At 46.0% G+C, this 276597-nt stretch overlaps 36 protein-coding genes, 1 non-coding gene and 1 pseudogene across 49 annotated transcripts; 16 read left to right on the top strand and 22 right to left on the bottom strand.

Moving 5' to 3' along the window:
* Positions 1–10251: 10251 nt before the first annotated feature.
* Positions 10252–13104, bottom strand: LOC133920856 (replication protein A 32 kDa subunit A-like). The gene is made up of 10 exons (XM_062365435.1): positions 12837–13104; positions 12607–12723; positions 12399–12496; positions 11787–11828; positions 11579–11656; positions 11428–11506; positions 11259–11357; positions 11095–11177; positions 10756–10824; positions 10252–10660 (listed from the first exon to the last, which is right to left on the bottom strand). The coding sequence occupies exons 1-10, from the start codon at positions 12921–12923 to the stop codon at positions 10576–10578; spliced, it is 837 nt and encodes a 278-aa protein (XP_062221419.1). The 5' UTR covers positions 12924–13104; the 3' UTR covers positions 10252–10575.
* Positions 13105–14050: 946 nt separating this feature from the next.
* On the bottom strand, positions 14051–20590 carry LOC133920848 (synaptotagmin-2-like). Its single transcript, XM_062365421.1, has 8 exons — positions 19717–20590; positions 17578–17819; positions 16768–16786; positions 15878–16107; positions 15293–15402; positions 15104–15202; positions 14434–14872; positions 14051–14351 (listed from the first exon to the last, which is right to left on the bottom strand). Exons 1-8 carry the CDS (start codon positions 20460–20462, stop codon positions 14263–14265), a joined length of 1974 nt encoding a protein of 657 aa, XP_062221405.1. The 5' UTR covers positions 20463–20590; the 3' UTR covers positions 14051–14262.
* An 89-nt stretch (positions 20591–20679) lies between these two features.
* On the top strand, positions 20680–24348 carry LOC133920847 (uncharacterized). Its single transcript, XM_062365418.1, has 3 exons — positions 20680–22173; positions 22298–22737; positions 22814–24348. Exons 1-3 carry the CDS (start codon positions 20764–20766, stop codon positions 24258–24260), a joined length of 3297 nt encoding a protein of 1098 aa, XP_062221402.1. The 5' UTR covers positions 20680–20763; the 3' UTR covers positions 24261–24348.
* A 241-nt stretch (positions 24349–24589) lies between these two features.
* LOC133920855 (uncharacterized) lies at positions 24590–28198 on the bottom strand. The gene is made up of 11 exons (XM_062365434.1): positions 28001–28198; positions 27891–27934; positions 27673–27753; positions 27296–27403; positions 27024–27115; positions 26736–26810; positions 26566–26635; positions 25943–26044; positions 25266–25380; positions 25117–25179; positions 24590–24949 (listed from the first exon to the last, which is right to left on the bottom strand). The coding sequence occupies exons 1-11, from the start codon at positions 28146–28148 to the stop codon at positions 24867–24869; spliced, it is 981 nt and encodes a 326-aa protein (XP_062221418.1). The 5' UTR covers positions 28149–28198; the 3' UTR covers positions 24590–24866.
* Positions 28199–31749: 3551 nt separating this feature from the next.
* On the bottom strand, positions 31750–33395 carry LOC133920853 (small ribosomal subunit protein mS86 (rPPR1)-like). Its single transcript, XM_062365431.1, has one exon. It carries the CDS (start codon positions 33279–33281, stop codon positions 32037–32039), a length of 1245 nt encoding a protein of 414 aa, XP_062221415.1. The 5' UTR covers positions 33282–33395; the 3' UTR covers positions 31750–32036.
* A 206-nt stretch (positions 33396–33601) lies between these two features.
* Positions 33602–35708, bottom strand: LOC133920858 (uncharacterized). 5 transcript variants are annotated; one of them, XM_062365439.1, is made up of 6 exons: positions 35467–35708; positions 34667–34997; positions 34402–34542; positions 34218–34274; positions 33937–34075; positions 33602–33777 (listed from the first exon to the last, which is right to left on the bottom strand). In XM_062365439.1, the coding sequence occupies exons 2-6, from the start codon at positions 34934–34936 to the stop codon at positions 33707–33709; spliced, it is 678 nt and encodes a 225-aa protein (XP_062221423.1). In that variant the 5' UTR covers positions 34937–34997; positions 35467–35708; the 3' UTR covers positions 33602–33706. The 5 variants fall into 5 exon arrangements, with proteins under 5 accessions (XP_062221423.1, XP_062221422.1, XP_062221424.1 ...); XM_062365438.1 differs by having other exon boundaries at positions 34667–34988; XM_062365440.1 differs by having other exon boundaries at positions 34667–34975.
* Positions 35709–43230: 7522 nt separating this feature from the next.
* Positions 43231–45805, bottom strand: LOC133920845 (protein BRICK1-like). The gene is made up of 2 exons (XM_062365416.1): positions 45673–45805; positions 43231–43352 (listed from the first exon to the last, which is right to left on the bottom strand). The coding sequence occupies exons 1-2, from the start codon at positions 45800–45802 to the stop codon at positions 43231–43233; spliced, it is 252 nt and encodes an 83-aa protein (XP_062221400.1). The 5' UTR covers positions 45803–45805.
* A 2910-nt stretch (positions 45806–48715) lies between these two features.
* Positions 48716–54607, bottom strand: LOC133920844 (probable cytosolic oligopeptidase A). Its single transcript, XM_062365415.1, has 17 exons — positions 54243–54607; positions 53983–54150; positions 53770–53893; positions 53538–53614; positions 52844–52987; positions 52535–52765; positions 52359–52449; positions 51359–51480; positions 51001–51108; positions 50685–50930; positions 50352–50497; positions 50152–50269; positions 49755–49914; positions 49642–49673; positions 49466–49531; positions 49140–49211; positions 48716–48935 (listed from the first exon to the last, which is right to left on the bottom strand). The coding sequence occupies exons 1-17, from the start codon at positions 54576–54578 to the stop codon at positions 48855–48857; spliced, it is 2322 nt and encodes a 773-aa protein (XP_062221399.1). The 5' UTR covers positions 54579–54607; the 3' UTR covers positions 48716–48854.
* Positions 54608–59754: 5147 nt separating this feature from the next.
* Positions 59755–60886, bottom strand: LOC133920307 (two-component response regulator ORR3). Its single transcript, XM_062364920.1, has 4 exons — positions 60701–60886; positions 60517–60563; positions 60335–60415; positions 59755–60224 (listed from the first exon to the last, which is right to left on the bottom strand). The coding sequence occupies exons 1-4, from the start codon at positions 60798–60800 to the stop codon at positions 60063–60065; spliced, it is 390 nt and encodes a 129-aa protein (XP_062220904.1). The 5' UTR covers positions 60801–60886; the 3' UTR covers positions 59755–60062.
* Positions 60887–68919: 8033 nt separating this feature from the next.
* Positions 68920–75417, bottom strand: LOC133920843 (uncharacterized). Its single transcript, XM_062365414.1, has 6 exons — positions 75143–75417; positions 74742–74883; positions 74382–74485; positions 70518–74202; positions 70006–70118; positions 68920–69875 (listed from the first exon to the last, which is right to left on the bottom strand). The coding sequence occupies exons 1-6, from the start codon at positions 75365–75367 to the stop codon at positions 69501–69503; spliced, it is 4644 nt and encodes a 1547-aa protein (XP_062221398.1). The 5' UTR covers positions 75368–75417; the 3' UTR covers positions 68920–69500.
* Positions 75418–76397: 980 nt separating this feature from the next.
* LOC133920306 (uncharacterized protein At2g24330-like) lies at positions 76398–77824 on the bottom strand. The gene is made up of 4 exons (XM_062364919.1): positions 77510–77824; positions 77252–77402; positions 76983–77086; positions 76398–76714 (listed from the first exon to the last, which is right to left on the bottom strand). The coding sequence occupies exons 1-4, from the start codon at positions 77723–77725 to the stop codon at positions 76607–76609; spliced, it is 579 nt and encodes a 192-aa protein (XP_062220903.1). The 5' UTR covers positions 77726–77824; the 3' UTR covers positions 76398–76606.
* Positions 77825–78257: 433 nt separating this feature from the next.
* On the bottom strand, positions 78258–81535 carry LOC133920842 (eukaryotic initiation factor 4A-III homolog B). The gene is made up of 8 exons (XM_062365413.1): positions 81148–81535; positions 80441–80681; positions 80282–80362; positions 79693–79800; positions 79496–79615; positions 79181–79348; positions 78967–79053; positions 78258–78665 (listed from the first exon to the last, which is right to left on the bottom strand). Exons 1-8 carry the CDS (start codon positions 81459–81461, stop codon positions 78552–78554), a joined length of 1233 nt encoding a protein of 410 aa, XP_062221397.1. The 5' UTR covers positions 81462–81535; the 3' UTR covers positions 78258–78551.
* A 3572-nt stretch (positions 81536–85107) lies between these two features.
* LOC133920841 (inactive leucine-rich repeat receptor-like serine/threonine-protein kinase At1g60630) lies at positions 85108–89848 on the bottom strand. The gene is made up of 3 exons (XM_062365412.1): positions 88278–89848; positions 87779–88154; positions 85108–86063 (listed from the first exon to the last, which is right to left on the bottom strand). The coding sequence occupies exons 1-3, from the start codon at positions 89259–89261 to the stop codon at positions 85357–85359; spliced, it is 2067 nt and encodes a 688-aa protein (XP_062221396.1). The 5' UTR covers positions 89262–89848; the 3' UTR covers positions 85108–85356.
* A 2463-nt stretch (positions 89849–92311) lies between these two features.
* LOC133920754 (probable indole-3-pyruvate monooxygenase YUCCA5) lies at positions 92312–97675 on the top strand (annotated as a pseudogene).
* Positions 97676–98714: 1039 nt separating this feature from the next.
* On the top strand, positions 98715–112959 carry LOC133920839 (uncharacterized). 5 transcript variants are annotated; one of them, XM_062365409.1, is made up of 17 exons: positions 98715–98986; positions 100588–100706; positions 100873–100918; positions 101145–101217; positions 101303–101360; positions 101727–101822; positions 101964–102081; positions 103407–103673; positions 104195–104296; positions 104440–104797; positions 104884–104997; positions 105174–105805; positions 106091–106284; positions 106867–107089; positions 107351–107470; positions 108167–108934; positions 109409–112959. In XM_062365409.1, exons 1-17 carry the CDS (start codon positions 98891–98893, stop codon positions 112484–112486), a joined length of 6462 nt encoding a protein of 2153 aa, XP_062221393.1. In that variant the 5' UTR covers positions 98715–98890; the 3' UTR covers positions 112487–112959. The 5 variants fall into 5 exon arrangements, with proteins under 5 accessions (XP_062221393.1, XP_062221392.1, XP_062221391.1 ...); XM_062365408.1 differs by having other exon boundaries at positions 108164–108934; XM_062365407.1 differs by having other exon boundaries at positions 104878–104997.
* An 862-nt stretch (positions 112960–113821) lies between these two features.
* On the top strand, positions 113822–118702 carry LOC133920837 (zinc finger CCCH domain-containing protein 19-like). Of its 2 annotated transcripts, none has more exons than XM_062365403.1 (3): positions 113822–114247; positions 116197–116307; positions 116513–118702. In XM_062365403.1, exons 1-3 carry the CDS (start codon positions 114101–114103, stop codon positions 118268–118270), a joined length of 2016 nt encoding a protein of 671 aa, XP_062221387.1. In that variant the 5' UTR covers positions 113822–114100; the 3' UTR covers positions 118271–118702. The 2 variants fall into 2 exon arrangements, with proteins under 2 accessions (XP_062221387.1, XP_062221388.1); XM_062365404.1 differs by lacking the exon at positions 113822–114247 and adding an exon at positions 114268–114510.
* A 100-nt stretch (positions 118703–118802) lies between these two features.
* On the bottom strand, positions 118803–120692 carry LOC133920838 (large ribosomal RNA subunit accumulation protein YCED homolog 1, chloroplastic). Its single transcript, XM_062365405.1, has 2 exons — positions 120166–120692; positions 118803–119407 (listed from the first exon to the last, which is right to left on the bottom strand). Exons 1-2 carry the CDS (start codon positions 120651–120653, stop codon positions 118987–118989), a joined length of 909 nt encoding a protein of 302 aa, XP_062221389.1. The 5' UTR covers positions 120654–120692; the 3' UTR covers positions 118803–118986.
* A 3629-nt stretch (positions 120693–124321) lies between these two features.
* On the bottom strand, positions 124322–130673 carry LOC133920836 (probable phospholipase A2 homolog 1). 2 transcript variants are annotated; one of them, XM_062365402.1, is made up of 8 exons: positions 130506–130673; positions 130272–130391; positions 128869–129514; positions 127690–127959; positions 127496–127603; positions 127334–127408; positions 126988–127096; positions 124322–126214 (listed from the first exon to the last, which is right to left on the bottom strand). In XM_062365402.1, the coding sequence occupies exons 1-3, from the start codon at positions 130612–130614 to the stop codon at positions 129336–129338; spliced, it is 408 nt and encodes a 135-aa protein (XP_062221386.1). In that variant the 5' UTR covers positions 130615–130673; the 3' UTR covers positions 124322–126214; positions 126988–127096; positions 127334–127408; positions 127496–127603; positions 127690–127959; positions 128869–129335. The 2 variants fall into 2 exon arrangements, with proteins under 2 accessions (XP_062221386.1, XP_062221385.1); XM_062365401.1 differs by having other exon boundaries at positions 127496–127959.
* Positions 130674–136501: 5828 nt separating this feature from the next.
* Positions 136502–138791, top strand: LOC133920835 (homoserine kinase-like). The gene is made up of 2 exons (XM_062365400.1): positions 136502–137700; positions 138462–138791. Exon 1 carries the CDS (start codon positions 136572–136574, stop codon positions 137694–137696), a length of 1125 nt encoding a protein of 374 aa, XP_062221384.1. The 5' UTR covers positions 136502–136571; the 3' UTR covers positions 137697–137700; positions 138462–138791.
* Positions 138792–139874: 1083 nt separating this feature from the next.
* Positions 139875–141915, top strand: LOC133920753 (calcium-dependent protein kinase 6-like). The gene is made up of 2 exons (XM_062365347.1): positions 139875–141597; positions 141787–141915. The coding sequence occupies exons 1-2, from the start codon at positions 140062–140064 to the stop codon at positions 141913–141915; spliced, it is 1665 nt and encodes a 554-aa protein (XP_062221331.1). The 5' UTR covers positions 139875–140061.
* A 4473-nt stretch (positions 141916–146388) lies between these two features.
* Positions 146389–149010, top strand: LOC133920831 (monosaccharide-sensing protein 2-like). 2 transcript variants are annotated; one of them, XM_062365395.1, is made up of 3 exons: positions 146389–146471; positions 146563–146656; positions 146753–149010. In XM_062365395.1, exons 2-3 carry the CDS (start codon positions 146578–146580, stop codon positions 148807–148809), a joined length of 2136 nt encoding a protein of 711 aa, XP_062221379.1. In that variant the 5' UTR covers positions 146389–146471; positions 146563–146577; the 3' UTR covers positions 148810–149010. The 2 variants fall into 2 exon arrangements, with proteins under 2 accessions (XP_062221379.1, XP_062221378.1); XM_062365394.1 differs by lacking the exon at positions 146389–146471 and having other exon boundaries at positions 146491–146656.
* A 270-nt stretch (positions 149011–149280) lies between these two features.
* LOC133920833 (probable E3 ubiquitin-protein ligase ATL44) lies at positions 149281–150844 on the bottom strand. The gene has a single exon (XM_062365396.1). The coding sequence runs from the start codon at positions 150289–150291 to the stop codon at positions 149611–149613; it is 681 nt and encodes a 226-aa protein (XP_062221380.1). The 5' UTR covers positions 150292–150844; the 3' UTR covers positions 149281–149610.
* A 151-nt stretch (positions 150845–150995) lies between these two features.
* On the bottom strand, positions 150996–152746 carry LOC133920834 (outer envelope pore protein 21, chloroplastic-like). Of its 2 annotated transcripts, XM_062365397.1 has the most exons (5): positions 152555–152745; positions 152356–152442; positions 152107–152259; positions 151806–151904; positions 150996–151213 (listed from the first exon to the last, which is right to left on the bottom strand). In XM_062365397.1, the coding sequence occupies exons 1-5, from the start codon at positions 152642–152644 to the stop codon at positions 151130–151132; spliced, it is 513 nt and encodes a 170-aa protein (XP_062221381.1). In that variant the 5' UTR covers positions 152645–152745; the 3' UTR covers positions 150996–151129. The 2 variants fall into 2 exon arrangements, with proteins under 2 accessions (XP_062221381.1, XP_062221383.1); XM_062365399.1 differs by lacking the exon at positions 152107–152259 and having other exon boundaries at positions 152555–152746.
* Positions 152747–154083: 1337 nt separating this feature from the next.
* Positions 154084–158017, top strand: LOC133920752 (callose synthase 2-like; the record flags this gene model as incomplete). The annotated part of the gene is made up of 9 exons (XM_062365346.1): positions 154084–154241; positions 154320–154841; positions 154941–155034; positions 155284–155423; positions 155531–155643; positions 155727–155956; positions 156036–156833; positions 156946–156996; positions 157295–158017. Coding segments are annotated over 7 exons (1269 nt in total), but the record flags the coding sequence as incomplete, so codon positions are not given.
* Positions 156192–157750, top strand: LOC133920750 (callose synthase 3-like). Its single transcript, XM_062365345.1, has 4 exons — positions 156192–156833; positions 156946–156996; positions 157295–157480; positions 157652–157750. The coding sequence occupies exons 1-4, from the start codon at positions 156192–156194 to the stop codon at positions 157748–157750; spliced, it is 978 nt and encodes a 325-aa protein (XP_062221329.1).
* A 1548-nt stretch (positions 158018–159565) lies between the features above and the next one.
* LOC133920829 (uncharacterized) lies at positions 159566–161752 on the top strand. The gene has a single exon (XM_062365392.1). It carries the CDS (start codon positions 160007–160009, stop codon positions 161225–161227), a length of 1221 nt encoding a protein of 406 aa, XP_062221376.1. The 5' UTR covers positions 159566–160006; the 3' UTR covers positions 161228–161752.
* Positions 161753–162061: 309 nt separating this feature from the next.
* On the top strand, positions 162062–165144 carry LOC133920830 (metal tolerance protein C2-like). The gene is made up of 10 exons (XM_062365393.1): positions 162062–162609; positions 162801–162909; positions 163007–163046; positions 163496–163572; positions 163876–163964; positions 164084–164153; positions 164261–164299; positions 164398–164548; positions 164726–164815; positions 164905–165144. Exons 1-10 carry the CDS (start codon positions 162288–162290, stop codon positions 165004–165006), a joined length of 1089 nt encoding a protein of 362 aa, XP_062221377.1. The 5' UTR covers positions 162062–162287; the 3' UTR covers positions 165007–165144.
* Positions 165145–173495: 8351 nt separating this feature from the next.
* TRNAT-CGU (transfer RNA threonine (anticodon CGU)) lies at positions 173496–173567 on the bottom strand. Its single transcript has one exon. It is a non-coding gene; the product is annotated as a tRNA-Thr (tRNA).
* Positions 173568–178236: 4669 nt separating this feature from the next.
* On the top strand, positions 178237–179359 carry LOC133920749 (pentatricopeptide repeat-containing protein At2g17210-like). The gene is made up of 3 exons (XM_062365343.1): positions 178237–178448; positions 178507–178693; positions 178790–179359. Exons 1-3 carry the CDS (start codon positions 178237–178239, stop codon positions 179357–179359), a joined length of 969 nt encoding a protein of 322 aa, XP_062221327.1.
* A 7093-nt stretch (positions 179360–186452) lies between these two features.
* LOC133920828 (SEC1 family transport protein SLY1-like) lies at positions 186453–189057 on the top strand. The gene is made up of 3 exons (XM_062365391.1): positions 186453–186573; positions 186650–186869; positions 186941–189057. Exons 2-3 carry the CDS (start codon positions 186836–186838, stop codon positions 188773–188775), a joined length of 1869 nt encoding a protein of 622 aa, XP_062221375.1. The 5' UTR covers positions 186453–186573; positions 186650–186835; the 3' UTR covers positions 188776–189057.
* Positions 189058–192788: 3731 nt separating this feature from the next.
* Positions 192789–193796, top strand: LOC133920748 (glutathione S-transferase T3-like). The gene is made up of 2 exons (XM_062365342.1): positions 192789–193196; positions 193269–193796. Exons 1-2 carry the CDS (start codon positions 192789–192791, stop codon positions 193794–193796), a joined length of 936 nt encoding a protein of 311 aa, XP_062221326.1.
* A 314-nt stretch (positions 193797–194110) lies between these two features.
* Positions 194111–195461, bottom strand: LOC133920747 (uncharacterized). Its single transcript, XM_062365341.1, has 3 exons — positions 195217–195461; positions 195076–195144; positions 194111–194612 (listed from the first exon to the last, which is right to left on the bottom strand). The coding sequence occupies exons 1-3, from the start codon at positions 195459–195461 to the stop codon at positions 194111–194113; spliced, it is 816 nt and encodes a 271-aa protein (XP_062221325.1).
* A 1341-nt stretch (positions 195462–196802) lies between these two features.
* On the bottom strand, positions 196803–198400 carry LOC133920827 (protein ELC-like). The gene has a single exon (XM_062365390.1). It carries the CDS (start codon positions 198213–198215, stop codon positions 197031–197033), a length of 1185 nt encoding a protein of 394 aa, XP_062221374.1. The 5' UTR covers positions 198216–198400; the 3' UTR covers positions 196803–197030.
* Positions 198401–198600: 200 nt separating this feature from the next.
* LOC133920746 (uncharacterized) lies at positions 198601–205549 on the bottom strand. Its single transcript, XM_062365340.1, has 5 exons — positions 205250–205549; positions 199802–199961; positions 199686–199738; positions 199339–199431; positions 198601–199239 (listed from the first exon to the last, which is right to left on the bottom strand). The coding sequence occupies exons 1-5, from the start codon at positions 205448–205450 to the stop codon at positions 199078–199080; spliced, it is 669 nt and encodes a 222-aa protein (XP_062221324.1). The 5' UTR covers positions 205451–205549; the 3' UTR covers positions 198601–199077.
* An 8556-nt stretch (positions 205550–214105) lies between these two features.
* Positions 214106–216559, top strand: LOC133920745 (cation/H(+) antiporter 15-like). Its single transcript, XM_062365339.1, has one exon. The coding sequence runs from the start codon at positions 214106–214108 to the stop codon at positions 216557–216559; it is 2454 nt and encodes an 817-aa protein (XP_062221323.1).
* A 1489-nt stretch (positions 216560–218048) lies between these two features.
* LOC133920826 (bZIP transcription factor 27-like) lies at positions 218049–219043 on the bottom strand. Its single transcript, XM_062365389.1, has 3 exons — positions 218558–219043; positions 218375–218452; positions 218049–218220 (listed from the first exon to the last, which is right to left on the bottom strand). The coding sequence occupies exons 1-3, from the start codon at positions 219026–219028 to the stop codon at positions 218128–218130; spliced, it is 642 nt and encodes a 213-aa protein (XP_062221373.1). The 5' UTR covers positions 219029–219043; the 3' UTR covers positions 218049–218127.
* Positions 219044–241213: 22170 nt separating this feature from the next.
* On the top strand, positions 241214–253283 carry LOC133920825 (rac-like GTP-binding protein 5). The gene is made up of 7 exons (XM_062365388.1): positions 241214–241716; positions 242300–242387; positions 242502–242611; positions 242725–242788; positions 252633–252697; positions 252783–252848; positions 252956–253283. The coding sequence occupies exons 1-7, from the start codon at positions 241618–241620 to the stop codon at positions 253055–253057; spliced, it is 594 nt and encodes a 197-aa protein (XP_062221372.1). The 5' UTR covers positions 241214–241617; the 3' UTR covers positions 253058–253283.
* Positions 253284–253443: 160 nt separating this feature from the next.
* Positions 253444–254926, bottom strand: LOC133920824 (uncharacterized). Its single transcript, XM_062365386.1, has 2 exons — positions 254704–254926; positions 253444–254215 (listed from the first exon to the last, which is right to left on the bottom strand). Exons 1-2 carry the CDS (start codon positions 254819–254821, stop codon positions 253572–253574), a joined length of 762 nt encoding a protein of 253 aa, XP_062221370.1. The 5' UTR covers positions 254822–254926; the 3' UTR covers positions 253444–253571.
* Between the last annotated feature and the right edge of the window lie 21671 nt (positions 254927–276597).

Raw genomic sequence — 276597 nt, 5'->3', positions numbered from 1 at the left:
TTCGCGAGCTTGCGCGTGTACGGGCGTGCGCTGGCGTAGACGCTGCGATGAATGAGACAATCATCGGTCGGAGCACTCGAGTAGGACGTGAGCTCGATGCCTTGATGCAGATCGGTTCGGAGACGAGAAAGACTGGCGGCAGAAGAGACAGAGAGGTGAGATCGATGCTAAAGGGATTAATTAGCTAAACGATCAATTACTAAACTGTCCTTTACACCAAATGCTGTTCCTAAAATGCCCTTATCAAGATCAACTGTTAAAACATTTTGGAGGGGAAGTAACTTGAGGTTCCCCAAGCACCGTAACAAATCTCTTATTGAATTTGTGGAATCCTGGAGTAAACGGGAAGTTGTACCTGCCGGATCACAAGCATTCGCCATGAGTACTGTTACACTTCTCACGTGTATTCTAGAATCGATCATATCGCGACGACTGAGGCCCGTGCATGGCCAGGGAAATAGGCATCATGCAATTGAAACACACAGCATTCCACTCATTGATTGCCGTGGAGCCCATAAAGATTACCAATCAAACAATTCTGATTTTATAGCACTAGTATATTTAGAGATTACCATCATCCTAGCTAATAGAGTCTATCTGCATGCTTGTCTACGCACCATATGATCCTGTGATGCACCCAAATTCATTGGTCCATCCTTGAATCAAGGCACGCAGAAAACTAAGTCTATCTTGATCGAGTAGTGGCTGCTTTTCTTGCAGGCCTAAAGGAATACAAAAAGTTAATGTCACTGTTGCACTACATGTGGTTTCCTACATTCTTCCCTTGATTTTTTTTAAAGGACGACTCCATGCTTGTACTTTCTAAAAAACATTTTCCTGCATTCTTATATATGAATATATTTGTGAAAAATATATGTCGGGTGGCAATTGGAATCGCCTTTTCACATTTGTGTATGTTTCTGCCACTGTTGTTACTTAATGATTTTGATTTATTTGTTACTGTAATAAATTAATCACCAAAAGGTAGCCAAAACATTATTCAGTAATATATTTAGTATAGTACATGTATTTGGAGTGTTAGACTCGCTTGAGTTCAAAAGGAATCGAGTATATATGAGCCTACTCTCTGGCTCATTGATCTCTAACTCGGCTCAAAGTAAGCTCACCCGGGTTTAATTTTAAAATGATCAGAGCTGAGCTTAGTTTGCAGCGTAATGCATGCATAGCTAGAGATCGGAACTGACAACACCTGGTACAAACCAGCCTAACACACGAGTGCCTTGGAGTGTTTTAGTTGCATGCACACACTGTGGTAAGTGCACCTCTAAGTGTGCAGTGTGTACCTCTAAGTGTGCAGTGTGATAAGAAACACATATAGGGTTAGATGCATGCATGCACACACTATAGTAAGTGCATCTCTAAGTGTGTGATAAGAAACACATAGGGTGTGAGTGTGATATGAATATGTAGTAAAGAAGTATCTTACATTGAAGCTCAATATTTTATTTTAAATTAAAAATAAAAATCTAAATCACTTTATTTACCATACAAATTTCAGATTCAGTATAGATCTCGAAGCTAAAGCTGTACTAAACATGCTCTTAGTTGCATACCCACACTGTGGTAGGTGGATCTCTAAGTGTGTGATAAGAAACATATATGGTATGAATGTGATGTGAATATATAATGATGTGGATGTGTATACGTCTTTGTTGTAAAGAAGTGACTCACGACCTGCTGCTTTGTGTCGATATTTTATTCATATGGATAACTAGGAAATGATACCGGTTTTGCCCCTTTTTCTTCTAAATTAATTAATTTGTTCTTTGTAACAACTGATCGACAGTGTATGGAGGCAAAAGGTGTACGTGTCGCTTTGATGTTACAGTCAGGGACTACAACCATGAATGATGCATGCATGATGTATGGGCCTGTTACCTAAATTCCAACGAATAATCCGGCGGACTGTTATTATTCTACGTAATACGTACACTGCGGTGCTGGCACGATTGATGTGCATGTACGTATAAATATTTGCTTCAATTAGTTTGTTAGAAGCTAGCTAGACGCTGCACTTTACAGAACAGGCGGTATGATAGTGGCAGCGCAGTAGAAGAATGGATGAATTATGTACAGATGCATCAATATATATTGTAGCGCAGTGTGCAGCGACAAGCAATGCAAGCATCTCAGGAAACCGAACAGCTCACGACACAAGATGCAGTGCAGGTGGTGGTGCAGTGCCAACGCTCGACAGGCGCTGCAAAGAAAATTCCATCCCATCTTTTATATATACACACACACGAGGCTATTCTGCGTCTATGTACAGTTACTATTCACACTGTGTATATCTCTCAGTTATAACCCGAAACACTGTGAGTTACAACTTATTAATTAGATCAGTTACAACTTTACGTCCAAAAATGTATAATTGCCGAGAAGCTAACATTGTTAGTTACAACTTGTTATTCGCACTGCGTATATTTCCCAGTTATAACTCAAAACACTATGAGTTACAACTTGTTAGGTAGATCCGTTACAACTTCACGTCCAGAAATGCATAATTGCAACACGAGAAGCTAACACTGTGAGTTACAACTTGTTATTCGCATTGTGCACATCCCCCAGTTACAACTCGAAACACTGTGAGTTACAACTTGTTAGGTAGACCAGTTATAACTTCACCTCCAGAAATGCATAATTGCAATACGAGAAGCTAACACTGTGAGTTACAATTTGTTATTCGCACTGCGCACATCTCCCAGTTACAACCCAAAACACTGTGAGTTACAACTTGTGGGATGTACGCAGATATGAACTACAGTGAATATACCTACAGAATATACATACAGTGTATATATATATATACGACGAGGCTATTCTGCGCCTATGTGCAGTTGTTCTTCGCACTGCGCACATCCTCCAGTTACAACTCGAAACACTGTGAGTTACAACTTGTTAGGTAGACCAGTTACACCTTCACGTCTAGAAATGCATAATTACAACACGAGAAGCTAACACTGTGAGTTACAACTTGTTACTCGCACTGCACACATCTCCCAGTTACAACCCGAAACACTGGGAGTTACAACCTGAAACACTATGAATTACAACTTGTGGGGTGTGCGCAGCATGAACTACAGTGAGCATACCTGCAGAATATATATATATATATATATATATATATATATATATATATATATATATATATATATGCAGAATAGAGAGAACTACGCAGAATAGGTGCTGCATAGGCGCAGAAATACCTACATTGCGGCCGACCAAGACAGCTTCTTCTCAGATGCATCCTAGCTGAGCCTTTCGCAAGTTAACAAACTAAGAGAGCTAATCCACTGATATTACTTACACATCGAACCCACATATCAGAGTATGCATGCAGAGATTCTTTTTGTTGATTCGAATCATTAAAATGCAATATCTCTAAAACCGTATATCCGATTTTCGACCCATTTGAAACATATTGTTGAAAAAAAATACTCTTAATAAAATAAGATTCATGAAGGCTATATTTTGATGAAGTTTTAGGATCGTTATATAGTTACAATATGATAGGCATACAGTTGTGCTTTGTGCTATACTATAGTTACAATTTGAATTGTAGTTGTGATTCAGAGATAGTTAAGTTATAATATACTAAACATTATAGTTATAAAAACATAGTTACAACATATTAGACACTCTAGTTACAACAATACATTATCAAGTGAGTACTAGTTATAACACAGTAGACACTCTAGTTACAATATGTTAAACACTTTAGTTTTAACATGGTAGTTGAGTGTGGATATAGTTACAATATGTTAGACACTCTAGTTATAATATGTTGAACAATATAGTTATAACATTGCTGATTGCAACATGGTCGTAATTAGTTATAATCAGTCAGCTTGGATAGTTAAGTTATAATCTCGCTATATATATAGTTGTAATTACTCATTGTCTATAGTTGTAACAGATAATTATAATCACTTTATGCTTATAGTTATAACCACTCTTTGTACATAATTACAACTGGTTATAATTGCTGCTCACGCAGTGGGAACGTGCTTGTCATCCAGTGGCCCTGCATGGTAGGTAGGTGGGAGCAAGCTAAGTCAGTGGGGCAGACGCGCGCATCAGAGCTTGGTTGGTTGCTCGGTCGGGCACGCGCGCGGCCTATGGGTATGATGCAAGTACGCTGCACATAGGCGCAGTATAAAGATATCCTATATATATATAGGAGCTGCTGCCTTAGCTTTAATAATTTGCTTGTATCCCTTCCTTGAATTTTCCTTAATTAATTTGTTTGTAATTCCCATGCCATGTTCATCTTTAAATTTCACTTCTTCTTTGCTTTCCAGATCGCCAATTAAGCTGCTAGGCGGCCATGCATATCAAACTATCTTATCTTCGACAATGATATTCTAAGGTAGTTTGCGTACGGTACACTATAATGATCATATCGATCACCACTTTTAACTTAGATCTGCCAACCAGTGGCTACTCCAGCGATAATATGTATGGCACCCGCGTATAATGTTAGGCACCACTCAAGTTCTATGCATGCATTTACAACACATTCTCGGACCGGGGTTTATTATACATATATCTACATATATATGTACATAAATATACATATATAGTGGAATTAAATTTGATCTGGTGGCTCTTGGTTGCTATATAATTTTTTTTTCTCGAACTCGTAAGAGAGCTACGCGTCATTGTATTAAGAAGAAAGGACCTAGTTTATAAGGAAAACCGGGTCTAAAAATCTTAACAAGCAGATCAATACAACCTACGGAACCCAGCTCACACTCAAGACAAAGAAAAAAGAAAGAAAACCCCGACCCCCCCCCCCCCCAGATAACCAGACGACGAAGGTACATAAATTAGCTATAACCTGACAACCACACAATAACCAGCATTCACACCTAACAACGCTACACTGCAAGTAACTATACCCTACTAGCACCTCGACCAGAACAACCTGGCAACTCAACAGGCGGAGCCAAGCTCTCACGCCCGATTACCCGACTCGGTCGATAGCTCCCACGCCAAACAACAAGCTCAAAGACGGGTCCTGGGACATCGAAACATAGGCACGGCCGTGAAACGCCGAAAGGTGAAGGGAAACCCCGCCGACTAGAAGAGGGTCAGAACAACAATGGAGGAGGATGGTGTGCCCTGCAGAAGTGCCGCAAGTTGTAGCAAATAACAGAGGGATTCTCCGGCATGACACCTTTAGGAAGGTAGCGGTGAAAGAACCGTCATCGCTCGTTCGAGAAGCTGAACAGGGTTTTCACCTGGAGAAATCCCAGAGGGAAACTTGATCACAACGCCTCTAGGGAGGTTATGACGCCCACGGGCGCCACCGTTATCGACAAGGCAGGAGCCAATAAGGGCTTTCGCCCTTAGTTCCCCGTACAACGGCACAACCTCTGAAGCCAGAGGCACAACAAAAGAGCAGCAACACTAGAGCACAAAGCATCCACCAAAAAGAGACGACTGGGGGCGAAGCCCCGGCCCACAGAGCAGCAACGCACAACATGGTCACTAGGGTAGCACCAACATCGTCTACAACAGTAGCCAGCCACCGCCAGGAGCACGGGGGTCAGCACCCACCAGCGAGAGATGGTCGTATGGTGCACAAGGGCAACATACGGCCTGCAGCTGGCCAAAAGCAACACGAGCGGCGGCGCCCTGGAGCCTCCCCGCCCACAGAGCTCGCCAGCCCCTACCGAGGCAATCGGGTTAGCCAAATAAGCTGTCGTTGGGCTGAACTCGCACCGCACAAGCTGATCCTCATCCGAAAACCACGAGATCTCATCGCCACGCTAGATCAACGGCGAAAAGCGGATGGTGATGGAGAAGCTGTCACTAGATCGGGAGTTGTCCTCGATGACGAGCTCGGCCGCGATAGGCACAAGCTGGAGGACGATGAAGACACGGTGGGCAGGCGTCGGTGCCCCACGGAAAACGACGAGCTGCTTTGCGGCGACAACGACGACGACATCGCGGGTGGATCTCGTGCACCCCGGTGAGGCGACGACGCGGCGGTGAGCTGGGGCCCTGCTCAGCAGCGCTGGAGGAGGTGACGAGTGGCTGAGAAGAGGGGACCGGTGGCCAGAGATGGCAAGCCACCATCATGTGCGTCGCCTGACGGAGAAGCAAGCACAACAGCACTCCACGACACCGTCGGAGCCCAAAGAGTAGATCCATCATCGCATTTAGCAGATCCGGCCCTAGGACACTCGGATCCGACTAGCTGGAGACGAGAATGGCCGAATTGCCGCCGTAGAGGAACACTCTGGGGGGTGAGGGGAGGAGAGGAAAGGAGAGATCGGCGGGGGAGAGAGGGACTACAACCGCGACGCCCGACTTCGGGTCGTCACTGGCCGTCGCCGTCGACGTCCGTTCACCGGTGGCGGCGGCTGAATCTAGCTTGTTGTGAGGGCTTTTAGGTGGAGGGTGGAGTCGCGCGCGAGTCGCTAGAGCGTGGGCTCTAAAAGGAGTTGATTGCTATATAATTATATAATTATTAAGGCATGAAAATGACTTGGATTGATAACCAATTGCAACCACCGCAAGAATACATCCAGCCAGTACAGTGAAATCACTGTGCCCTCCATCTGAGTTATTAATTTCCAGATTAATTTCATGTTGATTGGACGAGCTACCAAATCAGGTTACGTCGTTTCTGACCAAATCCTCTACAGATGTCTGTCTGTCTCCGAATCTCTTTGCATGCATGCGGTATAAATATATGCTGCCTTGTCTGTCTGCAGAGATAATTTACATTGTTCAGATAGTTTATTTCTGCATCAAAAAAGTCCATTCCGATGGAAAAATTCTTGTATGCATCATCGGATGGTATGTACAATTAATAAGTATGTGCGAGTAATACATGCATGTGCAGAGCACGGTGGATGGATCATCAGCTCAGCTGTAGGTAGATTAGATAGGTCCGGTCCAGCAGAAATGAACAGAGCATGCATGCCATGGTACAAAGCTAGAGCTTAAACTTAAAGGCGAGCTAAGCTAGCTACTGTCGTGCATGCAAACAACAAGCAAGGACATGATTACCAACTGGACCGGAGTAGCTGCCAAATATATCCTCTCTGTCACCTTGAACAGACGTACAGGCTCCGATCCATTAGCTTGCTTGCAGATGCAGCAAAATTACAGCATTCTATTCCTCCTTTCTTGATTAACACCCTTCCGTACGAGTTATATACGTACAGGACAGCCATGCATGCAGTACCCACTAGCTTCTCATTTTGGTACCGTCATTGCATTATATAGGCCAGTGAGCACAAGCCTCGTTGTATATATACAGCTTCCTGTAGCTACAACACAACAAAACAGAACAGAGCAGAGCAGAACAATATGAATTCGTCTCTCGAAAACGATACTAATACAGATTTGAATGATTCATTCATGAATCTTCTTGCCTGAAAGAAGCAACAAGGGAAAGGGAGCTGCTGCTGATGGACTTGTAATGGAGTAGCTCGTACTGCTGCCTACTAGGCTAGGCTAGCTAGCGTTGGTGACTGCAATGCATGTCTCCATGCATTAAGCTAGCTAGGCTAGGCTAGGCTGACAGTCATCTGGACTGAACATGCATGGGAGATAGCAAGTGGAAATACAAGTGCTTTACAACTTGACTGAATCCTAATATTCATCCCATAATTCCCTTGCTGTTAGATTCCACAGACAGACAGACAGGCAGATGTTGATCGATACAGCTGCTTGGGAGCTCATCCGCACAAGAACGCGTCCGATGGTTGATTGGTTTGGTTGGTCCATCCATCCATCCATCCATCCATCGATTGGCACATCACAGTCGATGTGATCGCCCTGATGCCTTGCCGCTGCTCCTCAAGATCTACATGCAGACAGCGAAAGTTTAAAAGCAAAATGATGATAAGAAACCAACGAGACAACAACCTAGTAAACTAGTACTAGTACTCCTCCAGGCAATGTTAACCTAAAGAATTCAGATCGTCATCCACGAGCAGCAGCTCTGCCGGCCGGCCTTCATGGTTCAGACAGCCTGCAGCCGGGTCCTGGAGGCTACCCGTCCGTTCTGCATCTGAGCTACTGTTGCTGCTGTATGAGCATTGAACCGGACAAGCGCTATATATCAACTGAGCAGAAGGTCGGGTGAAGAAGCCAGACAATAATTAATGTTTCTTAGGTGAAAGGAAAGGAAGGCTGCTGCGACCACCATCTTCAGACATTCATATGTTAGAGGTCTCATGCATTTATGCAATACTGAACATCTAGTAAATCTCATCCGAGCAGCAAGCAATTCCAAGATAACTTGAGGTATCAAACACAAACAGCTAGGCACCGCTCGACGATAGCACTATAGTTGGCTCTTTGCCAAGTGCAGCAACATAATTCATGCGGACCTGAAGCTGCTGGTGGTATATGCATGCATACTCTGCTCTGCATCTCACTCTGGTCCCGTTCGGTTTGGCGTCAAGTTCAGAGACGGCCTGGCCTGGCCTGCTTGCTCTGCATCGGTTGGCCAAGCAAGGTTGTTACGGAAACAACTGAATTGATGACGCACTGCATCATGTCATGCAAAATGCCTTGCTTGTAACGTCGGCTGCAGTGCAGCAACATAATTCATGCGGACCTGTACTGCATGCCCGTACGGTGGTTGGAATTGGAATTGGACCCAGCACCAGCACAGCAAAGCACACACAGGCCGTCGCTCTTCAACCCTGCATACCACTGAATCTCATCCACACTAAACATCAGGTAAAGATTCTTAAGAATTACTGCATCTATGTAACTGTGGCATGCAAACACTCTGGCAAAACTCGATGCTGTAGAGAACTCATGGTGTCATTGCCGCAATGAACAGCACCATAACTTCTATCATGTTCATTCTTACCGAGCACTCAGTCAAGTGCAAGATGAATTCCGCTGGACCTTAACCCAAAATGGGCTGTTCTCGGTGAAATCCCATTATCTTGCCTTAGTACATTGTGAGTTTCCCAATGTTAACAAACACCTTTGAAAATTGAGGGCCTGTTTGGCAGAGCTTCTCCTGATTCAAATTCTCTAAAAAAATTGATTCTCTGAGGAAGTGATTCTGTGGCTGAAAGTGATTCTTAATGATTCTCTAGGATAAACTCTATGAATCAGGAGAATCAGCGTGGTCAGCTCCTCAGGAGAAGCTACTTTTTTCAGCTCCTCAGCTTCTAGTTCATTTCAGTGAATCAGGAGAAGTGATTCACTCAGGGAGCTAAAGCCAAATTCTGCCGTTTGGCAGAGCTCCTCCAGATTCAGCTCAGAAGCTGAATCTGGAGCTCTGCCAAACGGGCCCTGAAGGTCCCACTCAAAGTCAAGATCTTCCTTTGGTATTTACGCCAAGGCGTAGTGCTGACAAAGGATAATCTGGCTAAGCGTAATTGGCAAGGCAGTACGAAGTGTTGCTTCTGTCACAAAGAGGAGACAATCAAACATCTGTTTTTTGAATGTCGGCTTGCCCGTGCTGTGTGGTCTATCATACAAGTGGCTTCAGGACTTTTCCGACCTTGTAGTGTATCTCATATGTTCGGTACTTGGCTATGGGGTATTAGAAAGGACTTGAAATCACAAGTCCTCTTGGGGGCGGCCGCTATTTGCTGATCATTATGGTTATGCAGGAATGATATGGTGTTTGATAAGAGAAATATTAACTCTCATTTGCAGGTTATCTACAAATGTACTCACTGGCTCCATACCTGGGGCATCTTACAGAAACCAGCTTCTCGGGATTTGGTTGCACAGGCGTGTCAACAGTTGGAGCAAGTGGTCAGGGAGTTTTTTACCCAGGAGTTTGGGTGGCGGTCTAATCGGAGAATTGGCGCACTTTAGCAACTCCTGTTCCCTTTTATGATAATTTTTCATGATGTTTTCTTTTTCTCTTCTTTTGGCTGTGTGCATCTTAGTTATGCAGAGGCCGGGAGTGTTCTCAGTTCGATTGTATCATCTTGATGTATTTAACTGAGTACAATAAAAGCTTCCATTATCGAAAAATTCTTACCGAGCACCGCCTAATCTCATCAACAAAATGGCACAAACCTACTGATTCTACGAAAGCAATTATTCACCGTTCTCTAAGCCTGCAACTACGGACAACGAAGATTTTGTGTCCCAATATAGCACAAGAAATAATAGAGAGGGTCCGCAATGCTAATCGCACCACTACCGCATCCAGGTAAATATACATACACGTAGGCATTGCATTCAGCTCCCAACATTAATCAAGATGATGAATGACACCCTCAATACCATTTTATCACAACTTAACCAAAGAGTTACTCATCATCATTGTCATAACTTCATCAAATGATGCAAAACAACTAGTTGAGACAGGACAGCAAGATATTTCCATGCCCCATAAATATAGGATCATCTTCGTTTAACACCATCAACAGTTTTGCTCAAGAGCATCTTTCTTAAGTTGGTACAAGGAGGTGGCATCAGGTCTCTCAGACGAATATGGTTGACTTTGGTCACAAGCAGCTAGGAAGCGATTGCCCCTCTAGGCTAATCAGTCGTTACACAAACAGCTAGGATGCTAGTAAATAAATATGGTTGATTTTGATCACAACTTCAGTCGGTCAAAGCTGACTTGTAATGGAAATCATCTATTGTTGAGTAAATATGCCCAACATCTTCATTGTAACGAATAGCTTCCCTGCACAACAAAGAAAGCTGCACATTAGCCACTGAGCATACAGTGCGTGGGTGGGGGCACGGGCGTGTGTAAGAGAGAGAGAGAGAGAGAGAGACCAGATCTTGTTCTCTGGCAGTTTGAACCGCTTGACAATTTCATCAAAATGCACCCCATGCTCACTCTCACTGTCAATGGGACAATGACAAACAATGATGAGCAATTTGCAGTGCACCGATTGCAAAAAATGAAATTTCTATTTGTCAAGGGGAAAGTAATTGTTCTTTCATATGCAAACCTAGAACGGGTAATGGAGCATCGTATTTTCATAAGAAACAAATAATGATGAGCACAAAAAAGATCAGGCATAAAAACTTTTTGTTATATAATTTATTGGAGAGGCCGAATAATGTATATTTCCTAGAAGGCAAAGGAAGGACAGTAGATGTGCAACTTACACGTTTGCTGGTTCGCGGAAAATATCCAGCACCTGTTGATTCAAATCAGTCTTGGATCCATTTGTTCCACTGGTCACTGGTGCCTATAGGAATCAGTAAAGGCATGATCATATCTGAAACAGTTTAATTATGTGGTCAATGCAGTAACGGCAACTACAACTTACTGGATTGGATTTCCAAGATGTTGTGCTTGATTTTGATTCACTGAATCCATTTGAGATTGAGGCTCCCATAGAAGAATTTGTTTGTGAAGTACTCCCAACCTACGATGTAGAAAAAAAGCCTTGTAACATGGGAGTATTTCTAGGACATTAGTATGGAACAGGGCAATACCTTTGATTTAGTGTTCTCTATATGCATCCGAACACACTGAATGAAATGCAGCGTAACCTCATTGAAATCAGTTATAGGCCTGAAATAAATTATATACGTTATCTATATGCTGCATTGCAAGAGCCTTTCAGCTTAAAGGAATACACTGTACCTGATTGAGAAAGCAGTAGCACGCTTCCTCTCTTGAAGTCCCTTGAGGCTACCAATGACCGAGACATACATACCATTCCTTGGCAAGCAAAATGTAAAAGAAAAAAAGTGATGATCCCTCTGAAAGGAAAACATGACAACTTTCTTCCAGAAAGGGGAAGACAGTGAAATGCTTTAGGAATAAAGTAAAAGTTATAGCTTATACTTACTGAATAGCAGCAGTTTCATTAGAGTCTGAAGCATCATTCACCCTGTGAAACAGAAACAGAAATAAAATAACTATGTGCGTGGAAACCTATTACTGATCGCAGATACATCATCAAGATTAGCCATGAAGACCTTGGTTGAAGGGGTATGATTGCAGTGTAATGGGCCTAACACTAAAGAGCTGATGCCTTTTTTCAGAAGGAAAAAAGAACACCACAAATAGCTCTGAAATTTCACTGCAAATCCAGACCCTTTTCCTTTCGAAAAAAATCACTTAACATGTACACACCTACACTGCCTCGTGTTAAATCAGTGATATACACTAGAATATTATGTGTTCCCCTACTGTAGAACTGATGCTAAAAAGCGGTGTTTAACCATCAAGCAGCAAAGGTTAAGACTTCTAAATTGTAGTTTGCAGATTCCCATTCTTCGATGCCTTCAATTCTGATAAGAGTTAGTAGTATCCTATTAAAACTAAAGTAGGAAATTTAAGTAGTATCTGGCATCCAGCAATGACACTTAAAGCAGAAAAGAGTAAAGTAGTATCCTTTGAACAAAAACATAAAATAAAATTGGAAACTAAAGTAAGTGATTCGTGGAAATGGTCTCACCATCTGATGAAATCGAGGCGGCCGGTGCCATCATCGAGCGTGAGCGACACATCCGTCGTCCGCTCCGCCTTGCCGTTCACCATGCCCACAAGCCTAATCTGCAAACCGCCGCCACCCCCATGCTCAAGTTAAGTGGGAACACATCAACAACACACGACGAAGAGGAAACGCTGAGAAATCAAGAAAGAGGCATAATTAGCCCCCATACATTAGCCGTCTCGACGCCGTCGACGACGAAGGGAGCGCCCTTCTCGCCGGTGCCAGATTGCTGCGCGTCGGCGATCTGCTTCAGGGTGAGGGGCATAGTACTCGACGCGCCCCGCATCTGCAAATCCAAAAGGGAAAAGGTAACCTTTTTCAACAAACCGACATGGATCCCACTCAACAAATACAACTTGAAGAACCAGGAGGGGGATGAGGGCGAGAGGAGGAGATGACCTTGGAAGGGGTTGCGGAGTCAGCGGCGGCATTCTGGGAGGAGGTGAGCTGCGACTGTGAGAAGGTGTCGGGTTGGCTTGGGAACATCTTGGTTGACTCTGTTCTCGCGGCGGCGGATGGATTGATGGGATCGGAGAAGAACACCTAGCGAGACGGAGGAGGCAACGACAAGGGAGGGGAGTTGTAAAGGCAGGAAATTGGCGGTGGCGGGAGATGGAGAAAAAGCGCGGGAGACGCGCCCCCTCTTCCCGCCATTTCTTTTCTCCGCAAGGCGCGTTTCATCTGCGAGCGGGGCCCTTTCACATTCGTTGACACGCATGGGTTCAGCCCTGATCAATCGATTATACAAAGGTTTTTCTTCTCCGATCTATAAACAAGAAAAAGCTTTTCTTGTTTATACATCTAGAAACAAGAAAAGCTTTCTCTTCTTCTTGAGGTCTATAAACAAGAAAAGTTGCAGCTTGATGATACGTTCACTGTTCAGGCGCTACATTCGGCCGAACATTGAAGCGAGTAGATGAAGCAGATTTGGCGTCAAATAATATCTAAGCAAATGATGCAGGATTCAGCATCAGAGCCTCAACTAGACCAACATTTATAACCTCGCAGCGCAAAACACATCATTGATTTGAAGCAAAACCCACCACTTGAGTTATCAGAATCAGCTGAGATACTGCAACAACCGGTAGCTACATAACGTCCAATTCCTGAATGAGCCGAATTCCATGTTCAACAATGAGATAACAAGAAGGGAAAATGTACTCACAGGCAGTGATGAATAGTTTCAGAATACTAATTCAATCAACAAACAAAGTTCAGAACAGTTCAGAGTTAGATACATAGAGCAGCCGATGGATGGATGAAATCAGGCCTGTGATGGATGTGAACATCTATCTGAGCATAGCTGGTGTCACCTTGCCTGTGATGGCGCTCGAACCGGGGCTCCAGGTACACCATAGTCTGAACCACCAAGGTTGGAGGACCTTTGCAGGGTCACTATCTCTTAACAGGACTGTATGTATTCCTTGATGGGAATGAGTTTGATCTCAGCTAAAACAAGGAACCCAAGCGTGCCACATGCCATAGAAACACACCCTACAAGCTAGCTCGTAGTCGCAGGTGCAACACCAGTAACGAGATGAAACCATGCTACATAGTACATATACATGCATGTCAGGACCAACTGGGAAGTACGTAAGATGAAAAAACAAGAATCGAACAAGAGCAGAGAAGAAACTATCATAGCCGCAAAAAACCCAATCCATTCCTCTGCAATTTGAACTTACACTTGCCGGGGCCCACGACAAAAAAACAAGATGAGCATTTACAGCTACTGTGGATCAGATGAGATGCTACGGGAAGCCATTATAAACAAAACAAAACCAAGAAAAAAGAACAGCTTCTTCAGCTACAATAATGGCTGGCTTTAAGGGTTGAAATAGCCTGAACCACCAAGGTTGGAGGAGACAAGCACCATTACACTTGTTATAGCGGCAAGCCAGACCAGAGTGGTATCTGAAGACAAAAAAGCAAATCAAGCCGTGATATATGTGCACCCAACAAACAAGCCATGCAACACAGTAAGAAAATTGTTCACCTGTCGAGCTATTGGATACAGTCTCCCTATTAGCTGCAGTACTGACAACATTGCCAGCAGTTTCCGATCCAGCGGCCTGCTGATCAGCACCCTGTTCAGGACCACTTGAGCTTCCGGCTTCAGATGACACGATACCTTGGAACTCCTCACTGACTAGCAATGCAGCAAGGAGATCCATGAAAGTTTCTCTTTCTTTACCGACAAAATCGCTTCCATTGTTTATGTCACCTTGGACATAATCTAGCACATCCTCATCTGAAACATAACCCGCAGCAAACTCGGTTTTCACCCCTTCATCTTCTTCATCCTCAACATATGCCTTGTATGTGAGACGAAGTAGCACTTCCCCGGCTGGTCGTTTTCCGAACAAGCCCCATCCTCCATATAAGGTTACAATTTTGTCTGTAGGTACTGTATCTTTAAGTGACCCAAGTTCAACCTGACAAAATATTAACCAGGAGACTCATCTCAATGTAACACAAGATGCCCAAAAAGAGACGGAAATATTAACAGGGACATAGACAATATAAATTAATAAATGAGCAGCAATGTACAATGGTGGATGCTCAGTAAACAACAAAAAATTATGCTTTAATGCATATATCAGTTTGCCGGGGATTTGGGGAAACTTTATGTCGAAATAGCAAATGGTCAACCACTGAAACTATACCTCTCCAGTGCCGATAGTGGTGTCAGTTAGACCAATTGAATCCTTCACTTGAATAGACAACTTTTGTTTGCGAGGGTTTGCAACTAGCAGATGAAAATCCTGTTTGACATGAAGTATCTATAAGCACAGTGGCGTACATAAAATAAGATTTCAGCAAATACCCATGAGTTCAAAGTGCTGAAACTTTACTTGATTCCAAATTGGTTCTCCTGGTAGTCCAATCACAGTTGTTTGACTGTTCTTCTTGCTCTTTATGACTTGATCACCAAGAATCATGACAACATATGGATCTGTCTTGCCTGCAAGTGAAATAGATTGTGAAGTTCCCCATGAAACTGGTGTTTATAAGAAAAGAAGGAACTAACTTTTTTGGTTCCATTTTCCCCAGCTTACAAAAGCACCATTCAGCTATGTGATTCCTTCAGTCAAGATTAATATCTTTCAACATATTCCTCAGCACAAATGGCTTAGTTAGAAAAATCATGGACTAATACTTTGGAGTTTGGACAGGATCGAAACTAATCTAACCTAAACCAAAAAAGGGGGACCCATTTTAGGCCCACCCCAACATTTTGTCTGCCCTATTGCACTTTACTTTCAAACTTTATTTACCGAGGATAAAATTTCATTTTTAGCATTTTCTTGCTTAGTACAGCAAGGCACAAGATTGGGTTGACACTGATGAGCTGGATGCCAGCTCTTAACTATTAAGCAGATGCTAAATCTCTCCACTAATAGGCAGATTTCATTTGGAAAGCAAAGAAGTTCTCTTACCAAATAAGACAAAGCTAAGCTTTCTAGCATCAACTAGTGTCACTGATAGTTCTCCAACGAAGTCCTTATTCCCATCTTGGATTATGTCACTTGCAATATTTTGAATTATGTCACTTGCAACACTTCCTGAAACAGGTCCCATAGCTCTTCCCTTCTGAAAATCAAGGACGATCTTTTTGGGACGCACAAAGAGACGTGGCAAATCTTCTGTCAGAAGTTTTGTGAGAAACCTGGTGATGGCAATTTATTAGGTCACTATCTCGCGGTGAACAAGACCTTTTATCAAATACAAGCGTAAAAATTTGTTCAATTAAAGAGCTGAGCAAAAGAGCAATGCATTTGGGAATGATTGCAGACTTTCCCTGAGACATGATACAAACAAAATATTAAAAAACTATCCACATTATATATACATCAACTAAATATGTTAAAAGTTCAGTTAGGCATGCGATTTTATGTCTTCTAGATAATTTAATCATAAGTTCTAAGAGATTATAAAAGAATCTGTGAGTCATATTCACTGAAGAAACTAGGTGATACCAGATTAATCAACCAAGCATGATCAAGAACAAACATTGTTAGCCGAAAAACCATTGTCAAAATGTTTATAAACTAGAAGGCTAGCACATAGAGTTAACCTTTTATTAGCAACCTAAAACCAGACTAAACTGAGAAAAGGTGGGGGCGGGTGTCACAACAATAATCTTATCATTACAAAAAACGACCTAAATAGCAACTGTAAGGAGAAAAAAATTCATGGGCCTCAGCGTCCGATGCCATGGAATCAGCTGCAAAGTCAGTCTGACTAGGTGTAATATGCTGATTGTAGAGGAAAAAGTGGATTAATAAGAATCATAATTTTGCATAATATTTGAGGCGAACATGCTTACATTGAGAGAACAGGAATCGCTGGTGGAGACAAGCACCATGTCCATGCAAAAGAAGAGAGCATATTGTTAGCCAAGCATCAAATTTGTAACACATAATGTCATAGACATATCATGAAAAAAAGAACACAAAAGGCTCACAACAAGAAAAGAAGAAGAATGAACAACAGCTTGAACATACGAAACCGAATATTGCCAACAAGCTGATTGTGATGGAGAGTAGCTTTCAAATTTAGACAGTTGAATTTATTTATAAAGGGTTCTGACTTCTGCCAAGGGTCAGCCAGTCATTCAGCAGTAGCAATGAAACATATCGATATTATTCTAACCTACATATAAGGCACACCTCCCTTGTTAGTATTCCATGTTATCAGTCAAAAACCATCTGATTGTGACATGTAAATATCATCAATGGAACCTGTGTGATAATTCCATGACAAATTGGTCACAACAATACGGTGTTTTACAAAGATTGATTAAACTTCAATCACCCAATGATATTCCCAGGAATAACTCCAGACCTATGCGCAGAAGAGAGGTACTGACACTACTGCATAACACAATGCAGAAATTAGGATATAACTAGAAATCACTTTTGTGTCTAACATTGGCAACATCATGAATCTTGCGTAACAAAATCAATAATCCTAATTCCATAAGTACAAGATTTTGCTGCGTGTGTTGCTTCCATCAAGTCATTTGAGTTAGAAGGTGCCAACCATGCTCATCTTTCAATAACACGAGCAAATAGCATCAAAATCATGAAACTAAGTTGCAAAGGGAAATAGTAAGCTTGGATAAGCAAGTACATACCCATAAGATTGAATAGCCGGAACAGTGACAGCTCAAACTTAATCTTTGGAAGGGATACAAAAGCCCAAGATACAGCTCCCACCCAAGGCTCTGTCGGTATAAGCCTTAGTTTAACCCACAGCTCCCCGTCGATATCAAAATCTCGAACCCAAACTGGCACAACGACTGGTACTTCACTAAACTTTAGGGATAGTGCCAATGCCATGCGTGCTCCACCAGCATAACGAATGCCAATTTGGTACCTGAATAACAAAATTAATTGATCACTGACCATTTTTCTGTCAACAGCTAATCCAGGGGAAAATACAGGGAGAAAGGATTGATAGAGAGTGTTAATATCTTCCACACTAACAAATACACAGCCACAGTGTAGTGCTATGAATTAAGCTGAGAGGTAGTAAGCTGTAAGCTTCCATGTTTTTGAAGCTGTCCAAATGCAGACGGTTTTGGTTGTGAACTATAAGGCCCCATTTGGATAGGTGGTGGTTTTAGAGCTTCTGGCTAGCTGAGGAAACGGTTGTGCCTGTTGAATTTTGGTTGTTGGTTTTTACAATGAACTTTTAGCTTCTCAGCACACCAAAAGCCCGAAAAGCAAATCTCAGTCTGCTTCTCAGCTTCTAATTCATTTCAGCCACAGTCGTTTCCTCAGGTTCTAGCTTTTTTCAGGGAAAAGCCAGAAAAAAACCTATCCAAACGGGGCCTAAGAGCATCTCCAAGAGTCTCTCTAAAACTCACTCTCTATATCTCCCTAAATCGCTTTCCTCTCCAACAGACTCTCAATATTTCCTATATTTCTTTCTACCTATCACCGACAGTGGACCGCACCATCATCTCTACATTTTGCACCATATCCTGCCTAGTCACTGAGAGAGAATGTGGGACTAGAACCCACCGCTGGGCTCGCCGACGCTCACGAGAAACCCGATGGAGCTTGAGCTCATTTCCCCACAGCAGCCGTCATTTTCCTCCCCGAGCAAGAAGTCTCCCCTCCATGTCCGCTTCGGCTTCCGGTAAGCATCCTCCTTCACCTCACTCTGGCTCCCTCTCTCGCTCTCTGTTCCCCTTCCTCTGGCCGCCTGCCACGGCCATGCATCGGCCACCTTCCCGGTCGAGTCCCAACTCCCCATTTCCTCCCTCCTCTGCATCCTTTTCTACCCACCTGCACAAACACACTCAACTGCAGCACAAGCACATCACAGCGGCACCCCAGAATTTCCCCTTCGCCCCAGCCATCGTCGTTCACCACCCAGCCGAGCTTTCTCTTCCATCCTCTCCATCCCGAGCCGCCTCTCCTCCCTTTCACCCCCACATGCAAGGAATATGGATCCCACACAAGCTGCAGCAGCAGACCACCGCTCGGCCGTGCTCGGTAGCTGGCCAGCCCTGTCGCGACCCCGGTTCCCTGTCCGGATCCGGCCTCCCGCCGCCTTCGCCTCCTTCTACGCCGTTGGGCTAAGCCCCAACTCAATCCTGGGCCTCCACTGGTGAGCCACGCTGGAGCTTGAGCTCGGCGGTAGCTTGGGCAAAGGGGAAATCCGGCGGAGCTTGGGCTTGTGTCGTGCGGGGTAGCCTCACCGTGGAGCTTGGATTTTGCCGGCGGACGATGGTCGGTTCGGAGGAGGCGAGCTTCGGTGAGGGGGAAGAAAGGAGAGGGAGGAGGCGGCGGGGGAGAAGCTGGAGGAGGGTTGCTGTTGGGCAGGCAGCCGGGTGCGGGAGGGCGGAGGTAGGCAGACGAACGGGTGGGGCCCAGGGGCGCTCGAGCTTTCCGGGAGAGGGGACACTCCAATAAAATAGATAGTGGGAGGGGTGATTTGGGGGCTTTGGTAAATATTGAGAGTAGTATTGGAAAGCTGTTGGAGATGTGTTTCAGGGTTAAAGTCCCTATATTTAGCTATCAGGAGTCATTTAGGGGATCTCTTGGACATGCTCTAAGAATGCTAGCTTTGTAGCATTCACTTATGTTGTAGAAAACTGTGCATTATTCTGAAAGAACCTAACTATGGGGTTCATCCATATTAACCCGGCAATTCCCCATTCTCCAACTGATTCTTGCTGCAATTCTACTTGTAGCATCCTACCCAGTTTGATACCCAAAAGGGAAAAAGGAGGGGGTGGATGTCGAAGGAAGCAAGAACTGACTGCAGGTCGTTGGCGCGCCTTGAGGTGCATCGCTCGACGTTCCTGACGGAGAGGGGCTCCTCGCCGAGGTAGAACTGCCTGATCTCGACGCGGTTGACGTAATCGGGCTTCTGGAGGTTGTCGATGACGGGCTGGAGCAGCCCGACGATCCAATTCTCGATGCCTGTGCGGTAGACCTTCCACAGCTTTCCGAGCACCATGTTGACCCACTCGACGGACTCCTTGCGCTGGAGGTCCTTCTCCTCGAGGAAGAGGGAGAAGCTGGAGGTGGGCACCTGGGGCCAGGAGCCATTGACCTTGAGCTCCCGCTCGGCGCGTCGGCGCTTGCGCAGCGTCCAGAGCTTGTCGAAGGCGGCGCCGACGAAGAAGAAGAGGGCGAAGAGACCGAGGACGGAGCGGCTGAGTGGCGGCGCGGGTAGCGGGTGGATGACACCGAGCTGGGTGCGGAGCTTGGATACGAGCGGGTCCTCTCCTCCGCGGATGAAAGGCGCCGCGGCGGTGGACGGGCGGGGGACCTGGACCTGGACGGGGTCCGTGGAGGAGGATGAGGAGGGAGCGGGGGTCTCGGCCGGGAGGTTCCTGGTGGAAACGGATGTTGGGCGCTTGGGCGGAAAGGCGGCGGCTTTGGGGGCGGGAAAACATCGGCGGCGAGGTAGAAGCGACGGGAGGAAGTATGATGTGGAGAGGGGGCTAGCGGCAGAGAGCGGGGGAGGCGGCGAGGGGATGCCAGAGGAGGGGGTAAGCATCGGGTGGGTGCACCGACATCCGGCGAGGAAGCCTGCGGTGGTCGCCTCGCCGGAAAAGAAGATAGCACCAGCACCGGACAAGACGGACGGAAGGGGGGAGAGAGAGAGAGAGAAGAAGGAAGACTAGTGGTGCGAACGGGGCGAGGTGGAGCCACCAGTTCGGGCCGTCGTCTGTTGAGCCCAGGATGCTCAGGCCCATCTGGCCAACCCAGCGCCAGCGCCAGCGCCAGCAACCGCGGCACCACCAACTTCCCCATTCCATTCCATTCCTCCCCTCCCTCCGCATCTGGCATCGCCGGCGATGGACCGGCAGCCCCCACCCGCCCTGTCGCCGCAGGAGTGGGAGCAGCTCCTCGACGACTTCTCCTCCTCCATCCCATCCCGCCGCGACCGATGGGTCCACCTGCCGCTCCTGGACCTGGCCGTCTCCTCGCTGCCCCGCCGCGACCTCCCCTCCCACCTGAAGCCCCTCCTCCTGTCCCTCATCGACGACCACCTCCTCCCGCCCTCCCCGCACAGCCTCCCCCTCCTCCTCGCCTCCCTCCTCTCCTTTCCCGCCGACCACCCGCTCCGCGACCACCTCCTCCTCACCGTCGTCTCCGCCTTCGCCTCCGCCCTCTCCACGCCCGTCTCCAAGGACGTCGAGGCTCCGCCCCTCGCGGGACTCGTCGACGCGCTGCTCGCCTCCGTAAACCGCCCCAATCACGCGCCCGACCGCGCCGCGCGCGCCCTCGCCTGCGACGCCCTGCGCGCGCTCGACACCGCGCTCCCGGGCCTCCTCGCCGACGCCCTCGGCCATCTCTACGCGCTCGCCTCAGCGGAGCGCTCCCCAGCCGCCCAGTCATACCTCCTACTGCTCGCCTCCGCCGCGCGCCACGCAGTCCACCTCGGGAGGCTGGCCTCCAGCGTCTCCATCCTCGCGGTGTCCGGCCCCCCCACCCCGTTCGCCGTGCCTGCCCACCTCCTCTCACCTCCCGCCGCTGCCTCTGCCGTCCAGGCGGCGCCCTCGGAGGTGAACGTGAGGGACGTAAGGAAGGTGCTCGCTCTGCTCATGGACAGGCCGCAGGTGCTGACGCCCGCAGCGGCCATGGAGATGACCGCCATCCTTGCCGAGGTTGCGGCGGCTGTGCTCGAGTGGGCACCAGCGATTGCAGCGCACATCAAGGTGCAGTTTGGCGGCATGGTGCATTCCTCCGACCCCATGCTGCTGCACTCACTGCTCACGCTGTTCATCCAGTTCCCGGATGCGTTTGGGGTTGAGGATGAGCGCACAATGGCACGCCGCCTAGCTTTGGCTGCTCGTGAGGCCCACCGCCCGCTCACAGCACGATTGCTGGCGTTGCATTGGCTGCTCGGGTTTGGCAGGTTCAGAGATCTGGTGCCTGGACTCGCCCGATGGTTTTACCCTGCCGTATTTGACCCCCTTGCTCTCAAGGCCAAGAAGCTCGATTGTCTATCTTATGTTGCTGCTGGAGTTGCTGGGGAAAAGGTTGCAGGAGACAGAGCTAGTGAGCAAGCAACTGGTCTCGTTGATGATGGCTTGGTCTGTGTCTCGGCCTTCAGGTGGCTTCCGGTATGGAGTACCGAAACAGGTGTGGCATTCCGAGCACTGCACCGGAACTTGGTCTGTGCTGCTCCTCACAGCACCGACGGCACGTGCTGCTCCGGGGCTGGTGAGCTCCTGAATTCTACTATCTTCCACCATTTACAGGTAGAAATTTATCGAGAAACTTAACAATAGGCACATCCATCAACCTGCAAGAACACATAGTTAGCTCCATTATAGTGTAAACAAACAAATTTAGTGACTCCTTTTTGGATCACTATGTATGCAGGTTATGTTGGTCGATATGGCATCAGAGCATCGAGGATTAGTCCCTGTGATTGCCGATTTCATCAACCGGCTTCTAGCATGCAACTCACATCGTTGGGCGGGGGAGCAGTTGCTCCGTACACTTGACGAGCGCCTGCTTCCAAGGCTTGAGCCAGGCTACCAGCTCGCGTCATACTACCCTCTTTTTGAGAAGATTGCACAGAATGAGACGGTGCCGCAGCTCCACCTAATAGATTTGCTCACCAAGCAGATGGTTTCTCTAACCAAGAAGCATGGCCCAGACACAGAACTGAAGTCTTGGTCTCAGGGCAGCAAGGTTGTGAGCATTTGTCGTGTCATGCTGAAGCATCATTACAGCTCTCATGTCTTCCTTCCCCTTTCGCACCTTCTTGTGCTCACCATCGAGTCCTTCCCTGATCTGGAGGTCCGGGACCATGCAAGGTAACATTTGAGAATTGCTTGATTTGTGCTATCTTTTGCTCAGTCGCCTTCATACTGTTTTAAATGGTTCATCCAGGATTTGCTTGCGGGTGTTGTCTTGTGTTCCTGGGGGGAAACTGAGGCATCTCATCGGAGTTGGAGAGCAACCTTCAGGTGTCACACCTTCTCATCCGGGTTCCTTGTTCGATGTCCCATCACCGCGCCCTGCTCAAGATCCTAAGAGCATGCCTGATCTAGCGTCTTACATTCATCTAGAAAGGGTTGTGCCGTTACTCGTGAAGCAGTCATGGGCCCTCACATTGCCTAATTTCAGCATCCATAGCAGAGCATCTGGTCACATTTTAAGTATACAGGATGTGAGCTCTGCTCCCCCGGAGCAAGAAAAGTCGGCAGGACCTACAATCGAGAGAATCGGATACACACAAGAAGCGCTACGCGTGATGGATTCTAAAGGTGCCGAAACATTGCAAATTCTCAGGAGGTACTTCGCGTGCGTTCCTGACTACCTGCACTCATCTGGTCTCAAAATCAGAATACAGTGCACATTTAGATTTGATTCAGAGCCGTTTAACCATGCTTGGTTATCAGAATCACCAGTTTCAGGTTCTGATGGGGCTGATGAGTTGCCTGCTCTTTATGCAGTGACAATTACTTTTTCATCAAGCGCACAGTTCGGAAAAATTCCCCCATGCAATGTACCTTTCATTCAAGGGGAACCTCCAGGTTCTGGTTTGGACATTGTCCCCTTAGATACTCAGCACCGGGAAGAATCAAGTTACTGTGCTTCAGTAGTGATAGAATTGGAACCTCGAGAACCATCACCTGGTCTTATTGATGTCTCAATTGCAGCAAATACAGATAACTGTCAAGTCTTAACTGGGTTCCTTCAACCCATTACAGTTGGGATTGAGGACATGTTTCTGAAGGCCAGTGTGCCGCCTGATACTCCAAATGAGGGTGTGGCTAATTACAACCAGGATCTGTTTCATGCTTTATGGGAGGCCTGCAACAGTTCTTCTAACACAGGTCGAGAGACGTTCCCTTTGAGTGGGGGGAAAGGATCAGCTGCAATTAATGGAACTCGGTCTGTTAAACTCATGGAGGTAACTCCAAAGGTTTTGATTGGAGCTATTGAAAGATACCTGGCTCCCTTTGTTGTCAGTGTTGCTGGAGATTCACTTGTAACCATTCTGAAAGGAAATGGAGTCATTAAGAACATTGTGTGGGACGAAAGTTTCTCAGATGCTTCTGTCGGTGCTGATGCCTTGGTTCCATACTCACCGGACAACAATCTCCAGCTTCAGCTCATAGATGACGACGGAATTGGGGTTGGTGCAGAGAGGTACGGCCATCAAAGCAAGAGGGATATGGGACTCGTTCGTGTCATGATATTCTTACCACCTAGGTATCACCTTCTCTTCCTGATGGAAATAGGCTGTGCCTCCACATTGGTCAGGATAAGGACCGATCATTGGCCGTGCCTTGCATATGTGGACGAATACTTGGAAGCATTGATTTGTTAGGATTTCTCTGGCCGATGGTTTCAGTTTTGTACCTTATGTAACACTAAAGAGTAAACAGCGGGAGTTTTGGGGCCATTTTGTTTTTCTATATTAAGATTGGGGCGGCATTCTTTTTGTGGAATCTGAGTTGGGAAATGTTACTCGGGAGAGGGCAGAGGGCAGTTTTGTTCACCGGTATCATCAAGAATTCATGATTATATGCTAAAATTCTAATGCATGTCACTTCAATTTGTTTTCTTTGTTATCTGCTGTATTGATGAGCTTATGTGAAATTTATTGTGTCAGAATTTGTAAAGTACCATCGTATATATATGACAAACTATACGTGCTTGCAGAAACTTCTTGAGAAAAGCTGTGAAAAACATTTTGCAGACAGTTACATATGCTTGATTTGTAGGCTCGATGCTGTCGGACAAAAGGCACAATTTACAGCCATATTACATACATATTGTATTCTCTGAAAAGAAAAGCATTTTCAAGCCTTGTACATCCAGGAGAGCTGGATGCTATTTTGGGTAGAACTCTAAAAACAGTAGCAGCAGCAGATCCTCCTGCCTCCCGGAATCCTCATTTCTGAACACTGAAGGTCGAGATCATAGGATGCTCCTAGCTCGTGTAGTTAGCTAGGAGGGACTCGAAAGCTGAATTCTTGGCTTGTACATCTTTGTACCTGATTCGATAGCCGTGTCCTGTAAACAACTCAAAACCAGTACACAAGTTAACGAAAAACAATAAACAAACAAATAGCATAACGGCATAACATAGATAAAAAATAATAAAAAGTAGAGCTGCGTTATCAGTCCAATTGAATTTTGCTAATTTATATTTTATCTCCAGTATTTGAAGAACCGCATACCAGGTAAAAGCCACTCGAAGTCTACCTCTAATAGCTTCCTAATGCTATCCAGTTGCAGGCTCACTGCAAGTTTTTGCAACAGACAGAATAATCAGAGTTTCAGTGATCTTAAGCAAGATACGAAGACTAGCAAGAAGAGAAGCTTCTACCTGATTGCTTGCTGTATATCAGAAAGAGATTCAGATCATCAGATTCTTCTGATTTTGCAACATGGTCTCCAGTGAATAGCACCTTCAGCGGTTTGTAATACAAGCAGACCGAGCCCTAGAAAAACGTTTTATTAATGATTGAATTAGGTGTCTTGAAGATGATCGGCATGATGCCAATTATTTGTTGCTAAAAAATAATTTTTCCTGCCATTATTATCAAGACGACTTGCTACTGCAAATCACTATACAAAGATTTGTCTGAGAATACTTCTGACATTTTCTAACAAAATCAGTTTCGTCTATCTGAAATTTAAGAAATTTTGTGAATAGTCCCAACTTATTTGGGAACATGCCGATGGTCTGGTGGTAATGAGGTTGAACCTGGATTCGAGTCCTAGGACCGACTAGGATGCCCAATCGCCCATATCTTTACTGAGTGAAAGCCAGAGCTCCTAACCATTCTTTTCTTTAAAAAGAAGAAGAAGAAAAAAAAGAAAAGGATAGGCCAACCTTTTCTAGTATGCAACAATAGTGCACTTGTCTTTAATTTCGGTAACATATTAATGTTCTACATTTAAGAATGTTTCATCCAACCCAGAAGACCCTTGTGTATTTGAAGGCCGCAAGCAGTTACTTCATAACTTCTATAACTACATCCATTAAGTTGGATTTCTTACTTCCGTGTGGCCTGGCGTATGGATAAGTACAAAATCTGTTCCAATGTTCCATGGTCCATTTCCATTAAGTTTCCACTCAACATCTGCAGTAACCTCCTCTACCTGCATCAGAATGTTTATTGCAGTAAAGAGTATCAGGACATGTTCCAAAGAGCAACATTCACTGGAAAACAGGAATAAACTGGGACCTACATTCTATCAATGCGATGAATGCTCAACTAGCTATGCTCTCGAGTCCACAACATTAATGTTCAAAAATGCTATCTATTCCGACACTCTAAGATTCTTTCTTCTGGAAGTTTTCTCCAGTTGAAGCATTATGGATCATTAAAATTAGTAATCAATTCTTCCTGAATAAGACATATTGATATCAAATGCTTTAATAGTGCCCAAACTTCAACTATTATTGTGCGTAAAAGCAGAAGCATAATCCCTAGGCAGGGCGGTTTCTTGCATTTGTCACTCTTCGGGATGAGGCCTGGCTAATCAATATCTGGAGTAGAGTTTAAAAAGGATATGGATGCTCATGGCATAATCAATGAATATTTATCAGGAATTTCATTGTCATTCTATGACAGGTAGAAGGATATAGAGAGATGCAATCCTTTGCATGCAATTCTTACATCTCCGGAATGAATGATTCTTTCACATTTTAGCCGCTCAGCCCACTTCCTGTGATCTGCCACATCATCACTGTATGGTAACTAGTGAGATTCTCTGTTGTTTCCAATATGCGAAGGTGGTAAATACAAAAAGAAACAAAGAATTGTGTGTAGTTGAGGTCCAAACATACATGTGGGTCAAAAACATGTAGCGCGCTCCACCAAGCTTTTCAATATTGTTCGCCAGCTTTGGAGTATACCTTGGGCTAAAAATATACAAAAAGTTAGATAGAGCATCTCTGGTAAAGAAGAGTTGATTGTCGTTTGAGCAACTACGAAACATATTGCAGAATTATGTCATGGAAATGCATCGCTGCGTAACCACCAAGGTTCCAAATTAATAAGTCAAACGATAAACCAAAGGGAAATAGCAGCCGTAGATACATCTGCCAATTTGCGATGAGCACGTTCAAATTTACCTGTCAATCAGTATGTTTCCTTCTGGATGAGTTACCAGATAAGATGTTGCCCCGTACGAGTCCTCAGAATGGTAACCACAAAGATAAACACCCTGAAAATGCTTGGCAATGTGAATACAAAGTATGCCGGACCGACCGTTTGTAATACATATTGGCAAATAGATAGTCTAACTGTTAAGACTGCATCTCAGATTATTAGTATACATCAAAATCCAAATTTTCATATCTATATATGCAATGAGAAAGGTCATAGAGAATATATGGACGCATACTGGAAGCTGATTCTGGTCGATGGGGAGAGGAAACATGTTTTGCACTTGAAGAATGTCCTCCGGAGGTTTCTCAGTGTGGATTGAGGCAGTTGGACAAGAGAGCAGTGCCTGCAGATGATATATGCAATCACACATACATATATATGCGTAGAGCTTTGAGTATATATGTTATCAGCAAGCCTCTAAAGTTGGTGCTGGTGTTGCAGTTACAGGCTACAGCTTCGATTTATGAACTCTAGCTACTGCATATATGGTGCTAATTTAAGCCATGATGTTTTAAGCAATTAGGGTCGGTGAGCAAGGTGCCAGAGGGACACGAGGTGGCGCTAGGTAGTAGCAGGCACAGGCAGTAGGGATGAGCAAAGCAGAGCAAGCACCTGCAGGGCCTTGGTCCTCTCCTCCTCCGAGCTGGGCTGCGCTGCTACGGCGGCCTGCCCATCCACCCTCTTGAACACCTCCTGCATGCATGCGGCCGACCGCGGAAAGATGGTTACCAAATTAAGCGAGCATGAGGCGAATGAAGCTGAAGGATTGATTCTGCGCGCGCGTTAAGCGAAGCAAGAGAGCAAGGATTGGGGGTGAGTTATATACGTACGGGCGCTATCCATCGGCAGGTCTGGCAGTCGATGCACCGGTGGTCTGCGCAGTCGAGCAAGGTCAGGCGAGCTGTTGGACCAAATTAATTAAGCGCGAAACAGTGCTCACCGACGAAGAACTCGCCGGACACGTTCTGCGGGCGGCGCCGTCGGTTTAGCGCCGGGGTGGAGGCTGTGGCGCGGAACGACGCCACGCGTCGTCGGGGGCGCGGCGGTGCGGTTGCGTAGGACGCGCCGGCGCGAAGGCTCAGCGCCATGGAGAGCGGTGCTCAACTGAACTAACCTGCAACAGTACAGGCCTTGTGCCCCTGCTGCTCTATTTTTCCGCTCACATACGGGCATCGGCTCCACGTGTCAGCGGTCGTGGATCCCGTCCTTCAAAACCGATTTAGATGTTATTTGAATGGTATTATAAAGTTAGATGAAAAATGTCTTGTTTTATAGATTATGATGAAATCTGAAGACTAATGGTGATTTAGAGTTTTTCTATGTGTCCATTTTAGAAAGGGGGAATCCTAAAACTCAATGGAGATTAAGTGATTCGTCGCCCACCCCTGCTGACAGAATCAAGACTAGCGTCTACAATCATGGATTGCCTCATGGTCACAAGAATACCGATAAAGACCATCGGCGTGTAGCCTTGTCTTTGTATGGTTTGGCCAGAATTAAGTCAGTTGTTGACTTGGCTAGCAAATTTGGACCAACCGCCTCAGTTCGTTCAGCCCACATCAGCTTTCTTTACTCTTGGATGACCTTCTTCAATCAACTCGACCAGCTGATAGCTGATATACTTACTACGTATGAAACTGCGTTTAATTTGTTACATTTCGATTGGACGGCTACAACAAACAGAGAAATGGGAAATGGATGTCTGCACAAGCCTGTCAGTTGCTACAAAAACGCTAAGCTAGGTTTCGTTTCATACAGCAGCAGTGCACTGCACACTACTGTCTGCATCATTGGCTCATGGAACTGGATATGGATGGCTATGCATCATCTCATACGTCACGCCAGCCTTTTTCCTGGAGTACATTAGTTCTGCAGAAATGTCAGTGGCTGCAGCCTCATCTCTGCTCCTGCATGCATCTGCAGGTCCGACACTTTGTTCAGTGACCGACACTGCAGCCGTATACTTTCTCCGCTATCAAAGATACCTGCGGTTCATAATCACAGGTGCTGCTACTAACAAGTAACAACACTAACCAAAACAATCCCCCGTACCAAAAGGAGTTAAAGAGTCGATCAAAATTCGCTTACCAGCCATTCAATCAGTGATGTGATCACTGCCTCCTTCCCAACAAATTTATCAGGCGCCATTTTGTTTCCCTGCAGGCGTCCAATTGTCAGAAAAATTTTCTCGCCACTACCAACTTTTTCTTTTCAGCGGTGCAAGTGTCAGAAGCAATAGGACCCTCTCACCCACTACAAATGGATACTGTACCACAAATAATAATCTTTCACGATTTCAGGATAATTTATTGTTTCATCCCTGTCAGGACAATTTATTGTGTACCCTGACACTTCCAATTAGCTTCAGCTCGGAAACGTCTTTCCTGAGCTTTCGAAGAGCAGCATTGTGAAAGAGCCTCCTATCATCTTCCATCTTCACCAAAGTAGCTACTGCTCTTAGAGCTATATATATACTCCATCCAATACTGCCAACTGTAAGTGAGCAAACGAAATACATCCAATAAGGTCAGATTCAAGGCAGAAAATATATCCAAGCTCGAGGAGCGAAGGTCGACATGGGAGGCGTCAGAGATGGAGGGCTACCTAGGAGTTGGGAGGGGGCTCGCCTCGCTGGATGTGGGGGAAATGGGCCATGCTAGCGATGGGCTCAACTACTATATGATTTGCCCTAATCTTTTTATGGGATAAGAACACTATGATTGCCTTATATGTTCAGTGAAAAATGTGTCGCTCGTTTTTTCTTTCGAACCCGCGTGATGAAGCATGCATATCCTAAAGTCATAACACATCCACTCAACTACTGAAATAATAAATTTTGGCAGGTGATACGCATGCGCCATAATGTGAATGCATTGCAAGATCCAGTTAAAGCTACCTAGGAAATATACAGTTGTGATAAGCATGCATATCCAAAAATCTTGACACATTGGGTAAAACCACTAGTGTCACTGATTTTTAGTGGATCATTTTTATGAGCAATTCATAGTTGTACATGTATCCATGTGGGGCGTGCATATCCAAAAATCGTGGCACATACAATAATTAAAACCATTAACATCACTACTTTTTATTATGTAATGTATTGTAACCACTGTGTAAATACATGTGGTGGTGTAGTGGAGGCAGCTAAGCAATGCCTGCTGGTTAGAAGGCGCGCCGGGACGCACGCCAGCACCGGATGGCCACGCCTCAACCAGACCCGTCCACGGGTTGAAGGTCGGCAGCCAGGGCGGTGAAGGACGTGGAGGAGGAGCTAGCAGAGGTGGACGTCCCGGAGGGAAATTTTTCTTCCCCACCATTACCCATTCAGGGTCATTGGGGGCGTTGGCCGGCCGGCGCGACATTGATGTGAGCACCGAGCGAAAATTTTCTGAAGACAGTATCAAAGAATGTCTGCCATTGGGTGTAGATGGATTCCAATAGATCGAGTGTGATGGGAACATGCGAGCAATCGGAAGATGGTGGATTGAACTCGCTCTGACACCATGAAGAGGATTGGAATGCAACTATGTGATGTATTGATTCACTGATGTGCTATTTATAGCGATTACAACAGGTGATAGAGCTAACAGTCAACAACTGAAGGAGCTAAACTGCCGCCCCCAACTATCGCTAACAGAGAGGGGTGAGTTGATCAAGTCCGCTGGAGACTAGCCGAGTATCCAGGAGAGTTGACGCAGATCCTGTGCACGGTCGCTAACACATAATAGCACATCGGAAACTTTGGAAACTGACGGTGATGCAAATAATTAATATTACATAGCATCGCTTGGACAGTTGAATCAAACTCGATCGAATGATGGTAAACGGAAAGAAAATCACACAGTAACAACAAGAATATTCCACCAGAAGTACACCGAGGGGAGTTGAGCCAGATAGGATAGATGACCAGAGTTACTAAATCTCCGTAGCCACCTTGCGAATCTAGCAACCTCAGTCAGCAATGCCCAACTCAGATAATATCACTAGATCATCATGCTCGACTCTTCTCAAAGTGCAATATAAGGGAGAAATGAAAGGAACCTTGAAACCGCACCAACTTCAGCCGATAAGAATAGATTTTGTGACCTTTTTGTTCCATTGTGAAATCTTGATTGCATTTTATTTACCAAAGAACGTATAGAAGATATTTCAGCAAACAATGGGGCGATGCTTTTTGTCCTTCAATATTCTCATAATGAGATGTGAAGTTCCTGAGCAATATTTAGTTAAACAATGAAACTGATATGCAAACAAGGAACAATATGGAACCACATTTCTCCCAACACAATAAACCAGCAGATTCATGTTGTAAAATGCAACCACATTGACGAAATTGAGTTGTAACTATGTGATTTTCTTTCCGTTACTGTGTGGGTTGTAGTACTTTTATTATTATTATTATTATCTTATCATCTTTTTAATTAGATCTTGTGAGCTTCATCTCTAGCCTAACTAACTTGCTTAGAGCTAAAAGGCTTCGTTGTTGTTGTATTGACGAAATTGAGCTACACAGATAACATGCTAATGGGAGAGCCTGATCATAAATATTAGTGATTTCCTTTCGCCAAAATACTAAGTAATAGTGCTAGTCACCTTCAACGTGATGCCATCTGACCAAAGATATAGATAGCCTGCAGACTGAATCATGAAATCAAATATCTCAGGACCTTATATGAGAAATATGACTACATCAAACCAGCTCGGCCATTTGTATAGCATTCAAGATTGTTCACAACAACCAGAACGAAAGACACCAGATGTTATAGGTAATAAGAGGTTATAAAACAAGAAGATAAAACCAATTGAAACGAAGAGCCGGTATGAGAAGCACTGTATGTCATAATTAAGCAAACATGAGTAAAGAGTAAACCATTGGCAATCACCCGCCCCATTAATTCAAAATGCAAATCCCATCTAAAACAAACCGTTTCAAGCGAATAACAGATCTCAACCGGGAATTACGACCTATTCAACTATGCCATGCATGGTTCCTCTTTCTTGTCAACAAGCACCAATGGAAACTCAGCCTCAACTTTGACCCACTCCTCTTTGGCATCACCCTTGACGGCCTTCCTCATTGCCATGATAATCTCCTTCGCTTGTTTGGCCTTCCTACTCTTGACCAAACCCTGAACCAACCCTTTGACAGATTGGAACGGTGGTGCCCACTTGTTTTGCAAGCACTCCTTGCATACCTCCAGCGCAGGACCAAACACGCTCTTGTTGACCAGCGCCTCAAGCAGCATGTTGTAAGTCTCGAAGTTGGGCGGCACCCCTGTGCCCTTCTGCCTGCGCACCTCTGGCATCTTTTTGAATAGCGCCATGGCAGCACCCACCTCCCCCTCGTTGCAGAGCCCCTTGACGACCGTGTTAAAGCTCACCCGGTTGAGCAGCACACCCTTCGCCCCCATGGCGTCCAGCAACTCTTCAGCCTCAAAGCTCCTCCCTTTCGCGCACAGCGCAGCCAACCGGAGGTTGTAGGTCCCGACATTGGGCTTCAGTCGCCTTCTGGGAGCAGTGATCTCCTTAAGTAGTTCGTTGAAGGCGGCATCGTCACTGTTGTTGAGGTAGCCTTTGAGGATCTCATTGCAGGAAACGATGTCCGGCTGGACGCCGGCCTTGTCTGGCATTTCGTCAAACACAGCGCGGGCGGCGGCGACATCACCGCTGGCGACGAGGGACTTGAGGAGGACGTTGTGGGAGACGACGCCCGGCTTGATGCTGAGCTCGTCGGGGAGGGTGTTGAAGGCTTGGACGGCGCGGTCGTAGAGGCGGTTGTCGTGGTAGGCAGAGAGGAGGGCGGAGAGCGCGCGGTCGGAGGGCGGGTGGACGAGGTTGAAGGCGGTGAGGGAGTGGTCGGGCATGCCTGCGGCAGAGTAGAGGGAGATGAGGCGGATGAGGAAGCCCTCGGAGGGGTGGGGCTTGGGGAGGGCGGTGAGGGAGGAGGAGAGAATGGAGGCAACGAGGTCGCGGCGGCCGGCTGAGGCGAGGCGGTGGACGGAGAGTGCGAAGAGGGGGCGGTCGGCGAGGAAGGCGGGGTGGGGGAGGGCGGAGAGGAAGAGGGAAGCGAGATCGTCCGGCGTGGTGGCGGCGTTGCGGATGGAGGACTTGAGGCGGGAGAGCTCGACGGGGGTTGCAGGGGTCTGGAGCTGGGTTTGGGTGGAGAGGAGCTGGCGGCGAAGGAGGAGGGATGGGCACCGGCGGAGGGCGGCGGCCATCGTGGAGGAGAGGAGGGAAGGGTTTCGCGAGGAGAGGAGAGCGAGTGGAGAGGACAGCCGGGCCCAGCAGCTCTTCACAGTAGTACAGCACAGCGGCAAAGAGAGATCTCGTTCGTTCCCATGCAATCCAACGGCCGTGTTTTTTTTCAACTCTTGACCTACTGTAGTTATCTGATTGCCTGCAGCTGCCTAAAATTCTTGAGAACAAAAACGACCACGCGCTGGAAAGTTTGAAAGCTAACTGATACAGCAGTAAGGAAAAAACAACCTTCCCGCTTGGCTATCAAGTTTGAAAGCAAATGTCTGGACGCAATCCCTCCTGAAGCTAACTTTCTGATCATTCATTCAGAGAAGAGTAGTCCAATCACGTTGCTGATAGTAATGAAAACAACCACATGCAGGCAGGTTCAGGTTCAGTCTATTCATCACTTCACTTGTATATCCACTCGTTTGAGCGCCCTCCCGTCTCGTCCATGTCGATGAAGATGCTCACCGCCTGCGCGCGCGAGATGCAATTTGCGGTCAATAATGCATACCATGAATATATTACACGAAGCTGCTTTTAACATTGCGAGAGAGAGAGAGAGAGAGAGAGAGAGAGAGAGAGAGAGAGAGAGAGAGAGAGAGAGAGAGAGAGAGAGAGAGGCGTTCTTACGCACTTTGCCAATCCTTGGCCTCTCCTTGAGCTTCTCCAACGTGTTCCGGACATGCGCCACGGCTCCCCAGCACTTGAGCGTGTTGGCCACATCATCCAGCCGCAGCAGGTACTCCTCCTCGCTCAACGGGAACGATCTCTATCGTAGAGAGAGAGAAAGAGAGAGAGTTATCACCATCAACGCATGCACTAGTTAACCATGCATGTTCAGATTAACTCCTCGATAATTAGACTGCATATTCAGATGGGTCAGCAGATGGAGGGAAATGAAAAACACTGACCTGCTCCCTGTACTTCCACATCACATTCATAGCCAACAGGTTCCTTCCCATGAACTCCTGCATACCAACAATATGTAAATACTATGTAATGTAAGGCGTAAGCTAGCCACGTTTACTGGATGAAAAAGGGGATACGATATCAGAATATGATGAAGCGCAAAAGAATACGCACACATCACTTTACCTTCTTTATGAGCGTCACATCGTACGATCTACCGTACTTCTTCCTGATGAGATTTGCAAGATCCAACCCGTTGAACTTGGCATCGTCGGGCCCAACCAGCCGTTCCAAATCCTCTCTGGACAACCCAGACCCAGAGCTACCCTGCCAGTCAGGATATGTCATCAAGTTAGGACTTAGGAGCAGATATCTCAAAGGAATACATACTGTAGCATATATTTCAATTTTCAGGCAGCATATACTTTGCTTGATACTACATCGACCACACCTCGTCTTTCTTGTTTTGCTTCTCTTGGTCATCGTCTTCGCCGCTGCTCGATTCACCTCTGCCACTGACTGCTCTGACTGCGACAAATAATGGACGATGCCTCCTATTGCCTCCTGCTCCTGTTCCACAAGGGAGGTCTGCTGTCGATGAGTTATTATTATTCCAAGCTGAAGCTGGGCATGGCAACTTGAATGATCTTCCTCTGATAGACATCTCCTGAATACTGCGCAGCTGCACATTTTGGGGGTGGCTGGAGAGAACATTCATCATCGCAAGCAAGATCGTGCCTTCAACTTTCTACAAATAGGACTGCATACAGTTACTGTACATCCTAGTTTAAGCATTGTATCAGTCAGCAGCTTCATAAGGTTTCAGGGGCAAATTATTGTCAAGAAACTTAAGATGCAGGAACGAAGGATAACACACGGCACCATGTCAAATTTACCGGGTCACCGGTGATGATTTTTCTGTCAGACAGGAACTGCAAGGAGAGGGCTTTTTTACTGTGCAGTAGGGGAATCCTAAACCCAAAAAACAAATAAAAAGGTACAGAAGACTATAACAAACAACTGTACATGAAGAAGCAGACTGAGGGCATTTGGTCCCCCCCCATTTATTTATTTTTCTTCTCGTTCCTATTGCTGAATTTTACAATCTTGCTCGATAAAAAGGTTCACCAAACAAACTAGAGAGAAGTCGTCTCTCACCAATTTCATCCCAGGCAGAAGGGCACAAACTCGTATTAATACAACTATTTAGAAGCAAGCAAGCATATGGATTGGAATCTTCACAAGACTTACGGTACAATCTTATGGATGCCTATTGCGGAGGGAGTCGGAAGATCTTGGCTGTGCCGTTGTGCCTGAGAAGGAGGAGAGGGGCTCTTTAATTGTCAGAGCAGAGCAGCCCCAAATTGTAGGAACCAGACCAGGCACCGGGCGACGAGAAGAAGAGAAGACAAGCCCCAAATTGTGGTGGTCTTCAAGTTTTTTTTAGCAGCTCAACTTGTGACTTGTGAGGAGGGCAGACTTGAGTGAGAGAGAGAGAGAGAGACAGAGATGTGGCTGTAAGGGCGATAAAACACCTGGACCACATCTTTTCCTTTCTGGTATTGAATTTGATTGTGTTTCCAGCAGACGAGACAGTTAGCCTACTGTTCAACAATTTCAGCTATTTCAACACAAGACTACTCAACTCGGCCAGGCTCATCTCTTATACAGTGGAGTACTAAACTACATGGTTCAACAGAGTAACCCAACATAAATCAGCTGCACATAAACACATGTACTCCTGTAGATAGTGCACAAAACAGCTTTCATTTTTTTCGCCTAAAAAGCAGCTTACACTTTTGGAAAATCAAACCAATTTGTATTTTCCGAAATAGTATGTAGTTGTAGCTTGTAAGAGAGGCGTTGTTGCCCGACGATGACACGGAAACGAGGACGTATCAGTTTACATAGACATACTCGACTCCAATTGTAAGGATCGGTGACGTCCTAAGGGGGGTGAATTAGGACACTTAGAACTAAACCGGCTCAAAAAATAACACAAGATAAACCTATATCAATTTCTATCTAAATATCCTCTAAGTTTATCTAGCGTGTCTACTTTACCGATTAAGGAAACTTGCAACCTATATAGTAAGGTAAATTGCAAGAATGTAAATGCGGAAGTGTAAAGAGGGTAGAGAGAACAAACTCGGCACAAAGATTTTTATCCCGTGGTTTCGATGGCATGAATGCCACCCCTAGTCCACGTTGGAGCTCCACAAAGGATATGCTCCCGGTCAGCACCCGGTCACGGCCTTTGAACTACCAAGTCACAAAGACAAGGCCTCTACCCGGATGAGCCACCAAACCACCAAGGCAAGATCTCACCACTAGCCTCTCTTCCGGTTCCTCGCCGCCGTGATCACTTCGGAGCTTGAGCCACAAAGGCAAGGGTCTCCGCGTCCCCGCACAAATACCTTGCCGCCTCTCCACACCAAGTCGGAGGGTCAACAAGCTTACCGGCGAGTCACCAAGACTCCAAGGTGCCGGCGTACCACTTGGTACAAGTTAGGATCACTCCTTGATCCACTCTCTATGCAGCTATCAACTAGCTACACTCTCTAGGCCTACAAGCACTAATCACTCTCTAATGGTGTGCTTAATCGCCTTGGATTTGATCACTTAAGCACTTTGGTGGCTTGGATGTCTTCTCAAGTGTACATGAACTTCTCTGGACTCCAGCACCTTCAAATGACTGAGTGGAGGAGTATTTATAGCCTCAAACCCGCCAACTAGCCGTTGCCCCAACGGCTAAGAAAATTGTGAGCACCGGATAATCCTGTGATGATAGTAGTACAAGCACCGGATTATCCTGTGAGTACATCAGAGAAACTAGCCGTTGGAACCCACTCAAACTCAACTGTGAGCACCGGATTATCCTGTGATGAGTTAGTTAACACCGGACAAAAGCACCGGATTATCCTATGCCCATAAGTTCATTTTGGAGCTCTCTGCAAAAATTAGTCCGGTGAATTCATTTTGTGAGCACCGGATTATCCTGTGAGGCACCGGACTTATGTTGATTTGAGCACCGGAGTTATGTTGATTTGAGCACCGGAGTTATGTTGATTTGAGCACCGGATATTCCTCTGAAGCACCGGAGTTATGTTGATTTTGAGCACCGGATTATCCTGTGAGGCAAATTTCAGCACAACTGTATTTTGGGCATAACTTTTCGCTCCGAACTCCGATTTTGATGATCTTGGGCTCTATTGAAAGCTTGTGAATAGATCTACAAGATTATAAAAAAATCCATCCCATTTGATCACATCAAAATTCATTGTGAGCACCGGATAATCCGGTGAGGCAAATTTCAGCACAACTGCGTTTTGTATTTTGGGCATAACTTTTCGCTCCGAACTCCGATTTTGATGATCTTAGGCTCTATTGAAAGCTTGTGAAGAACTCTACAAAATTATACATAAATCCAACCCATTTGATCACATCAAAATTCATGGAACAAGTCCAATTCATTCCTTTCTTTGTTCCGGCTTCGGTGACTTTTCTTTTGTTGCATCCATGAGATCTACTAAAGCATATACTTGACAAACATGTTAGTCTTATTGACTATATTGTCATTAATCACCAAAATCACATACATGTCCTTATGTAATTTAGGCAATCAACCTAAGGGCATGTTTCCTACAATCTCCCCCTTTTTGGTGATTGATGACAACACAACCAAAATAAGTGGCAAATAATAAAAGATAACAAATGTAAACCAATTGTAAAAGGAAATGCCTTACCACATTTCTTGGATGCATATTCTTACCATTAAGTCCCCCTTTGTTGTGGCTTCCCCTTTTTCCATCGCCACTATCTCTCTTGGATGGCCCATGCAAGAGCTTCTTCTCTTTGTCAACCTAGATGCCTCAAGTTGTTTCTTGTTCCTTCTTCTCCCCCTTTGTCAACACTTGCAACTTGAACTTGATTTGTCTCTTGCTTTGGTCACCATAATTCTCCCCCTTTGTCAACAATCTCCCAAAAAGGCTATATGCACATGTTGAACTCAAGGGAAAACATTAGAACACATGGGAGAGAGTTTCACAAATCATGATCCAATAAAAGAAAATGATACCAATTGAAGGAAATCAAATCAAGGAGATGGTACCAATTCAATGCAAAGAAAGCATATGGATCACAATTAATGAAACTCACGTAATATGATTTAAACTCTCCCTATATGTGTGCATACATATGATAAGAGAAAGACATATGCAAAACTAAACAATATAGAAGATGGAAAGTTTAAACCATATTATGTATGGAGGTAGCTTAAATGAACAACCGGATTGGCAATGATACCAAATGGAAAGTATGTGCATAACATACCTTCGGGGACTTATTGACTTCTCCATGAGACTACAAAAGATACAACTTGCAACACATGTTAGTCTCAAAATCACAACCCATAGGATATACTCCCCCTAAATGTGTGTATACAAGTGTTGAATACTTGTGAGGGATATATGCACTTGTTATTGATAACAATGAGGATTTATCCTATAGATTGGACTTATGGCACATAAAAAGATATCAAATGAAAACTAGTGCCATTGATTAAACCTACAACTAATAAACTATGTAGGTTGCTCATAGATTAAAGATAAACACAAGCAACCTACCATATGAAAACTTATACTAGGCATTGCAACAAATTGAATTAAGCACATGCAATCCTAGACAAGGCAAAGGTACAAATTGAAAGAAATTAACATATGGTACCTTTCACCTTTGGATGGGGATTTGGGTATATGATGATTATGATCTTCATCAATGCGCCCATCTTGTACACTTGGCTTCATTGCTTGAGCTTCATCTTCATCTTGTGAGCCAAGTCTCCAAATCCCCGTAGCCGCTTCGGACTTCAAGTCTTCTTTGGAACCCAAACCGATTGGGGCCCCTTCATGTTGGTGATGACTTCTTTGGGTACCCAAATGGATTGGTTCCTCCCCCAATCTCTTCTCCCAACCTTGTGTGCAACCATCTTACCATTTTCCTTCTTCTTAAGCTTGTAGTGGTTGTTCTTAGACTTGAGCTTGTAGTTGGGCTTGGTGTAGAAGTTGGAGGCTTTGTTTAAGAGGTTAGCCATCTTCTTCTTCTCCTTGGTCTCCTTCTTCACTTGCTTGCATTTGAAGGACTTGTGGCCTTCCAAATGGCATTTGAAGCATGTCACGGTTGACCCCTCCGTAAGCTTCTTCACCATGAATGCATGGTTATCTTGAGGAGGTTGGACATGTCCTTTGCCCTTCAATCTTGCCAAGTCTTCCTTGAGCTTTTCCACTTCTTGCTTGAGCTTAACATTTTCTTTTGCAATGAGGTTGTTAGATGATTCTACAACAAAATTCTCAACACGCATCTCATTGCAAAGGGGTGAGCATGATAAAGCAATTAAATCATTACAAGAAGTGAAAACATCTACCTTAGGATTGTAATTAAAGAGAGAGGTAGATTGCTTCAAAGGGGTCTTAGTTTTAGATTCAATGCACTTAGCCTTAAGCTCTTCATGCTCCTTGTTTAGCAAATTGAATTTGCACAATAATTGATCATAATTAGAAACAAATGTAGCATGGATGTCATTAAGTGCATTGAATTTCTTAAGATCTTTTGATTGTTTCTTAATGGCCCTTTGTTGCTCATTTATCAATTGAAGGAGTTCATCATAGGAGGGAGAATTCTCATCGGATTCATCATCACTTACATTGCTATCCATACTTTTGGCCATGAGGCACTTGTGTGAAGACTTGCGTGATGATGACTTTGAGGAAGAGCTTCTCTTGGGGTAGAGGATGGTGAGGCTCTCATCATTTGAGCTTGAATCTTCATCTTCACTCACCCATCTTCCCATGGTTGCAAAAGCTTTGGCTCTACTCCTTGTCTCCCTCTTCTTAATCTTCTTCTCTTTCTCTTTCTTGATATGATCCATTGTTTTGATCATGTCTTGAATGGAGATTGGATGATCAATCTTGGCGTTGATCCTCTTCATGTTCTTCTCTATTTGCGAGAAGAGCTTAGCCATCTTGGGATCCAATTCTTCATCACTTGATGTGCTTTGATCATCCTCTTCTTCGCTCTCTTCATCTTGATCACCATCATCTTCGCTTGAGCTTGACTCTTGCTCTTGCCTCCTCATCCTTGCCTTCATGTGTTGACATTGAGCTTGTTTGCTTGTGAGAGCAAGATTCTTGGTGTTGGATGAGGTAGGGGCTTCCACCTCCATGTTCATGGTCATCTCATGGACGGTGATCTTGCCTAGCACTTGACTTGGAGTCATCCTCTTGATGTCATTGTTGTCATAGATGATGGAGACTATCAACTTGTACTTTGGAAGAAGAGCTTGAAGTATTCTTCTCACCACTTGATCGTCTTCAATTGGCGTCAAACCTAACTCATTGATCTCATTCACAAGAATATTCAAACGAGAATACATATCATTAGCACTTTCATAGGATAGTTGCTTGAGACCATTGAGCTTAGTAACAAGCACATGATATTTCTCATTACGCACATCATTTGTGCCCTCATGTATTTCATTGAGACTAGTCCAAATATCATGCGCATTGGTGAGAGAATAAACACGATTAAATGCATCGGTGCATAAAGATGATAAAAGGATACTCTTCGCCAATGCATTTAATTGTCTCTCCTTGTTGGTGATGCGTTGCCTCATCCCTTCCTCAGTGACTCTCCAAATATCTAATCCCCGGGCTTGCAAATAACAAGACATTAGAACCTTCCAACGGGGAAAATTTGTGCCATCGAAAAGTGGAGCGCTATGGAAATCCATCCTAACCCCGGACGTCACAACTCTAGGCGGTTAAACCCAATTTAAGAGCACGAGGCTCTGATACCACTTGTAAGGATCGGTGACGTCCTAAGAGGGGGTGAATTAGGACACTTAGAACTAAACCGGCTCAAAAAATAACACAAGATAAACCTATATCAATTTCTATCTAAATATCCTCTAAGTTTATCTAGCGTGTCTACTTTACCGATTAAGGAAACTTGCAACCTATATAGTAAGGTAAATTGCAAGAATGTAAATGCGGAAGTGTAAAGAGGGTAGAGAGAACAAACTCGGCACAAAGATTTTTATCCCGTGGTTTCGATGGCATGAATGCCACCCCTAGTCCACGTTGGAGCTCCACAAAGGATATGCTCCCGGTCGGCACCCGGTCACGGCCTTTGAACCACCAAGTCACAAAGACAAGGTCTCTACCCGGATGAGCCACCAAACCACCAAGGCAAGGTCTCACCACTAGCCTCTCTTCCGGTTCCTCGCCGCCGTGATCACTTCGGAGCTTGAGCCACAAAGACAAGGGTCTCCGCGTCCCCGCACAAATACCTTGCCGCCTCTCCACACCAAGTCGGAGGGTCAACAAGCTTACCGGCGAGTCACCAAGACTCCAAGGTGCCGGCGTACCACTTGGTACAAGTTAGGATCACTCCTTGATCCACTCTCTATGCAGCTATCAACTAGCTACACTCTCTAGGCCTACAAGCACTAATCACTCTCTAATGGTGTGCTTAATCGCCTTGGATTTGATCACTTAAGCACTTTGGTGGCTTGGATGTCTTCTCAAGTGTACATGAACTTCTCTGGACTCCAGCACCTTCAAATGACTGAGTGGAGGAGTATTTATAGCCTCAAACCCGCCAACTAGCCGTTGCCCCAACGGCTAAGAAAATTGTGAGCACCGGATAATCCTGTGATGATAGTAGTACAAGCACCGGATTATCCTGTGAGTACATCAGAGAAACTAGCCGTTGGAACCCACTCAAACTCAACTGTGAGCACCGGATTATCCTGTGATGAGTTAGTTAACACCGGACAAAAGCACCGGATTATCCTATGCCCATAAGTTCATTTTGGAGCTCTCTGCAAAAATTAGTCCGGTGAATTCATTTTGTGAGCACCGGATTATCCTGTGAGGCACCGGACTTATGTTGATTTGAGCACCGGAGTTATGTTGATTTAAGCACCGGAGTTATGTTGATTTGAGCACCGGATATTCCTCTGAAGCACCGGAGTTATGTTGATTTTGAGCACCGGATTATCCTGTGAGGCAAATTTCAGCACAACTGTATTTTGGGCATAACTTTTCGCTCCGAACTCCGATTTTGATGATCTTGGGCTCTATTGAAAGCTTGTGAATAGATCTATAAGATTATATAAAAATCCATCCCATTTGATCACATCAAAATTCATTGTGAGCACCGGATAATCCGGTGAGGCAAATTTCAGCACAACTGCGTTTTGTATTTTGGGCATAACTTTTCGCTCCGAACTCCGATTTTGATGATCTTAGGCTCTATTAAAAGCTTGTGAAGAACTCTACAAAATTATACATAAATCCAACCCATTTGATCATATCAAAATTCATGGAACAAGTCCAATTCATTCCTTTCTTTGTTCCGGCTTCGGTGACTTTTCTTTTGTTGCATCCATGAGATCTACTAAAGCATATACTTGACAAACATGTTAGTCTTATTGACTATGTTGTCATTAATCACCAAAATCACATATATGCCCTTATATAATTTAGGCAATCAACCTAAGGGCATGTTTCCTACACCAATTCACTTTTCATCTATGGACCAAGCTTACATATAAACCAAAACAGATTTCGTGCCAAACTTTACAAAGGAAGGAAGGAAGCAACAGTGCAGTTGGAGTCAACCAGCAAAAGCATCATCAGTTGGACTAGGAGTCTCCAGAAAGAAGCACCATCAGCTCACTCGATTTTGGTTGCTAGTAAATAGAATAGACAGACAACATCAGTACCAGCAAACCATTGGTTAATTACCTCCACACAAACTTCAACTTGTCGTCGTGTTCAAAGCACACGTATAAGATTTATGTTGTACAAACATGATGATATTAGCAGTGCTCTACATGCGACTACACAGATACACACCACAACTCTGGAAAGCTTTGACTTTTTTTTTAGGACGAACTTTGATACTCCGCAGGCAACACACAGGTGTTGTGCTCCAATTCCTTATGTGCAGTCTCTAGTTGAAGAGAGAAGGATTAGTGGCCGCGCTGCTCACTTGGACTTCAAACACCTCCAGCTTCCGCTCTAGGATATCAAGCTTCTCGTTCAAAGACGCTAGTTTGCTCTTCGTCGTAGCCTCTGCACGAATGCATGCAATGATGCAAATACGAAAAGGTTACTCGGCAAAGTGGAGGATGTCTTGAAAACAAATAAGCATACATGGCACTGCTTCGCAAACAGAGTCCAAGATAGAGATCCAGACAAACAGTCCATTCATACTTAACATAGAATGCGGAATTCTGGACTAGCAATGGTAGGATATTAACTCAGCCAGCGCATGTCATGTAGCTCATAAGAGTGGTTGTTTGACTTGAATGAAGAAAAGCTTCAACATGAAGTCGTCTCGGACTACTTTGGGTTCATGTTTAAACTAAAAAAAAAAAAAACTTGTTTCAGCAGGCATCCATTTTCCGTACCTACAGCTGAAGGGTATGTCAGTTACCAATGCCGGATACCTACTGGCTACTACCGGCATATATTCCGGCATGGGCACATCAGTTTACTGAGGACCACGTACAGGTTTGTTAACACGCTCTACAACAATGATTCTATAGTCGTATGGATAAGCAAAAAGGGTTAGTCCTGCAGAGGTTGTCAACTACTCCCCAACCATCGTTTTTCCCATCCCAAAATGAGTAAATGACAACAAGACTGAGGATTTTGGAAGGTAGATCTAACAACATAAATGTAGTTTTTACTTGGCCAACAGTAAATCACAAAGCATTTGTTGACAATGGAAGCTCAACTGACAGGTATTCAATAAGTTTATTGCAATTTGTACCCTAAAAAGCTTAGACCAACTCCAGCAAAGGTAGTGTCCAGTGGTACAGTACCCCGCAAAGTACTGTAGCACTGGAAAATACACTCCAGTGCTACAGTGACGCTACAGTGTTGCGGAGGGAGAGCAGAGGCCTGTATTTTTGCGGGCTACGGCAGCAGCGCGATCACTGTAGCAATACTGCTCCCAGGGACTGCCAGTGGACCCGGATGCAGGAAAACGCGTCAGGTACTGTAGCAACACTGTTCACAGAGGCTGACAGACGGGTCCAGAGAGAGAAAAAGAGGAGTAGAAGATAGGAAATGGGGTAGCTGCTGGAGATGAAAAAAAATAAGAGACGCTGTAATAGTGATAGAGGATGCTGTAATAGTATTTTTAGGATGAAAATTTGAGGTAGCTGCTAGAGATGATCTTAGAGTACCAAAAGCAAAATGACCTCTTCATCCACTTGCGATCTGCTTAAATGAGTCATTTTATAGCCTTGTCTCTCTGCGGTGATCTTACCAACCTTGCTGGTCATGCATGGGCAACTGACAAATTGGTTACTTGGAGACAGATACGGTTGTTGAAATACAACTTGAATTCAGGTTCCGATTTGGCTTTTGGACGTGGGAAATGTTACTTGGACATAAACATAGCTGTTGGAATCCGACTCGGACTCAGAGTCGTATTCTGTATTATTATTGTTATTTCGGACGTGGGTGTGTGAGTAACACTCGGACTTCAACTATTTCCAAAAGAAGGTCTCAACTTAGAGGAAGGACAAGAAAGCTACTGGAACATCCAGTAACCGCCAACCGTTATCTTCCCTGGCGGTATTTAGCTACCCCAAGTTATGGGGAACTCATGCCAGAACTGGACCTAATTGGGAAAATGCAGAATGCTGTGAAGCAACAATGGGCTCGTGAAAGGTCTGGGCTAGTGTTCGTTTTCAATTGTGAATAGGAGTGTGGAATGCAAGGTACTACAGAGTATAGAGCTGTTGGCATGTTAGTAAGAGAGTGTTATCATAGAATCAGCGGCAATTTCATTGGCGTGTTGTTCCCCGAGGACAGGGCTACCTATCATATTGTGATCTGAGCTCTTTGGAATACTATTCCGTGGTGTGTAATCGGCGGCCGACAATGTACCCCCTCCGAGGCGAGGAGGAAGGAGCAAGATGCAGTAGAACACCGGCAAGGAAGGAGGGGATGAAATGAAACAGATCCACCAGAGGATGCGACGGTCACGTCCCCCAGTACCAGTAGAAGGAAGCAAGGCGAACAAGTGAGGGGCCGTTTGGTAGCGCTCTGGTAGATGATCTCTCAGCATATGGATGAGGTAGGACGTGTCTGCACCAGAATCGATGGGAGCGCTACCAAACACTTTGCCGGTGAATCGATTTCGTGGCAGAATCTGAGTGAATCACTATCACATTTTATACTACGAGATGAGAACCGAAAAATCTAGCTAATTCCTAATTAATTCTCCTTAATTTTAACACAATTTTTTCTTAGAAATCACTTTCACAACTAGCATATCAAATAATTTCATAAATAAAATAATTTTAACTATAAAATTACTTTCACCATATATCAAAAGGTTAAAAGAGGTATACGAAACAGTGCCCTGAGTACTCACCGAATCTGAGGAAGTCGAAGAGGCGGCGGACGTTGAGGGAGATGTTGGAGATGAACTTGCGGTTCTCCCAATCCACCTGCACCGCGGTCCCCACGTTCACAGGATTCCCCATCCCACCGGCGCGACCCATTCCAAGCACCTCCCCTTGCTGCGAGCGACTGCGGCAGCTTCCTCCCTCCTCCGATCCCCCACCTCTCTCTCCTCTCCTCTCCTCTCGTCTCGTCGTCGTCGTCAGCTCTCCAACTAACCAAACAAAGCCTGGCCCCTCGGGAAGCCCATCTGAAATCACAAACCATGGTGGGCCCGGTCGGGTAAAAAGTGAAATCACAAACACTCCTCGCTCCGCTAGTTTTGTCACCAGAGATGATTTTTTTATTTTTTATTTTTATTTTTTAATATTTATAAAAATACAAGTTTATTTTAAAAAATTGCAATAATACTACGAGGGTTAGTCTCTGATGATGATTCTGATGTATATCAGTTGATTGGTGCTTGAATGAAACTTTGTGACGTACGTGTGTTTGTGATGAACTCAAGAACACGGGGTTATCCAGTTTCATGCCTCCCGACAGATAAAAGTCCTACGTTCTTTATATTTTATTATCAAAGTTTATGAACTGGTTATATATGAGTCTATATCTCGTGAGCTAGACCCATTCTCCTCTTTATATATAAAAAGGAGAATGAGAACTTACAAATGAACTCTTTTGTGTTAACCCATACCTCGCTAAACCTTACATCCTTAGATTATTAAAATGGGCAGCGCAAGTGACACTTTTTGCTCTGATGAAGCCATCGAGCTCATCACATCCGCTTATCACCACCACGCTTACCTCATTCCGGTCAGTCGGTCTATCTTGTCACATCACCAGTCTTGCACGCATACTTGTGAAGCAGTCTGACATGTCTGCGAGCCCATCCTGTAACGTTTAATGCTACAAGACGATGCATGATACCTCTATGTCGGCCACAACCTGTCCGTTAGGGAGGAATGCATAGGGAAGAAAAATACTTGAGTAGAAAGCATTTAATAAGAATAAACTGGTTTGGTGAGTATCTGTCCTGCGACTAACCTTCGTTGATCACGGGTTCCCTTATGTGGTAAGTATCCTGTTTGTAAAGGCGTAGATTGGTTGCACGGTGGGACCCTGGTCTGAAAAAATCTTCTGACAACTGGTATTGGCTGGTGTGGGCCCTCGGAACAGGGATCCTCTATTCTATACACCGACAGTAGCCCCTAAGCTTTCTCAAGGATGTGGTAGTCTGAGCGGTTCGTCGCGTGATTGCAGGTGGACCTGGTCATACCATCTGAGCCCAGATCAACACAGGTTCACCCTGGGAGTGGCCATCAACACAATTCACTTTTGTGGCGTGCCCATAAAACCGCATCCTCAAGGGAGGTTTTAAACTACCAGAGAGAGACATCGTGGGATATATATATATATATATATGTGTGTGTGTGTGTGTGTGTGTGTGTGTGTGTGTGTGTGTGTGTGTGTGTGTGTGTGTGTGTGTGTGTGTGTGTGTGTGTGTGTGTGTGTGTGTGTGTGTGTGTGTGTGTGTGTGTGTGTGTGTGTGTGTGTGTGTGTGTGTGTGTGTGTGTGTGTGTGTGTGTGTGTGTGTGTGTAAGATTTCCGTCGGACTTGAGGGAAATTCGGCCCCCAAAGCGTGGCCTTTTGAATTTTGAGACAGCTGAGCTCCGTGCGACGGTTGGGATATCATGCTGGCCCTATAAATTGGAAAGCCAAAGTTTGTATACGAATCCTTTCGCCATCCCCCACAGACTCTAAGTCCTTGCGTTCAGAGCCCATCATCTCCATCTCCACTCGTGTTCTCGCAGCCACCCTGCCGCCCGCAGTGGTGTTGCACACCAGTTAAGAGCTAGATTTTCCCAAGTCCAAGTCTACTGCAGCGAAGCTGAAGCAAATGTATGAGAACCATCTGCTCCCTCGCCGACTTTCTTCGGGGTACCGCCCGGGCAAAGGGGAAATTGTGGTTTTTGCCTCTTTCTTTTTGGCCAGCCTTGTACCATCCTTTTTGGAATTGTTCATGATCGTTATCTCCTTCTACGATATATGCCCCCTACACCTCAATCCCAATTCCATCATCATGATGAGCGTCTTTGCTCATATATGTAATAATTTTATTGAGATCGAGCCAGCCCTTGATCTCTTTGTATTTTTACACGGCCATGTTGCATACTAGGCCGTCCCACAAGAGGGCATCCATTAGATTTTTTATTACTTATAGGCGGGGTCAACAAGATGTCGCATGTTTATGGAGCGAGACTTTAATCTCGTCCGATGAACAGGTGATGGTAGTCTATTATTGTAAATTTTTGAAACGGTCATATAAATTTGAAAATATTGAAAGATAGAAATATGTAAATAAAAAAAAAATCGCCGGAGATCGCTCGCGTCCGTCAGAGGCCTCTACGGGCAGCTCAGGCTGTTGGGCCACGACTGTTACCTCGAGCTCTTTGCTCGACGCATTGAGTTGGAGTCCAGCGGGCAAGGTGAAAGCATACGAAGGTGATTGGAGAAGAAGGAAAGCTGTTGGGAGGACAGAAGAAAAAGAGCTGCCGTACCTGCACTCAAATCATTCGTTGATGAGCAGGATGGAGCAGGCAACAATGAAGCATGCGGTATTCTATCTTCTATGGTATGCAGCAGATATTCCATGACGTCAAGGGGAGAATGACAAGTTCAAGAAAGACGATAAGGCCATTCGAAAGTTTGTAGGTCCCTTTTCTTTTTCTCTGCTTGTTTGGAATATTTTTGTCTGTGTAACTCCACAGGGTCTGAGAGCTTTGCTATTGCAAAATGCACGCGTCTCTCGTAGCAGCAGTATTCTGTTTCGCGTTCATATTTTATTCTGGCCATGCTAACTTTGTTTCAGTTTCAGATATTTTTGGACTACGGCACCAGCGAAATGTTCTGTTTATCAAAGAGAAATATTTTCCTTTTTGGAACATGCTACGATGCTATGCTACCAACAGCTTTTGGCTGCCCAGAGTTGGCCAAATCAATGTAACCTGCTGTAATGAAAATACAAATTGCAATTACTGATCTTATCACTTAAAACGGTTAATGTTGCAACCGCAAATATAACGTTGCAGTACTATTGGGCTGAGTGCCCAAGTCTTGGATGGTGGTATAGCAACTGAACATGATGAGTGAACACTAAGCCGCAACAGGAAGTAAACCGTTGTGCCTAAGAAGTGGTTCAGGTGAAGGCTCCCGTCCTCGGAAAGAAACAAAGACCTGCAGTCACTTACGAGCCTTAGTTTGTCTTCCAGCAACTTAAAGAAACCCAAAAAGAAATTGTAGAAATAATATGGCTACTACATGCACACTTTATAAATAGAGCACCAGTCTATTCATACAGCTTACAACATGATGAATCAAGAAAATCCCTTGATGAGAAAACATACTACGAAAGTAGCACGTGAGATCACAAGATGTTACCTCAAGTGGAGACTTTCCACCTCCAAGTGCAAGAACTGTGTCTCTGAATCGTCTGCCTGTTTCCTCGATTGCCTACAAAAACAGGAATTCATCGGTGCATAATATGTGATTATATTATTGCAACGGGCAAAGTGGATGAACGAAATATTGATTCCGCCTCTTGATATATTGAATCAATCCTAATTTACTCTTCTATACGTTGCACATTCAGCAATGAAAACCATTAAAATCATGGGAGCAGTACGTGAATAGACTAACTTAACATAAATGACAACTGATTAAACGTTTGGTCACAAACTGGTGTGTTTCCTCGGTGAAAAATGTACCTTCTCATTATCCAAACCAGCATCTTCAAAAGCTGAGAATGCATCAGCTGACAATACTTCAGCCCACTGTAAGGAGGTCATGAGAAGAAGTTACTAGCTTTAGCATATCCTCAAGGCACATTCAAGGAACATACCGTCAGGACAGAAATGTATTCAAAATAACAATAATATTTTACCTTGTAACTGTAGTATCCAGCAGCATAGCCACCTGCAGATCATCAATAAATGAAATGAGAAGTGAAATCTGAGATGACCTGAACGAATTAATACGATGGACAGCACTGCAAACCTGCAAATATATGGCTAAAGCTGCACAAGAACCTATCCTCCAGAAGAGGAGCAAGAACTTGTGTCCGTTCTGCAACTCTTCGGTCAACATCATATATGGACAGCGAGCCATTAGGATCATAAGTTGTATGCAGCTCCATATCGACACTGGCAAAACGTATCTGCAGAGGAAAAGTTAAACAACATAAGAAGGAATGGCATGGATTAGTCCCCTTATAACAACATATAAGCAGAAAAGGAAGCATATTGTTACACCATTCACAGGATGCAACAAGCAGGGCATACCAACAATTGACCATGAATTAATTCCGCAAGGAGAAAACAAACAAATAGCAAGACAAAGTCTACAGCAATGAGTAGAATATAATGACACCAAAAGCAAGAACAAGTTAATGCACCTGGCGCAGGCTGAAAGTGCCAGCACGGAAGTTCTTTGCAGCAACAAGCTTCGCATAAATTTCCTCTGGAAGAGTTTCACCGGTTTCATAATGCTTTGCAATGCTTAAAAGGGTATCCCTATTACAGCAATGCAGCAGATTAATTATTACTACAATGCTAGAGATTCAAGCTGAAATCAAATGAGATGGACAGATCATACTTGTGATAGCACCAGTTTTCCATGAACTGGGAGGGTAACTCTACAGCATCCCATTCAACTCCACGAATACCAGCAACAAAGCCTTCATCTTGTTTAGTAAGCATATGCTGAAGGGCGTGACCAAATTCATGAAACACGGTTTCAACCTGCAGAAGACATGTACAATGGAATTCTTTACTATCAAAATCAGGACAGCTGCTACTTTTTCTTGATCCTCATTCACATTTCAAAGAATACAAATATCATCACCTTTTAACATACAGATAACTGAATGCTAATTTGTAAGGAGATTACACCCAGAATAGTTAGCAATTATCGTGTGGCATAACTTACCTCACGGAAGGTCATAAGGCTGGGCTTATCACCAACTGGTGGCGTCTGATTACACACCATATGGGCAACAGGCAGCCTAACAGGCAAACCATTGCGTGCAAGCACGCGACTGCGAGAAAAGACCACATTCATCCAAGCCCCTCCACGTTTTTCAGATGGTCTTGAATATGGATCGAAGTAAAAATAAGCAACAGGGCTATTGGAAGAGTCTTTGACACAATAAAATTTCACATCACTGTGCCAAACCTGACAAGGTCATCAATTGTCAATATTTGCAAAACAGGTATTTTGTGAAGAAAAGTGAACAGGTACTTACAGGAGCCAGTCCATCTGCAGGTTCAACGGTCACCCCAAAAAGCTTATTTGCAAGAGTGAAGAGGCCATCCATAACCTTGGGTAGCGCAAAATAAGGACGCAGTTCTTCCTGCAAGGGCAGTGCTCAAATCAGCTCAATGGTCCACCATTACCGTGTGCAGTACTTTTGTTCCAGGAGAGAACATTTAATGGCATTTTAGCAGATGTCTATTGGATAAGTATTTGTAGTTTATGTCCAGAGGAATGAAAACCAAAATGGAACACAAAGGAATGTCATTAAAAAGGTACTTTGAGCAGAGTAAACAAACTTAGGATATTGCAGCAGAAAATATTGAGATACTTAAAAGTGAAGAACAAACCTCATTGATATCATATTTAGACTCCCTCAGTCGTTCGCTCCAGAAGGTAAGGTCCCAGTGAGTCAAATCATTAGCTTCCGGAGAACCAGAATCTTTCGCAAAGATTTCTAAGTCTTCCATATCTGGATACATAAATGATAAATCAGCAGTAAGCATGGCAAAAAAAGATGTCAGCCTACTCCTTGGTCTCCATATATGATACGGTGTGACCGCACTGGGGTCTTCAAAGGGGAAACGAGGGCGGCATGAGCGAAAGGGTGAGATCGGAGAGGGTAGCGTAGGGGCAACAGCGACTTGCCGCTCTCTTCACCGGACGGCGGTTCTTCCGCAGCCATGGCAGAGACTCTGGCTAACCAAACTTAGGGAGGAGTTTATTCATTGCTTCATCCAACCTAATGACAATCTACTGCCTTTATAGACCAGCCCTCACACGTGATAAGGAAAGAGTTAACAAATCTTTAACCACAAGGAAACTAACTAACCGAAAGGATACTAACTAATTTATTTACTAACAAACGACATCTCCTCCTGCCCCTTTCCTTCTTGGCCGCTCCTAGCCACTTTGATGCACCAAGAGCTCCTTCCGACGGTGCGCATAGGACCGTCCAACAAAAGCGTCAACAACAACATATGAGAAAATATCTGCTGACAAGAAATATCATGCTAGCAGATAGGTGCACCTTTTCTGTTGGGGCTCTCAGAGATTAAAGAATATGAAAAATAAGGAACACAACATCTAACATAATCAAAATACAAGTAATCCAAATATCTTGTATCCTTGAGTGCTACTAACTAAAGAAAATTGTAATAGAATAGGCCAAGCTCTGGAACCCTGACTAAAAACTGGATATGTTTGATCTGTTGAAAAGAACGTCAAGGAGAACAACTTGATACAAAGTACACACCTTGATGAAAGTGATGCAAAGAGGACATGCAAGAAAGTAAACGGCCTTCTCACTGTGCTCAAAAGAACCAAAAAAAATTATTTATCTTGTTGTACCTTTAACAGCATGATCCCAGGAAGCAGCACGCAACTTCTCGAGAAGCTCCTCTACCCGTTCAACAGTTGCCATTTTCTGGGCCATGCTTACCTTCATGATTACCATCAATTAGTTAAAACACGATTATAATTTGCGCTTCTTTTAGTGTGGTGGGAAAATGGAAGAGCACAGGCACCTCAGCATAGTTCTTGTAGCCAAGAAGTTTAGCCTTCTCTAGCCTTAACTTCAGAATTTGACTAATGATATTGGTGTTATCAAGTTCACCACTAGAGGCACGGCTTAGATATGCACGATAAACTTCTTCACGGAGAGCTCTGTTCCGAGCATGTTGCATAACAGGAATATAGCTTGGTGCGTCCAACGTGATGACCCAAGGTCCATTTTCAGCTGTAGCATTTTCATGACCCTAGAAATGTTGCTTGCCAGCGTAAGAACTAAAGAAGGAAATAGCTTCTGAGGTTTATATAGTGTTTCTTGTTCATACCTTTGACACAGCAGTTTGTGCTGCTAAACCAAGGGCTGTAGCAGGTAACCCCTCAATTTCTTTCTTATCAGTAATTAATTTCTCAAATTTCTTTGTTGCATCCAGCACATTTTCGCTAAACTTTTGTGTTAACTTTTCAAGCTCCTGAAATGAAATTAGCACTCCATTAACTGACATAAATACACGAAATGAAAATAATCATGAAGCAGCACTGTGCCACTGTATGGCAGTCAGTAAAGTATCAACAACATGCAAATATTCAATCAGGTTCAACGAACAGAAGTTGCCCAAAAGTGTTCATAAGCTATAATATTTATCAATGTCAATATGATACTAGGTTTGTACATTTGTTCTACAGAAGCACAATTCAGTCCAAAGAACTGCATTGCTCTCGTTATACTCGATATAATGTGCTTCATGAACAGTGAAGCATAAATGATTGTGCAACACCATAAACAACATGAAAAAGAGCCTATGTTATAAACTTATTTACCAAGGCAGACTGAGAATACTTTGATACGTCCATCTGGTGAAACAGCTCATGGCAGAGCCTATGCTTACCTCAGTGCAAAAATATATAAATCAATTGCTCTCTGAGATAAGCTACCATGCAAATTTTTACAGTCAAAGACGAAGCAACTTGTTGGATGATATGATCAATATGCAAGTTATATTTGATAAAATCCGAGCTTACTTGTTCGATTTGATTAAATTTCTCCCTCTGTTCATCCTCAAGTGCAACTCCACTGAGAACAGCTTCCTTTATTTGAGCTGATGACGGAAAGAAGAAGTGCTATCAGTATTAGGAAAGGAGGCACAAGTAATAACCTTATATCAATTGCCATGGGATCAGTGAAAGTAATGAGAAGTAGCAATATTACATCACGAGAACTAGTGTCTCAGTGCGACATGTAGAGAAAGGTTACCTTCTACTATACGCTTGCGAGCATCACTGAGGCTTTCCCAATCCGAAGAATTCCTGATGGCCTTGAAACATTCATAGATAGGCTTGCTCTGCCCCAGCCTTAGTTGAAACTTGACTTTGTCAGGCTGTGAAAAGAAAGAGAAATCCGATGAGGTGGTGATCGCCTTAGTGCAGTAAGTAACTAAGTCGTGATGGCGGTGGTTGAGAGAGCGACCTGGACTTCCTCGATGGCGGCGCGGAGGTCTGCGGAGTCCTTGACGGCTTTGAGGTGGTCGACCATCCCCCAGATGACCTCGAGCTTGTCTGAGATGCGCTCAAGCGGCTCGACCAGCTTCCCCCACGTCGGGTCGACGCCCTTCTCAAGCTCCTCCAGCTCTCCCTCCTGCGATTAACTCGAGCACCAAATGCCCCCATCAGATCCAGTCGCAGACAGAGTGAGTAATGAGGCATGGATGTATTGATGGATGGGCTTACGAGTCGGGTGAGGAGGTCGCGAATGCCGGGTCGGACGTGGCAGGGCTCTACGCGGTCGAAGGGCGGGAAGTCGAAGTCGGCGAGGAGGAGCGGGTTGTCGTCGGCCATGGAGGAGTAGGCTGAGCAGGTGGCCGGGAAGGGGCGCGCCCTCGTGCAGAAGGCGCGGAGAGGGAAGGATGAGGGGAGGGCGGCGAAGAGGAGTCGGGTGGTAGGGTTTGGGAGGCGAGCGGAGATGGCGAGTGGGAGGCGAGCGGTGAAGAGGGCGGAGGAGAGGAGAAGCATGGCGGCGGCGGCGGCGGCGAGGGCTTGGGTACGCTTACGTGGTCGTGGGCCCATCTTCCTCTTTCCCTGCAATGGGCTTCTTCCCCTACAATGGGCCGCCCCTGCAAATATCCGACTTCTCTGTTCGAGTTTTTTTTTACATTTTCTAACATTAATATTTAAATAAATAGACTCATCAGGGAAAGATCTGTATAAATAGAATCTTATAAACCTTCCAAGGGCGTTTAGTATGCAACAGTAGCACGAGTACCTCTTACTACCTTCTCAAGAGGCGGTCGGGCCCTACACTCCTCTTACCGCTTTTTTAGAGGGCGGTTAGAACCCGTGCCAAGCCAACTCCGTATGCTCACCCCTCACTACCTTCTAAGAGGGTGGTTAGCACGAGGACGATGGCATGCTATCTATAGGGGTTATGCAAGGGGGCAGGAAGCTCACCGAGCTCGGAAATGGCGAGAAGATGGACGGCGACCGGTGATGCGACAGAGTGGTGGTTGCGGGGTGTCTCGGCTACCAGCACAGGCGGGCTCCCGTCAGGCTTCTGGTGAACGGACGGCGACACAGGGACGACAGCGTCCTCCTCAAGCTCGTAGGCAGCATGTGGACGGTTGATCGATGACGGTGAGCTATGGTAGCGTGCAATGGCGGCGGCAATAGTGAAATGGGAAAAAGGGGGAAGGAGATGGACCGGGGTTACGCTATTTATAGAGGGGAATGGAGCTACAGGGAGGTGGTGCAATTGCTTGCGTCACACGGTCAATGGTAGCAGCGTGGCGGTGAGATGGCGAGATGGTGCCCACCATTTTTCTCGTAGCATGGGCGCACTGTGTTGGCCACGCACGTGCGTGTGCGAGAAAATCATGGTGCCATACGGTATGGGTGGCACGCGTGAGAGAGCGGAGAGGGGAGATAGACAGCGCGCGTGAGGGGACAGCAAGCACAGAGGGATGTGCGAGAGAGGCAAGTGGCCCTCGCCAGTCGTCACGCTGGAGGAGGAAGGAGAAGGCGACGTCGTGGGCGCTTGAATGGGTGATGCGTGGACAGCCACACTCGCGTGGGTGCGACGAGCGACAGGCTGGGACCGCGCGTGAGGGAGCAGACCGGCGATTCTGGAGTTGGGTCGTGTGGGGCTGTGGTAGCCTAGTGAGGGAGGGAGGGGAAAGGAGGCCGGCTAGGTGGGCGTGGGCCGCGTGAGGGAGAAAAGAGGAGGAGGAAGTCTGGGCTGATTGGGCTGGGAAAAAGAGAAGTGAGGGAGAGATTGAGCCTGGGAAAAAATGGTTGAAAAGGAAAAAGGGAAAAGAAAAAGGGGAAAGAGGTAGGGTTTTGAAATAAATTCAAAAGAGAGTTTTTGAATTTGGATATTTGAATCGTGATTTGGATTTGGATCTTGAGATCTTAAAGATGATTTGAACTCAAAAGATTTGAATTCAAATTGGAATTGAGCTGAATAGAATCTATGAACATATTTGAAATTGAGAGATATTCAATTTCAAATATCCACACGAAGAACCATAAAAAACCAAAAAAACAATTCACATGATCCAATTTAATGCAAGGATTATTTTGGAAATAATTTTTGTACATTTTGGAGTACCTGGTCAACTTAATACATTTAATATATGAATGTATACATACTGGTATATATACATTCATATACATACTTTCTTGATTTTAGTTAGCATAATTAATCATAAAAAGTTTTAATTTGAAGCAAAATCTGTAACTAATTAACATGCTAAACTCAGGATGTTACAGTTAGGATGGGTCCAAGAGCAACCGGCTCATCTCCAGTGTCTTCTACCTCAGTTGTCTGCTTCGTGGTTAGTTCGTGTAGTATTGCCCATAGTGCGTTGAACTTTCTCTGCTAGTTTCAGCTAGAGAATTTCTTGAAAAGATTCATCAAGTCTTTATTTTTAAATTGTCTGTGAAAGTTTGCACTCATATACCTCCTGCACCACCTGCTCTTCAAGTCAGACCACTTTACGCTTACACAACGAAGAATACTGTCATATTGCATATCCAGCAAAGCCTGCAACAGCCCTGCATGTCTATCATGAATTAAACATATATCAGTCCGGTCCAGAACAATAGCATGTTTCACCCGCTCAAGGAACAAATACCAATTGCCCCCATTCTCTTTCTCCACGAAGGCAAACCTCAGTGGTATGACTTGGTTGTTCCCGTCTACCTTAATTGCAGACAATATTTATCCTTTATACCTCCCAGTGAGAAATATACTGTCTAAGCAAATGATGGGTCGACAGTGCCTAAATGCCATGATGGTTGCCGTAAATGTAAAGAAAGTACACTGCAAAACTCTCTTATCAGGCTTCTCACTCGAGGGGTAATGCTTGATGTCAAAGTAACTTCTAAGGTTTCTCGTACATATTGTGGCTAGTTGACGTGTTAAGTTGTCATATGAACATTCATATGTCACAAACCTCATCTCAATAGCCTTCTGTTTCGCCCTCTATGCTTTGACATAGTTTATTATGTATTGAAATATATCCTCAATAGCACTGATTATTGAACGTAGCTCATATTTTAGGTTGTTTACAATCTCTCCATACATAATATTGGCAACAAAAGTACATGACAGATTCCTGTGAGACAACTCTATTTCCTTAATGTGTCAGTTATACTCCCTAACTATTGAGCACCCTCAGTGGTCAACCCACTTCTCCCTGAATGCGTGAACCCACCACGAACAATCAGACACCAAACACTTGACGTCGTACTCCGTTTTGCTTGATTTCACAACCTTGAGTAGCCTCCGAAGAGACAGCGATCAGAATTTCACTGTATCAATAACAGCCTTCTTAGTAGGGTACATAACACTCTGGGACACCTCGTTCTTATGATATTCTCTCGGTGTTTGATGACCCTCACTGACCACTACCTTTGAAAATTCCTGATTCCTCCACTCTACAGGAATAAGAGTATTTTTCTCCTCGTCGGATGAATTCTCATTTGCAGTGGCTTCCTCGAGCTCTTGATCCTCCCTCTCCATCTCTTCAATTATACTAGAGATGTGCCCCCCCCCTCATCGGCTACACCCCTCGGTTGCATCTCCAGCACATCCTCAACGTCTTGCTCGTCCTCCACAGTTACCTAGTGTGCTTCATCCATCACTGACTGACTTATTACAGTTACTACTACCCCAATATTTCTCTATTGGATCCTTCTAGTACGCCTCGGCTAGCAGCACAAGAGGCACGTTCACATGCTATATCTATGTACTGTCTTCATGTAGATATCGCATTAATCGGGATGAGCTCCCCAAAGTACCCCTGAGTAGCACGGCTTAGCATAGCTCTTAGCTTAAGTTTATGTTGCTAGGGATCCAGTTGAAAATTACACATCAATCATTTGCACACTCCCACTATGATCCTCTCATTAGCTCTACTAAGTCTCTTGACGACATGCTGAAATTCAAATAGATCTACACTGCTAGGATCATAACAAATATGATATTCACCATAATATATCTAAAAATATAGCTTATCGAACATCCCTAGAAACATCCAAAAATATGTTCAACGTTAATAAAAAAACTATACTTCTGATTATCGGAACTCTGACAAAATTACCAAAACCGATGATTACCTAACAATACGTTTAGTTCGCTATAATCAATATTGCTCATAAGCAAACTAACCAATTTAAACTAAGTAAACTCCTGTCTACTTAATACATTTTCTAAATATCTATAATTATTACCTATATCACTATTTTGTAAAATCTAGATAATCAAAACTACCGTACTCTGAATACAACTATACATCTTATGACTATCCTACCATATTAAAATTAATCTTTATAATATACTACAAAAGACAGAAAAATCCCATTTTTTATTACCTTGCTAAACTCTAGGTCTCATATAATGTAACTACTATTATATTGCTAAACCCCGGATTTAGTAGTATTTTAATTACTAATAAAAACATAAGTCTAGAAAAATTACTGAAAATCGAGATCCTAAATACATAGATCAAAAATAGAAGGGCTTCGTCGCGCTGCCTCCCTCTCCTCTCACCCCCCCCCCCCTCTCTTTCTTTTTTTTGGATTTAAATACCTATTTTGACTGATTTTTAGCTTATTTATAATGTGTTGGATGGAGGGAGAGGCGCACGCTGGGGGGCTACCTGAGAGAGTGGTAAGGGGGTGCTAAGGGGTGCTCGGGGGCCTACCCGCCCTCTGAGTAGACAGGTAGGGATGGTACAGACTCTATGCTTGGAGTATGAGGCCTAACCATCGCTGAAATAACGGTAATAGGTACCTATACATTGTGGCATGCTAACCACTCTTAAAGTGTCATATACACCTATTTATATAAATCTTTTCATCAGGTATCTATTTATTTAAATATTAATATTAGAAAAATATAAAAATAAAAAATCTCTTCACTGTTTTGGGTGCAGATGCTCAGCTTTTTTATTTTTTAAATATATATATATATATATATATATATATATATAGGACACCTATTCTATACTCCTAGGAGTATGTACTCCCACATGCAATATACCATCTAAACAAACACTTTATACTCTTTTATCATTTTTAGTATACTCTAATACTAATTCTAAGATACTTCAATATGAGTTGTATGAAAAAAAAATTCAATGTTAGCCTTTCATTTTTGCTATATACTCTTTTCTATACATAAAAGAAGTATATACGCAAATTATGATAAAAATCATGGAATTTCATAAAAATTTTCGTGGAATTTGTATTGTAGTATCTTATAATTACTAATGAAGTATATTTAAAGTGATAAAAAAGTATAACACACGTGTAAAAATGGTATATGAGAGGTGGGAGTACATACACCCAGAGGTACATACTAGTTTTCCTATATATATATATATATATATATGTCTGTTTTTAAAAAAATACAGATCTACAAATTACCACATTTTTCTCTCACATACAAATAAGACTAAAAAAAGAAAGAAAAACTTCAATTTTATTTAGACGCATGCTAGGACACATCATGTTAATGTGTATAGACACAGTGTGGTGTCCAATCTTCAAAAATGAGTATGTTGGGTTCTTAAACTCTCTCCATGCAATGTAATTCATGCTTTGATGCCAGTATGCCCGAAAGGATTAGATGTGTGTAATTTATGGTCATCCAAACAACCACCAACTTTGAATTGATGAGCACTGATATAGGAGTAGTAGCAAATACATAATGCAGATCAGAAATCAGAACCGGATCATGGTCAGTCCTGTTGAAGTATATATCGTTTCTTACTGAATCAAAATTTGAATGCTAAAGTCATTAGGTATAGGAAATGTACATATAGGTACATCGTTTCCGTTCCACCTGAGTCAAAAGGACCCATGATATGATCTACTCCTTTGTTAATCAGCTGAGCTGAATCAAATGGGACCAACTGTCGTTAGCCATGCATGTCTCCATCATGTGATGTGCCTTGAATACAAATCCTCCAATCTGAATCTTGATCGTCTACATTACACTCTCTTCTGCTGCTCTTCGATCTTTGTCAGCTATTGATTCCTCCAGCTACGTTACTGCATCATGACGCGGCTGCAGAGCCGCGACACATCCGACGGCCGCACCGGCTTGATGAGGAACTCCTCCGCACCCTCCTCCAGGCACCGCCGGATCCTCGTCGGCGAGTTCTCCGACGACATGATCACCACCGGGATCTCCCTCAGCTCCGCCGACTCCTGTACACCACATCATCATTATGCTATGTTATATTGTTCCGAGTCGACCACCACCCATGCATGCATATTAATAATCAGACGTCGATATCTCAGACTGAATGCAAACTAACCTTGACCCTCTTGAGGAGGTCGTAGCCGGTCATCTCCGGCATGCAGTAATCCGTGATGATCATGTGCACATTGCAGGGATCCTGTAACATGAACACACTCAACTTGTTCCCCTTTCTTTTCCCAACGCGACACAGGCATGCACTAGATTAATATACATACAATGGAGCGTGAGCCTGCTTACCAGACTGAGAACCTCCAATGCTCTCTTGCCACTATCCACCGTCGTAACTGCACCAATCCAACAAAGGGAGATTGAAGATCAGATCAAGGGACAACGAATAAAATTCAGTGAACCAAAAATACTGTTGAGAGAACTGGTTGTGCAGATAAATTACACCTTCAATCAACATGTCCTGGAATGGTACCTCGGTATTTGGAGCTGCGGAGGAGCCGTGAGATGACAGCACGGTCGACGATGCTATCGTCCACAGCCAGGACGTGCGGCTCCGGCGCCGTCGTCGACATGAGACACTGCTAGAGAAAGGAGCAGCAGATACCGCCTTTTGCCGACTGGCAAGTAGAGTAGCTGGCTGAAATGGCACCAAGTCCCGCCATTTTATACACTTAGAGAGAGCCAATAGAATACAAACCAAATGCCCAGTCGGTGCAGCGCTGGCCGATCGAGGCGCCTATCCAAATGCCCAAACCCGACATTTTCTGTCTGGGTCCCCAGGGATCATATAGCCTAAATAGACTCCAGGCAGATGATGATAAAAAAAACACACACTTAAGGTCAACATAAGTAACCAGCTCGATCTCATCCATTTCATTCTCGAGTCACAACTCACGGTTCACATGGTCTTGTCATGATCACACAAGATCCAGATCTTGACTTGTTTGAAACATATTTTCCACGAGAAAGGATAATCATGCACGAACTATCCACATTCATCATATCCGAGAGGGAATCTTTCGGATAATTTTGTTTGTGCACAGCAACTACCACTCCCACCCCAGTTCTAGAATTGAACTGGCAGAAGCATGCAATAATTCAAAAACTAATCAAAAATTAAGAACTCAGAGATTCTGAAATGTAATGTCTGACCTGATGCCGGGAAAGAAGAAGCCACTTTCTTAAAATAATCCCTGAAGTCGGTTTCTCTGCATCTGGACTTCCATACAGAAGACCACAACCAGGACATGGCTCGTGATAGCAACGTGATTGTTCGTAGAAGAGGGATCGCTGCTACTGATCGATCTTGGGAGCTGCGCCTTTTGTTCTTTGTGAAGCATTATATTAGTCCATACTTCATAAGTGTCCAAGTGTCAGCTGTTCAAGACGGAGCTGCTGCTATTGAGTTAACATTGGGGATCGGAAGCATGAGGTCAACTCAAGAAAAATGCAATTCAGATGTTGCCTTTGAAACACAAAAGAACAAGAAGAATATGTTTTCTTTTGAGCTCCATTTAAATTTGCTGCAAAAGTGGGGAAATGTATTCTTACCTGGTCAGTGAAAACAAAATGTAAATGGTTTCAAAATTCAATTCAGGTTGAGATCCAATGTGTTGTGAAACATTTCCTCCATCCCTGCAGCTCAACAATCAATTTCATGAATCATAAGCATTCAAAAAGGTACAATTTTAGGTACCTGAAGCAATAACTACAAGTGGACATAATGCCACAATCTGCATATATGGGTTTCAATGGGAATTCTTCACCTCCAAGGCCATATGCCCACATCCTGCTGACTTTTATCAAAAAGAAAAATTAAGGGTAAATAGTGTGTACCTTACAACATATCTTTCGGCAACCAGATGGCGTAAGGGGGTGCATGGAGTCCTCATGAAAGAAGAGTTCACATCAGGTATTAGTGTTTTGGCATGTCAACTGATCTCAAAGATTTATTACGTTGACATAATACACTTAAACCACACTACTTGTGATTGACAGGATATTTAATGTTTGAGGTCAATATTTTAAGCAAGTCAACAATGTTACTGTGGATTTGAAGCATCCAGCATGGTCAGCCGACCTGATGACTGCAGGATCACGACAGTTCATTGACAACTGGCAGCATGCAAACAATGTTGTACGGTTAAGTGGTGTTTCGTAGTGCAGGAAATCTGACAAGCCTCACGCCTAACATGGCCAAGATATTCTTACGCACAAATAATGAAAGACATACTCAAACTGCTACATCACAATTGAGAAGGGAAATGGTCATTTACTGTGGGAAGTATAGTGTGTTGTGTGAATCTTTTAGGAATCTTTTTACTTCTATTGTGAAGGGATGTGTCGAAGGATTAACTTCCGTCGCATGGATCCCGAGAGACCCCTTTTTAGAGATTCGGTCGGGGGATGATCCTGAATAAGTTTGTCGGAGAAATAAATCGGAATGAATGCAACAGCCGGTGGTGGGGGTGACGACCTAGTGCAAGAAGAAGTAAATGCACTGGAATTTAGACAGGTTCGGACCGCACGGAGGCGTAATACCCTACTCATGTATGGATGCTATAACTGTCCTGAGGAAGTCCCTCGAGGATGTTGCTGATTACAAGGATGTTGGCCTAACTATGACCTTGAGGCTCCTTGTTCTTCAGTTGGAACTGTGCTCAACCTTGCTCACAGTGTCTCTCTTGCGCTGTGTTCTTCGTGTCTACCCCCGGACTCTCGTTGTGGGTCTGGTTCGTCTTGGGGTTGGGGTTTTTTCGCCGTTGTTGGTGTTGTCTCTCGTTGTCCTTCTCCTTTCTGTGTTACCTGCTATTTTAAGTACTCGCTGGTCACGACATGCCCCGAACGGAAAGGAGGGGGCTCGAGTTCCGAGACGCTATAAATGGAAAGGGTGTCATCATTTCTTCTGGGTGAAGTGACTGGGGGTGAAAAATGCGTCGCACGCCCGGTCGCCCGTCACCATAAATGCCCTGGCAACGGGCGCCATGGAAAGGGCCCACCGGGCAGCCGCAGAGAAACCCAGCGTGCTCACCCTGTCTTGTTCCCCTGCCACAGCAGTGCGGCAGACGAAACCCCTTGATCCTCACAACGTTATCCCGAGACAAGCCGGATGGCACGGGACGGGACCTGTGCAATTAATGACCCCACGCCTCTCTGCCAAAACGTGGCAGGAACTGACGCTGAGCGTGGCGGGAACAGTTAGAGCTGTCAGGCCACGCACGCTCATTAAATGCGGCCTCGGACCTCTGGCTGGTTGACGCCTCATCGGTAGGCCCCTCGGGGGCCTTTCTGGGTCATCGGGGTACCGAGTGCTCGGGGGGTACTGTTCACATCCCCGAGCACTCTCTCCCGAGAATGCCCATCCTTGTCCTCGGGGTGCCGGGTGCTCGGAGGTACTGTTCACCTCCCCGAGCACTCTCTCCCGAGCACTCTTGCACGAACCCTCGGGGAACCGAGTGCTCGGGGGCTGCCACGTGCAGCCCCGAGCACTCTCTCCTGAGCACTCTTGTACGGATCTTTAGGGAACCGAGCGCTCGGGAGCTACCGCACGCAGCCCCGACCACTCTCTCCCGGAACTTAGCTCTTCTGATTGTCGGGGGACTAGGGTGCTCGGGGGTGACCGGGCACCTCCCCGAGCACTTTCTTCCTGGTACTCGGATTCCGTGGATCATCGAGGCACTGGGGTACTCGGGGGCCACCGACCGTGGCCCCGAGCACCTTCTCCCGGGACTTGGCCTTTCCTCATCCTATAAGAGAGACCTCGCAGGATGGCGCCATGTGGCGGATGACTAGCCTGGCCTCGGGATTCGGGGACCCCTGGTTCCTGATACACCGACAGGATGATAAAGATAAAAACTGTGTACATTTGGTGTTCACAATTTGAGTGAAGTAGAATTAGATGTTATGTACCTTGCATCATGAATTTGAATGCAGCGGTATGGTGCTACTTGTAACTTTCGGAATTTATTATACGGTACCGATGGTAAATAGATAGAGGAGGACCACGATCAAGTGAAGGTGAATAGAGGGTGATAGAATCATGTCGTCCAAGGAAGTGCACTTATGGTGTCAATGCTCTGTACGGGATAGTGCCCTCCGAACTTGGTGTGGGATACTATTGCGGACATGTGGTTGGAAAGGACATGGTTAGTTGTATGCATATTATCTATATTTTCTGTTTTGATATTCTATGTTGGTTATACCTTATTAATGAGAGTTCATATGAATGCATTTTGGGGCATAGAGTACAGGGAGATGTTCATGGGAGGAGTACCTGAAAATGCCTAGAGGGGGTGAATAGGTTTTTCTGAAAATTAAAACTAAACAGCGGATTAAAAGATGCCGGATACTCCGGTCTGTCCAAAGTCTCCGGTCTATACAGGATTTCGAGAATAACTAAGAATTAACACGAACAACTAGAACCTAAAGGTGATATTAAGTCTACTAGATATCACAAAGCTTAAACAACAATAAATACTAGCAAGATGATCACTAGGACTAATTATATGGAAAATTCTCAAAGCTACACAATTAAGTAAATTGTACAAATGAGAACACAAGGGATTATCCCGGAGTTCAGCCACCTCACAAAGAAGTACCTACGTTTCCGTTGAGGAGCTCATAAAGAGCCGGGTATTTTCCAACCATATCCTCTTCTAGCGACCACAAAGATCAAGCTAGAATTTCCTTACTCAATTTGAAGTCGATTACAAACTTCTCGTGACACTCCACAAAGATTGGGTGCTCTACAGGCGACGCCTTGCCGTCTAGAAGCACAAGGCTACAAAAGAAATGATCACAGCGAATGCTTAATGAAGAACTCAATGCTCAAGTGCCTTAATCTCACTTCAAACCCAAACTTACTAAATTTGCGCAAAACTAAGCACTAGACATGGTTGGAGAGACTTTGGATGCTCTTGGAATGCTCTAGGAGTGTAGAGTTCAACAGCAACAGCAAGCATTTAAAGCTATGGGGTGTGAAAGTATATATAGCCCTCTCTCAAAAACTAACCGTTACTGTTCTGACACACCTAACCGGTGAACACCGGAATATCCGGTCTCAATTCCAAAACGACGTCCGAACGGTCACAGTCAGAACTAGCCGTCATGGTTCTGTTATGTTGCTGGAGTCTCCGGTCCTGACAGGGCTATCACTCAGGCAAAGTCCGGAGACTTGCCGGACCCTCCGGCTTCTCCAGGTACCGGAGTATCCAGTGAACACCAGAGACTCCGGTCCTTTTTAACAAAAGAATAAATATTAACCGAGCCACACTTGCCGGAGTCTCCCTCGAAGACTCCGGTAAAAGATATTTTCTCGTACCGGAGTATCCGGTGAATACCGGAGACTCCGGTCTTTTTCAACAAAAATAAATGCCTAACCGATTGACCTCTGGCGGAGTCTCCGAGAACTCACCAATCACCAGAGTATTGAGTGGACACCGGAGACTCCGGGCAAAAAGAAATTCGGACCCGAGCACCTTCTACCGGAGTCTGTCTTGGAGACTCCGACCTAAATACTGAGTACCGGAGTATCCGGTGAACATCGGAGACTCCAGACTCAGTGAACTTCTGTCTAACATCCCGGTGTCCGTGGGTGAGTGTGTCTCTCAACTTATTGATTCTAAAGGATATCTTGAGCATTGAGACACTAAACAAGCAATCAAATGCAACCCTCTTAATAGAGCGGCTATCCTAGACCCAGTTTTAAAAATAGAAAAATTTAAATCCTATTGAGTACTCCTCATTGCTTCTCTTTTCTTTTCGAAGGGCGTCAATCGTCATAAGGATTCTCAATTTAGACTAAAACCTGTTCATGATTTAGATAAACATATTCGATCCTTAATCGTTTTGTCATCAATAAGCCAAAACTCACTTAGGGGGCCTAGATGCACTTTCAGTACCTTGATAAAGATGAGGTGGATCATGAGATCGCATGGAGGAGTAAGCGTCATCCGATGGTGCTGTCAAGCTATCTGGACAACCGTAAGAAGGCAACTTGTGATTTTTATTGCTATGTATCCCCAACACAAGAGGAGAGCCATGGAGGGTGAATAGGTAGCGGGTAATGCGGTGCAAATGGAGACAATAAAGACTCTTGTTGCTAATTTGCATGTGGTTGTCCCAGGCGATGATGATGATAGTGATGATGCGTTGCTCTATGATGGATCGGATGATTAGCATGCGGGGTCAATTCGATGGGTATATGGTTGGTATCCTATATCAATGTACTATGTTATAAATTATTTGTGAACTTTTATAATCATCGTCTATTATACTATGTGTAACCATATGGATTGTTTTATTTATGTCATTGGTATGTTTATTCGTGTGTTATTACGGTAATTATGCATATCGCCTATGGTGGGATTATGAACAATATACTCTGTAAATAAAACATGTCTGGCCAGTCTAGACCAAGCATGTTGGTCATCGATAAAATGTATACTTCTTACCATCTAAGATAAATGAAATAAAAAGAAACATGTTGTAAAGCTGGTGAACATTGTGTCACACTAGGAATATTGGCGTGACTCACTGTGGTGTCACGCCAGGTCCATTGGTGTGACACATTGTGCTGTCATGCCAGAGGCACCCCAATTGCAATGGCTCACTGGTATCGAGGGGGGAGGAAAAGGGCAGACGTGATGCCATGTTGGGTCACGCCAAGAAACACTTGGCGTGACCAAAGTTGGAACCGCACCAGCTCGTTTCCATTTGCAGGGGAGCACTGGGAGCCATGGATGGAGGGGACCTACGACGCGACGCCGTGTTGGGTCATGCCACAGGTCTTGACATGACTAAGAGGTCTGTCACGCCAGCTATTTCAGCGTGACAAGCCTGGAGGCTGCTTCGAAGTCTGTACAAGATTGTCATGCCAAGCCTATTGGCTTGATTATGTTACTAGTCACGCCACTATACGTGACGTGACAAACATGTACAGGCTACGTTGAGCACGGTTAGACTGAGTAGCATTCCAGGATCGAAACAAAATTTCAATCTCGCAGATACATTTAATACGCGCAATTGTTGGAAATGCAATTGTATCCGTTCTCAAACAATCAAAATGCAATTGATATCCTTTCGTAAACAATCGAAATGCAATTTGATTGTAGCACACATATTAATTTGATGGCATAGTGTTAAATGGTTCCAAACAACATTTTCATCAAATGTTATTGTTCGAAACGACACAAGTGCTTAATACATAGAATCCATATAAAAGCATCACACGCATGAAATTATTCAATAGTTAAGCATCGCACACATTCTTCACAACTCAACCCCTAGGTGTGTATGGCTTCTTCTTCCTCCGTTCACACTCTGGTTTGGTAGCAAGGATATTGGCATTCCCAATGTCGGTCCTGTAACATTGACACCGCGGGTGCTGTGAAGGCTATATCGGTGGAGGAGCACATGCGAGCTGCGAGCTCCCAATATTATTGGCCCTGTAGGATGGGTCACCACCCTCCGAGATTTCTTCATCACTCTCAGAGAGTTCCTCACGTCGAGCCTTACCTTTCCCATGTGTAGCCACACCCACAGAGGCAGAAGCACTCCTTGTGCTAGAGCGCGATTGCATGCATGCAACACTACCACTGCGATTGCGGGCCCGGGTACCATAGTGTATCGATGTCTGTTGTGTCGAAGCTGTCACGTGGCCAGTAGATGGCTGGGAGGAAGTACCACCTGATGCTAGAGCCACATCCGGCGTTGTCATGCAGCTCATCTTGTACGCCAGACGACGACAACTCCTACGAAACCTCTGCCATCAAGTGAAAATGTCAGTGCGTACTCGAATGCAGCAAAAAAGGGGAAAACTTAGGACGATGCTTATACATGAATTGTTACCTCCACGAAGCCGCGAAGGTGGCCGACCTCCTCCTCGGAACTCCGTGGGACTAGCAATGCTTGTTCAGCCTCATTTGCAAGGTATCCGAGCTGCTGGCCCTGCAAACACGATGCAATACATTAAGTACGATACAAACCATGAGTTAGTACGATGAACCTATCATCAATTACAAGTACTATGTAGTTGTGAAGTGGGGCACACTCAGGCTGGCGATCATGACGAGTGATCTGATCATACTAATCTACCAACTCATCCCCATCATCGGAGTCTTGCAAATCTTCTGCTTGAACCACAACTTGAGGTGGTTTGATCGACAACTAGGAGTTGTTGTGCAACCACCTCAAGTAGTCGTGGTAAGGCCCCGAGCGGTGAGCAGCCCCACCTTGCACAATAGTTTGCTCCCGGTTAGCCCACTGCATCAAGTATATCCCGCCAATCTCGTGCGCCTCGCTGTTTTCTCCTGTCAATCCTGCAAGATGGCGCAATCACATACAAATGTAAAAGCACACAATCGATCCATATAAGCATTACCGCAAATTAGGTTGACAATTTACGACGTGGAGATCATCTCTGGAGGTGTATGCTGCAACCTCCATGACCGTGGAGAGGAATCCATTGTTGATATCAGAGATCTGTGGAACCGTGTTATAAAGTTCATGGGGTATGTCTAGTCAAGAACTGTATCACATTAGTTTTGTAATGATAGCTGCCAGGATAAAGATAAGAATATAATTAGGATAACGAGGATCTCAATAATTCATCTACCACCAAAAACAGTATCAATTACTGCAGAGGTGTAAACAATATGAAAAAATTAGAAAATTTCTTTGGGGAAACATATATGCAGTACCAACATGAAATACACAAGCAAAAAGTTTGTGAATTTTACACACAAAAATGCAAACCTCTGATATCCTACAACTCAGACAAAAAAACACTAGACATGAGATGCACTCATGTAAAGTACTGTCACCTAAAGAAGCGGGGAGGCATTTTAACTAATTATACAGGTGCCAATGATGGCAATATATTTACCAAAATATACAGAAATGTACAAATGCATACACAAGCAACTACAGCCCCCCCCCCCCCCCCCCTCGGGGGACAAGAACTCCAAAAGATGGCCTTCTCTTTTAAAAAAAATCCGCGATTCTTGAAGACAACATGCAAGAACAAGGATGGATCTACTCAAGGCACAAGTAACTATATCCAGAGCTGATTTCATATCTTTGCCACCAGATTCACATTTTCCAAAAAATTCCATAACACTTTGTACAAAAGCTCCATTTTTGTTCACGTTCTCTGACCACACATCTTGCAAAAAACAATGCTTACTCAAACTTTAATTGATATGATTTTCCAGTTAGTAGAAGCTTCAACCACCAAAACAATCCAACCAGCTCCAGTCGGAAGCTTCTAGAATCTAGATCCTCTTGCCAGGCTGTTCAGTGGGTGAGCATTCTGCTGAAATGCACACACTCTTATCATTTGATCTGTTTTGAGTATTAACATCAACAGATGAAGGTAGAGGAGTGCTAAGAGGGCTGGTATCATCATCGACAGGTTCAGTGTACTGCATATCGTCTAGTTCAGACACAGTACTGCTCCCAGTGCCACTGCTGATTGTGAATATTGGTTTCCTCTGCCGAAGCCCATCCACTCGTGCTGCTTCGAAATCATTGCTCGTCCCCATTGCCAAATCTCTCCAAGAAGCATCTTTTGCATAAAGCTTTACAGAAGGCTTTTGTGCCAGGGCAGGTGTAATTTCAGATGCCCCAAGAAGATCTATGGGATTATTCTGTGCCAGCAATCATATAATGCCAGTAAGTAGAGTTCAGACACCTTGTAATACCAAGTTCCAGGAAGTGATAGTCACCTCAGTAGAGAAGATACAAGTTCAAAGCGACATCTGAGGGCGTGAGACTCACCTCATGGTCCTCATCCAAGTCTTCAACGTCCTCTTTCATGTCATTAATTTTAAGGTCTTTTAGTTCCTTATCTGTGCAATGCGGTTCACATGCTTTACTGCTGTCCGGGAAACCTGAAAAATAGGAGGCGTCAGTTAATAAAGATTCATAGTTTCTTTTCTCTAATAAAGTGATACGACAAAGTCAATTTTTTATTTTGCATTTTCAGTAGCACTATCATTTCTTTCAATAACACTCTCTTTTTTTTCTTCCTTTTTTTTTCTCTCTCATCTAAGAAAGAGTTGGGATGCAAAATTTGATTAAGTACTAGAACATATAAAACACTAAATTTACTATTTCCCATTTTTTTATGACACTTAGCACAGCATTACATGGGAATGGTACTCTGTGCTATGGACCAAACAAGTGAATGCAGATTGTTCTTCCCAAAAGTACTAATTTCAGATGTAACTCTTTTCCCATACAAACAAGCCAGCACATCAAATAAAAGTAAGTTCATTTCAAAGGCACACCTTTTTCACTTCCAGCAGCTATAGGCAGTTCTTGGAGAGTCTCCAAAATGCTGATTTCATGATGAGATGAAGCAGCGATGCAACTATTATGGTCCTTTCCAGTTCCCTTGTCCTCATCTATGAAGAAGGGCATCTCCACCTGACTAAGAGCCAATTCTGGTCCCCCTTGTTGTTCTGGCTCGAAAAATCCTTCACTAACACTCTCAGAAGCTTCAGTGCAATTAAGATTTGAAGCTTCAGTGCAATCTTGACTTTCAGTATAGTTGACCTCAGCTTGAGTTATGGCTATCTGCTCATAACTAGGGCCATTTTCGTTTAGTGACTTATTGGCCCTTTCATCACCAGAAATCTTATCAAACCTATGAACGTCTTCCAGTAATGGATCAGGCAACCGCTTTCCAGAAAATATTACAGATTCCTTCATGCTGGTATGTGAAACAGACGTTGGATTATTTGGAGAATTTTCGGATATTGAGGTCTTCTCAAAACTAGATGGATATTCATTGTTAGGCTCCAAAGATCCTTCTTGACCTACTGCAGAAATTTCTATCAAGTTGTCATCAGGCATAGATGATGAGGATCTCGAGTAGTTTGAATGATTTGTTGCATTCGTTTTGCCCTTTTCTGAAGAAATATAAGTCCCAGGATGTTCATCCTGTGAATGAGATGGTGGTTTATTGACATCTTCTACAGCTCCAGTCATGGTTGCTTCAGCATATGTACAATTTGGGCAATTTGTTTCTGCACTATCAACCTCATCTTGGGAGATGGCCATTGCCTTCTCATCTTGTGGCTTGAAATTTCCTTCTTGAAGACCTAGGAGAATCGTTGCAGTATGCATAGTAGATCCTGAATTATTTGAAGAATTATCAGCTTTGTTGCCACCATCTAGAGAAGTTGAGGTCCCGACAATACTGAAGATGCCATCATGAAGTATCTCTGATGATAATCTTTCTGCACCTTGAATAGTCTCCACAATATTGGCATCTGAAATATGTTGATACCTCAAATCGTTAAGACGATTTTCAGAAGTGCCACACTGGTGAGCCATGTAAATATCCTCAAAACCCAAATTGTTCTCATCTTGTTGCTGAGGGGTTCCTCTCTGATCACTGTCCACAAATTCAATCAAGTTGACCTCTGCAGAACACAATGATGACTTTGCGTTGCCTGAATTATTTTCAGCAAGACAAAGCTCATCCGGATATACGAAAGCCTCCTTGAAACTTAAGTGGTCCTGAGGTTGTGATTCAGGTGATGCATTTTGGCTGATGCGATGACTGCCCATTGTATTGCGAATATCTGAAGCATAATCAGCAGTCAAATAATGTCCAGCATTGCTAATCCCATCAGGAGACATGTAAGTTCCGTGAAGAGTAAAAACACCTTCATCTTGGGACTTGGATAACCCTGGCTGAGCAGATTGCAAGGCATCAATTGATCTTTCCTTGCACTCTTGGATATCTCCAATTGTGTTGGTCAAATAATTTTCATCATTTTTTACCTTAGGAAACACTTTGGTCTTGCAAACTGTAAGATCATTTTCACATTGCTCCTCTGAGAACCCCTGACCAGCTTGCAAGCCTTCAAACGCATCAACTACTGGAACAGCTGAAGATGACAGTAAGTCTATGTAGTTATCAAATTTTTCCATGTCATTACCGGCATCAGGAGCTCTCAAACTATTCACAAAATTTGAAGAAACTTCATGCACTGAACCAATAGTAGCTTCCTTACCAACATTACGAGTTTCCGTCATGTTGATTTCTGGAAAAGAATCAGCAGACCTTGCATTGTTGGTATAATTCTCTGCATGGTTTACATTGGGAACCATCACGGGATTTCTTTCATCATTTTCTGGTATAGGAAATGCGCCACCCCTAAGAGTTTCAATCATGTTGACCTCTGAAACGCATGAAGATGACCTGGAATAGAGCGAAAAATTTTCAGAGTGGATTTCCTGGTCTGAGGATACGAAACTTTCCTCAAGACAAACATTAGCTCTCTCTGATCTCTTAGGTGGAGCTCGTTTGCCATCGTGAAGAGATTGAGTTCTATCACTGTTTGGAATAAATCGAGAACATCCAGCATTATCTGTCCAACTTGCTGCACTTGTAACCTCATTTAACAAGATGGGAGTGTCCAGAAACATTTCATCTTTAGATTCAGAATATCCTCCTTGACCAGGTATGGGTGCTTCCTCTTCCACGGAATTGGCATATAAAAAGTAAGAATTTGAGTTGCTTGAATAAGCTTCATCGTTACTGATCTCACTTGAAGATACGAAAAGCCCTGCAGAATCACAACTGCTGTGGTGTAGCGGATCAGACAATGTTTCCTGACCACCTTGAAGGGCTTCCATTATGTTGGCTTCCGGGATGAGTTGAACAGACACTGAATCGCCTATCATATTCTCAGTGTTACAGCCATCATATGAAGAGGCGACCTCATCTTGTGATTCAGACAAATCTTCCTTGATAAAACCCAGAACTTTGGCTGCTTCACTTTGTGACAAAAATTCTGATGTAGCAAATGGATCCTCATAAGAATCAACCACAAATGGATCCGGAAAAGCTTCCTGGCCCTTCTGCTCCGGTAAGTGCACATCAGAAGTTTCATCCCCCTCGGAGTCCTCATCATCCTCTGCAAGTGATTCCACAGGTGCTGGATAGTTTGATTCATGGCTGACTGCAAAAAAATTGACAATTGCAGGAACCTCCGTCGTATTGGAACCTTGACAGCGCAAAAAGAACCCTGAAGTTCCAGAGCATTGTTCAGCAGTACTGACTACATGCTGATCATGTAAAGCTTCCTCCTCTGAATTGACAACTGCGTTATTCTCCTCTTGCGTGTTTAATTCACACGATTCTTTATCGCTGGCATCCTTGCTACCTTCCAAAACTAGCTCTTGAGAGGATAAGAAGCTCAACTCAGGGCTGACCTTAATAAAGCAGACACCTCCAGCAACATCCTCTTTCTCAGTCCCTTGACTGCACAAGGTGAACCCTGAAGTCCCCAAACGTTGTTCGATATTTTTTACTGCAGATGGACTCACTAAAAGTTCCTTCTCCAAAATGAAGGACGCCCTGTTCTCCTCCGATACATGGAACTTAGATGATTCTTTCTCCTCAACTACCTCATGAAGAAACTCTGCAAAGGCAGGAAGGTCCGATTTAGGGCCAGCCAGTGCTATTTGCACAGCATCTTCTTGAGCCAGTTCTCCATTGGATTTCGGGCTACTCAATGGTGGAGTGCATTCAGCACGATCCGTAGCATTTGAATTCATGTGAACAATATTGCAACCAGGTATGCATGAACTTGTCTCCACACTGGAGTAAACCGTGCCATTATCTGCAACATCAGCTCCTGAGTTGCTATGGTGTTCTACAGTCCTTTGGATACAATCTGGGTCATCTAGGTCATCAGCTAAATGCTCAGACGACCAATTAATTGGCTGGCTGAATGCACTGCTGTTGGTCATATATGTTTTCTCAATAGATAATCTTCTCCGTCGTAGGCTGTCAGAGCGCATTGGTTGGAAATCATTGCTATGACCCCAAGACATATCTCCTCCACCATCATCTCTCAAGCTAATACTCGGTTGGTGGTGTTTCCCAAGCTTAGAAGTTTCTGCAGAATAAGCTGAAGCTGAAAATTTGCTAGCATCGTCCACAACATCATATTTCTGCACCAATAAACAAACATTACATAAAACGAAACAGAATGGTGATTTCAGAAGAAGAGGACCAAGAAGATCCAAATCACAGAAATGTAAAGCAAATTTGAGATGATAAATAAAAAAGTTACAAGGCACAAGCAGGCAAAATTATACACAGAGAATGGTAAAGAAGGAAGAAGATGGACCTTGGCACTGTTTTGCTCGTTCTGGTCAAATTCCCTTGGTACACAGTCATTTGTCTGCTTCTCCTCTTGAAGCCTTTCAAGCATTTTCTTGTCCTTGAGATCAACTGCAGAGCAATATGAGTTTTCGTTACTTAGCAAGAGCTTCGTCCGACCAGTTGCATCTCAAACTACATAAAATATTTTGTCGTGTTCACTAGTGAGCACAAGATTTGAACGTCTGTTAATGAATTGCTCTCAAACTTGAGAAATCGTTAGAAAGTTGAGAAACATCATAAATATATATTGGGAATGTACAAACAACAATGGCGTTGCACTAGGAAGGTACTCCCAAAGCAAGAGATAAGAGTTGATGAAAATTACGCCTTCTGGCGAAGCGTATAAATGCAGCGTAAATGAGTGTAGCTAGGGCAGGGATCACAAGCATGGGGAGTGCTTGGATAGGTTGCCTCCAGGTCAAATTCCGTCTTCTGGCCCTCCAGAACGCATAAACAAATACCAGTACCTGCGCAAGAATGAGCAGTTCGTAACAAGTCTAGATCAAAACAAGGCGAATAAAGATGAAGTCAATAAGCTTATTGTTCAAAACTGAAATCCGCTAATATAATGTTTCGACAGGCAACCCATTACTATGACAGGGAAGAGCAATCTTACTGTTTATGTGATTTTTAGCCCCAACAGAAATGGTAAAAAAAAAAATTGACCAGCTTTGCTTGATTGCGCGTCGAAAGAGCACAGCACAGCACACGGGGCGCGAAGCTCACCTCGAGGTTGAAGGAGACGAAGGCGAGGTTCCGACCGACCCGCGCCACCTTGGTCGCTCGGCGCGCCAGGCGCAACTTTACGGTTGCCTCCTCCCCTTGGTTGTCACCGTCAGCATCGTCATCGTCGCCGCCAGAGCGGTCTCCTCTCCGGCGCCAACTCGACGCCGCGGCGCGGAGGCGAGGCCACACGCCGGTGAAGAAACCGGAGGAGTCATCGGCGGCCATGCGCTCTGGCGGCGGCGTGGACTGCTTTTTTGAGTGGAAAACTTGTACCAAACCAAATAGAAACGCCGGTCCCTCTTTCTCTCTCTCTCTCTCTCTCTCTTTCCACGTCTATTTTTAAAATATAAAAGGAAAAACTATAATATTTCCCTTTTCTTTTCCATTCACTCATTAGCTTCTTTTTTAAAATATAAAATAAAATGGAAATTCAACACCATTCGTGTCCAGGAGTGACAAGAATGATTCATCGTAAACAATTAATTGGAGAGCAGACTTGTGATTGCTATGCAAACGGGCCGCTATGTATCTATGTATGTGTGGCCATCACGTCCGACCATTCTTCTTCTGCTGCTGCTGCTGCCGCCGCCATACATATACATATGTATATGTCAAGAATCATCCAACCCAAGCACAGCGTGATGATGATGCAACATCATAAGATTGGATTAGTGCCAACCCACAAACCCAAGTTGTCTGCTCCCAGTTGCAAATTTTCAGTTCCTGACAGCCATCCAGATGACTAGTGCTATTCCCTTGTTTGAGCTGCATTGTGCAACATACCTTCCTTTGGGACATCTTTTTTTTTTTCTGAGAAGGGTTTACAGCTTTCATGGTACAGCTACGATCGTCGTCTAACGCCCATGGTTTTTTCCCCACAAAGTAAACATTGGTGCCTCATGTTCTTGACCTACTACTATACTGTCTATTTGCATCTCCATTTCTAACAAACTTTTGAATCAATCTGTGCCTTGGCAGTAAGGCGGAGAAGGAAAGAAATATTGATTATACACAATCATGCGGCAGTATTGCTGTATGCTGTCTAGCTCGTCTGTTTCAAATACATACTCAAATCGTGAAGAGTAGGATCGTCGGATTGATACATTATGATAGCATTAGATCGCACAGTAAGATCGCAACCAGAGATATATATATAAATAGATGGCCTGCAACTTTCTGTGCACGAATCAGGCACAAGTTATCGAAAAAATTGCATGAGCTCCAGGTCTCTGGACAAATATTGCTTCTTTCCCATGGAAACACTTGAACAGATATATATTGTTGAACGAGCCGGGAAACAAGACCGACCGACAGTAGAGCACAACAAGGCACTAAATCTTCACAGTTTACAAATTAACTTGCATCACTGTAAAAAGATATACCAATAATACACACAGAAAATGGAAAAAGGAAATAAGGAGTCGTTCTTGACAGAATGCAATAGCATGTGTGCAGCCATGAGGTTCAATCATCTCCCACATGGAAGTTCAATCGCGAGTGTGTCCTCTTGAGCTTTTTGCTAGCAGCTGCCTCATTATCACTATCAGCAGCAGCAGCATCAGGATCGTACTTCTGCATCCAAATAAATTGCATCTTCAAATTAAGTATATATATATATATATATATATATATATATATATATATATATATATATATATATATATATATATATATATATGTTTTTGTGTGTGTGTGTGTGTGTGTGTGTGTGTGTGTCCTATTTTCATTCCTAGCTTAGCTACAAATTAAGAGTTTGGTTGAATGGCTAAATTAAGTCTGACGGAGAAAGAAAAATAAGGTGGAAACTGCAAGACGAATGCAAGTAGCTATAGATATGTACCTCTATGAGCTTCTGCAGATTGTGGAGGCTTCCCCTGAAGTGGCCGATCTTTGCCTTCCTTTCTGCTCGAAGCCGTTCCAGCTTCTGCTGGTCCCTGGCGTCCACTGCACGCAGAGATAGATTCAGGTGCTTGAATTGTTGCGGTTTCATTCACGCATGCTCGACGAAAGATGGAAATGGAAACAAGAATTAAGGTGATCATCCATGCATGCATCAAGTGATCATTATTTGATGATCAATCAATAAGGAGAGATGATTGAGAAGCTTACGCATGTTCCGGAACCGGGCAAATGCCGGCAGGACCAAGGCGGGTATGGCGAGTGCAGGCAGCAGCAGCAGGAGCAGCAGTTTGAGCCCCCTGTTGCGCCAGCCCATGCCCCGCCTTGTCGCCGTCCATAGGCCATACACCAACGCCACCACCTGACCACATGTGGATCTATGAATGTCAGAGACGATGGAATCCAAGATGCATCATAGATAGATAGATAGATGCATGGCTCCATCATTCCATTCCCATCCATCATCACCTCAAGGCTTAGCGACGTGACGGCGATCTTGCGGCGGACAGCAGGGGCGCCCGCGGCGCGCCTCTCCATGCGTGCCCTGACGGCGGCCTCCTTCTCGGCGATGCCGCGCAGCCGCCGCTCCACCTCCGACGACGACTCTGCGGGGTCGCCAAGCTTCCACCAGACGCCCGAGGAGGAGGGGGTGCGTGCCAGCCGCCTCGGCGGTGCCTCCGCCATCGCTTTGCACGCCAAGTTGAGAATTTCAGACTTGTGAAGATTGCGTGCAACAAGGCAAAAGTGTCGATCTAGACAGCATGCCTAGTCATCATGTTCCTCTCCAACACAACAGCAGCAGAGTGAGAGATGAGGAGACGACTGGGGAGCATGTCCGGCGCTGCCATTGACGTTTTTCCTTTCTTTTTTCCGTCCAATGATGCTTTTTCCACGGTACTACAAGGCCATTTCAGAGACAGCATGCTAAAGCCATTAACCCACCAATTCGTATCGCAGCTGTCACAAGAACAGCTCGACGTGCACGTCATTTGAACCTGTCATGCTAGGCACGCGCACCAGTCGTCCACCGTTATCCATAAAGTGTATACTCCAGCACAAAATAGACTTTTACAAAAACAAAACCAAACAAACAAAAAAAACCGCAAGTCCATGACTTTCTGTGACGACAATTCAAGACAATACTGGAGTCATAGCCAGCCTAATTCGGATACGAACTGGAAGCACCACAACATCAACATGGCCAAGAGGACCAATGGAAATCCAACATAAAATCATTGTCTCACTTAAACGATGAACAAAAGTCTCGTGTCCAAAGCACAAATCAAGCAATAGGTTACAAGACCTGGAGCAAGCTAAAATATATACAGTTCATGTCACGAAGGATACAAATCCGCTTCACTCCATTTTGGAAGACTCACAGCCCACTCGTTAAGTTTACAGCCACAGCAAAAGTTCCACCAAAAACTAAAACTAACGCAGGCACACCCAGGAGCTCCACCACACCTTGCCAGACCGAGCTGATAAAATACAATAGCATTCTCTCCAACACTCAAATAAGATCAGCAACATTCATCGGCATTTCATCAATTTGCGTACTGTAGTACTGCTCTATGTCTCTCAGTATACGGATGTCGTCCTTGCGCACAAAATTGATCGCCACACCCTGCAATGGCACACAAACAGCTTTCCTGTCGTCAGAATCTGCCCATTGTTATGTATATCAAGCACCAATGCTGAGCTAGCAATCAGACTGGTAGCTATAGGATTGCAAATTTACTGTTAACAAATACGCGAAAATTGTAATTGCTGGTTGGATTCTGTTAAACAGCACTAACTATACCTACTTAACAGTATAAGAAACCCAATAACCAAACTCTATCATGAATTTTGCAAACGTAAGTAGCCAAGAGAGGGGCTCGAATAAAAAGGTGCCAAAGTTTGCAGGGGGGAATTTGTAACTTCACCTTGCGACCAAAACGACCAGAGCGACCAATGCGATGGATGTAAAGTTCACGATTATTTGGGAGATCATAATTTATGACAAGAGAAACCTGAAAATAAACAAACTCTAGTCAATACTCAAGCATTAACGCATTACACAACCGCATATAGCAACAGCCTAAAATCAATCAGGTGAAAGACCAACAGTGTAAAAGATAAATAAATAGTACAACTTGCCTGCTGAACATCCAAGCCTCGAGCCCACACATCTGTTGTGATTAGCACACGAGTTGCACCAGACCTGAACTCATTCATAATGGCATCCCTTTCCTGTTGAGGCATGTCACCATGCATAGCTGATACTGTGAAGTTATTGCTGCGCATTCTTTCAGTAAGCCAATCCACCTGGCCAAAAGAAAAAAAAATCCGCTTAAAAAAAAGCATCAATGATGCCAAGTGAGCATAGCTTAAAAAAAGCAGGACAGTAAGAAAAGAACTGTGCTAGTGGAAAAGAAGAATTATGAAAATAATTCCAGGACCATCATATGTTACCTTTCTCTTAGTATTGCAGAAAATGACAGCTTGGGTGATGGTTAGTGTATCATAAAGATCACACAGCGTATCAAACTTCCATTCCTCTTTCTCAACAGCAACAAAGAATTGTTTGATGCCCTAAAAACATGACATTAAAAAATGTAAGTGCCAAAGGACAGCAAAATCGATAAAGCAACGCTAGCGGTGATATTTACCTCCAGGGTCAATTCATCACGCTTCACAAGGATCCTAACTGGCTCGGTCATGAACTTGTTAGTCATCTCCAGGATCTCATGGGGCAGGGTCGCAGAGATCAAAACAACCTATGAACAGGAAAAGCAGTTTATGATAGTAGCAACAAGAATTAAAACCTAATTGCAGGTAAAAGCTATTACTCCATGTGAGTACAAGCTCACAAAAAAACATGCTCATGTTTCTCATTGTTATCCATTTGTAGTTTCAGAAATGTGGCCAGAAGTTGTGTTAACATGTCAAGACAAACTAACAACAAAATATCAGGAACTGAGCAGACAAAGTAGCGTAGGCGTATAACAATTAACAAGGTATGCATCATCAAATGAAAACAGAGACAAGACGAGCAAGATGTATGAATGATGATTGGGGGTAATAGAAAAGGTGGAACATGGACGCCACAGTTCTGGTACAATGGAGTAGGAAAGGTTAAAAGGGATCAAAATACACTTGGTAGCAGATTGGATTATGTTATGATCTTCTGAGAGGTAACAAACTGAGAGAAAAAGGCAAACAGAGGTTTTGGGCTAACTATTGAGGTCTCATACTAACCTGGAGTTCCGGGGGGAGATATCTGTAGATATCATAAATCTGATCCTTAAAGCCTCTGCTCAACATCTCATCAGCTTCGTCCTGTCATGAAAAAAATTAGCCTCGTATACCTCAAGCAGTTAACAATTTCAGAAAAACAAAATAAGAGAGCGAACTAACCAGAACAAGGAGCTTGATGGCTCTGGTTCGGAGGGTCCTTCTCTTGATCATATCACAGACTCTGCCAGGAGTTCCTGACACAACATGCACTCCGTTCTCGAGCCTCCTGATATCTTCACCGATACTTTTGCCACCAATACAAGCATGCACTTGAATATTGAGGTAGTCACCAATAGCCAGCATAACTCTCTCTGTTTGTGAAGCAAGTTCTCTGGTGGGTGACAGTATCAATGCCTGAACCCTATAAATGAGAAAACGTGTCAGCTACCCAGCTTACTCTGTTTGAATATGAATCTCAACATAACAAACATATATCAAAATCATAATAATCCCACAAATCTAAAATAAAAACAGATGTATCAAGTTACAGTGCCTAATTGCTCGCCTCCTCCCCATGCATGACAAATTTATGTGAATAACAGATAGCAAGGATTGATACACCAGACAAAATTTGAAACTCTAGTCGATCCACTTCACAATGAAGATAATTCCTCATTAAATCATCCAATACAACCCAATCTGCCAGATTAAATCATCCAATCCAACCCAATCTGCCAGATTAAATCATCCAATCCAACCCAATCTGCATAATTCCTCGCATAAAGCAGAGTTCGAAAACCCAACATCCCCAACACAACAAAAAGAAGATTTTTTAGGGTAAAGAAAAAAGAGGAGGGCTCTTGGTAGAAGACGAGGGTAAAAATTACTCGCGGACAGCGGTGTCGACGGTCTGGCAGACGGTGAGGGAGATCATGGAGGTCTTGCCGGTGCCGGACTGCGCCTGTGCAATGACGTCGCGTCCATTGATGATGGGGAGGACGGCGCGCTGCTGGATGGCGGAGGGTTTCTCGAAGCCGTAGCCGTAGATGCCTCGGAGGAGATCGTCCTTGATGCCCATCTGGTCGAAGCTGCTGACGACCTCGACCCCCGGGGAGGTCTCGAAGGTGAGGTTCTCGTCGTCCAGGTTGCGGCCTCCGCCGGGGCCGCGCCTGGAGGTGGTGGCCGCACCCGCCGCCGCCATTGGTCGAAACCCTAGAGGAGGAAGAGTGGGACTCGGAAACTGACGAGGAGAGGAGAGGAGGTCTGGTGGTTTTTGCAATTATTTATTATTATAAGGTGGGCGTGGAGGTCGGTTGGTTTGGATTCCATGGCCATAGCGAAGGGCGTGTATGTGATTGACTCGAAATGATAGGGTGGTTTTTGGAATTTTTATTTTTATATTTTCAAAATCCAAAATTTGCAAATCTATGTGTCTATTTTGAAAAATCTCAAATCTAACCTCATGTCACTCAATGAACGGACGACAGGAGGTGGTCGGCACCTACCAACGAGCAAATTTATCACATTAGCATTATGTTGGATGTCACTTATCGTCACCCTTTCAACAGACGATAACTTTTCTAATATAAGGGCAGGCAAATTTGTCACTGGCATCGCTTGGTGCGAATTTCACTTAGGTTAACTTCCAGAGCAACCTCAAGTGTCTCTTACATATCCTCCCACTCACATCGTGGACGTGCAAGCTCAAATGATCATGTCTACAGAGATATTTAGTTTATCTTACCATTAGATCGACATGTGTTAAGTACGGTACGTGATAGAGCCAACTGCAACAACGATTGGTGTTTAAGCGACATAAGTGATCTACGGTATACGGGTTTCTCTCCCAATCTACCCTGAGGAACTCTATATCGGGACAAGAGAAATACCCCTAACACCACCCACATATCGCCTCATCCTCACTACTCAACTAACCAACAACATCAACCCAACGTTGTTACCAATGTGACGGTAATTAAAGCATATAGCTCGCGAACGGGGTTGAACCATCACTCAACTTCTACCAAAGAATCTATGCATGACTAGGCATTTCAGTTAACTTTTAAACTAGACCATTATTAAGTTAAACCTCAGTTACAAGGAGATGGATCACCAGTAACTCAAGACGAGATGTAATGCATCAACATATGTTCTACTCATACAAGACTCGACATCGACTCAACAACATGCATAACGTACATAAGCATATTTTTATCACATTAAACACATATGATCCAAATTAATAGGAGAAACATCCTTCTTGCCTTGCTGCTCAAACGATTGTCGGATGCTACCCACACAGAATTCACAGAACCCGTGTGGCTCGGCGTCACATTCAACCACACTCATGCTCTGTATCCTCGCTCACTAAAAAAGAACGTATGCAATGATGAGCATAAATGAGGTGCGACAAAATATGCTACAATATGAATAATAACAAGCTAAAAGTGCAAGGCGTACGAAATAATAGCAAACTTTATGATCTAAACGACTTCGGGTCAAACTCAGAACCTCTGGGTTGTACTTCGGCGGGGGTTCTCTGCTAAATCTAAATCGAATTAACCCGAAACCTCTAGGTTTAAACCGGACTATTTAGATTGGGCGAATTATCTGGATGAGGCTCCGAGCGAGGGTGCTCGGTTAAAAGCATCACGAATTACCCGGATCCTCTGAGTTGGGTAGACTTGCACTTCTTAATGATTTTTCTCGATCGATTCGACTCGCATGTTAAATCTAGCCTACATAAATATACATATATACTATATAGTGGGTTCTAGACTCAACTTGCACACTAAACCCTAACGATTTTCTAACACAATTCATCAGAGTTTTTACTAGACTACCCAGACTATCTGGGTTCTATTCGGACTATCGGGTTGTCCAGAGAGATTTGCGAGACTCTCCAAATAAAATAAAAACATGTTTGAGATAGTTCATAGAGTTTAAAACTCACTCACTAACCTGGCAACACGATTCCTAACACAAATCTTATATGAATCCTCTCTTTTTCTCCAAAACTCAAAAACTCGAGAACTCCAGACACTTAGCTCGACCCACCAATTCACACATTCTTGCTGAGGAAAGCCTAAGGGACTTAGCCACGGTGCCTGTGAAGGTTGGTGACCATTGGGTGATGAAAGAACGAAGAAATTGCCCTGAAAGAGGAGTATAACCGTGGTTCCTCGTGCTTCAAGCAAAAATACCAAGAACGGCTCGAGCCCTTCGAGAAAATGAAAATAAGTTGGATGGATGAGGAGCTTAGGAGCTAATGATCCCATGAATACCACATGCGTACCTCGATTTGGCTTCTAGAGGGAGGAATCAAGGGAGAAAGAAAAAGCTTGAGAGAGAGGGGTCTGCTCTCTCCTTGGTCGATTGGAAACAGGAGGGAGCGAGAGAGAGCACGGTGGGACTGAAGGAGTGGGTGATGGCTGCTACCCCAATAGGAGATAGGGTGGTTGGCCACCCATGTGAGCCCCGCATGCTAGAAAAAGAAACTCGTTTCAATTGTGAATTCATTTATTTCTCTTTCGAATTTCTTTCTCTTATCCAGTTTACTTAAAACCAAGTGCTCTAATGCTCTGAAATAAAATTACTCAAAATTAAACCTAATGCTTATGAAGCATAATTAGACTTAATTATGTAATTATGGCTTTAGGACGTGACATAGAGCCATTTTTGCTACACTAAATTAGGGATAGTTGTACTATTTTTAGATCTAGATTTTTAAGCAACGGGTTAGACCTAGGTTTTCAAGGGTACTTGTATTATTATTACATATAATTTTTTAGAAAAACTTTTAGGCCTTGGTTTTTAGAACAACATGGAGTAACATTAGCTTTTTGTTTATTATGTTCTGTTATAGATATAAAATATATTGTTGTTGCAAGCTGGAATAGTAATATTAATAAAATTTATATTCACAATTGGTGTTAACATGTTTTACTCCGTAAACCATATGAAGAGATCGAAGATTTCAAAGATGTACAAGCGATAACGAGGTATATGGAGTGGATCATCGTGGAGGGTTCCACATACGATGTGCCTCAGTTTGACACCTTCCTCAACCCGACGCAGAGGACGAGATCAAGCTCTCCCAATTAGGCAGCGCACCTCCCGTACGCACACAATAGACCTACCAGGAGTACGCGACGCCAACTCTCGGCGATCGACTTGTGCGGATAATTGTAGTACGTGACACCAACTCCCAGCAACCGACCTACGCGGATAGTTGCCCCGTCGAACCTGTTGTGAGAGCACAATGCTAAAGGGCGCCGAGGCCGTATGGGCACAGGTGAATCATCCCGAAATAGGAACACTTTTTTGGTTTAGGGATTAATTTAGTGACTATGTTACAAATATTATACATATTTTATTCTAATATGTTAGTACCATACACCTAATTTATTTTACTTTATGAATAAAATTATCGATTTATATTCTTCTCGTCCGATTAATCCACTATTTAAAATATCTCAAAAACAATGAATTCTTAAAAGATCACATATTTCTGTTTTAAAAATTAAATACAAGCGACAAATACAGAGGTATGTTCACCCTTCTAATAGGTGACACGTCCATATCGCCCTTTCAAGGGGCGAGAGGAGACTTAGGTTTTCAATTTTCAAAATGGACACACAGATTTGCAAATTTTGGATTTTGGAAATATAAAAATATCAGGGTTTTTGGAAGCAATCGATGCTATTCGAGTCCAGTCCGGGGCCGTTTGAAATGGGCTGGGCTGGGCTTGTACCAGAATCATTCCTTCAGTTTCAGGAGGTCCATCAGACGGTCCGAAAGGCCCAACTTCACAGCGTGACGAAAACCACTGGCAGCTTGAGCTGCTCTGAAACAATATTTCTTCTCTCTCTCTCTCTCTGATGAAAAACAGCACAATTCAGGGAAGATATACAAATCCACCGCAATCCTATCCCACAATCTAGAGATTTGCAAATTTCTTGTAGCCTGGAAGAAAAGCTGAGGGAGCTGTTCCAATCGACAGATGAAATCTAAGCAGGCCTTGGTTGTTTCTGCAGACAGAAAGCGTATTCCATTTATTTCTGCTTCTTCCTAGCGACTGCACGGCAGCACACCATTCAGTCCCTGTCCGTGAAGCTCTCCGTGGCCCGATCCCGCGGCGCGCCCAGCATGGCGTCCGACCACCGCGCGGGTGATCGGTCACTGCTGTTCGACGAGGACATGGCCTCGGCCCTCGCCTCCCTTACCATCCGGAGCACCTCGGGGGTCGTCGGCCGCCTAGCCGGGTCTGCGGCCACGCAAGCCGCAGCGATGCCGATCAACGCGGTGAGCTTCTCCTCTGCGCCGCCGGCGGACACGGAGTCACCGCCAGACTCGGTCTCCCTCTCCTCCTCGCGCACCGCGCGAACCCAGCTGGGAATGTCGTCTCCGTGCAGCTCCATGAGGTCCTGGAACGGCGTCCTGCCCGTGAGGAGCTCCAGGAGGAGCACCCCCAAGCTATACACGTCGGACGCCGGCGTGAAAGACGCGGGGCTGGCGTGAGCCGCGCGTACCTCTGGCGCGCGGTACAAGAGGGAACTCGAAGACGAGGAGTGGAGGTCCGCGTCGGAGGGGAGCAGCGTGGGGACGAGGCCGTAGTCGGTGAGGCAGGACTCGAAGTCGGGGCCGAGGAGGACGTTGGTGGGCTTCAGGTTGCCGTGGACGATGCCGGCACCAGGGGGCGAAGGCTGCTGGTGGAGGTGAAGCAGCCCCGCCGCGACATCCTCCGCGATCTTCAAGCACGACGTCCAATGCAGCGGCTTCCCCTTGCTCGACGGCCGGGACCCTGCAACGAACGCAGTACCGAGTGTAACATCACGAAACAAAACTTGATGCATTGCAGAGATCTCGCCCGAAGCAATACTATACAGATGATGCACATGAGTAAGTAAGGAGTGTGAGAGGTGCATCAGCACAGGTAAAAGGTCCAAATTATATACGAAACATATCGGTAACTTGGTATGTTCACGGTGTAAGTACCCAAGCTCTAGCTAGCTTTACCAGCTTGAATCGCTGCTCCTTTAAAGACGGCATGAGAAGGTTACCAACCTCTAATCTTATTTAGTCGTGTACTCTCAAAAGAATAAAAGACCGGAGCAGTCTTAAGCTGAGACCTCTCCTGTGCACCATGAACATTTACTGGTAACGGCCACAGCTGCGTGGCTGAGGCCATGCGTTGTCCGATTGATTGATTGATTGCCTCTAATAACTCTCTTGCTCACAGGCAGGCCGCCTGCAGTGCAGTAACAACAGTTACTCATGATGCATGCCCAGGACCAACACGTCAATTCAGCACTGGGCAGTGCAATGCCATAGTGCCACAGGGTCTATTGTCCCAGACGAAGCCATGCCAAGAACAGGGACAGTCCCTTCCCGTGAAGAAGACAAGTTTGACTGCCTCTGCAAATTTGGTTGGGACTGTGCATATATTTTGCTTGGAAATGGACAGCATATGAGTGAGACCTTTTAACCAAATGTAGCTGATAAAGAAATTTTACTGGAGTACTATATTCCTCAACAATAATTATATAGCTTATCTGTACACTAAGATAGGCACTGAATGCAGGTCGTGTGTTATGGCAATTCGACAAAGAGAACCTTTTCATTTTGCAAAAAAAGAAAGAAAAAAGAGCACCAGAAATTTTGTTGGATCTCATTGACTCACATGAACCACCCATGTTCATGCACTGTGGGCTCTGACTGTTACTCACAGCTGTTAGCATTTTCTTTTTCATATGGTGTTTTATCATCTAATCTTTGATCCCTAAACTTACGCCGTGCCTTCATGGGACCAGTCGTTGCTTGTTCCCCAGGATCCTCTATGGCTAGTGGTGGAAGGCTTTCATCAATCACGTGGATCTTGTGAGTGCTTTGGCTCTTGGTTCCTCCACTCCATACCATTGAAACTCGTGATACAAAATTTGCAGCAGGTACAATGAAAATCTGGCAGCATCCACAGATGTATAACCTCTCTAGCTAGTACTAATTACAGATCCATGGTTTTGCTTTGCCAGCCATGGCCTCAAACCCATGGACCCCCTTCCATGGTGACGAGAGAAGAGAAGAGAGGAGAAGAGATCGTGGGTCACATCATATCACATCACATGCAGTATCTTCTTTGTAATCTGGTGCTTTGTTCCATTTGATGCATGAGAAATACTAGAATTTGTCTAGTTCACTTGAATGCTAGAATGTCCAAAACTATATATGCTTAGATAGATCCAACCGATTTCCATCGCATTGTTTCATTGAAGTACTAAAACTATATGCTCCACTCTATAGGTGGTGTGGTGTATGTAATATAGTAATTCTATTCTATAGGAATGCAATGTGACTGCTTTTTTTCACGAGAGAGAGAGAGAGAGAGAGAGAGAGAGAGAGAGAGAGATGCAAGCCAACATTCTATAGGTGGTTTACTCACATAAGAGGAAGGAAGAGATAGCCTAGCTAGAAGGAAGAGATTAGTATAATTTGCAGTAGGGAAGAAGAGAGATTGCTGACCGTGTAGGAGGGAGAAGAGGCTGCCGTTGGGGTAGTAGTCGTACACCAGCAGCCGCTCCTCCTTGGCCTGGAAGTAGGCCCTCACCGCCACCACGTTGGGATGCCGCACCCTGCCAAGCTCCTCCGCGCGCCGCCCGAACTCCCCTCCCGCCGACGGCTCCCGCATGCGCTTCACCGTCACGATGAACCCCGTCTCCATTACCGCCTTGTACGTGCTGCCCACCTCGCCGCGCCCCAGCGTCTCCGCCGACGCGCGCAGCAGCTCCTCCAGGCTGTACATCTCCGTCACGCCGCCGCAGAACACCAGCTTCCCGATCCCCTCGCGCTCCCACGAGAACTCCCGACCGCCGCCGCCCACCGCCGATGCATCATGTGTCTGCGCGGCGCAAAATGAAATCAAAGCCGAGCTTTAGCGGAGGAATCGCTAGAATAAAAAAAATCACGGGGAAGATTACCAGTCACTGCTTGTGGACCCCGGCCCCACCAGCCAGTGACGTACCTGTGGCTGCTGCTGTTGCTGCTCCTCCTCCGGCATTGGCATTGCGCCGCCGCCGCCGCCCTTGTCCACATCGCCGGCGACGCGCTTATTCCTCCCGCGCCGCGACGCCATCACCGCCGCCGCCACCAGGATGCCCAGCACCACCGCTCCTGCCACTGTCGCGCCGGCAACGATGGCGGCGTTCTTGCCGCGCCGGCTGCTGGAGATGGGCGAAGGCAAGGGCGCGAATGCCGCCGTGGCGGCGCTGAACGGCGCGGGGCCCGGAGCCGCCACGGAGAGGCACCGGGTGGGGAGCGGCGGGCCACAGAGCCCAGCATTGGGAAGGAAGGAGGACGCATTGAACCTCCTGGCGAGCACGGCCGGGATCTGGCCGGAGAGGCGGTTGCTGGAGACATTGAGCAGCCGGAGCGTGCGCTGCGGCAGCGGCGGGATGGCTCCGGTGAGCAAGTTGCCGTCGAGGAGCAGCGAGGTGAGGCGGGGCACGGTGGCGAGGGAGCCTGGGATCTCGCCTGTCAGTCGGTTGCTGGAGAGCACGATGACGGTGGCGCGGTGCAGCAGGGCGAGGCTGGCGGGGATGCGGCCCTGGAGGCGGTTGTCGGCGAGATAGAGCAGCTTGAGGTTGGGGAGCGCGCGGGGGAGGGCGTCCGGGATGGGGCCGGAGAGGGCGTTGGACTTGAGGCTGAGGACGCGCAGCTCGGCGAGCGGCGCGAGGAGTGCGGCGGTGAGGGAGCCGGTGAGGTTGAGGCCCTCGAGGACGAGCTTGGTGACGCGGCTGCCGTGGCCGCACTGACGCACGCCGGGCCAGGAGGAGCAGAAGCTGGGCGCGGTGTCGGGGCGCCACGGGAGGCGGTCGGAGTGGTCGAGGGAGGACTTGAAGGCGAGCAGGGAGTCCGCGTCGCCGGCGCCGGCGGCGAGGTGGGCCAGGTGTGGTAGGAGGAGGAGGAGGAGGAGGAAGAATGGCCAGACGGTTCTCCGAGAAGGCATGATTAACGAAGCTGAGCAGCTGTGCTGAGGTAATGAATCAGCAATGTGGTGTGGTGGCGAGGCGGCGGCAGCAGCAGCAGAACTGCAGAAGGGCGTTTAGCAATCAATGTCTTGGTGGTGGACTGGTTGGAAGCTGGAAAGGGAGTGAGGCACGGATAGAAAGGAAGGAGGCGCCTTTGAGTGAGTGAGGGCAGCAGGCAAGCTTGGTTGGGGGCCGGCTTAAATGGTCACAAGCTGAGATTGGCGGGTGAGGGAAGAAGACGCTTCAGATTCGTCACTCTCTTCAGCACAGCAGCAGCAGCAGCAGCTACAAGGCTAATACTATTAGGCTGGAGTATTAGCTAAGCGAAGCGACTCTCTCTCTCTCTCTCTCTCTCTCTCTCTGCGCGTGCTACTGTAGCAGCTTGTGCCTTGCCCCCTTGCCCCCCTGCGGTGAAGCGTAGGAGGAGGAAGAAGACACACTCCGGTGACCTCGTTTTGAACTCTGAGCTGCTGCTACTTGATGGAGTGGCTGAAAATTTAGATAATAGTAAAAGCCACAAGAAAGAAAGAGATTAGCCTAAGATTCTGACTGAATTAGGGCGGGCCGCGTGCTGGTGTTGCTTTGTAAGAGATTATACTAGCCCCAAGTCGCACCTCATACTGACGATGGGGTCAGTGAGACCGACACTCACGAGCTGAGCTCCTCGGGGTTCTCAAAAGCAAGCAAGGATCTGCCATTAATTTCTGTGGTCGCGGCGTCTTCCGTGCAGCTGAGTAAAATCATCTATAACCGTATTCTATTTTTTATTCTCTTCTTTATTTTTATATCTTTTATTTTTTTATCTTCAACTATTTCTTTTTGAAGGAAATACCATTAACAGTTTCACACAATTAGGAAAAGAAAAGGCAAACTCCTATCTCGTGGGGTCGGTATAAAATGCAAGCAATTGTAGACCCTGCCAAAACTACGAGATGATCTTTATAATAGACCGACTCTTGGGTGAAGGATGAGTTGTTTCAAAAACAAGCATCATATCAAAAGATGTATGTGATTAATAACAGTAGCTTTCTCATAGGGCATGGATGCATTAACTTGTTGAACTAGCTTTCATGTTTGAAATATTGGCCGAGACATATAATACATTATTTCGATTGTCTACTCTCTACTGTCCTCTTCTTTTAGTGGTGTATCCCGATAAACAAAGTGGCAAAATCGTTAGGGGAGCGACCGAGTCCATCCGTGTTCTAAGTCTGGCTTTGACGTGGGTGCTCACCAGGGGTTTTAACCCCTAGTTGCTCCTAGGAGGGGTTCGGGGTCACGATACACACGCGTGCGTATTAAGTAGGATGTGTGTTGTCGGAGGATTAACTCCAGTCACAGGGATCCCGAGAGACCCCTTTTTAGATATTCGGCCGGGGAGATGATCGTGAGTATGTTCGTCGGAGAAATAAATAGGAATGAATGCAACGGCCGGTGGTGGTGGAAATGACCTAGTGCAGAAATGAGTAAATGCACCGGAATTTAGACAGGTTCAGGCCGCACGGGGGCGTAACACCCTACTCCTGTATGGATTCTATGAATGCCCTGAGAAAGTCCCTCAAGGATGTTGCTGATTACAAGAATGTTGGTCTATCTAAGAGTCTGGGGCTCCTTGTTCCTCAGCCGTGTTTCTCTTGCACTGTGTTCTTGTCTATGCTTGAGGATCTAATCCAGATGCCTTCAGCTTCTCTTCGCTGCCCTTGGTTTTTTCTCAGCCTTCGGGATGTATTCAGCTATTTCCTCCGCTCTTGGGATATATTCCGCTATCTTTACTTCAGTACCGCCGGCTGCTTTAAGTACCCGCTGGCAGCAACGTGCCCCGAACGGGAGGGAGGGGGCACGAGTTCTGAGACACCATAAATGGAAAGGGCGTCATCATTTCCTCTGGGTGAAGTGACTGGGGGTGGAAAATGCGTCGCACGCCCGGTCATCCGTCACAATAAATACCCTGGCAACGGGCGCCGTGGGGTGGGCCCACCGGGCAGCCGCGGAGCGACCCGGCGTGCCCGCCCTGTCTTGTTCCCCTGCCACAGCAGCGCGGCAGACGGAATACCTCGGTCCTTCCGACGTTATCCTGAGACGGGCCGGATGGCACGGGACGGGACCTGTGCAATTAATGACCACACGCCTCTCTGCCAGAACGGGGCAGGAACTGACGCTGAGCGCGGCGGGAGCAGTTGGAGATGACAGGCCACGCACGCTCTTTAAATGCGGCCTCGGGCCCTTGACTGGCTGACACCTTATCGGTGGGCCCCTCGAGGGCCTCTGCCAGGGGGCTTTCTGGGTCGTCGGGGTACCGAGTGCTCGGGGGTACTGTTCACCTCCCCGAGCACTCTCTCCCGAGAATGCTCCTTCTTGTCCTCGGGAAACCGAGTGCTCGGGGTACTGTTCACCTCCCCGAGCATTCTGGTACGGATCCTCGGGGAACCGAGTGCTCGGGGGCTGCCGCATGCAGCCCCGAGCACTCTCTCCCGGAACTTAGCTCTCCTGGTCATCGGGGGACTAGGGTGCTCGGGGGTGACCGCACACCTTCCCGAGCACTTTCTTCCCGGTACTTAGATTTCGTGGATCATCGGGGGACTAGGGTACTCAGGGGCCACCGACTGTAGCCCCGAGCGCCCTCTCCCGGGACTTGATCTTTCTCACCTCGCGGGAGAGACTCTGCGGGATGGCGCCATGTAGCGAATGGCTGGCCTAGCCTCGGGATTCGGGGACCCCCGGTTCCTGATACACCGACATGTGTGCTCGCACACTATGAGTTTAATGTGTGTTTAGGACACGCGTGAGTGTGCATGCGTGGGGCTTAAGTGTGGTGTGGTGTAGGTTATGTGCGTCCTCGATTATACTTAATAAAAAAACAAAGTCATAATTAAATATCCACCGCTACAAGACTGGTCACTCCATGCTTTCTAAACTTTTTTTTTGCCATTCGTATATATTCCAACCTTTATGCTCTTTCTCTCCTCCCCTCCTTCCTGCCATTCTCTTTTTCTCTCTATCCATGCTTCTTCTTTTGGCGTTACTAGCCATGGTTGACAGTAGAAAACACAGTAAAATAAGAGGGCATTTACGATTTACTATGATACTAGTTAGTGGGAAGTATTATAGATTTCATCTAACCATCTATTTGCTAGGACAATTTAGTTATTATCTTGTTAATTGTGAAATAAGCCATACTTACATCGGACGTTGGCTCGTCGTTGCCACCAACGAGAACATAGAGACTGTCGTCCCATACATCCTAGGCCTCGACGGCTTCACCGGCGAGGTGACCCACGTCAACGAATGCAAGTCTGGCGAGGCCTATCGCGACAAGAGCATGCTCGCCATCGGCTATGGAAACTCCAGCATGGAGATCTCCCTTGACCTCTGCGACTGTCGGAGGATGAACTCCTGTCGCAGGGATCCCGAGAGACCCCCTTTTTAGAGATTCGGCCGGGGGGATGATCCTGAGCGAGCTTGTTTGGGAAATAAGCGGGAAACGAAAATAAATGCGGTGGCTGGTGGGAGATGATCGTCCTAGTGCGAGAAAGATGGGTGCACCGGGGTTTAGACAGGTTCGGGCCGCACGGGGGCGTAACACCCTACTCCTGTGTGAGTGCTATATCTATCCTCGAAGGGAATTCTTCAAGGATGTATCTGGTTACAAGAGAGAGCAGCTTATAGAGAGCTTGAGGCTCTCGTGTTCTAGCTTGGCTTGAATGGGTTCAAGCGTCTGCGTCCTCTTTCTTTTTTCACACCCTTTCGGTCTGTCTCCCGAGAGCTTCTTCTTTTTCTTACGTGTTCTTCATCCTTACCTTTTATAGGCGCGCCGACCTCGACATATCCTGAATGCGAAAGAGGGGGTGCGAGTGCCAAGGTGCCACGGAGATAGGCGTCATCATTTCGTCTTGGCAAAGTGACAGGGGCGGTGGAGAAATGCGGCGCGCATCCGACCACCCGCCACTGTGGAAGCCCTTGGGCGCCATAAAGGACTTGTCTTTCTGCCAGGGCAGGGTGGCGGGCGGAGCGCTTCGATTCTGGCAACGTTATCCCGAGGCACTCGGATGAAACGGGACGGGACCCGTGCATTTAATGGACCCACGCCCCCCTGTCAGGGCATGACAGGGTCTGACACTGGGGCGTGGGCAGCTGAGAATGTCAGGATGTCAGGATGTCAGGCCGCGCGTGCCTATTAAATGCGGCATTGGGCCTTTGACTGGTTGACACCCCGACGATGGGACCCTTCGAGTCGTCGAACGATCTTGCGCGAACCTTCGGGGAACTGAGTCCTCGGGGGCTGCCACATGCAGCCCCGAGCACTCTTTTCCGAGTACTTGGGTGAGACTTTCGGGGAACCGAGTCCTCGGGGGCTGCCACGTGCAGCCCCGAGCACTCTCTCCCGAGTACTTGGGTGAGACCTTCGGAGAACCGAGTCCTCGGGGGCTGCCACGTGCAGCCCCGAGCACTCTCTCCCGAGTACTTGGGTGAGACCTTCGGGGAACCGAGTCCTCGGGGGCTGCCACGTGCAGCCCCGAGCACTCTCTCCCGAGCACTTCGGTGTTTGGATCATCGGGGGACTACAGTACTCGGGGGTAAGTGAGAACCCTTCCGAGCACTTCCTTCCCGGTACTTGGACTCTACGGATCATCGGGGAACTGGGGTGCTCGGGAATCTTAGAGGCTACGGCCCCGAGCACCTTCCCCTAGGACTTAGTTTCTTCTTATCATGCGGGGTGGACCTCGCGGGATGGTGATATGTGGCGGATGGCCGGCCCGGTCTTCGGGACTCAGGGACCCTTGGTTCCTAATACACCGACAGCGACCATGGGGCCTGCCCGACCATGGTGGTGTGCGACGTCGTGCACGTCCTCCTCTGTGAGGTCCTCGGCAAGTCAACCTTGAAGCTCACCGTGCTCCTCATGCGCTGGCACCAGCTTTGGATCGTCAAAAATATCATGGTCCTCCTCACCTGGCTCTACTCGGTGACCTCGCCAAGCTCAGCCTCCGCCGCCGGCTCTCTTGAGCTCAAGGAGACCCACGGTCACACCCCAATGCTCGATTATGGCGCTCTTGCCCACATTCGCGTTGGCGACATCGCTGTTGTCCCCACCATCGCACGCTTCACCAAGAACCAAGTTGAGCTCACTGACGGCCGTGCATTCAACTTCGACGTTGTTGTCCTCGCCACCGGCTACCGCAGGAACATAACCTAATGGCTTCAGGTAAATTCACATTCCAGTCCATCAAATGTCATAACTTGGGTATAAGAGATACAAGTAATTACCAATATGCCTTTTTAATTTTAAAATTCTACCCATATGATACTAATGATACTCTCAAATGATATTGGTAGAAAGAATATTATCATGTTGTGAATTTGAACCATCTAATAAAGAAAATAGACAGCGTGCGTTTATTCTAGTGCACTGTAAAAACGCTACATGCCTCTATGACATCCTACTCAAGCAACAAGTGCCTCCTACCTCTTTCACGACCCTTCTTCCTCTAGCTACTTCTTCTTCTTCTTCTGTTTCTCCCTCACGTGCTCTTTATCATGTCAAACCATAACAGTAGACAAACCTTGATCTAAGGGATAGGATGGTTGACGAGATAATGGCAATTTTTCATGTGGAGGTGGAGATCCGTCCTGAACGGGGTAGGTACGAGGATAGTTTTTCGCTCGCGAGGCTCACGGGGCAGGGCCGGGAATAGATTTTTTCCCCGCGGGGTTCTTGAAAGGACAATGATGTTGCCTAGAGGGGGATGAATATGTATTTTTGCAAAAGTTCGTCCCCTTTTACCGTTGGCCTAAACTTGTAGCAAAATATAAACTAACGGATTTTTCACAAGTAAAAAACCTAAATATGCTAGGCTCAACTAGTGCACAATTACCCTAAATAAGTGTGAAAGTTACAATCCTATGGTGACAAGAATTACGCTAATCTAGCGAGAGATATGCAATAAAACTTAAACTGAAAAAGATTGAAAATACTGTTCAACGCCTGAAATCACTGTTCATCCGGAGTATTCGGGGTAGTTCGTATACTCCGGGTTGTACAGGTCCGGAATCTCTGGTAAAGTCTGTATTATCTGAGTTCTGCACAGAACTGAACCCGAAACTGAATACAAATGATAGGTAGAGAGTTTTAGCTCAAACCAAGTGATGTCGTGTGTTCCTGGAGATGATCACAAGTAGATTCACGGAGAACGTACACTCAAATACACACAAACAAGTAGATCGAGCAATATGCGTAAAGATTGAGCGAGAACTCAAAAGTAGAGGAACAAAAGAGGAGACACAAAATTTGTTTCCCGAAGTTCGGATTCACTACCGTGAATCCTACGTTTCCGTTGAGGAGACTCCAACGACTCGGGTCTCTTTCAACTGTTTTCCTCGATCCATTAGCTTTATCTCTTCTCTTTCGGAGGCGATATTGACCTTCACAAATTTTCTCGCGGCTCACCACACGCGCGAGAGCTCACTGGGTAACACCTAGCCAGCTAGGAGGATTCACCTCCAAGAGTAACAAACACAATCGAATTTCTTGCCGATGAACTCGAGTGCTCAAGATTGGATTTGGCTCACTTGCACTCAATCTTCCAATCTCTCAACCTAACTCACTTTTCTTCTCAAATCACACACTAGAATGGAGTGGGAGAGATTCCTTTTGCTCTAGAAATGTGTTCTTCCGTGCCCCTTACCCTAGCACAAAGAATGGGGGTGAGGGGCTATAAATAGCCCACTTCAAAAAACTAGCCAGTACTCATCTTTTCTGGTCTTACCCGAAGTCTCCGGGGTACACCGGAGTATCCAGGTCAACTAAAATAGCTCAAACCGAGACTCTTTGGCGGAGTCTCACCCGGAGACTCTGGACAGTCCGGAGTATCCGGCCTACCCCGGAGTATCCAGGTTCAACACAATTGATATTTGAAAAACGACGATAACTTTTGAGCCTAGAGTCCGATTTCGACGATTTTGGACTCTGTGAAAAGCTTATTCAGAGGGCTGCACATCTCAACTGAATTCATGACCTAATATATATATGATCAAATTAGGAACACTCTGAAACCCAATTCAGACACTTCCACACTTTCCACTCCGGATTTCTAAAAAGAACTCTCACTGTGGGTTTGGTTAGAAACTCTTGAGCACTGAGACACGACAATTAGCTCAAGTTGCATCCCTCTTAATAGTGCGGCATACCTATACTCAAATTCAAATATAAAACTCGTTTGAACCACTTTGAGCTTTTGAAAACTTTCAAGTACCGCTTCTTTCTTTAAAATCTTGAGGGTTGCCAACTACTATATATTCTTCACTTCATCTTTTATTGATTCTTCATATGATTGATGTGAATCATCCATAACTTCCCATGGCCTCGCACGGTCCATCGGCGCAAAACATTCACTCGCTCTTCATCACCACCTTGGTTCTTCGGCGTCAAGTTATTTGCTTGCCCTTCACCACCGGATGGTCCATTGCAGCCGAGTCTTGCTTGCCCTTCACCGTCTTGCCATAGAAACTATTTTGTATTTGACATCTTCAAGGAATTCACTTTATCAAATATGGAGTCCACTCTTATTCTTCACTCTTGTCACATATGATTTCAATTCAACTTATACCTTCTTATGGATCCTAACCTCAACTCACTCTCAAGCACAAAACACATGGGTTAGTCCATAAAACCTAAATGATAACTTTTATACCTTAAGTTACTTGATCTTCACAAGTAACTTATTAGCCTTCATGCATATTGTCAATCTTCGTATAGAATCTAACCCCACTCATTCTTAAACACGTAGCACATGGGTTAATCCATAAAACCCTATTAATAAGTCATACCTTTAGTTACTTGATCTCCACAAGTAACTTAGCCTTTAAACTTATTGCTAATCTTATTGAACTTCTTCTTCTTCTTATGAGCATTACTAAAATCTCGATGACTTTTGATGCAATTTTTTGAACTCATGGTATTTCTCAAAGAATTCATGCTTCGTCATTTATGCATCTCCTATGGAATAACCTAATAACAATTCTCAATATGATTATTAGTCCATAGGCATTGTCATCATTTACCCGAGCATCACCTACAGCTCATTCATCTTGATGCATTTGCAATCTCCCCATTCACCTAGACCTCATGCACATCTCTCATCTATGCATCACCTATGGAACAACCTACTAACAAACTCAACACCATTATTAGTCCATAGATATTGTTATTAATTACCAAAACCACACATAGGGGCTAGATGCACTTTCAGCTCTATGGGCCCCCGAAGCTATCCTTTCCCCGGACCCGCCCTCCACCGATGCTCCACCGTACCTTGACTTCGGCGACCCGACCTCCCTTGCCATGTTTGGCGCCCTCACCGACACAGGTGCCGTCACCCTAGTTCCTACTCCATGAGCATGTAACCTATGAAGGATCGAGATACGACCTAAAGAGGGTGAATAAGCACCTTTTCAAATGTTATAACAGAACAATACAGTGGAAACAGATATCGGATATTTCGATATAAATATCGGATGTTCCGATTTAAACCGGAAGTTCCAATGTATACGATCGGAACTTTCAATATACCTGAAAAATGAACTTAGCTAGCTCTTCGAGCAATAATAAGTTAAACTATGAAATGCTTGATGAAACACGGTATGATCTATTCAATTTGAAGTAAAACTAGCAAGCACATAATCTAACTCACGATAATAAAGCAGTTTTGCTTCCTAGTTATGATATGATATATACATTTTATGATTTACAAATTAAACAATATATTCACATATTGTTTAGAACATCGATCACATATTATTCATAACATTGATTACACATTGTTCATAACATTGATCATATATTGTTCAGAACTTCAACACATATATTTATATATCACAAATGGTAAGAACATCACACATATGCACATCATTCATTGTTCAAAACACACAAACCTAACTAGCTATACACAATCTCTAACTATACATCATTGACGATGGTATATTCTAAAAGGATGAGATGATAGACATCATGACGACGTCGTATTCTAGAAGGACGAAACGATCGACATCAGTTGTTAATTGACATCGTCTTCCAAAAAGATGAAATAATTGACATTGTCTTAGCCATATACGCTTCAGCACAAACATCAGCCTAATCATCATCTTCAATGAGCATCCCACAGTCATCCGGATCAGGCTTTATTCTTGACTATCTCACGCATAAGACAGAATCAGACTACATTGTTTCTAAGCCGTCAGCCATAGTTAAGCCAGAAATGCACGTTCAAATCAGCTTTACAGTTAATAAAAATGTCTTTATTGTGATGAAGGACAATTAAAAAAATTTCATGAAAAATAGAATGGGAATGTGATTCTGAACAAACACAGGGTCCACACAGGTAACCTTCAATTAGCAAAACTCCTCCTAATGATTTTTTTTTTTTTACCAACAAACAAAGCAGTCAGGCAGGCACTGTGCCCTGCTCAACTCGACGGAGGAAGAGGACGGCTCCGCCGCCATCTCAAGCTGGCTACCCCGCGCTCCTCCCACCATCTCTCCGCTGCCGCGGGGGTCTCCTACCCCCCGCCGCTGCCCCCCACGCTGCCCAGCGCCGCGGCCCCGCCGCCCGACATGGGCGCCGGGGGCGCCGCCAAGCAGATCGTCGACTCCCTCCTGGTCCGCTTCCTCCCGCTCGCCCGCCGCCGCATCGAGACCGCGCAGGCCCAGGTCACCCCTTCCTCCCTCTTCTCCTTTGTTCTCGTCCTCTTTGATTCGACCCCATCGCATTCCACGATTTCCTTTCCACGCTCAACCAAGTAGTAATTCTCACGCGTCCCTTTCGATTGGTTTTGCTCTGGGCGCTGCAACCAGGGTGTTCCTCGAGGCTCACTCGAGAATTACATTACAGCATCCTCTTCTTTCCAATCAGGGTTCGGTTGGATTCGAGATCGCCTTGTTACTATTGTTGCTACAGGGCACTCTTATTTTAGCGTTAGGTCTAGGTCTTAGTGTATGCACGTCTCGAGACTCCGAATTCTAAATTTCCACCCGTGGCCATTGGACTATACATTCTGCTGTGTGCAAGGCTTCCGACCATTTGGGGTTTTCTAGCTAATTTCCTTTTCCCGTCTGCATCCTGCACACGTGCCGGTAGTGCTAGAGTTCAATTTTGTCAGGGCTGATGATCCAAAATGTTGGGTTAGCATTTCCACTTGATGGCCGCTTGTTGTGCTCGTGCCCCGAACGATGCATTTGATCAATTTGTGCAGCTGCATGTACGCATATTGGAAAATGTCGTGCTTGGCTGGGCGGGTTAGCATTACTCATGCTGTGGCAGCAGTGTTTGCGGACGTTGATGTCAGAGAACACTCATAGCTGGGTTGCTTTTCTGTGTGCATGATATTGTTTCTTTCAATTTCTGTAATACTGTAAAGTATTCCAAAATTTAGCCTGTCATGATATAATGCATGTTGCAGCTGTGAATAGGGATCACTGAATTGAGACACTTGTCCTCTCAAACTTTTTGATTGGGTCTACTGTCGGGGTTAGGCAAGAAACCCTACACCTGCTCATGGACGTGACTGACTTAGCCACTCCAAACCAGTGGGCCGTGATTCTCACTCCTCACCCCAGGAGACAATAGTAGTTCACAAACGCACCTCTTGTCTCCCTCCCCTAACGGTTCCTTGTCATTTGTCCAAAACTCCTCGACGCAAGCTCCTTGCGATAAGGTTTGCTTCCTTATGGTGAGCTACTATGTTCTGATGACTAGTAATAAAAAGGGGAGCAAATTATGTTTGTAGGTTCGATTGGAATTTTCCCCAAAACATGTTAGATATCTATGCTATAGTAACATCCTTCTCTGTTGGATGTTCGATTAAAGGCACTAATCTTTTTAAATTTTGTTGATGGGCCATGCTCTTTATGGTGGTTTGGTCATAGTGATTACATGGTGTTAGATGCCTTTAGTCGATGAATTGCCACTAACTGGGTTATGCTGAGCTAGTTAGGTCTCTTTCTGCTGGAAAAGCTCAATAGGATACTGATCTTGTTATGGACATCCATTTACAGGCACGATATCCTGGTTAAATACCAGATGTGCTTGGTTAGGGAGATACATCGTTGTGGTATAGCAGGAAGGGGATCAGGGTAGAACCTTACATCATTTTGGTCCTCCAGTCCCAGAAGTAGCATACATAGTTGGGTAGCTCAACGTAGCATTGTTTCATCTAGGTGTGTTTTCCCCAGCCATGTGAGCTAGATGCCAAATTAGACTTGCTCTGTTATCAGGTCAACCATATCCAATTATCTGACTTTGAAAATTACAGGATGGACAATACCTCCGGCCATCTGATCCAAGCTATGAGCAAGTATTGGATTCACTCGCCATGGTTGCTAGACACACACCTTTACCTCTTTTGGAAGCCCTTCTTCGGTGGAGAGAAAGGTGTGCCGATTGACCTGTCTTGAAAACTTCACCCTTGTAACATTATATTTCACATTTACCTTTCAGCTTTATTGCTTGATGCTTTCTCAAAACTATTTTGACAACTATAGATGCTCTGCGCACTCTTTAACTTTTTACTGAAGTGTTGTTTGTAACTGTCTCACAGCGAATCACCAAAAGGTGCTCATGATGCCTCAACATACCAAAAGAAGGTTTGTTATCAAATGACCATGTGCTTTCCTTATAAGGAGCACTTTGTTTCCTGCTGTTATTTGTATCCTTGATAAACAACACCAGACACACATTCTGTAAATTATAGCATAGTTGCAAACAGTCACTGGCAAATATTTTCATCTCTCAAACTTCAAGATTGTCATACCATCAGTTGCATTCTCTCGTCTAAATTTTTCATAGCTGTCTTTTTTTGTCCTTACTCAGCTTGCTGTTGAGTGCATATTCTGTTCAGCCTGCATTCGTTTTGCCGAGTGTTGCCCACAAGAGGGAATAACAGGTTGTTAGTATTTTTGTTTCTTTTTGGTTCTTTGCACAGTTACTTGTTGAAGTAGCTGGCTGACTTCTTGTGTTATTTTGTCTAGAGAAACTTTGGATTGGCCTGGAAGATTTTGTATTTGATTGGCTAATTAATGCTGACAGGTAAGATTTTACTTCCTTTCTTAACATGGTTTCTCTTACAGTAAAAATATGCACAGCTAATGCAACACTACCTGGTTTGTGCAATCATAAATGTGTCGAATTTTGGCCTGGGATTTCATCAAAATAACAAATAAAATGTTATATAGTTATATATACAATATTATTTTCTGTATTATTAAGATACAAAATTGAACGTGCAGGAGAGTTGCATGTCATTTCATTAAAAGGAGAAGGAACAAATAACACTTGTCCATTTCTTGAATCCTATCATTATGTTATTTTTTTTTCCAAAAAAATGTCAGCAGGAGTTATATACTTGTGATCTTATGGAAGCTGAGTTCCGCCCCGTGCCTTTACTTTCTGCAGGGTTGTTAGTCAAGTAGATTATCCTTCATTGGTTGATTTGCGAGGTCTACTCTTAGATCTTGTTGCTCAACTTTTAGGGGCTTTATCACGCATCAGGTATGCTTCTTACATTCTTGACTTCGATGGACCAGGGGGAGGCGAAGGTCTATTTGACTTAAAAGATCATGTAAATGCTGTGACATTATTATAAGATCTCTTTGTCTAAATTACTAAGAACTTTGATGTTTATCCATGCAGGTTTAGTTCTGCGACGGAAAGGTTTTTCATGGAGCTTAATACACGGCGTATTGATACGCCTGTTGCTAGAAGTGAGACACTCAGCATAATTAACGGGATGCGCTACCTTAAATTGGGGGTATGATTATGCAAAAACGCCCAAGTGCTTTTACTTTTTTACTATTACTAGTACCTTTATTTATTATTGTTTTATCATCATCTTTTTAGTTGGATCTTGTGGGTTTCATCTCTAGCCTACCCAACTTTGTTGGAACAAAGGCTTTGTTGTTGTTGCAGGGTGTCAGTAAGGATCAAAGTTCAAGTCTTAACTTTCTTGGCATTTTATCGCATATGGAGACTTCATAAAAATTCTGCTTGCTTTTGCGCAACTATGCTCCAATTCAAAGCCCTCTCTAGTCTCCACTAACCAAACTGTTATAAGATTGAAGCAAATGATGTTCCCAGAGAACTGTTTTCATGATCGATCTTGTGGTTCGCTTAGATGCATCTGAATCACCTATGCTTCTACTTATGTACACTGGACCCAGAAAGTACCCAATCTTAATTTCAATGACAACAGCAACATATGTGCTTATATGAGAACTGAAAGTAATAGGTCTCGTCGTCGTCGGAGGCCGGATCGGCCTCCTTGCGGGCCTTGGCAGCGAGGGCCAGGGACTCGCGGATGCGAGCCTCGGCGGCGTCGCGGTCCCGGGCGGCGGCGGCGGCCTCCTCTTCGGCGGCTGCAGCGCGCGCCAGGGCGGCGTCACGCGCGGCCTTGCGCTGGGCGCGCGCGTCGTCCTGGCGCTGGGCGTCGTCGGCGGCCTTGTTGGTGGCGCCGGTGGCCGCGGCGGAGGCGGAGGCATCGGCGGGCAGTGAGCCGGCCATGGGTCGCGCAAGGGCGCGGGGCGCGGAGATCGCGCAGGGAAGGCGCGTCGCGCAGAGGCGCGGGATCGCGCAGGCAGCGCCGGAAGGCGCGCTAAAGAGCGGAAGGAAAAGAATCGGGTGTAACCCGGACTCGTGATACCATGAAAGTAATAGGATTGCGTGGAAATTGTAGATTGATTAGGATTGCACAGGTGGGGCAGTACATATAGGCGGCAGCCCTTGAGGCAGTTTAAGGAAGGCCTACAATCAAGGGATGCCGGCCGGCCTGGGAGCCTAATCCTAACCAAGGCACGGCTGACTCAGCCGGCCTAATCCTGGCGTGACAGCCACGCCAGGTATACACACGCATACACAGCACATATATGTCTAACAAGAACAATACTTAGATTTGTTACCTTTTCACTTTCTCATCTGTGAATTAATGTTTGCTCGATAAAATGGTGATTGAAGGGCCTTGAATTGTGCACTTCAAAAGTTATGGCTAGTTATATGAAATATATTTCTGTTTGGCCGAGTAAAAATATACATCATTTGATTCCCAACGACTTATACTATCCAGTTAATTTACTTTTTCAGGTGAAGACGGAAGGTGGACTGAATGCTTCAGTATCCTTCATTGCAAAAGCAAGTCCTTTAAATCGTCCTCCCAACAAAAGGAAGAGTGAATTGCAACATGCTTTGTGCAACATGCTCTCAAGTATACTGGCCCCACTTGCTGAGGGTGGAAAAAATTATTGGCCTCCACTTGGTGTGGAACCTGCATTGTCACTTTGGTATGACGCTATCGGTCGAATAAGAGTCCAGCTCATGTATTGGATGGATAAGCAGAGCAAACATGTTGCTGTAAGTTGATGAAATGAATTTCATTTCTATGCGTAACATTTGCATAAAAAACAAAGAGTATGTATGGACTTTGTCTCTTTGATCTTATTGTCGTCATTCACTTTGGAAGGCTCCAAAAGTGGTCTTTTATTTTGACTTGTTTGCTCAAATTAGGCCTTCTTTCTAATCTATGGTACACAAGGTTTGAAAAATCGAAAGGACAGATTATGCCTGACTCTTTATGAGCTTCACTGTGCACAAGTTTTTTGTTGTCACTTTGTTGGATATTGTTTTTTTTTGTTTTTAGTTGGATGAACGATTAAATTCCATGTAAGGTTCCAAGCTCTTTCTGAAACATGTTTATTTGTTAGAGAGCATGAGGATTTGAGTGTTACAGGGATGAAATGTTCTGAAAATGATTTGTGAAGTTGAGCAATCTAACATATTTTAGGTTTCAGTAGTTTATGGGTGGACTAAGCAATACTTGCTCTCACATTGTTTTCATAACATTATTAATATTTAATTCTGAATCTTTATTCCAGGTTGGATTTCCACTGGTCACCCTTCTACTTTGTCTTGGTGATGCCAATACATTCAACTCTGATTTTTCCCAACATATGGAGATCCTGTATAAGTATCTCAAGGTGAATTGCATCTATACACATTTGATATGATCAAGATGCCAATATTTCATGAGAACAAGATTTTCACGTGACAACTTCATAATACTTGCATTCTTGCTTCGTGATGTATTAAGCACAGTTCTGATTATTTGCATATCGTGCAGGACAAGAATCATCGGTCGATGGCATTAGATTGTCTTCATCGGCTAGTAAAATTCTATTTGAATGTTTATGCGGATTACCAGCCCCGAAATCATGTGTGGGACTATTTAGACAGTGTCACCTCTCAGTTATTGACTGTTTTGAAGAAAGGCTTGCTGACTCAAGATGTCCAGCATGATAAACTTGTTGAGTTTTGTGTGACCTTAGCTCAGAGCAACCTAGATTTTGCTATGAATCATATGATCCTTGAACTATTGAAACCAGATAGTTTAAGTGAAGCAAAGGTTGTTGGTCTTAGGGCTTTGCTTGAGATTGTTGTTTCTCCATCAAATCAACAAATTGGCTTGGATGTTTCCCAAGGTAACCTAGCACTAATAGTAGTTTATTTTGCTTAAACTTAAGTATTGTCTGAACATGATAAGTGGTATTTTACTTCGTAGTATCAGTGTCTGGCATTGGGCACTATATTCCAAAGGTCAAGTCAGCAATTGAGTCGATATTAAGGTCTTGCAACAAGGCATATAGCCTAGCCCTTCTCACATCATCAAAGTCGACAATAGGTATGTTACCACTTCTCATTGTATGTAGCAAATTTTCAAATTGCTTGGCAAGTGCTATTTTTACTATCAATTTATTTGAACTATATTTTGGAAACCATTTTACTAATTGTCAGCAACTTTTTAGCTGTTCTTCCTTTTCTTGTTTACTTTGTGATTTCTAGTATTTATGTTTTCAGATAATGTAACGAAGGATAAATCTCAGGGATCACTCTTCAGGTCCGTACTTAAATGTATACCATACTTGATAGAAGAGGTGGGCCGTAATGATAAAATGACCGAGATTATACCTCAGCATGGCATAAGCATTGACCCTGGTGTTCGTGAAGAAGCAGTACAAGTGTTGAATAGGATTGTACGATGCCTTCCTAACCGTAGGTTTGCTGTATTGAAAGGGATGGCAAACTTTATCCTAAAACTTCCTGATGAGTTTCCTCTTTTAATTCAAACATCACTCGGACGTTTAGTGGAGCTTATGCGGTTGTGGAGAGTATGCCTATCTGAGGAACTTTTGGCAAAAGACATGCAAAATGTTAGGTGGTCTAGTCTAGGAGGTGATGCACTACAGAGGTCTCCTTTTCATAGGTCCAGAGATGTATCTGAATTTCGTGCCTCGGAAATGGATGCTGTTGGCCTTGTCTTTCTCAGCTCTGCTGATGTTCAAATAAGACTCACTGCCCTGGAGTTATTGCGATGTGTTCGAGCGCTTAAAAATGATCTCAGAGATTACTCATCAAATGAATGGGGTGACAATAAACTGAAACTTGAACCAGAGCCAATATTTATTATTGACATCATAGAGGAAAATGGGGTGAGTTTTTTTATATTGTATTTGTACTTTCTGGATTTTAGTTTCTTTGAGCTGCTAGAAGGCTTGCTTGGAACGTATGAATTTCTTAGGAGAGGAGACATCTGTTGAGAGTAAATGTCTTCTTTCCCCCAAAATTCTCTGGAGTCCCTACGTTCCCAATGTAACATTAAGATTTTATTGGCACAAATGTTGTCACCAAGCTGTTCTCACTCTCTCTTTTTTAGTCCCTAGTCACACAAGTAAGGATACCCTACAACAATTAAAGCTATCTTTATAAATGCACAGGAAGACATTGTTCAAAGCTGTTATTGGGATCCAGGACGGCCTTATGATCTAAGGCGTGAAATGGATCCTATTCCTTTGGATGTGTCACTTCAATCCATTTTGGAGAGTGTAGATAAAAGCAGATGGGCTCGCTACCTCAGTGAAATTGTGAAATATGCAGGTGAACTTTGCCCAAGCTCCGTGCAGGATGCAAGGCAAGAACTCTGATCTTTTCCTGGAATTTTGCATGTATAGTTCTATATGATTATTTTGTTATTACAATATGTGGTCTTCTTTTATTTCCTTCAAATAGCAGCCTTATGTTGTGGGGTTCAATAAGGCAGTCGCCTAAAAAAGTTGGAGCTTAGATTTTATTTCAAAATTTTCTGTTAGTGAGAACTTGTATCTACGTTCTCAAGAAAACTGGCCAGAAGCTCAGAATATGAACACAATCTGGTGCCATGGTGTGTGTTACCTGTGAGCCTAAGATATTCAATAGAGATACCTAGCTTTGCCTTGGTTTATTGAGTGACTTTTTTAGTTCACAGTATGACTTTCTAGAAATCAGCTGCACTGTTTCTTGCATAAGCAACCACATTCCCCACTCAGTTAACTATCTATATCTTTCAAGAACTGATTGGTATATGCTGATTTGCAATCATCTCAGAACTTTCATATACTGTTGGCTGTTGCTAGATCTCATCCCACAAACACTTTTTTCTGCATTGATTTGATAATTGGATTGGATGATGTGCTTTGACTGGGCATCTTATTAACTTCTTTGTAAAACTCCACAGGTTAGAAGTTGTTAGGAGACTTGAACAGATTACTCCTTTTGAACTCGGTGGAAAGGCTCAACAATCACAGGATACTGAAACTAAGCTTGACCAATGGTTAATATATGCCATGTTTGCATGTTCTTGCCCACCTGATAACAGAGAAGAATTTTCCCTCAAAGCAGCGAGAGAGGTCTTCCATATGATTTTCCCTTCACTACGTCATGGTTCAGAAGCATATGCAGTAAGTGAATGCTATGATCAATTCTAAGCGTTTAGCCTTCCTTGCATATTACAATTTGCATTATCATATTACTACAGTTTGTTCTTCCTCGTCCTCTCTCCTGCCATTTACTTAGTTAAACTGCCATAATATTGTTTTGCTGTCTAGCGTATTTCCATTGGATGTGCGCACTTGAGCTTATTTCACGGTTTGTTGATTAGTGACTGCTGCACCGAAGCTGAGGAATTGATTCTTCCTCTGGGTTAATTTTTGTTGCTGCAGCTTGCTGCTACATCTGCCCTTGGGCACTCACATCTAGAAGTATGCGAAATCATGTTTGGTGAGCTGGTATCTTTTCTTGAGGATGTGTCGTCAGAAACAGAAGCAAAACCAAAATGGAAGGTACATACCTTAACTTTCTTCCAAAAGTCAGTATATTAGTTAAATTCTTTGAATCAATTAGGTGTAAGTGCCTATTTGGCCATCTTAATTCAAGAATGGTCATATATTTCATAGAGCTTTCCATATTTCTGCAAAGGTTTGCCTTTTGCTGTTCTCCTGAAATACCTATTCCTTAGTACTGGAGACTTTACATAATGCTATAGTTTTAGCTATCTAGCTTGCCCAGCTCTCATCCAACTTTCAGTTCTCCCTCTGTTTCGCACTATTTGTCGATATCCTTAGGAGGTGGTGTTTTAAAGTGTTTGTACAAACTTGTGAGTTGATGGTGGCAGTTTGACCTGTATATCGCAACTTGTAAAATATGGTACTCATATTTCTACATCTTTATGAATATGCAATAAAAGGCACATTACCACTGGTGAACTAAATTGATATACTATCATAAACTCATCTATTCAGATCATTTAGATGAGGATTATATGCACAGTTAGGAACTGAGCCTAGCTCAGTTGGTTGAGGGTGTGGATGTACGCCTAAACCACTCAAGTTCGAGTCCTCTTCGACTTGAATTTGGGTACCCATTTCTTCTTATTTACAATGCCACCTAGTTCCTCCTAGCTTGGTCGAGTTTTTTTTTTATAGGCACAGTTATTTTAACACTTCCTTTCTGATGGCTACTTGTGTTTGGTTCAGCAGAATCCTAGGTCCCGCCGTGAGGATCTGCGTACTCATGTTGCAAATATCCACCGAATGATAGCTGAGAAGGTTTGGCCTGGGATGCTTAGCCGGAAGCCTGTTCTTCGTTTACATTTTTTAAAGTTCATTGAAGAAACATACCGCCAAATCAACATGCCATTAGCCGATAACTTTCAAGACTTGCAGCCTCTGCGATATGCATTAGCATCTGTCCTCAGATATCTGGTTCCAGAGTTTGTTGATGCGAAATCTGAACGGTTTGACAACAGAATGCGTAAGAGGCTTTTTGATCTTCTCCTTAGCTGGAGTGATGATTCGGGTAGTACATGGGGACAGGAAAGCAGCAGTGACTATCGCCGTGAAATTGAGCGATATAAAGCTAGTCAACATACTAGGTCAAGGGAATCACTTGACAAACTTGCATTTGACAGGGAAATGGTTGAGCAGTTGGAAGCTATCAATTGGGCTTCCATGAATGCAATTGCTTCTTTGCTTTATGGGCCTTGCTTTGATGATAATGCAAGAAAAATGTCTGGTCGGGTAATATCATGGATCAATAGTTTATTCATGGAACCATCTCCAAGAGCACCTTTTGGGCATTCACCAGTTGATCCGCGAACGCCGTCATACACAAAGCATACCGATGGAGGACGTTTCGGTGGGAGGGACAAACAGAAAACTAGCCACTTTCGAGTTCTTTTAGCAAAAACCGCACTGAAGAATATTTTGCAGACAAATTTGGATTTATTTCCTGCCTGTATAGATCAGGTAAAAGCTTTGCTTCTATTTTCATGTCTGCTAACTGAATGTTTTACAGACAGTCTAATTACAATTCTGCACTGTGGTTTGCAGTGTATGTTTCATGGATTAGTTGCATTTTCTGTAAGAATCGTTCAAGCTAAAGTTTTCTTTTCGAAGCAGTGTGTAATTATTTGGTGATCATTAATCTTATTTAGTATTTCATCCCGCAGAAGCTAGATAACACTGACTTTTCTTTCCATTCTTTTTTTTGGCCTTCCTGGGTAGTTCCTGGCTATTTCCTTCAAGTAGTTTTCTTCTTTCTGACAAGCCATCATCCAAGCTTTGTGTCAGTACTCAGTACTGCAGTTTCTCACTATCTTGAACCAAAAATTTATAAGATCTTCTCAATGACCAGGATATTATTCTGTTTACTGTACAATCTATGCTTGCCACCAGCTGTTAAAATTTTGATAATGCTGATCATTTGTCAATCATTTGCAGTGCTACTCTCCGGATCCTCTAATAGCAGATGGGTATTTCAGTGTTCTGGCTGAAGTTTACATGCGTCAAGAAATTCCAAAATGTGAAATCCAGAGACTTGTGAGCTTGATCCTCTACAAGGTGGTTGATCAAACAAAACTTATCCGTGATAGTGCCCTCCAGATGTTGGAGACTCTCTCACTCCGTGAATGGGCTGAAGATGATACTGATGGTGTTGGGCATTACCGGGCTTCTGTTGTCGGTAACCTCCCGGATTCCTACCAACAATTCCAGTATAAGCTATCCTCAAAGCTCGCCAAGGACCATCCTGAGCTCAGTGAGCATCTTTGCGAGGAAATAATGCAGCGCCAGCTTGATGCAGTGGACATTATCGCACAGCATCAAGTCCTTACATGCATGGCTCCTTGGATAGAAAATCTCAACTTTGTGAGACTAAAGGAATCTGGCTGGAGTGAGAGGTTACTGAAAAGTCTTTATTATGTGACTTGGAAACACGGTGATCAATTTCCTGATGAGATTGAGAAACTTTGGAGCACCGTTGCAAGCAATACTCGTAATATCATTCCAGTTTTGAACTTCTTAATCACCAGAGGGATTGAGGATTGCGATGCCAATCCATCAGCAGAGATCACTGGTGCATTTGCTACATACTTTTCAGTTGCAAAGCGTGTTAGCCTATATCTTGCTCGGATTTGCCCACAACAGACCATTGATCACTTGGTCTGTGAGTTATCTCAGAGAATGCTTGAGGACAATGAGGAACTAGTCAGGCCTGGGAAGGTTGATGCTTCTGCAAATGTTGTATTGGAGTTTTCTCAAGGGCCTACTGCCTCTCAGGCTGCGACAGTTGTTGATAGCCAGCCTCACATGTCCCCCCTTCTTGTTCGTGGTTCCCTTGATGGTGCAGTCAGAAATGTCAGTGGAAACCTGAGTTGGCGGACATCAGCAGTTACTGGCCGAAGTGTATCCGGCCCACTGAGCCCATTGGCTCCGGAGGTAAGCATTCCAAACCCCACCACAGGCCGGTCGGGCCAGCTACTTCCAGCGTTAATGAACATGTCGGGGCCATTGATGGGTGTTCGAAGCTCTGCTGGCAATCTGAGGAGCCGTCATGTTTCCAGAGATAGTGGTGACTACTACTTTGATACCCCAAACTCAACTGATGATATTTTGCATCAAGGGGGCAGCGGAGTTCATGGGATCAATGCTAATGAGCTCCAGTCAGCATTACAGGGGCACCAGCACTTGCTTTCACGTGCTGACATAGCTTTGATTCTCCTAGCTGAAATTGCTTATGAAAATGATGAAGACTTCCGTGAAAATTTACCTCTGTTGTTCCATGTCACATGTGTCTCAATGGATAGCTCAGAAGACATTGTGCTCGAGCATTGCCAGGATTTGCTCGTGAATCTCCTCTATTCACTTGCTGGCCGGCATCTTGAACTGTATGAGGTTGAAAGCAGTGAAAGAGAGAATAAGCATCATGTGGTGAGCTTAATAAAATACATTCAGTCTAAAAGGGGCAGCCTGATGTGGGAGAACGAGGATCCTGCCCTTGTCCGGACTGAACTTCCTAGCGCATCACTCTTATCAGCACTCGTGCAAAGCATGGTTAGTGCTATTTTCTTCCAGGGGGATCTTCGCGAGACTTGGGGTGCTGAGGCTCTTAAGTGGGCCATGGAGTGCACATCTCGTCACCTGGCTTGTCGATCACACCAGATATATCGTGCGTTACGTCCTAGTGTTAAAAGTGATAGCTGCGTATTGCTTCTGAGATGCATCCACAGATGCTTGGGCGATCCTGTTCCAGCTGTTCTAGGTTTTGCAATGGAGATATTATTGACTTTACAAGTCATGGTTGAGAACATGGAGCCCGAGAAGGTTATCCTTTACCCGCAGCTCTTTTGGGGCTGTGTTGCGCTGATGCATACCGATTTTGTACACATCTATTGCCAGGTGCTTGGATTGTTTTGTAGGGTAATTGATCGCTTGACATTCCGTGACCGGACAACAGAAAATGTTTTACTCTCCAGCATGCCACGTGATGAGTTTGACATCAATGGTTATGCAAGCGACCTCCACAGGCTTGAGTCTAGAACTACTTCAGAAAGATTGCTATCTGTAACCGAGACTGGAAAAGTCCCTGCTTTCGAAGGGGTGCAGCCACTGGTGCTGAAAGGGCTTATGTCCACTGTTAGCCATGGATCTGCAGTTGAGGTGCTATCTAGGATTACGATACCAACATGTGATTCTATATTTGGAAATCCTGAGACAAGGCTATTGATGCACATCACTGGCCTTCTTCCATGGCTTGGTTTGCAGCTCACAAAGGAAGTACCTTTGCTTGGGTCAGCTTCACCACTGCAAGAACAGAACCAGAAAGCTTACTACGTGGCATCCAATATTTCAGTATGGTGCCGTGTGAAATCTTTGGATGACTTAGCTGAAGTGTTCGGAGCATATTCCTACAGGGAGATAATATCCTTGGAAGATCTCTTTGCACGAGCTTCACCGCCAATATGTGCGGAGTGGTTCCCTAAGCACTCATCTTTGGCCTTTGGCCACCTGCTAAGGCTCCTTGAGAGGGGCCCTCTGGATTACCAGCGAGTGGTTCTTCTGATGCTCAAATCCCTGTTGCAGCAAACTCCTGCGGATCCATCCCAGATACCTCAAGTGTATAATGTTGTGTCGCAACTAGTGGAGAGCACATTATGCTCAGAGGCTTTGAGTGTGCTGGAGGCACTTCTGCGGAGCTGCAGTGGTGTGACTAGCGGGCAAAGCGATGAAGTTGGATTTGGTGAGAACGGTCATGGGATGGGGGAGAAGGTTCTTCAGAGCATGCTTCCTCCTCAGTCGTCATTTAAGGCTAGGAGTGGACCTCTTCAATATGGTGCAGGGTCAGGATTTGGATCTCTGATGGCCCAAGGTGGTGGCAGTGCTGCAGATAACGGATTGGTTGGGCGAGATGTGGCGCTGCAAAATACTCGGCTGCTGCTTGGACGTGTTCTTGATACATGTGCCCTTGGACGTAAGAGGGATCACAAGCGGCTGGTGCCCTTTGTCGCAAACGTCAGGTAGGAACCAACCACCATAAGGCATTGCAGTGTAACTAATGCAACTTGTGCAGCTAGGAGCTAAGATGGTTAGATGACTTGCCTTTGCATTGTTGTATGCCTGAGCACTGATCACAGAATGGCTGGGCTGGAGGCTACAAAAATGACGCTGTACATTGGGGTTGATCATGTAGCTAGTAAGTTAATTTTGAGTGTTAGTGGTGTGATGGAGGGATGTTGTATCCTGGCTGCAGTTGCGCACATAATGGTATCATGCAAGGTTGCAGGGTCAAAATGTGGTTGTAGCTGTAGACTCTAGTTGAGTGTGCATACAGTATGTGAAGCTTTTAGATGGGGAATGCAGATGATGAAAACATTCAAGACATGTTTGTCACTAGTATCTTTGTTTGGTTGTGATATCCCACAAGCTAAGGGACTGTAATCAAATGTTTCCTTATTGATGATTTGTTACCGCCCGTGCAGGCAGGTTATCATGTATCTCATTGTGTTGAAGGTGCTTCTTTTTTGTCTCCCATCTTCCCTCCCAACTCGAATCGAAAGGAAAGCGGGGGCGGCGGCGGGCAGAGGAAGTGAGAGAAAAGCGTCATTGTCAGTCAGGGAAGATGGGAGAGAAAAGCTGCTTTCGTTCGCAGCAAAAATAAAAGAAAAAAAGATGGAGGCTATCGATAGTATAGGCACATTCCATTCCAAGGTGTCCATCCACCTTATCATCTTCTCAACCGTGGGCCTTCACAATGCATCTCATGCTCGCTGCTGCCTACTGCTGCCTATTAGGATGGTTGAGAACACTGTTTTATAAGCTGTATTATATATTTTGGATGAGAAGAAATAGATTGGGTAAAATTATGTGTTAAATAGAAGAATAGTTAGTTATATCTAAGGTTGTACGAGCGGATGCAATAAATTAATTTTTTTTTCCGTTTGATTGAATCTAAAACTACATAAGTGAATGCAAGAGTTAAGATTATGATTGATTACTTGTATGAAGATATTTTTATGATATTGATAAATAGATTCGTCTACACGAGTAGATACAGAACTTGTATTTGCTCATCGCATTTGCATAAGTAAATACGGACAAAAATAATAAATACAAACAACAAATATGTTATACATCCACTCATACAAACTTAGACTCGTTTAAGAAACTAATCGGATCCTGAGTGTAAGTACAAGTGAAGTGAAGAGAAGAGAGGAGAGCTGGAAGTGGCCCTCATTCCCAGAGTGGCTAAAACCAGTACGGCTGCTGTGCTACCTCGAGACCGTTATTTAACAAGGAGGCGTACGACTCCGACGGCTCGGCAGCACAGCACAGCACAGCACAAAGGGGACGGGCAGAGTGGCAGACAAGGGGGTGGGGCGGGGAGAGAGAGAGATTGAGAATCCCATTCCCATTCCTATTCCCATCCATCCTCCTGTTCGTCCTCCCACTTGCCCAGCGACAGAGCAGCTGAGGGAGCCTGTCCTCTCCTCTCCTCTCCTCCACACGAGTACACGACCACAGCACAGGTCCAGACCCCCCAATCGAAACCAAGAAAGAAAGCAGCAATTACCCATCCTCTCCTCTGCCCTGCTGCATCCACCGTGTACCAGCCTTTTCTTCCCTTTCTTTTCCCCTATGTCTGTCCTCTCGTCACTTGCTGCCGCTGCTGCATCACCACGTATGGATATGGATTCCGCCACGCGCCCCGACGAGGAGGAGGCGCGCCGCCGCCGGACCACCGACTGCATCTACTTCCTCGCCTCCCCGTTGACCTGCAAGAAGGTCTCTCTCTCTCTCTCTCCCGTTTCTTGCTCCGCTGCCTATTCTTTTACCTCTGCTCTTGTTCCTTCTTGCTTTTGCTCGCTTTCTTGCTCGCCTAGATGCTGTGATCTCCTTCCGATTGGCGTCTCGTCAACTGCAGGCTCACGCGATTTTTAGTCTATAAACACACACACACATGTGACGCGCCTTAAAAAGAGGGCTTCGATCTGGATCGAATCGTATTTACGACTTCAGTTTTCTGGGATTCCTCTTCGTCCCAGAATGTACTGCAACTATTCTTTCTTGCCTAATTTTTGGGGTGGAGCCTTCATTTCGATTTGCTTCTGGGAGCAAGAGGGACAAGCTAATTCACGTCTTGCAAAAAGAATTGTTTGTCTACTTTTATGATTATTAATCGTCTAGATCCGTTTGCTCTCTGTGATTTACGCTAACATTAGTCCGTAGCCTTCTTCAGGCCCTTTCCAAAATGCATGATTAGGTTAACATGCGGAAATAAGTTTCAAATATTATCTTGTTTTAACAGCTTGCCACATATCGTTACGATTTTGTTTTCACTTGTGAATGATGATGGTAACCTTGTACGCCTAGTAGTTGCCAGAATCTCTTAGTTGTCATGCCTTGATGTGATGAAAAAAAGGGGGATTTTTGCTATGGATGATTCGCTACTGGAAGCTTTTCTTTTCTGGACTGCAAATTGGGTGTAGCATGCATCTCTCGCGTGTTATCACATACGCCGATGGAGCTTTCTTGGAGTTCATATCAGCAGTATGTCTTCGGTACATTGAGTGAAACAGAATCGTTGCTCAATTCATGTTTGAAGATTCCAGCTTTGTCACGGGAATACTGCGTGGGTAGCTGCTTGTTTTCTAGTTGCATGGCACTGGAACTTCTAGGTTACCGTTAGAGAGCATCATACTAGATACACTAAATAGTTAGGCCATCTTTTTTTTTATCGAACAGTAGGACGTCCCCTACCGGTTATATATTAATAGAAATGATATATAAAAAGTACAGGGCGGAAAGAGAGAGAGAAAAGAGAAAAATAGCACTTGGGCCGCTTGGGGCATTGGAATTTCACACTTGCTAGTTGGTTAAGATGGTAATCCCTAGTTTTGTGTAACCTGACAATTTAAAAATAGGAACTGTACAATATGCCAATTTCTGTTGCTAGTTGAAATAAACTTAGATTGGATGGGGCAAAGAATGATATTTTTCATGGGCGACTTAAAAAGAAACTAAAGCTGTATCAAGACGAGATGCATCACTTCAATGGCAGGCCGCCTGCGCACCACTTACAACATAAAGAAGATTCAAACAACGGCTTATTATCATTTCAAATGGTATGGTAAAATTAAAAAGAAGACAGTGATAACTGGTGAGAAATTAATGGAATTTAGAACCGTAGATTTGAAGCAGTAAATACCACCCAATGGAATGACCACCTTTCGCTATCACTATGTGGATTTCTGCCAACAAGACTTCCAGAATTCAGTGAGCAATTGCTCTGACAGGTTGTCCTGTCCACCAAGACCTATGTCATATTTCAAACTTGGGTAAAATGTTGAAACCAAGACATGTGCCTTACTCGATCCCTAATGACCTATCTGTCTATATAATCACATTTTCCATCTTGCCTGCAGGATAAACAATGTTCATTACAATATTTCCCTCAAATACATGTCCTAAACCATGTGACTTGTAAGGCACAAATACCGTAGCAATAAAGTAGCAGAATCGGAGCTGAATAACTAGTATCGTAGCAGAACCTGATAGGGATATGATGACCTTTCTTGAATGGATCCTTGGTTGTGACTAACTCGAAATAACTTGGAAGAAACATAGGAATAACGTTTCCATTAGTTGACTGCGCATTGCACCTTACTATTTGATTTCTTCACTACAATCCCCTTATCTGAATTATATTGATATGTTGTTTTTTGTCCATGCAGGGAAGTGGATGTGAGTACCGCCATAGTGATTCTGCCAGGATGAATCCAAGGGATTGTTGGTATTGGTTCAATGGCAACTGTGCAAATCCTAAATGTTCATTTAGGCACCCGGTACTCCCTCCCCTTCTATTTATCTTGAATCGAAATTACTGCAATTCTAGCCAGTTAATGCCTCAGTGACAGACAGGATTTGTAAGCTGTAGCAGTTAATGTAATAGCCTTATTCTTGCGACAAAACAAACACAACATATCCATTTATGCAAATAAATATATGAGCACCTGGGATTGATAACTGATGAGCTGCTTTACCTTTCAGCCATTGGACAGCCTTGGAGCACCAACAACTCCACGGGCAGCTCAACAGTCTGCACCACAAGTTCCTGTGCCAGCTCAAGCCCATGGATCTATTCCTGCCAGTGGCACAGCCAAGCAGGGTGTTCCATGTTATTACTTTCAGAAAGGCATGTGTGCGAAAGGGGACAGGTGTGCCTTCTTGCATGCGCCACATGCTGCTGGAAATCCTGCTCCACAGCAGATGGCAAAGGTTTTTGTTCCCGCTTTGCAGCCTCATCCTCAGTTAAAGAACTCCTGGATAAAACCAAACTCTTCAGCCCAGCAGAATACACATCCAGGCATATTTGACAAGTCGAAGGTCAGCAGCGCTCATGACAGCAAACCAGCTCAGAAGCATGATCTGACAAGCAGGGCTGGTCATTCATCAGGAATTTATCAGAATCACAGTAATTCTTATGTGCGCTCTGGTACAACAAAGCATTATCAATCTCAGCCTTCAGTTGAAAATGACTTAGCTGAGAATGATACGGAGGTGGGCGAATTTGTGAGGGAAGCTTCTGCTGGTTCCGGTGTTCTTGTTGGTGGCGTTGATGACGACGCTGAACAGTCATTCAAGGGAAACCATAACAGTTACCATCGTACTAATGGGGAGCAGCACACTGGGATGATGAGGCAAACAAATGGTATCTATGAATCAGAAAAGGCATACAGAAGTTCAGCTGAGAGATTGTTGTCGGAGAGAAGGATTTCCCAGAAAGAGCCTATGCCTGTGACTGCACGCAGTTTGGATTTGCGCCACAGGCTACTGAAGCAAAGAAGGCTCAATGATTCCAGATCGACTCAGGTCCCTGATAGGCGTGATCCGTATCTTGAGGATGAAAGCCACAATCACCATCGCTGGCAAGGTGAAGAGCAGGCTGCGCATGACAACCTCTCACGATCTCGATTGCACGGTAGAATAAAACTTCCTGGGGAGACATCATTTGATAGACTTGGCTCACGTTCAGAGAAAGAGAAAGATAGAGGGCCTAGAGCCAGGTTGTCACCACCGAAGCAAACAGACCTTCGAGGGAAGCTTCATGAAAGGCTAAAGGCTATATCAAATGAGGATACCCCTGGTAATGCAATAAGTTCGGTTGCAAAAGCAAGTAGCGGTGAAGATGCTGGATCATTGAACTTTGCTGGTCCAAAGAGTCTTGCAGAGTTGAAAGCAAAGAAGGTTGTTGGCAGCTCAGGAGAAGATGCCAGCAAGAGTGCTGGCTCTTTTGCAAGGCCAGTTCGAATGACTTCAGAAATAATTTCTGTCGGGGAATCTTCAGACTCTGTTCCATTTGAAGGTCCAAAGCCGTTAAGTGTGATATTGAAGAGAAAAAGAGAGGCAGCTTCTGAAAATGCTTCTCATTCTGGTAGCACACAGGAAGAAGATGACACTGCAGGAGTGAAAGAAGAACCTCAGAGTAAGTTCCAAATCTTTGAGAATGACACAGTCGTGGCAAACATGGAGGGCAATGGAGAAGAAGAAGAAGAAGGAGAAGCTTTCCTTCCTGAAGACGATGTGGCATACGACGATACCCTCTCACCTGTTGATGACAATGCTGCTGAAGCTGCTGCTGGTGCAGGTAAAGAGCAGGAGCATCAAGATCTAGAGGGAGCAGAAGACTATGACTATGAGACGGCTGACGTCAATGCTGAGGATGATAATGACTACCAGGATTATGAAGATGATGATCTGGAAGATGACGACGATTTTGCGAGCAAAGTTGGAGTGATGATCTCCTGAGGTGTCCTTTTAAATGGACAGGGTGTGCCACTAAGGCACACCAAACCGAAGTGAATGGCTGAAGCAGGAGGTGCTAGTGGTTCTCCGAAGATGTTCAACTGTATCTCTTTCGGCGCTAGATACTTTTAGTTCACTGCGCCAAGGACTTCATTGGGATAATAAACTTCGGAGAACAGAGAATGGAAGCACGAAAAATCAGCTCATCGGAGAGCTTGTTGCAACAACCATGCAGTGACCTGTATTCAGATTACACGTGTTGTTGTATTATTAGTTGAGATGGACTAACACATCACATGCTCTACTGCTATTTGTTCTTTAGTGCATAAGAATCATAAGATGATAACAACAGTTTGCTGGTAGTAGAGCATACAAATTACACTCTTCCCTCCAGATTTGCTATATTTTGGATTTTGATATCTCAGGTTTCGTTGTTTACTTCTTGTACGTTCACAATCCCATACTCCACGGATCGAATCCAATCGGTGTCTTCCCATAAATAAGATCCAATTGGTGTCTCATATCATAGATAGCCTTGAACTGAAAAAACTAAGGATAAGACGTTGAACGGATCCATCCATAGCCTAACAATAGTACAATACTGCAGTATTCTATAGTACGAGATGAGCTCACATAACTGGGTACTCCCCTGGAACACTGCAAGCTGCTAATTCTAGTCATTACATATCACAACACAAAAGTCTCATACGGTCGTTGCATCATTTACGTTGCATAGGTTTTAACAATTCCTTCAGAGGTCCCCGTTGCTCGACGTCCTTTGGCTCCTGTGGTTTCTCTCTGCTGCAGCTACAGCTGCTCGTGTTCAGGTTTGTGCCGCAGACAAGGCAGAGACCTTTGCAAGTGGGGCTGCAGAAGGCATCCATCGTGATCTCCAGGTGAATGATATCCCGGATGTTCTTCGAGATATCGATCTCCCTCTCACCAGCTGGGAAATGCAGGCGGTCATCCCAGTCAATATCTTCATCGCCTTCAACTTGGCTGCCGGTTAACGAAGGATCTTTAGCAATATCTTCTTCAAATATCGTGCCGAGATCAACCACGTCTGGTTCCTCTACTGGATCTTCTGTCAATAACAGGGAAAAATTCGCAAATATACCTTCAGGGGCTGGCTCAGCACACCTGGAAAAGAAAAGAAAAAACATGTGCTTAGTTACCACTAACTGACACACACGATTCATTGCGGCTGCTGTATTAAGATAGTTGTGATTACCACAAAAATATTTTCAAGTTTCACATTTCAGTAGAGCAGGAAGCTTGACTACTTGCCATGTTTGACAAGAACTACATTAGTACATGACATTTGCAGCTTAGAGACTAGCACTTTGGTTTTGAGGTAAAAGAAGTGTTTTATGAGAGATGAGGAGACATTAACCAAACAGGCTATTTTGTTCCCGGAGAAGTATTACTATGAAACAACGCAATTTTGTTTTCTCTCTCCTTCTGTTGGGAATGTGGTTATGCCTGACTAGGGATAGGTTTTCAAGTAAAAAGAATGCAGAATCCCTAGACTGGACTGGAGAGTGGTTGGCATCAGCCCAAGTCAGACACTGCAGGTACAAATTGCAAAGACAACAAAATGATGTTACTAGCGTGGCAAAGCTAATATATGGATGCAGAGTACAAGTAATAGTTAGATTGCCTGCCACTGCACTTGTCTGTGAAATTTGTCCTAATCATGGAGGGCAGGCAATGGCAGGAAGACAAATTAATTTCTTCTTCTTTGTGTCTCTAGACTATTTTGACGATGGCTAATACTAAATAGGTTAGGTAATACTCCTACAGTACTAAGCAAGAAGGCGTAGAAAGAAACAATACTGTAGTGTGGTGTAGTAGAGAATAGTGAGCACTAGGAAAGAAGCGGCAGGGTACAAGTGTACCTGAAGCAGCCGAGGGTGATGATGGTGCGCACGATGCCGTCTAGGCGCAGGCGGCCGCGGCGCCTGGTGACGTCCACGGAGACGAGCACGGGGGTCTCTTCCGCATCCGCCTTGTTGGAGGAGCGGAGGATGGCCAATCCCATGGCGGCGGCGCGCGCGCGGGATTCGGTGGAGGAGAGGTCCCCGAGGCCGAGGCGCTCGAGGGTGGTGGCGTATTCGAGGTGGTGCACAGCGGCGTCGCGGCGGTACACGAGCGCACCCTCCCAGGGCGACCCGTCATCATTGGAATCAGGGTCTTGGAACTCGTCGGGGTCGAAGTCGACGGTGAAGAAGTCATCGGCTTGGACGGAGACGGCGGCGATGGACGTGGACCTTCGCCTGCTCTGCCTCCGTGGCGGCGGCGGTGTCCTCGAGGAGGAGCGGCGGAGGAGGACGGCGGGGGAGCAGTGGGCGCCGGCCAAGGAGACGGCAGCGAGGGGATAATACATGGTTGTGAATGAATTGAGCGCGGTCCATCATCCATGGCGGGGGAGGGAGGAAGCAGCAAGTGTTTGTGTTTCAAGATTCGTGCAAAAGAAGATGGCTTTGTTTGTGTTCCCAGACGACAACAGTCTGGAGGGCAAAAGAAGATCAGAATTTGACTCAAATCAATTTGAAAATTCTTCATCATCATCTCCGATCCTGCCATGCCATGCTCCCAGTTTGCTTCATCATCATCATCATCATCACATGGATAAGCAAGCTTTCATACATCCATCCGTGCGCTTGAATGTGTTTCAGTTGAATGCAAAATGATTGCTTTGGATAGGAAATGCTCCACTTGAGGAAGTAGGAAATACAGTACCTGGTAGTGTGGTTGACAGTACAATTCATTCAAATGCAGCGTTGGTATGGCAAATCAGGATACAACAGGCTTTCATGCTGCTGCAACTGAGAGATACAGAATCAACACTATTACAAACTTAGAGACTCAAGATGGCAGAATTATCACTGATCACTATGAGAAGGTAGCCATTCTACTTGACACTTTTAAGAAAAGAATGGGAACCACAAATCATCCAGAGATGTATTTTGAGCTAGAAAACTTGGTCAACAGGCATAACTTGGAGCAATTATCATCTCCCTTTAACAGAGATGAAATTGACAAAGTTATATTGCAGATGCCTATTGACAAAGCGCCAGGCCCTGATGGATTTAATGGCCTATTTCTCAAGAGATGTTGGCACATAGTAAAGGAAGATTTCTATGCTTTATGTGATGATTTCTTTAGTGGCTTACTAGACCTGTGTGCCATCAATAGCTCATTCATTACTTTGGTCCCAAAGAACAGTAATCCAACTGGAGTCAATGACTTTAGGCCAATTTCTTTACTGAATTGTGTTTTGAAAATTCTCACAAAGCTCTTGGCAAATAGATTGCAAGGCATCATCACAAATATAATCCATGACAATCAATATGGTTTCATCAAAACAAGAACCATACAAGATTGTTTAGCTTGGGTCTTTGAGTACATATACCAGTGCCAGCATTCTAAAAAAGAAATTGTGGTTTTAAAACTAGACTTTGAAAAGGCTTTTGACACTATTGAGCACAACACTATTCTGAATATGCTAAAGCATCTGGGTTTTGATGACTTATGGATCAGTTGGATTGGAAAAATTCTTGGCTCTGGCACTTCAGCTATATTGCTCAATAATGTTCCTGGTAATTTTTTTCACTGCAAAAGAGGGGTGAGACAAGGAGATCCTTTATCTCCCTTATTATTCGTGTTGGCTGCTGAACTACTTCAGTACATAATCAATAAAGCAAGAACATTGGGAATTCTTAGCTTGCCAATCCCAATCACTTACACTGAGGATTTCCCAATAATTCAATATGCTGATGACACAATCCTTTTCATGAAAGCATCTCAAAAGGAACTTTTTTGTCTTAAAGGGATTCTTGAAACATTTTTTCAATCGACTGGGTTAAAGGTAAACTTCAACAAATCATGTATGGTGCCTATAAATGTGTCAGCAGAGAAAGCTGAGCAGCTTGCAGGGGTTTTTGGATGTCAAATTGGGCAAATGCCCTTCACTTATCTGGGACTCCCTTTAGGAACAACAAAGCCGAGAATTGAACACTATGCTCCATTTATGAGCAAAACAGAGAGAAGGCTAACATCAACTTCTTGTATGCTGACTCAAGCTGGTAGATTGCAACTTGTAAACTCAGTTTTATCCTCTCTACCAACCTATATGATGTGCACCCTACAAATTCCTGCCGCGGTCATGGAATACATTGATAGAGCCAGAAAACACTGCCTTTGGAGGGGATCGGACATTAATGCAAAAAATAAACCTCTAGTGGCATGGAAAAGGGTGAGTAAGCCTAAAGACAAGGGAGGACTAGGGGTGATCAATCTCAGAAACCAGAACAAAGCACTGCTTCTTAAGTATTTGGATAAATTCTATAATCAAAAACAAGTTCCTTGGGTAAGGTTGATATGGACTACATACTACTCTAATGGGAAAATTCCCCATGCAGTTCCTGAAAAAGGCTCATTTTGGTGGAAAGATGTCATGAGATTGTGGGATATTTTCCGAGACATTGCCACCTGCTCTGTTGGAAATGGCCAAACAATTCTTTTTTGGACAGACCACTGGAATGGTCACTTGCTTCAGGATAAATTTCCAAGGTTGTTCTCATTTGCCAAAGACAAATCAATTTCAGTGGTAAAGTTCTTGGCCAATCCATCACTTGGGCAACAATTTCACATCCCTTTAACCATGCAAGCCCATGAAGAATATTTGCAACTACAGGACATTCTTCAAGGAATACAGACTCAATCAGAAGGAGATAATAAAGATAAATGACAATACATTTGGGGTTCTTCTATATATTCATCAAAACGTTGTTACAATCTGCCTTACAAGTACATAAGCCCCCCTCAGCCTTTCCTATGGATATGGCAATCCAAATGCTGTAACAAACTCATAGTGTTTATTTGGCTATTACTAATGGACAGATTGAACACAAGAAACCTACTCAGAAGAAAAAATTTCAAAATTGAGGGAAACAACTACTCCTGTGTCCTCTGCAGACGTCAGCTGGAGGAAACAACTTTCCACTTGTTTTTTGAATGCAGCTTCAGTCGATCTTGCTGGGAATCAATTGGTCTAAAATGGACTCGCACTCTGCCATTCTTCAGTATGATACAAAATGCCAGACAAAGTTTCAACAAGCCTTTCTTTATGGAAATCTTCATAATAGCTGCTTGGGGAATCTGGAAGCAAAGAAATAATATGATCTTTGATCAGAAGCAGCCTTCTCTCCACTCTTGGAAAAAGACCTTTGCTGATGAAGTTCTACTTCAAGCTAATAGAATCAAGAAAGATTTAAGAACTGAGCTTCTAGAATGGACAATCTCAGTTTGCCCTAGTTAAATCTCTTCTGTTAGTGACCTGTTGGCCTCTCTTTTCCCCTGCCTCAGAGTTTCCACCCTCTTTTGGATTTTGTATAGTCTTACTTACTTTTATCTTTTAATATACTTCTCAGTAGGGGCCTCCCCTGCTGAGTTTACCCCTTTCAAAAAAAAAAAAAAACAGGCAGTAATACTAGCAACGGCACTGTTTCGAATCTAATCGAATTGAATTGGATTGGAGACGAATCTAATCGAATTGACGGATCTGTAATTTCTTCCTTCTCCCTACCGAGCTCGTCGCACGAGTCCAGTCCAGCTCAGCCCAGCCCAGGCTTACTTGGGCTGTCCGAGATGCATGCATAGGCAATGCGAGATTGCCCTCGTCTCCAGATTCATGTCTTGAAAACTGAGCGACAACATGGAGAAATTCTTTACCATCAGTTTTCAACATTGTCATCTTCTCCATCCATGCTTACTTCGGTCAGGTGTACCATACTGCCCGGTCTCAAATGGTTGACGGCTTACAAGTCACAATTGTTCATTCTTGAAAAGGAACCCAACAAGTTTGATCTCCCTTTCATGACACCTTGTTTACATCCTGTCCCGGACCAAGTTAGAGCTCTCCAAGAGCTTAAAATGAGCCATAAAAATCTTGTCAATCAACAGGCCACAATTGCACATGCTCTCGAGAAGACGAAGTATGAGGGTTCGGACGTCAAATGGAGACGTTGCATAGCAGATAACAAGGGAGCCTTTGTTTTTTTAAGAGAGATTACCTCGGTTTTTATTGAAAGCCAATAAACAGGTTTACAGGCATCAAGTCATATACAAGATGGGCTGGGGTTACCAGCGGACTAGAGGAGCACAAGTCGCGAACAACAAGACCCAATCACAATGACGAGAGATAGCAAATTACTATCCTATTACAATAAGGACATGGTCATCAAATTACAGATCGCCAATATCAGACACTGGAACAGTGCCACGGGAGAAGTCCCGAAGCCACATCTGGACTTGAGACGAGGCATTGTCCACCTTCAGCTTATCGTCATTGCGTAGAAGAATGTTCTATTTCTGCACGAACGATATAACAAGAATCAGAACCTCAGAAGGCTTCTTGGGGAAGTTCTTCTCAATTGCCATATCATCCTAGTCCTCCACAGGGCCTAAGTCATACCTGCAAAAAGGAAAATTCCTAGGTTTTGAGAGATATTGAAAGACTTCAGAAGCCAGCTTACCCATAAGTCAGCTACCGAGGTAGGGAATCCATTCCAACCAAAGACATCTCTCAGAATACTCCAAAAGAACTGAGCCAACACACACCCAAAAATTATATCATTGACATCCTCAGGTTTTTCACAAAGACAGCAGTGTATATTCCCTTTCTAACCCCTCTTCTTAAGGGAGGAAGCAACTGGGAGTTTATTATGTAACATCTACCATAAGAAAATCTTGATTCGAAAAGGTAATTTGGTTGCCCAGATCTTATTAGCCCCCTTGTTAAAAATCCCTTCAAAAGTCAGGAACCTATAAAGGAATTTTGTGGTGAATCTCCTTGATTTATCAAGAGCCCAAATCACCTCATCTTCCAAGTCATTCAGCTGAACAATTTGCAGTTTATGCATCAGCTCCTCCCACTGGGGCAGATCAGTTGCTGCCAAGCTTCTATTAAATTGAATATCCCACTCATTTCCAACCCAACATTCAGAGACAAGTGAATCTGGATCAGCACACAAGTTGAAAAGACCAGGGAATTGTATTTTAAGAAGTATTTCACCCAACCAGACATCCTTCCAAAAGAAGACTTTATTACCTCTATTTACTTTGTAAACAACTCCCTATTGAAAAAGGTGTTTAACCTTGTGCAAGCCTTGCTAGAATTGAGAGGTGCCTCTTTGACTTGAGGTGAAGAAATTTCCATCTGACATGTATTTGGCAGTGAGGAGTTTGAACCAGGTATCCTGAGAGCCTGAGCAGATCTTTCCAATCCATTTGGAAAGTAGACATTCATTCATCACAATTGTGTTAAAAAAGCTAAGACCACCATAGTCCTCAGGCCTGCAAATAATAGCTTCCTATTTGGCTAAGTAGTATTTGTTCACGTCCTCAGCTCCTCTCCAAACAAATGAGATCTGATAGTATCTATTTTCTTGTGGACTCCTTTTGGAAGGAGGTAAAACCCCATAGTATACATTGGAAGGCTGGTTAAGCAAGAATTTGTCAAAGTCAGTTTTCCCCATAAGTCAAGTTCTTACCCTTCCATAGGTCTAGCTTTTAGTCATTTCTGACAACACTTCAGAAGAGGCAGCAATGCCAAGTTTATGGTCTGAAACAGGGGTATCCAAATATTTGAGAGGGTGCAGTCCCATTTTGCAATTGAGCATGTTGGCCACCCTCTGCTGCTCCTCCTGCCCCATGCCAAAACTAAACACCTCACTCTTATAAAAGTTAATCTTAAGACCGAACAACCATCCAAAGCAATACGGGATGATCTTAAGATTTAGAATGGATCCATCAGAGCCATCGACCATCAGAATGGTGTCATCAGTATATTGAACATGGGTAATCCCCCAGGAATTAAATAGTCTACCACTCCCTGTAGCAGTCCTTTGGAAGAAGCTTTGTCCATCAAAATATCCAACACATCTGCAACAATGTCAAAAGGCAAAGGGGTGACAGAGTCACCCTGCCTTAGACCCTGATAAGTTCTGAAGAAAGACCATCTTTGGCCGTTAATAAGGTACTAGTAATAGTAACAAAATAAAAGTAATAAAGGTATAAGGAGATTGATGCATAAGTTATGATTCTGACATATGGATTGCTAACTTTCACGTACTTCTATCCGTGGATAATTCTTTGAGATATTCCATTCCTTCAAGTCTCTCTTTACAGACTCCTCCTATATTAGGTTTAATCGACCTCTGCCTCTCTTCACATTATCAGCGCACCTCAGTACTCCACCTATGTTGTACCAATATAGCCGGTCCCAAGCCCGGGTTAATGAGGAGGGTTGTGATAGGCTTTGCGAGCCAACGTAAAAAGCACATCCACTCTTATGGAGATGACACCCAAAAGAAACCCCAATTCTGGTTATACAAACTAAAAATTGCTAATGCCATTCTTATCAACATTCTTAAGGACAGATAATATGAGAGAGAATACTATATGAAAACCTCAATTAGCAACAAAAAAGGAGCACTATTTTTTGCTGGAACATACCCCAATTCCAATTGTGCAAATAAGAAATACAAAGATTTCATTTGAGCACTGGTTCTATCTACTCCCTGACAGATTAGGTTCGATCATCAAGAATTATAAGTACTTCTCTTCAAAGCAATACACAAAATTTTAATTTGAACACAGATTTTTCCTAAAAGATGAGATAAAATCACAGGAAAAGGTTAGTTCTGTGAGAACACCTTCACACGTTCAGCGTCTGAGAGGGGCCTCGAGTGAATGTCAGAATTCAGTAGTTGCGCGACAATTCAATTACAGGTAATGGCTCGATGAAAGCTGTAGCTGACATATCTGAAAAGGCACGAAAAGTAAAATACAAATTAAGGAGATATAGATGTTCAATATGCAAAGTGAATATCAATTAAGAAGTGTTTAAATGCATTCACTTCAAAACACAATCAAGGAATCGAACCATGCGGAACGAACACACAGATGAGCAAGTAGTTCAGCAAATTGTTGTTTTCTTGTGGTGGTGGTTTTTTAACTTTTACTTTTGTGTGTGTGTGTGGGGGGGGGGGGGGGTATTACCAATGTTCAGAGACACCAAAGGGCTGCCTTCGGCCCAAGTCAGGTGAAAAGAACGATCGCCCAAATAGTGCATATCTGCGGGGCAGTAATTTGAGAAATATCAAACTTCTCTTCTTGCTTCACTGCTGCTAATCACAAAAGACACTAGAATTTCAATGCTACCTTGCTGAAGGCAGCTCCCGCAGCACGATATCAAGAACTTGCAATGCCTCTTGAGGAGCTTCTGCGTCCCTCCCAGCTAAAAACAACTTGAGGCGGTGAAGGTCGGCTCTTGCAGCAAATTTAATGACTACTTTAAAATTCCTACGCCGCCTGAATCAAAAGAAAGCAAGTTCAGGAACTTTGAAAGTACAAACCTGTCCAAAATATTGCTTGGCGCAGCTCGGGAGCTAAAGGGCTTGAGGATTCGATGGATGGCGGGGCAACGCCATGTCCACCTCTACCACCGTGAGGGTACTGTTGTGGCCATGTTCCACCACGAGCCTGTCCCCTGCCTGGATACTCTCCAGGACGACCCCTTGGCTGCTGCTGTTGGGCCTCATCACCACGACCACCTCTCCCTGAGCCTCCTCTTCCACCAGCAATACCAGGATGCTGCCTTCCCCTCCTTGACCCCATGCCAAGGACTGCAAAAGACGGGAACAAGTTGTATAAAGTATCTCAAGCAGACTTGAGTAAGCTAAGAGCGCATGGTACGCACTAAGCAAAATGTCAGTGAAGGTTTTTTTCTCGGAGACTTATAGACCCGTTTGCTCACAAGCATGTGAAACTCGAGGCAGTTGTAATCTATCATCAGTCTGCAATTATCGGAACTTTAATTTCACAGAAAACAATCAGGCAATATAGAAGAGTAGTGAGTGACTATCTCACTTTTGTATACCGGTGGCCATAAGTCAATAGAGGCGTCTTGGCAGGCAAGAGTACATGGGAGAGGATTGAGGAGTGAGAGTAACGAGAGCTGAAAAGGACGATAAATCAAAGTGAAGCAACTAAAATGCACTCATAAACTGAGAGGCAAACGCCCTAGAATTGTGATCAGAAGCGACACAAGTAGACAGCGCGACTCATAAAACGCAGAATATGAAAAAGTAAAGAAGGGAAAAGGAACCAAAAACAGGGCATTTTCTTCGTTTTGAGCAAATGAAGAAGAAAAACAAGTGCATCTTTTTTTTTCGACACTAGTTAGGAACTCCAGACATAATCCACCCGTACTGGTCGAATTGGTCGCCCCAGACACAGACGGATGGTTAATCGGTGGTAATCACATGAGGCGCGAGGAAAGCACCCGTCGAGTTGCCATGCATCATTCCAGACCACCCCCAAACCCCAGCATAGGTATGAAAAAGAAGGGAAATTAAATAACAAAGTGAAAGAAGGGAACTTGAAGGGGGGAAAGGGTAAAGAAATAAAGAGCAAATCGGCAGAGAAGGCGAGCAAGAAAGAAGACGATCCACCTCACCCTAGGTATCAAGGAAGAAAAAAAGAAAAGGACGGCACACTGAAGAAGAAATGGAGGCGAGGGATCGATTGATTACCTTGGCGAGCAGGAGTGGGGAGGGGATCCGAATCGAATCGGCAATGAGAGGAATTGTGGGGGAGACTATCGTTCGTAATCGTAACAAGGGGAGCGATAGCATTGCAACTGCACACTGCACTGCGATCGGGATACTCTTCGGTTGCAACTAGCTTTTGATCACTTCTCTACTGTCAGAATTAAAAAAAAACAGAGATGCTACAGTATTTTGCATTTCTGATTCATCTACATGCCAAAACAATGAGCTATCTCGATCAAACTGTAAGAAGATGACATTTCTGATTCATCTACATGCCAAATCAATTGAAAAATGCTTGGGGGGTGATTCAAGCGCCAAGCAAACAATACATTCCTACAAAGAAGGAAAAAAAACTGTGATATAATCAAATAAATTCTAATCTTCAGTCAAGTAATGCATTTGCTTCCTGTTAAGGCCAGCCACCCTCATCTGATCCAGGTGAGGTGAAGCTACAGTTCCAACTTTTTGCTGCCCAACTGGCTGAGCATGATCGCCATGTCCATCCCTTGATTCATCGTTGCCATAGCCATTTCATAGGGGCATTTATCAGAGAACCCAACCTTACCAGCCTTTTTCACTTTCCTCATACAGTTTTTGAACTTCTCATGGCATTTCACACTCATCAGACCTAGACATGGGGGGAAAAGAAAGCATATCATAGATTATAGGGGAACAAAAGGAATGCTTTCTTCATCAGCAATTTTGTGGGATATCTTCCTTTGTTATTTTCCATTATATTTTCATGAGAATGACTGATTAAAAACATGAAGAAATATGATATACAGGATTTTAAGGGATGATTGTGGTTGGTCTTGAAAAAATATAATATTCAGGATTTTAAGGGACCGACAATGCAAATCTTAGTTCCTAGTACTTCCAGTCGAGATAGAGGAGTGATCGAATTCCCACTGAAATGCATGATAAGAACTTTTATGGTTCAGTGATATGGGCTTGGGGCCTTTGATATTCACGAATCACCCCTCATGTCGAAATACTGACTTACCATGATATTTGATACCAATTCCTGTCATCCATACGAATGTACAACACATAACCATGTTTTAGCAAGGGCAGGTTCTTGTGACGCACTTGCTGTATAAATTGAAGCTAGCAGCCACTGAATATGGCAGTTGGTTAGTAAGATTTGACCAGTGAAACCTGTATGTACCATTCACTACTGAGTGACCCGACAATGCGAGTATTTGCTACCGCTTGAATCAACACTTGCTGGGTCCCGAATCATGATGCCAAACTTCTAAACCACTGCTTGCTCTAACAGAAGGAGCACAATAATCACAGAAAAGAAGGAAAATCATTGGGCAATAAACTATCCATAAACCATTGGATTGGATTGGATTGGATTGAATTGAAGGGAAGCAAGCAACCTTTCTTGTCGACGCAGTGGTCGTGGTCACGGCAGCAGGCGTCGAGGTCGTCGCAGGGCTCCTCCCCGTCGCAGCCGCTCCAGCCCACGCCGCAGTACTTGCCGTAGCGGATCCCCACGGCTGATGCAAAAGGTAGGAACTGGATGAGATCATCACCCCCAATGCAATGGAATGGAATCGGATCGATCGGGCCGGTCAAATGAGGGTGAGAAACGGGAGGTAGGGCTCACGCACAGTCGCAATTGAGGGCCGCGCAGGAGCGGCTGCACGGTGGTGGTGGGGTTGAGGCAGCGGAGGCGAGGACGGCGGGGAGGATGACGACGAGTGGCCATCGCGGCGACATCGATTCGATTGGGGAACGGCGACGGACGAGTCAATTGGGTCGGATCGGATCCCCATCCAAGGATGCAAACGGGCAAGCCCGCCAGGCCCGCCAAGCCGCGAGCTCCATATCCATATGACAACTAGTTTAGAGTAGGCTAGTAACGGGTCGGGTCGGGTCGGGAGCAAGATGTAACGAGAGCATATCTGATCTGGAAAAAAAACTGACACGTCTCTGAAATTCTTAACAGGTGAAAACCCATCCTTGGTCCCGAACTCAGTGAGGACCTGAAACCCGACAGGCACCCTGTGAATCGAAGCGAAGGCCTTGGGCTCAGGTGACGACAGGAGCAACACGGGTGACAGCATGGACAGCGGTGCGGGCGGCAGCGTGCTAGCGCGGGCGGCAACATGAGCGTCAAAGTGGGCGGCAACGGGAGCAACATGGGCGACGGTGCGGACGACAAGCACCGCGAGTGATAGCGGGAGCGGTGGGAGGCGGCACGAATGGAGGGTGCGGTGGGCGACGGCAAGACTGAACGTGAGATTGGGCCACGACCCGCTAGGGATTTTATGGGCACCCGCAGGTGAATTTTTGCACTAACTCCAACCCAAACTCATTTTGGATCGCTGACTGTGAATCCTACGAGGCAAAAGTTTTCTCCGCCCTCACCCTACCCCCGTCAAATCTAAAATGTGTGAGAACCCAACCCAGCATGCCCCCATTGTCGGCCTTAGTTTAGAGACAACTAATTGAGTTAAGTATATCAATACTAGTGTGTATCAAATAAGTATATGAAAAAAAAAGTTTCTTTAGGGTCCTTGTTAGTTTGTAACTTATCCATTCAAGTTGAAATCATAGAATTTTTTAAGATTAAATTCCAAAAAAAATAGTATATATGAATGTGTTTAATGGTCAAAACATGAGGCCGCACTATATGAGATTATGTCTCTAATATTATTTATATGGGTGCTAAGATACACCTGCATGGGTATATGCGGGCATGAGTGTCATTTGCATGTATAGATGTGTCCAACTTGTACTCTCAAATAATATTTAAAAAATGGGCCAATATTTGCCACCGGTGGCATCTCCAACTGCAAATTTGCCATTACAAGGTCATCTCCAACAGAAACTCTAAAAATTCATCCCCTATAATACTATTACAGCATCCCCTAATACTATTACAGCATTCTCTATTTTTTTCATCTTCAACAGCTACTCTATTTCCTACCTTACATTACTCTCCTCCTCCCCTTGGACCCACGTTCATACGCTATGAACAGTAATATAGTCTCTCGTATCCATCGGCAAATTTGCAGCCGGCTACTGCCTCCCGCATTATTGTGCTAATGGACATCTCATCTGTTGGAGCCAGATATGATGTGGATTGGATCGGTATTTTACTGTGCCGCTTGAAAAAAAGTACAGAAACCGTTTCTGTTGGAGCCAGCCTAAGAGGCCTAACTGCAAATTTACCCCTGAAATCCACACTCTTGGGTTCCGTTTTGCCACTGCTCTAAGTTCCGAGTGCTTCCGTCATCTTTTCGCACGAAAAAATAAAAGAAAATAAAAAATGAATCAGGCCAAATGACTAAACTACCCTTATTTTCTTTTCCTTGTTGCATTGTTCTCTCTCCCTACTGACAAAACAAAGGCACAAGTCATAAATGTATATTATGAATTCCAAAACAAGAAAAAAATAATGAAGAATGAAAGTGTTTTTGGGTCTCTCTACCGAAAACAAATCATGGCATGGTAGTTGCTTGCTGAATCAAACATAGCGTTGTCATGGCTCGTGTTGCAGGTGCACCACCTCCGCGAGCTGCTACTGCACGCATCATCTCCACAAGCAGCACTAGTCTATGTCCTGCTCGTCTACCCTCTTCTCACCCTCCTGCTCCTACTCATTGCACCGCTTTGCGATGCCATCAACAACCACAAGAGCCAGAGGAGCAACATAACTGTTCATGGAACCAATAATGGTAGGCGGCGGCGCAAGGAGCGCAAATAGCGTGAGGCCGATAATGAGGGGCAACGACGAAGGGTGCACTAATGAGGAGGGTAACAGCAAAGGGCATGGGGACGAGGAGGTAGCGATGGAGAGTGCATGAATGAGTTGAAAATGTGGCCGATGCAATGGCAACAGGAGCGAAGGAGGAGGCAACATGCGCCGTAGGTGCTACAGCGCCGCTAGGACCCATGGCCTGCCCACAAAGAGCCGATCGAGCAACGCATGTTGACTGGTGGCATTTTGTGGGCTTGTAGCACGGGTCGACCTAGAGGGTTAGCGGCACAGCCCACCCCACTTGCACTCTTATCCTCATCCCCTATCATCTGATTTTTTTATTTTTTAAATAAAAAAATTACAAAAAAATGAGTTCATTTTAAAAGTTTGCAAAATATACTCATGTCGCCCGTTAGAAGCCTAATAGGTTTATGTGTCCAACCATAGGAATAGGCCTCAGAACCTATCATTCGTTGGAAGGATGATATGTAGTTGAATTTATTTAATTTTTAAATAAAATTATAAATAACTATGAAATAGAAATTTATGAATGTTGTGAAGGTGGCAATTGAATTTGCAAATGTAAACAATTGCTTGGAATCCTGTGTCATGATGTTGACGGAGGACGGAAGCTAGAAAAATGAACCGAGTATAGGATACTAACATAGTAAAATAAATTATATACAATATCTGATAGAAGCAACATAGTTACTAAAATACCCCTAAGCCCTAAATATGTCCTCGCTTTGGGACGATCCCTATGTGCTCATACGGTCTCGATGCCCTGCAGCCCCATGCTCTCATGTGGTTCGCTGAGTGCATAAGCGGGTCTAGTGGGACCACTGTTTGTGAAGGCCGATTGCTAGAAGCTAGTGTCGTGTACTCCTAATGGATCTGTTGTGTGCCTACGGGAGGTGCGTTGCCTAACTGAAAGGTCCTAATCTCGTCCTATGTATGACTCAGGGTGATGAAGGTGTCATAGTCAGTCATGTATTACATGGTACCCTCCCTAATAACCTGCTCCATGTACTCTATCATCGCTCGCATGTCATCAAAATCATCTAGCTCTGCATGTGGTTATAGAGGAAAACATGTTAGCACCAATTATGAATGTGAAATTTATGAAGTACTTAATGTATTCTTGATGGAGGTACTGGGATGGGCACAAGATAAGGACGCACCGACATATATGTAAAATGGTCTAGAGGAGCTATCGTCACAGTGCGTACCGACAATAGTGTAAGAATGCATGGGGGAGATGTTGCCGTAGTACTCAGCGTACTTGGCGAGTGAGGGCAAGTCGTGAACGTTGCTGAGGTGTGAGGACTTAGAGTATCAGGAGCTCAACCACCTTAACAATGGTCAGGTAGGAGAGGTGCCTGTCATCCATGCGTGGGTCAAGTAGCTTCGGATGGTCGACAGCCATACCTGCTCATGATCGATAAAAACTATACTATTATTTTGATTTACAATAACATAATAAAATATACAACTAATATTACTCTAAAAGACATAGATCTAACAGTTACTCTACGTTACTCTAATAACCTAGATCTAATAACAATATAACTATCTTAAAAAATATAAATCTAACAGTTACTCTATGTTGCTCTAAAAGCATATATCTAATAAAAGTACAACTTCCCTTAAAACATAGGTCTAACAATTACTATATGTGGCTTTAATAGTCTATATCTAACAATAGTACAATTATCCTAAACAACCTAGGTCTAATAATTACTATGTATTACTTAAAAACCTATATCTAATAACAGTGCAACAATCTAAAAATATTATGTCTAACAATTACAACTATCTCTAAAAATCTAGAACTAATAGTTGATCAGCATTGCTTTAAAAACCTATATCTAATTACATTACAACTATTCGTAAAAACCCTATATCTAATAATTACTCTACTCTCACTCCCCTCTTTCCTCCTCTCCTCTCTCTCCCTCTCTTTGCGCTTATTGGTGGGAAAGAAACAAATGAGCATAGTGGCATGTAGAGCCTGGGTGCAACCTTTCATAGGCAAACCTGTTGCACGTATCGTCATATTTTTAACGGGCGACAGGTGAGTGGCATTCGACATGGATGCTATCATGGTCTCTTTAACAATTGGAAGGCCGCTAACATCATTTGTTGCTCGTTAGAAGAGTGACATATGGCGGCAACAAAAGTATATTTAAAAAAAAATCAAATAGAAGCATATATTTGTATTTTTTATATAAATGTATTTATATAAGGGAATGTCTAGTTATCTGATGACAAATTTAGACGCTCTATATCTGTCAAATTTTAGACCCTTTGATCTAGATCAGACGATCCAGATTCGTCTCAGTTTCATGTGTGTGTGTGTATATATATATATATAGTCTATCCTAATCCCCACCCCACCCATCTTTCCCAGTCCAACTCCTGCCGCCACTCCTGACTCGGCCCCACGTGTCGCCTTGTTGGCGCCGTCCCCGACGCTGACGCGACTCGCTCGCCTATGCCGCCCTCCCTCCACCTCCATCGCCCCTCTTCCGGCGCCCTCCGCTGCTCCTTCGCCGGATCCGAGCTCTTTTTCTTGGGCTCCCCCGCCTCTGTCACCACCCTGCACAGCTCCGACGACGCTACCGCCACCAGAGCCACTGCTCACCACTGCCTCTGATGCTAACCACTCCAATCTCCACACCTCTGCCACCATCGCCAACCCAACCACCACCCACCACCACCATGGTGGGTGACGCCCCGCCGCCTCGCCGTCCCGCCACCACCGTTGGGCCGCCAATCTCCCCGTCCATCTTCTAGAGTCGGAGGCCAATAAGTCCCCCCACCCACCACATCAAACTCTGAACCCTAACCCTAATCCAAAACCCTAACTTCACTGGAGTTCATGGAGCTCATCAGAGTTCGTTGGAGGTGAAAGAGGAGGAGTCAAGGACGAATCTTGACACTGACTGAAAGGTTAGAAATTTAACAAATTATCTCCTAAAATCTAACATCAAATATTTAGCATTTATCTTTATATAATTCCATCATTGGTGGTGCGATTCCACTTGGATCCAACCCAAGCGAAGCCTCCTTCCCGACATGTGGGCCACACCTGTCAATGTTAGTACCTAACCCCACTAAACCCAAAAGCAAAAAAAGAGAGAGAGAAAACCCAACCATCCTCATCCGGCAAAGACCCAAATGACGGCGGTGATCTCCCTGGCCATCTTCTAGAGTCGGAGGCCCATAAATCCCCCCCCCCCCACATACACCAAACTCTGAATCCTAACCCTAACTTTACCGGAGTTCATGGAGCTCGTCGGAGTTCGTTGGAGGTGAAAGAGGAGGAGTCCAGTACGAATCTCAACACAGATAGAAAGGTTAGAAAATTAACAGATTATCCCTAAAATCTGTCATCAGATATTTAACATTTCTCTTTATATAATTCCATCATCAGTAGTGCAATTCTACTGAATCCAACCCAAGCAAAGCATGCTTCCCGACATGCAGGCCACACATGTCAATGTCAATACCTAACTCCACTAAACCCAAAAGCAAAAAAAGAGAGAAAAAGGCAACCATCCTCATCCCGCAAAGACCCAAATGGCGGCGACAACCTCCTCGACCATTTCTAGAGCCAGAGGCTCATAAGTCCCCCCCCCCCCCCGCCGCCCACCAAACCTTAAACCCTAACCCTAACATTACCAGAGTTCATGGAGCTCGTCGCAATTCATTGGAGATGAAAGAGGAGTGCAGCACGAATCTCAACACCAATTAAAAGGTTAAAAATTTAACGAAATATCACTAAAATCTGTCATCAGATATTTATATAATTCCATTATGGGTGGTGCGATTCCACTTGGATCCAACTCAAGCGAAGTCTCCTTCCCGACATGCGGGCCACACCTGTCAATGTCACTACCCAACCCCACTAAACCCAAAAGCAAAAAAGAGAGAAAAACCCAACCATCCTCATCCCGCAAACACCCAAATGGCGGCGGCGGCCCCCCCGGCCACCGCGCCATCCTTCCCCTCCGCCCGCAGGGCCCGCCCTTTGCTTCTCTCTCTCCGCGTCAGAGCTACCAATCCCACCAAGGTCACCTCCGCCGACCCCGCCCCGGCCTTCAAGTCCGTCACGGCCTTCGCGCCCGCCACCGTGGCCAACCTCGGCCCGGGCTTCGATTTCCTCGGCTGCGCCGTCGCTGACGCATCCCTCTCCCTCGGTGACACCGTCACCGCCATTATCGATCCCTCCCTTCCCCCGGCCACCGTCTCCATCGCCTCCGTCACCTCCCCCTCCCGCCCCCACCTAGCCGACCGCCTCTCCAAGGACCCGCTCCGCAACTGCGCCGGCGTAGCCGCCATCGCCGCCCTCGGTGCACTCGGCGTCCGCTCCCACGCCGTCTCCATCCACCTCACCAAGGGCCTGCCACTCGGCTCCGGCCTCGGCTCCTCCGCGGCCTCCGCCGCTGCCGCCGCCAAGGCCGTGGACGCCCTCTTCGGCTCCCGCCTCCATCGCGACGACCTCGTCCTCGCGGGCCTCGAGTCCGAGAAAGCCGTCAGCGGCTTCCACGCCGACAACATCGCGCCCGCCATCCTCGGCGGTTTCGTCCTCATCCGCAGCTACGACCCCTTCCACCTCATCCCGCTCTCCCCCCCGCCTGGCCTCCGCCTCCACTTCGTCCTCGTCACGCCCGACTTCGAGGCGCCCACCAGCAAGATGCGCGCCGCGCTGCCTAAACATGTCGCCGTCCAGCAGCACGTGCGCAACTCCAGCCAGGCAGCGGCGCTTGTGGCTGCCGTGCTGCAAGGGGCCGCCGGGGTCATTGGCTCCGCAATGTCGTCTGACAGCATCGTCGAGCCGACCAGGGCACCCCTCATACCTGGCATGGAGGCCGTGAAGGCGGCAGCTCTGGAGGCCGGAGCACTGGGCTGCACCATCAGTGGCGCAGGGCCAACAGCTGTGGCTGTCATTGAGGGGGAGGACAAGGGGGAGGAGGTTGGCCGGAAGATGGTGGGGGCATTCTGGAGCGTAGGCAAATTGAAGGCAACATTCACCGTCGCTCAGCTTGATAGGCTTGGTGCCAGAGTTATCTCCACCTCTAGTTTGGAGTAGCGAGGTATCTGTTATTACTATGAGGATTATGTTCATATGGATTTTCAATGCAGTAGATGTTTGCTAATTAGAACATGGACAGTAAACGCAACTGTTTCCTTAAATCACATTTTATGCAATATAAGCTCACTAGATTCTCTACTGGTTTGTTTCAATTATGAAAAAAGAAAATGGAACCTTTGGGCGTTATCAACATGTTCTGTTTCATGTTAAGTGTCAAATCAAATTTTCCGGAAACTGGATTGCTGGCATAAGTTCTTGGACAGCAGCCTCACACTAGCATGGATTGGATGCAAGTTATCTTGATGTGCAATATGTATAATTCATTCCCTGTGATTGAAAGGTTGTGTTTTCTTTTTTTTTCTTCTTTTTAATCTGTTGTTCCGTTGATAGCTCCTAGTTTATAAATCTAAAATGTGTGAAACTTTTATCTTGATGACATTAGGATCACTCTAGTGATTAGCTGCACCATTTGGCAGTTATTAGCCGTTGTCCTCACAAATTGACTTTTGGTAATACCTGTTGTGGAACTTTCTCCTAGTTGCGAATTTCTTTGCTTCTGGTGAAATCAAAACAGTTAGCAAGATATGAAAAGGTGTGTTGTCTGTTTTGTTCTATATTTGCATTTATATTATCGTGCATGTGATTGTCTACCTTGTCTGGTCACCGTTACATGATTATGCTAGATAACGAAAGCATGTTGAGTCTATGAATGGCTTCAGTGAGTTTCAAACTCAGTCATGTTTGCACCTTTTCTGTCTGCAGATTTGGGAGGCCTCCACCAGCTCCTGTAATTCTATTTGGGAATGCTTGGTGGCCCAAGAACACTACTGATATCCCAGGGTGTGCTTCTTTTGTATCTTTTATTTCCCTTTTTGTATTTTCTGGCCTCTCTAAGTACTTTAGTTGGCCGGTTGTGGGTTCCGAGGTAGCAAACTGCTGGGCATGTGCACCCTGGCCTTGTTTGCAATATGCGAGTGATTGTGACATCGCCTTGTTAATGTGGAGGTGTGGAAATAATCTGTATCAACCTTGTTGTAATCTGGGTTGATTTCTTCATCATGCGATGCAATGAATAAAAAGCAGTTGATTTGAGTCCTGACTCATGACCAGTATTTGTTTGTTTTGCGATGTTTACAAAACTATTGGAATATGAGGTGAGTGGTTCTCATTGCCCTATTCAGTCATTTATTTATAGGATTTTCATCCTAATGTTGTGGGTTTTAGTGTTCAATTATGACAATGTGCATGTTTAGCCACTGCACCTAGCTTCTTTTCAGTTTTCAGAGAGATTTGAAGAAGCTTGAGCTCTGGCAAACACAGCTCGCCTCGCTCATATAACAAGTGAATGTTCACTTAACCATGAATGATTATTGAGACTCCAAAGCCAACCAATCAGTCAATCTGCTGCCTGCACTGCAGTTGGAGATCCCCGTCGATCGACCTGGATGGCTGGATGGAAGGCCGGCCGCTGGAGACTGTGATACGATACAGCTTTGGTCTGCTGCTGCTGCTGCTGCTTCTAGCTGAGGAGGCTGGAGATGAAGACTGTGGGCGGCGACGAGGGTACGTCCACAGGAAGATGGAGCACTCCTCTTGCCCAACATCATGCAGCCCAGCCATGGTGCCTGCGACATGAATATGTAGCTGAGGCACAGAGCAGAGCGAGATGAGATGTATGCAGGCAGCCAGGCATGATGTTTTTCTTTGTCCTGGTCGCATTGGTACGGTGTGGCATCGCTAGGACAGGGCATCTGCATGCATTTGTGTGTTGGAGTATGACGATGACGACCTGGTGATGGGGTGAGGGAGGCCTATCATCTCGTGGGAGTTCATCCCGATCCCGATCCCGATCGAGGCTTCATTTCAAGTATTTCATGGACCAGATCATCAGATCATGGTGCATGCGCACACACCACCACCAAATACACTAGCGAATATATAGTTGGAACATGACACGCACGAATTTCAGTTGCAATCTTTTTACAGACATGACGTGCATGTCATTCATCAATTCATACCAGTTCATGCATACCACTCTCCTCAATTCATCGTCCGCCGGCAACAGACAAGAGATGGTGATGATTGACGAGCCTGCCCTGCCCTGAAATGAATATATAAGGCAGGCATGCACCTGTAGTCGTCGTCCTCCTCCTCCTCCATCCTCGCTCCAACTGCTCCTCCCGAGGATTTCTCCCCACCGCGCAACACAGATTAATGGGCTAGCGTTTGAATTAATTAAGCAGGGAGCTGTCCGTCCGTCCGTCCGTCCGTCAACGCATCCATTGATCCAGATATCGGAGCAGGCGCGCGGTGCCAATGACGATGCTGAGGACGACGCCGGCGGCTGGGGTTTGATCGATGCATGGGCAACTCCTGCCGAGGCTCCTCCACGCCCACCTACGCCGCTACCGCCTCCGACTACTGCTACCGCTACCACGGCCAAGGCTCCTTCTCCGCCTCAGCCGGCCGAAACTGCTGTAACTCCTCCTTCTCCTCTGCTTCCACCTTGTCCAGCTGCTGCAGCGTCGATCATCACCCGCAGCGCTGCACCATGCGCGGCCACCAGCAGCACCTGTCCTCCCCTACCGCCGTCCTGGGCCACGTCACCCCGCCGCTGCGCGACCTCTACGCGCTCGGCCGCAAGCTCGGCCAGGGCCAGTTCGGCACCACCTACCTGTGCACCGACCTCGCCACGGGGGCCGCCCTCGCCTGCAAGTCCATCGCCAAGCGCAAGCTCCTCACCCCCGAGGACGTGGACGACGTTCGCCGCGAGATCCAGATCATGCACCACCTCGCCGGCCACGCCAGCGTCGTCACCATCAAGGGCGCCTACGAGGACCCGCTCTACGTGCACATCGTCATGGAGCTCTGCGAGGGCGGCGAGCTCTTCGACCGCATCGTCGACCGCGGATACTTCTCCGAGCGCAAGGCCGCCGAGATCGCGCGCGTCATCGTCGGCGTCGTCGAGGCGTGCCACTCGCTGGGCGTGATGCACCGGGACCTCAAGCCCGAGAACTTCTTGCTCAAGGACAGGGGCCACGACGCGTCGCTCAAGGCCATCGACTTTGGGCTCTCCGTCTTCTTCAAGCCGGGGCAGGTCTTCTCCGACGTCGTGGGCTCGCCATACTACGTGGCGCCCGAGGTGCTGTGCAAGCACTACGGGCCCGAGGCCGACGTGTGGACCGCCGGCGTCATCATCTACATCCTCCTCAGCGGGGTGCCGCCCTTCTGGGCGGAGACGCAGCAGGGCATCTTCGACGCGGTACTCAAGGGCGCCATCGACTTCGAGTCGGAGCCGTGGCCCAGCATCTCGGACAGCGCCAAGGACCTCATCCGCCGGATGCTGCGGTCGCCGCCGGCGGAGCGCCTCACCGCACACCAGGTGCTGTGCCACCCGTGGATATGCGAGAACGGCGTGGCCCCCGACCGGGCGCTGGACCCGGCGGTGCTGTCGAGGCTAAAGCAGTTCTCGGCGATGAACAAGCTCAAGAAGATGGCGCTGCGGGTGATCGCGCAGAACCTGTCGGAGGAGGAGCTGGCGGGGCTGAAGGAGATGTTCAAGGCCATGGACACCGACGGCAGCGGCGCAATCACCTTCGAGGAGCTCAAGGAGGGGCTCCGGAAATACGGGTCCAACCTGAACGAGGCCGAGATACGGCACCTCATGGACGCGGCGGACGTGGACAAGAGCGGCACCATCGACTACGACGAGTTCATCGCGGCCACGGTGCACATGAGCAAGCTGGAGCGCGAGGAGCACCTGCTGGCGGCCTTCGCCTACTTCGACAAGGACGGCAGCGGCTACATCACCGTGGACGAGCTGGAGCAGGCGTGCAGGGAGCACAACATGGCGGACGTCGGCATCGACGACATCATCAGGGAGGTGGACCAGGACAACGTACGTACTATACGTCGTGAGTTGTTTGTTAGCTACTCCAGTTTAATTATATTGGACGTCCGTACGTCTTTACTTAGCTAGCTAGGTCGCATTACTTATTGCATGCAACGTTTTTATTAGGTCGATCGCATGCATCGTGATTGATATAATTAACGACTCACACACTCCATCCATCCATCCATCCATCAGGATGGTCGCATCGACTACGGCGAGTTCGTCGCCATGATGAAGAAGGGCATCCTAGGGAACGGAAGGCTCACCATGAGGCACACCTCCGACGGCAGCGTTCTCCATGGCGCCGGCGACCTCTGCACCTAGCTAGCTTCTTCACCTTCAGACTCCAGATCGCGCGACATGGATCATATATCTATCTATCTATCTATCTATCACTATGATCGATCGGCACGCGCGCGTGTGTTGTGTAAAGGACGAGCGATCGATGGTGCTAGCTAGCTTATAACCATTCCTTCATTAATTCCTATATATGTTAATTCTACTACTGGACGAATTAATTACCTTGTAATCTCATTCATTATAGATGGCAAATTAGTTGGATTGTACCTGATATAAACTTTTTTTTTGGCGGTAAGTTATTTTTTTTCTCCTTCTCAAGGTGTATATATATATATATATATGCAATAAGAAATAATACTACTAGTAATATATATACATACATACATATATATATATATACATATTTATACATACACACATATATATATATATACACACACACGGCTAGGCTATTTTGCGCCTATGCGCAGTTGCTATTCGCACTGCGCATATTCCCCAGTTACAACCTGAAATAATGTGAGTTACAACTTGTTAGGTAGATCAGTTATAACTTCACGTCCAGAAATGCATAATTGCAACACGAGTAGCTAACACTATGAGTTACAACTTTTTATTCGCACTGCGCACGTCCTCCAGTTATAACCCGAAACATCATGAGTTACAACTTATTAGGTAGACCAGTTACAACTTCACTTCCAGAAATACATAATTACAACACAAGAAGCTAACACTGTGAGTTACAACTTGTTATTCATATTGCGCATATCCTCCGGTTACAACTCGAAAATATTGTGAGTTACAACTTGTTAGGTAAACCAGTTACAACTTCACATCCATAAATACATAATTGCAACACGAGAAACTAACACTGTGAGTTACAACCCAAAACACTGTGAGTTATAACTTGTGGAGTGTGCAAAGATATAAACTACAATGAGCATATTTACAGAATATATATATATATATATATATATAGGAAAACTAGTATGTACTCCTGGGTGTATGTACTCCCATCTCTTATATACCACTTTTACACATGAGTTATACTTCTTTATCACTTTAAATATACTTCATTAGTAATTATAAGATATATATATATATATATATATATATATATATATATATATATATATGAATGTACTCTACTCGGGTAAATCTGAAAAAGAGAACCCCAGGAAGCTTCTACTCAAGCTGGTCTGCCCTTTGCATTCCCGTCTTTAGTAAAGGTACGGTTGATGAGGATCTGTGGACCATGCATTAGTGCATTAGTTTTTTTTTTTTTTTAAAAATGCTTCCAGAGGTACTTCCCGATCGATGGAGCAGATCTGAACTTGAGTACAAACAAGATCTGTCGTGCATGCGAGCTCCCAACATGCATGCATGTTAATTCCTCTTAATTTGCAGGAACAAAAAAGATTTCAGATAGCCAGTTTGAATTTATTGTTTGAAGAGCATCGTAGGTATCAACTGGTGTAACATGTATATATTAATATATAGGAGTATATGATATCATCTACCTACCATTAGTCCAGCACCACTACGTTATTCGTATTAGCTAGCAATTCTGTAGGGTATTATTTGGAGCCCGACCTCGTAGATTCTGAATGTCCCCTGATACACATGAGGCCAACCTTGGAGTCAAAGATCGATCAGACATTTGGCAATGCTTGATTGCTTCCACGCGACAAGCATTGCAGGATCCAAGAACAACAATGCATGTGAAATTGCAGCAATAATATTGCTTTCCCCACAATGTACATATTAGTGCGATTCCGATCGATTCTGTAGCCTGTGTGTATCAAGTTCTATTAGTAAGTTCATGTTTCACGAGATCTCGAGTGATACTGATTGTACCGATGCTATGAGAGGAGAGAGGAGTCGGTGTAGTATTTGTCACACCGAAATCCTTAATGAGCCATCGTAGCCAGGTGACCCCAGCTGTCAGCGCCGCCATAGCCTGCAACTGAACCTCAGCACTCGAACGGGAAACGACTATCTGCTTCGTGGTTTTCCAGGCAACCAAAGAGGATCCAAGAAAATACATAGTAGGCAGAGAGCAAAAAACGATCTGAGTAATTACTAGCCCAAGTCGCATCAGATTACGCTTGAAGCTGAAGTGAGCTGGAGCGAGGAAAGAAAAGATGACGAGAAGCGGTGCTACGAAGGTAGCGCAGAACACGGAGAAAGTGGGTGTAGAGTAGCTGAGTGGGAGCAGAAACAAACTGACTGAAGATACAGATAGAGTGAGAAATGTTAGGACGAGTGATCCTAAGATAGATAAGACTCAACTAGGTGGCAATAGCGAGTGGGCTCTACAAGAGCTGCAAGTGAGGTCAACCTCACTACTCGCAATCAAGATAGTTTTGGCACAAGCATCCTCACGCAACCAAGTCTCGTACACGACGAGATCAGACTAGCAAGTCACTATCTCAGCTTTAAACGCCTCGAGAAGAGCAGTCTTGGCATCGTCATCAGCATTCGGTGGGTAACTAGGTGGAGTCAAAAGAACGGGACAAGAAGAACGTGCCCGCTCGCTGGTGAGGTAGCCCCACAGCTGCCGACCACTCATGTGGATCTCCATGTGAAACGTGAACTCCCCCCAATTGGTGCCATTGAAGATGATCGGGCACCGAGGAACCAAGACTACACCCAGTTTCGCCAAAGATGTCATGAATACAACTGAGGTGACGGCATCAGCAACAACACACTCTCTCAATTTTTTTTACACAATGCACTCACACACTTACTCATAGCCCCCCCCCCCACAGCGGTAGGCAGACGACATCTCAGAGGAAACACGGGCTGGCGCTCCGGCGGCTCGCACACGTGGGCCCACGTATGGGCAGCAACCTGCAGATCGGTGCTCCGGTGGCTCGCATGCTCAGTCTTGCGCCTGGGTGGCGAATGGAGGCATGTGGCGGGAATGTCACTCGGTTGGATCATGAGCGGAGGCAGGGGTCAACGACAACCAAAGAGAGCGGCAGCGAGGTGTGGATCATGAGCAAAGGCAAGGGTCGATGGGTCACCATGTTGCTGCAGGTGTCACGCATGATGGAGCATCACAGGGAGGAAGAAGAGGGGAAGATGGAGTTGCTAGCCGTTGGCCGGTGAAGGTGCATCAGCGGGTCACCGGCGGCGGACAACGAGGGGTATGAATATGGACTGGGAACCCTAGTTGTGAAATTATGTTGAAATTATGCAACTCAACTCTATTCCATCCCAAAAGGGTTAGATATATAAGGTACATATGCAGAAAACCTCTCCAACTAGAGGGAAAATACAAGCTACATATACATATATCTAACAAATAAATCAATAGAAGAATACGTAGGCATAAAATTAATGCAAAAATTGTTTAAAAAATTTGACATGTGGCTGTTGTCTTGTTCCTTTAATTTGGAAGAACAAACAATATAATATAATCCGACTTGGCTCCACGTGGAACCAATAAAATGTCCCTTGGAATTAATTGAGTTTGTAAAACTAGCTTGTCCTTTGGTGTTTCATACGCACGATTAACAAGGGATGATTTTATATCTTGGAAAGAAGAGTATGGGGGCATAATATCTTATCTCAGTCATGAACAAACAAAAGACTCAACACAGTGCCCAAGGGCCAAGATATTATTTCGAATGCTTTGAATTTGTAAGTAAGACCTACCTAATCGGTTACGTTGAAACCTCCCCTCCTTTCAGAAAACAAATGCGTGTTACTACTCCAGTAAGCCAGTTCAAAGCTTTGGTGAATTTTGAATTATATAATGCTATGATTTTGTACCAGCAGCACGGGTTTTAATTCATGGAAAAGGAAAAGGAAAAGGTGGTACACTGCACAGATTTCAATTAAGCTGTTGAAATTTTTAGGGGTGATTGGGGACAGGTGCGTCCAGACTCCAGAGGGTAGTAGTGGGTAACCACGTTGGTGCGAGTTTTCAACAAGAATGGCAATGGCAAGACAGCAAATCTGCAGAGATGGAGGACATGGGAACGACTCTTCCTCGTCATAACCATGTGGCAGCAGCACTGCCTCGCACCCCTACTGTCCATCTCTCTCTCTCTCTCTCTTCCCAACCAGAACATTTTCATTTTTTCTTTAGGTTCTAACATTGTCCAAAATTATACTGCTAATCACTGCATGAATATATGATACAAGCAAGGTTAGTTGCGACCTCGATGCAAATTTAATCTGAACAACAACGCAGCGGTGGAACTGGAACATATATATGTTGAGATGAAAAATCGGGCCATGCGCGCTGGCAATTTGATATGAAAATATGGTACAGCCTAATAATATAATGCCCTTTTTTCAAAAAGAGAGAGAAAAAATGTTTGGAGGAAGGAATGAGCTTCTCTTATTTAAATGAGAAGAAAGAAAAGCTCCTGGGCGATCGGGATCTCACCACGAAAGGTTTGTCTCCTTCTCGATCCGCTTCTTCTCTTCCACCTCCTGACCTCCGATCCTCTTGGTTTCGCTACATGCACCTCCTCTCTGGGGGTGTCAATTTGATTGATTGATACACTCAAGGGTTTCTCTTGGATTGGAGCTTTCAGGCATATAGAATCGTCGATTGCCTTGCACATGTAGGCTCGCATCAATGCAAGTATATATATGCATTCCTGCTTTACGTTCTGCAATACATTTGGTTTGAGAGAAAAAGTTGTCATCTTGCAGCAGAGGCAATTCAAGATGAGGGGGGCGGTGCTTGTGGCCATCGCGGCGGCGATCGGCAACATGTTGCAGGGATGGGACAATGCCACCATTGCAGGTAGCAACCCACATCTCAAAGGCAAATAAGCATTCTTAATTTGCTCATGCCACCATTGCTTGTCGTTGCTGCTCAAATGATTGGGTGCTGCTGCAGGCGCCGTATTGTACATCAAGCGGGAGTTCCATCTGGAAAGCCAGCCCGCCATCGAGGGCCTCGTCATCGCCACCTCCCTCATCGGCGCCACCGTCATCACCACCTTCTCCGGCCCCGTCTCCGACTCCGTGGGCCGCCGCCCCATGCTCATCGCTTCGTCGCTGCTCTACTTTTTCAGTGGCCTCATGATGCTCTGGTCCCCCAACGTGTACGTGCTCCTGCTCTCCCGCCTCGTCGACGGCTTCGGTGTCGGCCTCGCCGTCACGCTCGTCCCTGTCTACATCTCCGAGACGGCGCCGCCCGAGATCCGCGGCCTCCTCAACACGCTCCCGCAGTTCACCGGCTCCGGTGGCATGTTCCTCTCCTACTGCATGATATTCGCCATGACGCTGGCGCCGCAACCCAACTGGCGCCTCATGCTCGGCGTCCTCTTCCTGCCCTCCCTGCTCTACCTGCTCGTCACCGTCTGCTACCTGCCGGAGTCGCCGCGCTGGCTCGTCAGCAAGGGCAGGATGAAGGAGGCCAGGGCCGTGCTCCAGATGCTCAGGGGCCGCGAGGACGTTGAGGGGGAGATGGCGCTCCTCGTCGAGGGCCTCGGCACCGGCGGTGACACGGCCATCGAGGAGTACATCGTCGGCCCTCCTCCAGATGCTCAGGGGCTGGAGTACAACGAGGCCAATGTGACGCTGTACGGGCCGGAGCGCGGCATGTCGTGGGTGGCGCAGCCGGTGCCGCTGGGCTCGCAGGGCAGCATGCTGGGCAGCGCCATCGGGCTGGCGTCGCGTCAGGGCAGCATGCTCGACCACCTCAAAGACCCGGTCGTCGCGCTCCTCGACAGCGTCCACGACCTGAAGCCCCCCGGTGCTGACGCCATGAGCATGCGCGGCGGCGGCAGCATGCTCTTCTCCAACCTCGGCAGCATGCTCAGCTTCCACGACAAAGCGCCCGTCGACTGGGACGAGGAGAACGTCCGGTCGGACGATGACAAGGACGGGTGGCGCTCGGACGACGACAGCAACCTCCGCACGCCGCTGCTGGACGCCCGAGGCCACAGCAGCCTGCTAGGCGAGGCCGCGGCGACCACGATGGGCATCGGCGGCGGGTGGCAGCTGGCGTGGAAGTACACGGACGGGCCGGAGAGCGGCGTAAAGAGGATGTACCTGCACGAGGAGGGCAGTGGCGAGCCGGGGGCGGGCGGCGTGCACGCGGCGGCGCTGGTGAGCCAGTCGGCGCTCTATAGCAAGACCAAGCAGGGGGGCATGGAGATGGAGGGGCCGGCGTTCGTGCACCCTGCGGTGGTGTCGGAGGAGGATAAGAAGGTCGGCGGGGCGAGGTGGCGCGAGCTCCTGGAGCCTGGCGTGCGACACGCGCTGGTGTGCGGCGTGACGATGCAAATCCTGCAGCAGTTCTCGGGCATCAACGGCGTGCTGTACTACACGCCGCAGATCCTGAACCAGGCCGGGGTGAGCGTGCTGCTGTCGAGCTTGGGGCTGAGCGCCGAGTCGACGTCCATCCTCATCAGCGGGCTGACCACGCTGCTGATGCTGCCGACCATTGGCGTGGCGATGCGGCTGATGGACGTGTCCGGGCGGCGGAGCCTGCTGCTGTGGACGATCCCGGTGCTGATCGCGTCGCTGGCGGTGCTGGTGGCGGCGAGCGTGGTGCCGATGGCGGCGACGGCGCACGCGGCGTTGGCGACGGGGAGCGTGATCGTGTACCTGTGCTGCTTCGTGATGGGGTTCGGGCCGATCCCCAACATCCTGTGCGCGGAGATCTTCCCGACGCGGGTGCGCGGGATGTGCATCGCCATATGCTCGCTGGCGTTCTGGCTCGGGGACATCGCCGTCGCGTACAGCCTGCCGGTGATGCTCAACGCCGTGGGGCTGGCGGGGGTGTTCGGCATCTACGCGGTGGTGTGCTGCGTGGCGCTAGGCTTCGTGGCGCTGCGGGTGCCGGAGACCAAGGGGCTGCCACTGGAGGTCATCATCGAGTTCTTCAACGTGGGGGCGAAGGGGCTGCCCAACAACAGCCCAGCTGCAGACGAGCAGTGCCACTGAGAGTGATCCATCCACCTATCCATCTGCAACTTCCTCCTACCAGTATTTCTTTATTTCTTTGGTACAGTATGTATGTTTTGTTGGGAAAGCCATATATACTACTATTTATTTATTATTACTCGATGTAAGAGAGAGAAAGAGAAATAAGCAGAGCTGAGGTGACATGCATACAGTACCCAACACACATGATTCTCAGAGATTCTGCTGCATGCATGATGGAGTATATTTTGCTTTGCATCATTGCATTTGTATGCATGATGGAGTATATATTTAGTGGAGGTGGCACTTGCAACGGCTGAAACTACACTGCTTGAAATGCATGCTTTGCGAGGTCAGTCAAACCCAGCATCATCATCATACACGCATATGATTCTCAGATGAAGGCAACCGTACGTTAGCTAAAGGAAAGCATCGCTCGCATCGGCAAGGAGCTAAAGAGAATTAGGTAGTACTATTTGGTTTCGTGTACAGGATGATACATGTACTATGTAGTCGTGGTAACATACAAGCATATATACAACTCACGGGTGTGAAGAAGCTACTCCTAAGTAACATGTATACATGCATGGGCAAAGCAAACCAAAGCAAAAGCAAAGCAAAGAAGCGAGAGTTGGACATGTATATACATATCAGTAGTCCTTTTTCAATTTGCGCAGCGATCACAACTCCATCATCTGTCTGTCAATCGGAATGGAATTTTCATGTGCGTGCGTGGAAGACAATTTCCGACATAATAATTAAGCTACCTTGGATCCCCAGAATGAAACTGCAAATGAAAGGACGCTGCTAATTACTGGAAAGTCAGTCGTCCCCAGAAGCAGTAGTAGAAGAAGAAGCGGACGCAGCAGCAGGAGAAGCATGGTCGTCCACGTCCAGCTCGCAGCTCGCCCCGCACCTCCGGCACCGCCTCGTCGATGAGCAGGCGATGATGGTGGTGGCGCGGCAGGAGGGGCAGCTGGCGTGGGCGCCCAGCCAGGTGTCGATGCAGGCCACGTGGAAGCCGTGGGCGCAGTGCGGTAGCACCCGGAGCTGCTCCCCCTCCGCGAACTCGGCCAGGCATATGGCGCACTCACCGCCCAACCCTTCTTCATCTCTTCTTCCTTGCTCTTGAGGTTGCCTGCCGCCGAACCAGACGGTGGGGAGCGCCTCGATGGCCTTCTTGCTCAACCCTTTGGGCGCTGCCGTCGTCCATCGGGAGCTCCTCGAGTTACTGCTACCAGCGCTGCTGCGTGGGTGGCGGCGCCAGGCGCATCGCGCCACGAGGGCGAGGCCGGCCACACAGATGAGGGCGCAGAGAAGGGAGGCGAGGATGACCACCGTGTCGGAGTCCACGGAGACAGCCTCCTGCTGCTCCTGTGGTTGGCCTTGGGCCACCCCAACTGCAGCAGCTGATTGGGATTGGGATTGGCCATGAGGAGGCAAAGACCAAGGGGAGGGGGAGGCGAGGTTGCCGGAGGCGGTTGAGCTGAGGAGAGTCCGCATGGTCGGAGAGGGTGGAGAGCAGAGGAGAAGAGTCCCTATATATATATATATATATGAGCAAAGAAACCTCTACCTCTACCTAGTTTTCCTTAGTCCCTTACATCATCATTCAATTGAATGAATCGTCCTGTCACCAAGGAGCGAGCACATTTAGTCATTACTAGTACTTCCTATCGATTGATATTGGCAGCATAGGCCAATGCAAGTGCCACTGCAATAGCAGAACCAAATCCCACGGACACAGAACGGCGGCTTCTGCCCCATCTTATTCTCACTGCTCATCAAACCCAGTCGCCCCATCATAATAATAATCATCATATCAACCTTTCATACCAATCCCAGTAACACATCATTTTTTACCCTTATCCTCTTCACAACAAGACAAGATGTTTCGCTTCTTCAACTGGCTGGCAGTGGCTGCGACCTTCGAAACAGCAGACAGGCCATGTCGAGTAGAGCTACTCCCAACCCAAAACATGTAAATACCATCACTGATCAAGATAGATCGCTAACTCTTGTTCCTCAGGACATGGGCCAGACAATGTTGCTTACTGATTGTGTTCATGGTCTCTCTCATATGATCGTGGTATAGATGCACTACCATAAGTGAATCCTACCAATCCATATTCCACCCATCAATGACCAGGATTTAAATTATCCAGTTGCTAGTTCTATTTACGAAATCAACCGAATAGTCTCTGGTATGCATAAAACGCAGCTTCCTGATGAATAATATAAGCATTTCCCAGTGCAGTAGCAGTACACAGAAGCAGAATTGATGGCATAAGAAACAAGACAACCAAGGGCCTAAATAATCGCCAGACAAGTGGCTTTCTCATCACATGTCAAATCTAACATTCCAGTTTCCATCCATATAACCATTGAGAGTCCAATTGTTTTCTCTAAGCTGGAAATAAGGCACCTGCATTCAAATGTTTTAAAAAATCACAACAAGGTAGAAAATTCAAACCTTTTATTTTGCTTAACAGCGCATTGGAGGCTATTGGTTTGAACCAAATGTGACTAGATAAATTCTTTAATCAATCCATTTGTGAATGCTCGTGACTTCTGAACGCTTGAAAAAGTTCACAAATATATTTCGCTCTCTCATTCGCAATGTGTGCTTTCCAAGAATACAGTCGGTCGGTCACTAACTCTATCTACTACCATTCATTTTATTACCACATTTTTTGTGCTTGTGGTACTACTATTGGAGGGATAGTTTGGCCCGATTTTATGCAAATCATGATTTCCTTGGTTTGCACGCTTAGGTAAGGAAACAAAATGAATACTACTCACAAACGGAGGGGGTGGATAAGTACAGCGTGGAATTACTTTAGTGCACAAAAACTACTTGCATCAAACAAGCTGGGAGTGAAATGTGAGAGGCTGCAAAAGCAGATATCCATTGGGCATAAAAGATCATTGCTAAAGGCAACCAGCTATTTAGGTAGTTTGCATGCTGGTGGAACATCTCGTGCATAGATGGAGTAGCTGGTAATGCGAATGGTTACCTTGTGATACAATTCGTAGCCAAGTTTGAGCCTGACATCTTGACCTTTCCTAAAGTCAAGAATGGTCCAGGCCAATTCGATGGCTCCGGTTCTCTTCCTCTGCATGAAGCACAAGTTGTTAGTTAACTGTAGAAAATGTGGTTAATAAAAGCATAGTACAGATAGCACCCATAGTCTAGCTTTGCTATGAAAGTAGCACCATTGAATTCATGGCAAGGGCCCAAAGGTATCTCAGAAATTGGAGATGTAGCGGGAGAAAAGGGAGTGATAAAATTTGAGAAAGTGAGCAGAGCAGCTTTACTGGCTTGAATTCTTTGTCGGTAAGGAGGCGGCATTTGAGGTTTATTCCTAGCAAGCCATTTGATGTGAAGGGAATGGCCTTCTTCCCGCGAAGACTGTAGGTGAAATCATGGCCGTTGTGTATCTGGACGCCAACTCCTATGTTGGCAGATATCTAGTAGCACAGAGATGACATCCTTGCAATGTGAGCAGAAGGCACCCTGAGCTGTAAGGGTATGATTGGGTAAATGAAACGATGGAGGGAGCTGACCTGGGGGTAGAAGTGCCTGACAAAGAGAGCAAGGTAACTCGGGGCAGGTCCAGGTCCTCCTCCGGTGGTGTCCACCTCCCCATGAGCCTTGGTTGAGTTGAGTTGGCGTGCAATGGAATGGATCGAATGTTGATGATCGTTGGGGTTAAGGAAAGCATACGAAACGAATAGCTGCTTGGGGGGAGGGGGAGCGACCAACCTGGAGGAGCGAGTTGTAGCCCAGGGGGAGCTTCTCCTTGGCGTGGATGCGGAGGCCGCCGCCGCCGCGCAGGCGCAGAGAAGTCTCCATGGGATGGGGCTCTCGCTAGTTGGCCAGTGCGGCTGTACTGTACAGAGAGGGGAACCTAGGGTTTGAAAGGAAGAAGAAGAATTGGGGACGGAAGGAATGGAACAGGCCTGTACTCTCGAGGATAAGAAGATGGATGGGTCCGGCCCATCTAAATGTACTGTAAGATGGGCCCGGCCCATCCAAATGTACGGTGAGATGGGCCCGGCCCATTTGTAACAAGGCTAGGCACAACACACACGCCTCAAGTGTTCCGATACGGATACATGCTCTACTTGAGGGAGTTTTTTTTTTAATTTTTAAATAAAAAATTATAAATATACGTGTTTGTTTTGAAAAATTGTAAATCTATACTCTGCGATAGGTAGATGTGACGTGACTGTGTGGACATATATGACTCTCTGTCGCCTAGGTATAAAGAGTTATAACTATCTTAAAAAAAAAAAATCTAAGTATAAAGAGTTAAAATTATCCCTAATAAACCTATGTCTAATATCACTAAATCTAATATCTAATGCTTAATTTATATTCACAATTAAGTCTGATGGCTAACCTAATTAGTTTATAAAAAATTAGCAAGGTTATAATATTTATCTCTAATAACAAAAGATTTCGATAGGGCTGAGTTAATCTCCTCTTCTCTCTCTCCAGTATTGGTGAAATGAGTAAATAAGTACAGTATCCTATAGGGAGCTTTATAGTGCAACTTATCACCCTTCTAATGAAAGACAGGTTGATTTGGACGTCACTGTAGACTTGTTGATCGTTGGAATAATGTTGACACGATCTATTCTTTTCAATGGGCGATAAGAATCTAGATTTGCAAATTTTTAAGATGGGCATATGTATTTGTAATTTTTTTATTTAAAAAATATAGAAATAAAAATTCCCTGGAGGGATGGATGGAGGCGGGGCGTGGCGTTAATAGCAAGCTAAGCAAACGTTTTCCTTTTTTATCAAAAGAAAAGAATAGCGATGAAAAATGACCTTTTCTTATTCTGTGTGTTTGTTGAATGTGGAAGCTAGGATAGAAAAGGTCGCACGTAGGTAGGAAAAGAAGCACGCGCCGACCGATGGATATAGACGACGATGGACACCGCCTGAAATGAAATTCGTTCCACTTAGCTTTATTCCATATCTTCTTCTTCTTCTCTATGCCATATGCTAGATTCTTCTTTCTCAGTTGAATTGCTGCTACCCTTCCCTTACCGAGTCGCTTTAATTCGTGCATCCATCTTTTTGCGAGAACAAGAAGAAAGAGAGAGATTCGAATGTTTTAAACAAGAAAGAGACATATTTTTTGCGAAGGAAAGGAAAGGAAAGGAAAAGAATCTGGAATCAGTGCAGTCCCCATGCAGAAAGAGAAAGCTTCGCCACCCCTACCCTACCCGTATCACTGCTGCTGCTTTGCTTGCTTTCGACTAGTGTTTGTCTGACCCCCTCCCAACTCCCCCAGCTACGGGGCGGGGCGGGGCGGGGCTGCTCCTTCCTCCTCTTCGAAGAAGAAGAAGAAGAAGAAGAAGAAGCAGCAGCAGCAGCAGCCACCGCCTCCTCCGCTTCACTCCTCCCTGCGTCTTCCTCATCCGCCCCCGCCCGTCAGGTCCCCATTGCCTTTTCCTTTCCCGTCATTTTTCTCAAACTTTCCAACTAATTTGTGGGATTGCTTCCCTTCTTCCAGAAGAAGAACAACACCAAGAGGCGAGAGCCACTGCCTGCTGCAGCCCAGACCCAGCCTGCCATGGCGTCGTCCTCGGGGGGCCGGAGGATGGCGCCCGGGGACTCACCCGCCGCCAGGAGGATTCTCCGCACCCAGACCGCCGGCAACCTCGGCGAGTCCATCTTCGATAGTGAGGTCGTCCCCTCCTCGCTCGTCGAGATCGCCCCCATCCTGCGTGTCGCCAACGAGGTGGAGGCCAGCAACCCACGCGTCGCCTACCTCTGTAAGTCCCATCTCCTTGCCTCCTTGGTCATCAGGTCGCTTCTACGCCTTCGAGAAGGCCCATCGCCTCGACCCCACCTCCAGCGGTCGAGGTGTTCGCCAGTTCAAAACCGCGCTCCTGCAGAGGCTGGAAAGGGAAAACGATCCCACGCTCAAGGGAAGGGTCAAGCAGAGTGATGCCAGAGAACTGCAGAGTTTCTACCAGCACTACTACAAGAAATACATCCAAGCACTGCAAAATGCTGCCGATAAAGCGGACCCGTCCGTCACCAACCTCCCTCCTCTGCAAAATTGCGCTCTTCTACATCCATGCAGCAGGCTCCTCCTCCTCCTCCTAACACACCGTTTCTCTTTCCTCAGGGCCCAACTCACTAAAGCGTATCAAACTGCTGCTGTGCTGTTTGAGGTCCTAAAAGCCGTCAATGTCTCGCAGAAAATTGAAGTTGATCAAGAGGTAAACGCCCAGCTTCACTGCCGCGCTGCTCCTATCTATGCATCTAGTTCCTACTGTAATTATTTCAGTTCTAGCTTGCTTGTTCCATCATCCTTGCCACGCTGCAACTGTTATTCACACGACAACCGTGGTTCTCACCTCCCACTGTCGATCCTTGCAGTTTTGTTTCCTTATATAAGTTCCTGTCATGCTGCAATTGTTATTCACACAATAACTGCGGTTCCCACCTCCCACTGTAAACCATTGCAGTTTTGTTTCTTCACTCTCCTGTCTTCGCACAACAATTGTGATTCTCACCTCCCACTGGAACCAACTGTTGCAGATTCTGGAGACACACAACCAACGAGTTTTGTGACCATTGGACAACGTGTACTTGCCAATCCTTTGAGGTGATTCATCTTATTGTGGACATTTGACTATACTACAATATAATGTAATGAACTAACGGTTATTGAAGTGTTCATCTTAATGCTTATTTATATATTTTTATGTGCAGAGTTCGATTTCATTATGGGCATCCTGATATCTTTGACCGGCTTTTCCACCTCACAAGGGGTGGTGTAAGCAAAGCTTCTAAGATTATCAATCTTAGCGAGGACATATTTGCAGGCACGCCATTGTTTTCCCCTCATTATTGCTTGATCTGGGAAATGTGGAATTTTTTTGGTAATATATCTTTCTCTTGATGACAGGATTTAATTCAACATTGCGCGAAGGAAATGTTACACATCATGAATACATGCAAGTTGGCAAGGGAAGAGATGTCGGTCTCAATCAGATTTCATTATTTGAAGCAAAAATAGCAAATGGTAATGGGGAACAGACACTGAGTCGCGATGTCTACCGACTTGGACATCGTTTTGACTTCTTCAGAATGCTATCGTGCTACTATACTACTATTGGTTTTTACTTCAGCACAATGGTACAATCTTTTCCCTGGACTTTCAACTTTAAGAACTATTTATTAATCCTACCTTTGTACCTTTTCTGTGCCTTCTCAGATTACAGTTTGAACTGTGTATGTTTTCCTATATGGGCGCCTGTATCTTGTTCTTAGTGGCCTTGATGAAGCGCTAGCCATTGGAAAGAGGTTTATACACAATGAGCCTCTCCAGGTTGCTCTTGCTTCACAATCTTTTGTGCAGCTTGGGTTCTTGATGGCGCTGCCTTTGATGATGGAAATTGGTTTAGAGAGAGGATTCAGAACTGCACTGAGTGACTTTGTACTTATGCAGCTGCAGTTAGCATCTGTTTTCTTCACATTCTCTCTTGGGACCAAAACTCACTACTACGGAACCACACTGCTCCATGGAGGAGCTGAATATAGAGCTACTGGGCGCGGATTCGTGGTGTTCCATGCCAAATTTGCCGAGAACTATCGATTATATTCTCGCAGCCATTTTGTCAAGGGTATCGAGCTGATGATTTTGCTTATTGTGTATGAAATATTTGGGCAGTCATACCGAGGAGCTATCGCGTACATTTTCATCACGGTTTCCATGTGGTTTATGGTTGTCACCTGGCTCTTTGCACCATTCCTATTTAATCCTTCTGGGTTCGAGTGGCAGAAAATTGTAGATGACTGGACTGACTGGAATAAGTGGATTAATAACCGTGGGGGTATTGGTGTACCACCAGAGAAAAGTTGGGAATCATGGTGGGAAAAAGAGCAGGAGCCTCTTAGACATTCCGGAAAGCGTGGCATTGTTCTTGAAATAGTGCTTGCATTGCGCTTCTTTATCTACCAATATGGTCTTGTTTATCATTTGAACATCACCACTCACACAAAGAGTGTGTTGGTAATTTTTCTCATCTCATTTAGTATTACTAGATATCTTTCTGATTTATGTGTATCAACTTGTGTTGCACAGGCTGTTGATATACTCAAACATTGTTTAATGCTCTTTCCAGGTTTATTGCCTGTCATGGGTCGTCATCTTTGTAATTTTGCTTGTGATGAAGGTAACCCACCTGTGCCCTTTTCACCCTCAGCCTATTTAATTTTGATGCCTAGTAGTAACATCGGCTAGAGTAGGTATGTAGGTGTAACATTTTTCTCTAGAGATTCGCACAAGAATACTGCCATGGTGTTTCTTGAACTTAATACTGATTTTGCATCTGGATTCTGGAATGTCTGAGCCAAATTTACTGCATTTCCTCCTGCTTATTGCTTAGGCTTTTACTTGATCCAATAGCTAGAAACTTGACGTCAGATTGTGCTAACTGTTGGCTTCTCGTCTACCTGCTCCCTCCTTTGCAGACGGTATCAGTTGGGAGGCGGAAATTCAGTGCAGAGTTCCAACTTGTCTTCCGGCTGATTAAGGGGCTCATATTCGTAACATTTATCTCCATCATTATAATCTTAATAGCAATCCCCCATATGACAGTTCAGGATATATTTGTTTGCATCCTTGCCTTCATGCCAACTGGATGGGGTTTGCTTTTGGTAAGTGATGATATCCAAGTATATATGTACATCATGTAGGGTTTATTTGGTAGGATTGGGCTGTGGGGGTCGATCAAGGCACTCGCCCGAGGCTATGAAATCATCATAGGCCTCCTCTTGTTCACTCCGATCGCATTCCTTGCTTGGTTCCCGTTTGTTTCTGAGTTTCAGACCAGGATGCTCTTCAACCAGGCCTTCAGTAGAGGTCTGCAGATCTCGCGTATTCTTGGCGGGCACAAGAAAGACCGGGCAGCACGGAACAAGGAGTAGATGGAGGCCGTCATCGCTGGTTGTGCCCGTTGATACTAGACTTACTAGTTTGCGCCTCTTGACTGTAAATTATGATTTGGACGCACCATTACCTTTTTGTTTGAACTCTGTTTGTTGTAGTGTAATTGTATGGCCGGGGTGCTAAGCAGTGTCTGTGCAATGGCTGTTGTAGGAGAGGACGGTTGTAGTGCTGATGGGCATTGGAGACCCTGGATGATGAATACTGGAGGAAATTAACTTAATACGCCAGATCCAGATTGTGGTTCAGATTTTGTTTTTGCTCTCCCTTTTACTACAATCGATAGTAAACACACGTCACAGAAGGTTTTTCTGGGGATATGATGATGCTTTCTGGGAAGGGATTCTCAGGCGATTTCTCAAAATTCTGTGAACAATAAGGCAAAGGATTAAGCTCAAGCCCCCCCTTTTTTGTTGTTTTGTTGGGAGAAGTATTGGCTGGGAAAAGCTGCAGACGATGAGGAAGTGCAACCATGCAGATGATACACTGTACAACCAAGCTACAAGTAATAGGATAGCAAATGGACGTTCTTTTGTCCAGATTTTGGGCCATCTATGGCTAGTTAGTCATGTAAAGTGCTGAGGGCTCGTAACCCAAGCTTAAACGTCATGTGACCGATTTTGGTCCGTTCCCAATTAATGAGACTGGATGGGGAGTCTCTTGGCTTCTTAAAAATGCTTATTGGCTTCGTCATAATAGCAAAATAAAATAGTAAAAAGAAAGGGGCTGAAGAGTATGCGGGCCTTTTCTCATGCTCAGGTGACTGAAAAACATGAAATCACAGTTCACGCAGTGAACTATTGGATCTTCTTTCTTCTACTTTTGGAACAACTCTCTCTTCTAGCACAACAGTGCCGAGAAGCGCCCTTGTCTTGCACTCCTCTTCCCATCTAAAGATGTCCAAATGGGTGGCCTGGCCCGGCACGGCACGGGCCCAGTCAGGCACGGCCCGTTACAGCCCATTAGCTAAACGGGTCGTGCCGTGTTGGCCCACGTGCCGTGGTTGCAGCCCAGGCACGGCCCGTTTAAGATCGGACCGTGCCGTGCCGGCTTGTGGCACGATAGGTCCATTAATATTTTTCTGGCCTGGCGGCTCGTTAACACGTGAAAATCCCGAAAAACATCAAAAAATCACCGAATGTAGGGATCAAACTTAAGATCTCATACATGGGAAGCAATAACTCTACCACCCTGTTAAGGATCTCTTTATGTATTAGGGATAAACAAATTATATAAAACCTTAAAAAAATAGAAAAACTTAAATGGGTCGTGCCGTGCCGGCCCGGCGTGCCGCGGCTCCGGCCCAGGCACGGCCCGCCTAACCGTGCCATGTCGGCCCGGCCCATTTACTTTCGTGCCGTGCCGTGCCTGGGCCGGGCCAATTTTCCCGTGCCGCGGGCTGGCCCGTTAGAACCGACCCAGTTGGTCATCTTTATTCCCATCTATAGTGGCGGAGCCACTGGATCTATGACCACTGCCCCATCATGTTAGGTTTTTTTATCTCTCGCTGTTTGTTACGTATACCGTCGATCCTCTATCACCGTGGCTAGGTTGGTTTGTCTTACCCTATGTTAGGTCTTTTTTTCCTTTTCTCTAAGCTCCAAAACTTAATCTTTTCGTCGATGGACGGTTGCAATTTCAGTTAACTAAGAGTAAGGTATTTTAAAAATATATCTAACTATGGTTGAACAAGAGTAATGACATAAGTTAGTTGTTACGCATACACTTGTTAATATGCTCGCTTAGTTTTCTCTCTTGATTTCTCTTCTTCGCAGATTTTATTCTACTGTAGAGAGAAGAGGAGGAGGAGAAGAAGAACACCGAAACCAAAAAATATATATTTTCTCAACGGCAAAATAAGAAGAAGAGATCAACCTTCCTCCGTTGTGTCGCGTGGGTGGGGCCAGGGTTAGGGTTTGCGTGCGGAAATTGATCGAATCAGTGGCCCGGAGCGTTAATTCGATTCCCATAATTTCTCGTCTCCGAATCCGCGGGATTCGCAAGAACCGGTGGCCCATCCCATCCCATCCCATCCCATCCTTCGATTCGATCAAATTTCCGGCCGCAAAATCACCACACAGACCCTCAATTCTTCCTATCCTGCTCCTATACTGCACTGCATCTAAAGATCCGATCCGTCTCTCTAACCCTGAAATTCCTCCTCCAAATCCTTGCAGCAGCAGCGGAGAAAGAGGAAGAGGAAGAAGACGGAGGAGGAGAAAGGAGAAGAGCCAGCCATGGATCCGAGCCAGATGATGTTTCCCATGTGGGCCCCTCCTCCCGCCGCCGCGCCTCCCCCCTCCGATGACCCCTCCGCGCCGCCGCAGTCCTTCCTCCCTCCGCCCAACGCCCAGCTCGCCCCCAACCGCGGCTGGAAACGCAAGAACCCCAACTCCGCCGCCGGCTACCAGCCCCCGGCCCTCGGCGACCTTCAGGTGCAGAACCGCGCAAAAGCTCGCCGCTGGTTCAAGAATCACAACCCCAACCAGAACAACAACCCAAACCACCACCGCAAGTACTTCTTCCCCAGGAACAAGGCCGCCGCGCCTCGCAACACCACCTCCTTCATCATCCGTGCCAAGCGCTCCGGTGGCATTGCGTCCCTCGTGTCCCCGTGCCCTGTCACGCCCGCAGTGCTCCCCACCCCGCGCCTCTCTCCCTCCCGTGAGGGCCTTGCTGACATGGCTCAGGCACAGTGGGGCGTCGACGGATACGGCTCAATGAAGGGCCTCATCCGCCTCCGCAGCTCCCCCCAGCCTGCCAACCCCAACGCGTCTGATGACGATGACGAGGGAAATTCTAGCGGCAGTGACGTTGAGGAGCACGTGGAGGTGGAGCGCCGGCTTGACCATGACCTCAGCCGCTTTGAGATGGTGTACCCCGCGAGAGGGGAGGATGCTGGGGGCTACATGTTTGAGGATGACGACGAGTATGACCAGGATGCTCATGTGGCTCGCCTGGAGGAGGAGAACCTGGCACTAAAGGAGAGGCTCTTCTTGATGGAGCAGGAGGTGGGTGATATGAGGCGTCGTCTGGAGGCGCTTGAGGCACGGTTTTCACTCAGTGATGGTTTTGGAGGCGGTGGTGAGAATGCTGTTGAAGAAGCTCCTCCTGAGAATGATGCGGAGAGGGTCGATTTGGGGTCAGAGAATAGCAGTGAGGACAATGCGGAGAGGGTTGATGCGGGATCAGAGAAGAGCGGAGAAAGCAATGCAGAGAGGGGTGTTGTGGGCTCAGGGAAGATTGGAGAAAACAATGCAGAGAAGGGTGCTGTGGATTCAGAGAAGAAGCACAGTGCAGAGAAGGGCGTTGTGGATTCAGAGAAGAAGCACAGTGTGAAGAAGGGCGCTGTTGGTTCAGAGAAGAGTGGCGAACACAATGTAGAGATGTCTGATTCAGCACTGGAGAAGAAGGTCGGTGAGGATGATGATGGTGAAGGGATCAGGCTTGAGTTTTGACTGATGGAAGATGGACAACGGAGTTCAAGGGTGGTTGTTGGTACTGTTCATACGTGTCAATGGCATATTGAAGCCATGCTGCATGGGCTGGACTTGTTTTGGAGACTGACATGTTGCGTAGCAGTAAATCTTCGTGTTGACGATGTACTATGTTTCCTGGGGACAGGAAACAGCTTGTGCCATTCTGAGTTTATTTTCTTGTTCCTTCTATATCTATTACGATGATACTGCAGAACCTGTGGTGCTTAGATGCTGCTGCAAGTGGTAGATATGGAGGGAGAACTGAGATGATGAATTTGTTATCATAACTGTTGTCATTGCTGAATCCGATGGTGTCCTGTTTCTTTCATCTGGCATTCTCATCTCATGGTTGTTTTCAGGTCACTTGTAGTGAGTAGTTTTCTGATATGCCGTGCTGGTTGTCTCAGGTAAAGCACGGATATGCGTGGGGCCTGTTGAGTGTTGAGTTGGTGCAGCAATCACTATGTATGGCAATTTGACAGATGAATATTACCTTGTGTTGTGCATGTGAAACCATCTTAATCTTACTGGTGTATGCGCGTTGTTGTTTTTCGTTGTTCCGAATGGAGGACGTGGCAATCCATTAGTTGTTTTTGTTTTATCAGTAGGGTGTTTTCCTCGTGCTTACTGGATTACGGTTGGTGATGGATGCTTGTGTCTTGTTTCTGATGCCTTCACAGGTCGTGAGCTGATGAGAGCTGCAGCTGCAAGCATACCGACATTCCCATACTTACTTTATTATGCATTTGAGTTTCTCAGTAGGGAACAGCAAAGAATTCTCTGCTTTCATGACTTGGTTGAGTTTGCCTGTGGACGTGTGGTGTATTCAGTTGCTCCTCCTGCTGCTGCTGCTGCTGGGAGCAAGGAGGTAGGTGCAAGACGAAGAAGGGCACGCTGACTCTCCTCCTGAGCTGTAGATTTAGGATCGGACGGCCAGAGCTAGCTACCTCGCTCTTTCTTCGCAGTTGCAGCGGGGACCGATTCAGATCTCGTTTGGCGGCGGCGACGACGACGTCGAGAATCGGCGCGCGCGCAGGCCATGGCCATGGACACCCCCAAGGCCAAGGAGGCAGCATGGAACGCCAACTACGGCGTCGTCGGCAGCGGGGACCGCCGACTGGCCTTCTCCCGCCAGCTCTCCCTGGTCTCCTCCAACGCCAACGCCGCCACGCCGCGCCTCGCCCGCTCCGACTCCTCCATCTCCATGCCCCCCCAACTCGGACTCGGCGCCCCGCCACCCAAGCCCAAGAAGCTCCTCTACCTCGGCAGCCGCCCCATGCGCCGTCTGGCCCTCCTCCTCGCCCTCAACGTCGCCTACTCCGCCACCGAGCTCGCCATCGGGCTATTCACCGGACGCGTAGGTACGTATTTATTTATTCCTTTATTTATGTAGGTTTCTACTCCGCTCTGCCTGTGATCTATCTATCTATCTATCTAGTATAACCAACCCACCAATCAACCTGCCCTTGAATGAATGACGTTTATTCTTGATTTGTGCTGCTGCAAGAAGAATACTTTCAGTGCGATGACCGCTGCCATTCATGCTTTGCAGGTTTAGTTTCAGATGCTTTCCATTTGACGTTTGGATGTGGCTTGTTAACTTTCTCATTGTTTGCTATGTCTGCCTCCCGAACCAAGCCTGATAATCTCTACACCTATGGGTGGGTCACCCTCCTCATGCCTAATGCCTATCTATGCTCCTCTTTGTACAAGTTACAACTCTTACTCGGTGACTTGTTTTTACCTGATTTCTTTCAGGTACAAGAGATTGGAGGTCCTGGCTGCCTTTACAAATGCTGTAAGCTTCCAAACCTATCATCGGCAGATATGTGCATACAGTTCTACAAAATCCGTCCTCGTTATAAAGGCACCACCGCACCAAGTCCAACTTTAAGTTGTATCCGCAACTGTTCTCTTACCTTGTCAATCAGTTTTGTGTTAACTTCCACTGTCTTCCCTGTATGCATACAGACACCAAATAGACATGCTAGTACAGTTAACCATCCATTTTGTGACAAAAGCCATCCATTGTTTTCATCCTGGCTTGCTTATTATGTGTAATACATCGGTAGGGGCACACTGTCACTCCCATTGACCAAAAGGAAAATAGAACAGTCTATTCATGGCCTCGCATATGATGTGCCTGTTTCGAGTATTCTACTTTCTTTTAACTTGGTTGCGCCCTTTCTGCCCTTCATTTTCGTGCTAACATTTTTATTACCTCTATATGGTTCTTTATGTAGACAGCTGTTTCTGTTGTTCCTGTGTTTCTCTTTGGCTGTCGAAGCATTGCACGCATTTATGCAAGATGAATCGGAGCACAAGTAAGTGCCATTTATTTCATTGTTGTCTCTATCCCACTGTTTTCCATGTTTCTGTTCATTTTTAAATGTGTTTTCTTCTGAATACCGGTAATCTAGTGTAAACTGGTCATCTTGCTGTTACCACAAACTGTGTATTGTATTAGTATGATATGGATTAATTTGGTCCTGTTTATCAGCATGAGCAGTCGTCCTGTGTAAGCTCCTTAGTGAAAAGTGCCATATCTTTCCGCGGGTTCGTGCTAACACTTTCTCTTTCTTTTTTAGGAACTGCTTTCTTATCTTCTAAAAAACCCTTTCTTTCAGGCATTATCTCATTGTTTCTGCTGTCACCAACCTTTTGGTTAACTTACTTGGCGTCTGGTTCTTTCGGAGCTATGCTCGTGTTAACATAGGTATGGAAGTAATTTATATCTTGCCACTTCTGGTGCAAATGCCCATGTGTGCTTGTTCCTATGAGCATTAGAACATAAACAGACCGATCAATTTACACATTTTCGTTTATTAATGCCAGTTTACAGGAATGCAGAGGATATGAATTACCACTCTGTCTGTTTGCATGTTCTGGCAGATTCGATACGGAGGTACAGGCACACACGACCATCTTTAGACCTCTTCCCTTGAATATTTTTAACTTTTTTATTTTTTTTCCTTGCCACATCTTAATTGACATTTGTTAATTCTCTCGCAGTGCAGGCTTGATACTGGCTTCTTGGTTTCTTTCATTGGGGTAAATCTAATCTGAGAGTTTTCCTGTGCTTCCCACTTATCATGATGACTTTGGGCTATATAATTCCTTTTGTTTTTACTTTCTGCTACTACTTGTAGGGTTGAGAACGCAGAAGTTTTGTGCCTGGGTATTGTTTCAGTTGCAGTGTTCATGCTTGTTTTGCCACTATTTAAAGCTACTGGTAATATCCTACTGCAAATTGCACCTGGCAACGTGCCACCTTCGGCCTTTCTGAAGTGCTGCAGACAGGTAAACGATAGTTTGCTAAGGCCCTGTTTGGATGTCATAGTTTCTCAAAACCAAAGTATTTTGCAAAACCATAGTAATTTTCCAAAACTCCAAAAAGGTTTTGCATCCAAACAGGGCCTAATTCATTTATTCTAAAACTGCACTTAGATACATGACACATCGGTAAATATTCTGTAGATTACTGCTTGTGAGGATGTTTGTGAGGTACGCCAAGGTAGATTCTGGGAGCTTGTACCTGGTCATGCTGTTGGTTCTCTGTCCATTCGGGTAATGAAAACCTTGACACCAAGCTGCCCAGCCTGTTATGTGTAGTATTGAAATGATGGCTGAAGTTGAGTGTTGGTTGTTTTGCATAGGTGAAGAATGGCGCTGATGATGAGTCGGTCCTTGAATACGTGCATGGCCTATATCAAGATTTGGGCATACAGGATTTGAGCATCCAAGCTGATGACTTGTAGTTGCGGATCCCCGTTATAGTGGAAAAGAGGGCTAGATTAGGCCAAATTCTTGGAACTGTTACGTGTATATTATAGGACTGAATGAACTACTCAATTGCAGCGGCTGCAGAAAAGAAGGGAGATTACGGTTGCAGTGTGTATTGGCTACTGCTGTTAGAAGTACTTGTGCACATGACTGACCTGCCCCTTCGTTGTGCTAGCTGATATGTAATGCACCCAAATCAATAAACTAAATCAATCAACGCTTAATACAAACAAATCAACAGAATACATATATGATATGTACACAAGTGGAAGATTTAACCAAGCGCGACACACAGCTGATGGAGATCTACCCGTCGCTCTTGTTCCGTGCTGTGCCTATAAAGATAAGGGGATGGGTCTAGCTTCTCCCGCACACACGTGATCCACCTAATCATCAGAGGTGCCTCAGCGGAGTGACGTCGATCACGACTACGCTTTGATGACCCTAGGCACTGCATCAATCTCGCTCTCAACACTGACGACCACCGTCTGTGACATCTACATCAGCTTGAACGTCTACATCACAATTCACCCAAATGGCATTGCCGGTTCAGGTTAGTTGATCATGCTTCCGCTCTAACGAGGTGTCTCGTGTTAGGGCTATTGTTTATGCGAATTAGGACACAATTAGATACAACAGCCGGAGCTCCGGATGGCGAACACGACGTCGGTGACAGTCGTCGGGGACCAACGAGGATGTTGAGGAGCTTGCACTCGATGGCCAGGCCGGTATTGCTGATACGACAGAGCAGGTTGTGCACGACATCCTCCGATAGCAATGTCTGCTCGCTCTTGTCTAGCGGAATGGATAGGAAGTTGGTGCCCGAGGCGACCAACAGGTTAGCCAGGATCGCCGCCACCACCTCCTTAGCCTCATGGGCAGTGACCCACGTCGACGGAGAAGAGGTTTAAACCTCTATTTTTAAAATAGAATAAAATAGCTCATCTAAATATCCCTAGTCTGTCGTCAGCTCGAACTCCAAGAATTCTTGGAGCCATAGCTCTCCCAAACACGCCCTAAGTTCCATTCTACACTAAAGGAAAACATTAGAGATCTTTTTGTCTCTACTCTCCGTTTCATATTGCAATAATCACCATCATCTTATTTGAGATCTCCAGCAACATGTAGAACCCTAATGCTACCGAAATAATGCAAGGGTTATCTACAGCAGAGCCATGTTAAAATTCCACTAGTGAATAGCATCTCCCTGTGACAACGTCTAAGCAGTTATGCTGCAAACATTACAGGAGAAGCAATGGATTGTGCTCTACAGTACGAGACCCATGAACATAAAACACCCTAGCAAAAAATCAATAATTTTTTTATTTCTGCATCTGCATATATGTTATTTGTTTGTAATCCAAAGCTTTCTTTTTCTCTGTTCCATTTGTTCTATCCTTTGACAGGAAGAAGCAATGAAAAATGACCTGAACGAATTGCCATAGCCGGTGCCTGAGATATAAAAAATGGAAACTTTGAAGCAACTGATGCCTGATGCCTGGAACAATTATTATCCATCACTCAGTCAGAATGGGACCCTATGCACTCAGTGAATAGGCTTAAACTGATTAGAAAGTAATCTAGTGTTTGCTTCCTGGTAAATTTCATATAAAAAAATGATGAAACGAGAAATCAGGCATCAGAAATGGTGCGGTGATGAAGAATATAACTGCCACAAATGATCTACACTGGGTGAGTTCTAGTACCAATTTAGGAAGCGTTTTAAGGAAATCAAGAGTAGATAGATTTTTAGCTTTTTGAAAACGTATGATTAAGGTGTTAAGTGTCAACCATACTTCAGGATAGATTCAACTGTTCTCTGTAGATAGTCTAGTCGACTGCAAGCCATTATAACAACAGCAGCAACAGGAACCTGCATTGCAGAAAGACATCAGATTGTTAGAGAGAGAGATTATTCCTGTATAATATCCCCATGTTACAAGTGGTTCTTTGCATATTGCTCATGTGTGTGTATATATATACTGGTCTATGGTCTTCATAGAATATAAATTGTTATTCCTAATATGGTATTAGAGTTAGATTTTCTTTTTATTATGTCGTAACTCGTTCCAACCCTAGTCCACACGCCGGCTCTCTCTTCCTGTTGGCCTCTCTCTCTGCTGACGTCGTTGGATTCGGCCCGAACCGCTGCTCCTCCTCGCGTTGCTTCATCTACCGCTCCTCCTCGTGGGCCCCAGGCACCCCGGTGAGATGGTCCTCTTGGCCTCCTCTCTTTGCCACAACGATCGAATGCTCCTCTTCGATCCGCCGCCGCCTCTCCCATGATCCGTAGTGCCCTAGGCCCTCGTTGCAAGATCCATGGCCCGATCTGCCGTCGCCTCTCCCACAATCCGCCACGCCCTAGGTCATTGGACACCCATCGCAGTCTCTGATTCATTGCCTGTCGCGTGTTCTCTGTCTCTCGTAATAGAATAGTTGTGGTTTAGTAAAAAAACTACCATGCCTTCTTCATCGGGCGTCGTTAGTTCCTTGCTGCTCAGTAATTTTTTATTGTATCAACTACCGTGATTTTTCACAACATATGCTCATTCACATGCATGAGCTTCATCTTTGGGGTTAATGTTGTCCAACTGGGCCTATCGGGCCGGCCCAACATAGGCTCGGCTAGGCTCGGTCTGGTTATGACCCAGCCCGATAGACCCCTTAAGTTTCGCATGTCGTGCCATACTGGTCTGCGTGTCACAGCCTTGGCCCACGATACGGCCCGTCAACCATCACGCCGCGCCAGGCCATCCCTGGCATGGTTGCTGCACGGCGTGGCCTGACAGCACGACACGGCACGGAGGCCAGCGACGCATGGCCGACACGTCGGGCACGGAGGAGGCACGGTGGAGGCACATGCACGAAGGAGGGACGAAAATAGAAAAAATAAAAAATAATAGTGACAAAATTACAACAAAATTAAAAAAAATAGAAAATAGATAAAATGAGCTTTATTGATTGGTTGCCTCGTTTAAACCCTTTTATTAAAAGGAGAAAAGAGTATAACCTATACCCCGAAAATTATATGGTTCAATTAGACACCCCAAAATTTTGCTTGTAATATTTAATATGCTTCCTCAAGTGTTCCGTTCTATTTGTAGACCTGACACCTATTTCACTACTGCATATATTACACTTAGCAAATCTTACATGTTTCCCGTTAATTTCTCTAAAGATATTTTCAAAATGTTGCCACACAAATGACCATGCACACGAGTTCTTAACGTCTTGATCCATGAATAGGAAGATGAAATTGATTTGTTGAAAAAGAGAGATGGGTGGGCAGGTGGCCGATGGGATCACTGGAAGTTTAGGAATTAGGATGGTGGCTACTAGCTATTTATAGGCCAAGAGATACGTGAGTGGTGGCGGGTCGCTTTCAAAAAAAAAGAAATCAGAAATAATAAGGACAAATAATTAATTCTAAAAATAAGCTTTATTAATAGGTTGCCTCATTAAAAACCTTTCAAGCAAAAGAAAAAAGAGTATAATTTATCTTAGAAATTGAAAATTACACGTTCTCATCGACATCTAGATACAAATTTTTGAATGAATCTTCAAGCTCAGTGTTCTCTAGAGTGTGTTGCATTCGCGTTTCAGCTTGTTCCCAGTTTTTTACGATGGTGAGTATTTTCACCATCTCACTTGTAAGATTTGTTCTTCTCTCTTTGATTATCCTTACAGTAAGACTAAAGACAGTTTTTGAAGAAACTGTAGATACGAGGACCGTTAACAAATTTCGTGCTAACAGTGAAAGCACTGGATAATTCATCTTGTGCCTATGCCACTATTGTAGTATGTTGAAATTTTCTTGTTCATGGCTGATAACGTCGTTGCCGATAAAAGTTGTTAGCTCCCCTCTAGATGCTGAAATTCCGGTGCTCGTAGACGATCATTATGAAAAGTCTGAACTTCTTGAAGAACCTCCTCCAAATATTTTTCTCTACGTTATCGTCTTCTTACTTATTGTGGGTGCTAGTAGAGGTCGTTGCAGGCGAACTCCGACATACTTTATTTCATATTTATTATAAACATCAAGTAACTTAGAACAAACATTAGTATAATAAATAGAATAATCATGACCAAGAATATAACCTAGAATTATGAGAACTCTATAGAAACCTGAAATTTTTGCTCTAGGATCTAAAATAAAGGCAATTTCTTTTTAATATTTTAAAAATTTAGATTTCATAGAACATTGTTATTTTCATAGGAGTTTAAATGAGTAGCAATTTCTTAGAATATTGTTATTTTCATAGGAGTTTAAATGAGTAGTAATTTCAATAATATTATGCACTACTAAACAAGATGTTGGATAATAAACTCCCGACAAACTCAAAGTTGAATCATAAAAAAATTCAAAAAACTCTAATATCCTTTCAGCAACATACCAATGCTCTTCTGTGACTAAAGTTTGACCCCCATGCTGATGGTAGTGTGTATAAATAAACACACCAAATGTGCTCTTATATGGTTGAATATTTTTGAGCATCAAGAAAGTAGAGTTCCATCTTATCGGCATGTCCACAACAAACTTACGTAGACGCATACCCATTGCAACACAATACTGTTTATATGCTGCAATTTATTAGTTAGAGGAGTTCATAAAAGATATTGCAGTTTGAAAATTATTTAGGTATTACTCCAACCTCTTCAAACCATATTTTAATAACATTGATAGTATGACGAGCACAACGTTGATGTAACCAGAAACATTCAGTGTATGTACTAAACAACGGCTTAAGAATATTTATTGCTCTAGAGTTTGCACTGGTATTATCTAAAGTGATAGAAAATATTTTATTTGTGAGCCCAAAGTCTTCAACTGCTTGAGATATTTTTTAACAATATTTTCACCGATATGTGTGCTGTCAATTAACCGAAAATTTATCATTCTTTTTTCTAGTTCCCAATCATTATTAACAAAATGAGCACCACACTAAGATAATCCTCTCTAGCCCTACATGTCCATATGTTCGAGGTCAAAGCAACTGAAAATGTATATGTTTGAAATATTTTTTTAAGCTTGCTACGACACGTATTGTAGTATTTTACCATATCCCAATAGTTGTTTGTCTAGAAACATATGTGAACCTAGGATTATAAGCTTCCTTAATGTAATCTTCAAATGCAGCAGACTCACCGATGTTGGATAGTAGATCCACTTTTGCAATGTAGCGTCATAGCTCTTTTCGAGCATTGGCGGAGTCATACTTTCAATGATGAATAAAGATGTTGGGCTTGTATTGCAGCACCGTCTATTTCACGGCTGCTCTACTCTTTCGCTTGCAAGTTGCGGCGTGCCTCTTCAACTGTCTCGTTCCACATGAAGATTTTGTAGATAATTCATGTTTATAAATATAACACCTATCATACTTGACACTTATCATATCTTCCTCTATGTATATTATTTCAAAGTCTTGTCAAACTTCAGAAGTAGTGGCTCTTAATCTTTTGGGGCCGGTGCTTGCTGACGTGTGTGCACTTTTAGAGCTTGACGATGGAGGTGCTGCTGCATGTGAACTAGCTGGAGGTTCACTGTCGGGTTCTTCTTCATCTGCAACATTGTATCAAAGGGGTTGTAATCCCCTGCGAGTCCTTGAAGAAAAAATCATGATCGATAGGCGTATCATGATCATACTCACCGGCATCCATGATCAATGTCGAATAGCACTACAAATAATTCAAATATTTAGAGTTAGAAATAATCAAATAATAAAATGAAAATCATCAAGATTTCTTCAAGATAGAAGGATGATGGTGTTAAAATTTCTCAGATTTTTTGCAATAATTCAAACTAATTTTGCTAAATTTCATAAATTCTCAAGAACTTTGAAACAAAAATGAGTGGAGAAAACAAGAGAGGAAATAATGTTGTTGGTGTGGAATGGAATGACAGAGTGGTGCTCTATTTATAGGTAAAAAATTATACTTTTTGTAAAAAAATTGAATTTTTTTGGAGTCCCAATGGTCACAAAACGGCTACAAAATTAAAAAAAAACAGGTTAACGAGTTAAACAGGCCATTCAACCCGTTAAGCGGGTGTGCCCCCATGTGCTTTGCGTGCCGTTCGTGCTTTGGCCGTGCTGGCCTCACGCCCAACGGCTAGCGTCGGGCCGCTGGCATGTTGGGAGTGTCGTGCAGGACAGGCTGGTCGTGTCGCGTCCCCCGTTGGCGTGCTGTGCTAGACCGGGCCATTCGTGCCACTATGTGACTAGCTAGGCCAGCCGTGCCGCATGGCCCACTGTTGTGTCGAGCCACACCGTGCCTAGCCGGGCCGGCTATGCCACACGGGCCGATGGCGTGCCAGGCTAGGCCATGCCCAGTAGGGCCGTGTTGTGTCGGCCAGTGCTAGGCCATACCTGTGCCAGCCCATACCAGTCGGGTCATACCATGCCGGCCCAGTGTGCCAAGCACTCGGCCCAGGCATGACCTGTCGCACCATACTGTGCTAGCCTGGCCTAGCTATGCTCAGGTCATGTCGTGCCTGTATCGTGCCTACAGTGGCGAGCCTTAGGCTGGCCCACTAGGCATAGCCCATTTGGCCAGGTCTGTTTGGGGTGTTATCTCTGGTGACATTCCTTGTCCATCTTTCTGTGTTCTTCCGACAGAGCCTGTGAGCCCTCCACCAATAAAGCAGCTATTAAAGCCATCACTGCTGCCTATGATTAGGCTCTCTGCTTACCAGGATGCCGTAGAGCTGTATCTGGTTGCTAGTGTTGATCCCCAGTTCTCCTATAAGATTGTTGAGTTTTCTATGGCCTTTTAGATGTGGATTCATCTTCGTCAGAACTATTAGCCATTTGGAGATGCTCTCTACCTATCTATTATTCATTAGGAGCAATCTCTTCAGCAGGGTGATGCCACTGTTCACGTGTTCTATGCTCAGATGTTGGCAGTATAGTGTTAGCTGGACTCTCTTTGTGTTGCTAGTTGTTGCTCTTGTAAGTGTTGTTTAGACCTACGTGTTGAAAGGGATTTTCATCACCTCTATAAGTTCTTGATTCGTCTTCGTCCAGAGTTTGATTGGTGTCATGCTCAGCTACTTGCACGTCATCCTCGTGTCATACTTGTGGAGGCTCTTACGAAGATAGCTCGGAGGAGACTCGTCTATGTGGCTCTGGACTGCTGCCACTTTCCTCAGTGCTAGCTGCTCATCCACCTATTGCGCTTCTGTCTTTGTCTACACCGTCGTCTGCTCCTCGTGCTACTTCTTCACCTTCCGCGGCCTCCTCACGTGGTGCTGGTCACCCTCCCTGCACCTATTGCAAGTCTCACAAGGAGGGACATGTCAAAGTGAACTGCTATCGAAAGAAGAAGCATCTTCAACAATCATCTAGTGCTTCTACCTCAAGTACCTCTCAGTAGGAGATTGTGACACTGCTTCGACGCTTGGTTGCTACCTCTGCCTCCTCACCGATAGGTTTTGCTAGCTCCGCTACTCCCTTTTCTGTCACTGAAATACCACCTTCTACACAGGGTAACTCACATTGGATTCTTGACTCCGAAATATTTTCATATGACTTTTAATTCTTTCTGTCTATCTTCACTTCCTCCTCTTGTTTCTCATCATTATGTCGTTATCGCTGATAGTACTTCTTTTTGTGTTGTTGGTCGAGGCACCCTTTGCACTTCTTCTTTAGTATTCCATCTGTTGCTCATGTTTCTCAACTCACCATGAAATGCAGCAGAAAAATCTAATATTTGCAGCAAGTTATTCGTTTGTGTCGACGAGTAGCTAAGATCCAAGATAGTATCATCTTTTTTGAACCATGAGATCCAAGATATCATCAGGAACTATACATTACAGCCAATTGTACATATGCCTTATTCGAGTTGTACCGGCCAAGAATAGCACGTGGAAGTGCAAGCTTGAAGTATTTGTACTTTCCAGTGCAACAATCTTCTCCTACTGCATGCTGACTTGATCGATCAGGGGCCTTAGTTGACCGGTGCATTGATTTTTCAGATTTTTCCTGTATCAACTTGAGTTATGGAGTGCCTTTGATCCTAGTCCCGTAGTGAGTCCATTGATAGACAGACAGAAGGCTTCCGGGAGGAGAGCAACGCACCGCGTCAGTGCTAGAAGGAGGAGGGAGGGAGCAAGAATACGGCGATGGAATGACCGCCGAGATCTCAACCGAACAGAGCAGGTGGAGGAGAAAACAACAACAGCCTTATTTGGATGTACATGAAGGCTACGGCGGCGCGGAGGAGGTCACGGGTAGGAAAGCAAATGGCTGAGCTGAAAAGGAGAGAATGAATAAACACGTGTTATTATAGTGAAAAGAATTATTTATAAGATTGGAACATATAAATTTTACTTTCGCAAGTAGGAACTTCGAGCCATCGCTGCCGGCCCTGTCCCAATTTTTCTTCTCGTACACTCGCAACCTCCTCCATGGGGCCAGAGGAAGCCCAGAATGGGCCGGCTCGATCCAAAAAGAAAACTGAAAAAAAAAGCCCCCGGCGAGGATCGAACTCGCGACCTTTCGCTTACGAAGCGAACGCACTACCACTATGCTACGGAGGCTTTTCCTAGACACAAATTGCTATTTTCAATTTTATTTTATGATTAAGGTCAAGTGTTTACGAAACAAATTACGGTCCAGCCCGACCGATTTGTCAAAGTTCGCGTTTGGATCCGGAATTGGCACCAGAATCCTGAATTATAATTGGGTCTAATTTATTTATGTGTTTAGTTTGTTGTATTGTGTGAAATTGAATTGACAGTCAAATTTTATGGAAATATTTAAACTGATTTCGTGGCTCCTCGAAAACCTATGGATTTCACTCCCTATTCGACTCTCCCTTCGTTTAGATAGGTTTTTTTTTTTTAGCTTTTCTTTGAAAAAAATGAGAAGTTATTTAAACGGATAGCTTTTGGCTTCGATTCCTGTCTTTTTTCAAAGAATTATGGCCCTGTTTTCTAGTAGATTTTGGCTGGCTAAGAAAGTAGCTTAAAAGCCGAGAAATAAGTTCTGACTGATTTTTCTAACTTTTGGATGTCCTAAAAATCTAAAAATTTATTATAAAAACTAACAAACAAAATTCAACTATCACAATCATTTACTCAACTAGCCAAAAACTCAAAACCGAAGCATATACAAACAACCCTCTTTCTGGCCCGCCACCCCGTGCTCCGTAGCCTGGACCGGGGAAGACACGGCGTGCAGGAGCTCCGACAGCGCGATGGACAAGAGTGTGGTGGAATGGGTGCATGGTCTCCTGGAGATGTTTTCCGCTGCAGATTGACGGCGTTGGCTTAGTTCTCTGCTCGGTGGCGTGCTGCTCAGTGGTGTGGGAGCTCGGTGGCTTGTCAATGGCATGCGCTCGGTGTGCAGCCGTGAGAGAAAGTGAGGACGAGGTACTGCGAGCAGGAGGTGGTGGGAGGAGATAAGGCGAGGAGGCCGATGACTAGGGTGTGATAATTTAGTAATTACAGTGTCATTAACTAAAGCAACAACGAAGTACAGAGCGTAGGCAGTGCCGAGATTAAGGACTAATGGTTTGACAAATACCTTTGTGATGTTAGTTGCAAGTTCTTAGGCATCAAATAGTGTCATTATCTTGCAGGAATCAACTGTTGCGTGGTACTTGACTCCTGCATCTATTTTGGAAACTTCAGTCATGCTGAAGATGTATTGATGTGATATTCATACTAGAAAATTGTGTATGCACGGTTCTTTCAATTTATCCAGTACTTCGGATCACAAAGTCAGACGATATGTATATAAAATAGCTTACAAGTGATAAGAAAATTCTAAAAAAGACAGATACAAATAGATTTATGAATTGAATTGTATTTAGATTTCATCAGGCAAATTCAGCTTGCAGTCGAACAAAAGAATTAAAATGACAATCTAATTCCAATTCCTTATGAAATGGAATTACTGATCAAATTACTGATAAACAAAATATAAAAAAGGCGATTGGTGCTTATTGGAATTGCTGAGGCAAAACGAAATCAAATGTTGTCATTGCAGGCAGCCTGTGCGGAAACAAAATTTTATAAGACCCTTGTGCAAAAGACCTCATGAGATCCTGATCTACGCCGTCCCTTCTTGTCACGTCTCAAATTTTTAATCATGCAATTAAGTATAATTATATTTTTTAAGCATTATGCTTAATTTTGCATAATAATAATTCAGAATATTAATGCAATTTGTTTGAAATCATTTGGATGAGAGAAAAAAATCCAGGAGAGAAAATAATTGAATTCGCAGCGAAAATGTACACTTTTCACTTACCCGTGGGCCCCACATGTAGCCCCACCCTCCAACTACTCAAGTGGGCAGCCTCCACCTGCCCTCTCTCTCTCCCACCTGCTCCTCTCACTCCCCACCGAGCTCCCTCTCCCTCCCACTCAAGCTCTCACTCTCTCTCTCCATTTCTTTCAAAATCCGAGCTCAAGAGAGGGATTGAAGGTATGCATGTGGTACCATTGCATTCTAGAGCTCATAAGCTACTCATCCATCCAATTCATTTTCGTTTTCTCGAAAGATTCGAGCCGAATTTGATGTCTCTTGGTGTTCTTGGTTGAAGCACAAGGAACACCGGAGTTCTTTGATTTCCCTCTGTTTCCTCCATTCCTCGGCGGTCACCCAGCTTCACAAGCATCTTGAGTAAGTCTCTTAGACTTTCTATGGCAATAATTCATGATTTGGTTGATCGATTTCGAGTTTTAGCAAAGTTCATGAGTTTTTAAGATTTTGGACCAAAATGAGGATTTAGATGAGATTTGAGTTATGAATCGAGTTGCTAGGTTGATGAGTGAATTCTAGACTCCATAAACCTCTCAAACATGTTCCTCTTTAGTGGAAAAGATCGCATTTTGATTTGGCGAATTTTTCCTTAAATCAGAGAAGTTCTGGGCAGTGCGGGGTATCCGCATAAAAGTACGGATAGTCCGCACAAATGCGGAGGTTCTACATAAAAGTGCGGAGGGTCCGCACTTTCTGGGAAAATAGCAATTTGAATTGTATTCAAGATTTTCTTAGGGTTAAGCTACAAAGTTAGTCTAGAACCCTTGGTATGGTATATGCGCAGGAGTATGTAGCATAGATTCAAGTTTGGAGTTAAATCGATCAATGAATCATCGAAAACACATTTTCAGCCCAGGTCCAGAGTGTCCGGACAAAAGTCCGGAGGCTCCGCATATGTTCGGAGTATCTGGAGAATTCTCTGGATAGTCCGGAGTTTGCTTGAGTTGCGCAATGTCCGGATGTTCCGTATAATTTTGCGGATAGTCCGCATATGTCTGGAGGTTCCGGAGAATTCTCAGGAGGTTCCGCACTTCGGCAACTTTTCAAATTGATTTGAGTCTCAATTTTGTTTTGGCTCGCATGTTTGCACTTTTAACATGTTTTGCGTATCTTATGGCATGTATTGTTGCATTTCATCCATACTCATGGTATTGCGCGTGCTATTACTTTTAGAGAACGCCGATCCGACGATCCCAGCGAGCGAGGACGATCCGGAGGTACCCCACCTTTGTGAGCTAGGGCAGCAAGACAAGCAACTAAGCATATTGATCTCTCTTGTGTAATTGGATAAGTCTAAAATTGATGAAATATGCTTATGTATGTATGCATATTTAGTGAGTCAGTGTCGGGTATCAATGGGTAGAACCTATGCCGATTGCATTCTTCTACTTTGAATACTTGTGTATTTACATTCCTTATAGCCTTGAAGTGTTATCAATGTCTAGGTATGAACTCGACTTATATGACGGTGTTGGGAAAGTTTGTCACGAGTACCCCTTGTGTGCACTTTGGCTGGTGGCACAAGCCGAATGGTCCTTGTGTCGTGTGGGTCCAGTAGTATCCCCTACAGGGTGTATAAACAGTTTGAACTGTCGCACTCTCGGTCATGAGCATGCTATTGTTTCATCTGCACCCGGTCGTAGACTTTCGAGTATGGTTTGTGGTTTGGTATGTGGGAGATGGTGATGTGGGTACTTGTTACTTATTGATATACATGTTGTTTACAATTACACTTGTTCAGTTATTAGTTGCAGGGTAGTTTTCATATATTTTGGTTAAGTTTCAGTCGCTCACATATATGTCAAGGAGGCTTAGTGCATATGTTTTGTTTAACCTGTGGTTCATCCTTACTAATGATCAATGCATAATCCTTAGAGTCGAGCTATGTATATGTGCTCTATATGGTTTAAGTCTTGCGAGTACCTTCGTACTCATGCCTGCGCTTTCAAGTACTCCTGTCGCTGAGGAAGAGGCGGTGTTTGGCTACTTCGTGCCCGCCGATGCAGGTGGTGGGCAAGAGTAGTGCATCCTACTCTGGGTGGTCGTGCTTTTATGATGGAGCTTAAGGGCATATGGCTCCATCCCCCTTTTGTTGTATAGCTTTTAGTCTTCCGCTGCTTAGTTCTTTTGCTTGTTAGGAGTTGAGCAGGTTTTAGTCTCCTCCTAGCTCTCTTTTGCTGTAAATTGTGATAACTTGTTGCGTGCTTAAGAACTTGTAATATAATGTTAATTAATCGCTCTTTCTTAAGCTTTGTTGTGATGTACATGTTGAAAAGGCATTTGTTCTGATCTTGGGCACAAAACACATGCTGGGACTACCGAGATGATATTCTGGTTAATCATCGAGGTTGTGATTATGAATAATGATCCTCCTGGTGATTAATTAGAATATTATTTGGACAGTTCCTCACACTTCTCTGATCCAACGGCTGGCACGTGTGCAGAAGAGAGAGCAGGGGACACGTGTTATACGAGAAGAGCGGGTCTTTTGAAAGGTTGGGTCTTATAAAATTTCCTTCCACCTGTGTGTGCGTTCTTACACGGGCGGAAAAGAGAATGGAATGGAGACGCCCCAGCAGAGCAGAGCAGAGTACCTCCTCTGTTCTACTTTGTGCTCCCTGCTGCGTGTGGTCTATAGGGAGGAAGAGCAAGACGATGAAATGTAGGATCGCCACCGCCTTGCCACTGTAGATGAGACAGACATGCATATGGACGCTGCTCCGGAGCTCCTCCTCAGCATCACATTTTGCTTTCGATTTCGATTGCCCACCCTACGGCTACGCACCCTCTCCTCCTCCTCCTCCACGCCCAGTGCCCATGCCCTGCCTCTCTCCCTAAAGTCACCAACTCCTCGCCCACCTCCAAGCTTACACTTCTTCAGACCAGCACCACTAACATCATCATGCCCCACATCGCCACCACCTCACCACCAATGCAATGATGATGCACGCCTATCTCCTCAAGACGGCCTACATCTACATGCTGCCCGTCGCCAACTCCCTACTCGCCAACTACGCCAGCCAGCCATTCGGGGGATCTGCTTCTGCCTCTAAGCTGTTTGACGATATGCCTTTGCGGGACCATGTCTCCTGGACCTCCATCATCAACGCCTACCTCCCAGCCCTAGCTCAGGCCCTCCGCCTCTTCAGGTGGGTGCTCCTCGCCACCGTCCACGTTGACGGGGTTGTGCTCGTGTGCCATGCTCAGGGACGTCCACCTAGGCACCTCATTGCATGGCCTCGTCACGCGTCGAGGCCTGCATGTCGACGTCTTCAACGCCAACTCCCTCATTCACATGTACAGCGAGGGCCTCCGATTGCGCTCTACTCGTAAGGTGTTCGACTCCATCGCCAACAAGAATGGCGTGTCCTGGAACACCATGCTGTCAGGCCTTGTGCATGTTGACCATTGCTTTGAGACACTGCACTTATAATCCACGACAGGCTCTACTCTGCATTCTAATTCCACCACGCTGGCTCTGCTGCTACAGCTAGGCAAGAAGCTCGCCCACCCCTTGTGCTGCAGGTCAGTACATGCAGTCACCGTCAGGAAGCTGCTGCTCATGGCCAGTGTTTTGTTGCTCAACGCCTTGCTCGATGTCTATGCCAAGTGCGGCCTCGTTAAGCACGCGCTCAGGCTCTTCCGGCGGATGCCATTCCTAAATAGGAACCTCATTTCCTGGAGCACTGTCATTGCTGCCTGCACGCGTAATGGCAAGCCCCATGAGGCCATCACGTGCTTCGCCACCATGCGAGAGGCTGGGCAGAGGCCCAACTCCATTACGATGCTAAGCCTCCTGGAAGCGTGCGCCAACCGTGCGGAGATGAGGGCATCGAGGTGCGCTTATGGCATGGTGCTCAGGAGTGGCATGGCCTTGGAGCAAGGCATGGGCAACACCCTTGTGGACATGTACGACAAGTGTGGCGATCTCGCTGAAGCGAGAAGAGTGTTCAATGCGATGCTCGTTAAAGATGTCCTGTCTTGGAACTCCATGATCGGCGCGCTGGGTATGAACGGCCGTGCCTTGGATGCCCTTGCCCTTCTCGGAAATATGGAGTGAGGTGGTGTCGTGAAGCCGAACCGCATGACAATGCTATCCGTGCTATCGGCGTGCACACACGGAGGGCTGGTGCAAGAGGGCATGACCTGTTTTGGAGGCTGACGTGAGTGTACTCGCTGTAGGCTAAGGAGGAGAACCTATCGTGCATGGTGGACATGCTAGCATGCATGGGGGAAGCGGACGGTGCGTCCAGGATCATCACCATGGCTAGCACTAACACAGTAAGAGTAGCAGCATGGAGCGCGTTGTTGTGCGGGTGCAAAAGGAGGAGCTGCGAGGTGGGGCAGGAGGTGGTGCGGCGTGTGGTAGAGTTGGAGCCAGGCAACTCGGTGGGGTACCTACTGGTCATGAGTGTGCTAGCGTAGGAGGAGGAGGCAAGGATGGGATGGCTCAAGCTGATGAGGGAGAGAGGGGTGAAAGTGAGCGGCAATTATAGCATGGTGCACGACGTGCAAGGCCAGCACCATAGGTTCACATCGTGGGACAGATCGCACCCGCAGAGGGGGCTACTCTACTCCATCCTGCACCTCCTACACTGCCACATGCGGAAGGATAGATGATGAATTGCCATGTAAGATTATGTATTTCTTTATATGGATCCTAGAATCCATACCACTTCTGTTGGTATTCATATAATTAATTTTTGTCACTTTAATGGATGGTATGTTTTCAAAAGACACTCACTCGAGATGTTATGTAAATGTCACTTGGGTCTTAAAAAATTTGCTCGTTTGTTACTTTGAGTTTTTTTTCTCTTCACGTTGCATTTTTTTGGCCCTTGTCAACATGGAAACTCACTAGAAAAGACCTTTCTAACCTCCTTATCCATGGCCTCATCACTGGTGAATTTCTTGCTCCGACGCCGAATCACAAGGCTTGTGTGCGTGCTCTCCTCTTCCGCCCTGAGGAGCACCTTGACCTATACCAAGAACTTGGTGAGGAGGAGCAGTGGCTTGAGCGACAATGGCAGTGCGCGGTGGTTCTTGATGATGAGCTCCTAGCACTGTTCGAGGCACTCAGAGAGGAGAGGGGTGGTAGTGAGAGGGGGGGCGACAGGTATAGTGGTCCAGCGGGGAGGGAGGTGGCGGTCTAGTGGGCAACACAGGTCATGGCGAGGCTAGGCTTCTTCGTGCTCGTCACCGCACTCACCACCACGTACCTGAACCAGAGCTTCTCGGTGGTGCGCTCCAGCTCGGCGGCCGACCATGGATGGCTGCCTCTCCGTTACCGCTCCGTGTACTGGTGTCACCCACGACGTCCATGTTTTGTGCCCCGCACCCTATGTAACAACGGCTGCTCTCGTGCTCTTCTGCGCCGACCTACTCGTGGGAGTTGCTATGGGGGGGCCCACCTCACATGCCTCCATCCGTGACCTCAACGTCCTCCCCATCGCCTTGCTCCACCTCTCATGGGATGTGGTTGAGCACCTCGACCTCCTTCACGCCCGTTGTCACCGACAGGCACCGAGTCAATACCATGACCACGCCGAGGCTGCTCTCCGCTATTAGAAGAAAGAAATATCTTGTATAGCTGTAGTCTGTTGTAACCTTCCTAGAAAAGGATCTCTCTACCAGGCGTGCCAGCTGTCGGAGGGTTAACTCCTGTCGCAGGGATCCTGAGGGACCCCTTTTTAAAGATTCGGCCGGGGGGATGATTCTGAATATGTTTGCCGGAGAAATAAATGGATATGAGTGCAGAACGAAGTAAATGCACTGGGGTTTAGACAGGTTCGGGCCGCACGTTGGCGTAACACCCTACTCCTGAATGGATATTATAAATGCCCTGAGAATATCTCTCAAGGATGTTGCTGGTTACAAGAATGTTTGTCTATCCTAGAGCCTGGGGCTCCTTGTTCTTCGATCTATGTGTATCTGTTGGCTTTTGGGTGTTCTTGGACTTCTCAATCTTCTTTACTTCCTTAACTGCTTTAACCGTGCAGAGCTTGCCGAGAGATTGTCTAGCGCCTCCAGGAATTTTCCCACTTCCCAGAGATTGTCTGCTTGTTGAGAGCCTGTCTTTGTCCGTGCTGCCGGCTGCTTTAAATACCCGCTGGCAGTAGCGTGCCCCGAAAGGGAGGGCACGAGTTCCAAGGTACCATAAATGGAAAGGGCGTCATCATAGCCTCTGTGCGAAGTGACCGGGGGTTGAAAACGCGCCCCGCGCCCGGTCTTCTGTCGCCATAAATGCGTTGGCAACAGACGCCGTGGAGAGGGCCCACCGGGTAGCCGCAGAGCGGCCTGGCGTGCCCGCCCTATCTTGTTCTCCTACCACAGTAGCGCGGCAGACGGAACGCCTCGGCCCTTGCGACGTTATCCCGAGACGTGCCGGATGGCACGGGATGGGACCCGTGCATTTAATGTCTCCACGCCCTTCTGCCAGAATATGGCAGGAACATACACCGAGCGTGGCGGGAGCAGTTGGAGGTGACAGGCCACGCGCGCTCTTAAATGCGGCCTCAGGCCTTTGACTAGCTAACACCTCATCTCTGGGCCCCTGTGGGGGCCACTGTCACGGGGCTTCCTAGGTCGTCGGGGAACCGAGTGCTCGAGGGTCACTGTTCACCTCCCCGAGCACTCTCTCCCGAGAATGTCCTTCCTTGGTCCTCGGGGAACTGAGTGCTCGGAGGCTACTGTTCACCCCCCCCCCCCCCCGAGCACTCTCTCCCGGGCATGCTTGTACGGATCCTCGGGGAACCGAGTGCTTGGGGGCCGCTGCGCGCAGCCCCGAGCACTCTCTCCCGGGAACTTCCTCCAGTGGGCCCTCGGGGTACTCGGGTGCCCGGGGGGTTACTGCTCGCAGCCCCGGGCACACCCCTCCTGGTACTTTAGTCTTCACAGATCATCGGGGAACCTGGGTACTCGGGGACCACTGACCGTGGCCCCGAGCGCCCTCTCCCGGGACTTAGTCTTTTTTACCTTGCGGAGGAGACCCCACGGGATGGCTCCACGTGGCGGATTGCTATCCTGGCCTCGGGATTCGGGGACCCCCGGTTCCTGATTCACCAACAATTGCCATCATGCCTATAATAGAAACACACCCCAGCCTCTCGGCTCGTGCGGTGTCTCATGCCAATTCCCTTTCCTCTACATGGTATCAGTTTGATTCTTTCCTACGACCTCCCTTCTGCTGCTAAGTGCCACCGCCACATGCGATGCACGCTCTCTCCGATGCTCAGCGACATCGCCTTACACGCTCGCTCTTGCTTCCCAGCGCGATGGTATGCCATGTCGGGCACCAGTGCCCGGTCCAACACCTCCGACACCCCCACCAATACCGTAGCACCGGTCATGGTGAGCCCCTACGCAACGATATCCGTGTGGACGCACATCGCGGTCGTCCTCAACCTCAACACCCCGAACTACAACAAGTGGGCTTCCTTCTTCACTTCCCTCTGCGGCATGTTCGAACTGCTCCAACACATCGACAGCTCTGCACCGGCTGCTCCTACCGATCCCATCTAGGTTCAAGCTGATTACTCCATCCTCGGGTGGATTTACGGCTCCACTGACATCAATGTCCTTGACGTCACCATGGAACCCAACCAACATGCCTGCAATCTCTGGATTGCCATCGAGAACCTCTTCAATGACAACAAGGAGCCATGAGCAATCTTCCTTAGCAACCAGTTTCACTCCTTCGTCCAGGGAGACCTCACCATTTTTGAGTATTGCCAGCACCTTAAGACGTTAGCTGACTCCCTACGCGACGTTGAACACGCCGTCTCTGAGCCACAACTCATCCTCAACATGCTGCGTGGCCTCAACCCGCGCTACTCAAATGTGGCTGACAGCATCGCCAATGACACACCATTCCTAACCTTCACCAAAGGCTGTTCCATGCTTGTTCTAAAGGAACTGCGCATGGCAAACAAGTCTAAGGTCGTCTCCAACACGACGCTCCTCGCGTCGGCACCCTCATCGTCCTGCGACATGGGCGAGTGTCACAGTTTGGCATCTCAGCTCTCCATGCCCTCCTCTGCAAGTTCGGGTGGCACCTGCAACTCCAGAGGCGGTGGCAAGAACCGCCATGGCCGACAGTACAACAATAGCCAGACGTCCACGCCGCGCACCTCCTCGACTCAGCTTACATGCCCATAGGTATGCTTCAACCCATGGGCCATGCATCCTGGCTTGTTGACCTGGCGTCCAGCGGCTAGACTCCTTGGCGCCTACCCCTAAGCACCATAGGCTCACATAGCCTTTGCACTGTCCCAAGTCCCCCGCAGTCTGTGCCGATGTGGGATCAGGTCGGCCTAATCACCGCTATGAACTAGCTCACCATCTAGAGCTTCGGCAATTGGATTCTTGACACGGGCACCACCTTCCACATGTCATCCCAAGACGGTATACTCCTCTCCCGTCTCTCTTCCTCCCCACCATCCACCATCACGGTTGGCAACGGTTCTCAAATTCCTGTCACTAGTCGTGGTCATTATGTTCTTCATACACCTTCATCTAACTTTTTATTGAGCAATATTCTTATTGCCCCTTCAGTTGTCCGTAACCTCCTGTCAATTTGACAATTTACTCATGACCATCTTTGCTCAATTGAATTTGATCCCTTCGATTTCTATGTCAAGGATCTTCAAACCAGACGCACAATTCTTCGCTACAATAGTTCGTACGATCTCTACTCCTTCCCAGCCACCCACCATTGCAGCTCAAGCCAACCTCTACACTTCATCCTCACTTTGGCACCAGCGTCTCGGTCATCCTGGTTCCGCTGCTCTCGACACATTGAATAAGTCGTCCTCTATTTCTTGTAATAAAGTAGGCCACGCCATTTGCCATGCCTGCCAGCTCGGCAAACACGCGCGCTTACCATTTACAAATTCTAGTTCACATACCTCGGTACCTTTTGAATTAATTCATTGTGATATATGGACATCTCCCATTGTTAGAAACGCTTACCATTTACAAATTCCAGTTCACATACCTCGATACCTTTTGAATTAATTCATTGTTATATATGGCCATCTCCCATTGTTAGAAACTCTGGTTTCCAATATTGCAAGTGATTATAGATGATTTCTCCCATTTTTGTTGGACTTATCCTCTCAAACAAAAATCCCATGTCCATTAGCACATCATGAACTTTTTCCACTATGTCACCACACAATTTGGCCTCCCTTTGAAATCCATACAAGCTGACAATGGCAAGGAGTTTGTGAATAACACCTCCACTCAATTCTTCTGTAACCATGGCATCCTTCTTCGCCTCTCTTGTCCATATACTTCACAGCAAAATGGCAAGACAGATTGCGCTCTACGCACCCTTAACAACACCACCCACACCCTTTTGCTGCACGCTAGCATGCCACCTTCTTATTGGGCCGAGGCACTTGCTACCGTGACCTACCACCTCAACCGACGTCCCCATTCCGCCATAGAACACTTCACTCCATTTCAAAAACTTTATTGTACTCCTCCCACATATAGTCATATCCGCATGTTCGGGTGTCTTCGCTATCCGAACATGTCCTCCATCTCCCCTCACAAACTCGCTCCTCGATCCGCAACGTGTGTCTTCTTAGGCTACCCAAGCTCCCATAAGGGGCATCGTTGCCTTGATCTCTCCACACGATAGATCATCATATCACGACACGTTGTTTTTGATTAAATGTCGTTTCCTTTTGCTAACCATGTCACAGGTCTGCCCGTTGCGCCTGCTAGCACCTCCCTGGACTTCCTCATTCATACCACGTTGATTGACCTATCGTGCCAGTGCTTTGCACTGCTACAATGGCGACACTTCTCCACTCTGTAGCTCGAGGCTGCGTCGAACCATCCAGTGCCAACCTGCCTCCGGCGCCTACTCCATCCTCTAGCGATGTCGAGCAAGCGCGCTCTATCAATGTGGCTTCTCAATCTCCTACAGATGTTGAGAAACCGTTGTGTCCTCTGACTTCTGATGATGCCGTGTTGCATCCCTCCGCTGCCATTGTATCGTGTGCCAATGCGCCCACGGTTGGGTCAGGAGCTCATGATTCGGCCTCTGCAGGCCCGATCAGACTGAGCACGACAACGCTAGCACCAGCTACGGCACTACCTGGTGGTCTGGTTGTGCATGCGCCTGCTCCAGTCGTGCCTGCCGAACAGCATGCCACGCCAGGCGAGTCGGTGCCATGGTCTGCCCCCGGCCCCCATTCGATGATCACACGAGCGGCCGCCAAAATTGTGAAGCACATTCAACGCCTGAACCTCTTCGCCGTCCACACTCAACCTTCCACCACCTTGGCGAATTATCGAAGTGCCCTCGTTAATCTAAATTGGCGTGCGGCAACGACAGAGGAGTACAAGGCCCTCGTTGACAACAACACATGGGTTCTCGTTCCTCGTCCTACTGGTGCTAATGTTGTGATGGGCAAGTGGATCTACAAGCACAAATTCCACTCAGGAGGCACCCTCGCACGTCACAAAGCGTGGTGGGTGGTCCATTGATACTCTTAACAGCACGGTATCGACTATGATGAGACATTCATCTAGGTGGTCAGGCCATCCACCATTCGTGTTGTGCTAAGCATTACAACATCACGGTCTTGGCCGATCCACTAGCTCGATGTCAAGAACGCATTCTTGCACAGCAATCTTGAGGAGACTTTCTACTGCCAATAGCCATCTGGCTTCATTGATCCTTCTGCCCTAGATCATGTTTGCCTACTTTAGAAGTCACTCTATGATCTCAAACAGGTTCCTCGTGCCTGGTACCACCGATTCGCCACCTACATACGCTACCTTGGGTTCATCGTCTCGACGTTAGACACATCTCTCTTTGCTCTCAACAATAGAGATGCCTTAGCCTACTTGCTACTCTATGTAGATGACATCATCTTCACAATATCTTCTGGTGCTCTACTTCAGACGCTGATTCGGCTCTTGCACTTCTTCCTCAGGATCAACTCTATTCTTGCAATTATATGAATTCAGTTATTATTTTTACAATTTTCTAATAAAATAATATTATATTATTAAAAAAATTCTAACTATGTCTATCTCGACTAGAATATTGACCGTTTTTCTTGTTCTGCCAGCGCCCGTCGCCGCTGCCAGACCATGGCCTTCCCTCTAAACCCGGTGGCCACCCAAACCTCAAACCTAACCCTCCCGAAACACTTCATTGCCGGCGAGCTGCTGCAATGGCCGTCGAACTCGACTGAACTTGAGACTTTCCGTCAAAATATTCATTTTAGGTTTCATGCCATCTAACAACCAAAGGTACCATAAAAAATTTCATAGTTTTAGTCTGCAAAAGTGCACAAGCAATAACTGGTTAACACTGGATCTGGAGTAGAGTACTGCCCTACTGTCGTATCGGTGAGACCGACGGAAGGAAGACAACAAGGGAAGAGCAGAGAGGAGGAGGAGGAGGAGGAGCAAGTGTTGTGGCTGGAGTGTGAATCAATCGTCTCGGCTCCGCTCGTCTTCCTTCCCCATTCCATTCCGTTCCATCCCGGATCGGATCGCATCGCATCCATCGATGGCGGCGCTCAGCCTCCGGCAGAAGCAGCTCGGTAAGCTGGCATCGCCTTCACTCCCGGATCGATTCTTTTCTCTCCCTCTTGCTAACCTACTTCTGTCCCAGATCTGATCGTGCGGATGCTGCACCTGAACCAGCAGTCGCCACCACCCGGCACGGCGGCGGAGGAGGAGGTGTACAAGATCCTGGTGCTAGACAGCTTCTGCACGTCGCTGCTGTCGCCGCTGCTCCGCGTCGCCGACCTCCGCAAGCACGGCATCACCCTCTTCTTCCCCATCGACAAGCCGCGCCAGCAGGTCCCCGACGCCCCCGCCGTCTACTTTCTCCGCCCCACCCCCGCCAACGCCGACCGCGTCGCCGCCGATGCCGCCGCTGCGCTCTACTCCTCTTTCCACCTCAACTTCTCCTCCGCCCTCCCGCGCCCGCTTCTCGACCGCCTCGCCGCCGCTGCCGCCGCCTCAGGCTCCGCCCACCGCATCGCCCGCCTCGCCGACCAGTACCTCGACTTCGTCTCCCTCGAGGACAATCTCTTCTCCCTAGCCCAACCCCGCTCCTACGTCGCCCTCAACGACCCCGCCGCCGCCGACGCCGACATCGAGGCCCTCGTCGACGCCCTCGCGCTCGGCCTCTTTTGCGTCGCCGCCACGCTCGGCGCCGTACCCGTCATCAGGTGCGCCCGCGGCGGCCCCTCCGAGATGGTCGCCGCCGCCCTCGACTCCCGCCTTCGCGACCATCTCCTGGCCAAGCCCAACCTCTTTACCGAGGCCGCCTCCGCCTCCTTCCACCGCCCAGTGCTCTGCCTCTTCGACAGGAACTTCGAGCTCTCCGTGGGGATACAGCACGACTGGAGCTACCGCCCCTTGGTCCACGACGTCCTCGGCTTGAAGCTCAACAAGCTCAAGATGTCCGCCGACAAGTCCGGCCCAGCCAAGACCTACGATCTGGATGACTCCGACACCTTCTGGGTAGCCAACAGCTGGTCGCCGTTCCCGAAGGTAGCCGAGGAGATCGAGGCCCAGCTCGCCAAGTACAAGCAGGACGTCGATGAGGTCAACCAGCGCACCAGTGGAAGCAAGGACAGGGTCGAGTTTGATGGCACGGACCTCATTGGCAACACCAAGCACCTCATGAATGCAGTGAACTCACTCCCAGAGCTGACAGAACGCAAGAAGATGATCGACAAGCACACAAATATCGCGACGGTGTTGCTTGGGCAAATCAAGGAGAGATCGCTGGATGAATACTGTGACTGCGAGAATGACATGCTCGTGAAGGGCACCATGGACCGGAACACGCTGCTGAGCCTCCTCAGGGGAAAGGGCACCAAGGAGGACAAGCTCCGGCTGGCTCTGACCTATCTCCTCTGTTTTGAGACGCCTCCACCATCCGAACTGGAGCAGGTCGAGGTTGCTCTGCAGGAGTCAGAAGTGGACATGTCTGCGTTTCAGTATGTCAAGAGGATAAAGTCATTGAACACGCACTTTGCTGCCTCATCAAGCACAGCAAGCAGGAGCAACATTGTTGATTGGGCAGAGAAGCTCTATGGGCAGTCCATTAGCGCAGTGACAGCAGGGGTGAAGAACCTCTTGTCGGCAGGGAGGCAGCTAGCCTTGACAAGGACAGTTGAGGCTCTCATGGAAGGGAAGCCGAACCCAGAGGTGGACAACTACCTGTTGTTTGACCCACGGGCCCCTAGATCGGGAAGTGGTGGTCAGTTGAAAGGGCCCTTCAGAGAAGCAATCGTCTTCATGATTGGTGGCGGGAATTACATTGAGTACAGGAGCTTGATGGAGCTGGCAGAACGCCCACAACCTTCCAAGCATGTCATATACGGAGCAACGGGGATTCTCAATGGGGTGGAGTTTATCCAGCAACTCGCGGAATTGGGGCAGAAAACAGGCTTGGGAGGCAGCAGCAGCAACCCTCCACCATCGCAGTAAATAGGCTCTTTCTTTCACAGAGTTTTTGATGTTCAGGGCTGTACCAGGTTGCAAAGTTTAACGGTACGGGATTTCCCCCAAGTGAACCTGCCTTGGTCAATACTAGCTTTCCTTTTCTGTGATACCCCTTGAACATTATCAGATATGATAATCTATTTACATTTGGCCGGTTTCAGTTTGTTGAGAAATTGCTCTTAGTATAACCTTACTTGTTCTTTTGTACACTAGTGACAATTAGTGCCGGTGCAGTTGTTATTGAACTTGAGTTACAATTTAGGCGATCGATTGCTTGTGGCAAGATCAGATGGCGTGGATTTGTGCTTGTAGAGCTTATTTGTTGGGTGAAGCTGTTTGAAACTGTGTGATATATTTTTCGATCATGGATTTGGCGGTTCTGTTGCAGAGTTGATGAGGATTGTTCTGATCTGCTAGCTACTCCAGCAATTCTCGGTTTCTTGTCATTGACAAATTGAAGTGGGCTTCCATGTCGTAGTTCCTTTCAGCTGATGCTCTCTCTGATCGGTGACCTGTGTTCTCCTCTCAAAACACACACACATAAAATAGAAGTGACCAGTTCCAGATCCAGATCCAGATCCAGTGAGAAGGAGCTCGGTTTGTGCTGCCTGCTCTGGGATTAGATTGGCTGTGTCAGTGGTGTGCTCTATCTCTTTTCTGGCCGGGGTTGTCAAGATTGGCTCTGGCTGTGACCCCTCCTCGTCCTCAGTCAGAGCTGCGGCATCGCATCATCTTAACCTATTTCCTTGCGCATGCACCTCCGTGCCAGGGCCTCGGCATCTATGCAGCGGGGCGCGTGATATCGTGGGCGGCCGTGGCACCGAAGCCGCCCGTCGCTCTCTCTCTCTCTCTCTCTCTCTGCATCGCGCAGCACCTCCAGTCAGCCCCCGTCCACCGGCCAGCGACATCCACGCCGCCAAGGTCACAGTTGCCGGTGTGCTCGTAGTCCTCCAAGGCCACGTAGAGCGAAGGCACACCGCCGGCAGTCGCGAGGAAGCGGGCCTCATGTTCTTGCTTGGCCAGGGGTGGCTCACCTCCACGCACCGCGCGGGATCACGAATCCGCCATATCCCGCCGGCCTTAAGATTGAGCCGTACGCGGAGCAGCAATGGCCGTCTTATCCAGGCTTATATAGATGACGTCGGGCCCTCCGCGGCGCCTCGAGCATGCACTTTCCATTCCTCTCGGCTGCTTGTGTTCGTGCTCTTTGCTATATGCATCTGCTCGTGCATCCCCGTGAAGCGCCTGCGTGCTTGTGCTCGGTTGATTTCTCAGTGAGGAGGAAAAAGGTAACAGAGGGGCAAAGAGGTCAACAATGAACGATATGTAAGGGTAAGAATTTGCAACTGGATGGCATATTAGGAATCCGAGAACTTTGCAATGGCACGAAAATAATTCTCTTTTTTTTTTTTTTGAGCAAGAGAAAGAGAGGTAGAGGATCTGGATCTGGTGGCAATGAAAGAAGGAAATGTTCACCTCTTGTATCCATCCATCCTAAGACCAAACCCAACGGGTTCCCGTCCCGGGGCTCGTTCCCTTCGCGATGGGAAAACGCCCGAGACGGGAACGCCAGAGCACTCCCAATCGCTTCCGCTCTCGGCGCGGCGTGGGATGGGAAAGGAGAGAGATTCCCTCGGCCGTGGGAACCTCTCTCCGTTCCCTTCGCGCAGACAGAGAGCGGAGAAGTGTCCGGCAGTTGGCGTCGCGCGCTGGTGCGGAAGCCGCGGAGAGCCGGAGCGGAGGCGGCACGAGCAGGGAGGACGGAGGCGCAAGGGTCGTCGGAGCGGCGACTGGGGCCAGGGGGGCAGGGCGACCGCGCGGGGACGGACGCGTCGACGTCGGCGGAGGTGGCCAGGCGGCGCAGCGTCTCATCGACGGCAGGTACGTCCCAGCCGCCATACCCGATCCGTAGATCCGGGGGAGAGTGGGTACTTGGATTGGGTTCCGGCGTGTAGGTGAGGTCAGGAGGGTCGTCGGCCCTTGCGGCATGGGGGACGGAGCAGGGGGGGGGGGCAGGCGGCGCTCGCGCTAGAATGAGCGGTCCTCGGACATGGGGGAAGTCCGGACGGGGTGAGCGAGATGCAGTGAACAGGCGGAGGGGTGGGTAGGCGGCGGCGGCGAAGGTCGATTGAGGAGTCCTCGGACATGGGGCAAGTCCGGATGGGGTGGGCGATGGAGGCATCGCAGGGGTCCTGGGTTCTGTGCATCGAACTACGGCGGAGGAGGTGGTGGGAGGGCGCGGTGAACTTGCGTTGCCGTCGGTGAAGGGGAGTCTTCGGGCTCATCGGATTGCCGTGGTGCACTCTGTAGATGGACGCGGCAGCTCTGGCGATGCTTGTGTCGTTGATGCAAGACCAAGTGCAGGAAGCGGCCGACGCGTTGAAGAAGGTAGCATCCGACAACATGAGCCCAGAGAGCACACCAGCGGCCGTCGATCTCAACATGGCGCTTCTACAAGTGGATGCAATTGTCGGCGATTTGGGTCAGCTAGTCTTCCAGGTGGAGGATGCGATGCGGCGGTGTTCTCTGTCCTTGTCCACCGAGGAGGAGGACAGGACTACCGATGGGGTCGAAGGAGAGGCATGGGCTTCCTTCAACATCGCCGGTGATGACTCTGACCAAACTGAAGGGAGCTCGGAAGACGTGCTGTGCTCCAGTAGTGTAGATTGTGGTTCAGTTGAGTCCGATAGGTCGTGGCGGCTGTAATCTGGGCGCCGGTTAGGATGGAAAGGTGTGATCCTCAATTCTGTTCTTGTGCGCAGTGCGTGTGGTACCCGGAGTTAGTTTGCTATCTCGAAAATGCTTGTTTGTTGTCGCCTTAAGCACTGTGATGAACTGAACTGCTATCATGTTTGTTGTCCCCAATTATTTTGGATCAGTATGGCACTACTATTTCCTCTGTATGGCAATAAGAATTTGTCCACATTTGGTGTCCACATTTTGATTGCTTGTACTGGTCCATGGAATGGCCTATTGCACACTGTACACTAGCAAATTTTACTGAACCAGGTGTATGTCATTTGTAATTACAATTTCATTGTTCTGGTATAGGGTAAATGCATCATCTTTTGTAGAAACTACAATACTTGATAATGTATCGTGTATGGAGCAAAGCACCTTCTGGTGAATCAAGGATTGCTGTGCTATGAATAATGTATACCAATGTTCTGCTTGGTGGGGTGAATTGTCTATTAGCATTGGGACTGTAAGTGTGCAATAGGAGTGATTAGGTAGTCTTGTTTATGAATATGCCATTGATGGTCCGAAGGCCCTGAGTTGAATACATTCTGGTGAATCAAAGATTGATGCACTATGCACCATGTTTTGCATTTTTCGGCTTGCTACATTATCAAGTGATATGTCTATTAGCCTTTGGACTGTAACTGTCATCTTGGAGTGATTAGGTAGTCCTGTGTATGAATATGCCATAGGTGGTCCAAAGGCCCTGAGTTGAGTACATTCTACTGGATCAAAGGTTGATGTACTATGCACAATGTTTTGCAATGTTCGGCCTGTTACATTTGGTTGATATGTCTATTAGTCTTTGGACTGTAACTGTCATCTTGGAGTGATTAGGTAGTCTTGTGTATGAATATGCCATAGGTGGTCCAAAGGCCCTGAGTTGAGTACATTCTGCTGGATCAAAGGTTGATGTACTATGCACAATGTTTTGCAATGTTCGGCCTGTTACATTTGGTTGATATGTCTATTAGTCTTTGGACTGTAAGTGTGCAATAGGAGTGAGTAGGTAGTCTTGTGTATGAATATGCCATATGTCTATTAGCCTTTGGACTGTAACTGTCATCTTTATCACATATTACCTGCTTGTTGCCCTATTACCTGTGATGTTTATCATAAACTTTGAAACTTATCTTAATTGAAGGGGCCGAATGGATCCTTTTTACGAGAGCATTCTGCAGGACAGTTTCGACCGTATGACTTGGGGGGGTCAAGACATGGGTACCCAGGGGGGGTCAATCGACGGTCCACAAGCAGAGATGTCGCAGTTCTCACAGCCTACTGATCTTGGAGGGCAGTCCGAGTTAGGGCAGTTTAGTCTAGGGAGCGATGACAAGGGTACGAAGAAGGTCACCTCGAGGAAGAAGAAGAAGGTGGACGCGAAAACTGATAGAACCAAATGGACTGACGAGGAAGATGAGTTGTTGGTGTCGGCCTGGCTTAACGTAAGCCAAGATCCGGTTGTGGGCACGGATCAGTCCAGAGAGACCTATTGGGGGTGTATCGCAAAGTATTTCAACACTTACAAGAAGGACAGCATGATGCCGAGGACCGACAAAGCGCTCATCAATCATATGAAGCTGATCACGGATGCCGTGACAAAGTTTACGGTGCATTACAGGAAGGTGGAGCAGCTGAACCCGAGTGGCACCAATGAACGTGACAAGGTAACTGTACATTTCGCTGAAATTGTCCATGCATGTATAGTCGAACAGGACTTATATTTATATGCTTCGCAGATGGCAAGAGCGTGCTCCGCGTATAAAGCAATTGAGGGAAAACCCTTCGCATACACCCATTGTTGGGTGCTGCTGGCCGAGCACCCAAAGTGGCATGCACACGAAGCGGCAAAGGCGCAGAAGGTCTTGGAGCTTGCGGAAGCACAGTGCAGCCAAGCTGCAGGCAATGACATCCCAAATGATGCCGCTTCCAACGCGTCGACGGACCTTCCCCGTCCTATTGGCCGTGACCAAGCGAAAGCTTCTCGAGCGCGCAAGTCGCCGTCGCAGTCCTCAATTCCAACCGTGTCCGGAGGAGCATATGAGCGACAATTGCAAGACATCAGTGAAACAAAGAAAGTGATGGTGGAACTTAAGAAGGAGCAGCTGGAGGTGATGCGTCTCCAAGCGACTGTCCGAATGAATGACCAAGACGAAAGAATTATGAAGGTCGATTTGGACACGGTTTCGGGACCACTACGGGAGTATTATAGGAAGCGCCAGGAAGACATAATGGCACGGTGGAAGGTCCTAGAGAACCGAGATTAGGACGGTTGAACTCGTCAAATAGTTGTTAATCGGATTGTAATATTGATGGACATGTGTGTGTCATGGTACTGTGCAACTTCGGAATTATGAACTTTGCTTTGTAATATTTGTCACATTGAAGTAGTGTCATTGAGGACTGCAATAGTGGTTCATGTATTGATTCGTAGTACTAGCATTACAAACCAAAGTACATGCCATAGCCGACTCAACTGGAAACATCACACAAAAGTACATGCAAACCGGTGACCCTATTGGGTACTTAAAACCAAACTTCATGCTTCAAACTAGCTTATGGAATACAAACTTTCAGCATTCTACTGTGCTCCATGCATACTCCAAAGGTGCTCCACAAGGTCCGCCCGCAATTGGCGGTGCACTGCACGGTTGCGGATAGCTTGAGTTGTTTCGACATAATGCAGGACACCTTCGTCACCACTTCGATGGACTTGAGTTGGTTCCCCCATGAAGTCGAACACCTGCACCGGGGAAGCGGTACCACGCTCGTCCTCAATTATCATGTTGTGCATAATAACGCATGCGGTCATGATATTATGCAAGGTAGACTGATCCCATACTCTAGCCGGCCCGCGAACAATAGCAAACCTAGATTGCAACACACCAAATGCACGTTCGACATCCTTGCGGAGAGCAGCTTGCATCGCGGAGAAATGGATGCTCTTGTTGCCTCGTGGAACAGGAATTGCCTTCACTATGGTCGCCCATTCGGGGTATATGCCATCGCCGAGGTAGTATCCCATGTCGTACCTGTTACCATTTATGATGTACGAAACAGGTGGGGCACTCCCATCGATAAGCCTAGTAAATAAGTTAGAGCGGTGCAATACGTTTATATCGTTAAGACTCCCAGGCATGCCAAAAAAAACATGCCAAATCCATAAGTCATACGACGCAACCGCCTCCAAAACTATAGAAGGCTTGCGAGTATGGCCTGTGTACGCGCCATGCCATGCTTTTGGACAGTTCTTCCATACCCAATGCATGCAATCGATGCTCCCGAGCATCCCGGGAAACCCACGGCGCTCCCCTTCTGCCAGGAGACGGGCGGTGTCAGTTTCATTGGGAGCCCGGAGATATTCTTCTCCGAACACCTGCACAATAGCTTGCACATATTTTCGTAAAGCCATCATCGCCGTGCTCGCTCCTATCCGCACGTACTCGTCAACTGCATCGGAACTGACTCCGTATGCTAGTTGCCGTATGGCCGCTGTCATTTTGCAAGGGGCTAAGCCCGAGCTTCCCCGTTGCATCCCTTCTCTACCTGAACCAGGTGTCATGCTCCTCCACAGCGGCCGCAATACGCAAGAACAACCGCCGCGACATACGAAACCTGGGTGCGTGAAAATACATGACTCAGTGTATAGAAGGAAGGTTATGACTTCCATTACAAAATCGAACTTACCTCCGACGAAACAGGATATCGCCGTACACAGGGTTGTCGGCGAAGTAGTCGTTGTACAGCCTAGCAGCACCTTCGCGGTGTTGCCGATCTATAACCACATGGCCGGGCATCGACCCACGCTGCCTGCTACGACGCGCAGCTGCTGCTTCTTCCTCCTCGATGGCAATCAGCACAAGCAGCTCATCCTCTTCGTCACTCGAATCTGAGGAGAACATCATCATTTCCTCCGAATCTGAGGAGTTCATCTTGTTTTTGGCAAAAGGAGGAACTAGTGTGACTCCGCTGTGAGCATGCTGGCCCTTTTTGTAGTGCTACAAATCTTCCCTGCGAAGCCACACTTCAGTGGCTTCCATTGCAAGCCGCTTGAAAAGTCTAACGTTTCCTTCCACCACAAGCCGTCTACCCATTCAACACTCTAATCCCGTACTGCATACGCCGTACAAACGCATTCATCGTAGATATACAGATTCGGTACCAAGTATATTAAAATATTAAAAGTCTGTTGGGGAAGGGAATGGGGAAGGGAATGCTGTTGGAGTGCAGGATCCTGAAGGGAATGAATCTGGGAAGGGAATCGTGCTGGGAAGGGATTTTGGAGTGGGAAGGGAAGGAAACGGTTAGGGTTGGTCTAACCATCTGGACCCGGTGGCAAACCGAGTCACCCATCGCTCCAAACTATATTTGTACAGTTACACTGGTACACCAATCACTGAGAACTAAGTCAACTCTAAGGCCCCGTTTGGAATGGAGGATGACAATTGAATTGATTCCTGTAAAATTCCTACATTCCAAACAGGACCTAAAGATTAAAACTTGAGTTTCCATACAAACTTGAGATAGCCTGGGAACTTGTTTCTCTCCCATCCATCATCACAGCATCTGGAATAACAATTCAGTCAACAGTCCTTGCCTCTGGGTTCTAACGGTAATGGGTGCACACATACAGGTGCAGCCATGATAAATAAACGGAAAGCTGAAATCCCATTTGAATCCTTCACATTTGTGTAGAAAAATAACCGAGCCTGATCCATAATAATTGCATGGAAGATCCCAACTAGTTTAGAATTAACAAAACAACATACATTGCAGATTAACACAAGCCTTTGCTTTCAGGAACTTATATATCCAAAGTTGATAGAACTAAGCTCAACTCTAGATATCGACTTTGATAGAAAGGCCAGTCAATTTTAACACAAACTCGAGACAATGACATCATACCAAAGCTTCTCTCTCTCGTGGGGGAGAGACCAAACCAAAGCAACAATAGGGTTATTCATATCCCACTGTCACACCTTTGAACAAGTCAGAAATCACAACTGATCAAGTTGACAATCGTCAGATTTTAACACTGAACTACCACTGTTCACAAACGTGCAGTGCCACTACGAACAAAATAATGAAACTGACATTCCAAAGGTAATCACGAATCCATACATATCACAATCAGCTAATACCTGAACTTCATCATGGTTGCACTGCAATTAACAAATGAGGAAACAGCCAGGGCTACGATAATTTCTACAAAAAAAAGATAAAGAGGGTTCGCTACCAAGGAAACATATGTTCATAAAGACTGAATCATCAAATAATCGTAAAGAACAAAGACGGCATATGTATAGCAATTTGCAAGCTCAATAACCATACATGACATCCTGCGATGCAATCCGAACTAAAGATGTTATTGACACAAGATCCTATCATGTAATCGTGACAGGAAAACATTGCATGTTCCCTGATAAGCAGCAGACACCGAGAGCAGACTTTACACATCACTTTGCGTAAACAAACAGCACAAACAAGTATACTGACCATCCCTATGATGCATACTGGGGTGCCTGTGCCGCCATACTAGCAACCTTAGCCTGCTGCTGTGCACTGTGCACCTTAGCCGATAGGGCGCGGTGGAAAAACTGCTCGCGTGCCACAGCACGCACGCTCCTGAGGTAGCCATCAAACTGCACTGATCCTTCCTGAACAGCCTTGTCAAGAGCGTAGATGGTGTCCTCCAGCGCCAGATCGGCGGCGGTGCAATCGATCATCTGCCTGGACAGCACATCGGCGGGCTCAATGGCGTCTTTCGTGGCTTGGGTGTCACCTCTCCTATTATTCTCCATGACCCAGGCCTCCATGACGTCGGTGGCCATCATGACGTCCTGCAGGCGGCGCTCCAGCGCCTCCTTCTCCTCCCCCATCTTGCGCACCCCGTGAGCGACCAGGTCGCCCCGGTGGCGCAGCTCCGCCTGGACGGCGAAGAGAGCATCGACCTCTGCCTCACGCGCGGTGCGAAGAGCAGCGGCGTCTGCGTAGGCCATGTCGACGAGCTTGGCGACTGCGTTGCGCTTGAAGACCTCGGCGGGGTCCTCGGTGGGGGGCGGGCGCGCGGCGAGCTGGGGAGATGCGGGGAACCCAGCAACCCTGTAGGGGGAGGTGGCGGGGACGAGCCGTGGGGGTGGAGCGGGGTTAGGAGGTGGAGCGGCGGCGGGGGGAAGGGGATTCCTGGTGAATAGGGGCGGGTCGAGGCCGAAGAGGTGGGAGAGGGATCGGACGAGGTCGACGAGGTTGGAGGAGGGGAAGACCCATGAGCGGAGGTAGGGCGGGTTGGCGACGAGGCCGGAGCGGTCGACGAGCGGGTGGTGGGGCTTGATGACCATGTCGCGGGTGGGGGAGAGGAAGACGAGGGGCGGGGAGCGCGGGTAGGGCTCGGGGAGCCAGATGACGGCGGGGAGGTTGTAGGAGGCGCCGGCGTGGTGGATGGGGATGGTGCCGTCGGCCTGGAGGAGGTGGGCGGCGCGGCCGTCGTTGTGGGTGAAGAGGGCGGCCTTGGGGTGGAGGGACGGGAAGGACTCGGCCAGCGCCACCAGGTGGTTGCGGATGAGCCACTTGACGTCCTCGGCGTAGGGCAGCGCGGAGGGCCCCCGCTGGGAGAGCGCCGTGTTGAGGAACTGGTGCGCGTACTGCGCACCGCTCGCGGCCGGCGGGGGCGGCGGTGAGGGAGCCATCGGATCTCTCTTTTTCTCTGGTTCGCCGCCTCCGCTTCCGCCTCCGCTCCTCCCTCCTACGGTAGGGTTTCGATCGGAATCTCTCTTCTTCTTGGATTTGTTTTGGCTTGGGAGGTCGAATCGAATCGGCAAGGAGGGAGGGAGGAAGGAAGGAAGGAAGGGGCAATTGATCTCACTGACATGTGGGTCAGTAGTGCCTCGCCATCTGAGGCTTGGCCTCGAAGCAACCTGAGTTGAGTTTGACCCATCATGGCATACTCCATTTGCATTGTAGGAGCATTGGTCAACACAAGCAAATGACTGTCATGCAACCCCATGTGTATTGTATGTTTGTATGTCCAAAGTTAATTTTACTCACTCCAGGGCGGGGCAGAATCCATACATGTATGCAAACTCAGTTGCTTACGGTCCTTTGTGAAACCTGTCCACCGAGTTCTGTATTTTCTTAGAATTAAATCCCGATACAGAAATGGTACATATATAACTCTAATCTTATTTAACGTGTGCTAGTGTCCTACTTGTACTCTCAATGTACTCTCAAAAGAAAGAAGGAACCAATACGTGTATGGACTCTCAATTTCACATACAATTTCCTCTCCATTTCTGCTTTCTCCTTCCCTATCCCCAAGTCTTCCAGTGACTCTTTGGCTTTCATCTTCAGTTTTACAAATCAATGCTACAACTTCTAATCAATGGCGCGTATGGAGGGAGGCAAATGAACCGTGCCTCCCTCCATACAGACCATGCAAATACCATCTTCAACGCCTCTAGCTCAATTCCCTGTTAAATTGCCACGACTCTCCATCTACGGACCATTGCGCAGCGCAGTGGAACACTGCTACAAACCTCTCTCCCTTGTCTACTACATCTTCTCTCCAGGTGGTAGCTCAGCTATCTTTGGGGGTGCACCCAGCACCCTCTCCATGTCGAACCGCACCTCAATGCTGCGGATGCTGTACCCAACAATCATCAACCAAAACAGCAAGTTGGCTAGCTGATTCGCACTTGTCTCCGAAACTGTTGTCTACAGCCACTCCAAAAAACAAAACAATAAGTAGTCATACAAGCTTCTGAGCTGAAACTATACTACTGTCAAAAGAGTGGGGCAAAAATCTCTACTCACCTTCATTTGTGACGGATCAGAGACAGCCAAGAGACGCTTTATGAACACATTCATAGCAAAAACAACATCTTCCCCAGCAGTACTCGTGAGTTCCTACATCGATTTACAACATTTCCCCCTTCGTCAACTCATCGTTGTCAGGTAGTGGTGGCGAGTCTAATCAAATTGGCTCACATAGGAGAATACAACATCTATAATCTCTGGTTCTTGGGATCAAATCAGATGTTTCCTCAAAAGAAAACATAATGCAATGTCATGTGCGTGCCCTTGAGATGAAGATGGTTCCCATCTATAATTCCATATCAACTTAAACTACTGGAATTCAAGATATATATATATATATATACCTTTAAATTTTGAGGTTCTAGAGTCTTCAGATATTCCAAGAGTTCATTACAACCTTAGAGGAAACATATGTAGAGGAATGTAAGAGTACAAGTCTTTTTGAAGCTATCATGAACCTATATATCAGAAAACTGACACTTTAAGGAAACATGGGGCGAAAGGAGAAGTGAAAAGAAACAGATAAACACCTGTGCTGGAGCTCTTTTAACGAAGAGCTCCATAAACTCTGGATGGACATTATTTACGTATTCCAGGAGAATATCCCTCCTGTTCTTCGGCTGTAAGGATGGAAATGACACAAAAGCATGACTATTTGTAGTTGGCAATAGGGCGATAGGCCCCCTTAAACAAGTGAGATTTTCTTGTACCAAAATTTCACCCATTCTCTCATAGTCTCATCATAGGCATAGTGACCCAAGTCGCATGTTATGGTAAAGTTGTATAAGCACGACAGGTGATGCATGCACTCGTATATGATAGTAAAGTATGTATATCAAAAAATTATTCACATTTGAAGATGCATGTCTCATCAAACTGAAGCATCGTCTACCTCAAAAAACTCAATTGGTGATGGTGGCGGCTGATGATACATTGTACACCAACCCACCCCAACTCGCCCCCTCCCCCTAGGACCGGTCATCCGAACACTCCCGTCTCATGACTCTCCCTCCTCTCTCTTTCCCAGATTAGGGTGCAGGGCCTTACCGCTGCCCCAACCTCTAAGCCCCGACTGGTCCTGCTCCACGAAGGTCCTAGATTCGCTCGTTGTTGGCGCCAGAAGTCCTTGCCATCTTGGGGTCCTTGACCTCCTCACTGACCGCCACCTCGAACGCCTCCATCTTCCTCTATGTTGGCAAGGTCGCGCCATCCGTCGCCATCCTCCTCACGCGAGCGAGCACACGTCGAACGCCATCTCCACCATGTCGGTGAGCTTCATCGAAGCCCTCCTTCAGCCAGTGAGCTCACAGATATGTGGCCTCCTTGCCGCCGCAGGCGAGAGGGTTGTTGCCGCAATCTCCTCCCTGCCTGTGAGCACGAGCCTCCACCACCACCTCTTCCCACGTATGCCCAAACCCTCCTCTCGCTAGCGAGCGCACACTTACACCCCCATCCTCCTCCCGCCGGCGAGCACATATCCGCCACCATCCTCCTCCTACTTGCGAGCACACATCCACTACCATCCTCCCACCGACATGCCGCCATCGAACCCATCCTCCTCCCACCGGTAAGCACATGCTTCCATCGCAGCCCACGTTCCTCTCCATCTCTTCCCCTCCGGCGAGCACACATGCGCTCAATCTTGATAGTGCATGTGTGGTCCTTGGAGCCGACATGCGTAGCATTGCTGAGAAGGAATATTGCGTGTACTCCAGTCTGCAATACCCACACTTCCCTTATCGAACTGCCATCTGCGGAGTTGTGCTGCTGATAATGCACTAATGGTGAGTATTGAGTATTATCCCAAGGAACAAAAAATTTGGGCTACTGAAAGATTGTCGTGATTGGAGTTTGCGGTCGTTGTGTTTGCTGGGTGATCAGCCGCAATTGGTGGTTGTGTGTCCAAGATAGTGGCGATGGCAGCATTGGCCGCATGTATGGTGGTCAATTGAAGGACAGTCGTGTGCTCCTCCTGAGCATTGCTGGTGGCCACGGCATTGATGTTGTCATTCTTGCGAAAAATATCCAAGTGTTCCTCGTGAACGTGGATGACTGCCGTGTTTGTCATGGAGACAACTGTTTGTGATTGCGCGATGGAAGTTGTGGCAAGGATGCGTTCAGGATCTATCCCTCAAGGCTCCCAATGAAACTCTGTGCGCTGGGACTCATCTCCTCTGTGCATGCCATCAAATTGCAATATATGTATATACGATAGAACCAATGCATGTGTGCCTGCTGCTATCGTTTCCTCCTTAAAGTCCTGCAGAGTGATCATGACGTTTGTTGTAGTTGCTGATGTAGTTGCTAGCGTAGCAGATTGGTCGTCGTTGTTGCCGGTGATCTTGATGATAGTTGGGGCAATCTCGGTGAGAACGTTGTTGATAGCCGATGCACTAGGGCCCCCTACCCTAGGAGTGATGATGAGGCTGACGGCAACTACGTCGGTTTCATCGAGAATGACCCTCCTGGTCGTGGTGATGCAGCTAGTGGCGTTTAGCCCTGCTTCGTTGATGATGAACTTGTCGATGAGGGAAGCCTGCAAGAGTGAGATAGCCTGAAAAGTGTCGTTGATGAAGGCAAATCCTGCGCAACTACTCTCCTTTGTTGCGTTGTGGTCACCGGCACGTGCTAGGACTTGCTCGGTTGGAGTAGTGTCGATGGCACCAGCCGTGCAAGGGCCTCTTGCCTTGGGTATCGTAGAAGCACGGCCCACCAGGGTAGTGGTGGTGACATTAGTGATGCCAAGACCGTCGGAAGTGATCGAAGAGATGGAATCCATAGCTAAGGCGTCTCTAGCCGCATACACCGCATATTTGTATCTGTGTTGGCGTCGTACTGCGAGAGGTGGACGATAAGGCAGCCGTGATCAACGTAAAACTATTAACTAACCTATAGTGTTCGTGAACCATGCATGAGCCAACAGGAGGGGAGTGCACAATGGTTTGTCTTATGCCGATTTGCAGCGTGTTGGTGATAGAGGGCATTGCGGATGGCGTGAAGATGGGATGGGTCGGACCATCTCCGAAAATATTTTTGGGTCGATCGTGGAGAGGATAGCATGCCGAAACCCATAGCGAGGACGTCTTTGGTCACGTACCCCTACAGACTCCTAATAAGCAGTTGTGTGCTCTTCCTGAACATGGTTGGCTGCAACAGTTGCGGCCACGATGATTGACTTGACGATGGCTTGTTGCGTGATGACAAGGAGGGCGGTAAAGTCCGTCGGTGCAATGTTGGTGAGCGGGATGTTGGAAAAGTCTATCGATGCTGCAAAACACCCTTGCAGCAGATCGCCCACGTTCACGTCCTCCTACGGCGACGTATCTCGGGCGACAGCGTTCCACATCCCAGGGCCTCCTGCCCTAGGCGTTGCGTTGGCGTCGCGGTGCCTGATGCACCCAAGCATGTGACCGGTCGTGGCGATGTAGTCAGCGACATATGTTCTGTCGGGATCAATTTTCCTTGCCAAGGCGTGTCCTCCGGTACACATAGGAACATGACCCACAACAACAGGGTCATCAGTTCGTACCATCGGTATGATGCCAACCTGCTGTGAGGGGAGAGGAAACAATGTGGGAAAGTCTGTTAGGGTAGCCCGCAATTATCGTGTTCACAGTTGTAGATTGCTTGTCGGTCGCGGTAAAGATGGTGGTGGTGGTGTTGATGACGTCAGGTGCGCTAGGGCCTCCTTCCCCAAGCATGACATCCAGGTTGGCCGCAGACGATGCGCCGGAGTCTACGCCAGACGATGTGCCGGAATCCTCGACGAGGGCCTTCCCAACCGTGTACACTGCATATTCGTGAGGAGCATATGTCTAATCCTCACTGAGTTGATGGTGGACGATGGCTCGACGATGATGGGTAACGTTGCAGTGGTGATGGCCAACGGCATGATGACAACGCTAGCCTTCATCTCCCGGCGCTCAAAACCACTGTCTTCACTCTACACCTGGTCATTGTTCACATGATGAACAGTAGCGTGATTATTGTTCACGCTCATCGGAGGAAGAGCATTGGCACCGTTTCGGACGCCTATGGTAGGGATGAAGGTTGCCTCTGGTGGCGGCCTCGCCAGGGCTGCTTCAGTCGCCGCAGGTGGCAACCTTGCCGATGCTGCCTGCTTGTTGCCACTGCCGAACAACTCCTAACGTACCCATCAGAAATACACCAACACAACCTCCCACGTAAGATTGTCCCTTGGATTGTTGGGATCGAAACCACCGCCGAAATCAATAGGAAAAATCAGTGGAGAGGCTCTTGATACAAATATGTCATGTGCATGATCCATTGGAGGGGATTAGGGATGAGAGAGAGAGAGAGAGAGAGAGAGAGAGAGAGAGAGAGATGATGGTTAGGGAGGCTGGCGCCTAGAGCCTAGCGTCTGGGAATGTTAGGGTTTTACCCCTTTAATTCTGCTTGCCTTTATTGATAGAGTGCCTCTCTTTATAGGGAGAGGGTGAGGATAACTTGGTCCCTAAGAAATCTATTACAATGGAACGTTATGGAACCTCACTAATATACTTAGCGGCCAAGTATTCTTGTGGGCCCGGCTGTTCGGCTGGCCTGGCTAAGCAAGGGTGCGGCTGCACCCTGCCCTCCCACGTGAGGGCCATGGGCCACATGGACCATGACATCAGGCCTATAAGCTTCATGAATTTTCATGTGCTTCACATTAGGATGCGTTTGTTTCACTGAAAATTCAGAGAAGTTTGCACACAGCCAAAGCTTGATTAGCCTGAACCATTAAAGCAAAGTCTGCAAGTTTTCTTGGACCAAGTAGTTTATGACCATTTAATTGCCTGAACCTACACATATCATTTCTTCTCCTGAACATATGAGCTTTCAAATTGTTGTTTTGTCCTCATACCAAGTTAGACTGGTATTAAATGAGATGTTTCTAGGAAGATTACTTTTCATTTTTTTATGCTCTGCAGTTAAGACTTTATGTTTAAGGATTGAGATCACAAGTACTAGAAGTGCCGACTACTTAAAAAGCATGTCAACCACTATATAGTTCTTATGAGCTTAATTATTTTCAGAATCATATAAATATAGTACTCGATCAACTTTTATGGTTTGTATCTAACAGTACAGTCATATGCTTTCTCTGCAACTATCAACTCGCTATAGCTTTGCTATTTTCTTGACATTCATCGGTGTTGCCTCATTTAGCACTGCCCAAAAGTTCTGCTTTGATTACATGGGAATTGCATGTCAATTGAAAACTTGAGTCTTCTTTCTTCCCCGTTTGCTTGAAATCATCAAATTACCTGAGTTGATATGTTTGTGATGTTTAAATTTCATTTAATATCAATATGCTACTTGCCAGCCCTAGCAATTCATTTGAACAGAATGCTTTGAGTGTCATTTCAGAACAAATGTAGACAGTTCATAATGTACAGTCCCAGTAAAATTCTGACTGAGCATAGTGAAGTTGATCTAGCTTTGTCATGTGGCACTATCCAGTTATATGGTTATTAGTTTAGTTGGATGGGTGTAAGATAATATAGCCACTGAATTTAGTAGTAAAGAGTGCTACCCGTTTCACAAGGGAATTCAGAGAAACTTGTTTGAATGTTCATACTGAGTTTTGTCTATGAAATCTAAATGTTGCGTCATGCAATGGAGAACATTCAATTGATGCGGCAAGCGCACGGGTATTCTGCTAGTATATAAAACATTGTACTGTTTCAAGTGCGGGTCGTGCTGACATGCTGTAGTAGTATCCAAATAAATGTAGACTAAGAAAGGCGAAATAGGTATGCTGCCTAGGGTTTGCAGTACGGCCACATAGAGTAAGTAAAGGTAGAAGCAAGAGGAGCAAGGGTTTGATTGCAGCTAATCGATGGGAATCGATCATTCAATCCCATGAAGGAGGAGGAGGAGGAGAATGAGAATGAGATAATACCAGGCTGTTGTTGTTTTGACTGGCCGTGGCGTCGCCTCCAGAGCCAGAGGAGGCTGCTCCGTTGGAATCGGCGGCGCACACGAGGCGGGTGCGGCGCGCCCGAGTAGGAAACGAGACGCGCGACGAGGCGAACCAGCGCTGTAGCGGCGGCGGCGAGTGGAGAACCCTGGCGGAGGGAAGGAAGAGGAGCGACGGAGACATGGCGGCGGCAGCGGTGGACAACGGGATTGGGGTCGGGGAGGACCACGGATGGCTTAATTGCAAATTGAAACGGATAAACAAACGAGAAACAAAGCAACTACGGCATCAGATCCACTTTATCGCATTCTCATCTGCCTTTCGTCCTTACACGGACGGCCAAGATCTACTGTAACGCATTTATAAAGTATAGCAAAATTATACGGTAATAATATTACGACACTGCTTTGACACTGATATATTCAATCTCAATATATAACGAGGAAATGATGGCCAAAGTTTAGATTCTTAGATTGCACGCAAGTCTTTTTCCAGAGGAAGCGAATTTATTTATAACTGGAGGTGGTATTGCAAATAACGACGTTGCTTAAGGAGTGAGGCACATGATTCATGGCCTATCGTCCGGCACCTCAAGCTTGTTTAGACTTATTTCCAACCCAGTTGCACACTACAAGGATTGTTCTTTTTGTTTTTAATAATGGAATATAACATCCAGTGTCTACGTCCCAAGATGTATTTCTTCACAGCACTAGGATGAATAGATCAAAGCTAAAAGACTGCAATCATTTGCCAAGCCAACAATGTATCGATAATATCATGCGCAAATCCTATTGGTAAATTGTCACCCTATACTTGATGAATATCTTCAACAGTTGTCTCCGAGGTATGGCATGCTACTCGCATCACGTCCCGTTGAAGTAAAGACCATGTTCCTCTTAGATCACTTGCATCCATAAAATAAGACCAAAGTGTAACAGTGGTAGCCCACTAGCCCCACCCAAAAATTAAGACTTAAATTTTGCACCCAAATATATTAGCAACGCTACTAAGAAATGTAAACTGAAAGTAATGTTAATTGTTTCAACAAATAAACTTAGCAAGTTGATGCTCAAAGAAAAGAAGATAAGGTGATGGATAGTTTGGTTGTTGTTAAAAAGACAATATTTCTCGCTACCATTCCAACGTTAGACAAAGCTGTCATTGGTTAAAATCACGTCTTTCCGCATATACCATACAAATATCTTTATTTTCCTTCCTGATTTTAAGTTTCCGTAGTAGACGACTATCAATTCAATGTTTATATTGATGAACATCATATAATTTATGCATTTAGTGCTAACATTAACCCGTTTGTTAGTATTTTGTGTATTTTGCATGGTTATGATTTATTGCAGGAATTAAAGGGCAAAATGACACACTGTATGAAGGTTGTGAAGGGACCAGAAGAAATAAGCGTAAAAGGCAGAGGGTTTGGATTTTGACAGGGATTGTTATGCTATTAGGTTTAGACTCGAGAGAGCGCCGTCAAGGGTGAACCCCTAGTGCCACAATCACCAGGTGGGACAGTGCCGATCGACACCACCTCCTAGTGTTGATTAGCTTTAGAGCCACTGCTTCCTAGTGTGCGCCATCTCTCTTTTGTAAATTGCAAAGGGGACCCCATATATGTTCATGATCTTTGCTTCGGTCATCAGCGAATCTTTTCATGTAAACTCTATATATTTGTGTTATTTATTCAAGTATATTACTTTGGTTTATGCAATGTACGCTTATCTTCATATATGGTCGGAATCTAAATGAGATATATGCAACCATGGTGGTTGGGTTTATGCTTACCAAAAGCGTTGTTATAATTGGTGCATAATTAACCCCTTTGTAACAACCAAGTAATCATGTGTATTTAATATCATAATTTATCCTAAACATGCAAGTGAACCTAGACGTAGGAAAGACTAACAATCTCTGATCACAACCTTATTCATTTTGCATATTGTCTTGTGTTACTTCGCCTCAAGAACCAACATTCTTGTTAGTAGTAATTATTGCTTAAGCTAGATTAGAGATCCACTTATTACTTGAGTTCAATAAAACCTTAGAATACTCTAAGGGAAAAACTATATATGATACGTGCGCTTGCGCTTCATAGTTAGCGTGCATAAGAGTCTCCAACACTTTCATACATCAACCTGGGTTGAAAAGTGTCCATTCTTATATAAGTTTTAACTAAATGTATCATGTTGATATGATTATTGAGTATTAGTGACACCAGACACTAGACAATGCCATGCTATGATTTGTTTCTTTGCAGGTGCTGTAAAAGCTGACATTGGGACAAATTAAATTTAGCATATCTGCTACCGTTGCATGTTTCTTTCAAAATATATTATATAGCAGAGGGTATCGCTCACTAAGTGGATTTCAGTCAAGCCATACATCTTCCCAAATTCTAATTTGATTCTCATCGTTAAGTTGAAAGGATCCTGAACCAAGAAATTATTGCTTAACTTTGATAGGGCCAGACAAAAAATGAGAGCCACAACTACTTTTGTACTTAAGTATAAGTAATAGAGAAATCATAAACTCACAAGGGAAAACTCGGCTTAATGCAATACCCTATTGTTAGATATGGATAGCTGGTAGCGGTGCCTATTTGTGTGTGGAGATGAGTTTGGTGTATAAGCATACACTTTTGCTAGGCATCGATCGACTGCAATCGGAAAATCTACGCTAACAAGGAAAGGCTAGTGACAAGGGTTAGGGTTCTGACGAGGGTATTGTGTGATGCGAGCTTAGAGAGAGGTCGCGGGGAGGCAGGCTGGACTGGAGGTGGTGGTGGGAACATCGCTAGCCGTGGGTGGCGTGAGACAATCGGATGGGCAAGGAGAGGACGGGGACAAGAGGAAACCAACCGATGAAGCCGGTTTAGCGTGGCGGAGGGTGATAGGAGTGGGACAAGAGGATGTGGATGGTGTGGGGGGAGCGAAGCAAGGCGGGCGTGTCCAGGAGAGAGAATGGTAGGGATGAAGAGAATGGGAGGTAGAAGAAGGTTAGTCGACTGTTTGATTCATATCAGATGACTAGGGTGCATCAACTATAACCAACTGTAAAACACGTCTATCTGAAATTTAGGAGGTTTGTTTAGGTGACGAAGAATGCAGGTGGAGATTAAGGGAGGGGGTTGATTTGGGCGCTCCTTCATCGCCAAACTTAGAAGAGGTTGTGGGGGCGGAGGAGGCGGACGTAGGGCAAAGCGGCGAGGCAGCTGGGGGGCCACCGCCCGTGGGCAGCAAAGGATGACTGGTGGGTTAGTGCTAAGGCGGAGGAGGCAAGGACACCGAATTAGTGCGGTGACAATGGATCCAAATGCGAGAGTGCCACCGGAGATGAGTGGAGGAGGATGGTAGGCGGGAGAGCGAGCACGGCTGTGAGCCGATGGGCGGTTGAAGACGGAGGCGATAATGAGAAGCAGGCGGGAGATTGAAGATGGTTGTGAGTCGTTGGACATAGCCGTCACCTTAAAAAAAAGGTTGTCGACATTGAAAAATTAATCGATTGATTGTTATATCCTTCCATAAGCTTATCCCCTTAAATACTTTGTGTCCTCTAATACTTGGTTGTATAACAGTTATGCGTGAAAGTTTATACATATAACAGTGCTTAAGAGGACTATCTTTTTGTTTCCTTGTTGTACTAGAAGTTAGCTAAGCATAATTTTCTTTTGCAACTCAATAAGCACATGCATTTTTGGGTTTGTCCAAGCACGACACGGCCTGACACGAGTATAGACTGTCGAATCAGCCCGACACATTTCATAGGCCGTGTCAGATCTTAATGTGAGGTATCATAGTCTAAGACCATCTCCAACAGCTACCTCAAATTTTCATCCTCAAAATACTATTACAGCATCCCCTATCACTATTACAGCATCCCTTATTTTTTTTTACTGTAGCAGCATTGTAGCACTGGATAAAGGATCTGGTGGAGATGAATTTTCTAGTGCTACAGTAGACCGTAAAACACTGTAGCACTAGAAAAAGGAGATTTGAGGACTCTCTTGGAGATGTCCTAAGCACGAAAATAGCTCGACTGCTGGTCACCCGTGCTCATGCTGGTCACTGATATGTTTCGACGGCAAGCGCAGCAACAAACGCGCATAGAAAAATATCATCTTCACGTATGTGTGGGGTCTGCAGTTGTCACCAAACATTTATCCTTTTTCTCCCGTCCGCCCTCCTCATCCATTCCTCACCCACACGGCCACACATACTGATATGCAGCAACAGTATAGCAAGCTAGTAGTACTAGTACACACTCTCCCTCTCCCCAAACAGTGAAGCCACACAAGCAAGTGAGCAACAGGAAGCTGCTGGATAACCATTGGACACGCGGTGAGTGATTGGGGTTGCCCACGACGGCGGTCTGCTCGAAGGTGAAGGCCACGATTCTGTTGGCCGTGGCGAAGGACGACGGCCACTGCGATGTCTGGTGGGCGCGAGCAGGCTGTGTAGGGCCCCGGCCATGGCCGCAGGCGTTCGTCGTCGTGTGCCGCCGCGCTCGTCCTGTCGGTCGCGCTCGTTCTGTCGGCCGCGCTGCTCCTCGCTATCGCCACGCTCGCCTCAGTCAAGAACAGCGCTAGGCCCATGCCAATCCGACATGACGCAACCTGTTGTACCTTTGTGCCGTGCATGGGCCTCGTTGGAGGCTCATCATGCCAGTCTAGCATAGCCCGAACAACTTCGAGTTTTTCTATTTTTACATTTTTTAACTTAAAAAATTAAATAAATAGCTCCCGAATGAATTTTTTTTTATAGAAATAGACGTCTACTATCATCTCAAAGGATTGCAGCACTTTCAGAGAGCAGTAAAGATAGCACGGTGGCAAGCACTAAACCCTTTTCCCGTGATAAACAGTACTCATCGCTCAATTTTATCTTTAATCTACTCTGTTCAAAATAGTAGTCTTCTGTTGCTCCAAAAATCATAAAATTTTTTTACATGCTCCATAATCCATGTGCAATCCGTTTTAATTGGATTCACTTAAAAATTGCACGATGGTTTTTTTGTCGCATAGATTTGCTAACCCCGTATTCATTCACATATAAAAAAAGAAAAAAAAGAAAAAAAAGGAGAGAGAGGAGGAAAGTGGCCTGGTCGGCCTCTCTCCTTTTGGGCCGACCGGCTCTCTTCTCTTTTTCCCGGATCGAGCCAGCCCGGCCCACCCCGAGCCACGTTATCCCGTCCGCCCCGCTACCCTAGGATGCCCGGCCGCGCGCTGTTCCTCTTCTTCGCCCGAGCCGCGCCGCCTCGCTCTCTCCACATCGCTTCTCCCCTCGCGCCCTTCTCCTCCCCGCTTCTCCTCTCTCCTCTGCCCGTTTCCCTCTCTGTCTCCGGGCCCTCGTGTGCGTCTCGGCCGCGCCGAGCTCGAGCCGTGCCACCCCGGTGCCCGAGCCGCGCCGCCGCTCACCCTCGTGTTCATCTCTTCCCACCCATGCTTATCCTCTCCTCAACCTTATCTCTTCCCCCAACTACTCGATCCGATTTCCCCGGTCGGATGGGAGCCCCGCCGCTGCTATAAAGTGGGAGGGGGTGCCCCAGTGCGGCAGGGGGTCAGACCGGTGAAGAAAAGAGAGAGAGAGAGAGAGAGAGAGAGAGAGAGAGAGAGAGAGAGAGAGAGAGAGAGAGAGAAGGGAAAAGGGGAAGAAATCCTAGCTTGCTGCACAGGTCATCCTGCCGCCGCCTATGGCCATCATCATGGAGGCTCGATGCGGTGGGTCTCAGCAATGATTCATCCTCTCTCTTCCCCCCCCCCCCCATCCATGTGTGCTACAGGGATTGCCAGCCGGTGCTCGTCGCCGTGACCGTGCCTACAGGAGTTGTTGCCCGGCCAGCCCTTGCGCCGCGCCGTGCTCACAGGTGGTGTCGCCGGCCGGTGCTTCGCACCATGACCGTGCATACAGGTTCTGGCCGGCGTGATGCTGTTAGCCTGGACAGCGTTTTGGGGTGCTTTTGTGCTATGGCTGTTGAAGTAGATGCGTTCTGGCTTTGAGCCGTCGATATGATATGAGTCTCGGCGTGTGTATGCCTCTCTTTGCTCACCGTTGTCGAGATGTTTGCTGTCGGTTGGGAGGGCTGTGCCGCCGGTAGGGCAATCACACCGCCGGCCGGGTGAGTCGCACCACTGGCCGGGTTCTATTGTTGTGCCATCGCTGTTGTCGTTATGCTCATGTCCTCCATCGGCCGATGATGTTGTTGAGGACGCCCTTCTGCTCGCATTGGTGCTTGTCACCGCTGTCGGGCTGCTGTTGTGTGCTTGCGCTACAGGTCTGGTTGTGTTCATTGCCAGTCAGTGGAGAGGCCCGGGCCACCGATGCACAGATTGTTGTTAGATGAAGAGTGGAGATTGGCCGGAGGCTCCGCCGTGTTGAGGTCCGCTGCCATGAAGTTCGGCCGAAGGCCATGATGGCCGCCTGCCTGTTTCCCTGTTGTGCACTTATCTGTTGATGGCTGATGTTGTTGTGTGGGCTTCTTCTGGTTGCCCCCCAGCTATTGAGTTGTGCCATTACCGATTGCCTAATGCTATTGCCGGCCTCTGCTACCCTGTTGCTGTTCACTTGGTTCTGACCTGATCTGCGGGCCCTTGCTGCCGTGGGTGTATACTTGTGTTGATCTTTGAAGGCCATGATCTGCTGGCCTTTGCTGATCTGGGAGCTTAGTTCAATGTGCTTAGTGGTGGTCGTTGGCAATCTGATGTTGCCCCCCCCCCCTACTTTCCGGCACATTGAATCCTACTGCTGTTTTGTGATGACCTTGATGCCTGTATGGCTCCTTTGTCGGTTATCTGTTGCTGCCTCTCTAGTAGTGGTGGCTCTCTGTTCTTGTTACTCATGGTTCCTGTGAGGTGGGTGGCATCTTTTAGTGCTATAAGGTTGGGAGCTTTTCCTGCTGGCTCTCGATGATGAAAGCTTAGATGCATTATGTCTAATGTGAATGACCTGTACCTGAAATGGCTTTGCTAAAGATGATGAATTAATGTCATTTATGTTCCCGTGGCTGATGATGCGAATTGAGGCCCGGCAGTGTGGTCGCTTTTTTTTTTCAGTTGACATTGTTATTACCCTTCGCCTTTGTGGTGTTTGCCTTCGTGGTTAAGTTGCTTGAGGGCTGGAGTTAGAGGTCATAGATAGGAGTTTAGAAACACCGCAGTTCACCGGGCTCCCGCGAGGTTGTAGCTGGTGATCTGCCGTGTAAGCTAGACTCTCTCTCCCTCTGTTCTTTTGTAATACCTGAGGTCACGACCAATGATGAGGGACTACATGTCTGAGGCCTGTGTGACCGATGATGACCCAGGATGTATAAACAGTCCATAAAGCTCACGCTAAACTGTTTGTCCCGTCTTCTACTTTTATTGTCTAACGCTCACTTTGTTTTATCTGTGATGCGTGTGACTACAGCCTTGCAGACTCAGAGATGACCTTTACACGACGACCAGCAGTGCAGCTTAATCGGAGGTATTCTGCAATTTGGCACTGCAGATGTAATTAACCGGAGGCTTCGCGAGGCCACGGGAACCAGGACACAATCGCAGGAAGTTTAGTCAGATAGCGCGTGTGTTTGTACTAGGGAATGACATTGTAATCATATGAAACTGTACTTTATGATTTCGGTAATGAATGAATAAAGTTATGTGTTTCAATTACAGTTGTCTCTTGTTCTTTCGTATACGACAGTATACTGGCACGCCCGTGATACAGATATAATTACAATATACAGCAATTCGAGCATACGAAGCGGAGTTTGTTTCGAATCCGCGAAACAAAAATCATGTGTATAATTTAAACTAAAATTCTCTAAAAAATATACTTTTATAACTTCTGGAAATTGTTAGGGGTATCAAATAAATTCTCAAAAAATCTAGAAAAATTCACTAATATTCTTCTTATATGATGGACTAATTTCTAAAATTATTTTCAGTCCTAGGTTATATGGTGAAAAAGTGAGTTCCTTTGTAATGCTCCATTTATATGTATTTTTATAATTTCATGTGATATTCTTCTTTTAACTCTATTTGAATTCAAACATATAAAAAACCTAGGGCTGAAAATAATTTTAGAAATTATTCCATTATATTAGAAGAATATTAGTAAATTTTCTAGATTTTTAGGAATTTATTTGATGCCCTAACAATTTCTAGAAGTTATAAAAGTACCTTTTTTTACAGAATTTTAGTTTAAATTATACACATGATTTTTAAGTGAATCCAATTAAAATATGTTGCACATGGATTGTGGAATATGTAAAAAAAAATTTAAGATTTTTGGAGCAACAGAAGACCACTATTTTAAACAGAGGAGATATGAAGAGAAAATTAAGTGCTGATAACTATTCATCAGGGGAACAGTACCTTACCAGTCCTCTCAGTTGGCTGCAAGGGGGTAAGGCCTATGTTTATCATCGTGGTATCCTTAACACCCTCTGAAAAGGCTGTAGTCCTTTGAGAGGACGGTAGATGTCTATTCTGTAAATTTTCTCATCCAGAGCCATTTATTTAATTTTTTAAGTTAGAAAATGTAAAAAAAAAAAACTCGAACAACTTCTCGTGTCATCCTGGTACAGCCCAAAGAGCTTGAAGCCTGAAAGGGCCGGCCCAGCATGGCCGAAGTCCCAGCTCTAGGCTGATGCATGAATACATGCATGTGCGCGCTCTGGTCTGATGGTTCGCCGCCGGCCAAATATGCACCACCCAACCAAACCAAACCAAACCCCATATATAGGCAAGTGGAAATTGACATGCTCAAGAAGGAGGCGCGCCCGGAAGGCCTCGCCGGCTGAAGCCCGAGGAGTTGGATCCATCCATGATCCGTCGATCAACCTGATGTGATGGCAGACGACGGCGATGTCAAATGCTCCGCTGAAGTCGGCGAGGGCGCCTACTTCATGGCCAGCATCATGGCCGTCACCGGCATCATGTTCGCCGTCCTCGCGCTCTCCGGCCTCTTCCATTCCGCGCTTCGACGCCTCGGCCAGCCGAGCATCATCTCCCACATCCTAGCCGGCATCGTGGTCGGGCCGACGGTGCTTGGCCGCGCCATGGACCTCCGGCAGCTGGGCATGCAGGACGCCGGCAGCGTGCTGAGCGGCACCATCTACTTCGTCCGCATGGTATTCATGTTCTTCATCGGCCTCGAGCTGGACCTGCGCTACCTGCGCCACAACCTGCGCCGCTCGCTAGCCCTGGCCTGCGGCGGCTCCGCGCTCTGCCTCCTACTTGCTGCGCTGGCCGGGCCCTTCTTCTACGGCCTTCTGCACCCGGGGCAGGGCCCCTTCCAGCCCGACAAGCTCTACGCCTCCACTGCACTCTTCGCGCTCGTGCTCACCAGCACCGCCTCGCCCGTCCTCATCCGCATCGTCACCGAGCTCAAGCTCACGGGCTCCGAGACCGGTCAGCTCGCCATCGGCGCCGCCTTCGCCAACGACATGGCCAGCCTCGCCGCCCTCAGCGTCATGTTCGTCAGCCACACCGTGTACGGCACCACGCCCAGAGAGGGGGGGCCGCCATCCTCCCCGCCGGCCAAGGCGGCGGTGTTGGTGTGGATGGCGCTCACGGTATGGGTGGCCATGAGCGTCGCGGCGTGGGCGGCGCGGCTGCTCAACCGGCTAAAGCGGGGGCGGCAGTACATCAGCAAGTACGAGCTGTGCGGCATGCTTCTGCTCATCGTGGGCCTTTCCCTGGTGGAGCAGGTCGTGGGGTACAGCGCCTCCATGACCGCCTTCCTCATCGGCCTCGCCATGCCGCGCGAAGGCCCGACGGCGCGCACGATCGTGGACCGCCTCGCCTACCCCGTGCACCAGCTCATCATGCCACTCTGCTTTGGGGCCATCGGCGCCAGGCTCGACTTCGCCCAGATCGGGCGCTTCACCGCGGGGCAGCTCGCCGTGGCCGTCGCCTTCACCACGCTGCTGAGCGCAGCCGGGAAGGTGGCCGGCACAGTGCTGGCGGGGCGGGTGCTGGGCATCGCGGCGCGGGAGGCCGTCGTGCTGGGCGCACTGCTCAACGTCAAGGGCTACTCCGACATCCTCGCCATCAACTTCGGCGACAAGGTCGGAGTCTGGAGCGAGACTGCGCAGGTGGTGCTCCTACTGTCGTCCATCGTCAACACGTTCATGGCCGGGCCGGCGTCCGCGGCCATCGTCCGCCAGCATCGCCGGGCGTTCCGCTATCACTCGCACTGCCTCCAGGACCTGAGGGCGGACCACGAGCTCCGCGTGCTCGTCTGCGTCCACAGCGCCGGCGGCGTCCACCCAATGCTGACGCTCGCTGACCTCTCCAAGGGCACCGCGCCGTTGGCCGTGTACCTCCTCCACCTCGTGGAGCTCGTGACGTCACGCAAGTACGCCATCACGCACCAGCTGTACCACGACGCCGCCCGCGAGGGCGAGGACGAGTGGGGCTGCGCGCGCGAGATCGAGCAGGTCGCCGCGGCTGTGGCCGCCTTCACGTACGACAACGCCATCCCCGTGCGGCAGATGACGGCCATCTCGAGTCTCGCCTCCATGGACGCGGACGTGCGCAATGGCGTGGAGGACGCGCGCGCGTCGCTGGTGATCGTGCCCTTCCACAAGGAGCAGCGGTATGACGGGCGCATGGTGTGCCGGCGCGAGGGGCGGCGCCTGTTGAACCAGCGGATCCTGCAGAGGGCGCCATGCACGGTGGGGATCCTCGTGGAGCGCCGCCTGGGTGGCGTAGTGGCGGACGAGGGAGATGGCAGCAGGGTGCACCAGGTGGTGGCGGTGTTCATGGGCGGGGCGGACGACAGAGAGGCGGTGGCGTACGCGGCGCGGCTGGCGGTGCACCCGTCGGTGAGCGTGACGGTGTGCAGGTTCCTGCTTCTTCCGGCCGGTGGAAGGAGCTCTCAACAATTGGAGAGGGAGGCGATGGAGGACGAGGAGTTCATGGCGAACTTGTACGCGAGGTTTGTGGCGCCAGGGCAGGTGTCGTACACGGAGAGGTTCGTGAGCAACGGCGCGGAGACGGTGAACGCGCTGAGCTCCGTGGCGGGGACGTGCTCGCTCTTCATCGTGGGCAAGGGCGGCGGGGGCAGAGGCGCGATGACGAGCGGCATGGGGGACTGGGACGAGGAGTGCCCGGAGCTGGGCTCCGTCGGCGAGCTGCTGGCCTCGGACGACATCGTGGGCTGTGGCTCCGTGCTGGTGCTGCAGCAGCACATGAGCGCGCACCGCAAGCACAAGATGAGGACATGGAAGCACCATCCTCTTCCTCCTCAACACAACCATGCCGATGTCGATGCTGTTATTGACATCCACAGATGTTAATGGAGAACGTGCATTGCATTGCATTGCGAGATTAATTCGACTACTAGATCCTAATCAACGCACCACAGCAGTAAGCATGTATGTACCAAGCATAGAGTAGCTAGCTAGCTTGATCCGTACGTAGTTGGTAGATGCATGGCCAGCCACTATGGTGCACACTGTATATACGGATGAATGGAAAAAAGAGGATTCTTTATGAGTTATGAGTGTCTAGTCTCCAATTCCTTAACAACTTGTTTGGATTGAGATCTTTTTTTTACAGAATCCACTTCAGATCTAGTGTTTATAGATGAATATAAAGTGATTTAAGTATATATTTTTATTTTAGAATATAAATAAAAATAACTCACCCAAATACCTCTAATGTTCTCTCAGCTTTAACTCTACAAATTTCTTAAACTAGAGATACCTTATTTAAAAAATAGACCTGAAGTAAACTTAGAGTACCCACCGACCCTTTTTACTTAAATCAATAACACTACTTTTTTTAAATAAGGTAATTAATTAAACTAAAGAGAATGAGTAGATAAACACTACTTTTTTTAAATCGAGTAAATTTTACAAAAACTAATATAATTAATTAAACTAAAAAGGGTCCATAGATACCTTTGGTTCGACAACAATTTACACCCGTACCATAAGGTCTCTCGGACCAAAAACCGAGCCTGGGATTGCATCACTGGACCGTCCCGGCAACCTATCCTTCCTAAGCCACCCAGCAAGCCTTTCCAAGTCATCCACTGCAAAATCTATCAGGGTTAGTCCGGCAAACTAAACACGCCGTAAGTTACCTATCCTGATCCTTTGGATCTAAAATACAAGAGTAATCAAACCCATTCACACCACTCTTCTAAACCTAACCCGTCTCTAGGTTTAATTTCTGCTCTCAACAGCTGGCAATTATATTACCAAGCTATTCCTTGGCCTTTCAGTCCAATTAGGATGATTAGGGCTCAACAAGGAGCACGGTGATGACGTAGATTACCATGCCAACAAAATTGGGTTGGTTTTGAGAGTTTGAAGGTGTTTTAATTTGTTGAACTGATACTAGTGCTAGTACTGAAGATCAATCAGTAATCCTAAATCAACGGATCGGAGTTACTAAACTATCTGATAATGATAATCCAATCCAAGATGGAATCAACTGCTAATAAGTAAGTGAAAGGCGCTAGGACTCTTGAGTCTTTGCAGGTCAAGCTCTCATGCATAAAGATTTGCAGAGAGGAGTGGTGAATATATTGTAATTGATAGAACAAGCAGCGAGCAAGTGAGCCAAGAGCCAACCCAACCCAAGAGCAGCAGCCCAGGCTAATGGGGCTGCAAAGTGCAAAAGTTCAAGCCGCGCGCGCGCAAATACTGAAACATTTCCATCCATCGATTTGGGATATGCACCTAATAATAATAAGCTACAAGTCGTGCTACTCTATGGTTATGCAGCAGAGTAGTCTTGATCCATCCATTTTTCTTGAGCTGGTAGGAGTACGTACAGGAGCAGGAGCTGTAGTGTAGGAGGAGCTAGTAGTGGATGCAACAACCCACAAGTATGCAGTGGCAGATGGAGTCGGGAGCTAGAGCCGAGTGGACGAGGAGGTTCTTCTGATGAGCTGGGAGCTGCTCTTGCTGCTGCTCGGCTGGATCAGTGCAGCCATCTCCACTTTCAGCTGCAGCATCCATAGATCATCATGCTTTCATCAGATATGGAGGTGAATGAAGGAAGAACGAAGGGATATATTTTTTATTTATATATATATATATATATATATATATATATATATAGAGAGAGAGAGAGAGAGAGAGAGAGAGAGAGAGAGAGACTTGTTTGCACTGCCTCTTGAGCTTGAGGTTCTCATTCACCAGGCGACGAACCTCCTTCTCCAGCTCCTGCACATACGCCTGTATGCATCCAAAATCAATCGAGGTATGCTTATGAGCTGAAGTGAATCCAAATTAGTTAACGGATTAATTAATTAGATAAAGGTAGCTACTTTAATTACTTACCCTCTTCCTTGCCCTGGAGCGGAGCGCAGACTCCCTGTTCTTCATCATCCGGACGGTCTTGCGCTCGTCGTCGTCGTCGCCGCCGCCGCCGCCGCCGCCGCCGCCCCCCATCAGCTGCAGATCCAGGCCGCCCAGCTGCAGGTACTCCTCCTCCTCGTCTCCGCCGCCGCCGATGCTGAGCGACAGAAGAGGGCCGGGAGGGCGAGGGGGCAGAAGCGGATGAAGGGACAGCGGCACGGGCACTGGCGCGGCGGCAGCGCTGTCGTTGTCGCGGCTGGTGCTGGTGCTGGAGAGGGAGAAGAGCGAGCTGCAGCCGCTCAGGCTCAGCTGCGGGCTCCTCGACATCCTCGATGGCCTCGCTCTGCTTGCTTGCTTGCTTGGTGTTTGGTTGTGTGCAATGAAGACGGAGGACCGGAGTATACGGTGGACGATGACGCGGGGATGCGAATGCGGCTCCGACTCTTCGTCCATTGGTGGGCCCACCCAACCTGATTGAGCCCCACGTTCTAAAAACGGGGCAACTGGCCAAAATACCACTTGTGATGAAATCCTAGTGTGCCCAAATACCTGATTCTAGATGTCGTTGACATGTTAAAGTGCAAATTTACTAATAGTATGATGATAATTGCCCCTCGAAAACGGGAAAGCAAAGGATAGGATGCCTCAAGCGCTCACTAATGGGCTTATTAAATAATAAATAAAAGTTTGGGGGAAATGATTTCTTCCTAAAAATGCTTCATGCATCTCTATTTAATTAGCTCTACTGATGAAAAATTCCAGTTCTGTCCTTGTTGATAAACTTGTTGATAAGACAACATACGTGCCTCTTATTTTGGTTTTGCTCTCGCTCGATGCGCACCTTCGCCCTTCAAATCACCCATCATCATTATCAGAGCTAAGATGCTGCTAGACCAAAACTAACCATATCGGGTCACACGCATGTAAGATCAATGATCATAGCATTCGTTCGTTGAATTTTGGTGATTAATATTAATATAGTTAATAGGACTAATATGGTTTGCTAGCGTATAAGATTTAGTTTCAAGGATGTTATTTGATGAACTTGAGGTATCAAACACCTCAAAGAGTTGAAATTTAAGGTAAAAAAAGAGTTTTACGAAGGTATAAGAACCTATTATTTAAACAAATCATCATGTATGTTTTTTTTTTTGCCATACTACAAAGAGGAATTTGGGTTTAGTAGCTTAATCTAAGTAGTCTCTTTAGAATAGTTATCTAGTGGTGATGCACACTGGGTTTAGCTAGTCCTAATAGACTAGAGGAAGTCCCAAGACATCAAGTAAAAGAAGACATCAAAGCTGCGATAAAGTTTGAATTGAATTGGACAAGTCCATGTCATAATGCATGCATCGGATAATCCAATGATGGCACTGGAGTATTCATCGGAGTGTTTGTGCAGAAGACCTATTAGGAGGCAGATGCACTACCCCCGACACCGTGGTTCATAGCCACATGCTCTAATCCTCTGAGCTACAGGCCCACCCCGTCTCCACTAGATCTCTTCCCAGTTGTTAGTTAGTACCCCCTTGGTTTCGGGGTGTTCGAATGATGATCGCTTTTACGCGAGAAAGGGGGACCCCGAAGAGTGAGAGCGAATGGAAGACTTTGAAGCTGAGAGGTTAGAATCACATGGTGACCACCTCAGGCTAATGCTCCTCCCCTTCTACTTTATTTGAATCGGATGAATCGATGATCACCGAAAGATTCATCACAGCAACTTTCCTAAGGGCATGCAAATGAAGTGTCTCAGAAGATTTGCACAACAGATGATCCAATGGTCTTAACAGGGTAATGACAACGGATATTCCAGTATTTAACAGAGGATATCATCGGAGTATTTGTGTAGAGAATAATGATAGGCTCGAGATAGAAGCTGTCACACCCGATTTTTCAAAAGAATAACCAAGTGCATTCCACATGTATGCCAGGATCAGTTTCATCATACATGCGGTGACATTATCAGTGACATACAGTTCTATATCGAACAAAACAACTTTATTGAAACAATTACCAGAGTTTTGAATAGCAGCGGAAGAACTCGAGAAAACTCCAATGAAAGCTTTAGGGCACACTACAGGCAATCGACTGGGAGCAACGCAACCTAAGACGCTTCGTCTTCATTGTAGTCTTCAGCTTCATTGATCTCTGTGTAGTCTTCTCCAATTGAGCAGCATTTATTATTGGAAACAGCAAGTGTGAGTACATATCGTACTTCAAGTGTAGGAAAATATGACATGATGGCTTAAGTCAAGAAAAATGTTAGACACTGGTTTACTGCACTAAGCAACCTTAACCTATAACTCCCAGAATCAGGCATCCTATTTTCTAAGTGTGAAGACACAACTTAAACAAGAAGAACAACTCATCGGATTCCATCCGACTACCAAACTCACCAGATATTCTATATCTGGCTACCATAACTCATCAGGTAATCCCATTACTTGGCTACCCGACCATCCATACCAGAACCCTGAATCCATCTAATCAAGAAGAAGTCAAAGCCGCTCTTGACCGTGAGCACGGCTGATCGATCAGTTTTATACTCTGCAGAGTTTGCACACTTTACCCACAAGTCGTGATTCATGTTTTGCTTCACACTTCTGGGGTGTAGAGCCGGGGTCTCACTACAATGCCTTTACAAAACGCCTCCAAATCTATATGCACCCACTAAGGTTTCACCACTAATAGGGATTTCATCCACTGCAGAGGCCCCCTCTTGTGCCACTTAACCGTCCACTGGTGCGTACAAAACATGAAGGACAACTAATTAATTGGCCAGGCTGTACCCATATAAGCCTCGTGGTTGCGTTGTTCAGCTGGGTTACAGACTTCAAGAATCAGTCCTTAGGACCCCACACAGGAACAGACACATTTCCATCATGCAGCACAACACATGGGCCTTCATACACCATCCACATACCAACCATCCTGTTAGGATCCCTATACCATGTTACTACAAGATCACCATACCCAATTCTTGTTGCATAATCGTTAGTCAAGTTTAACTTCTAACCCAATCAGGATAGCGACTAGCATATCTACCATTTTCTTTCCATGACTCATCAACGGCGACAAGGATAATCATACAAAATCTAGTAAACCCTAATCATGGGACCAAATTAGACAAGCATGCAAGAAGGATAAACAACTAATATAAAAGTCCAAACTGTTGCCTGACTGCTGCTCAGTGATATTCGTAAACTCAGTTCTGGCATATCTCGAAGTCTTGACTTTGCTGATCATTGATTTCCGAACTGTTGCTCTTGGAGATCCTTGTATTGCTTAGCAACGTAGTCGTCTATTCGCAGGAACAACCGACAAAAGAGAAAATACAAATAACTAAGAACAATACATCAAACAGAGGCATCCCATCATAAAAAAACTCTATGGTTGGATAGGATACGAGATTTAGGCGAATTCATAGAGTGTTGCTTGGATTTAAATGACATTCGCTGAACAAGATTTGAATAGATGATTCTATTTGAATAATAAGGGCTGGAACATAATTAACTATAGAAGGTAGGGGCTAACGTGTAAACATCTTAAACAGGAAATTAAAGATAGAAATAAAGGATCTCTGGAGGGGTTATTTGGGATATTCACAAAGAGAGCGAGACTAGAGAGTAGAGTAGGGGAGTTTGGCATGGAGGAGTCGGCCGACGGTGGGCTCTCGGCGTAGTCGGTTAGGGAAAAGGCCCGGGGTTGATAGAGATGGTTTAGACGGGGTCGCATTGTAGCCATGAACTCATGAAGGGCTCATTTTGACCTGAGGTACAGAAGGATACGCACACCGGCGAGATGAAGGTGACGAAGTGCACGATTAGATGGCGATAGCAACGAAGATCATTGATGTTGACATTGGGAAACAATGGTGTTTCAACAAATCAATGAGAGCACGGGCGTAGAATGCGAGAAGACAAGCTCGATTTTATGGTTGGTCTTGTCAGAGAAGTTTCGAGGTAGCGGCAAAAGAGAGACAAACGATACCAGGTTCAGAGGTTGACCGCGCAGAGACACAGCGAAGAAGATGTGCACGTTCTCGAAGATTGGCTATGATATTCAAGAAATGGTTTGAATAGAAATATTCATATTTTCTAGAACACGATTCTGCAGTGATGGTTTGGATAGGGCTTCACCTGAGAAGGAGATCGGTTGGTTGGAACTTTGGCGAGATTGCGCAATGACGTTGGAAGTTAGGATTGCGTTCCTAGTGGCGTCGCTGCAGATGCGAGGGACCTTCATATGGCCGCACAGAAGATGTGATGGGACACACTGTGACATGGTTGGTGCATCCAAACGGCTCCTGGATTGACGGGGAACGCGAATGCATTTTGGGTGCACGCGCAGAACACTCACAAACACGGGGGCAGTGGCGTAGCGATCACAAAATCGGCGGCGACGGTGCTCTTCTGGCCGAACTACCTTTAGGGATTGTTGAGGATAACCAGGGGCACATCTCTATCAAAGGGATCGATGATTGGAGCTCCGGTTCGCCGGGGAACACGGCTGACATTCTAGGTATGCAGAATGTGTATAGGATTGGGAAGCAGGGATTGCGACGTCGAGAATTGAGGCTCTATTGCAGCTTTGGATAAACTAATTTTGGGAGGATGTAGAGGACTAGCAGGGGGCACGTATCGATCAAAGGACTCGTGGATTGGAGTGCTAGTTCACCGGGGAACGCGATTTGAAACCTGTGCTGCACGCGCAGAATTCCAGACTGGGCAGCGGGCACGGCGATCGTGATCCCGGTGGCGTTGGGGCTCTAATGGACAAACGGTTTGGTGAGGGCATGTGGGACATCCAGGGGTAAGTTCTGGTTCAAGGGCGCGGTGATCCAACCTCTGATCGGCCAAGGAACGCAGATGCTATTCGGCAGTCGCGCGGCTGTCTGCGACGGCGACGGCCGTGGCCGTGTAGCGAGGGATTTGGCCGGGCTAGGGGTTCGATTAAGGCTCAAAAATGGCATCCATACAGGGGAAAAGAGGAGGGGAAGGGGCTGGTTTGGTCCTCACCTTGTTGCGACGATCGGTGATGAAGGATTCGCGGAGACGACGATGGAACCGGCGGCGGCGACACCGGCGGCACAACAACGAGCGGTGGTGGTGGCGACGGAGATCCCGGCGGCTTCTTTGTTCCTCTGGCCAAACGGTTTTGAGACATGGTGAGGAACGACCTGGATCACATCTTGACAAAATATGAAGTCATTTGGATGGACGGATCGCCAGGAACGCGTATGCCAACCGGCGACGACATGGCTGTTCGCGACGACGAATGGTGCCTGGCGGGTTGGGGGCAGCGGCTAGGGTTTGGTGGATGCAGGAAAAGGGTAGGGGAGGGTGTGTTGGTCCCTTTTTATGGGTCTAGGGACGTTGGGCTGGTGAGCCAAGGTGGGATCCAAGCCGGCCATGGCTCAGGCCCAAGTTGTGATCTGATTGCGCGATGCTAAATCGCAGGCCTGTGTTCCGAGCATGATATCTCTATCGTTCGGACTCTAAATTGGATGTTTCTGAACTCTAAATTGTATTAATCGAAAAGATCTACAACTTTGGTATTCATTGGAACTTCTGAAAATGCCATCTTGATTTTCAAATATGCACTACAAGATAAACAGTTTGAACTCAGACTTATCTGCGTTGCACTGATTTCGGGGGCCATAACTCCTAGTTCCATTATCTAAAAGGAGACTTCCATAGGTTCAAATCGAAGATATCGACGAGACCTACAACTTTGGTATTGTCAAGATTTGCATTTGAGGCCGTATTGAACTCCGAAACTGCATGATAAGATGAGGCTGATGATGAGGAGTAACTGGTAGCCGGCTTCAATTGCCATTATGACTATTTAAGTGGCGCTTTCCACTATGAATTGTTAGGAATTGAAAGAGGATAAATGGATATCAATGCGTATTGATTGAGCACTAACTCGAGCTTTGTTTGGCGGCCTTGGCTGCCTGGCGAAAGGATGATATCGTTTCGAAGTGGATGAAACGATCAGGTATGTACACATGCAAGAGAGCTTATTTGGGCTGGCTTTAGCGCACATGTGTGCCATCATGCTAGCAATCTAACGTGATGCAAGGTTGATAGCTTGATGCTAGTTTGGAACCACAGGCTAGAAAGAAAAATATTGAGGAAAAGCAATGCACGCTGGGTTGGATCAAAATGATGCGAGATGAGATTGTCCATGGAGGATTTTTAGATAATGTGGGAAAAATGAAACAAGGATTTATCCAACCTTGAAATTCCTTAACCTATTCTAATATTTTATAAATACATTTTTCATTACACAAAACAAATTCTTTTTAAACTCTAAACAAAATTTTGGAAAAGTTTTTTAAAAAATTTCAGGAAAAATGTTATTTTCTTGTTTTAAAATGCTCACAACCCAAAATAGGAATTTTGGGGTGTGACAGAAGCTACACTCGTCGGATGTTCCGGAGAGGATATTTCAAGGTCATCGGATGATCCGATGACGTGGTTGAGGGACACAACAGCTAGTTTGGTTGCACTCACCGAATGTTCTAGTGCTGGGAAACATGTGCTCACCTGATCATTCAATGTTCATAGTTTTCTGGGGTCGAGGTGCAACGGCTATTTAGGGGTGAGGCTATAAATACCCTCACCACCGGCCATTTGAGGTTTCTCACTCCCACCAAAACACACACTCATATTGGAGAGGGTTTGAGTCATCTTGGAGTTAAAGTTAAAGATCAAGGCAATCAGCATAAGATTAATGACTTGATTAGTGCTAGTTTAGGTTTAGTTTGCATCTAGCTAGGTGATTAGCCTAGATTTAGATCAAGAAAGTGATTCATACTTGTTACTCTTGGTGCTTACCGGCACCTAGATGGCTTGGCGGCTGGTTGTCTTGTGAGACTCTTCGAGGAGGTTGCGGAGAGGATGCAAGTTTTGTGAGCGGTTGGAGTGCACCGTATCGGAGTGACAAAGCACCGTGATAGTGGAGATGGTGGTGAGCATCAGGAGAGGCTTAGTAGTAGACCCACTGATGTGTGGGGAGTTCTAATGGCTATCCATGGAGTTAGCTGACCGAGGAGCTTCGCCCTTGCGAGGGGCTCCAACATGGAATAGGGGTGAGCGACAACGCACTAATACTACGGAAAAAATGTCATCGTGCCGAGTTTGCATTCTCTGTATCCTTTACCTTCTATCAACGTTTACCTTTCCTAGAATTGTCATGCGTAGTTTGTAGGATTGGATCTTAGGGGCCAAAATTTTTGTTGCGATAGAATAGAAACACTAGATAAATCTAGAATATATTTAGATAGAAATTGATTTAGGTTTATATTCTTGAATTTGAGCTATTAGTTTTAAGTGACCCTTCACCCCCCCCCCTCTTAGAGTGCCACCGACCCTTACAATTCGTATTAGAGCCTCTACGACTCAATTTGGATGTTTAGGCTTCAATGCCTAGTGAGAAAGTGATGTCCAGGGATATGACGGATATCAGTAGGGTTCCACAGTTTGATGACACAAAATTTCCCCATTAAAAGTTCTTATGTCTTGCTATCTAGATGCCAAAGGTTTATATGTTTGGAGAGTAACAAATATCGGTATGAATCTCATGAGTAGGACTAACAATCCTACCAAAGCCGATAAAAATTAGTTGCAATTCAATGACATAACTAGAAGTATCTTATTTTCATCTCTTAACATTGATATTTTTAATCGTGTTTATAGTCTCACTAATGCACATGATATTTAGACCATGCTAATTAAAATTCATGATGGTATAAAATATGAGAGCAAAGAAAAATATCATATTGTCAATCTAAATTGGGAAATTTTGTCATGCTTCCTCATGAAAATACAAATGACATGTACTCACGCCTAAATTTTCTTGTCAATGAGAACAATAAGTTTGGTTTGATACAAGTAAAAGATGAAGATGCGGCGAGGATAATGTTTTAAGCTCTTAATCGTCTAAAATATGGTAAGATCACCATTCTTCATGGCCGTGAAGATTTGAGCAAGATGACACCCACACAAGTGCTTAGAAAGCTCTCCTCACACGAGTTGTACATGAAAATGGGTGATGAAGCTTCCTCTTCATTCGGCAAGAAGAGCCTTGCACTTTCAAGCAAAGAAGAGAAGATCAAGATGGTAAGGAAGAAAGAAGAGTCAAGCTCATCATCAAGTGTAGAAGAAGATGATGAAGAAGATAAAGATAATCACGATGGCTCAAGTGAAGATGAAGTTGATCTAGAACTCATCGAGATCATGAAAAATAGTTAAGATGACTCAAATTGGATAAGTGTGAGGAACCGTCCAAATAATACTCTAATTAATCACCAGGAGGATCATTATTCATAATCACAACCTCGATGATTAAACAGAATATCATCCCGATAGTCCCGGCATGTGTTTTGTGCCCAAGATCAGAACACATGTCTTCCAACATTTAGCATCACAACATAGCTTAAAAAGAGCAAGTAATTAAAGTTATATTATAAGTTGTTAAGCATACAACTATTTCCAACAATTTACATCAAAAGGTAACAACATCTACGCAATGAAAACAAAAACCTATACAACAAAATAGAGTGGAGCCACATGCCCTTAGGCTTCACCCCTAAAAGGACGACCTCCGAGAGTAGGATGCACTACTCTTGCCCGCCACCCTGATCGGCAGGCATGAAATAGCAAACACCAGCTCTTTCTCACCAGCAACACTTGAAAACACAGGCATGAGTACGAAGGTACTCGTAAGACTTAAACCATAGAGAGCACACATACATAGCTCGACTCCAAGGATTATGTATTGAGCCATTAGCAAGGAAAAAATCACATGGTTAAGTTAAACATAAGCGGTAAGCAACCTAAATATATAGGTGTGAGCAACTAACTTAACCAACAAAACATAATTCTACCATGTAAAAACCAACTGAACATAAGTAATTGGAACCATTATGAACATACATGTAACAAAGACCAACTCTACCATCTCCCATATATACAACCATCGACCATAAGCGAAAACTCTACGACCGGTGCGGATGAAACAATCGCATGCTCATGACCGAGAGCGCGGTATTTTGAAATGTTTTTACACCTTGCAGGGGGATACTCCTTCACCTACACGACATGAGGACAATGCGGCTTGTGCCACCGGCTAAAGTGCACATAAGGGGGTACTCGTGACAACCTTTTCCAATAAGCCCCAACCATTTGAAACAAGCATCGCTCGGCGCGAAGGTGCTAGAACTACTCATGGAGCAAACTAGCACCTCTATAAGCCCGCCCGCTCACACCGTCTATGTTCAGGCCCAAATGATCACAGCTACAGAGGTATTCGGCTCGTCTTACCATTAGATCGACATGTAGTGAGTAAGATAAGTGCTAAAACCAACGGCACCGTCGGACGGCCTTAAACGATGCAAGCGATCTACGGTGTCCGAGTTCCTCTCCCAGACTGCCCCCAGGACTTTCCTCCAGAGTAGAAAACATCCCTAACACCGCTCACATCTTGCCTCATACTCACCACTCATCCAACCATCTCAACATAATTAAGCATTTGTATCCATAAGTGAGCCCTATGCTCGTGAACAACGGATGCGCCGTCGTTTGACTTCTACCGTTGACCTATGCATTGCTAAGCATGTCGAGAGACTCTTAGACATCGACCAAGCTACCAAGACTACAAGGATATGAATATGCAATTTAACATAGGTTCTACCCCACCAACTCGACACAGACTTACTAACCATGCAAACATACATAAGGCGTAGCTTATCAATTTTAGACTTTATTCAATTGAAAAAAAGGGTGTAATATGCTTAGTTGCTTGCCTTGCTGCTCAGGTGGCTGCCTATAATTGCCCAAGCAACACTCACAGAAATCCGAAAGATTAGAGACGTCTTCAACCACGGTTGTATCATGCTCCGGCTCCTTGTTCACTAAAGAAAAGCACATGCAATGATGAGCATGAGTCAAATGCAATAATACATGGTATAATATGCATATGATGAATTGCCATAAAATATGCCATATAAAGTATGAAAACATTTTTCCTAGTTAGAGCAAGTCATAAGGAGACTAGCAAAATTGGTTTCATTCATTTTGGACTTGTAAAGAATTAGTGGCGAATTAAAGAAGCCTTAACCTAATTAATTCATCTCAGAAATTTAATTAACTATTTTATGGCTAGGGATATTTTTAATGGGTAGAGGAGGTTATTATGAAACCAACAAAATTAGTTTCATAATTTTTGGAGTACGGAGAATTTACTATAAATTTTACAAGTTATCAACACAAAAGAAAATAAAGCTGATGAAAAGTCAACCGGATACTCCAGGTTGACCCGGATACACCGGGTACCAGAGTGGTCCTCTGTTATTTTTTGGCTGGGAGTCGCTCGGTCCCTCCGGGTTAACACGGATTCTCTGTGTGGCTCTAGAACAACCCGTTTGAGAGGGGGAAAACTTGGCCAAAATGATTTGCGAACTTCTCCATACCAAAAGGAAACATCTTAGAGCTAATTCAAGGGTCCTAGAACTCACTACTCAACCTAGAAACTCAATTCCTAACTCAAATTCATCTAAATCCTCAAATTAGGTCTAAAGCATAAAAAATACCCAAACTTCACCACCTAGCTACAAATTCGGATTTTGACCAACCAAATGCGTATCCAAGCCATGGGAAGCCTAGAGGACTTACCCAAGGTGCTTTGCCAAGGTTGGGGACCGTCGGGAGAAGGAGAAAATGGTGGAAATCGAAGAACTCCGGTGTTCCTTGAGCTTCAACCAGAACACCAAAAGACAACAAAATCGGCTTGAATCCTTCGGGAAAACGAAATTAATTGGAGGATTGGATAGCTTATGAGCTTATGATCGCAATGGTACCACATGCTTACCTCCACTCCTTCTCTTGAGCTCGGATTTGAGGGAGGAAGAGAGAGAGAGCTTGAGAGGGAGAAAGGGGGCAGCAACTCCTTGCTTCTTTGGCCGGTTGAGCACGGGAGAGGCACATGTGAGTGAGCAGGTGGGTGGGCTGCTACCTAGGAGGGAGAGAGAGAGGTGGTTGGCCCACCGAGTGGGGTCCACGTGCTAGAGAAAGGAGTCCACTTTAACTGCAAATTCTATTCTTTTCTCTCTCAATTTTTTTTCTCTTATCCAATTGACTCAGAACGAAGTACTCTAGTGTGTAAAAATATTTTACCTCAAATTTAATTATGACGCTAATGATGCATGATTAAGCTTTAATCACACGATTATGGAATTTGGGATGTGACAATAAGTACATGAAAAAGATCAAATCCAATGGATATCCAATTTCAATTGATGACATAGTCTTCAATGCAAGGAAACACAAGAAGATTCGGGTCTTCTCATTGTGTCATGACTCAAGATCGCCATGTCAGGGATTGTCTTGTCCACCGAGGGAGGGCCAAATGGCAAAGGGAGGATGATCGACAGATTGACAGTGTTCAGAGTGCGCCTCGCAACAGTCCATAGGGAGTGAGGGAGGGAGGGAGAGAGAAGCATGGCTACGGTTTGGCTGGTTGCTGGCGTCGGCATTATATGGAGAGACGAGAGGAAGCAAGGGTCAAGGATGGAGGGAGTCCGGGCGACAATGGGTGGGACATCACAGCTGCAGTTCTGTAACTCTTGCCTTGGCCTGGGGCAAGCTCGGAGTCCTGATGGACCCAATCCATCTTCCACATTGACTCTAGCTCGGTAGTAAGGGTAGAGGTATAAGGAGAATAATATACCTTTACACCTCTTGTGTAGCCTACCCTCTAGGCTCCGCCTCCTTGTGACCTATAAATACTCACCTTTGGAGCCCAAAGAGACACATCAAATCTCTCCAACACAATATAATGCATTTACACTACATTCTCTAATCAGCCTTTGGATGCTTGTCGATGTAAAGAATAAGAGGGTCCCTAGTCAGGAGGGCCCAAGCTGGTAGATGCCAGCTGATAGTTGATATTTTCAAAACCATGGCCCCCATACGTGAGCAGGTGGGGCTCACGGAACTAGTCCCCTGGTCGTAGATGGAAACCCCACGAACAACCCTTGCTGATCACGGGTATCAGTGTATTAAGTTAAGGGGTACCCTGACTAAACGGGCCCCACAGGGGGCCTAACAACTAGAGCCGTGCACTTCCCAAGATATGGTTAATCGTGTGACCACAATGACCAGTCTAAACACCCGCCTGACCAGTCTTCCTATATCACCACTTACACTCGCGACCAACCCCATTGGTCATAGGGCCAGATTTGACGCAACCTGTCCAGAGGACTGTCACTAATATCCACTCAAGTGTTTTTTCTTTTCCCAGGCACCAGCATTAGAGGACGAAGTTATGGACGACACAGTTGGGCACTGTTCCATCCCATAGCATTAAATACGGCGGTACACGGCGGATGGGATATTGTTAGTAGCCCAACCAGGCAAGTGGACGGGGTCGGCGCCTAAGGGCCCTGTCTTGTCCCGTAGCATTAAATGTTGTGGGATAGAACTTTGCAGGCTGGCACGATGATACACGAAGGATGGGATGTTGTCAGTAACCCAACCAGTAAGTGGACGGGGTCGGCACTAAAGGGTCGTGTCCCGTCCCGTAGCATTAAATATTGTAGGATAGAACTTTGTAGGATTGGCACGATAGCGCACAGTGGATGTGACGTCATTAGCAGCCCGACCAGGCAAGTGGATGAGGTCGGCACAGAAGGACCTTATCCCGTCCCGTGGCATTAGACGCACGACAACTAGACGCATGGTGCCCTCAGGTCAAGTGGGTACACCTGTTCCTCCGTAATGATGGTCTGGATTAGATATTAGGATGAATAGAGGCTTCTCTGTTCAGACCCACATGTAAATACTCCTCCCTACTATATAAAGGATCGAGGGCCTCATTCCAAAGGCAGAGGCAAGAGACTAGAACAAAAGCATCATCTGTAATCCACTGAGATCCTTCATAGCATACACAGGGCGTATGGCTATTATCCTCCGGGAGACCCAAACTTGTATAACTCCTTATGTCCCTTAGTCCTCCGAACACACACACACACACACACACACACACACACACACACACACACACACACACACACACACACACACACACACACACACACACACACACACACCGTCCACGTGCCCGCTGTCTAGCATACCTCGGAATCACTGTCAGGGATTTACCCTCGACATCGAGACAAGTACTTACCTAACCAGCCTAATCATATTTAATATCATCTACTCATGAGTTTTCTTTCCCTAGACACCCTTTCACTGGGCGAAGTCATGGGCCGACGCAAAGGCGGTCTGACCCGTCACGTAGTATTTAATGCAACGTGATGACCTGGTAGGCAAGCGTGATGGGCTTGCAGAGGGCAGGACGACGTTTGGCGAATAGGATAGGGTGTGCAGGATGACTAGGGCGAGCCGAGTGCGCCAACCCCCTATAGTGATGAACTAGGCGTAGCTGTTTTTTTGTCAGGCATAGGGCAGCCACTGTGTTTTGCACAGTCTATTGTATGTATATGACCGGGCTTGTAAAAAGGCACTCTGGACAAGTTCATCCAACACATAAGAAAATACACAAGACGTAGGGCTATTATCCCAAGGAAGGCCTGAACCTGGATAAATCTTGGTGTTCTTGAGTGCTTCGACACACACGCATACCCACCAACAACCACCGGAAACGTTGATCACGGATCCATCATCCGGCATACCCCAGATACATTGTCAGGGATTAACCCGCGATAGTTGACGCGCCAGGTAGGGGGTGAAGTGCATCTAGCCCTTATGTGTGGTTTTGGTAATTAATGACAATAACTATGGACTAACAATTGTGTTGAGAATTGTTAGTAGGTTGTTACATAGGCGATGCATGGAGAAGAGATATGCATCAAGATGAATGAGCTCTAAGTGATACTCGTGTAAGTTAATGATAATATCTATGGACTAATAATTATGTTGAGAATTGTTATTAGGTTATTCCATAGGAGATGTATAAATGAAGAAGCATGGATTCGTTGAGAATTACTATGAGTTCAAAGAATTGCATCAAAGTCATTAAGATCTTAGTGATGCTCATAAGAAGAAGAAGAAACTTGAAACATGAAGGCTAAGTTACTTGTGGAGATCAAATAACTAAATATATAACATTATTAATTAGGTTTTATGGACTAAATCATATACTTTATGCTTGAGAGTGAGTTAGGGTTAAGATTTATAAGAAGGTTAAGTAGAATTAAAATCATATATGCCAAGAGTGAAGAACAAAATTGGACTCCATATATGATAAATTGAATTTATTGAAGATGTCGGATACAAAATAGTTTCTATGGCAAGACGGTGAAGGGCAAGCAAGACTCGATTGCGATGGACCATCCGAAGGTGAAGGGCAAGCAAATGGCTTGACGCCGAAGGACTAAGACAGTGGTGAAGAGCGAGTGAAGGTTTTGTGCCAATGGACCGTGTGAGGCCATGGGAAGCTATGAATGATTTGCATCAATAATATGAAGAATCAATAAGAGATGGAGTAGAGATTATATGGAAGTTGGCAACCCTCAAAGTTTGGAAGAAAGAAACGGTACTCGAAGGTATTTGAAGTCTCAAATGTGATTCAAACGAGTTTTACTTTTTAATTTGAGTATATTTATGCCGCACTATTAAGAGGGATGAAACATAGAGCTAATTATTTTATCTCCGTGTTCAAGAGTTTCTAACCAAACCCAAAGTGAGAGTTTGCTTTAGGAGCCCGGTGCGGAAAGTGTAGAAGTGTCCGATTGGGTTTCAGAGAGTTCCTAGTTTGACCCTATGGGTTTAATATTATGAATTTAGTTATGATGTGTAGTGCTCTGAATAAGCTTTTCATAGGGTCTGAAATCATCAAAATGGGACTTCGGAATCAATAGTTATGGCATTTTCTCTTCTGTGACCTGGGCTGTTTTGTTAACCTGCGGAGTGTCCGCACTTTCTTGCGGAGGGTTCGCAAATTCCAGGTCTAATGGCTAGTTTTTTTGTAACCACCGGCTAGTTGGGTTAAAGTTCGGAGAGTCCATAAATTCATGCAGATTATCCGCATTTAAACAGGGCTAATGGCTAGTTTTTATGGGGTTGGGTATTTATACCCCCTCCTTTGAGTGTTGCTGGTGCCTCCACGAAAATACCTCAAAGCCATAGTCATTTGTGCTCTCCCCTCTTCATTTTAGTGAGATTTGAGATGAAAAATGAGTTGGGTTGAGAGATTGAAAGATTGAGAGCAAGTGAACATAACTCCCATCTTGAGCACTCGAGTTCATCGGCAAGAAGTTCACGAAGTGTTTGTTACTCTTGGAGATTCAATCCCCTTGGCAGCTAGGCGTTGCCGGAGAGCACCCAAGGTTGTGGTGTGCCACGTGAAGTTTGTGAAGTCTTTGATTTTACCTCTGCAAGGGAAGAAATCAAGAGTGAAAGCTAAGCTCAAGTGTGACCGAGCTTAGAGAGGAAAAGGGTTGAGAGAGACCCGGCTCAAGTGTGACCAAACCCCTCAACAGAGACGTAGGAACCTCTAGAGGAGGTGTCCGAACATCGGGAAACAAATTGTGTGTCTTGTCTCTTATTTATTTGTTTTTGAGTTCTTGCTCAATATTTGTGCATATTGCTCGATCTACTTTCTTGTGAACTTTTATCTGCAGGTACTTGGTGAAATAGGTTGGAATACATCCACTGGTGCTGGGTAATTCATGGATTTCATCCACGTTGTATTGCATAGGCATCTCTTGAGTTTTTTCTAAAATCTCTGGAGTATCCGCAGATTTCTACGGAGTGTCCACACTTTTGCAGAGACTCCGAAAAAATCTATGGACTATTCGCATATTGCTAATCCGTTGTATTTAGTTTGTAAAATTTTTTAGTGTATGCCTATTCATCCCCTCTAGGTGACATCATTGTCCTTTCAAGAGGTCATGTTTTCACGTTTTGGTAAGTGTTGATAACTCGATTAGGCTACTCATGGCTAGATCCACGGCAACTGCTGAGTCCTGTTCCGAGGATCCCGGTCGTCATGAGGTGTTCGTCATGGTATACGACCCAGATGAGCCCAGTGTGCTCCAAGTTTGGAACACCGAATCGAAGTCAGAAGGCTCTGAGACTCAACATGAAGTTTGCAGGGCAAACCATGTAGCAGGGGGCAGCGGAGGCCCTCGTATCTCAGACACCGTTGGTGAGCCCTAGGCCTTGCGGCGAGAGGGAAACCGGCTTGGAACCGAACAGGGAGGCGCTCCGATACAGCCCTCGCATAAGGCACGATCCTTGGTGGCATCATCGTATAAACCGTCATAGCACGAGAGCGCTGGAGACTGCCCTCTTTGTGATATGTCACCACTTCGTGCTTAGCAGCTCGACTACGAGGCCATGACGCCCGTGTAGAATCTGCAGACCATGGAAATGCTTCTTAGCCACCCGTCGTTGGCCGTATCGGAGGGTTCACCAGTAGCACCATGGCTATGCGACCTTGCCCTCTTGGTAGAGAGCACCCGATGGAAAATCATGCGGCAAACACCACGTCTATCGTAAGGATTGGTGAAGGTCGAGATCGCCAAGAATCGCAATAGGCCATGCAGCAGAAAAGATCATGTGCTCCCTTCGTGTCAGGAAGTACTCGGAGACCCCATCGTGTCGGGACAACCAACCCACTGACCTCCGCGATTGTCTTCGCCAACACGACCTCCGCAGCGTAATCCAGGGCTAGAGGGCATGCCGGGAGCAGGAAGATCATGCTTGACGGGAGCATAAAAAAGGCAAGCATCCCTACAACTCACATCTCGATCGTAGGGAGGCGTCAGACTCCTCCACTCAATCACCAGGGCCGCGAGACCATCGTCTCTCTCCCCAAGCACGCGCCGCCACCCATCTGCGAGTGACTCCCTGTTACAGGACAGGGTGCAACGCCTTATCCGTCCAGTTGTGAGAGGTGCACTGGTGGGACTAGTTTTGGCCGATCATAGACGAAAAATAGGACAACTCGACCATTCCCGAGGAATTACTGCAGATTTACACCACCATGGTGCAGGCCGCGGGAGGCCACGAGAACGGCATGACCAACTATTTCCCGACCGGCTTGGCCGGTTTAGCATGGTACTAGCTTATGAACCTCCCTCACAGGTCGATTCACTCTTGGGAGGACTTGTGCAACTAGTTTGTCGCCAACTTCCAGGGGACCTACGCCCAACTAGGGGTCGAGGATGACCTTACCAGGTCAGGCAGCGATAGGGCGAGTTGCTGCGAGACTACATCCAGCGTTTCACCGAATGCAGGAATACCATTCCAAGGATCACGAGTGTGTCCATGGTCATAGCATTTCGGAGGGGGGGGGGGTCAGATACTAGAAGATGGTCGAAAAACTGGTCACCAAGGAAGTCTGAAGTACCACCGAGCTCTTCAAGCTCGCAGACAAGTGCGTGTAGGTCGCTGAGGCCCGAGGACGCCAGAGTAGCCCAAAGCCACATGCGACCTCCGATCAGCCTGCCTCTTTCAAAGGGCTAGTCATAAGGAGAAAAAGATCAAACACAAGGCAAGATCGCCTGATGTCACGGTGGTCGAGCAGACCAACCAATCGCGCCGATGCTTCGAGAAAAAGGATAGGAAAAAGGGTCGAGGATACTGTGCGATCCACGGCACAGACACCCATGACTTGACCAAATGCAAGGTCATGCGGGGCATCGTCGACAATGAGCTTAGGGAGCGTAAACCCAGGCGTGACGACAATGATGAGGATGGGGCTAACACAGACCACTCGATGCTGGTTTTCCAGTAGGCTGATGACATGGTCCACCATATCTTTGGGGCGTGACATATTCCTTGCACAGAGAATATAAGTTAGTGGTCCGTGAGGTGTGGGTGACCATGCCGTGCCCGAGACCATGTCTGAAGTGGTCGGAGGTACCCCTCACCTTCAACCAGGCAGACCACCCCGCGCATGTTAGACGCCCTGGTCGCTATCCCATTGTGGTCACCCACGATATAGAACATCCGACTAGGTCATGTACTAGTCGATGGAGGGAGTTCCATCAACCTCCTCTTCGCCAACGCCATGGACACCCTGCAGATTATGAGGAGCACGTTGAGACCATCTTGATGATCTCCATTCTACGGAATTACCCTCGGCTCCTCGGCTCCTAGAGTAACTTTAGGACCGAAAAGGTCCTATTCGATGTGGCGGACTTCGGGACCGCTTACAACACAATCCTGGAGCGACCAACGATGGCCCAATTCATGGACGTCACCCACTATTCATACCAAGCAATCAAGATCCCTAGTCCGACATGGGCCATCACCCTCTTTGGCAACGCAAAGACACCCCTGCACTGCGACAAGAGGAGCCTCGACGTGGTCGGACTGACTCTCGGGTCGCAGCCCGAGAATGCTAGGTCCAGTGGTCGCCTGGTTAAGGTCTACGTCATCGCTAGTCTAGATGATCGTCTCAAGGCAGTTGGCCTAGACAACTCCGACTCATGCAGGACGGTCCAGATAGGGGCTGACCTATACCCCAAATAGGAACTTGCGTTCATCACTTTCCTCCAAGTGAACGCGGACGTTTTTTTGGAGTATGTCTGATATGCTCAGAGCCCAAGTTATCGGTGCGACTTGACGTACAACTAGTAAAGCAAAAGGTGTGTTGGTTTGCACCCGATTGAAAAGAAGCACTTTGTGAGGAGATTGACAAGCTCCTGGAAGTAGGCTTCATCTGAGAGGTGCAGTACCCGTAGTGGCTGGCTAACCTAGTCATGGTACGAAAGCCCAATGGCAAGTATAGGATGTGCATCGACTTCACCGACCTCAACAAGGCATGCCCAAAAGATCTCTTCCCTCTCCCCCGGATTGACCAACTTGTTGACTCAACCGTCGGTAGTGATCTATTAAGCTTCTTAAATGCCCGCTTAGGGTACCATCAGATTAGCATGTGTAGGAGAGATGAAGAGAAGACTGCTTTTGTAACGCCATTTGGGGTCTTTTGTTATGTAAAAATACCTTTTAGTTTGAAGAGTGCTGATGCCACTTACCAGCAGTGTATTTAGCTTATTCTTTGACCACAGCTCGGTAGAAACGTCGAGGCATATGTTTATGATGTGGTCGTGAAGAGTAGGGCCAAGGATGACCTGGTCGCGGACCTCTAGGAAATGTTCGACAATCTTCAAAAGTAACGCATGAGGCTGAACCTAGAAAAATGCACGTTCAAAGTATCATCAGGAAAGTTGCTTGGCTTCCTCGTGTATAGCTGAGGGATCAAAGTGAACCCTAACAAGATCAAGACCATTGACCAGATGAGATCCCCAACCAAGTTAAAGGAAGTCCAAAAACTAACAGGATGTATGATAGCTTTGAACATGTTCATCTCGAGGTTGGGAGAAAAGGAGTTGCTGCTCTTCAAACTTACGAAGAAAAAATGAACACTTCCAGTGGACACCAGAGGTGGAGGTCGCTTTCCAAGATCTCAAAAGGTACCACTTGTCGTCTCCTGTACTGACTACTCCTCGGCCAAACGAGGAGCTTTTGATGTATGTTGCAGCTACCCCCAGGTCGCGAGCGCGGTTCTCGTCGTCGAGCGATAAGGTCTTTAGCGACCAGTATATTATGTCAGTGAGGTCTTACATGACGCAAAGGCTCTATACCCATAGACTCAAAAGCTGATATACTCTATACTGATGGCCTCTCAAAAACTCAGACACTACTTTAGGCCCACAAAATCAAGGTAACCTCATCGCTCCCCATTCGAGAAATTCTCCATAGTAGGGGTGCGGTAGGAAGAACAGCAAAGTGAGCAGTAGAGCTCGGGAAGTTTGTTATTCAGTTCATCCCCCAAATGGCTATCAAGACCAAGGCGCTGGTCGATTTTATGACCGAGTGGTCATCCTTTGAGCCTGAGCAGGAACAACGAATAGAGGTTTACGAGCACTAGACTATGCACTTCGACGGATCATTCATGCTGAAGGGAGCAGGGGCTGGAGTGGTTTTGACTTCATCGACCAGTCAATTATATTTTTCGGTCACTAACAATATTGCAGAGTATAAGGGTCTCTTGTATGGAATGCTAGCAACCTCCGCACTTGGGATAGAGAGCCTGCTAGCGATAGGGGACTCGCTATTGATCATGAATCAAGTGCAAAAGAAGTTTCAGTGCTCTGATCCGACGATGGCGGCATACCTCACTGGAGTGAGAAAGATGGAGTGACGCTTTACAGTTTCGAGGTCAAGCATGTCCCTCGCAAGGACAACCTCCTAGTCGATGAGCTGGCTCATCTAGCTTCTTCTCACAAACCTACCCCGATCAAAGTCTTTGAAGAAAGACTCACATGACCATCTACCACGGCCTCAGGCAAAGGTGAAGGGATGCTTCGCTTGGAAACAGAGCACCAGAGGCAACACCTCCTTTGGTGTCATCAACCTTGGGTGGCCATCATGTGGTCACCCTGCTCGATTCGGGTATGACCTGGATTGATCAGATATTGTACTAGCTTTAGAATCAAGCAATCTTTGATGATGATGCATCACCAGAAAAGGTCACGTGATAAGCCCGCATATACTCCCTGGTAGAGGGATGCCTTTACCACAAGGGGAGCAACGGCCATTTACTGAAATGCATCACTCAGGAAGAGGGGAGCACAATGCTCTCTGATATCCACGGAGGCATATATGGTAGCTATGCTTCATACCGCACTCTGATCGAAAAATGTTTCTGACAAGGATTCTATTGGCCCACGGCCCTCCGGGATACTTACGAGCTGGTGAAACGGTGCGAGTCATGTCAGTACCATAGCCGACATACGAACCTACCATCCCAAGCACTGCAAACCATACCACTCTATTGACCTTTCACTGTCTAGGAGCTCGATATCGTGGGACCGTTCCCTATATCCCCAAGCAATTTTGAATTCCAATTTGTGATGATCGACAAATTCACTAATTGGATCAAAGTCAAGCTCGTCTGGGAAATCACCGCAACAGCAGCGATTAAGTTCATACGGCGGCTGGTAGTGCAGTTTGACAGTTCAAACCACATAATTACAGACAATGAGTCTTAGTTCGCTAGTAGTACCTTCTGGGACTACTGCGAAGAGATCAACACCAAGGTTTGCTATGCGTCGGTGGCACACCCCCAAAGTAATGGACAGGTCGAAAGAGCAAATGAGACAATACTGTAAGGGATCAAAACCCGGGTCTTCGATCGGCTTAAGAGCTATCAAAGATGCTGGGTGGACGAGCTCTTCATTGTACTCTGGTCGCTGCGAACGACCCCTAGCAGGGCCACAGCCGAACTCCTTTCTTTCTGATCTTTGGTGCGGAAACAATGCTCCCCTCTGAGATTGCCCTTCAGTCTCATTGAGTATCCACCTACTCGGACGATGGCCAGATGACGCGATGAGAGGATAACATAAACCTGGTCGAAGAGTTCTATAATTGTGCTCTAATTCTAGCAGCCCGATATCAGCAAAGCTTATGTGTAGGGTTGCTCCTGGAACATAGCTCAGTTATGCAAGTTCTATTTATAGGGTTACTTGAAGACGAGCCTATTTCTCTATTTTGTAGCATTTTTCGGACGAGCGTGGAACATGGCTTATAAGTTTTTCAATTAAAAAAAATAGACTCTCTGTTTTGTAGGATTTTCCGAAAAGGAACAGTCTCCCAAAGGGTTGTAAGTTTTTCTGATTCAAAGGCTTGACCTCCTAGTCGGGGGCTAGAGCAGTTTAGATTATATAGTTCCTTTTTCCTGTTTTTCATGTGGTAAGTACCAAACCATTTGAGTGGGGATTCAAATTGCAACTCACACAGTTTCAAGGATATAGGTGGCTGGGGCATAACGACCACGATGCTACCAGCTATAACTCAGGTTGAGCGCCGGTCACCACCGAAGGGCTTGTTGTGCCAAGGGTTGTCCTAGGCGCCACGAACCTAATTAGCGAGCGTTACGAAAGGCCTTGCCCCCACTAAATGTAATAAGCATTTAGAACCTACTCGCCATATAAATACAAAGAAATTTTACATAAAAGCAGGTCCTTGCTTTACAAAATAACCGCTCGGGTAGTGCCCATTGGCTGTTTCTAACGAGTTTATTCAATATCCCGATCCGAACATGCCTATCTGCGGGTCAAATCGGACGGACCAAAGCAGAGGCTGAGCCGCAAAAAGAAATGATCATAAAGCTCCTCTGTGGTCTTCTAAACGCCGACGAAGCCTTCAGAAATTGCCAGAACAAGATCCAGATCGGGGAAATGCTCGCTGACAGAAACTAGTGTTCTATATTAGTAGAAAATAAAGACTATATCTGCTCAGCTAATTTTTATTCATCCAAAATATACGTTGCTGCTTGAAAACCTATACAACAACCAAACACGGACATAAAAGATGTTACTATGAGTTCAGTAAGCTGACATTTCCTTTGTGTTATTTATTTTGCAAGAAGGCAAAGAAACGAGGTAAGTTTTATTTATTTATTTTTACGTGTAGAAGAGCAGTAAATCAGGGGAACTTGCTTTGCAATTGTCATCTCTTGGTCTTGCAAATGCCCACTCACTCGGGACGTTCTTCTTTTTTCCGTTTTCTTCCTTTTCTTTTGGGAAAAGATCTTGTTTCGGACCTGGCTGCACTAGTGTTTTTTTTAAAGAACTGGCTGCTACTAGTGTTGTGTGATCGTTGTCCCCTCACCTTATTCTTCTTTCTCGGAGCTGAGCCTTATTTTTTAGAGGAAGGACTCGGAGCTGAGCTGAGGCATCAGGCAGCTTGCTGCTGTCCCAGTGTTGAGCCTTTGCTGGGCTGGGCTCCCCTCGTCACCCCCGGTCCCCCACGCCCCACCCCACAAGAGACGGCGGGCTCGGAGCAGAGACGGGAGGGAGACAAGCCTCCGCACCAGCTCGCCTCATCTCAGCCTCTCAGGGTTGGCCTGCCTGCCGTCCCGAGAGGCACTGGAAGAGTCTCCAGAGAACAGAAGAGGAGACCGGGTGTGGCAGGCCTGTGGCGCGGGGAAGGAAGCAAGGAGAGGAGGAGGTGGTGGAGTGAGCAGAGGAGAAGTATAGATCTACTCCGAATCTTCCGATGAGCGCGTCTCGGTTCATCAAGTGCGTCACCGTGGGGGACGGCGCCGTCGGCAAGACCTGCATGCTCATCTCCTACACCTCCAACACTTTCCCCACGGTGAGTTAGTTTGGCTTTGACTCTCGCTCGCAGCTTCCTCCTCGCTCTGGAGGAGAAAAGTTTCGATCCCTTCCACCTTTCCACTTTCCATTCCTGGGGCCTGTTCTTGGGGGCTTTGCTCTCTGCCCAGGATCTTGGGTCTTCTTCTCCAGTGAGGGGATAATAAACAAAAGGGTATTCATCTTCTTTACTACACTGATTTCTACCTAACCTAAGGTAGAGGTTAACGCTGTGGGCAACTAGACATAAAATAGGTACTCCAGTTGACTTTCAGGTGTGATGTCTCCATCTTTTTAGGGGGAAAAGAAAAGAAAAATCATGCAACTCTAAACTGGGACAAGTTCCAGCGGAAAACCCTACCATACCCGTAGCTTAGCTTGATTTTATTCTCTCTCTTTTGAGACCTACATGGCTTGATTATCATTCCCGGCCAATATGTGTTTAGATTTCTACAGTCAAACCCAAACGGGGGTTTGTTTGTCTTTTATGACTTTGAGTTGCCTTGGTAATATGCCCTTTATTGTTGTTGTGTTTATGTAGTTGCTTATGTTACATACTTACATGGGGCATTTCAATGTCACAGGATTATGTTCCAACTGTTTTCGACAACTTCAGTGCAAACGTTGTGGTCGACGGGAGCACTGTGAACTTGGGTCTGTGGGATACAGCAGGTCTGCTCCGCCCCTCCTCCCCTCTTCTATTTAGTGGGCGCAGGCATTAACATCCTTATTTGCATATACTATTCTTCCTGCTCCAAGATAACTGATATTCCATGAATTTTACAGGACAAGAAGACTACAATAGGCTGCGCCCGTTGAGTTATCGTGGTGCTGATGTTTTTCTGCTCGCCTTTTCTCTTATCAGCAAAGCAAGCTACGAGAATGTTTCTAAGAAGGCAATAATCCTGCATTGCTCACTTTGCCTTGCTCCCACATTTGATAAATAAAAAAAATTATTGTATCTTGCCTTTCTTGCATATGACATGTGCATGTTTTTTTTCCTTTCCAGTGGATTCCTGAATTAAGGCACTATGCTCCTGGTGTGCCCATAATTCTTGTTGGGACAAAGCTTGGTACACTCTTCATCTCCTAATGCATTGCATTTGTGCAAAATATCATGTGTCTCCACAATTGACCTTTCGTTCCTGTTCATCAACAATTAATTGCATTATGAGGCTTATCTGAATTGCGATTCACGCATACACATAGGAAATTATGTGCCACACGAACTGAGTTGTGATTCGCACGTGCCCATAAATTGTGGTTCACTGCTGGCTTATAATTTAAGCAACCTGAAATCATGGTTCGGTATAAATTTTTGTTGTCATAAATTCCCGCCAAGTGCCATACACCTATGATATTCCAGACATCATCATTAACAATAGAATTTATTCTGCTATGCATGTGGAAATTTATGTGATCATGGTAGAAGGGAAAATTAAGCTATTTGAATCTGGTGCAGACATCATTGTTGCCTACTAGTGTATGTGGTTGGATGTATGATATATATTCGTTGAAACATGTAATTTTGTTGTGTGGCAAGAATTAAACGATCGCCAAGATTGAGTGCTTGTTGAGCATTAAACAAGATGCCAAAATTCTTTTAGTTACTTGTTGTCTTCTAGGACTGCACGACATACTTACATTGAACTAGTTTATTGGCATGTGAAATACAAGTCACCATCACAACATAATTTTTAGGGAACATGTTGAGCAAAGGTATCAAAAAGGCGTTGCTAATTGATATGGCTGGTGGATTAGGGACGGTAGAAGGGATTAGCAGGGGTAAACAAACTCGCCCTCCGTAGAGGCTCTGAGCAATTTAGGTTTAATCCTTGCTTAACTTCATTGATGGAAAAGCCTAGCATTTTATAGCCAGCTGTCTAGTACATTAAGTAACCAACCTGCTAACTAATCTACTAATTGATCTACTAACAATTCAATCTTGCTAACAACATGACTAACAAACCAAAGCTGATAAACACATCATGACTCTAAACCATGGACCTAACAATGCCTAGCCGGACGCCTTCTTGCCACTTTTCTTGCGCCTGTAGGTTTTACCAACGAAAGTGTCCACACAACACTTCCGCCCTCCTAGCGAAATAGCTCGTCCTCGAGCTGAAACTCTGGGTGATCAGCAGTGAAGTCCTCATGGCATGAATTTCTGGAACTCAAGCAGGAAGATTGGTCATGGAGTATGTGCGAGCGTTCAACCACTTGGCGCAATATGCGTTGGATGAAGTCAACACAAGTTGAAGAACCATCAAGAGGAAAAGAAGAACAAGAGGGTCCCACCACCCTCTGTGGGCGGGAGCTACCAACGCTCGCCTTTGGGAAGTCAGCCCCCTTCATCTCATTTGCCGACTTCGGCTGCTCCACGCCTGATGTGGATAGCACAACATTCCTTCCCCGTTTCGCAAGGGTAGACTGCAAAACTTGCGGGGTCACAAGTGAGTGTGATTGGTGGCCCCGGCGGTCCATGTTACAACTACAGGCGTGTCGGAAACTTCGCACGTGACTGCCGATTCCCGAAGCTGGGAGTCGTTGTGCTTGCTCCAAGACCACCACTACCCGGGCAGCCCTCTCAACAGGCATCCAGGGCTACGCAAGTTCCCAAGCGTGGTCGGGTGAACCACATCACCGCTGAGGGAGCCCAGGAGGATGATGGCGTGCTTATGGGTACGCTACTTGTAAACTCTCAACCCGTCGTCGTACTTTTTGATTCTGGAGCATCTCATTCATTCACCAAGGAGGATTATGTGTTGCATCATGATCTTGTCACCGAGTCACTTTCCACCACTTTCCACATAGATGCGCCCGACACAGAAATGCAAGCAGAGCTAATAGTTCCCATGGTGAAAATTCTCATTGATGAGGTCTTTTTCCTTGCAAACTTGATCTTGATCGACACCAGAGGGATTGACGTCATCTTAGGGATGAATTGGCTAACAAAGAATGGTGCTCTCATTGATTGTGCACGAAGGATCGTCTCTCTCAAGAATCCAGTCGGAGTTTGGACCCCCCTCCGTCTTGGGAGGGTGGTCCATGTCTTTATGCCTTGGAAGGTGCAAAAATCACGGATCTCTGGAATATTCTAGTGGTGTGCGAGTACCTAGATGTTTTTTCGACGAAATTACCAGGGATACCGCACAACTGGGATGTTGAATTTGTCATTGAATTTGCACCCGGAACAACCCTGGTATCGAAAAGACCCTATTGCATGCCTCCCAATGAATTGATAGAGTTGAATAAACAGTTAAAGGAGCTACTAGAAAAATGATTCATTCGTCTGAGTTCCTCACCTTGGGGATGCCCGGTGATCTTCGTCAAGAAGAAGGATAATACATTGAGGATGTGTGTTGATTACTGTCCCCTCAATGCGGTCACCATCAAAAACAAATATCCTCTTCCCTTCATTGACATCTTGTCCGATCAACTGATCGGTGCTCGATTCTTCTTCAAGATTGATTTAAGGTTGGGATATCACCAAATAAAGATTCAATCGGAGGACATTCCTAAAACGACATTCTTCACTCGATATGGACTCTTTGACTACACGGTCTTTTGGCCTAACCAATGCACCGACCTAACACCGTGTTCATAGAGGAGTTTGATTCTTTCGTCGTGATCTTCATCAACGATATCCTTTATTCCAAGACCAAAGAACATGCCCAGCATCTTCGAGTCGTTCTTGAAAGACTCCGTGAACATCGCCTCTATGCCAAGTTTAGCAAATGTGATTTCTGGCTCAAGGAAGTTGCATTCCTTAGCCATGTCCTTTCCAGAAGTGGTGTTACTGTCGATCCAAGCAAGTTTAAAGATGTGCTTAATTGGGGGCAGCCGTGTAACATCACCGACATCTGTAGTTTTTTTGACATGCGGGATACTACTGTCGGTTCAGTGAGAACATCTATAGAATTGCCAAGCATATGACCGAACTCTTGTAGAAGGGCGTGAAGTTTATTTGGTCTGATGCTTGTGATCAAGCCTTCCAAACTTTGAAGAATCTTCTCACCACCGCACTTGTCCTTGCTCAACCAGATGTGGAGAAGAGTTTTGACGTGTATTGTGATGCTTCTCGTATAGGCCTCGGTTGCGTTCTTATGCAAGAGGGTCGAGTCATCGTTTATGCTTCTCGCCAGTTAAAGCGCCATGAGGAAAATTATCTGACTCATGATTTAGAGCTTGCGACTGTTGTGCATACTCTAAAAATCTGGCGCCACTACCTCCTTGGAAATCTCTGCAATATCTACACATCTTCACTCAAGCCGACCTCAACATGAGGCAACAAAGATGCCTTTAATTGATCAAGGATTATGAATTGGAGGTCCATTATCATCTCGTCAAGGCAAACGTCGTTGTTGATGCCTTGCCTTATGATCAAGCCTGGAAATACCACACTTTGTGATGAGTTTCAAAGGCTTGGACCCAATATGGTCTCGGAGGGCTTCCTTGCAAATCTTGAGGTCAAATCTACCCTCATCAATCAACTCAAAGAAGCACAAAAGAATGACAGGGGTATGGCTCGAATTGGTGACAAGATGAAGGAGGGCAAAGCCGTGGATTTTTCGGAGGATGATCAAAGCACTTTGTGGTTTAGAAAGCGACTTGTGGTCCCTAAGTTCCATGAGTTGAGGAAGATCTTGGATGAAGCTTACGACTCGTTGTTGTCCATTAATCTCGGGAGAATCAAAATATATCAAGACCTCAAACAAAGATTTTAGTGGACCCACATGAAGCGTGAGATCGCTCATTATGTCATGAAGTGTGATATTTGCCGAAGAGTGAAAGCTGAGCATCTTAATCCGGCTGGTTCACTCCAACCTTTGCTGGTTCCATCATGGAAATGAGAGGAGATCGGTATGGATTTCATTACTGGACTTCCTAGGTCCTCTTAAGGCCACGACTCTATGGGTGATCATTGATCGATTTACCAAGTCCGCACATTTCCTTCCCGTCAAGACCCGTTATAGTGTCAAGGAGGATACAAAGTTATATCTCTCGAGGATTGTATGCCTTTATGGGATTCCGAAGACGAACGTTTTCGATCGGGGCACCCAATTCACCTCTCATTTTTGGAGAAGTCTCCACGAAGACATGGGTATCGAGTTATTCTATAGCACCGCATACCATTCTCAGACCGATGGTGAAATGGATAGAGTAAATCAAATCCTTGAAGACATGTTAAGGGTTTGTGCTCTCACCTTTGGGAAGACGTGGGAAATATACTTGCCATTTGTGGAATTCTCCTACAACATTGGTTTCCAATCGAGTATCAAGATGTCCCCGTTTGAAACACTCTATGGAAGGAGATGTTGTACCCTGTTGAATTGGTTCGAGTCCGGCGAAAGAGCTTTTCTGGGTCCGAATTTGGTCAAAGAGGTGGAAGAGCAAGTCCTAACCATTCGCAAGAACCTTCTCACAGCTCAATCTCGTCAGAAAAGCTATGCCGATTGTCGTCGGCGTGAGCTCATGTTTAAGATTAGAGATTTCGTCTATCTCAAAGTCTCTCCTCTAAAGGGGACAAGGCGTTTTCAAGTCAAGGGAAAGTTGGCGCCGCGATATGATGGCCCTTTCCAAATTGTTGCTCGGCGAGGTGAGGTGGCCTACCAGTTGGAGCTACCTTCATCTCTCTTCGCTGTGCACAACGTCTTTCATGTCTCGCAGTTGAAGAAATGTCTCCGCATTCCAACCGAATTTGTGACCATTGATGGCTAAGAACTTCAAACCGATCTTTCTTATTGCGAGCATCCTATCCGCATCCTTGATGAAACTGAATGAAAGACGCGGCGTAACATCTTCAAATTTCTTAAGGTGCAATGGAGTAATCATTCCGAAGATGAAGCGATGTGGGAGCGGGAAGATTGACTTCGTGCAGATTATCTCGAGTTCTTCTCCAACCTGTGAGTGTTGCATTAGTTTCCATCTCCATAGCGTAGCTTGTCGCGAGGTCATGAAGTTCCTAGATTCACCGTACTCTTTCCCGACTTGTACCGAATTTCGGGATGAGATTCTTTTAAGGGGAGGTTTATCACAACCCAAATTCTGTAATCACGCCATTAAGCATAATATAGCATCACAAGCATCTTGTTTAAATGTTAAGCATTATGGTTTGCTTGTTATCTCATTTGGTAGTTTGATAATTGCTTTGCGTTTTAAAAATAACCGACGCGAGGATTTTTGTTAGTTTGAGTTTCGCTTAGAAGTTATACTCTTTGCGTTTGTTTTTATAATAGTTGCGCAACTGAAATTAGCTTCTCTCTCTAGCTCGTGGGACCCACCTTGGGCTGGTCCCACCCCCACCTCTCTTCTCCCACTTGGTTGACACCATAGCAGCCCCTCTCCCTCACTCTCTCACCCTTCTACATCCTCTATCTTCCCCTTCATCTAATTCGTTCTCACATGCATAAAGATTTGAGGGAGTTACAAATCAATTTCATCACACCTTGTTTTTCTGAAATTTCAGCAAGCCTTCTTCATCTACTCAAGCTTTTCCCCTTCGATTTCTCCCTCAACCGATGGTCATAAATCTTTGACAAGGACCTTGGGTAAGTTTCCTACGTTCCCATGGTGAGAATGCCTAGATGGATTTGGTAGAATTCGAGTTTTTGCAGCTGCGTTCTTGAAGTGGCGAAACGACGTTGTGTTTTTGATGTTTTAGAGCCAATAGAAGGATTTTGGAGGGGATAGAACCTGTGAGTCGTGTTTGTTGGTGGATAGATGAAGTTTAGAATCCATGTATTAGTGTTAATACATGTTTATAGGGGTTAAGATTCAACATGCAAATCGAAACGACCTAAGTTATTCGCAAAACTTTGTATTCCGGAAGGTATTAGAAGTTCCGATATTCATATCGGAAGTTCTGGTTTTAACTCGAGTTAACCCGACCCAAAAGTCTCGTCTGAGCCGGAGTTTTTGACCCGATTGGAAGTTTCGACCTTAGGATCGGAACTTCCAATTGAATAGAGTTGCAACCCGAGAGCTCATTTTTTGAGAGTGCCTGATGTTCCGGCCAGACACCGGAAGTTCCGACCTTGTGATTGGAACTTCCGATTGAATAGAGTTGCAACCCGAGAGCCCATTTTTTGGGAGCGCAGATGGTCCGGCCAACTAGAAGTTTTGACCTTAGTACTGGAACTTCTGATTAAACCTTTTTCTAGCCGAGAACCTCATTTTTCGTAAAGTGTCGGATGTTCCGACCCCTCGATCGGAAGTTCTGACCCTAGTACTGGAACTTCCGATTAAACATTTTTCTAACTGAGTGGCCATATTTCAAAGGTTCGGAAGGTCCGATGGACCGGAAGTTCTGATTCCAGTCGGAAGTTCCGATGTTACCCATATTGCAAAACTTCTTTGTTCGTTCGTGTGTCATTGTCTTCATAATTTGTTGTTCTGCATTGTGCATCTTGTAGCATGCATCTTAACACTTCGTTCATGCTCATCGCATTGCACGTGTTCCTCTTTAGTGAACGAAGGACCGAAGGATGACGCGGGCGTGATCGAGGGTCATCCGAAAGTTGTTTCCCTTGCTTATGATCAAGATGAGCACTAAGGCAAGCATCTAAGCATTTTCATCATATTATTTTAGATTCTATATTGTGTCAAGTGATAAATTATGTTTTATGTATGTTACATTGTCAATAAGTCGTATGTCGGTTTTGGGAGTAGATCCTATTTGTTGCAGTGTCTTTCCTGGTATTGTTATCACTTGATCATTTGTAACCCTGGGTATAGCTCTTAATGGTCTAACCTAAAACAAACACGTTACTCTTAGCAATGCTTAGGTCATCGGTAGAAGTCGAGCGGTGGTTCAACCATCGTTCGTGAGTTTAGAGCTTACTTCTATTGCACAAAGATGATGATGGGATGTGTAAGTCAGTGAGGCTGAGACGAGATTCGAGCGGACGATAGGGATGACTCGGGAAGGGAATCTCGGATGCTTTAGGCCTGCTTGGGTCGATTAAGCACTGTCCGTTGTTGCTGTTGGCTTTAGCACTTTTCGTATTAACCACATGTCGATATAATAGTAGATAAACAGAATACATTTTGCAGCTGCGACCTTTTGGCTTGTGAGTCTATAGTATCATGGGCATAATAGGTTTGTAGAGGTAACGTCGTAAAGGTGGTGTGGGCATAATAGGCTTGTAGAAGTACTTAGTTTGCTCGGGGAGTAGTTTTAGTTACCTCCACACCTTTAGGTATAACTGAGGTGCTCCGAGAGTTGCCTTAGTATACCTTCGCACCTATAGGTGCATGCTTAAACGGTCGGGACTCAATTGAGAAAGGTTGTCACGAGTACCCTCTTGTGTGTACTTTAGCGGGTGGTATAAGCCAAATGGTCCTCATGTCGTGTGGGTAAAAAGGTATCCCCAGCAGGTTGTAAGATCAATTCGAATTGCCGCACTTTCGGTCATGAGCAAGCTATTGTCCATCCGCATCAATTGTAGAGATTCAATATTGGGATGCTATTGTGGTATGATGGTTAGTGGATGTTGATGTTGATGATGAGTTGCTACGGTTTAAGTACAACTATGTTATGTTGATCTCGTGGTACAAGGATGTTAAGTTAGGTCTAGGTGCTTACACTTGAGTACAAATCGCTTTCGCATGGTAAATGTCATTTAACCTGTTGTGGTCGAGTCCTTGCTACTTTACCCAAAAATGCATTCTCCTTGGAATCGGGTTATTTAGAAGTGTCCACAATGGATTAAGTCTTGCGAGTACCTTCGTACTCACGTGCTTATTTTGTTTTCCAAGTGAGGAAGAACTTGTATTGGGCTACTTTACGCCCGCCAATGTTGGCGACGAGCATGAGTAGTGCTGTCTACTTGGTTGATGTCATGCATTTTATTCTGCTGCGTAGTTACTCTAACAATGTTCGGCTTATGCTTTTGTTGTAAAGTTAATCTACTTAAAAACTTGTGATGATGCACTTGTTGTAAAGGCGTGTGTTTTGATTTTGGGTACAAAACACATGCTGTGACTACCGGGATGATATTCTGGTTAATCATTATAGTCGTGATTACACAAATAATCGACTTAATGATTAATTAGAATATTATTTGGACGGTTCCCCACACGCTCCGCCATCTCCTCCGGCGTGAGCCAGCTGAAATGCATCTCTGGGCGCGGTCGGGGCGACGCCGGCCTGTGGTTCTGCTGATTTGTCCAATGTGGTGGCCTTGGGTGACGCCACGGCCAACAGAGTTGTAGGACGCGCTATCGTAGATGCGCGCGCGAATAGCGGGTGGGCGGCGGCGCGCATGGCCACAGTTGTCGCTGCCTCGTCGGCATCGAGCTCTAGGCGCCGTTCATACGTTTGCGCTAAGAGGCTTCCTCAAGGCCGGCGGGGTGTTGTAACTCGACGTCGGTACGCAGTGGGTTGCATAGCCCGGCCATGAAGATGTCGCGCTACTGGTCCTCTGTGACGCCGTCGCACAGGCCCACTAGAGCCAGGAAACGTACATGGTATTCTGCCACCGGTTGGGAGTTGCATCAGTTCGCCGAAGGGGTTGGAGAGGATGGGTGGCCCAAACCGCATGTTAATGGCGTTACAAATTGTGGCCACGTGGGAACACCACGTTTGCGCTCCAATCTGTAATACCATTGCTGAGCTGCGTCTTGTAGATAGAACAAAGCCATCCATACCTTCTCATCCTCCTCCGACTGCTACGCGTGGAAGAACTGGTTGCACTTGTTCAATCACAGCAACGGGTCCTCCGAGCCGTTGTAGTTGGGGAAACGCATCTTGTGGTTTATCGTTGGGGTGCGGCCGATCTGGAACGCAGGTTTGCCACCATGGGTCTTGTCGTCGCCGGTATCATCATCCCTGGCACTCTACGTGCACTCGATGTCCTCCCGCTTCTTTGCTTGGAGATGGTTGACAGTGACGCTGAGGGTGGAGAACCGTGTCTTGATCTCATTGATCTCGGCGGTGTTGGCCTTAACGATCTAGAGCAGCTTGTCTAGTTTGGAAGCCAGGGACTTGAGATCATCATCGTTGTCACCCATTGTCAGATAGGAACAGGAGAAAGGCAGTGAGAGAGCAGAGGCCCGGCAGGCACAGGACCGAGATGGTCTCTGATCATATGATATGGCTGGTGGATTAGGGACGGTAGAAGGGATTAGCAGGGGTAAACAAACTCGCCCTCCGTAGAGGCTCTAAACAATTTAGTTTAATCCTTGCTTAACTTCATTGATTGGAAAAGCCTAGCATTTTATAGCTGGCTGCCTAGTACATTAAGTAACTTACCTGCTAACTAATCTGCTAACTGATCTACTAACAACTCAATCTTGCTAACAACCTGACTAACAAACCAAAGCTGATAAACACGGCATAACTAAGTCGTGGACCGAACAATGCCTAGCTGGATGCCTTCTTGCCACTTTTCTTGCGCCTGTAGGTTTTACCAATGAAAGCGTCCACAATACTAACATATACGTTATTTTCTAGAACTAAGCGATAGCTCAGTTGGTAGAGCCTCTAGTCGAGGAGGCCACCCACCTGGGCTCGAACCCGAGTGCTCCCAGCGGGTACCTCTCTGAGAAATCTGGTTTCAGAGTGATCCTGACCAGCAAGGGTTCTGTATCCCCCTACCTAAAAGAAAATTAAAGCCCAGGGAAACGTCTCCTCCCTGTGGCCGAGAAAAAAAAACATATACATTGTTTTAATAACTTAATTATGCTGAAACAGGTCTGACTAATATGCAAATATGTATATATTTTGAAGCAACTTTGTCAGAAAATCTGCGATCAAATTGTGTCTAGATGCAGCAGTGACTGCAAGATCATCTTATTTTACCACTGCTGCAAGATCATCTTATTTTACTTTTTGGCTGTTTATTGTGCTATTACTGCTTCTTTGCTTGCTAGATATAAGTTGACGGTGGTTAACCATTCAGTTACTATTAATAGATCTGCGGGATGATAAGCAGTTTTTCGTTGATCACCCTGGTGCTGTTCGTATTTCCATTGCTCAGGTATATGAAGCTTTATCTGCTTGTGTCTTGTTGCCTCCCAGCATAATGGCGTAATGTCTTTTCATTATTTTGCTGATCTATGCAGGGTGAAGAGCTGAGGAAGCTTATTGGCGCAGCTGCCTACATCGAATGCAGTTCAAAAACCCAACAAGTATCGCGATTCTCTCTCTCTCTCTCTCTCTCTCTCTCTGCACTACGTGCAGCATTGAGCTCACTTACTGTGCATGGTTACTGACTGCTGCTGCTTTGCACCTCCAGAACATCAAAGCAGTGTTTGATGCGGCGATTAAGGTGGTTCTCCAGCCTCCAAAGCAAAAGAAGAAAAAGAGAAAGGCACAGAAAGGATGCACCATTTTGTAACTGAATGGTAGACTGAGCAAGTATCCCTTCTTTTGCGGTCTTGGGCTTCAAAGGATCAGCATTGCCTCCTCCTTGTTGTATAATTTCGCCCAAGATGCACTCGGTTTGTGGTGTCCTACTACTAGTTAAGTCGCCCAGAAGGGTAATTCACTGTATCCGTATCTGTTCTATGCACAAAATGAACTGGTCAAACTCTCTGCAATATACTAGCAGGTTGCTAAATTTAGGCCCAAGATGCTTGCTGAATTATGCGTGCGTTCAGTGTAGGTGTGAAGCAGCTGGTGTGGTCTGTGTTAAAACTCTTGCTTGGCTTGTTAAGCTGTTGGCTTGCTCTTGTATTCATCAGTAATTTTGTAGTCCATGAAGATAATTCCACGAACGAAAAAGAAGCCAGGAAATCATTCATCCGTTGCTTGGCGTGCGAATGTTGGTTCACATGACATGGCAATAATTGATGCATCAACTGGTTCTGATCTGATCTGATCATCCAGCACCAAAGCGGCTTAGCTTAACTCTACGAGAGAAGGAAATGGAAATGGAAGAGGACAGCTGCCGCTGCGACGATGAGCCCGCTGCGGTTCGGCCGCGGTGGCGTGGCGTTGCACGAGAGGCGATCGGGAGCGCTGAAACAGCCGTGGTTCTGCTTGATGCCACTGCCGGCGTTCTCGAGCACGAAGGTGGTGTTGGCGCTCCCGCTGCTGAAGAGGAGGCACCAGAAGAAGGGCCCGCGCCGGTGCGCCCGGTCGAAGCCGGCGCCCACCTGGGTGTGCTCCTTGCCGCGGATCACGGAAAGCGCCGCCTCCTCGGAGGCATTTGCCTTGCTGCCCTTGCTGCTGGTGTTGCCGGTGGCTGAGGCCAGCACGGCCCGCAGCGCGTCGTCCGGGCCGGCGCGCTCCCGGTGGCAGCCGATGAGGCGGCCGGAGATGACGTCCACCGTGGGGAGCTCCACCCCGCAGTTGGCGGCGTACACCTCGGTGATGTGGGCCTCGGGGGGCTGGCACGCCACCGTGTTGTCGCTGCTGCACGCCTTGTCGTCGATACACTCGGCGATGTACTGCAGCGCCATGCACCCCAGGCCGGCGCTGTTGTGCAGCGCAGGCAGCTTGCTCGCTGCCCTCTTGCCGTTTATCAGCGCCACGAGATCGTTGGCTGGGTTCCCTGCATGCCACCACCCACCCACTTCAGTGAATCGCATTCACCACTGGCAACTCTAGCAGCTAATCTCATGGATCCAAGAAAGAAGCTAGCTGCTGCTCATTGCCTTCTACTGGGAATCAGCTCAAATAGGAATCTGCATATATATATATATACGCACTTACCTTTAGGATCAGAAATAGACGTTCCAAATGGAAATGGGCACAGCACAAGACAAGAGACTCTCGAAGGAGTTCATTCAAGATGGAATTTTGTGCCCAACCATCCATCCGCTCACCCCTTACCAATTAAGTTCGCGGGGATTTCACAATTACAAAAGGGGGCATGAGAAGATATGCTCAGATTTTCATTTTATACAGCGATTGCAAATTACCAACTATACCTCGACTTCTGCAGCGCCTCAATCGTGCTTGAGAGAGAGAGAGAGAGAGAGAGAGAGAGAGAGAGAGAGAGAGAGAGAGAGAGAGAGAGAGAGAGAGAGAGAGATTTACCATGGATCTTTGCAGGGAAAACAACTCCTAGCATCCAGACGTAGAGCAGGAGAAATGCAGGCTTGGTGATGCAGATTCCCCGCATTCTGCTGCCTCCGTCTCTCTTGGTCTTGGCCATCCGTGGGTACAAAATCAAAAGACGAAGAATGAGAGAGGGGAAAGCTGGCGGGCGGCTGTGGTTATGGACCTCCTCAGTCCTCAGTCCTCAATAATGGGAGGCACCTCACTCACTCACTCACTCACGAGAGAGAGAGAGAGAGTTGCGCACTTGCTCGTGTGCAGTACAGTGTGGAGAGTCAAACGTGCCATAAAGTGACGCATGTCTTAACAAAATATACTAAAATAAACTCTATATTGGTGCATCAACTCTTTCTACCGCTTGATTTTCGGACGCTGATTGGGAGCACGTCGTTCTTCATGTGCTCGTAGCCGACAAAGTGCCCAAAACGCTGGGCTCAATGGCTACCTCATGCCCATCGGGGAGCTTGCCGCGGTACACCGTGCCAAAACGACTCCGGCTAATCTTGGCCTTTAGAAGAAAACCCCTGGCCGCTGTGAGTTGCGTGAAGGTAATCTTCTCGCCGATGTCTTTGAAAGATAATGTTGCCTAGGAACTGCACGTAGTAGTTGGCTAAGGCTCCGAAGGAGGAACCCCTACTGCTTGCCGAACAGATCATGCCGTGCATCAGGCAACATTATCTTTTTTTTTATTTAAAAAAGGGTCTTTTGATCCGGTCTTCTTTGGAGGCTTTTGCAGGAGCTAGGGTTCATAGGCAACATTATCTGTCACATAGTGTGAACGTATTTTGCTAGGAGACACGATGGATTGGGTGGAGGAATGACAAAGGATAAGAATTTGAAAGCATTTTGGCGATGATAGAGTAGCTAGAGCTCATCCTCCTCGTGGACGAGCTCTATCAAATTAATTAACCTAAGGATCATACTGACTCCCTTTAGTCAACCTATAACATTAGTTTTCTCAAATTAAACAATTTTTAGAAAACTAGTGCTATTAGTTGAAGGATCAGTGAGTACTCTAAAGTTATCTAATTTGCACACCTAGAGAGCCACGGCATGTGTGTTAGCGGTGCTGAAATACCACCATGAGGAGGACAAGCTCTAGCTGCTCTATCGTCGCCAAAATGCTTCTAAATTCTTGTTGTTTGTCATTCCTCCAGCCAATTCATTGTCTCCTAGCACCATTGTGCCTGGGCGAGCGAAAGCTCCCTCCTTCCCAGATCAATTGTCATTGGAGTTGAACCATCCTGTGGGGTGTGCAGAGAGAGAGAGAGGGGGTCATGGAGCCAAACGAAAAAACAAACCAAAATCTATAAGAATAACTACTGGATTCTTGCATTATTTATGGAGAATGTTGTATTTCATGAATCTAGTAGAGGGCAAAAGGTGGCAGCAGAGCCCAAGGGTGGGGTGTGGGGGAGAGCGAGGGCGATGGTGGCGAGAAGCACCACATCATCCCATTTCACCACCGAAATGAGAGAGAGGAATGTCTGAGTATCTTACATGACGAGAGAAGCAGTAACGACTTCTTTGTATTAAAATATGTGAAATATAGGAGAACATTTTGTACATCCACACCAAAATTCCATATCAAAATCAACTATAGCCGGAAGACACAGAAAGACAGCAGCAATGCACATTCACCGTTTGACATTTATTCTTAAATGGACTTGAGTATGTGCTATAGAGTGTTTGGATGATGTCTCGTTCTCGAATGGCCTTTCCTAAATTTTAGCATTACAAAAAGAAGAGGGGAAAGATCAGATTGTTAAAATTATATTCCTTGGATTGCGACGACAAAGAATTGTGTTATGAATTGTGTCACTTCAGGATAGCATATGGTTTGTGAACTGAGCTCAGTTGGTTAGAGTTTTTGTGATTGAATTTGTTCATCCAAATTTGAGTTTTAGACTCGGTGCTCATATTTTCTAAGATTTAATCCTAAGAGGAATATTACTATATATATATATATATGTGTGGATATGTTCAGTGATTAAAATATGCCACTATGAAATGTTATATCTCTAATTTTATTTAGACATATGCTAGACTTACTTATATGAGCGTGAATATGGTATAAGTATGTGACTATGTATGTACCTTTGACTTGTACTAAAAAAATAAAAAAGATGGCATAAGGTTTGGCACTCTTAAACATGTCCCTTTGATTTTGGGGTTCCGGAAGCGGAGCATAAATAAATTGAGCTAGGTCCACCGTGATGTGCTGCAGAAAAAAGGGGGACGCGCTGCAAAGCGGGGAAAGCTTCTGCTCAGGGAAAGCCTAACCTTTGGTGGTGTCGTGGCCCCAAATTCTCTGTATGCTTGTTAATTGCGTTGATCTCCTCGCATTTTTTTTTATAACTCATATATAGTAAAGCATTAGGAGTAGAGTACGAAGTTCAGAGAAGAAATCCCTAATTGCATTGACTTCCTCACAATTTTTTGGTTGTAACTCATATATATTAAAGCATTAGGAGCAGAGTAACGAAGTTCAGGAAAAGAAATCCCTAATTACATGAGTGTAGCAGCACAGCTAGGGGTGAAAACATGTCAGATTTTTCTCGCCTGCTGGTTCAGATGTTAATCGGATCTTAGATAATTGTATCGGATATCAGATTTGGATGTAAAGGGCTAGATATCGGATTCGGATATCTGAGAACAAAATCGGATATATCCGAAAACTATCTGAGTCTATATTTTAGAGCTTGTAACTTTTTTATACGGAGTCGAATGAAGACAATTTTTATATTAAAATTGTAGCTCTAGACGAGATCTACAAGTTTTTAGTTGATACTTTTTTCATTTAAAGTTATTAATATGTTTAAATAATTAATAGAAGTTTCAGCCAGCATATTAGTTACTCGTAACTTTTTTGATTTCGCTCTCCTTCCATGGGAGTATATTGCTGATTTATTTGTTGAACCTCTAATTTAGTTGAGTTTTGGTTTTGGATATGTGGAATGGTTGAATAATCATAAGATATACGATATATATGGTTGTTGTTTTTACTCAATATTCGAATAAATATTCTGACCGACCTCGTCTGTATCTGTCTTATCACATATTCGATCCATACCGATTCGTATTTGTGACCGAAACTATCCGCATATGTATCTGTATCCGACATCATCTATATCCGGTTTCGATACCAATAAAAAGATTTAAGGTAGGATATAAGATCAATAATATCTATCAGTTTCTAATCCGATTAAGTTTTGCCCATGCCTGTGTTTGTTTGTTTGGTTTCAGACTATGAAAAATTAGCGCCTTCTGTAACTGTTAGATGGGACATAGCCATCTTTATTTTTTAAGATAGGATGATTGTTGACGCCCCCACTCTAGTCCCTAAGCACAGCTAGTGAAAATAACTCTAACAGTATATGACAAAGAACAAGGCATCGGCAAAAATGGTAAGTCACTGGCATTCCTTCATCTTCGGCTGAAGGACGTAGAATTGTGCATATTTCGTTCGGTCGTCTGCTTGACTGTCGATTCTAGGGGCTCTGCTTGACTGTTGATTGTTAAGGGGTAGCACCACATTGCAAAATGGTGTTATGACTAATCTCTGAGTTGGTACATCGCATTAGTGGTAGATGTATTCGATGGAGACCAGCGGTAGAGGTAGCCTCTAATTGTAAGGCAGTGGTGATCGACCCGATCGATTGCAAAGGTATCTGTCGAAGATTAATTTCCTAATAATATATTTATAATTGAACTAAGATACAATCGAGATTAGAGATCGAGCAGAAAATAAGATACGAGATGTATACAGGTATGGGTTCCTAATTAGAATAATACCCTATATCATGTGTGGATAATGTTGCATATATAGCTGTACTAGCAATGTGACTAGACCTATTGCAATAGAGCAGATTGGATCTAAACTAATTTAGGGTTAAAGTCGCCGAGTCTTTTCGATTGCTAGGATCTTGTTGTCACTTGCGTCGAGTTGCGTATGCATAGATTGTCCTCCTGGGGGTCTGGATCTCTACCTTATATAGAGGTCCTAGCTAGCGCGATGGGTTCAGTCGTAGTCGATAAGGAGTCCTTTGTCTTGTCAGCCAAGGTAAGGCAACCGAATCCAACCTGGATACCAGTCGTATTCGAGTCGGTTAAGCCGATCGAGACATTCCTAGTATAGGCTTTCGACATCCCCGAGTATACTAGATTCCACAGATTTGGATCCGCAATATCCAGAATTGTTAAAGATATATATGATGTATCTTGTCTATATACGGTGTAATCTTTATGCGTATATATCCTGTAGTTAGATATTCGACAATAGCCACCTAACTCTGCTCAGTATGGAGGATTTCTATAAGCGCATACTCGAGTAATGCCAAGTCTCTGCTTGGTCAAAAAAAAGGTGAAACAAGCTTGTAGTTGAAAGAATCAAGCAAGAAAAATCTTGTTTCGAGTATCGAGTGGAAATACAATTAGGTTGAGCACCCTGCCATTGTTCGCACCTCGAGTATGAGAAAACGTCTACGCCTACAATGATTAACCGGAATACTATTCTGGTAGTCCTGGTATGTGTTTACTTCTAGGATCAGAACACACACATTTACAATAAGCACATCATCACAAGACATAGTAAAGAGCGAGTAATTAAATTAAGTTAAAAGTCATTAAGTAATTAAACTTTACAACAAAATACATAACCCGAACGTTTGTTAGAGTAGTTACACAGCGAAATAAGTTACATGACGATAAAAGATGGGTAGTACCGTTTGCCCGAAGCCACCACCCCAAAATATCAATACACGAGTAGAATGGCACTACTCCTACCCATCGCCAATATCGGCGGGCATAAAGTAGCCAAAAACTAAACCTTCCTCACCTGAAAAGCAAATAAAGCACGTAAGTACAAAGGTACTCACAAGATATAATTCATAATGAGCACTTATAAATAGTCCGACTCTAAGAAGAATGCAATTTGGATAATTAGCAAGAGCTCAACCACAAGGTTTAGTGAATTTCATATGCAAGAGTAATTTTGACTCAAGTGTAAGCATCTACACCTAACCATACATAACCTTTTATCCTGAGATCATTACGATACTACAATTATAACTTTAACCATATCAAAACTTTAACAACATCACCATACATTTCCCAGCATACTATCACAACCACAACCGGAACTCTGCGATTGATGCAAATGGACAGAAGCGTGCTCATAATCGAGAGCGTGGCAATTTGAATTGTTTTACACCTATAGGGGATACTTTATTACCCACACGACTTGAGGACCATACGGTTTGCGTGACCACACAGGTTTACACAAGGGGTACTCATGTCAACCTTTCCCAAATAAGTCCTAACCATTTGAACATGCCCCTCGGCTTGCGTGGGTCATCTAGAACTACTTCCAGAGCAAACTAGATACCCCTTCCAAGCCTATTATGCCGACAACATCCGAGACTAGCACACCAAAAGATCAAAGCTACATAAGGTATTCGGCTCATTAGTCCCATATACAGATATGTGGTAAGAACAGACAAGTGCTAAAGCCAAATGCAACAACGGACAGTGCTTAATTGATTCAAGAGGGCCTATAGCATCCGAGACTCCCTTCTCGAGCCATCCCTATTGCCCGCCTGAATCTCGGCTCATCCTCACTAACTTACACCATCCTCCATCATCATTATCTTGTGATATAAGGTCAGCCTTAAGCTCGCGAATGATGGCCGAATCACCGCTCGACTTCTACTGACGACCTAAGCCATGCTAAGCATAACACATTCTTTTTAACTTAGACCATTATGTGACATGAACAACCTAGATTACAAAGGATCAAGTGATAAACAATGTCAAGGGAGGGTAATGCAAATCTAACCCAAAACCCGACATAACACTCATTGACATGCAAACATACATAAAGCATAACTTATAAATTAACACAATATATGATCCAAAGTAATGGGATGAAAATGCTTAGATCCTTAGCTTGCTGATCAGCTTCACAAGCAAGGGAAACAACTTCCGGATCACCCTCAATCACGCTCGTGTTACCCTCCGACGTTCACTAAGAAGAACACATGCAATGATGAGCATGAAAGAGATGCTAAAAAAATGCTACAAAATTTTAATGGGGATCTGGTACTGGTTAATGAATATAATGCAACAACAAACACTCATATTGAAGCACATATACACATGATATAAATGATTTATTTAAGGGCTATCAAAAAGGACCCTAACTAAGCCAAATATCAAGATTAAATGAACTTCAACAATTTAAACAGAATTTTCATACCAAAGTGTATTTTTCCTAGATAGAACTGATCAAAACATGAATTTTCCAAGTGGTTTCATAATTCCAGGACATAGTATTAATTAACCGTAAATTAAGCTGAAACACTTTTAATTAATTAATTAATTATAAAAAGTATTTTCTTGAGGTCTAACATTTTCAACACGTACTTCATACTCATACAAAGCTAACACAACTGGTTTAAAGATTTTCGGAGTTTGTATGAATTAATTATGAAATTTATAAGCTATCATCAAAGTAAATGAAAAAGAAAAACGCCTGATGAACAGTATAATCCGGATGCTCCTGGTTGAACTCGGACCCTCAGAGTTCTGGAGTCTCCGGGTAAACCTCCGGGTGGGGGTCCTCGGGTAATTTTGGTTAGGATCACCCGGAACCTCTATCACATCCGGTTTTATAAAGGGACAAAACCAGATGCAATCCACATGTATACGAGGATCAAGTTTCATACATACAACGACTTCATCAGTGCATCACTTATAGTGCCATTATTACAATATTTAACTTAAACAAAATAGATAGACCTCAAAGTATTTAACTAAAGCACACAAACTAAACACAATGAAACTCCCATCTTCCACAGGCAATTGACTGGGGGATCTACCAGCCTAGCAATCTTCATCTTCATCGATGTAGAAGTCTGGTTTTCCTTCAATGTCTCCATTGTCTAAGCAGTGGTGTGATACACATTTGGATAGATATAGTAAGTGTTAGTACATATCGTACTCCGCAAGTGTGGGACTCAGCGACAAGGTTTAATGAATTTCATATGCAAGAGTAATTTCAGCTCAAGTGTAAGCATCTACACCCAACCATAAATAACCTTCTATCCTGAGATCATTACCATACTATAATTATAACCTTAACCAGATCAAAACTTCAACAACATCACCATACATTTCCCAGCATACCATCACAACCACCACCGGAACTCTACGATTGATGCAAATGGACAGAAGCGTGCTCATAACCGAGAGCGTGGCAATTCGAATTATTTTACACCTACAGGGGATACTTCATTACCCACACGACTTGAGGACCATACGGCTTGTGTGACTACACAGGTCCACACAAGGGGTACTCATGTCAACCTTTCCCAAATAAGTACTAACTGTTTGAACATGCCCCTCGGCATGCGGGGGGTCATCTAGAACTACTTCCAAAGCAAACATATACCCCTTCCAAGCCTATTATGCCGACAACACCCGAGACTAGCACGCCAAAAGATCAAAGCTACATAAGGTATTCGGGTCATCAGTCCCATATATAGATACGCGGTAAGAATGGACAAGTGCTAAAGCCAAATGCAACAACGAAAGGTGCTTAAATGATTCAAGCGGGCCTATAGCATCCGAGACTCCCTTCTCGAGCCATCTCTATTGCCCACTTGAATCTCGGCTCATCCTCACTAACTTACACCATCCTCCATTATCATTATCTTTGTGATATAAGGTCAGCCTTAAGCTAACACAACTAGTTTAAAGATTTTTAGAGTTCGTATGAATTATTTATGAAATTTACAAGCTATTATCAAAGTAAACGAAAAACGCATGATGAACAGTACAATCCAGATGCTCCTGGTTGATCTCGGACCCTCAGAGTTTCAGAGTCCCTAGGTAAACCTCCGGGTGGGGTTCCTCGGGTAATTTTGGTTAGGACTACCCGAAATCTTTGTCACATCCGGTTTTATAAAGGGACAACCAGATGCAATCTACATGTATGCGAGAATCAAGTTTCATACATGCAGCGACTTCATCAGTGTATCACACACAGTGCCATTATTACAACATTTAACTTAAACAAAATAGATAGACCTCAAAGTCTTTAACTAAAGCACACGAACTAAACACAGCGAAGCTCCCATCTTCCACAGGCAATTGACCGGGGGATTCACTAGCCTATCAATCTTCATCTTCATCGATGTAGAAGTCTGGTTCTCCTTCAATGTCTCCATTGTCTAAGCAGCGACGTGATACACATTTGGACAGAAATAGTAAGTGTTAGTACATATCGTACTATGCAAGTGTGGGAAATATATGACATGCAATCTTTATTAAAGGAATAGACTATAACGGTAAATTTGCATAAATACCAACTATGCTATCGTAAAAGGAGTTATATAAAGCAACCTATTTATCTATATGAACCATCACTAAACTCCCAACTCCTAGGAATATCTCCACATGTTTCCTAATTACTTGAATTTCACATCAGGTTCCCAAACCAACCAACTTGATACCCATCACAAGTAACCAAGAACCATCCACTGACATTTACCCTTCACAAGTAACTAACCAAATCAACTAAACCAAACCAACTAATCATGTGAGGATCCAAGTCTCTTATGACCAACTAACCACTCCCTGAAGAATATGAGTTTGCACTTCCAGAAACTACTCGAGGGAAGGCTACGGCGGTGGAGGGGAATTGTCATTGCCTTGTCCATCACAAGCATTGCTATTAGTATTGGCGTGGTTCCTTAGGTTCACCATCTGACATAGGTGCGGGAAGATGAGGAAACAAGGAAATAGATAGAACAACAGAAGCAAGAACAGATAGAAAAATGATAGATATAGACTCCCAAACTAACTAATATATTATTATAAAGATGCATTCATGAAGAAGCTCTTCATAATACACCACTCACTCAAGCAAAGATCCAAATAATTACATAGCACGCCACCAACTCAACTCACTAACTAACACACTGTTCTAACGACTCAAAATATCTAAAGAGGTAGCCTCCTAAACGAACTCATAACTCGCCGAAACCTCAGGGTGCTAGTGCTGGACGACAATGGCCTGAAGACGGTGCGGGGAGCGCGGAGTCTCTTCCTCAGACTCGGAGTCAGAAGAAGAAGTCTCCCAACAATTTGGGTGATGACGCTTCTTATTGCGTAGCTCACTCTGCGCCTGAGTTAGCTTGCCTCTGACATACTGCAAATCCTCGGTGGTATGATCCAACTCATGACTCAGCTCCAAAGCCAGGGCAGTCTGCTCTCCAAGCCTGGTAGCGTCTTCTACGATGACAGGTGTAGCAGTGATGTCGGTGTAGCCATTGATACGCTGAGGGTAATGGTTGAACTGAGTGAAGATTAGGTCATCGCTATGGTGGTGGAAAAGGACCAGAAGAGCTTGGCATTCGGCATCACGAATTCCAACCTTGAAGGTAGCTCTCGGTGAGATGGCATAGTGGATACTCGTCACTTGGTAGGCTCCATGCTCTGGTAGCAAACAATAGATCACCACTTCAACTTTCCACTCAGGAGGAGCATCGGCGTATTCAGTCTTTACTCCTGCATACTTAGGTGCCTTCTCGAATCCCAAACTGTGAAGTATCTCCCAAAGCTTGGCGGGGAACCATCCTGTGCGGCATCCATCAGAGTGGTAGAGACGGCTCCAATGCTGAACATGGGGCGACTGTAGTCTTCCAAAAGCCATAACATGGGTCGGGGTCAATGGTCGAGCAGGGAGAGGACCACCAGTGCTCTTGCGTGCAGTTTGACAGGTCCGAACCATCTATAATATTTTGAAAAGGACAGGGAGAATCAGTAATGGGGTTTAAACATAATAAGTCAAGAAAAGCACAGAAAAGCCAAGGCAGAGACTTGACCATTCTAACTAGGCTCGTATCCTACGGTCAACATGGCTCTGATACCACCTCTGTCACATCCGGTTTTATAAAGGGACAAAATCAGATGCAATCCACATGTATGCGATGATCAAGTTTCATACATGCAGCGACTTTATCAGTGTATCACACACAATGCCATTATTACAATATTTAACTTGAACAAAACCGATAGACCTCAAAGTCTTTAACTAAAATACACAAACTAAACACAACGAAGCTCCCATCTTCCGTAGGCAATTGATCGGGGGATCCACCAGGCTAGCAATCTTCATCTTCATTGATGTAGAAGTCTGATTCTCCTCTAATGTCTCCATTATCTGAGCAGTGGTTTGATGCACATTTGGATGGAAATAACAAGTGTGAGTACATATCGTACTTCGCAAGTGTGAAAAATATATGACTTGCAAGCTTGATTAAAGGAATAGGCTATAACAGGTAAATTTGCATAAATGCCAACTATGCTATTGTAAAAAGAGTTATAAAAGCAACCTATTTATCTATGTGAACCATCACTTAACTCCTAACTCATAGGAATATCTCCACATGTCTCCCAACTACCTGAATTCCACATCAGGTTCCCAAATCAGCCAACTTGATACTCATCACAGGTAACCAAGAACCATCCACTGACATTTACCCTTCACAGGTAACCAACCATGGATCCAAGTCTCTCATGACCGTAAGGACGACTGATATATCAGATTGTACACTTTGTAGAGGTTGTCTAGCTTTTCCCATGAGTCATGATTTCTTTGTTTCCGTGTTGCACAAACACTTAACACACGCCAGTGGTGTGTCGCCCGAAGATCACTAAAAGGTTGTTACAAAGCATCCTCCCAATAAGAATAAGCCCGCTAAGGTTTCACTGTCGTCAAAGTGGAGTCACACCACCCAGAAGCCCCTCTCATGCGCCTTGTAGCTCCGGAAAGAATCACTCTTCCCTTTCACTACACCACCAGTGGCTCATTCTATGTCGAGGATCCGCTAATTACTAAGCCAGGCTGTACCCATATAAGGCTCGTGGATGGACAATAATTCTTGGGTTGCCACTCCATGAACCGGTCCTTAGGACACTGAGAAAACACTACCACCCCACCAAAGTGTTTCACACACTTGTGCCTCACGCACCATCATCAACCAACCTTCTGCTCGACATCCCTAAGTTCCATGTTGCCACACAAGTCACCATAATTCCAACTCATAGATGCATAGTTAATGAATCATGTTTAACTGATAACCCATCCATACCCTTGTGCAAAGCTAAGCATAAACTACCCATAAACCACTACTGACAACTCGACGATAAGGAATATATGGAACATGGTACTATAAGTAAATGGGATTCAAAATAAATAGCATGCATGTTTGAAATAAAGAATGCATTTGAAAACTAGGATCAAAGTGTTCAAGGACACTTGCCTCTTCCAACTTGCTGCTTAGACTCTTCAAAGGCTTGACCCTGGAGATTCTCGAACTGCTCTTCGTCTGCTCTCGGAACACACCAAAAAAGCACATACAGAACTAGCTAAGAACAGCACACCAAAAAATAGCTAACATCTATGAAAAGGGTACTAAAAGATTGTACACGCTGCTACAAACGCGAGAGCGCAAAAATCGCCTAAAACGGAGCTAAAACGAGAAAGTTATGCTAAAAATAAGTTTAGGGTTAAATCTGAAAAGAAAAGGACTTATTTTGAATAAAACAGGGGGATATGGACCTTTTTGTAATAATAGAGGGACCTATTTGTAAATATGAGAAAGTTTAGGGACTAATGTGTAAAAGACAAGGGCTTTTGGGTAATTATAGAAAAGTTTAGGGGCTAAAGTGCAAATTGCCATTTTCTTGAATAAAAATAAATGGAAATATGACTGGGTAAAGCTTTTAATGACGTGGTGTGACACATAGGCAAATTTTCTGACGCGACCAACGATGTGGCGCGATGACGTGGCAAAGCTGACTAGGATTATGAGGGTGACACGTGTCAACATGTGATTGGCCGATGAAGGGGTACAAAACCGATCTAATCTCGGCCGTTCTATTTGGATCGAACAGCTGAGAGATGGGGGAGGGCATTAGCTGGCCGGTGGCCGAGAGAAGACGACGGCGGGAGCTCGGGTGCGGCGCTGCTCTTGCCGGAACCTCGCCGGAACGGCGCTACGGTGGGCTAAGGTCGAGGACAAGTGGTGAAAAAGGAAGAAGGGGGAGCAGCGATCTAGTTTGATGGCATACCTCACGCGGCACGGCTTGAGAAGTCGGTCGGTGGAAAGGTAGACAATGGCGGTGCTCGAGAGGGCGCCGGGGAAGGGGCTCCGATGGTCAAAATGCGAAGGTGAGGGCACTGGCGCATGCGGCGGGCGACGGCGAAGCTTGCAAGCAGCTCGGTGATAGCAAAAGGTGGCAGATATGACTGGTGGCGAGCTTGGTCAAGCGGCAACAATTGTGGGTGGCGGCGGCTAGGGTTGGTGAAAAAGAAGAACGGAGGGGGTTGGACCTTTATAAAGGCAGGAGATCACACGCAGGAGCGGATAAGGCCGGGTTGGTTGGGATACGAGCTCGAGAAGGCGGCGCACGGCGTCAAGTTCATCTCGGACTCGACCGGCGCAGCGCGAGGAAAAAGGTGGCGGCACGTGGGTGCCTCACGAGGGAGAAAGCGGGATCGGCCGGGGCGCCAATGTAGGAGGGCGGCATCTAGGCGGCTGGGCCTGGCCTTCGGCCAGCCCAAGTAGGAGGCAAAACTGAGAGGGAGGCGAGCTGAAAGGAGGAGAGAAATGGGGCTCGGCTCGTGAGAAGAAGGAAGTGGGCCGGAGTGAAAAAGGTAGAAAAAGGAGAAAGGAAAGCGATTGGGCCCAAAGGAAAGAAAAGGGGTTTTGTTTTTATGAAAGCATTTTCTTAAACTTTTCCAAAATTCAAACAGCGTACCTCGAGATTTCAAAAATTCTTTTTCACACAATAAACTTCTAAGGCATCTACTCCAGCATGAATGCAACACACTTTAACATAACCTAAATTGATTTTATTTAGAAATTAAACTTTTCTCCTAGGGTTTTCCAACACTAAACTGAACACCTCTAATTCTAACAACAAAAATTATTTAATATTTCCCAAAATTAAAAATTACGGTGTTACAAACTCCGGGTTGAACTCGGACCCTCCGGGTTCCGAAGTCACCGGGTGAACCTCCGGGTTCTTGCAGAATACATGTTTTGTGATGTTTTTCGATCGATTCAACTTGCATGTTGAATTTTCAATCACTTAAACATGTATAAACACTAAACCAAGGGTTCTAAATCTATTTTATCCACTCCACAAACATGAATCACTAGCTCCAACTCATCCAAACCTTCATTCTTGCTCTATCACCTCAAGAACACAATGTTACTTCGCCATTCCTCGATTGCAGCCCACAAATCCATCCAAAACTGAGCTAAAATGTACATTGCTAGTAAGGAACACTAGAGACTTATTCCATGTCCTTTGCCAAGAGTTGTGACCGTCGATTTAGGGAAGAATCGAAGGGAAGAACTTGGAGAAAGGAAACCAAAGTGCTGCTGAAATTTCAGAACAAATGTGGTGACAAAATTGCTTGCAATTCCTTCAAAACTCCATGCGTGCAAGAGATTCTTGGATAGAAAGGAAGCTAAGAAGGAGGGGAAAACCGCATTATAACATGCATACCTCATATCCCAATGCTTGAGTTGGGATTTGTGTGAAAAGTGAGAGAGTTTGAGAGAGGGAAGGGGAAAGAGTGCTGCCTCTTTTGCTCTTGGCTGTTAGAGAGGGAGAGAGTGAACGTGAGGGAGAGAGTGAGGTGGAGGGGAGGGGCTGCTGCTGTGCAGCCGTGTGGGAGAGGGGAGGTGGTGTGGGGCCGGTCAGGTGGGTCGCACTTGCAAGAGAGACAAGGATTTCAATTGCACCCTCATATCTTTCTCTTTTATTTCTCCTTCTCTCTTTTATTAACCAAGGATGCTCTAGTGCTCCAATAATTTTAGGAATTATGGTGCAGCGATAACAAAACGAGATGAACCCATTTTAAATGGATTCACCCACAGCGCATAAGTGGAGTTTAAACTAAAGAAAAACTCTAATGTCGGGTATTTCATTACACTTAGAAATTTTTAAACCACCAAAAGAAATTACCAAGCACTCAACAATTAGACATGATGCTTATGATGCATGATTATGTTTAATGACATGATTATAGAATTGGGACGTGACATCAAGTCTCAAGAAAGGCTTGAAGATTCAACTTATCGACACTCGACTCTGAGTGGAGTTAAAAAGAAATCTCTAAAATTTGAACCGTTGGGTATAGAAGCATTTAATGCACTCGGATGGGCGTGCAAAGATTCACACGACGCCATCATCATATCTTTCACCCCGAATGAGGCGCCATAACAACGGGAGTAGTTACAAAAGAATACATTAAGTTTCAGGCTATTTATCAGTACGAACCTAGACTGTAGCCATTTTTCATCCTCTTGCCATCAATCTTCTCGCACAAGCCTTCACCTTCCTTTGCCCAGGCACGCGCTGCCGCACAGAAATCTCACTCCATGGCTTCCAATACTTCCATGAATGCCATTTCTCCTTCCTTCCTGAGAAAGAATCCAACTTGAAGGCTGCCGATGCTTCTCTTAAGCAACTGGACGAGATGAAGCTCCTAACCGAGGTCTGGGCAATCTCGACGATGTAAGAATCGAAGCTCCAGGAACTTGAAGGTGAAGGAATTGTTCCTCCTTGCAAAATGGCCAACTGGAGGTTGGCTTTGGGTGAGGAATTCCCATCCTACCAATTTTATCATGAAATTGTGGTGTTTGAATCATTTTTCTGCTATGGTTTCAATGTTGCCCCTTCCAAATTTCTTCTCAACATACTCGACTGCTACCAAATCGAGCTCCACCATTTAAATCTGAACTTGATTACCATGTTTAGTGTTTTTGTCCATCTGAGCAAAGCCTTCCACGGTATTACGCCGAGCTTAAATTTGCTCCAGTATTTCTATCATCTGAAAAGGAATACTAAAAATAAATGTGTTGGAGGCTGTGGTTTCCAACTATGGAACAGAATGAAAAATTCCTATATCCTAGTTGCACTAATCTCTTGGCAAAAATATTGAAAGTAAAATTGGTTTTACGCCTCCAACCCCAACCCAATCACCTCTCCATTAGTCTATAAGAGCTTCCCAGTTGCACTAATCTCCTGGCAAAAATATTGACAAGAAGATTGATGAACTTAGGCAGAATGGTTTAACCGGGTGGCTTGTGGCCGAAGACTTCATTAGTCGAAGGTTGAGCCCCTTGAAAGCACGGGATTGCTTTGCCTAGGACTATGCTGGAGATGATGATAGCTCTCGGGACATAGTTGGATGTAAGATTTAGTTAGCATTTTACTGCTTCTGTAGCTGCAGTCAAACTCCTACAAGTGACTCCTTTTTTCTTTAGCCCTGTCCCTACAGGACACTGCTGCTTGATTGAGCAAACTGTTTGCTGAAGATGCATAACATTGCTCTATTTAGTCCTACTCCCCCCCTAATTCATGACCACCGGTGAGAATTTGCTTGGATTGAGAAGGCATTATTGCTTACTTGTTTGACCAGATTTGTCTTTTCGATTCCAGGTTCCAGCCTTCCACCAAGAGGACTCCTCCTCTGGAGCCAATGACAAGGGGAAAACATTGATTGGTCAGGAGGTCGAAGGGTCTCTTTGATCCATGAGATCGTCCTCGCCATCCAACCCACCACCCCTCAAATGCACGTGGGGAAAAGTCAACTGGTACTGAAATTGAGTCCTTAAATGATCACTTGTTCAGTTGATATTCTGATTATCAAGTATATGCCAACTGACGCCTAGCCCATATGGGTGGCCTTCTTATAGGGAACAACTGGTGCACCCCCTCGATCGTCTCCTCGAGAGACCTCCACGCTTGATGACTCAGTAAGAAAGGTAACTCGTATCATGTTATCGCCTTACACTGGTCATTCTTTCTGAGGCGCTCGATAAGTCTAGAATGATGATGAGTCATTGTGGGCTGGTTTCTTGTAGGCAATAGCTTCCTTAACTCTATCAGACTCCCAGGTCATCCCTTCAACACAACAAGTCCCAACTACTGGTACGATGAAGAAGAAAATAACAATCAAGAGGCAGAAATAGAACATCCTTTCGCGCATTCCAAAGGCCAAAAGGTTTGACTTGAACACTTATCTTGGCTTGCGGCCTTCCTTTCCCTTCCTCATCCGGCTAATTGTTGACCATCACCCTCGGAGACATTGAAGGAACAAATTAAAAGTGGATCGGTCAATCAGCTGATTCCAACCTCTCCTGTCACATTACCTCCGTTTCCTCGAGTAGAAAATCCTTCCACGGGCACACCTGAAACCAACCTACAGGCCAACAAAGCTGAGACCTTGGCATCAACCCCAACTGATGATCCTTGGGGTATGATAGAGGATCTCATCAAAGCTATTGGTGCCCAGTTAGGAATCGCCAAAGCTTGGTATTTGGAGATCGACCACACCAGCTACCAGAAGGAACATGATGCGCTACTTGCCGCTAGCCAAGAAAAAATTGACGATTATTCTACCCACAGATCACTAGTATGTGACTCGAATATTAGGCAGCTGATGATAATTGTTTTTGTTTGCTTTCCTAGTTCTTGAATCCTTCTTAAAGAACAAAGATGCTGTTACAGACGAAACAATGAAAACTATCAAGAAGAAAGACAAATATCTAGAAAACCTCAAAGGTGATTTGAAGACCGTGAAAGCTGACAGAAAAGCCATGTGTATCGAACAAGACACTATGGCTATTGAACGGGATGCCATAGCTGCTGAATGGGATGCTACGGTCACAACGCTTCAGAAACTGAGGGACTAGACCCTCGACCACATGAACCAATAGGCTTCCATAAGCGCTGAGACAATGCTTGGTCTCCTCAAGAGCTACTACCCCAACCGTGACACGTTAGTAGTGATGGAGGGGTTTGTATGTTCAACAGAGGAGGTAGCAGAGATTATTCACAGCATCGGGCCTCTGATCCCCCGCCTTCATTAAGTCTCTAGAACTTAGACTTCCTGACGATGAAAACGAGGGGAGCCCTTGTTCCTAATGTCCTGCAATTTTTATTCGAAACATTTGAAACTTGATTCATTGTCTGGGGATGTATGTAAACATTATTGCTATTTTGCTTGCCTAGTATGCTTTTGCCACTACTCCCTTGTTGATGAAATAGAGTTAGCATAAGTAGGTGCAAAAACTAACTAGTACATGCTATGACCATCCTCAAAACTTGCTGATTGAATATACATTGATACCTGAAAGCTCAACTAGACATATTATTAGATGCATCGGACCTCGAGTAAGCACTCGAAGTAACCATAAGAATAAAGAAAAGACTAGTAAAAACTAGAAAAAGAAATAACATGATAATTTTTTGCAAACTTTCACCAACTTGCGTATTTGACCGGTGTGTGAACATGAACATGGTAGAGAAACACACATGAGGCCTACTAGAACTTCGAAACCTTGTGGGCCGTTAGGCGTGAGATGCTTGACAATCTCTAATACCATTATGCCTTATGAGATGTAGTTGCTCGTTATCGACCAACACATGCCTCCGCTGGTTCTATCCAATGTAGTCAACGCAAAGCTAGACAAACTCTTGCAAAAAATATGTATTTATAGAATATGGTAGTACTATATAGCCCTTGACTCTTTGGTCAAGGAGAAAATTTCCCAATCGAAGAGTAAGAAAGAGCATAGCTGTACCATCGAAAGTATATGATGTAGCCCCTGACTCTCTGCTCGATGACTGGATCGAGTGGAGAGTAAAGCCGCATCATCGAAAGTATGTGATGTAGCCCCTGATTCTTTTCTTGATGTGATAATCAAGACAGAGAGTAAAGCTGTAGCATCAAAAAATACCCAATGTGGCTCCTGACTCTTCGCTCAATAACTGAGTTCGAGTAGATAGTAGAACATAAGCTCTGACATTAAACAATGTAACTTCTGGCTCTCCGGTTAGAATGGTAATTAAATAGAGAGTGAAGCATAAGTATCAAAAGTATGCGATGTAGCCATCAACTCTCTGCTTGATGTGATAATCAACACAGAGAGTAGAGCATAAGCATCGACTCACTATTCCCGACCACATGCTCAAAGGTGTAAACCTACGAGCGTTTGGTTGTGGTTCCGTTATGGTCATCGAATGAATTTGAACAGTCGGGTGGATGAACATGAAAAATCTAGTCCCGTTCGTGCTCGTTTTCACCGCAACCTCTAACTTGATGTATCGTAATGATGCAGCATCCCTATGCATAGAGATTGGATGTGCCATAATGCCTTGGTGACGTCTCGGCTTCCGCCCAACATGTTAGATTTGAATCATCATGCACTCGAGGTGACCTCAGAATTTCAACTGTCGTTATCGGATCTTGACGACTCCAAATCTTTCTGTTTGACTTGCTGCCGCAACTATAAATAGGGGGCTACATGAAGCCATTCATTTTCACCCAATCTCCTTTCGTTCTCCCTGTGCATTGCTCAACAGTACTAATAGAACCTGAAACCATGGCATCTACTCCACCCTCGTCTCCTGAGCAATGTCCAGCAACCGAAAAAGTAGGATCTCTCACCCCAAAGCCTCTCCCCATGGTTCTGGCAGGAGACATCGTCATTTCCTCCGACGAGGACGAATCGAGTGAGAAGGCTAAGAGGGGAGGGAACATAATGCCCATCGAAGGTCGTCGACCCTTCACTCGGCACCTCCAGTGTTTCCTTGACGCCAACACCACGGAGAAGCATAAGCGATGTGGGACCCGGCGACATGGGCTACGCAAGAGGGAGGTGAAGATGGTAGTGATCTTGATGAGATCATCGATCAAGTTGCTGATGAAGTCTAACGGCGATGGAGCCCCTAAGCCTCCAGTGGTGAAGAAAGCGCGTTCGTCTTCTCCGTCGAGAACCGCCAGATCACTTTCACGTCACACGGAGGGTCACTCAACATCGTCAGCGTTGGTCAGCAGCTCCAGCAGGGTCTTCACCTCGGTCACTCTCCCTTCCCTTTATGCTAGTCGGCAGCCAGTTCCCAGGGCGATCAACTGCCACCCCAAGGAGGAGCAAAAAAGGTTCCTCGACTCATTCGAAGGCAAGTAGGGGTCCACATACTTCTAAACTCTTGGAGGTGGTGGATCTTCACTATTTGCAAGAGCTAGGTGAGTCCTTTCTGTCACTTGCGCTAGCCACGCAGGCCATAAAGAGACATACGTAATAAGATAGTCAGTCTGATTAAAATGTAATTGACTTACCTTTAACTTATCTTATCTATGAATGAAACTGTCGGAGTTGATCGATGTTCCACGAGTTTTCGAGTTCTTCACCATTTGGAGTAGATAGTCGTACTGATCCAGGTCAAGTGACTTCAACTAGTATGTAGGGTCCTTCCCATTTAGGTGATAACTTATGGTGCCTAGCCTGTTTCTACACCTTTCATAGAACAAGGTCCCCATCAGTGAGTTTTGTGGGTTGGATTTTTCTGACTATGATATCTATGCAACACTTGTTGATACTTAGCCGCTCGTATGGACACTCGATCATGGTACTCCTCGAATAGATTGATATCATCCACTCATAATTGCTCTTGTCCCTTTTCCGAGTAACTTCATACTCACGGCGACACAAACTGTAGTTTAGTTGGAAGCACTGCTTCTGCTCCGTAGATTAAAAAGAAAGGAGTTTCACCAATAGCCCTGTTAGTCGAGGTACGAATGGCCCATAATACCGAGGGAAGTACATTCACCCAGCATTTTGAGTAAGCTTTTATCCTATCGAACATCCTAGTTTTGATACTGTCGGTGGATGAACACCGCTAGCGGGGATCTTGAGGGACCCCCTTTGAGATTCGGCCGGGGGGCTGATTCTGGATCTACCTCGTACGTGGGGTTAATGCGAATGTATAGGATCTAGGCGGGACGAATGATCGTCGTCTAGTAGGAGTAAATGCACAAGGGATTTGGATAGGTTCGGACCGCACGGAGCGTAATACCCTACTCCTATGTGTCTGGTGTGTTATTAATGCTCTTGTAATGCCTTTCTCTGGATCTCTGTGTTACAACATTTTTTTGTCTATCTATCAAGTCTTGAGCTTCGATCTTCAAGTGCCGGTCTCTCTGAACTTGTGCGAAGGTGAGCTCCGATTCTCCTCGATCAGCCCCTCTTTCTACGAAGTGCTCCCCCCTTTTATCCTACTGGGGGGAGGCTCGGCGTGCCCAGAACGGGGGCACGAGTTCCCGTAAACTATAAATGGAAAACAACCATTATGGGTCTATAGTTTGATGTTACATGGATTGAAAATGCGCCCTTCGGTCGGTCCCATCGATCATTACGCCCTAACTTTAGCAGGTGCAGGGGGGCCCACCGGCCAGCCACTGAATATCCCTGCATGCCTGCCCGATCAGAGTGGGTCTGACACGGTCTGATGCGGCAGGGCGACAGGCGATACGCCTCGAGCCCATCGACGATATCTTCAAGCCGTCTTCCTTTATGGGCCCCGCAGGGTGACGTGTGATGGGACCCATCGCATTAATTGTCCCCATACCTTCTTGCCAGGCGGTGGTAGGGACTGACGTACTCAGTACGGCAGGCGTGGGGGGGAGTGGTTGGATGTGACCGGCCACGCTCCCCCTTAAATGCAGCATCGGGCTTCCCACCGATTGACACCTCACCATGGAGCCCTTGCGGGGTCCATCGGCAAGGGGCTCCTCAGGTCCTCGGGGAACTCTGGGTACTCGGGGACCAATTGTTCTTGGCCTTGAGCACCCCTCCCGGATCTGTCTCTTCTCGAGTCCTCGGGGAACTCTGGGTACTCGGGGACCAACTGTTCTTGGTCCCAAGCACCCCCTCCCAGACTTGGCTCTTCTCGGGTCAGGATATTACCACTGGTTAATCGAGAATTTCTCCAAGATTTCCAAACTAATGACTGAGTTGTTAAAGCAATGAAGTGTGTTTGAGTGGTTGAGTGAATGTGAGTTAGCTTTCCAAACCTTGAAGAAACTGCTCACGATCGCTCCTGTTCTCGCTCAGCCTGAAGTGGACAAAGGTTTCGATATCTATTGCAATGCCTCCCTCATAGGCCTTAGATGTGTCCTTATGCAAGAGGGCAGAGTTGTGGCTTACACCTCACGTCAGTTGAAGCACCATGAAAAGAACTACCCAAACCATGATTTAGAGCTTGCGGTAGTTGTGCACGCCTTAAAGATTTGGCGCCACTATCTGATGGGAAAATTGTGCTGTATCTTTACGGATCACAAAAGCCTCAAGTACATCTTCACTTAGGCGGACTTGAATACGAGTTAGCGAAGATGGCTCGAGTTGATCAAAGACTATGAGCTGGAAGTTCATTATCACCCCGACAAGGTGAATGTGGTTGCCAACACCTTAAGTCGGAAGGCTCATTGCAATTGTCTTATGGTCAAGCCCAGGAATGGCACACTTTGTGATGAATTCCGATGGCTTGGACTCGAAATGGTCCCGGATGGCTTTCTTGCCAATTTGAAGATCAAATCCACTCTCCTGGATGAAATCAAAGCTGCTCAGAAGAATGATAAGGGCATGGCCCAAATCCGAGATAAAGTGAAAGAAGGCAAGGCCACATGCTTTTCTGAGGATGATCAAGGTGTTATGTGGTTTGGGAACCGTCTAGTGGTTCCAAAGGTCGAGGTGTTGAGGAAGAAGATTTTGGATGAAGCTCATGACTCTTTGCTATCCATCCATCCTAGAAGCAAAAAAATGTATCAAGACCTCAAGCCACGGTTTTATGGACTCGCATGAAGCGAGAAATCACTCGATATGTTGCTGAGTGTGATGTCTACCGAAGGGTGAAGGCTGAGCACCTCAAGCCAGCCGGAACACTTCAACCTTTGCCCATTCCCTCCTGGAAGTGGGAGGAGATCAGTATGGACTTCATTACTGG

This window comes from Phragmites australis, chromosome 6 (assembly GCF_958298935.1).
Source record: "Phragmites australis chromosome 6, lpPhrAust1.1, whole genome shotgun sequence".
Classification (NCBI taxonomy): domain Eukaryota; kingdom Viridiplantae; phylum Streptophyta; class Magnoliopsida; order Poales; family Poaceae; genus Phragmites; species Phragmites australis.
The sequence above is the reverse complement of the archived record's forward strand: the minus strand, read 5'-3'. Positions and strand labels throughout refer to the sequence as shown.

Bases quoted from the DNA above. Each gene is read 5' to 3' on its own strand.
- LOC133920856 (XM_062365435.1), bottom strand. From the start codon at position 12,923: ATGTTCCCAAGCCAACCCGACACCTTCTCACAGTCGCAGCTCACCTCC. The intron at 11,358-11,427 runs GTATTGCCCTGT...TCTACATCGTAG, and splicing joins TAGAGAACACTAAATCAAAG to GTTGGGAGTACTTCACAAAC. The intron at 10,825-11,094 runs GTAAGTTGCACA...TCCCATTGACAG, and splicing joins TTCCGCGAACCAGCAAACGT to TGAGAGTGAGCATGGGGTGC.
- LOC133920848 (XM_062365421.1), bottom strand. From the start codon at position 20,462: ATGCTTACCCCCTCCTCTGGCATCCCCTCGCCGCCTCCCCCGCTCTCT. The intron at 14,873-15,103 runs GTATAGTTTCAG...ATATTTTGTCAG, and splicing joins CCACTATCGGCACTGGAGAG to GTTGAACTTGGGTCACTTAA. The intron at 14,352-14,433 runs GTGAACAATTTT...TTTTGTCTTCAG, and splicing joins TGTATCCAATAGCTCGACAG to ATACCACTCTGGTCTGGCTT.
- LOC133920847 (XM_062365418.1), top strand. From the start codon at position 20,764: ATGGACCGGCAGCCCCCACCCGCCCTGTCGCCGCAGGAGTGGGAGCAG. The intron at 22,174-22,297 runs GTAGAAATTTAT...CTATGTATGCAG, and splicing joins CTATCTTCCACCATTTACAG to GTTATGTTGGTCGATATGGC. The intron at 22,738-22,813 runs GTAACATTTGAG...TGGTTCATCCAG, and splicing joins GAGGTCCGGGACCATGCAAG to GATTTGCTTGCGGGTGTTGT.
- LOC133920855 (XM_062365434.1), bottom strand. From the start codon at position 28,148: ATGGCGCTGAGCCTTCGCGCCGGCGCGTCCTACGCAACCGCACCGCCG. The intron at 27,116-27,295 runs GTATGCGTCCAT...AAGCATTTTCAG, and splicing joins TCGACCAGAATCAGCTTCCA to GGTGTTTATCTTTGTGGTTA. The intron at 26,811-27,023 runs GTAAATTTGAAC...GTATATTTTTAG, and splicing joins GGAAACATACTGATTGACAG to CCCAAGGTATACTCCAAAGC.
- LOC133920853 (XM_062365431.1), bottom strand. From the start codon at position 33,281: ATGGCCGCCGCCCTCCGCCGGTGCCCATCCCTCCTCCTTCGCCGCCAG.
- LOC133920858 (XM_062365439.1), bottom strand. From the start codon at position 34,936: ATGATGAATGTTCTCTCCAGCCACCCCCAAAATGTGCAGCTGCGCAGT. The intron at 34,275-34,401 runs GTAAAGTGATGT...GTTGGTATGCAG, and splicing joins ATGTGACGCTCATAAAGAAG to GAGTTCATGGGAAGGAACCT. The intron at 34,076-34,217 runs GTCAGTGTTTTT...TCTCTACGATAG, and splicing joins TGTGGAAGTACAGGGAGCAG to AGATCGTTCCCGTTGAGCGA.
- LOC133920845 (XM_062365416.1), bottom strand. From the start codon at position 45,802: ATGGGTCGCGCCGGTGGGATGGGGAATCCTGTGAACGTGGGGACCGCG. The intron at 43,353-45,672 runs GTGAGTACTCAG...GCATTCGTGCAG, and splicing joins CTTCGACTTCCTCAGATTCG to AGGCTACGACGAAGAGCAAA.
- LOC133920844 (XM_062365415.1), bottom strand. From the start codon at position 54,578: ATGGGCCCACGACCACGTAAGCGTACCCAAGCCCTCGCCGCCGCCGCC. The intron at 52,766-52,843 runs GTATGAACAAGA...CAACATTTCTAG, and splicing joins CACAAACTGCTGTGTCAAAG to GGTCATGAAAATGCTACAGC. The intron at 51,481-52,358 runs GTACAACAAGAT...TTATGTATCCAG, and splicing joins CTGGGATCATGCTGTTAAAG to ATATGGAAGACTTAGAAATC.
- LOC133920307 (XM_062364920.1), bottom strand. From the start codon at position 60,800: ATGTCGACGACGGCGCCGGAGCCGCACGTCCTGGCTGTGGACGATAGC. The intron at 60,564-60,700 runs GTACCATTCCAG...GGATTGGTGCAG, and splicing joins CCGCAGCTCCAAATACCGAG to TTACGACGGTGGATAGTGGC. The intron at 60,225-60,334 runs GTTAGTTTGCAT...TGTGGTGTACAG, and splicing joins ACCTCCTCAAGAGGGTCAAG to GAGTCGGCGGAGCTGAGGGA.
- LOC133920843 (XM_062365414.1), bottom strand. From the start codon at position 75,367: ATGGCCGCCGATGACTCCTCCGGTTTCTTCACCGGCGTGTGGCCTCGC. The intron at 74,486-74,741 runs GTAATTTTCATC...ATTGCTCTGCAG, and splicing joins TATACGCTTCGCCAGAAGGC to TTGATCTCAAGGACAAGAAA. The intron at 74,203-74,381 runs GTCCATCTTCTT...TTATTGGTGCAG, and splicing joins ACGAGCAAAACAGTGCCAAG to AAATATGATGTTGTGGACGA.
- LOC133920306 (XM_062364919.1), bottom strand. From the start codon at position 77,725: ATGGCGGAGGCACCGCCGAGGCGGCTGGCACGCACCCCCTCCTCCTCG. The intron at 77,087-77,251 runs GTAAGCTTCTCA...CTCTGCGTGCAG, and splicing joins TGCCCGGTTCCGGAACATGC to TGGACGCCAGGGACCAGCAG. The intron at 76,715-76,982 runs GTACATATCTAT...ATTTGGATGCAG, and splicing joins ATCTGCAGAAGCTCATAGAG to AAGTACGATCCTGATGCTGC.
- LOC133920842 (XM_062365413.1), bottom strand. From the start codon at position 81,461: ATGGCGGCGGCGGGTGCGGCCACCACCTCCAGGCGCGGCCCCGGCGGA. The intron at 80,682-81,147 runs GTAATTTTTACC...TCTCATTTATAG, and splicing joins GTCGACACCGCTGTCCGCGA to GGTTCAGGCATTGATACTGT. The intron at 79,349-79,495 runs GTAACATATGAT...TCTTTTGGCCAG, and splicing joins TCTGCAATACTAAGAGAAAG to GTGGATTGGCTTACTGAAAG.
- LOC133920841 (XM_062365412.1), bottom strand. From the start codon at position 89,261: ATGCCTTCTCGGAGAACCGTCTGGCCATTCTTCCTCCTCCTCCTCCTC. The intron at 88,155-88,277 runs GTACGTCACTGG...TGCGCCGCGCAG, and splicing joins AGCAACAGCAGCAGCCACAG to ACACATGATGCATCGGCGGT. The intron at 86,064-87,778 runs GTCAGCAATCTC...CGTTCGTTGCAG, and splicing joins CCTCTTCTCCCTCCTACACG to GGTCCCGGCCGTCGAGCAAG.
- LOC133920839 (XM_062365406.1), top strand. From the start codon at position 98,891: ATGGGCGCCGGGGGCGCCGCCAAGCAGATCGTCGACTCCCTCCTGGTC. The intron at 101,361-101,726 runs GTAAGATTTTAC...TACTTTCTGCAG, and splicing joins TGGCTAATTAATGCTGACAG to GGTTGTTAGTCAAGTAGATT. The intron at 102,082-103,406 runs GTATGATTATGC...TTACTTTTTCAG, and splicing joins TGCGCTACCTTAAATTGGGG to GTGAAGACGGAAGGTGGACT.
- LOC133920837 (XM_062365403.1), top strand. From the start codon at position 114,101: ATGTCTGTCCTCTCGTCACTTGCTGCCGCTGCTGCATCACCACGTATG. The intron at 114,248-116,196 runs GTCTCTCTCTCT...TTGTCCATGCAG, and splicing joins CCCCGTTGACCTGCAAGAAG to GGAAGTGGATGTGAGTACCG. The intron at 116,308-116,512 runs GTACTCCCTCCC...TTTACCTTTCAG, and splicing joins AATGTTCATTTAGGCACCCG to CCATTGGACAGCCTTGGAGC.
- LOC133920838 (XM_062365405.1), bottom strand. From the start codon at position 120,653: ATGTATTATCCCCTCGCTGCCGTCTCCTTGGCCGGCGCCCACTGCTCC. The intron at 119,408-120,165 runs GTACACTTGTAC...TTTCTTTTCCAG, and splicing joins ATCACCCTCGGCTGCTTCAG to GTGTGCTGAGCCAGCCCCTG.
- LOC133920836 (XM_062365401.1), bottom strand. From the start codon at position 130,614: ATGTCGCCGCGATGGCCACTCGTCGTCATCCTCCCCGCCGTCCTCGCC. The intron at 130,392-130,505 runs GTGCGTGAGCCC...CTTTTGCATCAG, and splicing joins CGCGGCCCTCAATTGCGACT to CCGTGGGGATCCGCTACGGC. The intron at 129,515-130,271 runs GTTGCTTGCTTC...CCCCATGTCTAG, and splicing joins CCACTGCGTCGACAAGAAAG to GTCTGATGAGTGTGAAATGC.
- LOC133920835 (XM_062365400.1), top strand. From the start codon at position 136,572: ATGGCGGCGGCGGCCCCCCCGGCCACCGCGCCATCCTTCCCCTCCGCC.
- LOC133920753 (XM_062365347.1), top strand. From the start codon at position 140,062: ATGGGCAACTCCTGCCGAGGCTCCTCCACGCCCACCTACGCCGCTACC. The intron at 141,598-141,786 runs GTACGTACTATA...TCCATCCATCAG, and splicing joins GGGAGGTGGACCAGGACAAC to GATGGTCGCATCGACTACGG.
- LOC133920831 (XM_062365394.1), top strand. From the start codon at position 146,500: ATGCATTCCTGCTTTACGTTCTGCAATACATTTGGTTTGAGAGAAAAA. The intron at 146,657-146,752 runs GTAGCAACCCAC...GTGCTGCTGCAG, and splicing joins GGACAATGCCACCATTGCAG to GCGCCGTATTGTACATCAAG.
- LOC133920833 (XM_062365396.1), bottom strand. From the start codon at position 150,291: ATGCGGACTCTCCTCAGCTCAACCGCCTCCGGCAACCTCGCCTCCCCC.
- LOC133920834 (XM_062365397.1), bottom strand. From the start codon at position 152,644: ATGGAGACTTCTCTGCGCCTGCGCGGCGGCGGCGGCCTCCGCATCCAC. The intron at 152,260-152,355 runs GTCAGCTCCCTC...CTGTGCTACTAG, and splicing joins TCAGGCACTTCTACCCCCAG to ATATCTGCCAACATAGGAGT. The intron at 151,905-152,106 runs GTAAAGCTGCTC...TGCTTCATGCAG, and splicing joins CCGACAAAGAATTCAAGCCA to AGGAAGAGAACCGGAGCCAT.
- LOC133920750 (XM_062365345.1), top strand. From the start codon at position 156,192: ATGGCGCTGCCTTTGATGATGGAAATTGGTTTAGAGAGAGGATTCAGA. The intron at 156,834-156,945 runs GTAATTTTTCTC...TGCTCTTTCCAG, and splicing joins CTCACACAAAGAGTGTGTTG to GTTTATTGCCTGTCATGGGT. The intron at 156,997-157,294 runs GTAACCCACCTG...CCTCCTTTGCAG, and splicing joins TAATTTTGCTTGTGATGAAG to ACGGTATCAGTTGGGAGGCG.
- LOC133920829 (XM_062365392.1), top strand. From the start codon at position 160,007: ATGGATCCGAGCCAGATGATGTTTCCCATGTGGGCCCCTCCTCCCGCC.
- LOC133920830 (XM_062365393.1), top strand. From the start codon at position 162,288: ATGGCCATGGACACCCCCAAGGCCAAGGAGGCAGCATGGAACGCCAAC. The intron at 162,910-163,006 runs GTGGGTCACCCT...GATTTCTTTCAG, and splicing joins GATAATCTCTACACCTATGG to GTACAAGAGATTGGAGGTCC. The intron at 164,549-164,725 runs GTAAACGATAGT...AATATTCTGTAG, and splicing joins TTCTGAAGTGCTGCAGACAG to ATTACTGCTTGTGAGGATGT.
- LOC133920749 (XM_062365343.1), top strand. From the start codon at position 178,237: ATGATGATGCACGCCTATCTCCTCAAGACGGCCTACATCTACATGCTG. The intron at 178,449-178,506 runs GTGGGTGCTCCT...TGCCATGCTCAG, and splicing joins CAGGCCCTCCGCCTCTTCAG to GGACGTCCACCTAGGCACCT. The intron at 178,694-178,789 runs GTGCATGTTGAC...CTGCTGCTACAG, and splicing joins ACACCATGCTGTCAGGCCTT to CTAGGCAAGAAGCTCGCCCA.
- LOC133920828 (XM_062365391.1), top strand. From the start codon at position 186,836: ATGGCGGCGCTCAGCCTCCGGCAGAAGCAGCTCG. The intron at 186,870-186,940 runs GTAAGCTGGCAT...CTTCTGTCCCAG, and splicing joins CCTCCGGCAGAAGCAGCTCG to ATCTGATCGTGCGGATGCTG.
- LOC133920748 (XM_062365342.1), top strand. From the start codon at position 192,789: ATGTCGCAGTTCTCACAGCCTACTGATCTTGGAGGGCAGTCCGAGTTA. The intron at 193,197-193,268 runs GTAACTGTACAT...TATGCTTCGCAG, and splicing joins GCACCAATGAACGTGACAAG to ATGGCAAGAGCGTGCTCCGC.
- LOC133920747 (XM_062365341.1), bottom strand. From the start codon at position 195,461: ATGAACTCCTCAGATTCGGAGGAAATGATGATGTTCTCCTCAGATTCG. The intron at 195,145-195,216 runs GTAAGTTCGATT...TCACGCACCCAG, and splicing joins GATATCCTGTTTCGTCGGAG to GTTTCGTATGTCGCGGCGGT. The intron at 194,613-195,075 runs GTAGAGAAGGGA...CTTATTTACTAG, and splicing joins GAGCATGACACCTGGTTCAG to GCTTATCGATGGGAGTGCCC.
- LOC133920827 (XM_062365390.1), bottom strand. From the start codon at position 198,215: ATGGCTCCCTCACCGCCGCCCCCGCCGGCCGCGAGCGGTGCGCAGTAC.
- LOC133920746 (XM_062365340.1), bottom strand. From the start codon at position 205,450: ATGTCTCCGTCGCTCCTCTTCCTTCCCTCCGCCAGGGTTCTCCACTCG. The intron at 199,432-199,685 runs GTATATATATAT...AAATCGATGTAG, and splicing joins TAGAACCTCAAAATTTAAAG to GAACTCACGAGTACTGCTGG. The intron at 199,240-199,338 runs GTGAGTAGAGAT...GAGTGGCTGTAG, and splicing joins CTGATCCGTCACAAATGAAG to ACAACAGTTTCGGAGACAAG.
- LOC133920745 (XM_062365339.1), top strand. From the start codon at position 214,106: ATGGCAGACGACGGCGATGTCAAATGCTCCGCTGAAGTCGGCGAGGGC.
- LOC133920826 (XM_062365389.1), bottom strand. From the start codon at position 219,028: ATGGACGAAGAGTCGGAGCCGCATTCGCATCCCCGCGTCATCGTCCAC. The intron at 218,453-218,557 runs GTAAGTAATTAA...GGATGCATACAG, and splicing joins GCTCCAGGGCAAGGAAGAGG to GCGTATGTGCAGGAGCTGGA. The intron at 218,221-218,374 runs GTCTCTCTCTCT...TGGATGCTGCAG, and splicing joins TCAAGAGGCAGTGCAAACAA to CTGAAAGTGGAGATGGCTGC.
- LOC133920825 (XM_062365388.1), top strand. From the start codon at position 241,618: ATGAGCGCGTCTCGGTTCATCAAGTGCGTCACCGTGGGGGACGGCGCC. The intron at 242,789-252,632 runs GTACACTCTTCA...TACTATTAATAG, and splicing joins TCTTGTTGGGACAAAGCTTG to ATCTGCGGGATGATAAGCAG. The intron at 252,849-252,955 runs GTATCGCGATTC...TTGCACCTCCAG, and splicing joins GCAGTTCAAAAACCCAACAA to AACATCAAAGCAGTGTTTGA.
- LOC133920824 (XM_062365386.1), bottom strand. From the start codon at position 254,821: ATGGCCAAGACCAAGAGAGACGGAGGCAGCAGAATGCGGGGAATCTGC. The intron at 254,216-254,703 runs GTAAATCTCTCT...GGTGGCATGCAG, and splicing joins TTTCCCTGCAAAGATCCATG to GGAACCCAGCCAACGATCTC.